Below are 270064 nucleotides of genomic sequence, written 5' to 3'. Positions count from 1 at the left end.
ATGCATGCAGCCCGGGTTCGATCCTCAGCACCACATACCAACAAAGATGTTGTGTCCACCAAAAACTAAAAAATAAATATTAAAATTCTCTCTCTCTCTCTCTCTTTAAAAAAAAATAAAATAAAAAATAGAAAGAGCTGGGGATGTAGCTCCTTGGTAAAGCACCCCTGGGCTCAATCTCCTATGTTGCAGAAAAGAAGAAAAAAAAAATGAAAGAAAGAAAAGAAGAGAAAGTAAAACCTGCATGAACCCAGAAGTCTGTATCTAGCAAAAGTATCCTTCAAGAGTAAAAAAGAAATGAAGGCCTTCCCAGAAAAACAGAAGTGGGAGGATTCATCTGCTGGTGAGCAGATCTGTCCCACAAAAACCGGTTAAAAGAAGTTTTTCAAGTGGAGCAGCACTGCTGTGGGTCAGACGCTCAGCCTGTGGACACCATGGAGGAACAAGCAGTCGGGTGGGGGTGGGGTGGGGTGGGAACAATCTGATAAGTTAGTTGCAGGACACCTGAAGTGGCACTGTGTGATTTGAAAGTGGATTTACATTAGTCAAAAATGTATATTCCCAAGTTGAGGGGCAAACTCAGGGGCTGAGCACTTGCCTAGCGTGTACAAGGCCCTCGGCTCAATCCTAGTAGGAAAAAAAAAAGTATATTTCCTCTGTATTGTCCTCCATGTTTAAATAATTAAAATTTTAAAATATTAAAAATTCTAAAATTAAAAAAAATTATAGATGAACACAATACCTTTATTTTATTTATTTATTTTATATGGTGCTAAGGATCAAACGCTGTATCTTACGAGTGCTAGGCAAGTTCTCCACCACTGAGCCACAACCTAGACCCTAAAATTTTTATAAAATAAAGTCTATTAATAAAAAATACTACACAAACAACCTGAATATTGCACATTCTTAGACAACTTCTATAATAATTTTTAAAGGTTTTTGGGGGGCTGTGGTTGCTCTTTGCTATACAGGGTTCATCCCCCAGCTCTTGAGCATGCTAGGCAAGTGCTCTACCACTGAGCCACACCCCCAGGCCTTTTATCTTATTTTCAGACAGGGTCTTGTTCAGTTGCCCAGGCTAGTTTCACACTTGTGATCCTCCTGCCTCAGCCTCCTGAATTGCTACAGATAGCCATGTGCTACTTGTAACTGGCTTAAAATAATATTTACAAAATCATTTGGGCTGCACACCTGTAATTTCAGAGACTCTGGAGGCTGAGGTGGAAGGATTACAAGTTCGAGGTAAGGTTCAGCAATTTAGCAAGGCCCTAAGCAACTTAGTGAGACCCTGGCTCTAAATAAAATATAAAAGGGGCTGGGGAGGTGGCTCAGCGGCTGAGCATCCCTGGGTTCAATCCTCAGTACCAAAAAAACCAAAAAGTCATTTGGGCCCGTAAAAAGCCTGCTCTCCATCCATCCTGGCCTGGACTGGCATAAGAAGGACACCAGCCCTACTTCAGATTTCCCAAGTGACCCCATGCAGAACTCTTCCCCCTTCAGCCTCAGTTTCCCCATCTCCTGAATGGGACGGAGTCACTGCTGGCCAGTCTGGGTCCCAACCCCTGGTCACGAGAGCCACATGAAGTCATGAGGGTCCAGCACCATTGCCCACATTTCCAGAAGCCCAGCAGGCGCCCAGGACACAGAAGCCAGGCAATCACCAGCACCTCTCTAGCCAGACTCATTGGCACAGGCACATGTGCACGGCTTCTGCAGACCAGATGCCTGCTAATTACTTGGTGGTCAGCATCTTTCCCAGAAAGACAGGGAGGGCCTCGGGACAGCCTGTCCACCCACTGGGCAGCTGCTGCCCCATCCTCAGGGCAACAGCCAGGCGTTGGTTGGTCCTTTCTCCTTAGCCAGGCTTCCTCTGGCCACTCCTGGCCCCAACGGGAGCATGTGCCAGGACTCGTGCTGGAGAGTAAACTGTCCTGCCCGGCCACCCTGGCAGCTGGACTCCCTGCACCATGTGTATCAAGGCTGGGCAAGGCCTGGGGCCAGCAGAGGCCAGAAGCCCTGGACCACAGCCCAAGGCTTTCGTAAACATTTCACAGCCATGGAAAATTACCAGGAACAGAGGAAGGAACTCCCAAGGCTCTTTTCTGGATTTCGTTGATGGTAAAATTCAACCACGTTCCCTTCAGGTGTCCGAAATCACTTCTAAAACATGAGGAGTTGATCTCTGCCGCGTGCACTGGGTTTTTGTATTTCAGAATACTGGGTTTTGGTCCTGGCTCTGCAAGTCACTAATTCTGTGGCTGTGGATAGGTCACTTACTCTCTGTGTCTTGACTTACTCATCTGGGGTCATTAAATGAGGCTGTTAGAAATATGCCTAGCCAGTGTGGTGGCACACCTGATCCCAGTGACTGAGGAGTCTGAGGCAGGAGGATCAAGTTCAAGGCCAGCCTCAGCAACTTAGTAACACCCGTCTGTCTCAAAATAAAAATTTTAAAAGGGAGTAGCTCAATGGTAGAGTGCTTGGCCAGCATATATCTAGTACCCGGGTTCAATCCTTAGCACTGGAGGAAAAAAAAGAGCTCTCATGCTGAATTTTTCTTTTTGTGACTTGCTTCTGTCCCCTCAATCTGCTGGTGTTTGAGATTCATCTGTGCTGATAAGCGCAGGTCAATTGCAATCCTCCTGCCTCATCTTCCTGAGCCACTGGGATCGTAGATGTGCTCCACTGCTTGCCCAGAGTGCCCAGTGCCACACTGTTCTGCAGAGCTGGCAAATCACCAAAAAAAACCAGCCTGGGCCACCCCGAAGACCCGCTTGAGTACCATCTTGCTGGTCTCCTTTTAAAACATCTATTCTTTTTTTGGGGGGTGGACAACCAGGGATGAACTCAGGGGCACTTGATCACTGAGCCACATCCCTATTTTGTATTTTATCTTGAGATAGGGTCTCACTGATTTGCTCAGCACCTCACTGTTGCTGAGGCTGGCTTTGAACTTGCCATGCTCCTGCCTCAGCCTCCCAAGCAGCTGGGATTACAGGGGTGCACCACTGAGCCCGGCTAACATCGATTCTTTAATTTTAAACTTGGGGAAAAAAAATAAGAATGGAAGGCAGAGGCGGGGGTTGACGGAAGCCCAGTGCTGTGCCCAGGGCTTTGTCCTGCACCCCACAGGCCTCACACCGGCGCCACAGCACACAGGAGCAGCCTGGCCCAGGCCCAGGCCCCAGGGCCCAGGAGAACTGGGAGAAGGTCCTTTTCCCCAATGCTGCCCCACCCTGTGTGCCCGCAGGAACAGGGCACGGTTCTTCCTGGCTCTCCAGAGGCCTTGCTAGATTTCTGCCGCCCCCATGATGGCCCTCCCCGTCTCCTCCACCTCCTGGACAGTCAGGTGCCCGTGCATCACATGCAGAAGGAGAAACTGAGACACATGGAGGCAATGGTGATTCTGAGTCACAGTGGGGTCAGAAACCCTGAGGGTGAGGGCCCCAGCAGAGTTGGCACCAGGGGAAGGCTGGAACCCAGGGCTTCCAGTTCCCAGGACAGTCTGTGGCCCAGACCCTGAGACCCATGCACAGCAGGACTTGGCTCCAAGACAGTCTTACCCAAGCACAAGGTAACTGTGTGAAAGTGCATCCAGAAACTGGGCAAGCAGTGGAGCACACCTACGATCTCAGTGGCTCAGGAGGATGAGGCAGGAGGATGCAATTTCAAGACCAGCCTCAGCTACTTCGTGAAGCCCTAAGCAGCTCAGAGACCTGGTCTCAATTTTTTTTTTCTTTTTTTTTAAAAGGGGCTGGTGCCGGGTGCCGTGGCGCACACCTCTAATCTTAGTGGCTCATGAGGCTGAGGCAGGAGGATCCAGAGTTCAAAACCAGTCTCAGCCATGGCGAGGTGCTAAGCAACTCAGCAAGACCCTGTCTCTAAATAAAATATAAAAAAGGGCTGGGGATGTTGCTTCGTGGTTGAGTGCCCCCGAGTTCAATCACCGGTACCAAAAAAAAAAAAAAGTGGGGGAGGCTGGCAATACAGCTCTGTAATTATGCACCCCAGGGTTCAATCCTTAATTCCACCCAAAAATGCATTTATAAATATGCGATTGTTCTGAAGGCCAAACACCAAAGCACAGCCCAGTCTCCTGCCCCCAGAAGCCAGCCTGTGGGTCCCCCCAGCAGAGAGCTTGCGCTCTGTCCCCCAGAGCCCTCCTAGGCTGCCTCTCGTCTGAGGACCCTTCTCCAGTTGAAGAAATGAACCAAGGAATGAATGAATGAGAGGAGTCGGCACTGCAGGGAGTGGAGAGGTGGAGAGAGAGCCCGGCTCTCCTGCCAATCACAGGACCAGAGAGGTCCCGACAGGAGCCCCCACAGTCCAGCTCCCTCCCGTCGTGACCCAGATAGGGAAGCCAAGGCCCGAGAGAAGATGCTCCCCTGGGAGGCTCCCGGCCCACAGCTGGTTTTCCCTGGGACTGTCCTACCTGGGCTTCTGGGTGCTTCCCCCTCATCCTCCTGCCTCCCTCCCTTGAGCACATTCTCTCCAAAACCTGGGTCACCGTCTGAGGACCCCCCAAAATGGGGACTTGCTTCCAAAATAACCCCTGGAGGGAAGCCAGGGTGGGAGGTAGGAGGCACAGTTGGCCTTGAGTTGATAAGGGAGCGTGATAGGGATGCAGCACGATCTGGCCTCTATCCTGTGGATGTTGAAAGCTTCCTGTTAGAGACTGTTTGAAAAGTCAATTAATCAATAAAAAGAAACAAATAAGAGACATACACCCCCACTGGGGAAGGCCGGCCTCTCACCTCAGCCTCCTCTTCTTCCAGCTTGCTGCCAGCCTCTGGCTGAGGCACGGTGAGGCATCGGCTGACCATGAGCCGGCAGCCACCCGCAGCTCCGTGGCTCCCAGGAACACACCCTTCAGCCCAGACGCCCCGAGATGCAGGCTGCAGGCGGTCTCTCCTGACATTCCCTCTGTGCTGTTCTGGAGAACACTAGTTTCTCGGTGCTCTTCATGGAGGCTGGGGCCTCACAGGGTGCCATGGTCACTCCAAGTCCGTCTAGAGATTCAAGGCATGATTCTGCATGCTAAAGGCCCTGAGAAGTCCTGCAGCTGACGCCTGGTTCCCTTATGCTTGGGTAAGATGTATTTTCCCAGCACATCTGGATCGCTGTTCTGGGCTAAGCCTAAGTCCTCACGATGCAGGAGCAGCCCGCCGGCCCAGCGGAGGTGGGGAGGAGTCACGTCTCCCGTGGCCCCTGCCCGCCTCCCAGCCGGCAGAGGCTTGTGCACTGGCACAAAGGCTCCTGTGGCCAGAAGCCCTGGGAGAGACGTGTTCTCTGGGCTCCATTCCCGGGGCCTCGAGCCGACTGTGCAAGCACCTGCGGTCAGGGAAGGCCCGACAAGACCCTGACCCCACCCGCACGCCACCCCAGGAGGGGTCAGTGGTAGCTTTGGTCCTGTGCCAGCCTCCCTGGCTGACCCGCTCCAGGGCTCTTCCCAGACGCGGGGACTTTCCGACCCTGTCCTGGATGTGGGAGGACGTGGAAAATGCTAACCAGGACACCAGAGGGCCGGTTTCCAAACCCAAATTCTGGGGGAAATCCTAGCATGTGGACGCCGAGTGGACACGGCTGCCACTTTATAGACCGGAAGGCTGAGCGGCCTGCTCTCCGGAGTCCAGCAAGGAGGGTGGCTCTGGAAGCAGGGCAGGGCCCGGAGGCCGTGGACACAGCTGCCCCACCTAACAACCCTGGGCTTGGTAAGCAGGTCCAGCTCACCGACAATCACGTGTCAAGGTCTCGACTGCCCCCCAGGCCCTCCACAGCGCCCTGTGTGGCCCCCATGGGGGGTTAGCACCCCACCTGGGCTTCAGGGAGCCCCTGGCTGGGACCAGACCTGGCTCCCAACTCCGCAGGTCTCAAGCGGCAGTGCCCACTCCCATGGGCCGTGATGTGCCATCTGGGGTCCCCGGAGCACAGAGTTTTACTACAGGACCACTTGGTTACTTTGGGGGGTCCTAGACCTCACAGATCTCCCTGGGTGTCCCCACAGGGCCTGCCAGTGGGCTCCCCAGGCTGCCTCCAAAGCAACAGTCATGGGGGCTACCGAACAACCTCAGGACCCCTCCTGGGCAGCCTGGGGCAGTGAAGGTGTAGAACTTCTCTACACCTCCCCCACCCATCAATGAAAAGTCATATATATATATATATATGCCCACTGTAGGCTTAGAAGACCCTCATTAAGGCTGAAGAGAGAGAGATCATGCCTGACCTGGACTCCCAAAGGGCTACACCAGGCTGAATGATGGACCAGCGTCACAATGGAGATTTAAAGGGATAAATTTAAGCCAAACCCTTGCCTGTATAGGAAGAGCACAGAAAGAAGCATCTTGGATAAGCACCTCCAAGCTCCCAAACAGTCAGCCACCCAAGGTGCCTCGGTGGTCCTGGGCACTTTAACAATGGTCTAACACTCCAAACATGGAAGGTGATAGACAGCCTGCTCAGAGCTTGGCTGCTCAGAACCCCTTGTAATAGAGAGTCAAATGGAAGCATATTCAAAGTTAGGGTCTAGCATGGCAAGAGGATTTGGCTTTAGGTTTTATGAGAAACTTGGTATATTTGGGCAAGGTGTGGGAACCCGGACTCCGTGCGGGAGAGAGGGAAGCAGTCCTGCTCGGGGAGCTCAGAGGGCTGAGCTAGTGCCAGTAAGAAGAGCATTCCAGTTCTCCTCAATGTCAGGGGTCAGGTTCCCACAGAGGTAGTGAGCTCCCCGTCCTCAGAGGTCAGCCAGCATAGGCTGTGTAAATGCCCCTTGAAGAGCACTCGACAAGATCTCTGCTGGGCCTGGGTGACCCCTGAGATGTACCTCATGCAACCCTGGGGGTCCTTGAACATGCACACGCACTCACACGCACTCACACACGTGTGCCAAGCTGCCCCTTGTTCCACATCTAGGGTCTCTGGTCCCTGGTGGCTCATAGATGCTCTAGTGAGAGAGCCAGGACTGGGTCAGGCTGTGCCCAGCAGGTGTGGCTGGTGGCACCCCAGCTGGCTTCACCTTGGCTCCCAGCCCCACCTCCCGCTCCATCCCAGCTCTGTCTTGAGAGAAGGCCCCGGGCTGGCCTTGCCATGGACCCCACCCCGAGCCCCATGGAGTAGCCAGGGGAGGGAATAGCCCACTGGGTGATAAACCCCATGGGCCAGGAGGCCCCATGGACCTGAGTCAGAGTGGACAGAGTGGGAAGACCCTCGGAGCACGCCCCCCCCAACGGGTCGCTACTTCCCGCCGAGGAAGCCAGGCCGGGTGAGCAGGGACTCGGCTGTCCTGGAGCCATCGTGCGGAAGGCAGGCTGTGGGGCCTCAGGGGGATGAACTGCACCCCCCAGATCTTATGCACAAGTCCTGACACCAGAAGCTCAGAAGGTGACCATATTTGGAAGCCCGGGAGTCGTTATGGATGTCACTAGTTAAAATGACACCCTTAGGGTGGACACCAGCCCAAGAGTGCCCGAGCCAAGGAACGCCGGCCACCACAGCGCCATCGGAGCCGCGGGGAGGCCTGGGGCAGGTCCTGCCTGGAGAGGAAGCGGGCCTGCCTGGGGCTCCATCCAGACCTCCAGCCTCAGGGAGTGTGAGAGAAGGCACGGCCCTGTAGACGCCATGGAGTCTGCCGACCTGGTACAGCAGCCTGGGGGAGGTGACACAGGATCTGTGTGACCAGGGAGCCCCATGTCCCCACCCCAGGCTCAGTTCCTAGGTTCTCTGTCCGGTCTCACTGGCTTTGGCCTGGGTAGACCCTTCTTCTCCACCACCTCCCTGGTCCCTTTGCACCCTGCAGTGCCATCTCCACGTGGCTCTCCATCTCCCAGCAACCGTCTTGGTGAGTGTGACTAGTAACGCCCACTATATGGAGGACCAAACTGAGGCTGAGGGACCGTGGGCTGGGACTGAGGCTGCCGACGCTCAGGCAGGGGCACCGGGCGCAGAGTATCCCCCTCAAGGGCGTGAGCTCCCGTTGCCATGGCATATCGGTAGAGGCCATGCGATGGAATTCTGGGTACCATGGGGGCACAAGGGGTTCTGGCTACAGGAATTCATTTTTGGGGTCCCTCCGCCTCCGGTTATTCAATGGGGGCTAGTCTTGCCCTGTCTAAGGACCTTATCAGATGGCTTCAAGATCCTGCTGAATGTTGAGATCTCAGAAACAGGACGCGGAGTCCGATGGGTGCTCAGCCAATGCTAAACCTCCTAGAGGTTTCTAGAAGCACACCCCAGGAAGGGCAGCGTAAACCAGGAGACGTATTTCAGCCCATGGTGGGAGGGTCTTTCCAGATGGGGACTTGGCCAGTCATGGGATAAGCGCCCTGTTGCTGGAGGCAAGCAAGTAGTTGCTGTCAGCTCTGCCATGACTAAGGGGGAAATTAGGGTACTTCCAACTTCCTGCCACTCATTCTGTGAGTCTTTGACATTTTAAATGTGATTTTAAGTACAGGTAAAACTTTTATGTAACTCAAAAATCCAAAAGTACGAAACTAAATCCAGTAACAGTGAGTCCTTCCTACCCTACACCCCAGCCTACACCCCAGCTTCCCAGCTCTCCTCTTAGAAAACCCTGAGCGACACCGTTTCCTGGTCACCTTGCAGAGTGTCTATGCATGCGCTCCCAGCATAATTGTTCTTTATTTTAAAAACAAATCCACATTTACATTATTTTTATTTCTGTTCTGCTTCTTGCTTATTTCACAGAACAATGAGTGTTACACAGCCCGAGACATGGGCCAGCGGGATGATGGGGCTTGGGAGGTGGCTCTGCGTTAGAGCCCTCTTCCATCCCATCTGAGGTCCTGCGTTCTGTCCCCAGTGCAGAAGAAAAAATCATAATAACAAAATAAATAAATTGAAATGATGCCCACCTCACAGGGCTGCTGGCAGACGAGGTTTCCCTGGCTTGGCACCCAGCAAAGGGCCCAAGAAGGGCCCTCTGTCCCTGCACATCACAGAGGGAGCAGCCCTGGCTGTGTGGCTGCTGCAACTCCTCAGGCCACCAGGGGGCCCCTTGGTGCCACCTGGTCTTGTTTGTGGCCATTGCACTGTCCAGGGGTGACCAAGGCAGGGAGGCTCCTCAGGGGGAGGGTGGGGGGCAGGGAGGGCACGGCTGGGGCTCACATGTCCTGAAGTGCTACCCACCCTGCATGCCCCTACCATGCTCCATGGTGGGCACGGCTGCTGTGCCAACTCCATGAGTCCACAGGGAAACTGAGGCCCAGAGAGGGGGTATGACATAGCTGAGGCCGCACAGGCATGAGACGGGACCTGTGGACAGCCCACTCTCAGGGCAGCAGGAAGGGGTGAGAAAGAGAGAGGGCTCAGGAGCTGGGGACAGATGTCAGGTGGCATGTGCCACCCTCACCTCACCTGAAAAAGTCCTCCTTAGCCACCCATTTTATCATTTTCATTCAGAGAAGACAGAAGGGAAGAGACTGTCCCCCATAGAGCCATGGCCCACCTCCCCAGCCCACCTGTGACCTCAGCACCTGCTGCCCCCGTTGGCACCTGGGCTCCCTCCAGCTCAGCGTGTTCTCGGACCAGGCCCAGCTCACCCTGACCTCAGCAACGCCTCCTCATCTCTCGCAGTCACCCCGCTTCCTGGGCTTCACCTCCACGCTCACATCCCCCCAAGTCCTGCTGCAATGCCATCCCAGCCCTGTCTCCCCAGCCCACGTGAGTGCCGGGACCTCTCGTCATTCAGCCCCAGCACCTTGGCATCTGGCGGAAGAGCTGTGAGATGGGCACTGAATGAAGGAACGCAAACTCCATCCGTTCGACAAGCCCTCGCTCGCCACCAGATACTCCTAAGCCCTCCTCCACACTTTGCAAAACAGCATTTAAGCCCCACAAAACCCGGAGTCTCAGAAGTTGTGGGCCTCGCCTCAGAGCTGGAGAAGAGAGGCAGCGAGACAAAGGAGCTGCCTTCCAAGACCAGTTGTAAATGGCGGAGCCTGGATTGACCCGGTCCTACCCCACATTCCATGGCCTTTCTTACACCACACTATGTCTGAGTGACTCCATAGTGGGGGGGTGGGGGGGTGGATGGATGATGGATGGATGGATGGGTAGATAGATGGATGAATGGGTTAGTGGATAGATGGCTGGTTGGGTTGGTGGATAGATAGCTGGATGGGTTGGCAGATAGATGGAGGATTGGGTGAATGGATGGATGGATGAGTGAGTGGATGGGTAGATGGACAGGCAGAATAGTACCACACACAAATCCTTGTGCTGTCTCTATCCTGAGACATCTGGTGACAGACCACTCTCTCCTTCACTGGCCCACTATTCCCCCAGGGGCAGCACAGAGTGGTCAGGATAATGGGAGGAAGAATAGGTGTGCCTCCATGGCCAGGGTTCTAGAAGGCATTTCTGAATGGGGCCGTATTTGCACCTGAGACCTGGGGATAGGACAAAGTAGGTATTTCCAAGCAAGAAGCTCCAGGGTCATCACCTGGGCACAAGGACAGGTAGAACAGAGCTCAGGGAGAGAAAAGGACTCCTAGTACCCAGAATTCTGCCTCAGAGAGCAAGAAGATGACCCTGGCCCTTCTCTGTCCTGTACCTGCAGAGCATCCCTTTCTGGCAGTCCGCAAGCGACCATCCCTGGGGTGCCACAGGCCCTGGATCTCCTGATTTTGAGGCTGCAGCCTTGACCTTCAGGCCCAGAGAGGGGCGGCCAACTGGACATGCTGTCCCAAAGGCCTAGAGTGGTCTTGAGCGGTTTCCACCTCTTTTCCATGGCCCCAGCGGGCAGGACTGACCAGAACAGGACAGAACTGGAATCTTGACAGGAGCAGGGAAGCAGATAGCCTATTTAGTAGGCTCTGCTGTCACCTCTCAGTCCTGGGACCCAGCGGGGCTGGGACAACAAACACACGGGTCAGTATTCTCCATGGAAAACAGGCCTCCGACTTCATCAGCCCAGAGAGAATCCTGCTGGGGCCTCAGACTGTCCCAACCGAGAGCAGCTACATGGTCAACACACTCCAGGCCCAGCTCCTGGGGAGGCAGGTCACACGTGACGTTGGTCTGCAGTGCCTTCTCAGTGAGTCCACTTTTCCTCCAGCATTAGTACAGACAGTCCCTTGGGTTGTCCCCACATGGAGGGACAGTAATGAAGACAGTTTCTGAGCACCAACATCTGTCAGGCCCAGTCCACGGGGTCCCGGCTGACTTAGTTTTGCTCTGTTGTGCAGATGGGGAAACTGAGCTCAGGGGAAGGCTCTGGCCCAAGGTCGCTCCAGGATCGGGCAGGAGCTCCAGGCTTGGGTCCAGCACCCGTGCTCTTAATCATCAGGGGTGCTGCCTTTTGGAGTCGGGTGCTCGGCTTGCACATTGTTTTCTGAAAGCAATGAGTTGATGCTGAACGTCCATGTCCTTGATTTGCCCCTGTGAATTACGCATGACCAGTGCACCCAGGGCAGATGGGCACTGGCCAGGCACCTGGCCTCAGTGACACAGTCACGCAGACCTGCTGGCCCTTGACAGTGACAGTAATAATAATAACTACAGTAACTGATCTGGGGATTCTGCTGTGATGGTGACAATGACCAGGGGAGGCAGCTTGGCATACCGGCCAGAGACTGGACCCTAGGACAGGCACACCTGGCTTCAGGTCCCAGCCAGCTTGTGGGATCTTAAGCTGGTGACTTGACCTCCCTGCACTTCAGTTTCCCCCTCCACAAAGTGGGTCTCGGTTGTTGAGAGGCAGCAGGCCACGCAGGGACCACTGCACAGCCGAGTGCTGGCTTGTCCAGCCTGGGACGGGCCCGAGGCGCTGCCCCGGGAAGGCAGCCCCACAGTGCTGTGTGCTATTGCAGTGGGCCACCCCGCAGCCCAGGTGACCTGCAATCACATGTTCCCACAGCCACGCCACTTGCCCGTCCTCGACAGACAAGCTTTTGTCTCCTGTGACGATGGCACCTGGCCGGCAGCTGACCTGCCTCTTTCTCGAGGCAGGTCAGTTTCACCAGGTTTACTACTCTCTGTCAACATGGGACCTGACGGGCACCCCCTTTAGAGATGGGGCGACTGAGACGTGCAGCAGGTGGGGGTTCGCCTCTGGCCTGAGGTTCAAGCAGGGATTCGGAGTTTCGCTTGGAATAGGGTGAGTTCCAGGGTTGGGGCAAGAGGAAGACAAAGGAGCTGGGGACTGGCAGAGGCCACCAGTCCTTGTGAACAACTATGCCATCAACTGCCTTCTTCCCTGAGATCCCAGGAGGGGGACAGAGGAGAAGCCAGTTCCCCTCCTGCTGGGCCATTGGAGAGGGGCCATGAGTGTCCCTAAACAGGGTGACCATCCACAGATGAGGCCGAGGCCCCGAAAGAGCTGCTCTCAAATCCAAGTGGGGCACCCAGACCCTTGTATTGTCTCCCATTAGGCTCCAGGGAGCCACGGCCAAGGAGGAGGAGTGGCCCAGCACCGGCACCGTGGCAGAGCCAGGGCGGACAGTCAGCTCCCGTCCCAGCCCTGGCTCTGCCCAGCTCTGGAGTTCCCACCCTCTCCTCCCTGCCCTGCCAGCTGCCTTGTGGATTTGGAGGTGATGGACAGGTGCCATCTCCTGCTTGATGCGCAGTAGGTCCTCACTTAAAGTCAGTTTCCCTCTTCCTTTCCCTTAATAATAAAGCACAGTGTTCCTCGCCCCAGACAAAATATTTACATTTTAACAGAGGCCCTTGTCTCTAGAGAGGCCAGGAGTGCGGCAATTCTAGGCTGTGCCTGGGGCCAGGGGCAGCTGGGAGGAGCTCTCTGTGCCCAAATCCCCTGAGGAACAGCCTCAGGGAGTGGCCGTGTTGCCCCGCCTGACTTCTAAGGCTGGCTACCTTCACCTCAGATGCCACACTTCTCCCAAATCACCCAAATTCTTCTCGGCTGAGCTCATTCCATAATCTCAAGTTGAAGGTCAACAAGTTCCCTGAACTGACACTGTGAAGAGCTGAGGTTCTTTCAGCCTTAAAGGGCAACGGGTAGTCAAAGAAATGCCCAATAAGGCTGGGAGCCACCATGCCCCTACTAAATCATACACACCGTTAAAATGATAAAAGCCAGTGCTGGCAGAGCTGTGGGTAACTGAGCACATTCCCTCACGGTCCTCCCTCAGATGCCCTTTCCCTGCCTTTCAGGCCCAGCTCACAGCCCACCCCCTTCCCCAACAGTGAAGCCCTCCAATGCTGCCCCCGCAGTTCTCACAGCACACAGGTCTTGTTTACGGCACTGTGCTTTCTTCTCCACTCACAGCTAGACTTTCAGACTGAGGACAGGACCACAGCTCATGGACAAGGATTCTTGCTTGGCCAATCCTTTTGTTTTTGTTTTTGTGTTGTGGTACCAGGGTTAGACCCAGGAGCACTTGACCATTGAGCCACACCCCCCAGCCTTTTAAAACTTTTTGAGACAGGGTCTTGCTAAGTTGCTTAGTGCCTCACTAGGTTGCTAAGACTGGCCTTGAACTTGCGATCCTCCTCCCCCAGCCTCCAGATTGCTGGGATAACAACATACCTCACCACTCCTGGCTTGGCCACATTTTATTTTATTTTATTGTGGTGCTGGGGAGTGAACCCAGGGACTTGTACATGTGAGGCAAGCACTCTACCGACTGAGCTATATCCCCAGCCCCCTTGGCCACATTTTAATCAGGGTTCTGAACCTTTTGCTAGACCCATCTGTGCACTTCCTCTTTAAAATCCAGCTTTTGCAAAACATCCTGCTAAATCAGCTTAGCAAGAAGCCCCACCCATCCTCGTAGTCCATCATCCTCCTGCCTGATGGGTTCCTCATCCTCCACCATCCCCAGGCCAGGCCATGTCTGGCCACCCTGGCCTGCCTTCAGCAACAACCCTGTCAGGTCAGGTAGCCAGAGGCCCCTGATTACCCTCCAGTCATTTTCCATCTGCGGACCCCTACTCCCTGGCTGTCAATTCCCACTTGCCCATGCTGTTTTTGGAGTTGAAGCTGGCTCTCTTCGCCACTGCAGGATCCCTCACAGTGTCCTGTACCTGCTGCCAAGGTCCAGAAGGAAGCCTACCTACTGGGCTTTGATAGGCGTCATTCGATACGTTTTCTGTAGCATCCCTCACTCAGCCCGTGGCATGCAGAGCCCTGTGCGATGATGGCCAGTGACCCCCCCACTACCCCATTAAAGTGGCCATGATCCTCACTTTACAGATGAGGAAACTAAGGTTCAGGGGCTCAACTGTTTGCCCAAGCCTGGCTGACCCCAATCCTGAGCTCTTCCGACAGCACAGTGCTGCCACTGCAGGGACCTCACCCTGGATTGGGCACTCAGGGCCCCCAGAACCAAAAGTGGAATGGTGACCTGCTATGTCAGCAAACCAGACTAGCGCAGCACATCCGTGCCGTGACGGAGGAACCTGGGGCCTGTGGGAGCCCAGCAGGTTGGAAGGGGAAGGACTTCACACACCTGTGTCCTGGCACGGGGTCAGAGGAGTGAGGAGGAGGACAGGGTGTGCACACTGTGGGCAAAGGCCCAGAGGAGTGATTGATAGTAGTCCTCTGGGGACAAGCTTGCCACGTAGTCCTTGGGGAGAATGGAAAAGGTGGATAATTAGGAGAGGCCACAACGCCCTGGACGGGGGACCCAGGAACAATGCTTTGCAGACCTGTGCAAACCTCTAGGGACGGGCCCAGGTCTCCGCCTAGAGCCCTGTCTGCTTCTCTCCAGCGTCTGCAGGGAGCCCTGGGGGCTTGTCAGATGTGCCAGTGTCAACACCCCATGAGCACAGCACACGGCAGAGTCCTCAGCAGGTGGAACAGGGGACTGCAGCCAACAGAATGGACTTCAGCAGGGACAGCCAGAGAAACCAGCCTTCAGTCGCGAAAGATCGATTGCACAGAACAAGTTATAGGCAGGGGATTTTCACCTCCCAAATTAGTATTTTTTTTTAAAAAAATATTTTTCTTAGTTGTCAATGGACCTTTACTTCATTTATTTATGTTTATGTGGTGCTCAGGATTAAACCCAGTTCCTCACATATTCTAGGCAAGTGCTCTCCCACTGAACCACCACCCCAGCCCCCAGATTGTCTTTAAAAAGTGAATTTCTTGAGGCTGAGATGGAGAGACCTGTTTCCTGCCTGGGCTGGCCACAGGAAATGCTCTAAAAATACCTACGGTCAGTGGGCCCTGGACCATTAGATGTCACGGCCTGAGTGGCTGCCATTCCTCAAGGCAGCCAGTGTCCCTGCACCAGGAAGGGGCCTAGCAATGCCTGGATGTCCCCATGCCCACCCACAACAGCTAGGTCTGCCACCACTGAAAACCCTGGGCCTTACCCACAAGTGGTCATTCTAGCTGCCCAGAGACTAGAGGGCCAACTCAGGGTGGGCATGGGGGTTAGTGTGCTCCTGTGGGGTGGGCTATAGACAATGGCTGGTAGAAATGGTCAAGGGGAGACTCAGGAAGACAGGCACACAGCAGGCACTTAATAACAGCAATGGCTCCCGAGGGGGCAGCGATGTCAGACCTCGGGGCCGGCCTCCGTTTCCTTGGCTGCAAGGTGGAAGCACACAGAGCAGAGCAGGTTCTGCAGGTGGTGGGGTAGGTTGGTGCTGAGCCACAGACCTTCTCTCACAGATGGCCTCCCTGCCCCTCGCGAGGTGGTCATACGACCTCCACTTGTCCACCTCCAGGGACAGGGAACTGATTTCCTTGAGCCTGAAGCAGGGCAGACACTGGCCCCTCTCTCAGAAAATTGTCTCCTGGGGAACGCATGCCAGGGACCCACTGAGCCGGAGGGGGGGGTCTAGCCTCTCAGTCACCCCCCACCAGAGGGTGCTCCCAGAGGGGAGTACCCACAGATAGGCCCTGGAGGGGTGGCCCCCACCACCATCCATCCACCTTCTGCAGCTGGAGGGAGACGCCCTGGAGCTCAGGCAGCTGCTCAGGGCCCTGGATGCTGAGGCCGGGCCTCCTGTGGGAGCTGGAGGCTGGTGCCTGCTAAGGGGACTTCCACAGCTCCCCCTACTCTGCTGCCTTGGGGACCTCTTCCCTGCTGTGGTGATCACCCAAGGACAGGGACAGCTGTGAGGGGCCAACCCTAGGTCTCTCAGCCCTGGATCCAGGCAGGGACCCTGCCCTGGTGCTGGGTGGGGCGGGAGGCATACCCTGGGAGAGGTCTGGGCCCCACCAGGGCCTCCTGGACCCCCAGCCAGCCACTCCTGTTCTGGGTCAGGGCGGGGCCAGGAGCCCTTTGTGGTCTGGAAGGAGAGGGATTATCTGCCCCTGGGTTTCAAGCCTTCTTTCTGGCCTTTTCCAAAGCTGCTCACAGACCTGCCTCCCCCACGGAGCCCAGGGATGGTTTTCTGGCTTCCTGTGACCTCCTCGAAGGGCTGGCTGAGCAGTCTGGGTGGGCCCCAGAAGGATGGCACCCAGTAACCTGGGCCTCGGAGCTCCGACAACCGGGATGCACTGAGCTGGTAATTAGCTTCTACAGGAAGGGCCAGATCTGTCATTTTCCTCCGGAAGTGCCAGGAGGGATTTGCCGGCTGCCACTCCTCAAACTAGGAGAAAGGCCGGATCCTCATCCTGGGGCCAGACCCTGCTAGGGATTCAGACTGGGAGCAGGAAAGCAGAAGTCCTTCCACTCAGGAATGCACTTCTGGGAACTTGTCCGAGGAAACAATCCAACAGGAAAACAAAGCAGTGCACAAGCACGTCCCCTGGGAGGTATTTATAATAGTCCAGCTCTGGAAACCGCCCTGGTGCCCAGCAGCAGGGGAGCAGACGAGACCTCAGCAGAAATCAGGCTCATGAGGAGCACAGGCTGGGTGTGGGGGCCTGGCCTCCTCACCCTGCGTTGCCACATCCCAGCCTGGCACCGCTCTCCCCAGCCCACACTGGTACACAGACCAATCCACATGGGGACCTGGCTCACAAGCTCCTGTCTGATCCTCATCATCAGGCAGGTGCACAAGGATGTGTCAGTCATGGCATCTGTCAAAGGGACCTAGTACCAGGGCTGGCACCTGGGGTGCTGGGGGCATTGGTGGGATGGTGGACGGGGGCTTGGCCTGGTGCCTGGCAAGGCGAGGCCCTTATGGACTGGATGCCCTCTCTCTTCTCCCTCCCCCACCCCTGGGCTACAAGGCTGCTTTAAGGATACCAGATGCCCAATGTCCAGAGGCTCCGGAAGGTTGCTCTGCATCAGTGCTGGCCCAGGCATTGGGAGGAGCCCCATGAAGAGGAGGCACCTGAAGGAAGCAGCTATGCTGAGTTCCAGAGAAGCTTCTGGAAAGAAGGAAAGGCTAGGCAAAGACATGGCTGGAACCCTGGGGTTTTGGCTGAGTGGGTGAGGTCAGGGAAAATAGGGGCTGGTATGTGCTGGGCTGGAGGTGAGGGCTTGGAAAATACCAGGCCACAGGAGGGATTTCAACGCCCCAGCCCACGCCCTCCCCTGGCAGCCATCAGAGAAGATGGAAACACAGAGTCTAGAAAGGAGCTGGGCCTTCCATTCCTCCGGTGGCTCCCTTCCTAATTCAGCACCTTCGTGAGTTCACTGGAGGAGTTGGACCAGGGGGTCCTTCTCAGCCCTAGATGGAACTTCCACGTGTCCACAGGGCAGAGCATCCTCTTCTCTCTCCGTCTCCCAGGATAAAGCGTGGGGGTTCCCAGGATGCCACATCTTCATGTAGCCCCCACAGATGCCCGCCCTCCCTCTTCAACAGCTAGTGGGATCCCCCTCCACTGGGCACCCTCACCTGATTGGAGAAATGCTCCCTCTGGTAGACTCGGAGGGTAGAAGATGGGACTAAACATTACGGAAAAGAAACTGAAATGAAGGGTTGGCAGCACCCCGCCAGCTGAGAGCCTCTGAAGAGGCAGACCCCAGCTCTGACATGCCAGCTGTGGCCTTGCTCATGGGTGGACCCTCTATCCACCTTCACAGAATGGTGCATCTGCCACCAGAGGGACCATACAGGCCTGAGCCCCAACTTCAGAAGGTAAAACGGGCACCATTCTTGCCCACTGGTTACAGGCCCATGGGGGGATGGGTGCAGGAGACAGCTTTGGTATCTGGAATTCACCAAGGAATGAGGGGCTGACCAGCTGGGGTCACCCTCCAGCAGGGAGTCCTGCGGCCTGGGGCTATCAGGGAATATTCCTGGTCCTTCTCACTTGTTTCACATGCCACTCTGCAGAGCTAGGTTTTATTATTGTTTAAATAAATTATATTTTTATGGTAAACAAAATAATGCATGTGCTTAAGTTTTTTTAAAAAAATCAAATAGCACTAGAATGACCATGAGGAAATCAAATGTCCCTTCCTGCCTTCTCCCACTGACAGCGTATGGATGGTGTCAGCGTTTGGTTGTTCTCTCTGGTTTGGGGCTGCAGGTAAGATGTTTATATGGTTATTTCTTGATGTTTCGATGCCAGATATTTCTGCGGCCTTCCTGTCCTGCAGAAGAGGCTTCAGCCCTCCTAAGCCCACTACTCCCACCTCCCCAGCCTCACTTCCCATCAGCACCAGAGGGCTTTATCCCAGTCTTAGGCAACAGCTGGTCAAGGGTTTTGTGATGATTAGGTAAATGTTCTTCTATGAAGGTCATGAAGTGGTCGATGTCAGTTTCCCCTTCAAATTCACTTGCTTATGCTCTGGAGTTAATGCATTTTTTTTTTTAACTGCAAGGTATTTTGAGATAGGATCCCTCTAATTTTTCATTCCATCTACTCTGAACCTGGGGCTACTGTCAAGTGTCCTGGCATTGCGCTATGTGACAGAGTCCCTTTCACCCTGGGCCTTCCTGGCAGAGCACTCCAACTTCCATGGCCGCTTCTCTGTGGTGCTGGGAAGGACCCTCCTTCCTGGGCGATGGACGGCTCGGCGGCTGGGTGGTTCTCAACTCCCAGGAGGTGTGTGCTCCACAAGCTTCCTGGAAGGGGTGCTGGTGATTTGTTTTGTTTTGTTTGAGACCTTACATTTCTGAAAATGTTTGTATTCCAGTCTCATACTTGGCTGGTCCATTCCATAAGCATACGGTCCAGGCAGGACATTCTTTTCCCTTCCATTTTTAAGGCAACTGATTGCTCTGTCATATTCTAGCTTCCAAGGTTGACATGAGAAGTCCAAAGTCAGGTTTCCTGTTTTGTTTTTTAATAGTACCAGGGATAGAACCCAGCAGCGGACCATTGAGTTACTAGTCCATTATCCCCTAGTCCTTTTTATTGTTATTTTGAGATAGGATCCCTCTAAGATGCCAGGCTGACCTCAAATTTTCGATCCTCCTGCCTCAGCCTATGAGTAGCTGGAATCACAGGCAATGCCAGGGTTAAAAATTAAAAAATGACCAAAACAAAACAAAAAAACCCCAAACATGTGCACAGAGTTGCAAAATTAAATTATAAGCCTTTTTTTTTTTTTAAACAAAACAAAACAACAAAAATATTTGCCTCATCTGATCTCCTTCCAGCCTGGTGTCTGCTTTCTGGAAGTGATTTTTTTTTTTAACATTTTTTTTAGTTATATATTCGCACAATATTTTTATTTTGTTTATTTATTTTTATGTGGTGCTGAGGATCAAACCCAGGTTCCCACACGTAAGAGGCGAGTGCTCTACCGCTGAGCCACAACCCCAGGTCCCTGGAAGTGATTTCTTTGGATTCTTCTGAACTTGACTCCATATTTGAAAACAATACACTTGTGCTACTCCTTATTGCTCCTTCAACGTCAGCCTTTCTATTGTGGAAGAGGAGGGTTTTGCCCACTCTTTCTCCTTCCTTACCATCCCCTCCCCTCCACACCCTCTCAGTGTGACTATCAGTTTTGGGTGAAGTCATCATGGTTTACATGTACGTATCAACTTTATGGCCAATTGAGCCATGACTGGATTTCAGGCCTTGAGTGACTTCTGAGTTTCCCTAGAGATTAGTAATTACCTTCTTGTTTGGACTTATTTGGTTTTCTCTGCATCTATCACCAAATTCTCTGATAGAGTGGAAACATTCCTCTCTGGACAGCAGCAGAAGCCCCAGGGAATCCATCCCTGGGTTCTCCCTCCTGGAGCCTGGGTCACATCTGCCCTGGCTGCTTCTGGCTACAGGGCCCTCCCATCCTGGGATCTGGATTCTTTTTTTTTAAAGAGAGAGAGATTTTTTTTTTTTAAGAGAGAGAGAGAGAGAGAGAGAGAGAGAGAGAGAGAGAGAGAGAGAGAGAGAGAGAGAGAGAGAATTTTAATATTTATTTATTTATTTATTTATTTTTTAGTTCTCGGCAGACACAACATCTTTTGTCTGTATGTGGTGCTGAGGATCGAACCCGGGCCGCACGCATGCCAGGCGAGTGCGCTACCGCTTGAGCCACATCCCCAGCCCCTGGATTCTTAAATTTCCTCTCTTGGATTAATTTCTAATTTTAGAGAAAGGGTGTCTGGCACCTTCCACCTTCTGGAGCTGCTGTGGAGAATCAATACTGGGCTGGTTTCTGATCTTTTGTGTGTGACTCTCCCTCTCTGGCGGTTTTAGAATTTCCTCACAATGGCATTCTGAAACGTTGCCATCGTGTGCCCAGTATGGTCTTTTTGCACTTCTGTGATGTTCCTTTCCGTTGAGAGGCTTGTGACCATGAGTCCCCGAGCGTTTTGGGTGTTACATCTTTATTACTTTCCTCTCTCCGTTTTGCCCTATTAGATATGAGGTGTTAAGTGAACACCATCCCAAAATGGGACACTCTGAATCCAGACACTTCAGAAAGGGTATATCCCACAAAAATGGGGTGTCTCCTCCCAGCTCAGCTGATGCCAGTGAAAGGCTCTCCTGGCCAGAGCTTCCCGGCCCCGGGTGCTGGACCCCCCATCCCCAGAGATTCTGGTGGGATGGGTCAGGGTGGGGTCTGAACAGCTGCATTTTATAATCTTTCAGGTGAACCTCATGAGCAGCCAGGGCTGAGACCACGGGGCTGACCCACCACCCCATTTCGAAAGCCCAGCCAGCTGTGTCCTGAGGACCCTGGTTGCTCACAGGGTGCTCAGGTGGAGATGCGGCTGGCGTTATGGGAGGCTGGTGTGGGGGCTCTGCTGGGGGGAGCCTGCTCTTGAGAGAGAGAAGGCCCGGCTCCTGCAGAAGCTTTCAGAGGCTTAAGAATACTATTTGCAGCCCAGGCCCCAGAGCACCCACAGGCTTCCCAGCCCCCTCCCCAGGAGAGCAGCACCCACCTGCCTCACGGCATGGCTAGGTTTGGAGCCTGCCTTGTGCCCGTGGTTGTCTCCCACTCTTTGGGAGGTAGAAGGGGTTTCATTTTCAGATACAGACCTAGCGCCCAGGGGAGAAGGTAGGACTGCCTGCCTGGGGCCAGCCGCTGCCATCACATCAGAGGCACAGACCTTAAGTCCAGGCCTTTCCTCCTCCACCCAGCTCACTCCCCATCACTATTTCACTCAACAAACATTTAATGACTTTCCTGGGCTCTGTGCCAAATGGGCACTGGGGGACAGTGGTGGGCAAAGCAGTGGATCTAATGGTCTGCTTCCATTACTTATGCCATCACTTCTCTCCAGCCAGCTGGGGGCCAGGGGACAACTTTGTTTTTGCCCAGCCTCATCCAGCACAGGTCCTGATAAGGCCTGGGGGACATTAGGAATTACTGTTGCCACTGTTGTTATGTCCAACAGGAGGGGGCCAGTAGGGCTGGGCCTGCCGCCAGCAGAAGCCACATTAACAATTAAGGTCTTTGCGACTTTCATTTCACCCTCACTGCATGAAATATTCAGGCACCAGAGGAGATTGGTCTCAGATCTCTGCAGTGGGCAAGCTGGGCTGTGGGGTGGCACTGCTGGCTGTGGACTCTGGGCCCAGGGCAGCTCTGAGGCCTGGCATGCAGGGAACATCAGAGGCTGTGGGGCTGGCTGGGTGTGGCCTAGAGGTGCCTGATGCAGAAGGTGCAGCTGCTGACAGTCACAGAGATACACAGCTGGGCTCAAAGACTGTGTGTCTGGGGCCTGGGACTTATCGCCTAAGTAAACCCTGTAATTATCTTACAAGCAGCATAATCACGTTGCATTATATTAGTGCAAGCATGAAAACATCAATTTGATAAATACAAACATTTCAAATAAATCACAAGTGGGTAAACCTGTTTCTTCTCCTCTCCCTTCCCCTAGTACACTGGGTCCCTTGAGTATGAAGTTGGAGTGGGCTTCTCTTCTGCTGAGAGCTGAGAGAGGAGAGAGAGAGAGAGCAGGATGTGGAGCAGGAAGGAGGAGGTCTAGCCTACCAGTGGTGACAAATGGTCAGTTAGCAAGGACAGGTAAGGCACAGCCTGGACCCTGGGAGCAGGAGTGTAAGTTAGCACTTGTTTGGAAAGCAGACCAGTCCATCCTCTGGTTCAGCTGAAGTGTGTGCACCACAGGACCGACTCAGCCATTCTGTCTGGGTCCAGGCCTGAGCCAGATTCTCGCTCATGTGCATCAGGATGCATGTTCAAGACTGTCCACAGCAGCACTAGAAATGAATGACCTTCAATGGGAGAGTCGGCTGTAAAGACAGGTGCATACAACGGATACTAGATAGCAGCTTTACTTGACCAGTGGCAAGTTTGCCCCTGGAGGCCATTCAGTAATATCTGAAGATATATATTTTTTTCTTTTTTGGTACTGGGGACTGAATCCACAACCTTCCGCATGCTAGGTAAGTGCTCTATCACTGAGTACATCCTCGGCCCTTTTTATTTTTTGAGACAGGGTCTCACTAAGTTGCCCAGGCTGGTTTCGAATTGAGATCCACCTGCCTCAGCCTCTGAGTTGCTGGGATTACAGGTGTGCACCACCATGTATGGCTCAGTTTTTGTTTTTTAAAAGTGGGTGAAGGGGTGCTACTTCCATCCAATGGGTAAATGTTGGTAAACATTCTACAATGCTTAGGACAGCACCTGCGCCCCAATTCCCCTCCACTAATTAAAGATCTATTGGGTCCAAAATGTCAACTGAGGGGCTGGGGTTGTAGCTCAGTGGTGGAGCACTTTCCCAGCATATGTGAGGTACTGGGTTTGATCCTCAGCACCACATAAAAAATAAAATAAAATGAATAAAATAAAGGTATTGTGACCATCTACAACTAAAATAAATTTTTAATTTGAAAAATTTTTAAAAATATCAACTGAGCTGAGGTTGAGCAATTTGGTATACAGCTGTGAGAAGGAATAAACTAAGCTACATATGCCATCATAATAATGAGTGGAAGTGGCAGGCTGCAAGTGTAATGTCACTTAAATAAATTTCAAAAGCATGCAAACATCCAGCACTGTGTCATAGGGGGACTGCGGTAAGCCTGAAGCAAGTGCAACATCGCACAACATTCAGAGCCCTGGCTGTTCTGGGAGGGGGAGGGGGAGGGCTGGGGTGGATTCCTTCAGCTGGGTGGTGGGTTCCCTACTCCCTGCTTATTAACTAATCCATTATGAAAATAAGTGCATCAAGGTGAGAGTGAGTCCTGTGAAGAGCTCAGAAGGGTGGTAGAGAATTTCGGTGGCTCCAGCTTTGAATTGAGGGGCAAGGAGGGGTGCAGAGGCCAGCACCTCCAATCTGTTCCTTTATCTCCACTCCCAGGCTGCTCCAGTCTGACTTATCTGACCTCAGAGGCTCCTTGATGTCTCTCTGCCTCTCAGCTGCACATCCCCTAATGCCTCCAGGCTCTGATTCTCTAAGCAAACCTAAGTCTGGCCAGGTCTCTCTTCTGGGCCTTCTGGTTAGACCTGAGGTACTTTACCAGCATAGGAGGCTTTCTGGACTTCAGCCCCACTGACTCCCTAGAAAATCAGTGACTCCGGCCAACTGTGGGGTGAATGAGTGTTCACTCCTGCAGACTTCCAGTTGCTGCCCCGTAGGGGGTCAACACCGCAGCTCCTGCCCTTTCCCCTCCCACACGTGGAAACAAGGACACTCCATTACTGAGCTCTGTCTGGAGGTGCTGTATAACCTGCCTTCCTGGCTTTCTCTGATTACCATTTCTCCCGCTGACCCTGCATTTTGGAGTATTTTATCTACCATGTGTTAGCATGGGGGTTCTCAACCCCAGCCACCTCTTAAAAACACCGTGTGGGTGTGGCTCAGACCTGACACCTACATGCCAGGGACGGTGGCAGAGCAGCTCTGTTCTAAAGGCTCTTAGCTTTCACTGAGCAGCTCAAGGACTGCTGGAGCTCCAGGGTTTGATTTTACTTTGCATGACAAAGCATAGATCTTGTGACTAAAAGCTAAAAGAAGCTCTCTTGGCATTTCACCATGCTGGTTCTGTTGGACTGTGTTATGGGGGGCATATGCCTCTGGTTGGATCCCAGCATCCAGGACCCTCAGGGAGGGGGCTCTGCCCTGGAAGTCCCTCTTGCTTTAGAACCCGGTTTCAGCCTTGGGCCCTCTCACTCCTGCCATCTTGTCCTCTTCTGCCCAACCATGTCCTTCCTCAAGCCACACAAGAACCTCACCTCTAGCATCTTGTCTTGGCTCTACAGGGAGGATGTTAGCAAAGCCCTGGAGGCTCTTGGAGGGGGCACTCCTGTCTGAGCACTCTGCAGGTGATACCCCATTTAGGTAAAGGCTGAATTTGGTCTTAGCTGAAGCTGTGGCCTTGGAAGATCAGGGGTGCAGGCCATGGGAGAGGATAGCACAAAACAGAGAATCATCTCAGCAACTTCCCTGGTGAGTTAGGGTGTCCTGTAGTGTGTCCTGTGTCCAGCCCTCCTGGGAGCAATTGCCTGTACATAGATTTAGCTCTGGGTAAGCCTCTGGGCAGCTGGTTAATCTGGCTTTCTGGGGGTTAAAACATATCTGCAGCTTCCTCAGGCACAGTATGAAACCCCCTCCTTCTCTAAACGCAAACTGGGCTGGGCTGGGCTGGACAGGCAAAGCACAGTGCTCCAGCAGGAAGGACACCTTCTATTCAGCACTGACTCATGTGTTGCTGAGTCTGGGGAACCTCAACAGCAGGGTATAACCTTGGAAGCACTTTGCCTAGCCTGGCATCTCTCCATCACCCTCTCCTGACCATCTACCTGGAAAAGGAGGTGGGTAGGTAGGTAGGTAGGGGACCTGGTACTGAATCTGGACCTCTCTGTATGGACCCCATCTCTTTTCCACACAGGGGCCAGACAGAGCCTCTTAAAAGGTAAGCCAGGTCATTCTACTTCCCTACTGAATAGTATCCCCTCGGCTTTCCCAGCTGCTTTAGACCCTGCACGATCTGGCCCTCTGACCCCTGAGAGCATCTCTCACTCAGGGCAATTCTAGGGTCTCTGCCCCAGCTATTCCCTCCACCTAGGACGCCCTTCCCCCTTCTTTCTTCCTCATCGCCCAGATCTAAGCTTCTATAGTCGTCCTAAGTCTCTCCCTGACCAGGGAGATCTAAGGCAACTGATGATCACTTTTTATGACAGCAGCTGTCTTAATTCCCTGCACAGTACTTAAGACAGTCCCAGTTATCTTGTTTATTATCTTCTCCCCCCTCCTTCTCCCAGAATGCCTGAATCCCCAGAGGGCAGTGGCTTCTGCTGTCCTGTCCCATGCAGACCCCCCGGGGCTGGGGAGGGAAGTGGGGGCTAGAACAGGTCTAGAGCAGGCTCTGGGCACACAGTTGTTCAATGAATGGTTGAGCAAACCTAAATGGAGACATCAGCTGCTTCGCGGGCGCGCGCTCCAGGCCGTGGGCCGCTCACGGTAGCGTGCTCGGGTTTTTATCTCCTGGCGAGTCCCAGGGGAGGGACACCTCCCTCCGCCCGCTTTCAGCAGACGCGCGGTAAATGCGCTTTGGGGACCAGAGGATAATAGCCTCTAGCGTGGGAAGATCGGGGTGCCCCGCACGGTTGCTGGTGGCAAGGGGATCTGCAGTCGCTGATCTTCCCCGGACTCCGGCATTAAGGCCACAGTGGAAGACTTTCTCCACCTTTCCCAGTGGTTTCCACAGCGCGAATTGCAGATTCCCGTCCGATCCCAGGGATTTAGCGGTGGAGTCGGTGAAAAAGTAGGGCTCTGAGCGCCGCTCCCACTGAGGGGCAAGTCTCGGAGCCCTCGCCCCATCGTGGCTGGGACCAGGGTACGGATCTTGCTCCGGGACGCGGCTGGCAAGGCCCTGGCCCTTCCGGGAGCAGAGGCCGAATCTAACCCCTGGGCCAGTGGAAGCGCAGTCCCACTGCGAGCTCTACAAGAGAACCCGGGTGGAGATGGGGGCGGAGGAGCCCGGGGGCAAAGAAAGGGACAAAGAGCGGCTCGCCCGACCCCCCACGTAGAAGTCCTATTGTTCGTCAAGTCTCACATGGTGCCGAACTCGGGTGCCCTCGGGAGGCGGGGGGTAGCTGTCGCCTATATTCTAGGCATTTGTTTATTAGGGGTGAGAAAGGGAGGGCGGGGGACGCGGGACCGGGAGGGGGCTCGGGTCCCATTTCCGCGCGTCGCCTTTAAGGGAAGCCCTGCCCTACCTTTCCCACCGTCCCCCTCCTCTCCCGCGGCCGTACCTGCATTTTAAAAGCGCCCTGTAGCCCTGGGATTGGCCAAGGCCGCGTCCTCCCGGCGCAGAAACTTGAACCGCGGGTAGGCGAGGGGGGTGGTGGGGGGGGATGGAAACCCAGCGGACGGACAGTACCATCTCCACGGCTTCCCCCGCGTGTGCCCCTCCTCTCCCACACACCCCCAGAGAGGCCCAATCGGACGGGCGGGAGGGCGGGACCGCGGCTCCTACGCGCCTCTGGCAGGGCGCCGGGCGGGCGGGCGCACGGCAATGGGGGACGTGGGGGCCGGCCGCGCCTCCGCCCGCCCCCCGCACTCCCTCGGAGGCGGGGCCGGCCCGCGGCGCCCCGCCCCCTCCCCGCCCGGGGTGGGCGGAGCGGCTGGGGCTCCGGGAGCTGGGCCGGGGGCGGGCCTCCGCCTGCTTCGCCCGAGCCTGGAGAACCCCGGCACCGCGGCCGCCGACGCAGCAGTCGTCCTCGCTCCAGAGCCCTGAGGCGCGCGGGCTCCCGGGCGGCCCAGGCGGGTGCTGCGTGAGGGCGCGTGAGGCAGCGTGGGGCTGGCCGCAGGCGCCCCTGTCCGTCCCCCGCCCGCTTGCTAACCGGCCCAGCTAAGCCCCCGCGCGGGGAGCGCCGGCCCGGCGAGGGCGAGGGCGATGCCGCGGTGACGGCCCCGCCATGGCGAAGCCCCCGGCGGGGGCGGCGTCGGCGTCGGAGGAGCTGAGCCAGGTACCGGACGAGGAGCTGCTGCGCTGGAGCAAGGAGGAGCTGGCGCGGCGGCTGCGGCGCGCGGAGGGCGAGAAGGTGGGCCTCATGTTGGAGCACGGCGGCCTGATGCGCGACGTGAACCGGAGGCTGCAGCAGCACCTGCTGGAGATCCGCGGCCTCAAGGACGTGAACCAGAGGCTGCAGGACGACAACCAGGAGCTCCGAGAGCTGTGCTGTTTCCTCGACGACGACCGGCAGAAGGGGCGCAAGCTGGCGCGTGAGTGGCAGCGCTTCGGGCGCCACGCGGCCGGCGCCGTGTGGCACGAGGTGGCCCGCTCGCAGCAGAAGCTGCGGGAGCTCGAGGCGCGCCAGGAGGCCCTGCTGCGCGAGAACCTGGAGCTGAAGGAGCTGGTACTGCTGCTGGACGAGGAGCGCACTGCTCTGGCTGCGGCGGGGGGCGCGGGCGGCAGCGGCGCCGGAGGTGCGGGCTCCCGCAGCTCCATCGACAGCCAGGCCAGCCTGAGCGGGCCACTGGCGGGCGGCGCGGCGGGCGCCGGGGCCCGCGACGTGGGCGACGGCAGCAGCACCTCGAGCGCTGGCAGCGGCGGCAGCCCCGACCATCACCACCACGTTCCACCCGCTCTCCTGTCTTCTGGGCCTCACAAGGCTCCCGACGGCAAGGCTGGAGCCACACGCCGGTCCCTGGACGACCTGTCGGCTCCGCCTCACCACCGCAGCATCCCCAACGGCTTGCACGGTGAGGATAACCACCTGCTGCCCTGTGCGGGTTCGCAGGGCTGCAGCTGCGCTGGCGGCTAGAGTTCGTGCGGCCCTGGGGTGGGGAGAGGCGCCAGTCCTGGACCCGGTATCGTCAGCTGGCGTCGCACTCGGTCCGGGCGAACCCAAATTCACCTGCGTGGGGCTTTGGGTGGGGGTAGTTAGTCAAGTGATGATGCGTGTTCCTGTCCAGGTTAGAATCCGCGGCCGGCGCTGTCCTAGAAAAGTTTGTTGCCTGCGGAGTTGTCGATGTTACAGTCCAGCACTGTGGCGCTGGCCGGGGGCTTCATCCCAGGTTGGAAATCCTTGTCCCGGGACTGAAGGATCTTCATGAAAAAAACTGAAAGGCGCTTTGGGGCACAAAAGAATTTCCCCATACTTGGAGCAACAGGCGTCCCCCAACCCCAAGGGACATCCACCGGGGTGCTGTGACTGCATTGCCCTCTGCTTTCCCCAGCTGCATCCTGGACTCTCACGGGGCTGACAGACCAAAGACAGGCTTGACACCTAGGCTGCTGACCCGAGTTCTGCACTTCTGGCTGGGGGGTCTTTCTCAAGGCTCTGAGATTTAGAGATGTAGTTGGAATGGATTCTGGCTTTTCGCCTCTGTGTGCCTCAGTTTCCTTAGTTGTAAAGTGGAGAGGATGATCCCTGCCTCCTGGATTTGTGGTGGAGATAAAGCTCCTGAAAGGGTTTGTAAACTGTTGAAGGGCCTTTCAGGAAGTACAGCGGTCATCTGTGGCTAGGGTGTGGATGGGAGGATCTTCAGGAAGGCACAGCACTATCTTCAGCCATGTTGCTGCAGAGGGTGTCCCGCTCTGGGGTCTGGGAACCCAGCAGCCTGCCCCTGTCCCTGCCCTCTGCTCACTGACTCTGCCCTGCCCCTTCCCTCCTCTCCTGCCTGGTGGATGACCGGCCTCCCTGTTCTTTCATGTTTTTGGAGGCTTCTTCCTGGTTCTGATGGCAGTTGCTACTGCCTGAATTATTTTCCTGGTAGTGGGGGACAAGCAGCTCTTTCTGGTTCTCCTTAAAGCTTTTTCCCAATTCAGAGAAAAAAAAAAAAAAATATATATATATATATATATATATATATGCTTTAAGTAACTGCTCTTCCTCAAAGTGACAGCCTGAGCCATGGAGGGACACTTTCTATTTGGTTTGATGACTGAGTGACTCTGAAAGCATATTGCGGGTGGGAAAAAGAAGAGTGGAGGTTATACCTGTGGAGGTGAGGGACAGCATAGCAGATTTTCCTTTATTTACCCCACTAAGCCTGAGTTCAAGGCAGGTCTGGGTTTGGAGGGATATTTTGTTACTGATTAGCCATCTACCACTACAACTCAGGTTTCTTTTTGTAACTCTGCATCCACCCCGCCTCCAATCCCAGGCTTCTTAAAGACAGCTCAAAGTTAAGTGGTTTAATTTGGGGGGAATGCACCTGTTATTTAGAGTTCTTTGGCCCCTTTGACCTCATCTTTGGGAGGGTCAGTTTCCTGGGCCTCAGTTTCTCCAAGTGCAGTTAAGGAGGGAGTGTCTGCAGCCCTCTGTCTGGAAATGAAATGTTTCTGGTTTTCAGCTGCGTCATCCATGACACTTGGCAAGAGTGATTCTCTGCGGGACTGTGGAGGGCTTGAGTGTCCTAGCCAATGTGCAGGGAAGGTCTGGCATGTTTTGTGCAAGGAGACACATCTGGGTCTGGCCCAGAGTTTCAGTTGCAGCAGTGAATAATGCAGGAGAGGAAGGCTGGGCTAGACTCTGGGTTTTCCACCCCCTGGGCCCTGGTAGGTGTGGAGGTATCGGGTTTCCTGCAGAATCCCCAAGTCCCAAGTCCACTTGGAACAGGTCTGCTGCAGATTTTGTAGCAGCAAAGCTTTGCTTTGGGGGAAAATGAAAACTCGGCATTATTATCATCACAAATTTCAGTTACAGCTGGGATTTCTTGTTTTGTTTTGTCTTTTAAAGCCATGGGTGGCCTTGAGATGTTCTCCTACCAATAGGAACAGAATGCCCAGGACCAGGAAAGGCCCTTCTCTAGAAACCAGGCTTTTCAATCCTGGGACCTGGAGCTTTAAGTTGGTGAGGTTCATGGCTGAACTGAACGAGGAAAGGAGCCTCTGTCCAGGTGCTGGTGAAAGTGGAGAAGGTAGTGAGTGGGCTTGTGCCTTGGTTCCTGGGCTCAGTTTGTGCTCACAGAGGTAATATTAGCCTCACTTTGCAGACAGGCAAGTGGAGGCTCAGAGAGGTTCTGGCCTTGCCTTGGAAGACAGCTGCCATTGGAAGTACTTGTCCTAGGTGGGGTCTCCATCAGGTCATCTGCTCTGGCCTGTCGTCATTCACCTTAGCTATCAGTCAGGGCACCCTGGTGGGTCCCCATGCTTGATTCCTGACCCAGTGTTGCCCTCCTTCTCCATGCTGGGAGACCGCTGAGCAGATGGTGGACAGCCCCCTTTCCCAGAGCATCAGGCTGCCTTGCTTAGAATCTTGGCTTCTTCACCTGCCTTGGGCAAGTTAGTCCACTTTGCCCAGCCTCTCTCTGCTTCTCTTCTGGAGGGTGAGGCAGAACCCAGAACCCAGAACCCTTTACTCACACGAGGTCAGTGAGGTCGGCTTCTGTACACTGTGGGTCTCAATAGTTGCTGGCGTCCTGGGAGCTTGTTAGACACCCCTTGGCCTCACTGCCGGACTCTGCTTGCAGTTTAGGTAGCCTGCCTGAAGGTTTGCACCTGAGCTTTATGTGTAGCTGCACCTGCTGCTGGACCATCGTGGTCCCGAATCCTCTGTGGGGAGGCTTCAAGTGGCAGTGGTGGGACATGGCCATCTGTATTCAAGGCAGTCCCTTGGCTGAGGCAGGCCTGGCGGGCCTGTGAATGCGTATGCAAATAGGACTCTCTCCTGAGCAGTTTTTTCTGGAAGTGTGGCCTAGGCTGTCTGAGGTCTGGACCAGCTAGGATGCTATTTGCTCCATGCCAGTGTTGTACTTTGAGAAGCTCAAACGTCAGAAATTCAGGTTCCCCCCTGGAACTGATGTGATCTGCAAACAAATGCATTTTCATTTCTTTTCCCTGCCCTTCCCCCACCCGGTGAACCCCATTGCTCCTCCTTACCCCCAGACCTGTCCTGCCCTCCTCATGCCCCATGACTTGTTCCCTTGTGGCTGACCCAGAGAAACCTCTGGCAAGCCCATGAATGGGTGCCATTTACTTTTTAAAGTTTGGGTTGAAATTTTGAGCTTCTCAAAAGGAGCTGGGTTTGTTCTCCGGCTTGTGTTTTTAAAAGGGAGGGTGGGGCAGGGGTAGTTTGGGCCTTTAAAAAAAGACAGAGTATACCAGCCCTGAATGGGCCTTTTCTGTGGGGCCTGTGTGTGGCTAATAAGGCCGCCTCTCCTAAGCTCAGCTACCCGGAGCAAAGGTCACTGAAGATAATGGGGTGAGTTATATAAGCTTCTTCCTCCCAGCACCTGACCCTGAGGGATCTGTCCATGGCCTTGGAGTTCTGGGCCCTCAGGCCCATGCACAAAAGAGGGTCCATCTGAGGAGCTGTCAGTCAGGTGGCCCACCCAGCGCTTTACAGTTTCCCGCAAAGAGCTTTCTAGTCATTCTGCTTCCCAGGACAGAGGCCTCAGCACTGGGGAAACTGAGGCTTGACTAGGTGTGTGGCTCTAGGTCTTGGCCTTTGGGGCCTGGGATGGGTCTCCTGTGTCAGCAACCGGAGCCTGTTGCCCTGTTCCTGCTGCCCAGCAAATTCTGGGGGCGAGGCCGTGTACAGAGCAGGATGGCTCCTCTTCTGCAGGCCCTGAGCCCTTTCCTGCCATCCTGTTCCCTGCCACAGCTGCCTGTGTAAAGGGGTGACCCTCCTTCCTTGTGATTCTTGCGTTCCCTCACTCCTCTGCTCTGGACTGGCTTCTCACGGCAGTGCTCATGGTGCCACAATCCTCACGTGCTGGGTCCCTGAGCTCCCGGGACACAATATTGTCTCAGGATCAGCACGCTCTGAGAGGAAGTCACTGTTGCTTGGCTCTCTCTTCTACCTGTGGGCTGTTCAGCACCACGTCTGTGCTGCTCATTTGCACAGCGAATGTCCAACTTTAGGCAAGTTCTTGAACCTGTGTGGGGCCTCTGTTTTCTCTCTCTCTCTCTCTCTCTCTTTTTTTTTTTTTTTTTTTTTGGTGCTGGGGATTGAACCCAGGGCCTTGTGCATTTGAGGCAAGCACTCTACCAACTGAGCTCTGTCCCCAGCCCAGGGCCTCTGTTTTCTCATCTGCAAAGTGGGAAAACATGACCAGACCTTGGGTTGAGGGAAGAGGGAGTGTGCTGACCTGTGAAAACTGCAGCGTAGCTCATCTCCAGGCGACAGCACTCAGCTCTGGACATGACACGGGGCCGTGTCGCTGCTGGCAGGGGCTCTGGCTCCAGGGTCAGAGAGCTCTGGGTGAATCTGGCCTGGCTGCTGCTCTGTGACTTTGGAGCTTACCAAGCCTTCTCCACCTTGGTGGCTTCATCTGTATCCTGAGAATAATAATAATATCCTGGTCCTAGAAATGGACTCTAAAGGATGGGTTTTGTGATCTTTCATTTTTGGTCTGGCCCTTGTGGATTGGCCTCCCTGGGGCATGGGTGGGGAATTCCCAAACACAGGCCGTGAGTAGGGCCCTTGTACCCAGCGCTGTCTCAGAGCCAGGGTCCTGGTCTAGTTGAATAGAAGGAAGATGGCATTCAGCTAAGGTCTGGAAATGGGGTCTGGACGAGGCCTGCAAAGCATACTCAGGTCATGGTGGGGGTGGGGGTGCTGTTTGTAGCCCTAAGGTGCTAGGATTGGGGGTGAGAGCAAAGTTCCAGTGGTTCAGACTTCAGCATCCACAAAACGTGGTGAAGTGGACCATGCGGGCTCCAAAGCTGGGAGCTCTCCTTTAGGGGAGGTGTGCTAGCACCCACCTGGTGAAAGGCATTCCTGAGCCCTCCCACAGCTCTCGGATCTTTGATTGTGCTGGCAGAAAATTGTCAGGTGGGAGGGTGGGGCGGTGTTGTCAGGGCAGCTGGGAAGTGGGATTTGGAGGTGGTGACAGAACTTGCCCTTCAAACAGGAAGGGAAACATTAGCAGATAATTAGTGAGCATTTACTACACCCGGTTCCCAGGCCTCCTGAATGTGATTCATGTCATCTGGCTTGGGGAGTGGCAGTTCAGGAGCATCAGTCTGGGGACTCTCAGAGGTAAGGGGGAGGAAGCTTGGACCTCTAGGGATGACCATAGCTAAGACAGTGGCTGCAGGACAGAACTTTCTCTGTAGGTGTGCCGACCTGGCGGATCTGTTCCGTGCTCTGCCCCCCAGCCCCTGTCTTCCTCCTTGGACCTCTGACCTGTAGGGTCAGGTGGTCCTGAGCCGATGAGGGGCTCAGGCAGGTCAGCACCTGTGGGAGATGCTGGCTGTCCTCCTGGCTGACATGGTCTCTCTGCATTCTCTGCCCGTTCACAGAATAGTCTAGTCGTGGCCCACGGCTGCTCTTCCCTTCCTACAGCCAGGGTGGGTGTCTGGGATCTGTGCAGGGACCTCCCTGGGATCTCAGACTGGCAGGTATCTAATTCCTATCTCCCTGGTGCATCACGGAGAAGGGATCCCAGTGGCTTCCCAAAAGGCTTGGGACAGAGGAATAAGTGTCTCGTTGATAGGATGGATTCTCCTTTTATTCCAGAATGTCAGGAGAGCTGGTCATTGTCAGATATCCCCTGTCCCCACAGGCAGAGGGCTCTGGGCAGGCCTGGAGCAGGGTCATCTAGGGATGGATGCCTACTCTTCCCCAGTCTCCCTGGGGAGCAGAGCAGAAAGGTCGGGGGTTGTTGATCCCCCTGCAGATGCACTAGCCACTGTTTAACAAAGGTGTGGTGCCTAATGAAGTGCTCAGGTGAAGGCCCTTGGAGGATGAGGTCAGTTTCCTGATCCTTCTTCCCTGTTCCCCAGAGGCTGGGATGGACTGCTGTTTGCTTAGTTCAAGATGGGCCGTTTCCTCTGTTGCGCTGTGGGGTGTGTCTGGGAATCCACGTGAGCATTTACTGAGAGGTCTGCCCCCTTCCTTGGGAAGTGTTCTCGGAGTAGTTGGTGCATCCACCACTGATGGTATCTTAGAAGGAGGAAATGCCAGGCTCTGGAGAGCCGGAAACCCTGAGCCAGCTGCAGGAGCCCTCAGACACTGAGATTGGGGAAGGAAGGGGACATGGCCCAGGTTGGCCACATGGTGCAGTGGGGGAGCCCTGGCAGCCCCGCCCCACCCAGGGTCCACTGTTTGTCATTCCTGACTGTTTGTGAGCTTGCAAGGCTGAGTCCCTCCCTGGTCCTCTTGAATCCCAGCTTGACACTGAGGGGCAGATTCCAAAAATGTCTTTTGGAACCAAATGTGTGCCTGTCCAGCTCTGAGATCTGCTGTGTGTGTGTGTGTGTGTGTGTGTGTGTGTGTGTGTGTGTTACTGGGGGTTGAATCCAGGGGCGCCTAACCACTGAGCTGCATCGCCAGTCCTTTTTATATTTTATTTTGAGACAGGGTCCCACTAAGTTGTTCAGGGCCTTATTAAGTTGCTGAGGCTGGTCTTGAACTTGTGGTCCTCCTGCCTCAGCCTCCCAGTTCTCTGGAATTAGAGGCGTGTGCCACCATACCCAGCCTGCTTTGTTTTATCTCACTTGCCACTCCCATCAGTGGGGATCTCCATTGGTTGGGAACAGGCTCAGCATGGTGAGATGAGCCCCATGAAGTCACATAGGGCCAGTGGTGGGAATGGAGATGGACTGGGAGGTCCTGTCCTGTGACCCTGCCGTGCCATTTGCCCTGCCTCCTGGTGTGTTTCTTCACCAGACCCTGCCCTCTCTGTGCTCTGGGTGGCTTTTGGGCTCTTCGGGTGTGCTGGCAGCTTAGGAAAGGGTGACTGAAATTCGGTGCCCTGGGCCAGCATTCTCTCCTCTGTAAGATGGGAGGCTGGGCTGGGTGGCAATGAGGGTCCAGAACCAGGTTGCACAGACTCAGTCATGGGACAGGGCCACCTCTCTGCCCTGCTGCAATCACATTGGTGGCCTGGAGCCAGCCTTTTATATTTCTGGGAATTCTCTTTCTAGGCCCCAAGGATAGCGTTTTGTTTCTTCCCTGGGGTTTGGTCCCCAGCTTGGGGCAAGTCAGGGGACTGTCCACTGGGGTGGTGGGGTGGCGTGGTGAGGCTGCCTGTGACAGCGTGGTGCTGCTCTGAGGCTTTTAGTTGGTGACCTGTCCAGATGCTGGCTCAACAGAGACCCCTGCCTGGGTCAGCCCCTCCCCCTGTGGCCTGCTGGAATGACCTGCCTCCCCGTCTGGCTCACTCTGGTAAAGGCCTGGGTGCTGGCTTGAGGGCCAGAGAACACTGGGTGCTGACTCCTGGGGCGGGTTTGCTGGGGACAAGGCTGCCTGTCCTCAGCAAGTTCCTCTGTTTGCCAGCGGGTCCCTCCCAGGCTGTAGGTTCCCGAGGGCAGAGCCCAGTCTTCCTGGTGTGCAGTAGGTGTGCAGTCACTGCTGGAGCTGGGGGTGGGTGAGTGCATAAGGTTCCCCCTCCTTTGTTTATTAAGCTGGATGGTGGTCAAGCCACTTGTGACCCCCTTTTCTTTTCCCACTTGCTGTACTTGGCACCAGATGGTGTTTAATTACATCCCCCTAATCTAGCCTGCCATGGTGGTGACTTGCTCAACCCTGCCTTCCCCATTCCCCTTCATCACTCTAAAAAAGATACCTTTTTTTTTTTTTTTTTTTTTGCTTTTACTGGTGGTTCCTCACCATGGCTGTATGTTGGTGTTCTGTGGGCTTAAGAAATAGTGCATCTGGGCCTGGCCTCAGAGATGGACCTGTGATCGCCAGGGTTCGGGAAGTCCTGCCCACTGGCCAGAGCCCTTCTGGGAAGATGCAGAACACCTGAAGGGCCTGCAGGGGTCACATGAGCTGGAGATGGACCCAGTCAGCAGGTCAGCTGGAGAGGACACTGCCCCATGGAGGGGCATCCTGGGGCCTGGTGGGCTGGGCCTGGAGGTGGTATCAGTTCATACTAGTGGCAAGGCTGAGACGGCCTGCTTGGGTTGCTCCCTCATTGACCTTTTCTGCGTGGACGCTCAGGGAGGTGGCTCTGTTGTGCTCAGCTGGGGGCTTCCAGGCCACAGTGGGAAGCCCGCAGGGTCCCCAGTGCTGGCTCTGCAGTGGTGCAGCCTGGCTGGCACCTAGCTGTCTACCCTGGGAGCCCTCAGGGACTGCCAGGCTGCACTGCCACGGTGGGGCTCCGCCTCCCACACCCCCATGGCTGGCACTCGGCTGCCCCGAAGCAGGACTCTTTAGACTTATTCACCGGGGCAGATGCAGGCTGGATTGGTGGCACTGAGATGCAGCTGTAAAGAGTCGACCCATTTCCAAAAATAGACCAGCCACTGTCAGGGGACACATCTCTTTGTCTCCCCAAATCTATCTTTCTGCCGGCTCCCAGGTGGTAAGGCAAGAAGGAGGCCTGCTCTTGTCTAGGAATCAGAGGCTCCTGCGAACGTCCTGCTCTCCTGCTCGCCACAAGGCTCCGATTGTGTGTGGGCCCTGAATGAGCCCGCCTGTCACCACGTGCGGCACCGGCTGGCCTCCCTAATGAGCCCTCTCTGGGAGTGGCCCTTTGTGGCAGGTTCCGGCCACGCTGCCCGCGCCAGGACTCCATTTCCCGCTGCTTGGCTGCTTCATATCCCTTGGTGGCTGGTGGGACAATAGGAAGCCCCCGCCCCCACCCCCCAGCCTTTCTCCTTTTCCTGTATTTCCCGTATTTTCTAGAGTGCACGCACACCACTTTGATGCTGGGACAGAGAATTAAGAGGCAGATCTCTCCCTCTTACAGTGCCCCCCTTCTCCCCGAGGCCTGGCCCCCTTGTCTTTGCCCAGACCCTCCTGTGCCCCCCCCCCCCCCACCATTATCTCCTTTTGGGCTTCTCCCCTGGATACAGGCTCCTGTTTCCTGATGCAGAGCAATCAAAGAAAACCCCTCCCCTCTTCCATCCTGTCCCTGGGGCCCCTCCTTCTCCCTAGAAGGAAATTTGTGTTGCTTCTTGCCCTGGGCAGCCCCAGACCCTGGGCAGGGTGGCTTCTTCTCCATCCTCCCCTTTCCAGCCCCTGTGGCTGGTGGGAACGCCGTCCTAGGCTGCGCCGCTGCTGGTCACCATCCTCTCCACTTCACCTTTCTGGGCCTGGGACCCTGCCTCTCTCACCTGTGTTCCTGAGTCTCTGCTGCACCCGTGGCCACCTCTGCTTCAAGGTCTCCTGGCTCTGGCCCTGAGCTGTCCACTAGCCCTTCAGTTCAGTTTAATTACAATTAAGTGGCACAAGACCTTCTAGCTTCTCAGCCTCACTGGGCACCGTGCATGTGTCCGGGACCTTGTCAGCAGTGAGATGACGAGTGCTCCGTCACAGGGAGTCCTACAGGGCAGCGCTGGGCTAGACTGTCCTTCCCTGGGCCGTGTGGCTCCCACTTGTCCCCAGAAGGAAGTCTTGACACCTGAGCATGGTGACAGGGACTCCAGTGCCAGCCTTCCTGCCTTCTCCACCTGGCTGTGGAGTTCTGACCCTGGACCTGCTTGTCAACGGCCCTCTCCTTCCCCTGGACCTGCTGAAACCCCACCATCCTGCTGAGGCTTAGGTTGGCCCTTGAGGAGAACAGGCCACAGGGCACGTGACCTGCAGCCCTCATCCCCTGGCGCCCTGAGCTGGGCTCCTGGAGGTGTCCCTGTGCTGGTGGTGCCACGTCCTCCTGCGTGCAGGAGATGGCTGGTGGCCATGAGCCCTGGGCGTGGGGGGTGGGTCCACATGTCTGTGCAGAAAACCCAGACTCAGGGAGGCCGCCCAGCTCCAGGGTCTCCCTGGCACCCGTGGAGCCCAGCGAGCTCGTTCTCACTGCCAGCTTCCTATTCTCAAAATGAGGCCAAGAAGGATGAGGATCAGAAAACAAAGAAAATGGCTTTTGAGCTGGTGGGGTGGAGCGGGGCGTTGGGAGAATAGACACGGGCCAGCGCCACACTCCCTGCCGGCTCTCCCCTTCTGGAGGATGCAGACCCGCCCCGGCCACATCCTTATAGGCTTGGAGCATGGTTTCCCTCTTGCCTCCGTGCCGTTGATTCCCTGTGGCAGCCACGGCTGAGACTGGCAAGCGGGCAGGCGCCTCTAGGGGTCAAGTGAGCTGCCTGGGTCCAGCTGTCTGCAGTGAGGCCATTACACACCACACCTGGGGCTCTGGCCCTGGGCCTGGTCCCTCTGCTCTCCACAGCCTCGTCTGCCTTTGCTTTGTGTGTGTGTGTGGGGGGAGGGGAACTGGTGATCAGGGTGACATCAGGGGGGTGACATCAGGGTATTCCTAGTGGCATAGGCCAGAGTGAGACTGGGTCTAGGAGCCTGTGGACTTAGGCCGTCCACCTGGCTCCCAGCCCTGTGCCCTGCAAGGGGTGGCTTCACCTCCACAAAGGGACCTAGAGCATCCCTGACCTTGTGGTGGGAGGGTCTCGGGAAAGCCCCTTCTAAGCTGTTGTCTAACTCTGGACGTGCAGGGGCACTGTGGGTGGAGGGGGAGCTGTGGCGGGGACGCCTCCTGTCCGTGTCCCTGGAGTTTCCCAGTGTCTCTGCTGCCCAGGCCTTCTGTTCTCCTCTCCTCCTCCTGGGGGGGCATTTCTGGCTCAGTGGGCCCCTCCATTGTGTCCTGTCAGAATTCCTCCTGTTGGCAGGTGGGTGCATCCCTCCAGGAGGGTGATCAGGGGGCCCTGGGATGCTCCCCGCCCTCCAGGGTGATCCCTGGCTTGGGTGCCTCTTGGACCTGCAGAGCTGCTAATTCCTTTCCACTGAATTAAGAGCTTGTTGCGGGAGGGCTGACCTGGTTGTGGGCAACGTGATCCGCCCGAGCTGTGTGGGGCTGAGGGCTGTGGGCACATGCATGAAAGACCCCTTGTTTTCCGTGCAGCCCAAACTGTGTGAGCAGGGAGAGGCAGGAGAGTGGCCATCCCACGGGTCTGCTCCTCTGCTGACTGCAGCTGTCTCTTTGACTCCCAGGACCCCCGTGGCACAGGAACTTCCTGGCCTGCTGCTTAGTTTTGGGGCTGGGGACAGGAGGGAACTGCCCCAGGCAGTCCCTACTGTTCTCCTTTCTGGCACTGACCACTGGTCAGTGGCCTCTGCAGCCATCACCTGCTGTGTCCTCAGGATCACTTAGCCAAGGGGCTGGTGGGCTTCAGGGAACCCCAGCCTCTGAGGTGACTGTGCACTCAAGCGCTTTCCTGGGGACACTGTCCTTGGCTTTCATCTGAGGCTGAAAGTGTCCCAGGGCTCAGGAAAGACGAAGAACCCTGGTCGTAGGTTTGGCGACGTTCCTTCTGAGAAAAAGAAAAAAAAAATAAATAAAAAAAAATAAACTTTAATGCATGTTCACAGTTAGGAAATGCCACACAGAACCTAAAGGCATAAAGCGGAGTGGAACCTAAGGTCTCGGGGGGTGAGGGTCTTTGGACATCCCTGCAGCTCTGCTGTCCTTTGAGCACTCCATTCCTCTTGTTCATCCGACCTCAGAGGTCACCGGGTGACACTGCGTGTGCTTCATTCCTGAAGCCATTTTTATTTGTGGGAGGGCTTTACAGGTTGGGTACCTGTTTTCATGCCACTCTTTTTGCTGGCTTTATTTCTGATTGGTCTCTGCCCAGTTTCCTGTGGGTGGATCAGATCTGTGGTGCTTAGAGACCCCCGAGGAACTTGGGAAAGTTCTAGAAGGCTGGGCCCCTCCTGGTTATCACCTGGCCCGGTGGCTGCTCCCAGCCCAGCTCCCCCTGCCCAGGGTTGTTTCCGCAGTCCTGCCGGAGGGTTTAAGAACCTGCAGTGGCTGTTTCTGGCTGCAGGCTGTCACCTTCCAGGTGTGCCTTGGGTCGGGGGGATGATCGATCTGACCCAGAATCCAAGGCAGCAGCCAGAGGGATCCATTTCCTCCCAGTCCCCACCTCAGGAGGCTTCCTTTCCTCAGCTCACCCACAGGCCTCACCGGCCAGGCCCCACAGTGTCCCTGGGACTCGGCTATTGAAGGCAGGGCAGAATGAGAAGGGGACTCATTTCCTTCTTTTGAATGGTGACGTTGGCCTCTCCTTCCTTACTCCTGCAGACCAGGCCTCTGTTCTCTGATGACTCCTGACTATGTCTGTGGGCTCCCTTTTCTCTGACTCAACCTACGTGCATTGCATGTTCGCTTCAATGAGACGCGCAGGCTCGGGAGCTGGGCTGAGGAGGAGGTGGTTTGTGCACCCTCAGGGCCAAGACTGAGGCCGGCCACCCTTGGCCAGCCTGACCTATATGTGCCTCCAAAAGGTGCTAATGTATAGAAGTCCCTCCTTGTCCATGGGCATATGCTTTCCAAGACCCCAGTGGATGCCTCTAACGGCAGCTAGTACCCAACCCTGTAAATACTGCACAGGTGACGGGAACGGTGGGTAGTGTATGCAGCGTGGATACGCTGGACCAGGTTGATTCATGTTCCAGGAGAGGCAGGAGGATGGCATGAGATCTCATCGCGCTACTCAGGCTGGTAACAATTTAAAAGTTATGAGTTATTTCTGGAACTTTCCATCTAATATATTTGGGCTCTGGTTGACTGTGGGTAACTGAGACTGAGGAAAGTGAAACCATGACAAGGGTGACTGCAGAACTGGAGGGCCGCCTGCCTGCAGTGTTGGGCATCCTGCTGGGTGGGGAAGCCTCCAAGACTTAGCCCAGATGCCCTCTCGCCAGCCCCCCTCCTCCCACGGTGTGCTGATTGGCAGCTGGAAGAGCTCCGTGGAGAATCCTGCTTGGGGGGCCCTTGCAGCCTGGGGAGGAGGATACGGGGCTCCAGGAGGGGGCTGGGAGGCAGAGGCAAGCTGGGAGGGCCCAGGGAGTATGCAGGGTGCTGGGCGGGGGCTCCGTGCCTCCCCAAGGCAGTGGAGTCTTCAGGGGAGAGTGATGTGGCTTTGTTTATTCACAGCAACCGAAGCTTCTGAGACCGACTGTGGTGTGAGGGGCTCCAGGCTATACTTCAGTGTCCTGCCTGTGTGCCCAGGGGTGGGCTAGGACAGGCAGAGTCAGCCTCCTCTGCACCAATGTGGGGGTCAGAAAGGCCCCACGGCCCTTGCTTGCCCATGACCATGTCCTGAGAAGCATGGCTGTCCCTGGGTGCCTGGGCCTCTGGGTCTGTGCTGTCCCCCACACCAGGCCGTCCCTGAGTGGGGACTGAGTGGAACAATGCAGGAGGCAGGTCCAAGGCCCGGGATGGGGGGTGGCCGTCTCACCTAGTTTTTTTTTTTTTTTTTTTTTAAATATTTATTTTTTAGTTCTCGGTGGACACAACATCTTTGTATGTGGTGCTGAGGATCGAACCCGGGCCGCACGCATGCCAGGCGAGCGCGCTACCGCTTGAGCCACATCCCCAGCCCCGTCTCACCTAGTTGAGGAGCTGAGAGGGCAGGGCCACCTGGGCGCCCTGTGGAGTGGCCTGAGGCTGGGGGCTTTCTAAGGGCCATCGCATAGGGGGACGGAACAACTCCATGTGTGGTATTTCTTGGTTCTTTTTTCTTAAAAAATAAACAAATTTAATAATAAGGTCTTGCTCGAAGGCCTAGAAGGAGACAGACTTAGCATCAGGCCCTGAGCTGTTTTCCACCAGGCTTCGCCAGGAATTAACTGCCTGGTGGAAGACGGGGATCTGCTCCTGGGGCCTGAGTCTGAGTGACCAGGGCAGCAGGGCTGTGGGCCCAGGGTGCCTTGCTCAAACCCCAGGAGCTGCCCGACAGCAGGGGCAGCTTGGCCCGTGGGCCTGGGCACCCCCTCCTGCCTTTGCCTTTTATCCTGTCAATACCTTCCGCAGTGGGCCCAGGGGCAGTTTGTGGGGAAGAGGGAGTGGATCTGGCTGTCCTCTGAGTGGTACCATCTTGTGGGGCCACTCCCTCCCATGCCCACCACGGGACCAAGCAGGACAGAAGGGCAGGGGACTTTTGGTTGTCCTGAGGCCGCCTGGCATGATTTGGGGCAGGGGCTTGAGGGGCAGCTGTAGGGGCTGTGGAGGAGCAGGAGGTGGGAGCCTGAGTGGGATAGCTGGGGGCTCTTGGCACCCCTGCAGGGACAGCCCCGCTCTCTGCGGCCCCAGCCACACAGACGGTAGGGCCTTCTTCCTAAAGCCGGCCACAGTGCTGCGCCCCTGTGATCCCAGGGGCTTGGGAGGCTGAGGCGGGAGGATCACAAGTTCAAAGCCAGCCTCAGCAGCTTAGTGAGGCCCTAAGCACCTCAGTGAGACCCTGTCTCAAAATAAAATATTGAAAAGGGCTGAGGATGTGGCTGAGTGGTTGAGAACTCCTGGGTTCAATCCCCAGTACCAAAAAAAAAAAAAAGTCTTCTTTCTAAAAATGGCTGTACTTGTCAATAAGGGCCTTAGCAGTAGGCTGGGGGTGGGGGCTGCTTGCAAATGTGCAAATTAGGAACCAGAGCCCCTCCAGTGGGTGCCAGGCCTGGCATTTGGCAGGTGCCCCCACCCCTCTGCCTGTCTCCTGCCTGTGGGAGTGGAACTTCAAAATCCTGTGTTGTTGTCTTCAGCCCCAGTGCCACCAGCATGAGGGACATTAGTGGCAGATGGACCTGGGCCTCTGGTCCCAGCCCCTGGGCGGTGTCCTGCTTGCCTCTGCTTGAGAGGCCCGTGGGGTTGGCTGTCTCCTAAGTGGCTTTGAGAGTGGGGAGGAGGAAGGGCAGACTTCTTGGTGGCAGCCCTGGGAGTCAAGGGTCTGGTCTGGCCCAACAAGGCCTGGGAGTCACTGCCAGGTGCCCCTTCCTTGGGGCCTCATCTGTAGGGCCCCCTGAGGTCCCCTGAGCGCTGCCATTTCAGGGCCTTAAAATCACACAGAGTTATTGTTACCGATTGGCCTGGGCATCGCTCCGAGCTGGGAGGGTGACCTGGGGTGAATGTTCTGCCCCGAGAAGCTGTGCGTGGGGTGGGGGAGGGGCTGCTGTTGGCGGGCTCCGCGCCCTGGGCCCTGAGCAGGGCCACTTCCCAGTTTCAGGCCTGAGGTCCTGGGGAGAAGGGGCTCACCCACCTACCTGCTGCGTTTGGCAAGGGACTGAGGCGGCCCTGTCCCGCTGACTGCTGGGCAGATCCTATGCGAGGAGGTGACGTGGTTACCTGGCTGGCACCCTGAGCGTCCATGCCCCCAAGAAGGTCTAGAGGGTCATCTGAGCTCTGGTCCTGGCTCCATCTCTGTGATGCCGGATGAACCATCCAAACCCGGGCGCCTCACCTCGTTTGTTCCATGGTATGGGCCGTTGAGGGCCAAGCAAGACGTGTGGGTGACAGTACACTGACTATCACCATAGTGGAGAGGGTGGCAGCTGATAGTCCCTGGGCACACTCTGTATCCTCACACATTCAACTCGGCAGCACTGAGGTGCTTCTGACGCTTTCTTGTAGGCTCCAGGGGAATCGGGGTGCAGGCCTGTCGGCAGGGTGCCAGGGTCCCAGTGTGGGAAGCCGCAGAGCAGGGGTACTGCTGGCCGCCACCTCGCTGCTTCTGCTTGCTTCTCCGCACTTTGAGGAGCTTCCCCTCCCTGTGACTTATTCTGACTCCACAACTACTGCTGCTTATTACAGAAAATTGAGAAAAACAACCATCTTCCGCCTCCGTGCCCAGACAGCCCTGTGTAGCACTGTGACGTGTGGGGACACTGTTGTTGCCAATTAGCACATGTCCTCACTTACCCTGGAGGACTTGCTGCCGAATGGCATAGTAAGGAGGCAGTTCTTGCTTGGAGGGTGACTTCCCGCTCTGTGGGCTGCGGATCAGGTATATGGACTTGAAAGTTGGGTGATGGGAGAAATCTTATGGGAACCTGTCGTGGTGGCACATGCCTGTGGCCTCAGGGACATGGAGTCTGAGGCAGGAGGATCACAAGTTTGAGGCTACAACTTAGTGAGATCCTGTCTCAAAAAAGGGGCCTTAGGTGGTAGAGGACCCCTGAGCTGAATCCCTCGCACTGCCCCCTCTCATCCCTAAAGCTGCACAGGATTTTGGGTAGCCTGCTCTGCCTGGCAGGTGTCTCCTTGTGTGGTCATACTCCCCGAGGTTGCTGCGTGCAGCCTTCTAAATATACCCTGGGATCCCTTGGTAGGGCTCGGGGGACCAGGACCTCTGCTGGTGTGACAAGCCACATGAGCACCTCTGGGGTGGGAGTGGGGAGCAAGGTGGCCCTTTCTTTGGCTCTGTGGGAGGGCACACAGGCAGGGCCACTGCAGTGAGGAGACTCACAGCCTCTGGCCATCACACTGGACAGACGTCCTGCCTGGGTAGGGTGGGGGGACAGCCACCAGCTGCCATCTCACCTGGTCCTGTCAGGTTCCACCCCAGCCCCTATCACCTCCTTGCGTGATTTGTCACTTGTGGAGATACAGAGTGTCACCTGTACCTCCACAGTTCTTTTTTCATTGGGGAAAAGCTTGGAAGACATGGAAAAATTCAGGATTGAAATTTTAAAATCATGTATCATCTTGCCCTCACCAGGGCTGCCATGTGCCCCCCGACCCAAGATCTCCCAGTTGTGACGTCTCACAGAGACGCCGTGCTTACTACCGGCAGTGCAGAGAGCTCGCTTCAGACCCAAGCTCAGATTCTGTCCTTCTTCCATGCACTCATTTCCCCCCACCCCCTCTTTGCCTCTGGTGTTCCATGAGATTTCATCTCATGTATAGATTTGTTATTGGCACTTTTAAAAAGTAATTTTTTTTTTTTTGGTACTGGTGATTGAACCCAGGGGTGCTTAATTACTGAGCCACATCCCCAGCCCTTTTTATTTTTTGTTTTGAGACAGGGCCTCCATAAGTTGCTATGGCCTCACTGAGTTGCTGAAGCTGGGATCCTCCTGCCCCAGCCTCCTGACTCACTGGGATTGCAGTGCCCAGCAAGACATGCTTTTTAGAAAACAAATTTCCCAACCTGCTATTGCTGCAATTTTTAATTCCAGCTCTTTTTACCTGTTGAGAATGTTTTATACCATCTTTGGCTCTTCTTTTATGTATCATTTTAAGGGGCCCTTGGCTTGTCCCATCATGTGGACAGAGGTCCTTCTGGGGACCTCAGGGTGTTCAGAAGTGCTGATTCTTGGTGCACTGATGAGTGTGGGGCTGGGTCTTGGCTTTGGGGTCATGGGTCCTGACAAGGGTCAGGAGGCACGCCTGGTGCCCTCTTTGAGTAAGGTGACAGCTTTGGAGCCAAGTGGGCTCTGCTAGTGTCCCTCTCTCCCCGTCTCTTGGTGTGATCACCCCAGTTCGCTGGGCTTGCGTGAATGTGAGGTGCGTGTATGAAAACTGCCTGGACAAGACCCCAGGTGGCAGACCATGGCCTCCGGGGAGGAAGGGGCTGCAGTCTCGACCAGTCTCATCACCTCCGTGAGCCTGCTTCCCTCTGGAGGAGTTGGACATACTCAATGTCCTTTGTGGGCTTGTTGGGGGAAAGAGGAAGGATCCACATGGTGCACTGATGACCCATGCCCAGGTCTGAAACGAGGAAGACCCCAGAGATTAGTATTTTAGGACTGATCAGGCCCCCCACCCCGAGTGCTGGCACCCAGGGCCTGTGCCTGCCGGGCATGTGCTTTACCACTAAGCCACACCCCCACTCCTGCCTCACCTTTTGTGACAGCTGGACCACACAGCCCAAAGATGGTTTTGTCTAAAATAGCTGCTCACATCTGGGTCCATTTCCCAAAGGTCGTCGGTCTCCTCTGCACTTTGTGGCCTTCCGAGAAAGGCCAGGAGCCGAGGTCCTGTCGACAGGATGTCTCGCTGCAGGCCCATTGAGAAATCCCCCTGGAAATCCTCCTTTGGCCCTGGCGCAGGCAGGCGAGAGAATCGAAGACAAAGGGGACAGGGGAACAAAAGGCACAATTGTTGGGGCTGCCGGGCAGGGGGTCAGCGGATGTTCAGGGCCAGGGCCGCAGACCCATCTTAGTCCATGGATTTCTGCCCTGGGGATGGCCGTGGTGGTGCCCTGGGGAGGAGGGGAGGGGAGGCTGACCTAGCTCCCAGGCTCCCCACTCTGTCCTCCTGCTGGCAGCTCCTTCCAAGAGGTAGGACGTGGACATTTATCCTCAGGGGCTGTGTCCCTTGGAGGCAGGGTTCCGACCCCAGTGGGTCTGACCAGCTTGCCCTGGTGGAGAGGTGGTCTCTCACGAAGCTCCAGGTTGACCAGGCCCTGCCCACCCTGCCTTGTCCTTCTGCATCAGGCAGCTCAAGATGAACCCGTGCCAATCTGATCATGGGTCTGTGACCTTGTGGCTTTGGGCACACCTGCACTCCTTCTCCAGTGCCCCCTCTGCTCTCAGCCTCCTGCTGCCTGTCTGCCCCCAGGGCCACCACCTGCAGCCCTTACTCTCCCCTTCCTGAGCATAGCCTCCCCCTGAACCCAATCCTGTGGGGACCCCTCAGCCTCAGCATCAAGATCAGTGTCCTGGGAACAAAGCTGGAGGTGCTCTGCCATCTGGTTCTGATTCCTTTTCCAAAACCTCCCACCTGTCATGGACGCTTCTGTGACCCCAGGCTAGTGGTCCCTGACTCCCTGCCTGGGCCCCTCCCCTCCTGCACTTGGGATTCCCGCTTGTTTTAAAGGTGAGGCTGAAATGCCGACTCCTCTTGTCACTTTTCCAGCTACCCTCTCCCACCATTGTCCCTAAACTCCCTCTCCCTCAGTGCTGGGCATGTGTCAGCCCCTTCCCTGCACTCCCAGGGGGGCATGATCCCGTCTGTCAAGACTCTGTCACCACTGACCACGTGGGGGTGTGGCTGTGGGTGTGACTTGCAGGTGCTGGTGACGTCCTCGGAAGGACAGGTGAGGCCTGGCACTGAGACCTGATACTGGACCTGCCCGTTTCAGGTGCCCTATCTGAGCTGCCTGGCTCCCCTTCCCTGAGATTCCCTGGGTCCAGGTTGCTGCTTCCTGTCCCAGGGCTCTGGCCACCTTGCTGGCTGACCAAGTTCCTGGAAGCTCTCTGCTCTCTAGCAGACACCCCAGGAAGGCGAGGCCGAGGCCCAGGGGCCAGCCCCACCCCAGTGAGTCACTTGGAGGGGTGGGGTTTGTCATGGCCATGGCTGGGGTCACTGGCCCCTCCTCCCAGCTGAGCTGAGGGGCTGAGCCAGATGGTGATGGGCGTGGGCAGGGAGGTCTCGCCTCAGCCCACCGAGTCAACAGCCCAGCTGTCCTCTGTGCCTCAGTTTCCTTATTGCCAAGAGGGTCAGGAAGTGAGGCAGGCAGGAGTGGGGTGGGGTCTCTCCCCAGCCATTCCACTTCCCCCTCCCAGCCACTCTGACTCACAGGCCTGCCCCTGCCTTGCTGAAGGGCCACAGGACAGCTGACTTCCTTGTCTTCATGTCCCATGCCCTCCTGGGTAGCCTGCGCACCCAGGCTTGCCGGTCACAATCCCAGGTCCCAGTCCTTGCCTTCCAGGCCCTTCCTTCCTTCTGGGTTTCCTGCCTGGGTGGTTTGGGGCTGGGTTCCTGGGGAGGCTGCGAAGAGCAGGGTGTGAGTCAGCCAGCCGGTAGCCGGGAACGCCCTGGGACCTGTGTGGGTGCCCTGGCTCCTTCAGGGTGAGTGGGCAGGAGCCGGGGCGGAGGTCCTGCTGCCCTGCCCCCAGCCCTAGTTCTCCTGACCATGGAGTCTGCAGCCAGCTTCTCTGCTTTATACCCACAGATGCAGCAAGCAGGGACCCTGTGGCCTCCTGGTGTCCCCCTGACTAGCTACCCAGAGCAGGCCCCAGAGAAAACTCTGGGCCCTGTCCTGGGCCAGTGCCAGGCAACAAGTAGGAGTGAGGAGTGGGGCCCTTGATTCTTAGGGTGCTGAGGAGCTTGACTGGGGGAGGTATGGGCCGGAGGAAGGGCAAGGTATGAGTGTCCATGTGTCCTACACCTGCGAGGCCCGTACCTGTGCTGGCCTTGGACCCTGTGTCCCTCCCCCATGGCTGTGTGCAGTGGCTTAACCTCATCCCCCCATGGCTTCTAGTTTTGCTGTTGGCCTTTCATTAACTGCCCACACTGCTGGGCCTTGGCGGGCATGGGTTCATGGGGAGAGAGGACAAGTCTATTTCCTTCAATGCAAACACTGTCGCTCCCTCCCACTCCTCCCAAGAACAGCACTGACTTCTCTAAGCCCTTTCCTAGGGCGCATTTGAAAATCTGGCTGGGATGTGACTGCCCACGAAGGGTTTGAGGGGACAGGTGGCTGTGTGTAACCCTGTTGGTGCTCACATGCTCCCCAAGCCCTCTGTCCATCCACGGCCCTGCTGAGCGTGTGGAGCAGGGGGCTCACTGCCCTCTTGGCCACGCTGTGTCCCACAAGGTGAGTGCTTAGAGCTCATAGCCCCTCTGCATTGCTTATGGGATGCTTCCTGCAAGTGAGGAAACCAAGGCTTGGAGCCCCAAGGAAGCTGTGTAGGTCATGCCCAGGAGACCTGCCAGACCCAGGTGGCCCTGAGCCTGGAGGTACCTCCCCTTGGACACACAGTCCCCTAGGCTCCCTGGTGTGTCCCCTGAGAGATGGGGCTAGGGAGACCTAGGCCATGGTTCTGCCTCTGGCCATGGCACCAAGCCCGGTGGAGAAGTGGAGGGACTGCCCCTGCTTCATGAGACGCAGTGTCTTCTACAAGGTGTTCCTGTGATGTCCCGTGTCCCACACCCCAGGGAACCTGCTTGGCTAGTGGAGGAGGAAGAGCAACCCTGGCGTGCTCCAGGGAGAACCAGTGTGCCTTGGGCTCTTGCTCCCCAGTGTCCTCTCTGAGAAGTGGGCTCAGCCAGCCTCCTGCGGGGCTGCACAGATGGTGCAGCAGCAGGCTCTTCGGAGGTCACGAGGCAGTGCTTAGCAGGAGTTTCCTGAGCCCCTGGAACGGGGCCACCCGTGGGAGAGACTTGAAACCAGAGAGGAGCTGGGAGCGTGCCGTCTGGGGTCTGGAACTGGCCCACCTCTGCACAGCCTCGTCCCAGCGATGTCTGCTTGGACTCTCGAAGCCTCTAGAACCTGGACCTCCCAGGTTCTTGAGGTGAGGCTGCCAGACCAGAGAGGCAGGTCTGCTGATGTGGTTTATGGGAATGTGGGGATGACACTGTCCTGTTCTGGGGTGAGGACAGGCAGACCAGTGCCTCATCAGGTATTCTGGGGGTGACCCTCCTCCAGACCTGGGCTTTTCCTGGGCCAGCCTAGTCCAGAAATCTCAGCAGGAAGGGACTCCCTGACCATGCTCAGTGCCTGGGACCCCTGGCCCTGGGCCTAGGTGGCCTAGGGGTGGGTTTTGGGGGCCCTGCGTGCCTGGCTCTGGCTCTGTTTGCTGAGGGGACTAGGAATCCCCACAAATGGACAGTTGACAGTGACCTGTTTCTATCTGGGGTGCACACTGGCCTGCCTGTGTGGATCTCGGCTGCTCTCCAGGGATGGAGGGGATGTGTGTGAGCCATCCCTGGGGACCCGTGAGGACTATGAGCTGGTGGTGGAGGTGGCTGGTTCTCCCTGGGTCTTCTGGGGTAGCTTGAGTGCTGGAAGTGGGGGTCACCTAGGCCTGCAGGTTCCTGATTAGTAACTCAGAGTCCCCAGTTCCAGCCAGCAGTTGCAGAACACAGCTCATCTGTGATGTCAGCCTGTGGGGGAGGCCCCTTCCCTGGCAGTGGCTCCGTTTGTCTCGTTTGGTCTCGGATGTCCTGTGATGGCCTGGGGACTCAGGGCAGGGCTGGAATTCTGGCGTGGGGCAGCCTAATGGCTGCAGTGCCTGGTCACGAGGGCTCGCATGTGTGGAGCAGGATTCAGAGGAGGCCCCACAGTAGGTTGGGGGGAGGGTTACCATGGCTGCCACTTTATGGGTCATTTAGGGAGGACAGTGTGCTGTCACAAATATGTGCAAGCCATTTCTTCCAGAGTTGGCTGCAGGTATTTTTGTTGTGCTTTGAGCTTTGGGGAGAGTTTTCTCCCTTTCTGGGGTCCTTGTGTCCACCCTGGAGGCACACTGAAGGGGACGAGGCTGATGCCAGCTGAGCTCTGGAGGGTACACAGGAGGCGATGGGACTCTTCAGCTGACGGAGTGCTGTGGGACCCAAGCTTGAAAGTCACAGGGCCTCTCCCAGCCTCCTGAAGTCTCTGCCACTCCCCTGGCACAGTCCCACTGAAGGATCCGAGTCCCTGTGTGCTGGCCAAGGGTCGAAAGTAGCCCGACCCCCTCCCAAGTCTCCTGAGTAAGGGAGCTGGGGCAGAGCAGGCTGAATCTCAGGGGTGGTGCCGTTCAACAGGAAGAGGCCGGCCAGGACAAGCCACCTTCCCACTGAGGTCTGAAAGGCCATCCTCTGGCTGCAGTCCCCACCCTCCAGGAAGCCCAGGCATCTTCTCTGTGACCAAGTCACTTGCTTCTCAGGGTCTCTGCATGTAAAAAGGAGGATGACTTGGAGTGGCCCAGGTCCCACTGAGTGCCTTCCAGGGCCCATCTCTGTGTGGGGACCTGGCCGGGTTGTCCTTTATCTACTAGTGCCCCTGTGCAGGTCCTTGGCTGGTCCAGATTGCATACGTGGCAGTGGGTTGAGGAACATACCCTGGTTGTGGGTCCAAGGGCCGCAGGGCCAGCAGGCCAGCCCAGTGTGGCCAGGGCAGGCAGGAGGACCTGTGATGGTATTCCTCCTTTCTCCACCCTCACTCCCTGCATTCCCTGCATTCCACTGCCCTCCCTGGCTCCCACCTCCCTTGCTGGCCAGCCCTCCCCTCTCCTTCGTCTTCACTGCCTCCCTGCCCAGGGCCTGCTTGGAGTTTTCAGGGAAAAAGTGCCTCAGCTTGGGGGTGGGGGTGGGTGCTGGGTGGGTGTCAGGGCCCGGGGTGGGGTGAGAGTGAGCCAGGGGTGGGTGCGGCACTGGGAGCCTCTGTGAGTGTGTCCCGGATCCTGGAAAGGTTCCCCGAGATCAGATCTCGCTGCTCTGTGATCTCGCTGCTCTGGCGAGAAGCCTGCGCAGAAATCCCTAGAGCCATTCTCACCTCTTTATGGAGCGGCCCTGGGGACCGGGGCTTGCGCTGCCTTGGCTGAGCGGTGGCATGTTAGCACAGCTGGGCACTTCGGAGGCATAGCTTGCATATGTGTGTATGTGTGTGTGTGTGTGGGGGGGGTGATGGTAGACGCAGGAGGTGCTCAGGAGGACACAGGAGGACAGCAGTGCTCCTGTCCTGCAGGTTCTGTCCTGCAGGCATCTGGCGGCTGAGCTGCTCCTTCCATCAGAAAGGATGTTCGGAGCTGTGAGCTCTAAATGGCAGCTCCTGAGTGTGGCTGTTCCGCTTGTCTTTCCCATTCCAGGGTGACATGGAGGGGATTCCAGCGAGGCGGGATCTGGACAGCCCCCCTCATGTGAATGTCGTCCAGTACTCTTGGAGAGTCCAGAGTTTGCATGGCAGGCTTGCGCAGGCACTGCTATTTCCAGAAATCCCAGACAGAGATGTGTTGGGGCTTGCCCAGGGTCAACCAGCAGTGCAGTGGTCTCTGACAGCTGTGGCAACGGGGCCAGCTGGGGAACCCCTGGCTCCAGGAGAAACGGTGGTGTGTTGTGCCTGGCCTCTTGATGCCCCCAGATACCCAGTGGCTCTACCTGCCCCTTCTTGTTCCAGCCACCAGGCTCTGTCTCACAGTGTCTCCCATGGTCACATGGTGCCCCTAACTCTGAGGTTAATATTGTCCCTCCTTGTACGCAGCAGAGGCAAGGCCCAGAGGTCAGGCAGCCTGGTCAGTCACCCTGGTATCAGAGAAGAGGAATTGGATCTCCTTGCCCTCACCCACCCCCAGGGTGCTCGGGGCATTTGTCGAGCACTGGGCTTAGTTTCTGGGCCCCGCGGATCCTTTTGTGAGCAGGATGGATGGCGGTCTCCCCGGGAAGACAGATTAGCAAACAAGCTGGTGGACACAATGGTTTTGCATGGTGGCAGGCCTGGGCTCTTGGAAGAGAGACCAGGGGAGGTGGGCTTGGAGCTTTTCTATCAGGGAAGGTGTGGAGCTTTCCAGAAGTGCCCTGAGAGACCCAGAGGAGGAGGAGCCATAGGATTAGCACGGTATCCAGAGCTAGCAGAGGTGGGACCACCACAGCTTTATGTCTCCTGGTTCCCCGAGGAGGGTGGGCTTGGCATGGGGCTGGTGCAGGTTGGAGGTTGAGACACTGGTCCCTGCCCTTCAGTGCCCTTGTGCAGAGTTGAGGAGAGGAGATGGTGACAATGATGTGGACAACTCTGACATCCTGGTCTTAGGACTTGTGTTATTTCCTGGAAAAAAGCAATGCATTTTTGAAGGAGGCTTAGCGACCCCCAGGGAGTAGAGGAACTCCCAGGGAGGACCACAGCTCGACTATCCTCCAACTCCTCTGGGGTCCCTCCTGGGCTGGTGTAGCCAGGCCAAGGTCACGAAAGCCCACCCTGGAGGTTCGCCTAGGGCCCACTGCCCTGTGAACATGAGCCCTCAGGCTAGAGAGGGTATGTGGGGAATCTGACCCCTGCCTCTGACTTCTAGAGACTTCCAGAGGCTGGGATGGGGTCAGGGTTAGGCTTAGTGTTACAGGAACCAGCCCAGGGAGCTGCCCCCGGAGACAGTCACAGCGGCCTCAAGCTGGTCATCTACTTTGAAGTATTCTTATTGTCAGGTCCCAGACAGGCCACAAATGACCCTGTGTGTGTGTGATTCAATTTCCATCCACGTCTTTTCCCAGGAGTTCCTAGCATCATAAATCTTCCTGCAAAAGGGGAGGAAGGCGGGAATCCAGGAGGCCATAAGGCATTTTTAACATCCGTGACCATGTTTGATGTTTTAAGGATGGAGGCTCCTGTCCACTCCCCAGGAGAGGGGGGTTGGGCCTCCCGTCCAGGGAGCCCATTACCTTGCCTTGGCCTGCTCTGCTACTTCTTTGGACTGCTTTTCATCTCTCCAGCGAAGCCCATAAGCCCTTGATGCAGCTCCGTTGTGCGAATTCAGCGTGCCCAGGTAGAGAGGCCCTTGGTCACCCCAGCAGTTGGGGTTGGTGTGGCTTAGAAATTGGTAGCCATTGTTCCAGCAGACCTGGGCCATTGTTCCAGGCGGCCTGGGGGGAAGATTTGGCGAAGGGGTTAGACGCCTGCCTGTCTTTGGCCACTCCAGGCTCTCCCCAGGACAGGTCCCTGGCTGGTCCCTGGGTTTGGGAGAGGAGGCAGTGGCCCCTGGCAGGGCTTCTTTACTCTCACCAGCATTCCTTCTTCCCATCTGGGGGGCTGGTTGGCAGAGCACTCGCAGATGGCACAGGCAGGGCAGGCAGGGCAGGGTGGGGGCACTGTGGGTGGGGTGGAGGCTGCAGGGGTGGCTTTATGCCGGCCTGGAGCTGGAGAAGCCTCTGGTGGGGCCGTTAGACAGGAGGTGGGTGGCCCTCCCCCTGGAGGGAGGAAGCCCCTTTCCATTGCCTGGATCTGCTGGTGGGGGCTCTGCCACCTCCCCATTTGGCCCCTCCTCCAAAGCCATATGTACTTGTCAAGGCCACATGGCCCATTGTGGCCAGGGGCTGACAAGGTTAGCATCTGAGTGTGGTGGTGCTGGTGTCTCCACTAGGAGCCCCCCGTTCCCAGGGCCCGTGGGTCATGCCTCAGGCCCTGGAACTGGTTTCTGTCTGACCCTGTGGATGACAGCCCTGCCCCTTTGGACTCTGCCGTCCCCTGTTACCTCCCCAGAAGCCTCAGCTTGGCATAGAAGTTGTCCCTATCCAAAGGAGCACACAGGCCTGGCACCAGCCCCTGCTGCCCTGGGCTCCACCTGGGCCTTTGCTTCTGGCCGCTGCTGTGATTCCTTATCCTAAAATGTGTTGACCAGAGACTTGCACAGAAAGATGAGCTGCAACCAAGGGCTGCCCAGATTCCTGCCCATTCTGAATCTGACAGTGGGAAGAATGCCATCGGGACCCCACTGCTGGGGCTCACAGACCAGGTACTGCCTGCTGGGTGTTCTTGGGCTTGGTCAACCCCTGCACCTCTTTCTTAGTGGCAAGATGAGGAAATGCTAGAACCTTCCTAATGGCAGGGTTGCAGTGAGGATAGATGGGATGAGGTATGTCAGGTGCTCAGAAGAGACTGAAGTCTGTGGGTGGATATCACTGCCCCGCAGGGGGGATTTGGTTTCAGGAAGGGTCATTGCAAGTCCCACATTAAAAATCCCCCTCGGGAGCTCTTCCCACTACACATGGTGTGAACGACACAGGTTAAAGCTGGGGATGTGATGAGCCCCTTCAAAGTGCAGCTCCCTGTCCTGGGACAGCAGCCTTATTGCTGATGGTCATCTGAACCTTGGCACCCTCCGCCCACCGCCAGGGAAGTGTTGCTGCTTAAGTGTGAGGTGTGTGATGCTTAAGCTGGAGACGAAGCTGCAGAGAACTAACATGTCCTGAGCTGCAACAGGGCTCCCTGGGAGGTGTGGGTGGGATCCCAAATTTGAGACTGGGCCAGACTGGCCAGCTCTTGGTTCTGGAGTGTCCTGGCTTTGTGGCCTGGACAGTTGGGGCACTGTCTCTTGTCTTCTTGGAGCCACCCTAGGTAGTTGGCCGTGGGTTTTGGCCCGCAGTGCCAGGGACTAGGCCATCATCACCTAGACACCCACAGTGGTGGGGTGCTGCCTGGGGGCAGGGCCATCTTTGATGGCACCTGGAAACTTAGGCTCAGGTGTCCCAGGAACCTGGGGCTGTGCTGGGCACTAGCATCTCCAGGAGAGAGAGGCCCTCCTTGCTTCTAGGATTTACTTGGAAGGTGAGGTTGAGGGCGTGGACCCTGCAGAAGTGTCTTGGGAGCCCCTCCCACATCACTCCAGTTCTGTGGGTGATGTACTAGTCCCCGCCCCCGACTACCGGTCCACGCCCTGGCTGGTAGCCTGACTGAAGTCACGTTGGATTTGCCCTTTTCTCTGAGAGTCTACATCTGGCTTCTGGCCAAACCGCTAATAATAATGCAACTCAAAGTGATCCTTGCTCTTGTGGATGTGTGGTCTGGTCTGCCCTGTCGCTCCATGCAGAGGGAGGCTCAGCTCCCTTCTCCCGAAGGGAACCCCCTTGCCCTCCACCAGACCCGCTGTGCCCCATGGCCATGGCCCAGGGTCCAGCAGCCTCTTCCCTCGAGCTGAGACCTCATGTCCTTGCCTGGGGTCCCGTCCAGCTCATCAGGAGGGTGCTGTCTTCTGAGCACCTAAGAGTCTTACAGAGGAGCCTCTGGGGCTTGCTCACCTCCGAGAGAAGCTGGGAGATGCCCTGAGATACTTCTGGCGGAGGAGGTGAAGGAGTTAGGAGGGGTGCGGTCCAGGGCCCAGCCTCCTAGAAATGAGCCCAATTGGCTAGCCTCCCCAGCTGGGGGCTGGGCCCTGATTATAGACCCCAAGCTTGTATCAGAAGTTGCCATGTTGATTTGTCACTGTGTCCAGAGAGCGTCCTGGGACTGGGCCATGGTGCCTTGTGCTTGTCATTTCATCCCTCTGTCACCCAGACCAGGAGCTGCCTTCCACATTTTGTAGGTGAGGAAGCTGAATCGAGGTCCAGAGATGGGTTTAGCTGGAGGGAGACTGGTGTGGGGACTTGGGGCAGCCCTGAGCTTGGCTGTAAAAGGGCAGAGGTGCTCAGGGTCTCTTGGAGGGGCTGAGCTCTGCCTTCTGGCGCCCTGGGTGTGTGGAATGTCACAGCAGCACTCTGATCTTGGAGGCTAGGGTGCAACAGATCTCCCTGAAACTAACCCATCTATCTTCTGCCTCTGCCACTCCATGGTCAGAGCCATGTGGGTCCCTTCCCTTTGATGGAGGATGAGTGAAGTGACCAGAGCCGTGATCCCCTGAGGGTCACTGCTGCATGCAGAAGACTGGCACCCTGGCCAGGCAGCAGGATGGGATGGAGTGGGGCTGGGCACCTTGTCCAAGAGCCAAGGTTTGCCCATGAGCTTTTTTGGGTTAGAAGGTGTCCCGTAGGAGGTGGGCTTCTGCCCACACCCTGATTTTGAGGTTCCTCTCTGGGTGGATCAGCCCTGGATTCACAGCTTAGGCTTCCTTGGACCATTCTGGGTGACATGGGCTATTTACACCACTGCCCAGAGCCTCGATTCCCCACCTCTACATTAAGGTAGTGATGGTGTTTACCAGGTAGATCTGAGATGACCCAGGTGGTCAGAGTGTGGCCTGTGGTGAGTGTAAGTAGGTACTGGCAGTGTGGGCAATGGGTGGGTCTTCACCAAGCCAGCGCCCAGAAAAACCCTGTTTCCCTTTAAGGCAGCACTTGGTAAGATTTACCAAGTCACAGCCAGGAGAGCGCAGACTCCCTTCCTGCTCTGCCTGACCTGCGACCACTGTGAGGTTGCCCATTTGCTGTCAGTGCTGTCTCTGTCAATCTGCCTGGGGGACGGCCAGCACCCAGAACATTTCTGGGTTGCACATGGACAGTGCACCGAGCCTCTGGGCTCAGGCTGGAGCAGCCGGTGCAGCCACATGGTGATGACTGCCTTCCCTTGCCTTGGGCTGGGGAACCACCAGCCTGTCCTCATTTGTCATTATGCCTCCTTTGGGGTCCCCCTGCCCTCCTGCCCTGGCTGCTGAATGTCTATTGGTGTTTGTTGCTGCTCAGCTGGACCATGGGTTATTAAGCTCCAGGGCTGGTGGGCTAGGCTGGCATCCTGCTGGTACTGCTCTTCCTGGCTGCCCAGCCACGCTGCCCACCTTCCAGCCACTCTCCTGGCTGCATATATACATCATGGGAAGTGTGGGGCCGGGCACCTGTTCAAGAGCCAAAGTTTGCCCATGGGCCTTTTTGGGGCAGGAGGTGCCCCGTAGGTGAGGTTGCCCATTTGCTGTCAGCGCTGAACCATCCGGGGGTTAATGCATTCAGGGTGTATCAGCAGCAGAATTGTTAGGCCTCCATTTATTCTAGAACTCAGTTTGGTCCCAGGTTGGGCTACCATCAGGTTTTGGATGGTCTCTCACAGAGGGTCCTAAGGTGGCTAATTCTTATATGCAGGACTGAGGCCCCTCATGGGCACCCCTCTCTTTCTGGGCATTGTGCTAGATATGGCTCCCTCGAGGAGTAGCAGGCCTCCCATCCCCTCCAGGGCTCAAGCTCCGCAGCCTGGATAATCTTGCTCAGAACGGTCCAGCGGGTGTGGAGGAAGACAGGGCCCTCTCTGGCTCCGAGGGGTATGTGAGGATGGGACCAAGGGAGGAAGGGAGCAGCACCAGTTCATGTGGGGTGTGGAGACCAGGGATTCTGAAAGAGAGCAAGAGCCCATTGTCCCCAAGGGCCCGTGCTGTAGTTTCAGCTGGTTCTCATTGGCAAAACCAGTTGGGGGACAGTGAGGTCAGTGGCCCGTGACTAAGTCCCCAGTGCAGCCGCTTGACTGCGTGCTCTGAGGCCTGCGGCTGTTGGGGGAGGGCCTGTGTCCCTGCCTCTGTTGAAGGTGGCTGGTAGCCTCAGGTGGTGGCTGCTGCCAGCCAGATTCCTGTGTTCTGGAGAATTCTATGGACAAGCATGCATTCCTCACTGAGGGTTCCCTCCTGCATCTGCCCCCCAAGTACCTTCTCACCCTGTCCAGTGTCCCTCTAAATTGAACTCAGTCTGCCCAGAAGGACCCTGATGGCTAGGGTTTCTGTCTTTTTGTAAGGAAATGTAATCGGGACAGCTGTGGAGGGGGCTTAAAAGACTGGGCTGTTTCCCACAGTGTTGCAGGATGCGCCCAGGGCAAACCACCACAGGTCTCCACCTCGGTTTTCCGCCTGCCTTAACCGGGCACTTCCCACCGCTGAGACCGTTTCAGATCCTGAGCCTGCATCACAGGCCTGATGGGTCCTGCCCTCGGCGGCTCAAGTCAGGTGGTGGAGGCTGATGTGGGGAAGGGTCACGAGATGAGATCGGGTCCAAGAGAACTGGAGGCGCGGGTGGAGGGCAGATTGCTGGTGCCACTTGCAGGGTAATCCTGGAAGGCTCTGTCGGGGAATAGAAGGGGGAGGCTTCAGAAAAAGCCCAGATGCTTTCCTGTGGAGCCCAGTCCTGGATATGCAACCTGGTGCTCAGCTTGGCCGAGTTCTGCTGGCTTTTCCACCCCTTTTGTCCTGTGGGCAGCAGGGAGCCTGGTTCACCGGGTGCTAACCCTTCACCACAGAGGATTAAACAACGCTTTTAGGCCAGGAGACGGTTGATGTGTCACATGGCTGACGTGAGTGTGAGTGGGGCCAGCCTCTCTTGAGGGCAGTTTGGCAATTTCTAGACACTTGCAAAGGCATGAACCCTTTAACCCAGCAACCCCGCCGCTGGGACTTTGTCCTATAAGTAAACTGGCAGGCACCCTTGGAAATGGCGCAGGTGCAGGCCAGTCATGTGAAATGGTGCTGGAATGGTGAGCGTGGAGACGGCCCAGGGCTCCACGACTAGTGGGAGCCCAGCATCAGCTCAGCCCACCTGCTCCCGAGTGTGCTACTGCAAAGGCCCCTTATCCCAGGGAGCCAGGCTGGGAACGTTGGCGCATGTGCCAGCGGCCCATGGGCGGCATGATTTATGTCTGCCGGCTGGCAAGCAGGGCTCTACTGCCTTCTGCCAGCATCGTGGGAAGCGTAGTGCCTGGCGTCTTCCTGCCCACTCTCTCACCTCCCTGTTTCCTCCTGGAATCTCGCAGATGCACAGCCACTGCGCAGTCACTGGCTGGTGCCTGCCTGCTTCCTTGCGGGGAGGTACCTACCCCAGGTACTCCAGTTGGCCCAGCCGTGATTGCTCATGCCCATGAGCTTGGGGAGCAGGAGGCTGCAGGGTAGGGGCCGGGTGTGTGTCACTTGGGCCAGTTCCCAGGTCTCCTGCCCACAGCCCTGCAGGGGCCGACAGCATGAGCGATTGGCTTGCCGGGGCTGCTCACCAAGCCACGCCATCTGGCGGGGCTATTGTTGACCACACAAAGGATGGAGCACGGCAGGGCAGGGGCAGGGGCCCAGGCCCAGGCCCGAGGAGTGGACAGAGGCTGGGGGAGGGTGTTGCCTGTGCTCCCAACACACCCTGCTCCTGGAGGCACCCATTTTTTCCGCCACAGTTGAGGTTTAGATCTGTTATTGCTTCTTGGGTTGGGGTGGTGGGGGGTGAGGTGTGACTCTACTCCTCTTCCCCCCCCCCCCGAATCTTCAGTTAGCGTGTCTTAAACCACTCTTGGTTCTGAGCTGATTTATTGCTCTGCTAAGATGCAAAGGCAGTTTTATGTACTAGGTAATTAAGTGGCATTATGGACGGCTTGAGAATAAGTGGCTGCTGTTTTAATAATTGAAATAAATGACCCCTTGACGGCTGCCCAGCTCGATGTTGTTTTCCCGTGTCAAGACCCTGGAGAGACAGAGTGAGCGTTTGAGTTCATGAACACCTGTGTGTGCACGTACGTTTATGTGTGTATGCCTGCACGTGCATAACCTGTATGTGTGTACGTGTACCTGTGCACTCATATGGGTGCATGTAGGGGCCCGCCTGTGTACCTGTGTGGCTCTGTGTGTGGACCTGTGCACTCAGGCAGGCTTTAGCTCTTGTTTCCTGTGGGTCAGCCCTGGTTCAAGCCCCTGCTCTGGCCCCTTGTGGGAACCTGCTGGGTTTCAACTGGGCTGACTCCACCTACCTCATGGCCCCTGCCCAGCCCGGCCCAGCTCAGCTCCGCTGTTGAGCTTGCTGCCCGGAGGGTACTGGTTCCTTTGTTGTGCCTGTGTGATCTACCCTTATCACCAGGACCACCCAGGGGCTTTGGGGACTCTCAGGACTGTCCCAAGGTGACCAACTGAGCATCTTCCCATCCCAGGCCTCAGTTGCTCTTTCTGAAAAATGGGAGGTTCTGAGACAGTTTCCTGCCATTTCTGTGCCCAGCTGTGGCTATGCCGTGACTCATGGAGAAGTGGCAGAGGGAGTCCAGAGACACCATCATGGCTAGGCCAGGGCGAGGCCTGTCCTGCCCGTCCTAGGGCAGCTAGCCAGCCCTTGGGGATGAGTGCCACCCCTCTGCAGTGGCCCTGATGCATCCCTCTGGCTTCCTCCGGCTTGCTGCAGCGAGGGGGAAGAACCTTGTCCTGGTGTCTGATCCCAAGGCCAGTGTGGGGCCAGCTGGGCAGTGTGGGTGTCTGGGCCTGCCCACGGGGCCAGGTGTGGGCCTCTGGGCTCTGGGATTGAAGCCCCTCCTTGCTGATCCCGAAGCCCCAGTGTGTCTTCTCTGAGCGTCTTTTTCAGCCGCCTAAATGGAGTGCTGCCAGAGTCGGTTGGTTGCCCGAGCAACCCGCCCAAGCTCGCTGTGGTCCCAAAGCTCAGACCCAGACAGGCTGAGTTCTGCTCCCCACTGCAGCGGCTGGGAAGGGTGCCTGAAGGCAATCTTGCTTCTGAATGACCCTGGGGTCTGTGAGCATCCCTGTGAGCATCCCTCCTCCATGGAGTGGCTGACCTTAGCCCCACCTCCCATGGATGGAAGGGGAGGCCCCTGTGGCCCAGGAGGGAGGCCCCCCCAGCCCTGGGCTGCCTCAACAGGGCCTGCCCCCACTGTAGCTGTCCCCTCCTGTGGCGTCCCCAAATTTTGCAGGTTTGGGTGGAGGTAGTGGCCAGGGCTCTACACAGCTGATGGTCCTGAAGTTGGGGAAGATGCCTAGTGTTGGTGACATGAGAGCCTCTGTCCCACTTCCCCTTGCTCCCCTGCGCCTGGAATGGGGCTGGCACTACCCCAGCGGCTCCTCTGTGCTCCTGTGGACCTCAGGCTCCTGCAGGGCTATGGGGTGAGCTGGTCATTGGCCAGGATTTGGAGGCAGATTGGAACAGTCCTGAGAGTCCCCAAAGCCTCTGGGTGGTCCTGGTGATGAGGCTAGGAGCTGTTGGCTGCTGAACTGGGGAGGCTGGGTGCTCACAGGGCTTCAGGTTGTGTTTTGGGAGCCTCTTTCCAGTTTCCCCTTCTGGGAGCTTCCTCAGCCCCTGAGTGCGGGGTTTGTGGTGCCCAAAGACACTGCACATGCTGCCCGCTAGCTGTTGTGCAGAGCAAACGGGCACCTCTTAGAGTGACCAATTGAGAAAGACATAATGAGGTCAGATCGAGGGCCGTGGGAGGAGGGGCAGTGAGCCCCAGAGTCCCCTGAAGCTGAGGAGGTGGGGCCCGAGGGAGGGGTTGTCTCATGCTCGGTGGAGCAGGGGTGGCTGGTGAGCCGTACCTGGGGACCAGGCAGGCCCCGGGGTCTCTGGGGGTTGTCTTCCTCCTCTGCATGGGGGGAGTTTTAGATCTGTTCGCTGGTAGTAAAGCGCTAGCCGGCGATGTCTGTGAGGCATGGCCTTGTGGTGCCCTGTCCCCAGTGAACCTTCTTGATACCCTGTTTTTCTAGTTGACCAAAGGGACTGCTCTACCAGTGTCCCCTGGAGGAGGCCAAGGTGGGCTGAATGCTCTGCTGCTCTACGAAGGTCGAGAAGGTGCCCGCCTCCTGACTTGGGCCAAGGCACACAGGGCACTGGCCCATCACGGGGCTGCCTAGTCTTGGTGACATATGAGAGTTTCGCAGGATACCCCAGGGCCTGGAGGGATGAAGTCCCAGCTGGTCTTCTTGAGGCCTGTGGGCCTGGACTGGGTCTCCTTGCCCAACTCGGGGTCTTTTCACACCTGCTTTCCAGAGGCCCATTTGGCTTTGAGTCTAAGAGGACCCAGGAGTGTGGCATGTTGGAGGGCCTGGAGGTGAGTGCCAGCAGACCGTCCTGCTCACCACCTGCCTCTAGCTGCCATCTGGTGTGTCCGTCGAGGTCAACCCTGTCATTCATTGTGTGGAGCAGAACCCTACGGCAAGTGGATAACGTGGCCTTCAGTGGCTTTTAGATTCTGTTGAGGAGAGCAGCGGAACTCTCCTCATAAATGCAGCCTGACCCAGGGAGGGGACAGGAAATGCTGTCCCATCACCTGGCCCAAGCTTCTGCTGGGCCATGGCCTAACTCTGGCAAGGTGATGTTGGGTATTGGGATAGGAGGACTTTGTAGGGGACCAAGGACCAGGTCAGACAGAGGTCATTGGCCTAGCCTGCTGTATGGGCTGGATCCACTCGGCAAGGGACAGCAGGCCAGGGTCAGCTGGCCTCAGATACGGGGCTGCTCCTGCCCCACATGGTGCTCCGGAGGCAGTGCCAGCCAGCAGGACGGAGTTGCCCTTGGCAAGCTCTGGGCTGGCAGGAGGGCCCTGGGCTGAGTTGTCCTTGCTAGGAGGGGCCCTGCTGGGGCTTGGCTCTCTCTCTCCTAAGCTCTTTGGCCCTGGGGCCTGGGGGTCCATTTCATTGGGCCCACTCCGTACATCTGGATCCCACTGCACCAAGACAGACCATGGGCAGCTCCGCAGGGTACGGACTGGCTTCTCAGCCCAGCTCTGGGTTTCCCGTGTTGCCTGGGGAGGCTGTCCCTTCTCGGGGTGCTGGGGTGTCAGGGCAGAGCTGGGCTGCGGCGGTTGACTAATAAGCCATGTGCTTTTTTTTTTTTTTAATATTATTTTAGTTGTTGATAGACCTTTATTTTTTATTTATTGATTTACATGCGGTGCTGAGAGTTGAACCCAGTGCCTCACGCATGCTAGGCAAGTGTTGTACCACTGAGCTACAATCCCAGCCCCTTGGTGGTGTTTTGTGACGGTGTCCACCGCTTTCCCTGTCCTGGAGACTTCTCTCCAGGCTGGGGCTGCGGGGCAGGGGGATGTCTGGCGTGCACTGAGCTCCTGCCAGGTTCCAGCTGGGGCTCCCTTTGTAAAACCCTCATCCACAGCACTGAGTGTCACCTGGGGGCACCTGGGGGTGTCTCTGAGGCTCAGCTCCTTCTTTCCAGGGGCCTGACCTGCAGCCTGGAGCCTCACCTGGCACCTGGGCAGGGCAGTTGCACCAGGTGCCTGTCACCCTCTTCCTGCCCCGTAGTTTGCTCAGGGTGACTTTGCCGGCAGCGGTCCCTGCTGTGATCTTACCAGAAGTGTGGTCATTACCATTTCCCAGACAGGAAACCCGATGGGCAAGTTGGCAGGCTGTCCTAGGTTCTCCCATTCGGACCTGCCTGCCTTCTGTGTGTGGGGGTCTGCAGGCCCCTCTCTTTGCTGGGACTCAGAGTGCAGGCTTTGGTGATGTCCCCTCAGAGGCTACTCTGGCCGGAGAGGCCCTGAGTCCCTGGGGCTGGTGCCCAGGGCCTGTCCGCTGGCAGGCAGTTGGCACACGTCATTGCCACCAAAGGGTGAGAATCACAGCAAGGCACTACTGGTGAGTGGCATCAGGCAGAGTTGACTTTTTAAAAGATTGCCAAGATGTCCTCAGAGGAACTTAGGAAGATGTGGAAAAGAAAAACCCAAACCCACCAGCCCCGTGCCCAGTCCCTGCTCTCACGCCCTCCCCGTGACTCCCCGTCGTTGGTTTCCCTGGAGTGTGGCGTGCTGGCTGCAGTCCCCTCCACCTGCCCCAGGATTGCTTTTCTCAGCTGCGTGGGCCTTGGCGGGGGCTGAGCAGCGTCCCTCAGGGAGGCTCTCGCCAGGCTCGCTGCTGCTGGACGGGCGCCAGCGGCTTCTTCCTGGCTCCCCTTCCCCACAGGGTGCGGTGCATTGGCAGCGTGGGGTTCGCCTGCCCAGCCGGGTCCTCTGCAGTCGGGCAACACTGGAAACCGGGTTTCGGGGGACCCTGCGCAGAGCCGGGTCCGCCCGCCTGTGCGGATGTCTGCTGAAGCGGGCGCTGCGGCGGGTATGGGGTGCTGCGTTTTCTGTGTGAATTCCTCCTTCTGGCTCCTTGGTATTGTTTGAAAGACACTGGACAAAATGCACTCATTCTTTCCTGTGCCTCGGTGGTGACAGTACGTGCTTTGCCGTCAGCACGGGGGATTCAGGCACCTCTTTGGGGAGCAGATCAGAAAAGCTGCCTGGGATTTGTTTTAGGTCCCCTTGGAGTCTCCCCAGGGACAGGTAGTGGGGAGCCCATCGTGTCCTCCGCAGCCTGTCTGAGCCAGGATGTCCCAGCCCGGCTCACCACTGAGCCCGGCCCAGGGGGCCATGGAGAAGAGCTAGACAGCTTCTCCCGTGGGGCTGGCTTGGTTTATTTCCTTCAGGACTGATGATGTTTAAAATGTACCCTTGGTGACCCCATATGACAGCTGGGGAAACTGAACATAGGCAGGAAGCCACCAGCCCACTTGTCTGGTGTCACAGAGCAAGCGAGGCAGTGGCCAAGGGGCCAGTGTCCCTCAGGTGGCTCTTACGACCTTGAATAGCCTGACTGCAGCTGGTAGGTCCCCAGACTGTGCCCTTGGGAGTATGAGCCTGGGCCTTGGGCCGTTCAGGTCCTGGCTACACCACTTGGCTCTTTGTGACCTTAGGTGAGTCACCTCGTCTCCCTGGGCCTCAGCGTCCCCTCTTATAAATGGAAATACCTATATTGCCCTCAGGGTTACCATGAGGACCAGCCAAGGCGGCCAAGGTGAGTGCACGCCCGGAGCCCTGGCGTTCTGGAAGTGGGACGGGGCTCTTTCTCTTGGGACAGAGGCTCCTGCGAACCTTCTCTTAGATTCACCGGTTGCTCTGCCTCCTGGTGCTGTCTTTCTCTCTAGGGACTTCTTTCCTGAGCCATCTGAATGAAGCTGGCCTTGGTACATGGCTCTGCCTGAGCACTTTGGTGTGCGTTTCTCAGGAACAAAGACTTTGACATCCAAAGAGCCAGGACAATGATTGCCACCGGGAGGCTTGTCATTGACGGGTGCCTCTAGATCGATTTTTTCCTAATCCATGATTACACGTGGTAATTCCCTCTTTACCTTCTGTCATCTGAAACCTCGCCACCCCTTTCTGTTGATATTTTGAAGAATGTAGAGGAGCTCGGGCAGAAGTTCTACCCATTCAGCGCCATCTGCTCGTTACCATGTTGAGGCTGTGCACTGGGGCAGAAGGAACGGGGCCTGTGGTGTCTTCTGCCAGGGGCTCTGGGGGTCTTGGTGAGCATGCCGGGTCCAGGGGTAGGCAGTCCCTGGTGGAACGTTTACTGTGTCTTTGTAAATGACAGCTCTGTGGTTGTGTGTGCGTGTGTGTGTGTGTGTGTGTGTGTGGGGGGTGGTACGCCATCACTCTGCCCCGGAGCTACTTCTCCAACCCTTTTTCAAAAATGTTCATTTTGAGGCAGGGTCTTGCTTCATTGCCCAGGCTGGTCTGGAACTTGAGGTCCCCCTGCCTCACTGTTCGTGGATGTGCCACTGTACTCAGCAATAATGACTGACTCTTGGGAGCACTTGGAGACTGTGCAGATCCCCCCCCCCCCACTCCCCCAGCAGTGCTGGGATGGAGCCAGGGCCTCGTGCTGCTGGGCAAGCGCTGTACTGCTGAGCCGAACCCTGGCCCAGGCGGCCACCTCAGTCTCCAGCAGACATTCGGGTGGGGTAACTGTGTTCTCTGCCTTCATCCTCCTTCCTTCTGGGCGTGAGCCCCTGCTTCCTTGTTGACCTGTGTGTGGATTAAAAAAAATACATATATCAGTGTGGACTCTTAAATGGGAATTTTATTTTATCCGGCAGGTTGTAATCCCAGCTCTCCTAATCACTATCATTGTCATCTGGCCCGGGACAAGCAGCTGGCTCTGTGCCTGGGAGGGGAAGGGACTCAATGGCCTCATGTTCTTATAGGGCTGCTCTGGGGCCAGGGCACCTGCTCTTGGCCTGGTGCTGCTGCTGGGTTTCCCTGTGGCTCTGGACGTGTTGAGGACACCTCAGGTCCCCCAGCTCTCCCTGGTCCAGGAGAGGCTGGGACAGGCACTGAGGCCCGCTTCTCCTGTCCTCCTGCTCTGCAGTCCCTGCCTGGCTCTGACTGTCCACTCCCAGAGCCTGATGCCTCCCTCCTGCTGAGATGGGAGTTGGCCGTCTCCTGTCACCTGCAGAGTGATGACCAGAGGGTGGCTCCCTCAAGCCCTGCCCCTCCTACTCACCTCAGCTGGCCTTCTGTAGGCTCAAGGCCTGTTGTTTTTGTTGGTGACCAAACATTGACCTCATCCTGGCTCTGCTCTCTGCTGGCCTTTGTGTCAGGCACTGTGCCATCTTGCCTGGGTGAGCCGGGCTCCCCTGTACCTTCCCATAGGTGGCCGCCAGTGCAGGAAGGTCCTTGGAGGCTGTCAACTCCTTTGCTGTCCAGAGTGGTAGTCTGGGCCCAGAATGAGGAGGAAACCTGCCCAGCGTCACACAGCAAGGTGGTGGCAGGGCCAGGGCTGGAGCCCAGACCTCTGGTGCATGGGCTTCACTGTTACTGCAGGAGCCTTTGTGCCCCCTTACAGTGGCAGGTTTCATGGTGGGACTGCAGGGGTGGCCCTCCGCCTCCGAGAGCCCGAGGTGGATGTTTGGTTCCGTGGAAGGAGCTGAAGGCCTTGAGAAGAGGAGCCTGAGTCTGGGGCCGTGTCCAACCTGGGCAGGTGGGGGTGGCCTCCTGTTGGCAGGGGTTCTCATTTGACAGCTGGGTCGTGGTCCCTGCTCTGTCCCTGTGCAGGGTTTCAAGCAGCTAGAGAAGCCCTGTGTGCAGGACAGTGAGGGTCCCCAACAGTCTCAGTGCCCCTGCCTGAGTGCCAATGTGCCGGGACTTGGCGTGGGGATGGTTGTGCTGTGCCGGAGGCAGTCTGCGAGGCTTGCCTGGGCGTGTGCATGACGTCTTCTCCGAATATCCTATGTACCAGACCGGCACACCCAGCGCAGGACCTCACCTGCAAGGGCCAGCAGGGGCCAGGGAAGGGGTCTCCCTACAAGTGGAGGCCTTGGCCAGAGGCGTAGGACCGTGGAAGAGCTGTGTGTTGGGATGACCACAGTCACCTCCGGTTCCTAGAGCTGATGGGCAGGTGTGAGAGCAGGAAGGGCCTGGGGGGTGAGGCTGGGGAGGCTGGACACAGTGTGGAGGACTGATTGACCGGGATGTGGCGCTGAGCTCACCAGCAGGTGCCGTGGTGGGGGAGGGGTGGGCAGCAGGCCTGGCCCTGCCCCGTCCCTCCAGTTAGCCGCACTCTTGCAGAGCACAGAACTGGAAGAAGGCAGAACCGGTCTCCCTGGTCCCCACGTCTGGGCCAACCTCTGGGATGGGGTAGGCAGAGATTCCTGAAGAGCCCTGGGGAATTGCTCCCAGGCAGCACCCGCTCCAGCTCCAGGGCCTCACTGGGATCTGGTCACCGGTGCCAGCCCAGCCTGGCTGCGCCTTCTCGCCCATGCCCACGGGCCTGGCATGCGGTCATGGGTAGCCATGAAGGCCACCCTTGTGAGGCACAAGACTGGGACTGCCTCTTTCCTTCAAGGCTGGCCCCGAGGAGCAGGCCTCCCTTGCAGAGGCCACACCGAGGCTCAGGGAAGTCAGTTACTCAGGTGCCGTGGGCAGTGAGCGGCCCCTTTGGGTTTGACTCTGGCCTGCTACCCCAGCACCCCTCGGGCATTCCTTCCTAGTTGGAGATGAGGATGCCGAGAGGCTCAGAGATGTTTAGTCAGGGGGGTGTGGTCACCTGGCCTGGCAGCCCCGTTTTGGGCCATCCGGTGATGGCAGGGGGCCAAGAGCCATGCAGGAAGCAGAGGGTTTTCCAAGCCCCGCCCCAGGGCTGCCCATGACCTTTGAGCACTGGAAGCTCACGCCCCCCTCTTTATGGAGGAGAACCTTGGGTCTAAAGAGCAGTGGCTCCAGCGGCTCTTCTGGTGAAGTAGTCGGGCCCAAGGGTCACCAGGTGGGCTGTGAGGCAAAGCCAGGGCAGGACAAGGCTCAAGCAGGGGTGGAAGCTAGGGAGGCACCTGCAGCTGGCCAGCCCCTCCCCATGGGGGAAGGTCAGGAGCCTCACATGGGCACTGAGGCTTCTGCCCCGCACATGCAGCCAGCCCAGGCCTCCCCACAGGGGCTGGTCCGGGGTCCTCAGTGCCTTCCGGAGCAGTCCTCATAAAGGCTCAGGTGTGGCCCAGTCCTGGAGGTGGCAGTTGTGTGGCCTTCTCAGCAGGTGGCCCCACAGCCCTGCTGCAGCCCATCCACGCAGCAGCGGAGTGCCCACTGGCAGCTGGGATGAGCTCTCTGTTTCTAAACAGCCGCTCAGTGGGGCCAGGCCAGCCTGGATAATCCAGGCTCATCTCCCCATTTTGAGTTCTCTACCCTTAATCCTATCTGCAAAGTCCCTTTGGTCATGGGAGAGACCGTTCACAGATCCAGGGGTCGGGGTGTGGACTCTTTGGGGCGACACTGTTCGCCTGACTGACATTGAGCAGCCCAGGCTGAGCACTCTAAGCAGAGTCGGGGTCTCAGGTTGCCTCTGGGGGAGCTGAGGCCTGAGGTCAGGTAGAGGGTGCTGCTGGACCTGGGACTCCCAACCCCATTCCTTCCTCCAGGCCACACTGCCCCTTCTGAGTGGAACCCCAGGCCACCCCGTGCTGCAGCCTCTGTTGTTTGCAGTGCAGGGCACCGATGAGCTCCTCTTGCCACCGCCCCCGGATGACAGGACTTGGCTCTTCTCCATGGCCGGAAGAAGGCTTCCTCCCCAGGAACTCTGGGAAGAGGGCACATCAGACCGGCTGGCTGGTGACCATTTGGTCAGCAGTCACCCTGCTGTTGGTTTCCCGGGAAGTGGGAAGTCCCGCAGCTGCGCCGACCCAGGTTTGTCCGGCTTCTCCCCTGGTGGGTCCCCACCACGCCGCCTAATTGCAGGGATGCCGCCTGGTAGATGAGTCGCGTCCCTGTGATGCCCTCTGAGTTCTCCATGCCTCCTGCCCTCCTTCCTCTGGGGCTTGGGAGTAGGGTAGGGCTTGCTGAGGTCACACAGCAGGCTGGGCAGGAGGGGACCTGCTCTGGCCTCTGTCTGCTGGGGTTGGATCAGAACCCAGGGCCTCGTGCATGCGAGGCGAGCACTCCACCAACTGAGCTAGATCCCCAGCCCTGACCGTCTTTTTTAACCTCTCCCTTTTCTTTAAAATTAAGAGATATATTAAAAGTGCTCAGCTTAGAGGAGAGTGAGAATCCCCAGCCCCCCCTTATCACAGGGTCAGTAAAGCATCTGCGCTTCAGATCTTGGCCTCTTAAGAACTCCCTCTGGGCAGGCGGCGCCTGGAGTGCCCTGCTGTCCCCCAGACAGACCCTGCCTGGTGCTCACCCCTCTCCTGCAGGCCGCCTCCCGCTCCTGCCTGGTGATGACAGTCTGCTTTATATAAATACCCGCCGGGGAACTTGCTCCCCACCCCCCACTGGGTTCCCGGGACGCGTCCCTGTTGAGATGAGTGTCTCTAGTTGGTTTGTTTCTCCTTTTTTTTTAAACCGGCACATCAGGGTGGGATTTGTTGTCACCTATTTGTACCTGTACACACTGTGGCAATAGAGTTTGGTGGCTGTCACTCCCCAGTATGTCCTCTCCGTTGGTTCGTGTTCACCTGTCTGGTGTTTCATGGGTTCTCCCGGGGAGGGAGGAGGTACAGAAGCTTTCCATTTCTTGAGAATACGGCCCGTGTGGCGGGCACGTGTTGTCTGCCTGTCCCTTTGGTCCCCGTGCTGCAGTTCCCAGAGGCTGTGAGTCTTTCGGCTACAGGACGGGCCAGGGTGTGTGTCCTCTGCTGTGTAGTCAGCATCCTGCCGCAGCACCTGGGCTCACGTGTTCCCGTCACACCTCTGTCACACCGAGGACTGGGTGGCATCTCACTGTTGTGGCGTTTCCTTGGTGACACCTGCAGTTGGGCATCTTCTCACCTCCTTCTCAGCCGCCTGGTTTCCTCTTGTGACTCACCTTTTTTTGCCCCTCCTCCTCCATCTCCTTCTGGATCCACAGGAATCTCTGCCCATTTCTGCAGTGGTCAGGGCTTGCACCTGCGCCCCCCACCCCTACCCCGCCGACTGCTGTTTTCTAACTTTGTTCCCCATCTCTGTTGATTAAGAAATCCTTTTCTGCTAGGTAATCCCAGTGGCTTGGGAGGCTGAGGCAGGAGGACTGTAAGTTTGAGGCCAGCCTCAGCAACATAGCAATGCCCTAGCTCAAAATAAAAAAATAAAAAGGGGCTGGCTCAGTGGTTAGGCACCCCTGAGTTCGATTCCTGTTACAAAAAACAAACAAAAACAGAAAAACAAAAAAATTTTCCTACCGAAATTTTGTATTTTAAAAAAAGCCTTTAAAAATTAATGGCTTTATTGAGATAGCGTTCACTTGCTCTAGAAACATGTGTGTTTGCATATATACATTCACATTCCTACACACACACACACACACACACACACACACACACACACACACCCTGTGGAAGGGTGTGGACTGGCAGACCTGCCTGGAGCCCAGCTCTTTCTCTTGCTCTGAAGGCCTTTGATCCCCTCACCTCCAGCCACACCTAGGTTTTCTGTCGGCTGAGCCTTCTGCACCACTTATAAATGGCTGGGTCCCCTGGGGTCCCCTCTCCTGTGCCTTCCCACTGTCCTGCCCTCTCTTGGACAGAGGGCTCCAGAAGGCGGGGTTGTGTGGTCATTCTGGCCCTCACACAGTACCTGGCACTTGGTAGGACTCGCTTGACATCCAGCAGTGGAACCGCTCCCCACCCTCTCAGGCCTTCCCCTCCATCCCAGGGCTCAGCAAGTGTCCCTCCCCTCCCTGCAGACCTGGGCCTGCATGCTGCGTCTCACGACAGTGGACTGTGCTGTGGCTGTGCTGTGCAGCTCAGCTCCACTGATGACTAGGCAGGGCCAGGAGGGCGCAGGCTCCCTGGGAGGAGGCGACAGGCCAGATCGGAGCAGTCCCCAGAGCAGTCCCGCAGTCTCCATGCCTCGTAGATCAGGGGCTCCGGATTCCAGGGGTGTGTTAGAATCACCTGGAGGGACTTTCAGACGAACACTGATGCCCAGGCTCCTCCCCCAGAGAGCATTTTTTAAAGTCATTATGAGTGAAATTGGGGTTGGTGGGAGGGTGTCATGACACCACAGCCATCCTTGCTGGCCACTGAAAAGACCTGCTCCATCATCCCCTCCATCCCTGCTCCATCACCCCCCCATCCATGCTCCATCACCCCCCCATCCATGCTCCATCACCCCCCATCCCTGCTCCATCACCCCCCATCCCTGCTCCATCACCCCCCATCCCTGCTCCATCACCCCCCATCCCTGCTCCATCACCCCCCATCCCTGCTCCATCACCCCCCATCCCTGCTCCATCACCCCCCATCCCTGCTCCATCACCCCCCATCCCTGCTCCATCACCCCCCATCCCTGCTCCATCACCCCCCATCCCTGCTCCATCACCCCCCATCCCTGCTCCGTCTCCCCCCATTCCTGCTCTGTCCCCCCTCCATCCTCTTTTCCGTCCCCCCTCCATCCCTACTCCACCCCCACTCAATTCCTGCTCCGTCCCCCCCTCCATCCCTGCTCCGTCCCCCCATCCCTGCTCCATCCCCCAATCCCTGCTCCATGCCCCCCTCCATCCCTCCCTGCTCCATCCCTCCCTCCATCCCTGCTCCATCCCCCCCTCCATCCCTGCTCCACCCTCCCTCCATCCCTGCTCCATCCCCCCCCTCCATCCCTGCTCCACCCCCACTCCATCCCTGCTCCGTCCCCCCCTCCATCCCTGCTCCGTCCCCCCATCCCTGCTCCATCCCTCCCTCCATCCCTGCTCCATCCCCCCCTCCATCCCTGCTCCACCCTCCCTCCATCCCTGCTCCATCCCCCCCTCCATCCCTGCTCCACCCCCACTCCATCCCTGCTCCGTCCCCCCCTCCATCCCTGCTCCGTCCCCCCCTCCATCCCCTCCTCCGTCCTCTGCTCCGTCCCCCCCTATCCCTGCTCCATACCCACCCCGTGTCCTCTGCTCTGTCCATCACACTCCATCTCTGCTCCGTGCTCTGCTCTGCTCGTTACCTGAGCCATCATCACCTGCACACACCTGCAGGCACAGGGAAGGGTTTCTTCTTCTCCCCTTGTCCTCCAGTTTGAGACAGTTACACAGTTTCAGTTTGGCTCCTGAGGCTCCCCAAGCAGTTGATGGAGACGCGTCTGCGTGTTGGTCTGAGACCACCGAAGGCTCCCGGGCAGGCCCAGCCGGCTGTGGTGCACCCAGCTGGAGCGTGGCTCCCTCTTTGGCCTCTCACTGTGGATCACAGTGCAAGCTCCTGGCTGCCCCGTGGCTTTTCCTGAAATTAAACACGGGGGTCCCCAAAGCCAAGGAGAGGCAGGCTGATGTGTAGGAGTCCCCAGCCTGGAGTGGAGCAGTGTTCAGCACCAAGGGGACGGATGGCAACCAGGGGACAGGCGTGTCATTAGGAAAGGCTGAGCAGCACTGCAAAGACCCATGAGTAGGGTTGGTCACGTGTTCTCTTTGCTGATTCCTGTTTCTTGCTCTGCAGGTGCTGGAAGGGCTTCCCCTTGCAAGTTCAATTTCTAATTCCTGTGGGGCTGCGGGAGGCGGGATGGAGAGGGGGCCCTGGCCTGGCAGTTCTGTGTCTGCACATCTCTGGGAAGGGCCAGCCCGTGGGCTGTGGGTGACCCGGCCAGCCCCAGAAGCCTTCCTCACTCCAGATCTGTGCTCGCCTTAAGCTTGGGGCTTGCCCAGTGCCTCCAGGGGGGTCCTGGAGGAGAGATGGACGAGGTGAGTGCTGTCCAGAGTGGAGGGCCTGGAGCTTGGGCCCTGCAGGAAGGCCCGAAGTCCCCAGGTACCTTGAGGAACATACAGCTTTGGGAGAGGAGGGATGGGAGGGGAGGAGAGGGAGGGGAAGGAGGTGGCCTCCGAAGCCCCTTCCCTCTGCCTCAGTGGGTGGCCCAGAAGAGCCCCAGGCTTGGGGACACACACACTTCAGACCTCATCTTGCTTCCAGGAGCTTTGAGCCTGGGTAATTTCTGCCCCTCCAGGCCTTGGTTTCTTCATGGGGAGAATGGGTGGAAGTTGTTCTTCCTTCTTGATAGGATCAGAGTTCAGAAGGAGCAGCCTCAGTGACCATGGTTAACATTCCAAGAGCCTCAGACTCCCACGGCTGGTGGGGGATCAGCAAGGTGGAGTGGAGTTTTTGCTTTGGATAGATCCATAGATCCACCCTTTCCCTGCAGTATTTTCACTGTGTGACCTAGGCCTTGCTGCTTAACCTCTCTGAATCTTAGGTGTCTTCTCAATGAAGGAAACAGGGCTAGCAGTTACAGGAAGTACTCAGTAACTCGGCATGGTTCGCAGGGGTGATGGGTCTCCGAATACATAGTAGATACTCATTAAAGCCCGTTTATGTGACTGGAAAGAGGGTTCCTTTCTCAGTGCCTTGCGTGGATGTGAGAGCCCTTCCCAGGCACAGGGCACTGAGGTTGCAGAGGTGGCAGACCATGGGGCACCCCCACTGGTGGGCTGTGGGCAACTCGGCGAGGGGGCCCAGTCTGCATAGCTCAGTGCTGTGCTGCTCAGGGGCATCCCTACAGCAACCTGACACTCCTGATGTGCCCCCCAGCCCTCTTGCCTCATCTATAAACAGCGTCCATGTCCCATTCAGCCTGTGCCTGCTGGGGCTGCCGCATCTGCCAGGAGGCAGCTGGACTGGCTTGGCCCTGAGGCCAGTGGGCACCGGCACAGGTGCTCCTGGACTGTGCCCACCTCCTTGACTTTGCTCAGGCTGTGCCGGGTGCAGACCAGCCTTGGTCTCCCCTGTCCCGCGTCTGCTGATTGGTCTTGCTCGCTCTTCAGTGCTCAGCCCGGGGCCTGCCTCCTTCAGGAAGGATCCCTGGTTTCCTCGGCCTGGGCGGTGCCTGGTCACGTGCTCTGCAGCAGTGTGGACTTTCCCTGTAGCTCCTCGTCAGGCTGGGGGCCCTCCCAGAGTGGGCTGGGCCGCCCCCCCGCTCCTGCAGGTATCTGGGCCCCCTGGGAGAGCCCCAAGTCCCCACGTACCTCGAGGACACAGTGGACCTTGGGCAGATCACGACTGCTGAGTGTCCCTCATCTCCTCCGGAAGACCAGGTGCTGCCACCCATAGGGCTTGGCCCTGCAGGATCCGGGGAGGCGGGGCGGGCCACCTGGCACGAGGTGAGGAAGCAGCTTCCTCATAGCCCGACCGGGAGCCTGCAGCCTCTCAGAGGCTTCTGCCAGCAGAGGGGCCCGAGCAGAGGCCAAGCGCCCGCTGTCAGCTTGCTCCCTCCTCGTGACGGGGAGCTCGCTGGTGTCCTGAATAGCTGTGAGATTTTGTAGCTCTCCTTTTGGGCCCCAGATCTGAGGATTCATGCTCTGTGAGAATTGGGTCCTTTGGTGATCGTTAGGAATGCCCTGGTCCCGGGACTAGGCAGTCCCCCAGGAGGCACCACTACCCCTCTTGGCCTCATCAGCCCTGAGACTTGCCGTGGACCTGCGCCAGGGGACCTGGCTTTGCTGGATTGGGGGGGCTGGAAGGGCTCCTGGACCTGAGGTACCCCAGCTCCGAGACCTGTTGAACCTGCCAGGCGGGCCGTGGCGGCAGGGATGGAACTCATCCAAGGACCAGCTGCTTCCAAGCAGGACGGGCCACTGCAGGAAGGATGGCCAGCGTGGCCTCTGCTGCCGTGTGGAGCCCTGGTCAGGGGCGCTGGGGGGTGGGTGAAAGGCTCAGGCAGCTGCCTCTGGAGCCTGCAGGGAGACCCAGTCCAACACTTCGGGGCCTGTGGCCCCCCTTTGCCTCCCTGAGCCTGTTTCCTTGCCTGTAACCGGGGGTCTGCTCCCTTGCCTCACCACGAGAAATGCTGCCGTGTGCGAGACGCATGGCCGTTCTGGTAGCAGGTGTGGTCACTGGTGGCTGTTGCTGGAGTAACTGTGTCTTGTTCCAAGTCCCTGGTATATGGAGCCCCCTGCAGCTGGTGGCCCCAACAGCCCTGGATGGAAGTCTGGTGCCCATTCTTGCTGGCCTGGCCTGGCCCGAGTGACCTTGTTCTGTGCCTTGAATGGGGGTGACGGGACCTCCCTGTGGTGGGCAAGCTCTCAGGTTGCCTGTGGGAGCCATGCACACTGGGGACAGTGCCGTCACCTTTTGGGAAGGAAGCAGGAGGCCCAGGTAGAGACTGAGGTGGCTCCATGGTGACAGAGCAGGGGAGTTCCCGGGGCTGCCCTGCTGGGTTTCCTGCTCTGTGTGGGGGTCTGCCCCGGCAGGCCTGCTGCCCTCTGGCCCTCATGCTCACCTGCAGCAGGCCAGGCCCGCCCAGGTAGGTCCTGGGTGGGAGGAGGGAGCAGGGGAGGGACCCTCAGGAGCCACTTGTCCTAGCCCTGCAGCCCAGGGAGGGAGGGGCCTGCGAGTGACAAGGACGAGTTGGTGTGTTCTTTAATGAGGCCTTCCCCCCACGGAGCCACCAGCCCGGGGCTGCCGCTGACCCCCTTAATGAAGTGGAAGGAGGAGAGTGTAATCAGCCGAGCTGCCCGTGTCTAGTGCAGAGCCCCCGCCGAGGAGGCCCGAGGCTGGTGTGGCTGGGCCTCCTGCTAATGATCTGCCACAAAGCCAGTGGTCCCCAGACCTTCCAGAAAGTGACAAAGGAAGCCATAACTAGGACCTTGCTCAGAGAGGTGTGGCTGGGAGGGAGGCTGAGCTGTGGGGACCCAGGGAGGGGCCTGGTGGAGTCCAACTTTGCTTCCTCCTGGAGGAGGGCAACTCTGCTGGCATGTCCCCAACGCCCTGAGGCAGTCACCATCTGAGCTCACCTCCACCTCACCTGTCCCCGAAGCCTGCCCCGGAGCTTTCGTGTCCAGGGTTCAGGTGGGTCCAGGTGGACTGTGCCGGCCCGTGAGCCCCTGGGCGGACAGGCTGGTGCTGAGCCCCCAGCACCGCAGGCCAGTGCCCCTCCTGCTGGCTTCCTCCCTTCCCTGCCTCCAGTCTCCACCCCCTACCTGGGATCCCTGTGGTCACCTCCCAGATGACCCATGGCTTCCTTATTTCCTGGGCCGCCTCAGAGGCTCTCAGCCCTTGGGAGGTCACTGAGGTCACCGCGTGACACGCTGCAGTCAGATCTCAGCCTCCTGTGTGCGGCCCCTGCGGCTCCTGGCCTCCCCACAGCCTCCTAGTGCGGGGTGTGCTGTTCCCACTGCTCTCGAAGAGCTCGTTGCAGCCACTGCTGCTGGCCATGGGGGCTTATGGCCTCTAGAGCCAGGAGGCCGCCTGGGGACATCCTGCAAGGCAGGGAGGTGTTCCTGTTTCTGGCTTTTTCCTGTGAACCCACTAATGTGCAGCTGATCGGGGTGCGGGGTTTATGGAGGTGGTCAGATGTGGCTCCTGGCCCTTAATTCCTGTCACCTGGACACAGCAAAGCCTGGAGAGGAGGCTGGGGGTGACATCATGGTACCAGGAAGGAAGCCAGGCCAGGAGGAAGAGACCCTCTGCCTACAGTTTCCTGGAAGGCAGGGTGGCCTCATGGTCACTGGCCGGTCCCTGCACAGAACTAGAACAGAGTCTGTGGCAGACCCTGCAGGTCCGTGCCCCCGTCCCCTGCTTGTCCACCCAGGGGAGGGGGCACCCCAGGAGGGCCAGGCAGGGCTGTATTCCAGTCCCAGGAAGCTGGTGAGCTGAGAGCTGGATCTGGATGGAACCCCCAGGATTGGTCCTAGTGACCCCAGGAGGGGTCAGGGGGGTTTCTAAGGGGACGCCAGCTCAGCCAGCTCAGCCCAGGGTCCCTCCTGTGGTCACCTTCTCATTTTGCCTAGAAGTGGCCACTCTGGGAGATGCTGCTTCCCTCCCCGTGGCTCCAGTCCTCGTGACTGCAAGCCCTGGCATTAATCTAATTACACGCCAGCTCCAAGGAGCTGGGAGGTGCCTGGTGATGTCACACGTTGTCAGGGCTGCTGGGAAGGTCCCCTGGGAGCCGGTGGGGCCAGGGTCAGGCTGGAGTCCTCCACCCCTGATCAGCTGCACCTCTGTGAGCCCAGTGAGGACCCTGAAATGGGGAGGTGCCTGATGCAACCCATTCTCTTAGTTTATAAAAGAAAGATTTCTTCCTGCTGTAGATTATTTGAAAATTGACACAAAATTATTTTAAAGGTAACTTTAAAAGCACTGTTCCTCATCTCAGCAACACTCCTGGTAGTGATTGATGCACTTCTTTCCTGAATCTGTATCCGTGTGTGGATTTGTTTCTTGCAGTGCCTGGGGCTGAACCGGGGGGTGTTTTCCCCTGAGCTGCCTGCCTCCCTGCCCCCAGGCCTCTTATTTTGAGACAGGGTCTTCTTAGTTGCCCAGGCTGGTCTTGAACTTGTGATCCTCCTGCCTCAGCCTCCTGAGTCGCTGAATGACAGGCGTGGCCACCGTGTCTGGTCCCCCAGTACATAGATATTTTTAAATGCAGCAGCTATTATGCAGATGATTTTGAGCTCGGTTCTCTCCACTGGCATTTTAAGTTGTTCCCACATTGTTCCGGAGAGAAACTCCTCCTAACCCTCAGCACGTGATGGGGAGAGGGTGCGCTCAGCTATTATTGGACTAATCGCTATTTCCAGTTTTGGCCACTATAGATCTGTCAGCAGTCTTGATAATTAGAATTAATTCTTTGTGATAGATTCCATTGGAATTAGTGGATGGTCAGAAGTATTTTTAAGACTATTGTGTTGTTCTTTTGAAATTAAAAAGGAAAAGCCCAACAAACCCCTGTGGTCTGGTTTTTATTTTGTTCTGTGCAGCCTCTAGGGCTTTCTGGGGCTGGGCTCTGGTCCATGTTCATGTGGGCCTGGTAGTGACAACAGGTGACCTGCTGGGTCGTGCCTGTGGGTCCTAAGGCTCAGTGCTGGCCATGGGTGGTGGGGCATGGTTGGGTGACTTGTGGGCAGCCTGTGTCCCTTCTCTTAGGGCCAGCCTGTCCCTGCTCTGTCCTCCTTACTGCTGGCTGAGGAGGTTGGTCTCAGACCCTGTTGGTTCAGACAGGGGCAGCGCCACCCAACAGAAGTGCCGAGGCTGGATGGGACTCAGTCCCAATCCATGACTCCAAATGTGGTCTGGCCCAGAAGGGAAACCCTGGGAGCTCCTTGCTCACTCCACCGAGGTCCACAGAGGGAGACGGGAGGAGCACGCCCACCTTCTGGATGGTCCTGTGGTTGTAAAGGGCCGTGCACCAGACAAGGGCCGGTGGTCACATGCAGGTGGCTGGATCTCTCCTCTGTTCAGTGCTGTGCCTGGGAGCCCTGACCTACGGGGTGGGTAGGGGTTTTGTGGCTGCGCCCCAGGGCTTGCTTCCGCAGAGTGCTTGACGGGGGTTGCCCAGAAATGGCCGCTCCTCCAGGGTCCTCCAGCTGCTCCCCCCAGCTGGGGACTCTCAGCTCTGACCTGTGGGTGGGCCTGGGTGCTGGGAGGGGCAGAGAGTGCATCCCCTTGCGAGCAGGGATACTTTATTCCTTGTGGCCTCCTCATCTAGAAAATGCGGACAGTGGGTGCTTGACCCTTGTGAGGGTCTAAGGAAGCTCTGGGTGCAGGGCTGCTGCATGTGACATGGGGCGGTGACTGTCCCCTTCCTTAATCCCTCCCCAGACGGGACCACAGGTGGTCATTTGAGGCTTGTCTGTGTGGTCTTTGGAGTTACCTGGCCTACTGTGCCCAGCTGGCGTTCTGGGAGCCCCAGTTGCCAGGGCCTGGGAGGGAGGTCTGGGAGCCCAGGTGTGCCCGCCTCCCCCCACTTGCCCCTGGGCCCCAGCCTTCTGCCCTCGTGCCAGTTGGGGGAGTGTGAGGCTGCTCTCAGCACTGACTGACCAGTAAGTCAACTGAGGCTGTTTTATAGTGGTGGCCACCGGGCTAGCCAGGATCCCTGCCAGACCACCCGCCAGACCACCCGCCAGACCACCCGGGCGGGCCTGACTGGAGAGGCTGCCTCCTGGGGCTCTGGTGCAGGTGGGAGAGGCTGGAGCCACAGATCCTCATTAGAGCTGCCTTATCATCCCCCAGGGTGGGCGGTGGGGCCCCTCCTCTCCAGGAGCCTGTGCATTCCTGAGCAGTGACCGCTGGGCGTGGAGGGGGACAGAGGGCCTAGCCACAGTGTGTGGGGCTGGGCCTGGGGGCCTGATGCTGCTCAGGCAGGACCAGATGCTCTCCTGGGCCCTGTGGACCTTGGCTGAGGGGGCAGGGGCTCCCCATGGCCCTCCAGCTGTGCTTGGGGAACAAAGTGACCCACAGCAGGCAGATCAAAGGCACAGGGAGTGAGCGTTGGTGTGGGCCAAGGGCATGGGCTCCTGGAGGACCTTACCAGGCAGGACCTTGTGGGGTCATGACCAAACCACCACCCAGGAAGCTGCCCAGGCCTTCCTGGGGAGCCCTCCCAGGGACTTCCATCCTCGCCAGTGACCAGGGGGCTCCACACCAGCCCCTTGTTAGAGCTGGTGGGCTCTGGGGACAGGGTACAGCACTCATATTACACATGAAGACCCCTCAGGCTCTGGGGTCCGTGGGCCTCATGCTGGGGCTGCACAGACGCTTTATGTTCCTGTGACATCCAACTCCCTCTGTCCACCTGGAGTGCAGGAACCTGTGGGGTCTGTTCCCAGCCCCGAGTCCCCTGAGGCAAGATTCCACAGCTGCCTTTGGTCAGAGGGTCTCCCTGGTGCCTCCTGAGGTCAAGGGTCAGTGGTGCGGGGTGGGGGGGGTGGGGGGCGGGGAGTGGAGGAGGGGAGGCAGATTTCCCTCCTGCAGCCGTCCGCACTGGGGGTCTCTTGGCCTCTCCTGGCCTAGTTCAGAAACTGGGCTGCATGACTGGGGAGTGTCCCTCAAGGGTCTGGCAGGGTGTCCAGCACCTGGCTCCTGACTGACCTAGTGATGGGAGCTGTGTAGGAGAGGTGGTGCTTCCCCGAGTCACCCCAGGACAGGTGGGCAAGGGAGTCCGGTCAGAGAGCCAGGCACACCCTGAAGGGTACCAGGGGGCAGGTCAGGGAGACCAGGTGGCGGCTGAGGGAGAGAGTCTGCTGGTGGCTAACATGCTGTCTGCTTCCTCCGTCCCCACAGATGCCTCGTCCACCTACATCCGGCAGCTGGAGACCAAGGTGAAGCTGTTGGAGGGTGACAAGCTCCTGCCACAGGTAGGCGGGCTGTAGGGGTGGTGACCACTCCCCGAGGCCCTGCCCCAGGCCACCCCCTCCCACCTTCCTTGGGCTCCCCCAGCAGCCTGTGACCCCCACCTACCCGCTGCTGCCTGGGCCGCTGCTGGGAAGCCCCCTTCAGGGATCTGCCGCCACCTGGGTCCCTTCCAGGGTTGCCCCTCCCACTGTGCTGGGTGGGTTCCACAGGCCCTGGACTGCAGGGTGGGGGGAGAACAGGCCACGCTGCCCCTCTGTCAGACGGGCCTTCCTCCTGCCTCGCCATGTCCCGCCTGCTGGTGTCCCTCTCTGGGATGGGGTCCACCCTTCTCCCCCAGGGCCTGGCCCCACACCCACAGACAGTGGAGGCAGAGCAGGTGTGTGGGGACACGGGTGGAGCCTTGGTCAGGGCAGGTGAGGGAGCAGGTGTGGTGTCTGGTGTCTGACCTTGCAGGTCCTTCTGTGAACTTGGAGGACACAGGTGTCTTCCCTGCTGCAGGTGGGGTGGGTGTGGGCTGGTGATGGGAGACTTGGTCCACCCTCCTGTGTCTGGGTCCAGCTGCCTGGCCCTCTAGCCACCTTTCTGCTTGTGCTCATGCCTGGCCTAACTTCAGCCTCCCCGGCCCTGCCATACCTGCTGGCCCGTGAGTGGCCAGCTCCAGATGCCCAGTGTCTCTGGGAACTGACCCTGGTGCCATTGCCAGGTGGCCCACTGGGTCGGCTGGCTGGCTCAGGAAGCCTGCCACACCCTTCATGCCTGCTGGTGGCCCCTGGGCCGTCCTGTCTGCCTCTGTGGACAGTGTGGTGACCCTCTGTGTGCATCCTGGTCCCCACCCCTGCTGGGGTGCTTGAGGACGAGCGAGCTGCAGGGTCTCTGTGGTCACATCTGTCTCCAGCTCTCCGCACGGCCAAACTGGATGGAGCACCCTGGGAGCCCGTGGCTGCTTCTCTCCCAGTCCTGGCCCACGGGGGAGACTGGTTCTCGCTCAGCACAAGAACCAAGGGAGGGCTGCCCACCGGGCTGCGAGGCTCCGGCTGTGGCGGTGATCACGAGATGGCCAGATAGCCTCGCGGGGGGATCTTGAACAAAGAGGCTGAGGCCGTGAGAGGGAGGCTGTCCTCAGTCTCAGGGGCTGTGGCATGTGAGATGTGACAGTTCTGACGTTTAAATCTTGTCAGTGACATCCAACCGAAACCCCGTCCCTGAGCAAAGCAGGGAACCTTCCCTGGTGAAAAGAAGGCGCGAGGAATATTATTCTTTGAAACTTCGTCAGGTGATGTGGCCTTGGGGCTTGGGCAGGAGGCCAGCAGCCTCCCCGGATTCCCGTCCCCCACTGCCCTGTCCCTCCCCCGTGGCCTCTACTTAACTCCAAAATAGCTTTAATTAAAAATGTGCCGGAGTGTTCACAGGCTAAATTATTGTATCGCAGTTCGTATTTTCTTTCTCCTGTTGGCTTTAAAATTCCATCAACACAGCTGCTTCCTCTGGGATGATTCATCTTGAGACGCCACACACGTTATTACTCTGCCTGTGGATTCTCTGTGCCCAGCCGGCCTGGGGTGGGGGCAGCTGTAATTGACGCTGGGGCCTCTGGTTAATCCCCCTGCTGGCTGGTAAATGAAGCCTGAATGTGCTCTGAGAAGCCAGTTTTACAAAAGAGCCCACGACGCTTGTGTTGCTGTCACAGCAGGCCAGGGGACTGGCTTGGGGAGGAGGCTGTGACCCAGGCCCGGAACTGTGAAGGGCCCCCAGCCTGTCTTTCCTCCTTGTCCCCGTGCCCGGCTCTGCCCCGTGCTGTCAGGTGCTGCAGGGCTGCTGAAAGTGAACTAGGGTCGACAGCAGGTCCCGGTGGGGAAACTGAGGCCTGGACGGGGAAGCAGCGTGGGTTGGCTTGGGCTGGCAGGACAACCCAAACTGATCACCTCACAGTTCTGGAGGCTGGAAGTCCAGGAACATGTCCAAGATCAAGTCCAAGATCAAGGGTGGGCAGCACTGGTTCCTCTGAGGTGGCTCCCCTCGGGGTGTCTTCTCCCCAGGCGTCCCCATGCCTTTCCTCGTGGAGTCTGTGTCCTTCCTTTTCTTTCTCAGGAGGACACCAGTCATATGGAGCTAGGACCCATCCTAATGACCTCTCTCACCTGGCCACCTCTGTAAGATTCCATGTCCACATAGGTTGCATCGTGGCGTCCTGGGAGCTAGGACTACAGCACACACATTTTGGGGGGCACACAGTCAACTTGTGCTGTGGAGGTGGTGGCCAGATGGCAGAGGGGGTGGGTTGGGCACTGGAGGAATCTGAGCTCCACCAGCCCCTGGGCTGGCCTGCTGGGTGGCCTTAGGGCACCCTTTGTCTCTGGTGACTTGGTCTCCCAGCCCTGGGATGGTGGCCCCCGAGAAGTGGCCCGGGCGGGGCTTGCCCTGGTTGCCTTTCCCTGCTCCCGGGGGCCTAGGATTTTTTTTCTTTTCCTTTTTCTGTGGTTCTGGTGGGTCAATCCCAGGGCCCACTGTATGCGAGGCAAGTGCCCACCACTGAGCTGCAGCCCGGCTCATCGCATTTCCCCCACTTTGAGGCTGGATTTTGCTCAGCTGACTTGTGATCTTCAGCCCCCGGGCCCCTGGAGTCCCAGCGCCCCTGTGTAGGGCCAGCCTAGGACTTTGAAGGACCCGGTTAACTGTGCTCCCTTGGCCAGTGGCTTGGGCCCGGCCCATCCCAGAATGAACTGCTGTGCTTTGCCCTTTGTCAGAGTTTTAAACAGGCTACAGGACAGGGAATAATGTGCTACCAATCTGAACCCATTGGTGTTCCCTGTGTCCCTGAGGAGAGCGGGTCCTGATCCTTGGGTTCCTCCAGAGACGCCGACCTCTTCGCGTTCCTGTGATGGCAGTGTGCCTCATGGGCATCTTCTGTGATGTGCTGCCTTGTTAACCAGCTCAGAGTGTCCTGTTCTGCCCACTGGTACCTGGGCTGGCCAACTCATCCCTGTACTGTCTGTCCGGGCAGCGTAGTCTCTGGGGCTCTGGAGACTTTAAATGCTTCTTAGGAGACCTTAGAGTCTGGCCTGTCCCTCCCAGGAACCCCCTCTCCCCAGGCTCTGAGCAAATGGTCAGTCTAGCAAGTGGGCAGGATGAGCAACTAGAAATTCCACCTCTCTGTCCTAGTGGGGTATCCACCTCAGCCAGATGCTGGGCAGCAGTTGACCAGGGCCAGGCCTCTGAAGCCAGAGGGCCTGTTGTATCTCATGAGTGCCACCTATCAGATGGGTGATGTTGGGCGACTGGCTGTAACTCTGTGCCTCAGTTTTCTCCTCTATAAAATGACCACTAGTGGCACCTGCCGCGTGCATCCTTCCCTTAAACTGGGAAGTCACCGGGACTTGGGGCTGGCTGGTGGTGAGGGTTATGGTACCCAGCGTGGCTTCCCCTGGGTGTTGTGAACCTTCCAGTGACCCTTGCCAGCCCCTGCTTGACCTCAGTGTATGGGCAAGCAAGCAGAGGCCCAGGAAGCTGGCAAGCGGATCGGATGTGCCCAGCCCAGTGGGGTTTGGATTTTGCAGCCTGACCTCCTCCCAAGTCCCCCTGGCCTCTCTAGAACAAGTAATGAGTCTGTTGCAGGAGCCGGAGGGGCCACTCTGGTCTGCCTGCTGCCCCACCTGTCACAGACCATGTGGCCCTGGGTGGTTCATGTGGTGTTTGAAATGGGATCTGGGGTATGAGGTCAGATGGGGAATGGGGGACCCAGCCCTGGCTGTGCAGAGGGGGCAGCAAGAAAGAAAATCCAGTGGGTGTTACTGGGTAGCTCTTGTGAAGGACCTTGCAGGTCACTTGTGTCCTGAGGACAGAGTGGAGGCCGTATGGGGTTTGTCCCCTACTGGCCTGAGCGAGCTGGGGGCTTGGGGTGGCTCTAGGCAGCATACCGCCCCAAGGCCTCCCTGGAGGGCTGCTTACCCTGGAAGGGTATCTGGGTACTTGGGCTTTTTTTTTTTGGTACCAGGGATTGAACTCAGGGGCACTCGACCACTGAGCCTCACCCCCAGCCCTATTTTGAATTTTATTTAGAGACAGGGTCTCACTGAGTTGCTTAGTGCCTCACCATAGCTGAGGATGGCTTTGAACTAGTGATCCTCCTGCCTCAGCCTCCCAGTCTGCAGGGATTACAGGTGTGCACCACCGCGCCTGGCTGGTACTTGAGCTTTGGAAGGGGCCATGAAGGGGTGGGTGCTCCTAGGGACCCAGTTCCCAGGAACTACTCCTTGTTGAATCTGGAGTTTCTGAAAACACAGAGCTCCTGGGAGTGGCGTGGGGACCCTCCACCCTAGCCCTTAGTGTGGGAGAAGCATGTGGCTCAGCCGAGGTCCCATGCCTTTGGGCTACCAGGGGCTGAGGAAGGGGCTGGGCAGAGGTATTGGTCATGATGATACCGTTCTCTTTCCTTCCAGCTGCCCCGCCCCTACGGCCGCCCAAGGAGGCCCCAGGTAGAGCCACTGTGTGTGTGTGTGTGGGGGGGGTTTGCAGTGGTGTTGGGGGCAGGGGCTGGTCTGTGTGCTGTGTCTTCTGAGTCCCTCCTCTGTAGTAGCACCCTCTGTCCTCTCCTGGGAGCTGACTGCCTCCCAGGGTGCATTGGTCCTCCCTGTAGGTTCTTCTTGGGATCTGCCCTGTGGGAGCCGGCATTCATCCCCAGCCTAGAGAAGCAATGGGCAGAGTCCTGCAGCGACTGCCTTGAGGGCCTCCTCAGCCACCCTTCCTCCCCCCAGGGCTGGGGGCGCTGCCCACTCTGGCGTGCTGGAGAGTGCTGGCCAGGGCAGCATGAATGAGTGGTGCAGCCAGGCTTGTGTCCCCCTGGCTTCTGGGTGGGGTAGCAGCAGCCCAGGCTGCTGAGGTCTCGGGGCTCCTGGGTTGGGGGTCCGTGTAGATTGTGCAGCTCCCAGGGCCTGGGCCAGTGGCTGAGCAGGAGGTTCCCTGGGCTGCTTCTGACCCCAGCTGGGGAGGGGTTGGCCAACCTGGCTCCCACCGTGCCCAGCTCTGAACCCCAGGGAGATGGGCCTCTGGGCACTGGCTACTCTCCTGCCAGCCCTCAGGCCTCCAGTGGCCTTGTCTTTGCCCGCTTCTGCCAGTCCTGAGATTGCCCACCCAGAGCGCCTGCCCATTATGTGACCCCTCAGGGTCATGCACCACCTAGCCCTGCCTTTAGCACTGTGGGCATGTGGGGATGGGACTGTCCTTGGCACTGCAAAGTGTCTAGCAGCCTCCCTGGCTTGTACTCACTAGATGCCAGTACACACCACCCCAGCTGTGGCACTCAGATGCCCCCAGGGGCAGAATCCCCTCCAGTTGAGAACTACTGACCTATAGCAATATGACTAGGTGCCAGGCCCTGGACTTGGGACTGCCCAGCCATGGCAGTGAGAAGCCAGAGTCCTTGTGAAGTGCCGAGGTACCCCCTGCCAGCCGCTCACAGCCATGAAGACTGACATGTGGGTACAATCCCCAGACCCTCTCTCTCTTGGTCCAAGTGAGACCAACTTGGACAGTTTCTGGCCAGGGTGTCTTGCAGGGTCAGCAGAGGCCATTTCTCTTTGGAGACCACCCCTTTGTTCAGTTCTTTACCCATAATTCTTCAGCAAGCTCCTCCAGGGGGACTCCACCTGAGACAGGTGACTACCTGGATTCTAGCAGCTTTGGTCTGGATCAGGCCCATGGAACACAGGGAAGGGTGTGGCCCTGGCTGCCCCTGAGCTTCCAAGGTGGCAGGTGGGGGCATAGTCTCCCGGAGTCCTGCAGCCCAGCCCCTGCTCTAGGAGGACACAGCCAGTCCAATGGGGAGCCATCCCCCAGTGTGTCCTGGATACAGTGATGTTCTTAGGTTGCTGAGGCCTCAGGTGTGTATTTGGTACCACCCATTAATGACCCTTCACCAGCCACTGGGAACTCCCACAGTGGCCTCCTCTTCATGTCTGGGGCCTGGGGCGGGGAGGGATGCTGATGGACCTGTGGGGCAGGTGGGCCCTGGGCTCTGATCTTATCCCTAGGTCTTTCCCACTTTGCCTCTGGCCCCCTACACCAGGCAGAGGTGGCCCATGGGCAAGAGTGTGATTGGCAGGAAGTGGGGCCTGAGCTCCTTCCAGCCTCCTGACTGCAGCCCCAGTCCAGGAACCCCAGGATGTCCACGTGGGCCTAGATACCATCTTGGCCAGTGTCAGTGTCTGCCACCGTGGCCCCTGAGCCTCCCCTGCCACACCTTGAGGGGGGGGGGCCTAGGCGCCTAGCAGCCCAAGGCAGGAGGGAGCCTGATAGGGAGAGCCTGAGGACAGGCCTGCTGGCACCTACGTGGCCTCTTCCTGAGCCTGCAGCATTCTCCATGCCAGACTTTGTCATTGGTGTGACCTGTTCAGGGCTAAGGAGGATGTAGTTATGGTGCTGTCTCCTGTCTGTGGTTCTGGACCCTGGCCATGCCTGGCTTCCCTCCCGAGCCCTGTGGGGCGCCCAATAGGCCTCTAAGGAAGGAGCACCTCGGCAGGTGACCTAGCCCGAGAGAAGCCCACTGTCCCCACCACCAGGGCCTGCAGGCTGAGGCTAAGTCCACAGTCACTTGGTGGCTCCACGAGGGTATCCAGCCCTGGTCACTCACCCAAATCAGCCTGGGGCTGGGCCTGCTGGGTATTGCTGGGAAGGGACCAGGCACTGTCTCAGTGTCTGCCCTCCTTACCTGGCCCCCAGCCACGCCTGGCACACAGTAGGTGCTGATGCAGACAGGGTGCTTGAAGGGCTGAGAGTCCTCTGGGGTAGGAAAGGGGGACAAGAGGAGCTCTCCCTGAGCAGAGCCCAGGCAGGGGACACGGCCCACCCCTGCTGGCCAGCTACTCCCCCACAAGGGAGCCCCAGTGGACAGGCCAGGGACGTTTAGAGCCTGTTTGTCTCCCCACCTTCTGTTCAGCCTCCTGTGACAGGCTCGCCCCAGCCAGTCTCTGAGGCTCTGCCCCGGGGATTGATGGCCTTGCATGCCTACGCCTTGGTGGCAGGGGTCCTGCTGAAGGTTTGCAGGGCTGGGAGCAGCAGTTATAAGGATTTGGAAGTCCTGTTCCAGCCCCAGCCAGGGAGGGTCTTTCTCAGGGTGTGAGGGATCCCTGGAAGGCACCTCCAGGGCAGGCAGGCAGGCAGGCAGGCCTTTCTGGGAGAGGAAGTGCTCCCCGGCAAGGCCACACACTCCCTGCTGGCTGGAAGGCGATTTTACACCCCTCCCCCCCATGAAAACCCAGGGCTTTCGTGCTGCCAAGGGATCCACATGGCCAATAGCAGCATTTTTAATTTGGATTTAAGTGCAGTAATGGTTATTCATTTGATGGGTCATTAGTCACATTGCCCCTTAATGAGAGTGCGCGCGTGTCCCCCCTGCCTGCCTTCCCAGCTTACTAATAAAGTTCTGTGGACGTGCAAGTGTTTATGGATGCTTATCCAGGCCGATAACACCAAGGAGATGGCCTGGGGAGGGAGGAAGCCCAGCCCCGCCCGCCCGGTGTGTTCCATGTGTAACTGCCTGAGTCGGCTTGGGAGCCCATTTGGTCCTGGGCCAGAGAAGCGTGAGGAAGGGAGGCCTGTGCCCAGAGTTCTCCAGCGAGTGTGTGGGTAGGACCACCGGCCCCAGGGTCCAGGTCCCTAGACTGGCGGGAGAACTGTGGCTCCGATCTGAGTTTGCTCCTCCTGGCTTAGTAGCCAAGGGGCTTCACTATGCGTGGTGGGTGGGCCGGGTGCCCTACAAGGGGCCTCTCCGTGTCTATGTCAGCCTTAGCAAGAGTAGCATCAGAGGACAAGGACTTCGCACAGCCTTCTGCCACCGGGCTGTTCCCGTGCAGACAAGCAGGGCACCTTCTAGGAGGGACGCTTCTGTCACCGTCCTGGTCAAGAAGAGGACTTGGCTCAGAGCTTTGCCATCGAGTGGAGCTGGGGGAAGGCCTCGGGGCTGTGATGGTTACCCATGGCCGGGTGGCGAGTGCTGGGCCCAGGCCGGGTGTTCCTCCTTCTCCTTTTCTTGGTGCTGGTGGTAGTGGGGCTCCACTTGATCGGAGTCAAGTGGGAGATTTGGGGAACCTTCTTGCTGGGGACCTATAATATCTCTGGGTATTGAGGCAGGGCCAGAGCCAGGGGCATGACTGTGCCATTGGGTGATTCAGGTAGGCCCAAGCCTTTGCAGGTGATGCCCACTGGGTGGGGCCCTCTGGAGGCCACCATATTTTGGGGGCTACCTCATGAGGGTAGGTCACCCCTTCTCACTCCTGCACCTCTGAGATCTTGGATCACACCCAGGTCCTCCCGAGGAGATGGGAGGAGGTGGTGGGAACAGCATCCAGCCCTGGTGCTGCCTGGCCTTTGAGAAAACAGATCAACTGACCCCTGGACACCCCTTGCTTCAGGCTGGTGGGTCAGGTGCCTGGCAGTCCTTCTAGTGTCACCCTATCCCCAGCCCCTTCAGGACCCTGCCAAGGCCCTAGACCTGAAGAAGGGAGGTCTGACCCTGGATCCCATGGGGTGGGAGAACAGAATCCAGGGAATTGGGGGGGGGTAAGGGGGTCCTGTGGGAAATGGGGGCTGGGCCCATTGGTTGGCAGGAGGCGAGCAGAGTGTGAGTCAGGTGAGGGGGCTGGTGAGTGGGGAGACTCCAAGACAGGGCTGCTGCTCAGCTGGCCCCCCGCCCAGCCCTGGCCAGGCCCCTCTCCTCCGCGGCCTGGGGACTCAGCTGCCTGCCGATTTATGGACTTTCTGCTGCACTTATCTGCCCAGGCTTTCTTTCAGTTCCTTTGAAGTAGAGAAGAGTGTTTGGGTCAGAAACTCTGCCCCAAGGTCTGGTGACGCAGAAGGAAAGGTACCTTTGCGGGGCTGGAGCAGGAGGGAGGCCAGCTGGACTGAGCCTCCCACCCACTGGTATCCCTGGGACCTGTGGATGCTCTCAGCTCCTGGTCCTGCCCCCTTCCACAGCACCACCCTCAGCCTTGGCTTCTGAGGGGACCCACCCAAGGCCTGTCTGCTTTGGCTTCCTCCCCCCGCTCCGGTGCCAGGGCAGCAGGCCCAGCTCACACTGGTCCTTGTAGGTTCAGCTGGACAGCACCCAGGGCCTGCTTTTGGGAGCGCTTTGTCTGATGGTGGAGGTGGGCCGAGCCCTGAGGAGGCTCATCCGGCCGGGGGCCACAGAGCCATGGGAGGCTCAGGGTGCGGAGGCCATCCCCTAGGCCCTGGTGAGGGACACTGGCCTGTGACACTGGCAGGACTCCAGTGCAGGATGTTGCAGTGGAGGAACAGGGTTGGGGTGGGGAGGGCTGGTCATTCATCTTCTTACTCCTTGGTGGGCATGAGTTGTAGGGACAGACAGAGGCCATTTGGCAGTGGCTTCGAGGGCAGGAACAGCTGGGTGGGGCCCTGGGGAGGTGTGTGGAGCAGGCCTCTGCTGTGGGGAGAGCCCCTGTCCCCGGGGAGCTGCTCAGCCGAGTGGCGCTGGCCCTTGGTGGCTGACCCCTAACCTCTCTCCCTCTCTTGGCAGCAGACAGGCCCTGGAGAGCTGCGCATGCTGCGGAAGGGCTTTTCTCCCTACCACTCCGAGTCCCAGCTCGCGTCCCTGCCACCCTCCTACCAGGACTCCTTGCAGAACGTAAGTGTCCACCCCAAAGAACCCAAGTGCTCCTGGTCTGTCTCTAGTGTCCTTCTGAGTTCCACAGGTGACCCGCCCAGGGCACAGGGTCAGTCCCACGTCTCCTCCTCCCCCCATGCACACTCACTTTTAGCCTAGCACTGTCCAGGTCAGTGAAAGCTGAGGAGGACCGCCAGCCCGCTGTGCCCTTCTTCGTGCCCCACCCTCCCAGGAAGGGGCCCAACCTCCCACCCGCGCAGCCTCAGAAGGGCCCAGTGTGGAGGCCAGAGGTGAAACACATGTGGTGACTCTGCTGGACATGTTGGGACAGTGTTTAGAGGCCACGTGAGCTGGCAGCTGAGCCATGTCCCTGTTCAGTCCAGCCCTTTAGCCTGTGTCCCTTGGGCGCAGTGGGAGAGGCTGTCTGGCTGGCCTGCAGTGCAGGGTGGGGTTGCTGCCCAGCCTTGGACCTGAGCGTGGAGGGGCCCAGGGTGGTGGCTCTGTTCTGGACAGTCCTCCCGGGGCCTCTTCTAGGCTCCGACTGGGCTCTGCCCTGCTCTGGGAGAAATGACCGCTGGGAGTTAGGTCAGGGGAATTGGCTACCTGTCTGGGCACCCGTTGGGGCTGCTCCCTGTGGATCAAGTGCCCGTCACCATGTGTGACTGCAGAGACAGCTTGGGAGCCAGCCCACCTTCCCTCTGCACCAGATGTCTGATCAGCTCACTTTCCTGTCTGCTCCATGGGGACCCTGCTCCACATGTGTGCGGGTGCCCCTGAGTGGGGGTCTGCAGGTCTGCTGCGTGGCGTGGAGGCTCCTGGGCAGTGTGTGTGGAGCGGTCACACCCCTGGCCTCTCCCCTCCACCTTGGGCCCTCCTGGCCTCGCTGGCTCTTGATGCCCAGAGGCGGGCTCCTGTAGGCCACCCCTCCTACCCAGGAATGCAGCTGTGGACCCAGGCCCTGCCCCTCGCAGTGGTCCCGCTGGGTCCCTTCCTCAAACCCTCACCCCCTCTGCCCTCCACCCACCCTTCCTTCTGATTGGATAGGGAGCAGCAGCCGCAGGCATGAGGCCTGGTGATCTACAAACTGTGAGGTTCCTTGCTGGCTCCTGGGCCAGCCTCTGGGTGTGCTGGCTGCCCTTGGGCTCTCCAGCCCCACACCCAGGCCTCTGGGAGGCAGCACCCTGGCAGGGAGGGCAGGCGGCTCTGGCTGGAAGGTGTCCTGCAGGTCTGGTGTGGCTTTGGGCCTCACTTCCACCCAACTTTGGAGAAGGGGAACTGAGGCCCTGGGGTGGGTGGGTCACAGGGCCTCTGGTGAGGGTGTGCTGGGGCCTGTGGGCCTGGAGGTCAAGGGTCAGTGGGCAGCTGCAGAAGCTCCCTGCTCCATGAGGCTGGGCAGAGTGGGGGGTCCAGAGAAAGTAGTGGGATGGGCTATCTTGGGGGAGGCCAGTCACTGAAACTGCTGAGGCCATTGCAGAGGACCAGAGGACCAGAGACCAGGCCATAGGGAGTGTCCACAGGGCTTTGGGCCTTGCTGGGGCCTGGAGAGCCTGATTTTGGCACTTGAACCCTCTCTGTATGAGGGGTGCCAGGGAGGCCAGTGCTCCACACCTGGGCAGGTCTCCTTGGAGCCCACTTGTGGGTCCTGGGGCACTCTGAGGGTCCTGCAGTACAACAGGTAACTAAAGGTGGGCACCCCTTTCCTGCCTGCTGGCAGTTGGCGTGAGCCCAGGCAGAGGTGGTTTGTATTTTTTGGTCTCCTGACAGACGGTCAAGGCTTCGACAGGCCCCTTGGGGCAGTGTTTTCCACACCTTTTTTGGTGGGGCAGGTAATGACTTTGTGTCTGAACCTGTAATTCAGGAGTTCTAGTAAATTCAGAGTTGTACCTTCATCACAGTATAACGCCCCCATCACCCCAAAATGCCTTCTCACCCCTCCTCCTCTTCGCCGGGCCACCACTGCTTCTCCACTCTGGGTCCGTCCATCCCTGCCACTGTGTACTGGGGATGCACTGGAGCGTGGCTTTGTGCCCGGCGTCTCCCAGGGTGCTCGGGTTCCTGCCCATGAGGCCTGGGGCAGCCCCTGTGCCTCTGCTACCTTCCATCTGCTGGGGCACGATGGGGCCGTGTCCACTCTTTGGCTGCCGTGGAGCGCGTGGCCTGCGGGTTCCAGAACTAGTACTTCGTGGACACGCACTTTCCTTAGTCCTCTCCGGTGTCCACTGCTCTCCTACTTTGGCACAGCTCTGGTGCCCACAGCCCTGTTATAGGCCAGGTCCCTTGCTTGCAGCTGCCTGGCCCTGCAGCCTCACTCTTACCTTGGGGACGGGCTCGGGAAACCGCAGCACCTACCGGGGTGGCCAGGGCTGGCCCAGCAGCATGCGTACTCCTGAGTGGAGGTGGCACTGGCTTTTTCAGCCATGGCCACCTCCACTCAGGACGCCAGCCCCACTGCATCACTCACTCACCGCGTGTGTTTGGACAGTGGCTGGTGTCGTTTGCAGGATGCCCAGCCATGCCTCCCTGACACCTACTGTCTCCAGTGAGGTGGGCAGGATGGGCTGGATCACAGCTGCCCACTGCCCCAGCCTTCCTTTTGCTGTTGCTCTAGGAATCAGATGCTGGAGCTGGGGGTGCCGACGGAGCAGGCAGTTCAGGAGCTGGATGCCAGGGCCAGTTGGCACAAGGTGTTCCCTGGGACAGGGAGGGGTATGGGCTCTCCAGAGAAGGGAACTAGGCCAGGGTCCCTGTATGTGTGTGGCTGGCACCCCCTGCTGGCTTCTGGGGGGAGTGCAGCCATCTATTCAAGTCCCAGCTGGTCTCCTGTGCCCTCCAGGGAGGACTACCCCACACTCCTGCTTGGTACTCGTTTGCCCTGGTCTGGGCCCAGAGACTGGCAGCCTGGGCTGGACTCAGAGAAGCAGCCCTTGAGCATTCCCCAGGGCTCTGCACACTCCCCGGGATGCAGGCCCCTGTCTGATGGCCAGGTGAGGAAGCAGCTCAGAGCCAGCTGGGCCTGGCCTCAAGTCGCAGCCAGAGGAAGCTTGTCCGGCCTGGACTTCTCAGTCTACTAACCTGCTAGTGCTTCTTGTCGTTTTCTTCCTGGCCCCAGGGGGGCCCTATAGCAGCTAGAGGAAGAAGTGCCAGGTCCCCATGGCCACCTGGAGTGAGGGGAGCTCGGGGTTGGAGCTGGGCTATGGCCCTGGGTCAAAACTAAGCTTCCCAGAGGATGGTCCCCACCTTGCCTCATCCTCTGACCAGCCCACTCCATGTGGAAACTGGCCCCTGGTGGCCGACTCGACCCTTAAGACAGGGCCAGCTGAGAGCTGGGAGGCTGACGCAGGACCGGCTGGGAGGGGCTTTGGATTCAGGCAGTGGCTTCCGCCCCCCAGCCTGCTGTGCCAGAGCCTCTTGCCTGCCCTGTTACCCTGGCTTCCTGTGAAAAACAAACCACGGGTCCTAACACACGTCCCCTCCCCCACCCTACAAGGCACCATGCTGTCTACAGAGGACATGGCATGGTGGGACCAGAGGGGCTGCTCTCTCCAGGCTTCGCCCTCTCTGCTGCCCACCTCCCCAGCCCCATCTGCGCCTGCCTGGCTCTGGCCCCACACAGTTGGGACCTCTGACTTGAGCCAGCCGGGAGCTAAGGTGTGATTCCTCCCACAGGGCCCTGCCTGCCCTGTGCCCGAGCTGCCCTCGCCCCCCTCCGCTGGCTACAGCTCTGCGGGACAGAAGCCCGAGGCAGTGGTGCACGCCATGAAGGTAAGGGCCCCACTGCCCAAGCCTGAGATTCCAGTGCACCCTGGGGCCTTGGAGGCCACCTGTGCTGCCTGTGCGCAGGGCATCTGAGCAGCAGGGTGGGGGATTTCGCCTCTTAGCCGGTGGCTGGGGCTGTGGCTGTCTAGTGAAGGACTCACAGGTGGGGAGTGGGGACTAGTGTCACCTGTCAGCCCTTCCTGAGCTACTGCAGCTGGGGAAACAGAGGCCTGGTGGGGGAGGACAGGCATTGCCCTAGGGCCAGAGGTCTGGGGCAGGAGTGGGTTTCTTCAGTGAACCTCGGCCTCCAGGTGCGGGGGCAGGTCTTCCTCATGTCTCCAAGGGCACCCACACCTGAGCACATCGCCTGCCCCACGCCCCTCCTTCCTTCCCCTGTGCGTGTGCCAGGAGCCTCGTGTGGGGTGTGGGCTGCCCTGTGCTGTTATATGAGTGAGTCCACCTGTCTGAAGTTTGTCCCTGCCACCTGGCCACCCTTGTCCTGGGTGACCCATCCCTGAGTCAGAGATGCTGCTTCCCTTGTATGGAGACCGTGGTGTCGCAGGGTGAAGAGACATCCACACCCTGCCCCCCAGCAGCTCGGGACCTCAGCTTCTCCGTGTAGCCAGGGAAGCCAAGGCTGCAGGGGTCAGGTGACTTGCTGGAGGCTTACTGCTGGCCTCTGCCCCACACTCTGGGACTGATCTTCATCCTTCAGGTCCTGGAGGTGCATGAGAACCTGGACCGGCAGCTCCAGCACAGCTGCGAGGAGGACCTGAGCGAGGAGGAGAAAGCCATCGTCCGGGAGATGTGCAACGTAGGGCGCTCCCCGGGCTCTGGTGGGGGTCTGGCGTGGGGGCGGGGCACAATGAGGTTCACCTGGCGGGTCACACCCCTCCCTGTGTAGGGCTGTTTTGCACACACTCAGCTGCTGCCCTGGGCAGCTCCAGAATGTTGGAGGCTCTGGACTCCCTGGCCTGTTGTCACCCACTCTACTCCTCCTGTCAGAGGGCCCCTGACCATGGCTAGGTCTCTCCTTCCCCAGGAGTGCCACACCTGGGGCTGGGAGTTCCCCACCCCAGCACTGCTCTGGTTCATCCAGCCCTGGAGCCCTTGGGCCCTGGGTGTCTGACCCTGGCCTCCCAGCTCACCTGTGCCCCCTGGCAGCGGCTGGCCTTGCGCTTAGTTCTCAAAGCTGAAGGCGCAGACCTGCAGGCCTGGGCTGCCCTGTCTGCCTGGGAGAGCCTCGTCCTTGGCCCCTCTGACCACCAGTTGACTTGTTGAACCTTTGCAAGAGCTGCGGGGAAGGGCTGTCCTAGGTCCACGGGCCCTACAGAACAGCCACGAGGCCAAACCTGCTCCGGGGCAGCCATGAGTGTGGTGGGGCAGGACCAGGCCTCAGCACCTCCAGGCCTCTTGCGGCCTCAGTCTCTCTTCCTGGTCCCAGGGCTCTGAGGACATGGGCGATTTGCAGGGATAAGGCAGGAGGCATGCGCAGGCCAGCGGTGGGCTCAGGTGGGCCCTCCACTCATGTCTTGCCCCTCTCTGCAGGTGGTCTGGAGGAAGCTGGGAGACGCTGCCAGCTCCAAGCCCTCCATCCGGCAGCACCTGTCTGGAAACCAGTTCAAGGGTCCTTTGTAGGGCCATTCTTCACGGATGTGGACTGGCCCCTCCCAGGGCTCCCAGGCCCTAGACGAGGGCAGGACTCTCGCAAGCCACTGTCTTTCTCTGGTGAGTTGTACATAGGACACGGACCACCCTGGCTGCGTGCTGTGATACTGTCGGCCAGGCTTCCGCTCCCGCCTCACGCACCAGCAAACTGCGAAGCCGCGAAGCCGAGACTGCTCCCTGGTGGCCAGAGTGACCTGGCTCCCTCTCTGGCCTCGGGCTCCATTTGCAAGAGGCTGAAGGCCCCTGCTGGGATGCCAGGCTCAGGGACTGTCCAGGCTTCCGAGTCCTGCCCTCGATGTGGGGGCCGCTCATCAAGCTTTCCATCCTCCTGGTGCCCCTGTACTGGGCAGAGGCTGCCATCACCTGAGTCCTGACACAGTGGCACCATTTCCTGCCCTGCCATGGCCGGGACCCCAGCTCACCCAGCACTGGGTCCTCTGTGTCATGGACAAGGAAACTCACCATGTCTGGCTGCTGGAGCTGCTCGGGGCTCCCAGGCCCTTCCTCTCACCTTGGCCCTGGGAGCTTGGAGTCCCTGCTGTTGGGGGTTGGTGCCAGCCACCCTGATGCCAGTTGCTGCTTGTTTTTAGTGTTTCCCCTCCCTGACACCCCCAAACATACATTCTCTGTGGTCTCTGTACCCCGTGCCAGGGTTAGCCCCATCTTTTAGGGTCCCTGCTGCCCAGCATCCTACCTGGGGCTCACAGGAACAGGGAAGGTCCTGGAGGGCTTCTGGGCTGAGCTGCATCTAGGGATGGGTAGAACTGGGTCATGCGGAGTCCCTGGTCAGCTGTGGGGTGGCTGCCTCCAGGGCTGGCTATACCTGGGTCACTGTGGACACAGCTACAGGGGCTTCCCATGATGAGCATTCGGTTCTCTTTTGGAAGGAAGGACCCTGACTTGGTTCTGGCTTTAATTTACTGTGTGACCTTCATGAAATCACACAGCTTCTCTGGGCCCCTGCTGTAGATGGTCTCAGTCCTCACAGCTCACAAGCCAAGGCCAAGCTCATGTTGCTGCCTTGCTGTCTCATGGCAGGTCACCTCCTCTCTCCAAGCCTCAGTGTTCTAAGCTACAAAATGGAAGCCACCCTCCTTACAGCAAGAGACCTTCAATGTAAATGATCCCGTATAAACCATGAAGTGTGATAGGAAATATTTTTTAGTTTGTGAGAGGAAAATGAGGCCCAGGAGGGGAGGTGATATTGTGCTACTACACATAGTGCCCTGGCTACAGGGGAGATCCTAAAATCTCTAAGAGGGCAGGCCATTTTGATGACATCCACGCATGCACGTAAGTGGCCAGCCCCAACCCCGACTCACCTCTCTTCACTTCCCACTGAAAGCCGTGTCTCCCCTCCTCCGATGGTACTTGAGCTCCGTGCAGCAGGTACTTGAAGGGCCCAAGGAGCGTCTTCCTATCAGGCAGGTCTCATTCAGGCCGAGCCAAGGATGGGGACCAGGGCAGGGGAGGGCAGATGGCTTCCCTGCTGCTTTCCCCAGCTGGGGACCCTCTACAGGGAGTGGTTCCCTTGGCGTTTGCCATCTGTGCCCTTGTGTCCTGCACTCAGGGGAAAGGCCCGCAGCCCTGGGCGTGCCCTGGGGGTGCCAGCCAGGGGCTTCAGGGCTGGGCCTGCTGCTCTTGCTGTGGGCGTTACCAGAAAGCTCTTCCCAGGAGCTGCTACCTGGTCAGGTGATGAGCTCCCTGTCCTCAGGGGTCTGCCCCCATCTACTGGTCATGGTACTGCATCACGCCTGCCTAAGCGGGAAGCTGGGCTGGTGACACACATGTCCCTTTGGGGTGTCCTGAGGGGTGTGGGTCCATGCTGTGTAGGAACCCAGTCTGGGAGCCCACGTGTCGTTTGGATCAGGGTGGCTTGGCCACCACTGAAATAAGCAATAAGGGCTCCTGGTATCTGCAGATCTACCCAGGGAACAGCCTGGAAGCCACCTGTGTCCTGAGGGAAGTGACCCCATCCCTGGTGCTGTGGAGGCACCAGGGGTCTGCGGGGGCACCTCCTGCCTGCCAGAGGCCCCTGAGTCCACACAGCAGTGGACAGCTTTCTGGGACGGGACTGTGACAGTCATGTCTTCAACATAACAGTTAGTAAAAGCCAGCAGCAGCAGGAGCCCAGGTGCCCTTGGCAGTGGCAGAGCCATGAGTGAGCTGGGGTGGGCCCCACCGGGCCTCTCACAGTGGGGAGCCTGTGGGCCATAGCTCAGGGTGACACCGGGTGGCCCTCCCTTCTGGAGCCTTAGCTCTGAAACTCCTGGGCAGGGGCCAAGGGGATGGCCTTTCATAGAGGCCCCTTTCCGTTTCACATGCTAATTCTCAATCCTGAAGCCCAAGGAGACTCAACACTGGCTTCAGTTCCACTGTGACAGGTCACCCTTCTGGTCCCAGCCCAGGTGGCCTCACCTATGCTGGAGTCAGAATCTGCTGAGCACATTTTCTTAGGGTGGCACATTTTTATCCAAAAGTTATTAGCTACACACCAGTGTTTAAAGAGGAAAAAGTGACCTTTCATTTGTTTTTTCTTGAAACTTGAGAGGAAAAAAAAAACATACTACTGATTTTTTTTTTTTTTTTTAAAGAAACAAACTAAATGCATGGCTGCAGAGTGCTAGAGGTGTCTATTTTTCATACTGTGGGGAAAGTACTCATGCTGCTTTTTGGAAACAGGCTGGGACATCTGGTTCCTGTCCTGGGCCGGCAGCTATGCTATTTTCTGTAGAAGGTGACCAAGGTGGACCTGCAGCCACCCCCACAGAGCCGAGCCTGTGGATTCCCGCCTGTTTCTACCTTCTATTGAACCACTTTGATTTGTGGAGAGAATAGAACTTTTTGATAGTGTGGTAAAAACATTGATTTGAACTATTTTAGTAAAAGGAGTAACAAATAAGATTGTGACCGTGTATACTTTGAGCTAGATAAATAAAGGCCTCTTTGCAAGCCTTCTGGTTGGTGCTCCCTGCTCATCTCTGTTGAGGACTGAGGGGTGGCCTGGAGCCATGGCCCAGCAAGCAATTCAGATGGGGATCAACTGGCACTCTACCCTTGCCCCATACATTTGGCCCCTCAAGTGGATGGTGGAGGCCACTAATTGCTACCCACAGGTCAGGAGTGGAAAGGATTTCCCATCCAAGCCTGGTCTCAGGAGCCCATGTTCTGTGCATGGATGCTGTAAAGCTCAAAACTGGTCTGGAATTTAACCAGGGTGGTTAAAATCACATGCAGAGCCACACCTTAGTGTCCCCAGAGACATCAGGGAGATGGTCTTCTGTGATGGACTCCACAACCCCCAATCCCACCTCCTGCCCTGTTAAACAAACAAGGGGCAAGTTCCAGAACTGATTTTATTTGGATAACTGACTGAAGGAGACTTGTTTGTAACCAGGATGGCATTCACAGTATGTTGTTACATTCACACTTAAAAAATATATCTCTATGTACAGGAATTTGCAAATAGATGTAAACATACATTACTTTCCAAGTACATTTCTCCCCTTCTCCCAGGAGGAAAAAGAAATAAGCCATCCAACAAGGCCACCCCTTCACAATAGTTTAATACAAAGGCTGCAAATACCTCTAAATCAAAAAAGTGGTTCATCTGACCTATTGGGTCTCATGGGGAGAACACCACTGAATGACAATAATGACAACAGCTTGACCTCAGATGGAACTGGACTATTTAAAACTGAGTTCCCAGGAAAAATAGGCACTGATTTCTAGAAGGAAAGTCACTCCTTACTGAAGCTATTTATTGAGCCAATATGGCTGGTTAACATTTTCACTAGTATAAAGTAACCCAGTGCAGGACTCTCAGATGACATTAGCTGAAACTGTACAGTCAGACTGCAAGAGGAGCTGCCTAGGTCACACTGAAGCTGGCTGTCCCCGACCTCCAGGTGTGAGGACCACCCCAATTTCATCCCAGGGATCTGGCCCCTCCCTTCCTTACTGCAACTGTCTGGCATTATACAAGGTCCCCGCTGCTTACACTTAAACTACTCTTCAAGTTAATTAGAAAAACTTTTGTTTTAAAAAAAAAAAACAAGGAAAAAAAAAAGGCGTCAGGTTATCTCATCCAGGCCGCCCTCCCCAGTCCCCCAACAGGAGGCATGCCAGGTGGGGGGATGGGCGGGGGCACAGGTGGCTGTCCTCCAGGGGGCACTGCAGGAGGTGGGTAGCTAGCCGGAGGCAGGCCCAAGCCTGGAGGAGGGTGAGGTGGGACTGCATGGGTGGGGGGCAGGCGAGGGGGTGGGGGTGGAAAGTTGGGGTTGTAGGTAGGTGGAGGTGGTGGGTAACCAGGAGTAGGGGGTGGAATGGCAGGTGGGGGGAAGGAGGCTGGGGGAGGAGGCACAGGTGGTGGGGGTGGGTTGGGGGGATAGACATGGGGGTGGTAGGGAAGGTGAGCTGGCGGGCCATAGGCTGGGGGCAGGGCGCCATAGGAGGGGCCTTCGGTCTTCATCATGGACTGCAGGCTCTGGTAACCCTCTCCAGACATGTAGGAGCTGGTGGTGGACATTCCCGTCATGTAGCTGGAGGGGGGCGGGGGTGGGGGCCGGTGTGGTAGAGGTGGTGGCTGGTGCACAGGGGCCGGGTGGGCCGGAGGAGGAATCTGGACTTTGGGGAGGTCACTGGCATCCACCGGGCCAGGCGGCTCGGCCTCGCCTAGAGCAGCAGCGAGGGGAGGCTTCCGGTCTGTAGAAGAGAGACAAATCAGTGCCTCACCTGTGACTTGACTAGGTTTCCAGAGCCGCCAGGTACAAAACCACAGGCATGACTCCTTGAGTGAGAGCCCTGAGCCAGGAGCTCTCAGCCCACTGCAGGCTGTGAGGGCCACTGCTGTTGCTGAGGGCCACCTTCACAAAGGTGCCAGGAGCAACTGACACATTTGTAGTCTTAAGTGCAGACCAATGTCCTAAGGCCAGCAGTTCTTGCCCTGACCTGTCTCCTAGGCCCTCCATAACCATCTCCCAATGACCCTGGGCCTCTCCTCAGTGCTGGGTGTACAGCTACAGGGGCTCCGTTCAGCGCCTCTAGCACAAACCAGTGCGAGCTCCTTCAGCTTCTTGCTTCTCAAGTCCCTGAGGCCCCCAGGGAGCCAGGGCCCCGCTGCAGCACCACCTGCAGCACCTGCGTTTTGCCAAGAGTCTGCGAGCTGGTCAAATGAATGAGGTGCTGGTTCTGGTTCTGTTACTAAAGAAGCCAGGCCGGGCTTACGCTGTTCCTTGAAGGATCAGTGTGTCCACATGCAAGTGGCAGGCAGCACCTATTGTCAAGCATTCCTGAAAAGTTCCTGGGCTCAGACCAGGCCATGGGCCTCCCCTGCAGTGTTCCAAATCCCTTGGCCCTCACTCCTTTCCCAAAGCCTCCTCTAGTAGGTTTGGCCTGGGATCCCAAGTCCCGGTCAGACCCTTGGAAAATGACATCAGAATATCCCATACCACAGGTAGCTCAAGACTTAGAATGTATGTCTTTCCCTGAGGTAGCCCGAAAAGAGCACAAGTCACAGAAAAAAGCTTCTGGGTATAGAAAATGTGAACTGTGCAGGCAGTTTCCAGCTCCCTAGGCACTGGCCTGTGCTCTTTTGGGCTGGGCAAAGCACATCATGGCATCCTGATTGTGCAGACTTGGACACTAAGCACAGAAGAGACCTGCCCAGGCACCAGACTACTACTCTCCATCAACACAGAAACTGTGGCATCTGCCATTCCCTATCCTCACCACAATGAAGCTGAGCAGAACTGCAGGCTGGCAATAGACACACCAATGGAGCTGCCTGTGCTAATTGGCACCCCTCACCAAGGGAGGTAGGACAGGCCCCCAAGTGAGGGGCCCTTGACCCTTGGTCTCAGAAGCTGAGCAGACCAATTACCAATTCCTCCTGTGTCACTCCATGGGCCTTCTGGGTCCACACACATCCCCTTTACCTTCCAGCCTGCGACACTCAGCTCAGCAGCCTCTCCTGTCACCAGAGCACCCAAACTTGCCTTTTGTGATACTGCTCTACAGAGGCCTGTCCATGGCACTGCTCCCTTTCTGCACCCTCCCTGCTAGCACCTGGCTGCTACACAAGGCCCCAAATTGCCACTAAACCTCACTTTGAGCTCAACCTCTCTCCTGTCATGGTCTTGTGCTGCACAGGAGCTCTGACTCTGCCTTCTTCATCCCCTAGTGCCCCGACTCTGCCTCCTGACCTTCCGCACCAGACAGCTATGAATGGGCCTTGCCTAAGGAGCCCCTGTGATCTGGGCTTCCTTTGTAGCCACTTTCCCCTTTGGGAGGTCCTGCTGTGGCTGCCAGGTTCTGCTTACTCCTACCAGTCCTCCTAGTGGCCCATCTGGCTCCCAGGTCCTATCTGAGAGCTAGGCCTGTCCACCTGCAGTCGTCTATGGTAGAGCTGCCTGTGCTGGGCAGTGCCCCTGCAGGGCCTTGAACATAGGCAGGGACACCTCACCAACTGCCCCGTTTCCCAACTGTGCCACATCCCACATCCCTCCCTAGCGGTGGCTCAGCCCCTAGTACTGGATTGGGGAACTACAATTGCTGAGTCGACAACTACGCTACAAGCACTAAATGAGCAACTGCAGCATCTCTCCCCACCTGCCCTGTACTGGGGATGGAACCCAGGACGCTCTACCCTGAGCTAAGTCCCTAGCTCTTTTTATTTTTAAATTCTGACACAGGGTCTTGCTAAGTTGATAAGCCTGGCCTTGAAAGTGCAATCCTTTGCAGGTGTCTTTTAAAGCAAGGTTCGTATTAAATTGGAGATTGTGGGATTTGGCTCCAAGTAGAAAATGATGCTTCCTTTTCCTCAAAGCATATAAAGTTACCATGAGTGGATATGACAGAAAGTTAGCTAATGAGCTGCATGTCTGTGCAGGCATGCATCAACTTGAGCAGCGTCTTCATATGCTCTGACCAACAACTCCAGTTAGCACAGCAGACTTACAAGAGGCCAGGGAGGTCTCCAGACTATCTACACCCTTCAGAAAACACGCCAGCCCTGCCTGCTCTGGTTCAATGTTTCAGCTTCTGAGATGGTGTACAGGTAAAGAAAGCTATTTCTAGTGCTGAGAAGCCTTCCAGCTCAGTGTGCCTCTGAGAACCTGAAGCCCTTCCATTTCCTCTCCATGTGATTCTGCCTACGGCTTACTCTTCTAATTGCACTAGGAAGACATCTTGCCAAGGAAGCAGATAAGATAGGCTGGAGTCTCACACCCATAGCAGTCCTGCCTGGCTCTGAATCAATATTCACTGTTAGCAGGATTTTATTTTCCTAAAATCCATTTATCTGTGTAGTTCAGCCATTTCTGGATGAGATCAGAGGGAAGCAGATATACTGAGGTCTATAACTGCAGAATATCTGGTTTGTGATGCAAATGGTTTTTGAAAGCTCCTTGCTTGTGGCTGTCTCTGCAAGCTGCCCTTCTACAGGCTTCCCTAGCACCCCCACACTGTTCCGCTGTCCCACAGGAGCTGCAAGGATGCCAGCTAAGCAGCCTCGGCAGGCACTCACCTGGCGGTGGGTGGGCCGGAGGCAACGGTGGGTGAGTGGTCTCTATTTTCGGGATTTTAGGTGGTGGTGGTTCTACAAAGAAAAAGTGAATTAAAAGGCCATTCATACCAATTGCTGTAAATAAACATGCCATAAGGAGAAAAAGAAAAATGTATTATCAGAGATTTCTTTGGGAGAAAATGGACAGATATGACTATTGCTTTAAGGGAGCCAGGGGAAGTCTGTAGCCTAACTGCTGTGAGCTCATGAATTCTGCTCCAAGAGCAAAATGATTCAGGTACTACCCTCTCCCACCCCAAAACAAGGCCTGCCGACCTCCTCCAGTTAGCTGGTTCTCCATATCTAACTATGTATCCTCAATGTCCACTCAGGACAAGTCCTTTCATAATACAAAGAAACAGCATAGCACATCTCAGAGAAACCAAAGAAAGGCCCTGAGCAGCAGTGCCATGCCAGTAGGTCCCCTGGTGCTTACTAGAGAATTCACCACCTTTTCATTTGTATTCAGACATTGAAGTTTATTTTCTCACTCTCAAACACTAATTTCCAGTTGGCAGCAAGCGGTGCATTACCCAGAGACAGTGGCACAGTCGCAGACAGGATTCACAGTGCCCTAAAGCACCAGTGGCTGGCGTGCACCAGGTGGAGGAAATGGGCCATACTTTGGCGCCACGTTGCCAGCCTCCACAATGACAACGCTGGGCCGTTAGGACAGGCTATAGGAAGTCCTCACTCTTCTGTTTAAGAAAGGCAGGAAGCACGCAATGCAATGGAAGACAAACTCCACCTTACTTTCCTGTTGCAGCTTTTGTCCTGAAACTCTGGACTTGCCTGATTCTATCTTGGACACCACCCTGATCACCATCTCCTCCCCTGGCATCGCTGACTACTTTCTCTCCTTTGCCTTAAACATGAGTTATTAATTCAAGGTTCAGGGACCTCTTTGTTCTTTACCCTCTTCTTTGTTGACTAAGCCCTGCTCTCTATAGTAAATCTACATTTCCAGCCTCTCTCCTCCAACACCGCATTTTAACCCTGAGCCTCCAATTCACACTTGACCTTTCCCTCTGCTGCTGGGAAATGGTTGCACTCTGTCTCACTTGCTTCCCCAAACTAGTCTTGATTAGAGCCTCCTGACAGCAGTATGAGAGTGATACACTCTCATACACCTATAATTTTTAACTTTCTAACAGTCACGTGAAAAACTAAAAGAAGTTGAAATTAATTTTAATTAACTTGATATATCAAAAATCAAATTTCAATGTGTAATCAATACAAAACTCCATTCAATTCACAAGATTTTTTTACATTCTCTTTTCTTGTGAACCTGTGGAGAGCTGAGGTGTGTGCACCGTGGGGTGTGGCAACCCAAGTCAGCAGCATCTCTAGCCCTTGCCTGCTGGTGGCCTGTAGCGCACGGCATGGTAGAGCTCTTAAATAACACCACATCCTGGCCTTTCTGATCCCATTGCCACCACTGTGTGTCCCCACAAAGTCCCACTTGGTGCCTACAAGCTTCTCCCCTCATTTCCCATGATTTGCCCTACTTCACTGTTGGCAGGACCTGATCTCCAATGAATGTGACTCTGTTGGCAGGACCTGATCTCCAATGAATGTGACTCTACTGTTCCCCTGCTCAAAAACCTCCATCAGCTCCATTGCATTTGCAAACCCTGTGCTCCTCAGCTGAGGTCTATGACATGCTGTAAGCCTGAGAAGCCTCATTTTCCATCTTATCAACAGATGTTCCCCCACCTTGCCATCAGAGCAAGACTCTGACTCTCAGCTCCTCTGCACGCCTGCCCCCTTCTGCCTGATGCTCCCGCCATAGGCTCAAAGGCAGGTCTTTCTCCAAGGTCACACAGGCCCTTCCTGCCTCTCTACAGAATGATGTGTCAGCTCATCTCAACTGCACGCTCCGTGCAGCGTAGATCACAACCCACTCTTGCATCTTACACTTAAGGCCTGTCAATTTGGTGCTAAAAAAAACCTTCACCTTACTGAACTCATTCTCTTAAAGATGCCGAGAAAAACAGAATTTTATTAAAAGCTGCAGATTTACAAGTTTTATGAATAATCCACTTGAATCAACAACTAAGCAACAAAGGAACGAGTATATATGTCTGTGCCTTTAGAAAGAACAGTGTGAAGGGATGGACTGGCACAGAGACAAACATGTCTAATTTTCTGTTTGGAGTCTTTCAGATTTTGCTCATTCTGTTCATTTCCCATATAGAAGCAAATTAAGCAACTGTGGGCCCTACGCATGTGAACAAAAAACCCAAAGTGTTTTCCAAAGAGGGCTCGCTTGTCCCAGCAGCAGAGCTCAGTGTGTGGCTCTTCAGGAACATACAGCCCAGCACCTCCTGTCCTTTTCTTTGGCCCTTGCTGCTGCTGCCACCTTGAGGACAGGCGCTCCCTGTGTCCCTGCACTCCTGTCTGCATTGCTGCAACCCGTCCTCCTTCACCCACAACTGTATTTTTACACGTTAGTACATCTTTACTGCCAATAATGTTTCCAGTATGGATCCCTTTGTCAAGATATAATCTAAAAATTATAGTCCGTTGATAAGCAGACAAGAAATGTGCTTTTTCTGGCAGATGGAAAATTTCTGAAGAGAACTAAGGATAGGTTTTAAGACTAATCTATACCTGAAAGGAAATGATGCTAAGGCTTTACATAAAACTAAAGTTGTGCATAGAGACACACAAAACTAAAAAATATTAAAATAAGAAATTACCTGCTGCTTTGCTCTCTTCTTTGGGAGAAACCACCTGTTACAAAAGAAAATACACAACTGTTAACTGGGATCCAGGTTTTGGTGAGGAAAAACCCTGGGCACTAAGAGAACCATAGTTGATAGAATGTGGCCTCAGACCACAATTATTTGTGCTTTGTACTCGCAGGGATAGAGCTGGACACCTAACAGGAAATTCCTGCTCCCTCCCTCTTTCTCTTTCCAATCAGACAGGATGTCTGTGCACAGTGAGTTCTCAGCAGCACTAGCTCCAGCCTCTGCTCTGCTTGATCCCCAGAGCTTGCTGATGAGTGCTCACTACCCACAAGGCTTTTTCCAGTGGCTGTGCAACATAGGGAAAATAGACTTGAGCTCCAGGGCCAGAAACTTTTACAAATATCCTGTGTCACTTACAGAACAGAACACCAAGGAAGGAAATAGAAGGCACAACTATTCAATCAGTCAGTGCACTGTGGCTGGACTCACTGGGGTGGAGGAAACGATCCTCACTTTAGGGTCAGTCGCTGCACATCATCAGCAGCCACAACAACCCTATGAGGGGGAAACACCCTGACAGTTTTGGAGCCCAGTCAGAGATGACATATAGTGAGGCCTGGAGTTGAGGGAGAGAGCCCTCCTGGTTCTCAGAGGGCATTAGTTTTTGGGCTCCCTAAGGCAGAATGGAAGGAATAAAAAATAGGTAGAAAAGAGACATAAAGAAGAAGTAAGTATGATTTTAATTCAGAAGTTTCATATACTTTTCCAGGCCTATCTCTACCTCAACCTATTGGCTGATAATTAATCCCTAATAATTAGATTAAGAGAAAAAAATCACATTTTTAAGAAACCTGTAATTTAGGGGACTTTCCAGCTACTGATGGATATGAGATACTGAAGACCTCAGTCTAAAGATCTTAAGTTTGACTGGACAACCAGAAGCCATCTTGAGATCACTAAATTAATATATCACTATTTCATACTGACCACTCCTTTAAAAGAAGAATGGGGAACCCCAAAGTTGCACCTCTCGCTCTCCAGATGGCCTCATTCTCTCCTGCATGTGTATTTCTTGCTTTACTCTCAAAGATCTCTCTCTCTTGAGCTTGCCCCTATTCTCCCTGAATGTGTATGTATATCCACCTTCCTAAATAAACCTCTGTCAATGCCCCTGACCGGTGTGTGCTGAAATTCTTTTCTGTCATAAAAATCAAACACCTCACTGGCCCTGAGTCAAGTTTCCCCCTTTCTTTGGAAACTTGTCAGGCCCTTCTTCAGAGACACCACTTCTCCTGGGACATCCCCGCTGATGCCCAGCCTGAGTCTGGGCCAGTCAATTCTTGCTCACAGTACTCAGTGCAATTCCTCAGAAACGGGACAGCACTGAAGTGCACTGCTGCCACCTGGAAAGCCTACTCACCACGGCCCGCTTCGCCTGTCGGGGAGGACTGGGCTGTGGGGACGGCTTCTTGGGTGGCTGTGTGGGCGGCTGCTGCGGCTGCTGGGCTGATTGCTGGGAGTCCTTCTGCTGGGGCTGGGCTGGTTCGGAGCCTTGAGACGGTTGTGACTGTTGTACTTGTGGCACTTGTGGTGTAGGCTGAAGAGATGGGGGCTGTTGCAGCTGATGGGGGGTGTGATGAGGCATCTGTTGTTTTCCTTGTGAGTAAAGATCCAGGATCTGGTGGCAGATATCTAAATGACAGCCAACAATTTCACTTACCACAAAAAAAGACATTTTAAATCAAATTTTACCTATGGAAATCCTAGCTATGATTCTCCTACAAGGACCAGTAATCAAGAATCCCATTTGCAACCCACCCCATCATTGCTGTGTGCAAAACTGGGCTGGAATTTTTAGCTCATTAAAACTTTATGCTTGGAGAAAACAAAAATTGTATTAGAGAATTACAGATGTCTCTGAAAAATGGCTTACAGATACCTATTTGGGGAAATTAACTCTTGGGACTCAGGATTTACAGGGACATTCTCAAGGAAGCTGGGCCTGCTCAGATTACCTTCCAAAACATCAACAGGGACATCTTGAACAAACTGCTCCCACCATCTCCTATACATGGGTTTGGAGGTCCATTCTTGTATTTCAAACTTGCACAAGCGTCCTGCGAGATACATCACGGCTACTGCTATGATCTCTGGTTCCCATTGCAGTGACAAGGTGGTGCAGAGACTAGCTCGACAAGGAAAGAAAAAAAAAGACTTCTTGTGTATAATCTAATATTTATGGTCACACCAATGCACGGAGATCAGAAGCCATCTATTTGCATGTCAATTTGCTTAGTCATCTAAACATGACTCAAGTGTTATAAACAAAAAAGCAAGTCTTTAGGTACCAAAATAAGCTACTTCAACCATCGTTACTTATTTGAATGTTCTTTAAAGAATTATAATAATTCTATTATGTTCAAAAACTGCTAATTATGAAACACCAAAGAAAGATGGTTTACATACTTTCTTTTGGTGTTGAAATCCTGGCCCCTGCACTCCTCTTCAAGTAAAACCTTATGGGAGGTCAAACATCCTACAAGTCAAATCTAAGAGGAAAAAGCTGCTGTGTTGTCATGGGGCAGCTGGCTCCCAGTCATTGGCATTCTAAGGAACACACTCGAATGCCATCACAAAAAACCAAGTGGGCTCAAAGCATGCAGTTGTCACAATACTCCAGGGTGTTGCTCTGTACTTATATTTCAAGTTGTCAGTAAGATTTCAGCTTTGCACACTACATGGCCCTGCAGGGCGGGAAGAAACCCATTTGCGGAGAAGCAGATGACCTGGACTTCAGCCCCCAGCTCTGCCACTGTCACTTCATACAAAGCAAGTTAATTTTTTTCTACTATAAAAGGAAGTATTTGTATTAAATGACCCAGAAAATCCTTTTAATGACATCAATGTATGAACATGCATACCTGTCATTTACAAATGTCCACGCCATTTGAACCAACTTTTGAATTTTATTTTTATCACCTAGAAATGAGGAAAACAGGTAAATCAATAGAAATGGGGCGGGGAGGGAGAATTCAAAAGAAGCAAAAGAATTTGAGACCTACTGTGTGTCAGCACAGCAAAGATCTTTTGTCTGAGAAATGAGGACAAACAACATGCGTCCACATTCTACCTCTTGTTCTTTTTCCACATGACCTACAATGAACCACTATTTATGGGAAACCTGGCTCTGAAGCTAATTTTATTAGTCTATTTAAAAAATTCTGACTCATTTTCCTGTCTGCTATCACTTGGCAACTGGATGACAGAACCTATTTATGCATAAAAGGAAACAGCATTAATGGCCACACTACTGAATTGTCTGAACGAGCTATGTCTTGGGTAATGCATTAATACATCAAAACTTCCTATTTTCCTCTTCTGAGAAGCATAAGGGGAATATAAAAACTTCATTATGGTTTAAATATGAAGTGGTCCCCCCCAAAACATGAGACAACGTAGCAATAGGTGAAATGATTAGATTATGACAGTAGTAACCTAATCAGGGGATTAAACCATTTGATGAATTAATAATTTGAAAGGACTACTATGCTGGGTAGTAACTGTTGGCAGATGGGGAGTGGCCAGAGGAAGTAGGTCATTGGGGGGTGTGCCTTTGGGGTTTATAATTTGTCCCTGGCAAGCAGAGCGTGCAGTGTGCAGGTGCTTTCTCCTTCTCCTTCCCTCTCTCTCTCTCTTTGCTTCCTGGCTGTCGAGAGCTGAGCAGCTCCCCATCTGCTGTCTTTCTGCCAAAATGTTCTGAGTCCCCCATGCCTACAGCAATGGAGTAAGCTAACCATGGACTAAACCTATGAACTGTGAGCCAAAATAAACCTTTCCTCTTCTAAGTTGTTCTTGTATACTTTGGTCACGGGAACAGAAAGCAGACTACCACAGACTTGATTTCAGAATGGAAACGGTCTTCATCTGCAGTGCAGGAAATTGAACCCAGGGGCTCTTTACTGAGCTATACCCCTATCCCCTTTCATTTTTTAAATTTGGAGACAGGGTCTCAGTAAGTTTGGAGGCTGGTTTTAAACTTTCTATCCTCCTTGCCTCAGCCTCCCAAGTCACTGGGATTAGAGGCCTGTACCACCATAACCAGCTGGAAAAGGTCTTTAAAAAACTTTTTCCAGGCTGGTAGTAGCCCAGAGGTAGAGAGTTCGTCTAGTACATTGGAGGCTCTGGGTTCAATTCTCAGCACCACATAAAACAATAGATAAATAAAATAAAGTTAAAAACAAAAAACAAAAACCAAAAAACGTCTTCCTCCTTACCTTTAAGTTGTTTTGCATATTTGAGCAGGAATTGGTATGGATGTTCTACCTGTAAATCAAACTTTATGGTCTGTAGTAAGATTCTCTCCAGAACCATTACTTCTTCCTAAAAATAAAATAACAAATGCTGGGACAGTATTTATAATTACAGGTCTCAAATAGCATTAAAAAAGAGTAAACATTTTCATCTATTTTCTCTTCAAATTACACTTTTACTCTTTATTCCTTCTTTCCTCTCTCCACTCAGGCTCAGACAGTGATAGATTTCCAGAACTTGCCACAGGAAGCCAAGCCAATCAGATGGTTAGCTTAAAAAACATTAGAAACAAAATAAAGATCCTTAGAAATGTTAGCTACTTCCAAACATGCAGAGTCTCACTTTACAAAAGAGACCTTTACTTGATAATTTAAATATACTGTGGTGTCTTTTGAGATTCCCTTGAGAGAATGCAATCACCAAGGGATTTTTACAGGAAACTTGCAGGAAGAGATTGTGACAACCAGTTTTATAAAAACTCATAGTAAGTTGTATTTGTGTATGTGTGTGTGTGGCACATCATTTTTGTTTTTAAAACTTTCACTTATCTAAAACAAGCTGTCCCAACACTGTCTACTGAATGAGGAATCATTTTTCTTTTCTTTGAACTGCAGTCTAAACCACACCTACAATGTGGATAATACATGCATTTATACACATTTTTCTGTTCACAATGTTACACTTAATCTTCTCCTGCAACATGATTAAAAGAATTTGGAAGGAGTAGTTTTATTATTGATCCTCCTTTTAAAATGTTTCTTGATTTTAGCATGTTCCTCACCATCTAGATTTTACTTAATAATCATCCTAGAAATAACCAATAAATAAATAAATTCAAACTACTGATATTCTGATAGAGAAATCATTAAATATATAGAATGACTAAGGAAAATGAAGATTTCTAAATTATTTGAATGATCGTATAATTTTAATTATATTATAAATATAAAGATTTATATTTTATTTAAATCTTTTCAATCCTTTAGTAATATTCAAGCTTTCTTCTCTATCCTTCACAAGGATTCTACAAGGGTTAACGATGGATATGTATTTCCTGTGTGTGTTTGTGGTACTGGGGATTTAACCCAGGGACACTCTACCACTGAGCTATACCCTCAGCCCTTTGTTTAATTTTTTATTTGGAGAAAGGGTTTTGATAAATTGTTCAGGCTGGCCTCAAACTTGAAATCCTCCTGACTCTGCCTCCCTGGTAGCTGGGATCACAGGTGTGCACAACCATGGCCTGGCCTAGGTATATTATTTTACTGTTGGTATTGTAAATGGAATCTCTTCTTTTCTCATACTCAATACCTAGTTAATATCTCTAAACAGGTACTTCTTGACCACTATACAATCCAGCAGTGAAACAAAGTCAAGACACTCTGTGTGGAAGAATGATTAGAGAGAATTACTTGTTTGGTATTAGAGGAGAAAGAGCCGTTTAGAGGACTGAGAACTCTCATCATTAATACTCATACAAACACACTAACTCTGGGAAGAGGAGCCATGCAAGTGGCTGGCTTTCTTTTTGAAGTACAGTATATCCTCACAGAATACTGAGATGACTATATAATGATTTATTATTTCAAATGGCATGGCAAGACTAAGGTTTTTCTATCCTAGTTTCCCAAGCATTCTTTTATGAACACTTTCTAAAATCTCTGAAAGTTTTATACGGTAAATATAAATTCTGCCTTTTGTTTCCCCTTGGGACTGGGGACTGAACCTAGGGGTGCTTTACCACTGAGTTACCTCCCATCCTTTCTGTTTTTTGATACAGGATCTTGTAAAGTTTCCCAGGCTATCCTGGAACTTGGGATTGTCCTGACTCAGCCTCCTGAATGACTGGGATTACAGGTGTGTCAACACCGGGCTGCTACCCCCTTTTCTGACTTTTTATTGTTAAAAGCTACTTCCAATGTTTCTTTCAAATTTAGACACAATCTTTTTCCCAATGTGCCAATGACTTCCAGGCTGTGGCCCACCGAATATTACAAGGCAGCCCAGGCCTGCCCTCTCTTTGTATTTCAAATATTCAATAATTGAGTAACTACAGGTCTCCTGCAAACACTTTGCTCAGGGATGCTCCACAGCAGTTGTCTGCTGCATCCCCAGGTGGAATGCACCTTGAAATGTCCTTTTTTTTAAAGCATTTACCACTGATCATGATCAGACAGCTATTTGTATGATTATTTTATTAACATCTATCCTGCCACTCAACTCCACAATCCATGATAGTAAAAAAATGTCTGTTTGCCAAGTGTTTTATGTCTGGTGCTTAATAAAGTGGCTGAAAATAAATATTTGCTGAATCCATGAGAAATTAATATTACTGGGGAAAACTACACAGTTAAGTAAAAAAGTTCCACACAAATCATGACTTTATTTTCCTTAAATACTTTTGCTGCTTCCCTCAATAACCGCCTCCTTTCTACCAAAATAAAGTCTCCCCTGCCTCCCCCGTCACGTCAGAGACTGCACATGCTGCAGGAAGGGGCAGAGCGCCTCACACGTGCAGGTCTTATCAGTATGACTAGCTCCCCTTCCCTAGTTTATGAAGCCTTAGTTACAGAACATCTACTTCATTGTGTCTGGACAGGGCCTTGGTTTCCTGATTTGATGGAACAGTGGGTACAGATGGAAAGGGACACCTCAGGATAGAACACACCAGCTGCTGCCATGCATCTGCACCCTTATTGGTCCCAGATGTGTAAGACACTTAATCTTTAAGTGGTTCAAAATTGCATTTCTGATTATTATAAATAAGAATTTCTACAGGTTTCAACTTTTAGAAAGAGGTTAGTGAACTTAATAATTAAACCTAAGGGAAAGGATTATCAACAATGACAATGCATACAAAGCGTTAATATTAACTGCAAACACAATAGGTACAAAAGTGTTCTGGGCCTCTGTTAACTCTGGAATGAGGAAATGACTACACATTTCACACACACACATATAAACAATGCTTGACAGAGAACAGAATAGCTGACATGAGATAACACAAGCTAGATAGGCAAGATAACTACATGAATGTGCTGAGCCTCATCACCTTGGCTTTGTTTTAACTTTGATTTTGTGTTTCCCCCATAACATTCTTTTGTCATTTTTTCAACAAGTATCTACTGAATGCTAGGCCAGCTGCTGTGCTAGCCACCAGACACAGCCTCGCTCTTGCAGATCTTACAGTTGAGAAGGAGAGTTAAATGTGATTGATTATTTGATATGCGTACTACTAAGTAGAAGCAGCCTAGCTTAAAAAGTCACATATTGCAGAATTCCAATCTGTGACATTCTGGGCAACTGCAAAACTATGGAGATGGTAAAAAGAGCAGTAGTTGCTAGTGGTTGAGGAGGAGGAGGAGGAAGGGATGAGCAGGCAAAGCACAGAGGAAAACACACCATGATGGAGGATACATATTACACATTTATCCAGACCCAGAGTGTATAAAACCAAGACTGAACCTTAATGTAAACCATGGAATTATCTGCATGAAAATGATGTGTTGAGATAAGTTCATCAATTTTTAACAAATGCACCACTCTGGTGAGGGCTGCCAACAATGGTGGAAGCACCGTGCACTGTGGGACAAAGGGGACATGGGAACTCCCCATACCATTCTTTTCATTTTGCTATGAACCTAAAACTGATTTTAAAAATTGATTCTTAAAGAAAAAAAGTCTATCAATTACAAGCTGTGATAAATATATTATTAAGGATAATTAACAAGGGCTCTAAGGATTACAAGAGGGGGACCTTGATAGGAATGAGGGTGGAAGAACACTGACTCAGAAGCTAGCTGGAAATGTGACCCTGCTCTCCCTATGCCACCAAGTGCTGACGATAAGGAGAGAATTTTTGCTCATTACCCTCGTGTGTCATTGCCCTTAAGTGGCTCAGGATGCTGCTGGGCACATTGGAAAATACTACCTCATCTTCTCTCCTGTCTCACCAAGCAAAGGGTGACTTCTAAATAAGGACCCTTTAGGAACTCACGGGCCTGGCAGACAGGCACTAGGGCCATTGTCAGCTCAAGAACCGTATCACAGGAATCAAGATTTGAAGGCAGGAAGTTACAGTTCTTACCTTTGGATCATCTCCAAACTGGCCAAACTGTACATCGTTTAATAAACTACGAGCTGTTTTGATGATATCTTTACATTTTTTTGGTGTTTCTTCTACTTTCCCAGCCAGAAAGAGACAACAAGCTCCTGTCACCTAAGAGGGAGACAAAAGCTCTTGAATTTTGTTAGCAAAGGTCATCCAGGAATAGATACAAGGTTTTCTGACCTTCACAATAAAGGAATCCCTCTATTCTCCTTGTCATTTATCAATATGCTGATATTCTAAAAAAAGTCTAAAGGATATTTAACACACCTGAAAAAAAATTAGGCTTTGTAAATTATTTAAAAAGAGAAAGATTAATTTTCTTTTGCCTATACCTTCTTTCCTTCCTGTTGCAGTCTGAATGTGTGTGTTCCCTCAGAGGTCACATGCTGAAACTGAATGCCAGTGTGGTAGTATCTACAAGTGGTTTTTTATATTTTTTTTAGTTGAAGAAATTTGTTCTTTTTAGATATACATGATAGTAGAGTGTACTTTGACATTATAAATGCATGGAGTGTAACTTATTCTAATTAGGATCCCATTCCTGATGTGGTGTTTCACTGGTGGTGTTTTCATACATAAACATAGGAAAGTCATGTTAGACTCATTCCACTGTCTTTCCTATTCTGATCCCTCCTCCCTTCCCTTCATTCCCCTTTGTCTAATCCAATGAACTTTTATCCCCCCCCACACTTGTTTTGTGTTAGCATCTGCATATCAGAGAGAACATTCAATCTTTGTTTTTTGGGATTTGCTTATTTCACTTAGCATGATAGTTTCCAGATCCAACCATTTACCAGCAAGTCATAAAGTCATTCTTTTTGGTGGCTGAATAATATTCCATTACGTATCTATACCACATTTTCTCTATCCATCTGTTGAAGGACACCTTGGTTGGTTCAATAGCTTAGCTATTGTGAGTTGAGCTGGTATAAACATCGAAGTGGCTGCATCACTGTAGTATGCTGATCTTAATCCTTTGGGAATATACCAAGGAGTGGTATAATTGGGTCAAATGGTGGTTTGATTCCTAGTTTCGAAATCTCCATATTGCTTTCCAGAGTGATTGCACCAATTTTGCAGTCTAGAAGGGGAGTTTTTGGAAGGTGATCCCCTCATGAATGGGATTACTGTTCTCCCATCATCAGGGGAGGACACAACAAAAGGTGCCCTCTATGAGGAACAGACCCTTACTCGACACTGAACCTGCCAGTCCCTTGATCTTGGACCTTGAACTCTTCAGAACTTCGAGGAGTATGTTATTCACAGATGATCCAGCCTAAACGACTGTGTTATAACATCCCAAAAGGATTAAGACACTGTCCCTTCAGTTGCCTCCAGCTGACTGCAGTCCCTGTGTCACTGAGGTGAGAGCTGCTCTTTCTTTGTTGTCTCCTGACCCACTCTTATCCTTCCACATTCCACGCTCTTCACATAATCAGGATCACACTGGATGTCACTGTGCCAGGGAACAAAGCTCATTTTGACACTGCCTCCTTCTTCAAGAAATCATAAACTAAAGAGGCATACAAATCAAAGTCTTAAAACAAAAAACTAGCAAAATGAACCTTCCTCGTAGGTCTGATTCTGTCATCTTTTAACCAGTTCACTGTCTAACTGAAGTCAAATGTCCTCAATCTGATATTCAAGACTCTCCCTGGTTTACTTTCCCATGCAGGGTTTCATCATTCCCCTCCTGACAGACGGAGTTCCAACTGGGCTGTTAGTGTGCAGTGCCTTCCCTGCGTCCACTGGAACTGTTTCCACTGGACTGCTCCCCTAGCCCATCTTGGCACACCTACACCCACTACCCTCAAGACTTAATTTAAACTGCTAGCACTTCCTCCCTTGCATGTTCCCTGATCCCTCCAACATGTAATTAATGTCCCCTTGAATGCCACAGCCCTGTACCTATACCTCTCCTACGGCCTCACTTAAGTTCAGATTTATTTTGGAAAAGGTAATAAGAAAGTACACTTTCATACAAAGTGCAATGACTGTGGTTTCTACTGACCTAAGTAAAAAAAGACTTGAACATGGTTAATTGGAAAATACAAAGTTCAAACCTGATTTTTAAAAAATACACAGTGTCTACCAGATAAAAATCAACCCTTTCTGGAAAAAAAAACGAGACACTATAATTAGTCCACCAAAATGTAAGAAACAATAACATGTAATAGAGAATGACAAAATTCAAACACTTACATATCTTGGGAATTGCTTGAAGGAATGGAACATATAAAAGCGATGAAAATAAATTATTCCAGTTGCCAGGGTGTCATAGTGTCTGTTGTTCTAGTTAAGGACTTTTAGTCAATAATTTTTTACAGGTTATATTCTTAGTTAAACGTAGAAAAGAAATAAAGACAAGCAACAACGTCAGCGGCAAACAATACCAGTGGCAAAGCAGGTAGATGGAATCTGAGGGACCAGAATTCTGATATAAGCCTTGTGACACACTTCAGCTGAGATCTTAATGGGTGTTGGTTTTCTTCCTGGGGCCTGACTGCTCAGTGGTTAAGTCTACACATTTAAATGTGAACTAGAAAAAGGAAAACCCCTGCAGAGCCAGGCAATCAGAACAAGAGTCAAACAACAAGGATATTTAACAACTGTCCTAGAACAGAGAAATGACTGGATATTTTATCTACAATATCTAATTAATTCTTGGTGGTGGTGGGGAACCTATCTGTAACAGATTCCAAGAAAAATTAGGATACAGCCCCAAACGTGTGCCCACATCAAAGATGAATCTAGCCCCCTCTCGGCGGTACCGGGCCTCAGTGGCTGGATCGAGTCCTTCAAGTTGCGAGGGTGTATGAGCCAGGTCTTTCTTATCCCAGTACCAACATGGTTTTGTGTGGTCCAGGTTTGCTGACGTTACTGAAGGGCTTGAATTTTCTTTATTCTCCTTCATTTATTGGAGTAGACTTGTTCTTTCCAAAAGGTTGTCTGAAAACTTTAGAATCCTAAGAGAAAAATAAAATAACGATGCAAGTTGAAAAGGGATGCTAAACTAAGGAAACCTAACCATTACAGGCCATCTATAATGACAGAATGCACTTGATTTTGAATCAAAACTCCCTACAGAAACTGTGCCATACTGATTGCCAGTTAGAACCAAAGGCTAACCTCCAAAGCCAATTCAATACACCTACGTGACTTTAATATCAATAAATCCCAGATGTCATGATTACTTAGAAGATCATTTTCTCCTCATCTGGAACATAAAGGTTTAAATCTAGGTAAAATATTGGAAGAAACTAAGTATAGCTTACACTTCCTTTCTGTCTTTATTGATAGAAACTGTTTCATGTCTAGATTCCAATCTTCAGTAAAGCCCAGGTCTATCTTAATCCCCTACAAAGATTTATGCTCCCAAACTATCCCTCTCTCCCATTTAGTATCACATTTTCCCTTTTGTAGTTTACTTGCCTTTACCTAGGCACTTTAACTTATAAAAGCCATAGGATTCGGTGAATTCACCTCCAGGAACTGAGCAATATGAACCAGCCCACGTGTGGGGAGGCCTGAGAAGGTGGGTGGAGGGAGGCAGTCTATGAGGAAGGAGGCCTTCAGGCTGTGCCTGCTTTCTCATCCTTTCCCTTTCTTTCATTTGGAACACACAGATTCTCTAAAAGCTGCACATCGACAGAAAAGAAAAACAAGGAGCTCATCTGGAGGCCATTCAAACATGTTAAGTCCCTTGTGAATTGGCTCAGGGACAATACACATTTTTCAAACGTGGCAGAAGGGTTCCAAAGGAGATGGCTGGAGCCAGGTTAGTCTGTTGAGCAGAAAACATGGCTGTGGCCTATCTCTGGCCCACCAGTTCATTTGGAAGCCTAATTTGCTCTGCATACCTGCCTTATTTCTGATCGGAAAGGTGAAATGGCAGAGCTGAGTAGTCTCCTCTTCCCACCTGCTAGCCCTAAAGGGCAGCTGAGATTGTCCTACAAATTTATACTTTTGTATACAATATTGATTAAATTGGGCAGTGCCTGGTTGGGGGAACAGTTAACTAAAACCCCAGAAGCTATTAATCCAAAAGTTCGGCAATTTACTGTTGGCAAGGCTAAGGAAAAAGCAGCGGGTGTCTCAAATATTGCCAATGGGAGAAAAAAATGGTATAATTGTCACAGAGGGTGAGTTGGCCATAACTAACAAAATGACATACACATTTGCTCTTTGACCAAGCAATCCCACGGCTAGGAATCTTCTCTAGAAACACAGTCACAAATATAAAATAACATATGCATAAGATCATTCCCGCAGTGTTATTTGTAATGGCAAATCCACAGATAACCCAAATGTTCAGCAACAAGGAACTAGGTGAATGGAATATGGTACATGACTATAGCAGCATACTCTGAGGCTGTTACAAAGAATAAAAATGGTACTGTAAGGATTGGAGAGATTTTCAGAATCGGCAAAAAGCAGAGTGGTATACACAGAATGCTAATATCTAGGTGAAAAAGGAGAGAAAAGAACTGCTATTTTCTTGGTCCCTAATTTTTTTTTTTCCAATTAAAAGTACAGAGTTTATCAATGCCCTTCACTCAGTTTCCTGAGTTAACACCTTACATAAACATGGTGCTCAGGACTTAAATCGCTTAGTTTTTCAGTCTTCCTTGTTTTCCATGCCCTGGTCAGTTTTAAAGAGAAGCAGGCAGGTCTTCTGATTTGTCTGTTTTCCCAGGAATGCAGTTTTAGGAGAGAATGCCACAGAGGTTAAGTGTCTTCCTCATCACATCATGTTAGAGGACCGGTGACATCAAGAGACTTTTCATAGCTGAGGCTAACTATGACCACTTGTTAAGATGGGGGTCTGCTAGGTTTCTCATTGTAAATTATTATTTTTCCCTTTTGATTTTCTACTTCAGAAACCAGTCACTAGATTCAGCCCAATGTCCTTACTGGAGGATAAAGGAACAAAGTTCCACCTTTTTTGAGGGAGCAATATTAAAGAATCTGTGGACATATGTTAAAACCACCATAGCAATTAGTAAATACTACATAATGCAACCAAGTATGTAAATACATTTCTTCTAAGAGAGTCACCAACTAATTTTAACATTCATCTAAGAATTCTGCCTGAGACTGGGGTTTCTCTATGTTGTCCATAGCTCTGGGTTCAAGCCATCCTCCTGCCTCTGCCTCCTGAGTAGCTGGGGTGACATCTGGCTGTTGTGTTCTCATGGTGACCTTCCATCTCATTCACTTCTTCAATGTATATTATTTAGAATTCTTTTCTAAGAAAGATTTGTTCTTTCTCTCTCACTTACTTGTTTATGTCAGTATAGACTTATGGGTATTTATTTTATTCCTTGAGTTATAAATAATAATAATACCATTATTCTCTTGATAAAATTGTTTTACCATAGCCACTGGAAGATCTTTCAGGTTGGCTTCCAAGTTACTTTCTTTGACTTTTTGGTCATGTAAATACTTAAGTATTAATAAAAGTAACTAAAACTAAAAAAGTAAATCTCAAAGTCAACTCGTGGGCAACAGAAAATTATTTCAAGTAATTGCTGATATCATTATACCCTCAGTGAGACGTACTCTAAGGATAAAAAGAATCTCAGAGAAATCTTAAACTTCATTACACTGTCAGTAGTAGCATTAAAATTGTAATTTTCACCCCTTCCTTTTTGGTATATTATAGGATATACAGAAACAAATGTTAATGTTAGGAACCAAGATTTTCTGTGCAAAGAAAATAAATATGCATGCACAAAGTTAAAGGTTAAGAAAAAAATGTACAATGCTAAACTTTAATTAAAAATATAAAAATAAATCACACTCAAAAAATATATATATACATATATGCCAGTTCTTTCCACTTAGAAAGAAGTAGTGACACTCCCATCATCAGGAATAATCCAGTGACCAAGTTTTAGTTCTTTCAAAACCATTCCATCTAAAAGGAAGCAAGCTATTTTCCAGTCTGGAGTAGAGGCCTTCTTGGGTTGTAAGCAGGCAGTTTACCAAGACAGGAGCCATTAGGAAGAGTGAACACTAGATACATTTGGCAAAATGTAAATATTAAAAAGAAAAAATGCCTGTTCTTGATTGTAAATACTGAATAAAAACCGAGTCCACAGTAATACGGGTGGGGTTTGTGTGGAAAAAAGCATAACCTAAATCCAACTAAGCCTGTAGACTTTTTTTTGGGTTTTTGGTGGACACAACATCTTTATTCTATTTTTATGTGGTGCTGAGGACCACCGCCCTGCACATGATAGGCAAGTGCGTTACCGCTTGAGCCACCTCCCCAGCCCAAGCCTGTAGACGTAACTTCTAGTTTATAGTAATACTGGGGTAGAACAAGTTAAACAGCATAAGGAAACTAAAAAATTAATGTCACTAAGTATGGCGGTGCAGGCCTGTAATCTCAGTGACTTGGGAGGCTGAGGAAAGAGGATCACAAGTTTGAGGCCTGCCTGAGCAATTTAGACCCTGACCCTGACAAAATAAAATAAAAAGGATCAGGATGTTGCTCAATGAGTGTCCCTGGTTTCATCCCCAGTAACCCCTCCAATCACCCCCTACAAGTCAATGTCATGAAAAAATAAAATGATGGTAAGGAGGAACTGCCCTAGATTTAAAAAAGCTAAAGATCCAAACAACCAAACGCAATGAGAACCTTGATTAGACCCCCCATCCCATTTTTGGTAGTACTGGGGATTGAACCCAGGGCCTTGTGCATGCAAGGCAAGCATAGTACCAACTGAGCGATATCCCTAGCCTCCTCACCTCTTTTTAACTACAAAAGAAATAAGGATTAGGAAAAATTCAAATATGTACTGGATAATAAGGGAATCTCTGTGAATTTTCTTAGGATTAATAATATTGTTATATTATAAAATAATATTGTCACATAGGAGAATGACTTTATTCTTAGTAGATACAGGCCAACATTTCACACTAAGTGTCATGATGTTTGCAACTTACTTTTAAACTATTTGGCTAGAACAAAATCACACAGCAAAAGTGGCAAAATGTTAACGTGTACATTTTAGGCCATAGGTACACAAGTTCTATTCTTTTTTTTTCAAAGGAATGTTTTATTATAGCATTCATGGGCCTACCTCCTCCATAAATAAATCTGTACAGAGTTGGGAAGTAGGACCATGACATCTACAGAAAAGAAGAAAGCATACCATTAAAGCTCAGGGATCAGGACAAGATATCAATATCCTTCCATTTTCAAGTATACTAACAAGGCTGCTGGGATCTCCAATGGAGTGGAAACAATAGAACCCATGCTGCACGATCTCTCAGAATTTGGGAGTCCACTGTAGATTTAATCTATGACTCAGGTCCAAAAGTCCCAGCTTTCTCTGCCACTTCCAAAGCTAGCTTCAGGTTGTGGTCAAACAGCTCACACCTGATGGGCATTTCCAGGGAGTAGAATGGATTCTTGAGTGCAAAATCTGAGTAAATTTCATAAATTTTTCGAAGAAGAAAATCTATTCCAGCTTGCCTAGGATCTGCCAGCACCACAAACTTGATCCCTGTTAGTGTCTGGAAGCAGTGCAGTTTGAAAGTGTCTGTCTCCAGCATCTCAATGTCTGAGCTTCCCTGTTCGGGAGACAGCTGGGAGCCAATGGCAAAAAGCCCCGGATGCCATCGCGCTGTCCGAAGGCAACCAGCACACGCTTGTCATGTAGCTTGAGCAGCAGATCCAGCGGGTAGCTGAACGTTTTCTCAGCCTCAGCCCGGGGCGCGTAGCTATCCAACTGGTAAATGAGGCCACCAGCTTTATTCACCACATACACGCTAAAAATCGCCATTGCAGCCTCTGCCTCTTAAAAATTGGGTCCGGTTACTTCTCGACGTCCCGCCCCGGAACTCACAAGTTCTATTCTTTAATTTAAAAATAGGCCAGGGGGTAAAAATCAGATGGGACTCCTTAGGGGACCAGAAGGGCTCTTTATTTCCTTATTGCCACTAGCCCATATCCCTCAGTAGCTGAGGAATGTTTGCTCATGTGTGGGTATGGTTTTATAAACTACAACAGAAAGAAAGTGCATTATTGTGTAGTTGATTAATTTTTACAAAGTAAACACATCTGTGCAACTCCATTCAACTGAGAACCAGAATACAGCCAACCTCCCAGAGCTTGCTTCCTTCTTCTCTTAGTCACTATCCTATCCCCTGCAAAGAGAACCATCCTAACCTCTCTTCCCAACCAGTTTTACCTATTTTTGAAGGACATGTCCAGTGACATAGTAGCACTGCTTTATGTCCATTTCCTGTTGCTTGACACAGTGTGTGGGATTCATCTCTGCTATCGCATAAAGCAGGTTTCATTCTCTCATCACTGTTCTACAGTGATTCTCAAGGACACTTAAAAAAACGCCTCCAGACATCTGTTATATAACTGGGGGATGGCTTCTGACATTTAGGGGGTAGAGGCTAAGAATGTTGCTGAGCATACTACAATTCACAGAACAACTCCCTACAAGGAATTATCTGGCTCAACCTATCAATAGTGCCAAAGTTGAAAAAGTGCCATATAGTATTTTATTCTATGGATATAACACATCTTATCCATCCTTTCTACTGTGGATGAACATTTGAAAATGTTTCTATTTTTTGATATTAATAAATAGTCATGTACCTTCTTGTAGAACAGAAGGCACCTGGCCAGTTGGCTAAAAGAATCAAGATCTACCCACATTTGTAATTTATTTATGATATACTTTAAGATTCATTATAGTAACAGTTCTCTCTGCACTTATTCATTCAAATATTTGCTGAGCATTTACTAAGTCAGGTCTCAACAGCACAGCGGGGAACAATACAAGCAAAGTCCAGTGGGAAAGGCAGGCAGAAATAAAAGGGAAAATCAAGGAAGAGCTGGTTTTGAAGGGGAAGAAAAGAATATGGTTCTATAAACTTTAGGTTTGAAGAACTTGAAAGGTAATTGTGTGGAAACATCTATCAAACAAATGAGTCTGTTAAAATCTAGAACGAACATATCTACTTAGGATTTGTCTATGTAAATGTAGCGGAAAAGAAGTCTGCGAACAACTCCTTGATGACTCTGTATGAAGAATCACCAGATAAGAAAGGGTCAAAGAGGTAGGAAAATTTGATTCTTGCTTGCACAAGAAACCAAAGGATATCAACTTTAAATCAGAGATGGTGGTCAGCAGTGAGAAATGCTAAAGAAAACTTAAAGGACAAGAAATTAAGGAAAGGTTACTCAAATTGGTGATTAGTTATTAGGGATACTAAAACCAATTGTGGTGGCTTCACAATTTTGAATACACTGAAAACACTTTGAACAGTTGGTTCTGTAAAGTGAATTATAGCTCAATAGAATGGACATACATTACAATTTTTTTTTTTCATAGTACAGTGGGGCCGAAGGAAATCCATAAGGGGTTTTTTAGGAATGAATGGCATATGTGTTCTTCTCAGGTAACTCTTGCTCAAAGAAGTGACAAGGTGGGTAAAAAAGCATAAGGCAAAGTTTTCATTGTTTTTCTTGTGCTCCCCCACCATGCAACCCCTGCCCCCATAGAAGAAAACAAAGAGGGTGTGTAATCTGAAGGAAAAGAATCACTGAGGAGTCTACACAGTCTTAAGGAGGGGATTAACTGACAAAGGATACTAAAAAACATAGTGAGAAAATTTGAGAAAGGAAGCTCTTTCTCTAAGAAATCAAGAAAAAGATGGAGGAAGAGGTAACAAGAAATGTTTTTTTTTAAAAATATTTATTTTTTTTAGGTGTAGATGGACACAACACAATGCTTTTATTTTTATGTGGTGCTGAGGATCGAACCTGGTCGCTGAGCCACAATCCCAGCCCCAATAAGGAATGTTTTAACTGTCCAGCTGCGGCTAGCCTGAGGGGGCAGGAAAGGATGCGCTGCCCAGAAGTGGCGGGGGCGGACCTCGCTGGCCCTCCCGGTGCCCACCTCCCCAGGCCATCCTGGGCGGGTCTGGGCGGGTCTGCGGGAGCGGTGCACCGCGGGAGCGCAGTCCCAGTCCAGGGTCGCTGGATCGCGGGCCCTTGAGGCCTCCCTCCTGCCTCTCCGCCTCTCCACCTCTCCCGGCTGGCCTTGAAACCTCGTCCAGCCTCACCACCCTCGCCAGTCCCCAGAGGTGTTTTTGGAAAAAGAAAAGCACAATTCGGATGGGAGAAAGGACATGAGGAGACTAAAAACCTGAAATTTTGCTGATCAGAATGAAACCAATGTTGAAAGACTTTTCAAATCTATTGTTGGTGGTGCTCTGTGACTATGAAACTTGGGGACCGTGGCAGCCGTGGAGCCAATGAGGCGCTACATGTGGGGATGGTGTCAGAGAACGTCGCTGAGTCTGTCTCACTTCCTTCCCCTCCAGACCTGGCTGCCCTGGAGTGTCCTCGGAGGCCTCCCCATGTTCCCTGGAGGAGTGTGCTGCTTCCCGGCCAGCCAGCTCATCCCCCCTTCCACCCCAGGGTCCGGCAAAGTCCAACAATATCGTGACGGTCACTGGGATATCCCTGTGCCTCTTCATCATCATTGCCACCGTCCTCATCACTCTGTGGAGGAGGTTTGGCCGGTCCCCCAAATGCAGCACCCCGGCTCGACACAACTCCATCCATTCCCCCAGCTTCCGGAAGAACTCCGATGAGGAGAACATCTGCGAGCCAAGGGAGCAGCGGGGAAGCTTCTCGGATGGGGGTGATGGGCCTGGGGGGAGCCCAGGGGACACGGGTATCCCTCTGACCTACAGGCGCAGTGTGCAGGTGACTCCTGAGGATGACGCCTCTGGCAGCGAGAGCTTTCAGTCCAATGCACAGAAGATAATCCCCCCTCTGTTCAGCTACCGCCTTGCCCAGCAGCAGCTGAAGGAGATGAAGAAGAAAGGACTGACGGAGACCACCAAAGTGTACCATGTGTCTCAGAGTCCCCTGACAGACACCGCCATAGACTCTGCGGCCGGTCCTCCCTTAGACTTGGAAAGCCCAGAAGAAGCTGCAGCAAGTAAGTTCCGGATCAAGTCTCCATTTCTGGACCAGCCTGTGAGGCTGGGGAGTGGCGGGGAAAGGCTTCCCTCCAGGCTAGATTTCAACATGTCTCAGGCCAGTTGTGCCATCAGCCCCAGCCAGACTCTGATCCGCAAGTCCCAGTTGAGGCACACGAGTGGCAGAGGGGCCTCATCAGAAAGGAGCCACCCCAGGAATTCCCATTTCAGGAGGACGGCTAGTTTTCATGAGACCAAGCAACCCCGACCATTCCAGGAGAGGAGCATGTCCACTCTTACTCCACGGCAGGCCCCCACCTACAGTTCTAGGATGCGTACCTGGGACCAGGCAGAGGACAGGTTTAGGCCTCCGAGTCGAGGTGCTCACCTGGTTCCTGAGAAACTGGAGCTTTTCCAAGGAGCAGGTGGAATCAGTGGTCCATTGAGCCCTCTCCCTAAACCCTACACCATGGAGCAGCCTGTGAGGAAAGCAGACCTGGGGGATTGCCAGGCAGGACTAGTGGCAGGAGTGGAGAGAACAGAGCCCCACAGAGCTCGGAGTCACAGGAGTGTCTCAAGGAAGCAGTCTTCCCCCACGTCTCCCAAAGATAGCTACCAGAGGGTTAGTCCACTGAGCCCTTCTCCATATAGGAAAGACAAGTGTCAGAGCTTTCCGGCCCAGCCTGTTTGCCTTCTATGACAACACATCTTTTGGCCTCACTGAGGCTGAGCAAAGGATGCTGGACCTCCCCGGATATTTTGGCTCAAACGAAGAGGATGAAACCACCAGTACCCTTAGTGTGGAAAAGCTGGTCATCTAGGTCAAGAATCTGCCTGAGACTTCACACAACAGGCGTCCTTTACTCAGGTTGCACTATCAACTGCTCCCGTAGCTCCGTGGACTATTTTGCGTAATGGTTTCGTGAGGCAGAATGTGGGAAGGGAGTTGCTCACACACTGGGGGGACATGTGCATATGCATGTGTTTTAATTCATAAGGAAGAAGTTATTGATCCTGAACTTTTCTTTTTGCTACCCTATTTCTATTGGCTTATTACTAATAGCAATAATAAAATTTAAACTAAAGCAAAAAAAAAAAAAAAAAAAAAGAAATGTTTTAAGGGGGAGGAAGTAACTCCTAAAAGAGGACCTCAGAGGACCTCCATTCTATCCAAGAAGTAGAGTGTCTGACATCTACCGAGAGGAAAGGGGCAGAGTGGGAAAAAGGGTTAGGAATAACCTACTATGGAGGACATAGGAATGGGAAGAATCTCAGTTCACAAGTGGATGTAACTGAAATATATTCAATTTTACTTGCTATCATTGGCTAAACTCCCTGCTAAAAGAACTAGTATAGATTTCCTTTAGACTCGGGGCAGAATGAACAATACATGAAATCAGAAAAACATGCAATCAATGTACATAAACAGAACAGCAACAGTCCTCTAGAGCCTCTACCTTCCTGAAAAAGTGCTTGCCTCTGTTCTCTAACCCCTTTCTCTATACCTCTTCAATTTTTTTTAACAAGGTTCTGAAGTTATAAATTTTATTATTAGTAGGGATTACTGTGAAAATCACTGAGATTTATGAGATCCACAAAAATGAAAATCTCTCAAGCAACTTGTAAGGTGTTTTAGCAAGACCTTTCAATCATGTGTTTTAGATATTATCATTTTACATGATGAAAGATGAAATGCATTTTCAACATTTAGAATTATGACCATAATAGTAATGAACACCACATAACTCTCTGATCCGGTATGTAAATTATTTTTTAATAACAGTACTAAATTATTACTAACCTTCATTCAGACATTTTTATTAATAAGACCTTAGTTTAGAAAGCAGCCTATGGCATTGCTGTATATCAATAACTGGTGTTCACATAACTCTTAGATTCTTACATTGATTTTTATGTGTTATGTTCATCTCCTAGATCCGTTACACAAATGGCACAAAATAATGATTGAAATCTTTTTAACAACTCTCTACTTAGCTTCCTAAGCCTTGAAAACACATTTTCCTTTTCTACTGATTGTCTTTCAAATATGTAAAGATAATTTTACATTCCCTTCTTTTCTTCAGGGTGAAGAAACCTAATGATTTTCTCAAGATGGTTTTGAGAGTTTAGTGTTAAAATTTAGGTACCTCCTAATTTTTTTTTTTTGGGGGGGTGCTGGGGATTGAATTCAGGGGTATTTGACAACTGAGCCACATCCCCAACCTTATTTTGTACTTTATTCAGAGACAGGGTCTCACTAAATTGCTCAGGGCCTCGCTAAGTTGCTGAGGCTGGCTTTGAACTCCCAATCCTTCTGTTTCAGTCTCCTGAGCCACTGGGATTACAGGTGTGTGCCAATGTGCCCAATTCCCCCTAAGTATTTTCAAAACAGAAAAAATACACATTATATATCTGCCCAGCATATGAACATATGGAAGAAGGCTAGTAAATTCAGTAACATATCCTATGTCCATTGAATTACAGCATGCCTGCAAACTATGTTTTCTTATTCTCACAATTTATCACTGAGAAAATGGAGTCAATGGAGCCAAAGAGACATGAAACAACCTGTCACAGTGAAGCCAGATTTAAAGTTAGGTATCAAGTAAGATCTAAAATGGAGGCCATGCTAACAATGATTCCAGGGAAACACAGGACAACTCATGAAATGTTAATGAAGTCCCGGAAAGGCCCTAGGCCAAAGTCCACCCCAAAGAAATGTTAATGGAACCCAGGAAACAGCCCCCAACAGATTTGGAGATAGCCCATCCCAAGAAATAATAATGAAGTCCTTCCTGCCCAGATCACCTGTGTCCCACCCCTCTGGCCTTCCCACCTACATTCCATCACCAAAACTATAAAAAGGGGAGACAACGGCACTTCCAAGGATTCCACCTCTTGGGCCCCCTTCTTCCTCCGGGAGAAGTCTTTTCTGCTGCCCTTTAATAAACTTCTAATTTCTACTCTGACCTTGCCTCGGCGTGCTTTTCTGGTGTTATTCTTAAACATTGGGGAAGCAAGGACTCATCACCGGTCACTGGCCAACAGCGGTAACAACAGTTAGCAAATGGCAGAGGCACAATCTGTCTTACTTCAGACTAAGATACTGTTCCTCAATCTAGACACTACTTTGTTTCTATAAATGGAACATTACATCTTGGAACCATTTTTTTATTAAGACAGGTCTTCCTCATCTGAAATATAGCTGAATTATTGCAAATGTAGTCACTTCCCATACTTTGTCACTTTTGGTCTTTAAGAACTCTGGGTGTCATCTAACATGCTTCCTACTTATCATTCAATGGTTTGAGTGCATTCATTAACTTGAGAATTATGCATCTTACATATTTAGCTAGTAATTAAAAAGTGCCCTTTATTCAAAAGGGCAAAATCAAAGCTCCATAGGTTCCCTCTAAAGACCCCCGCTTCTAGGCTACTAACAACCCACTAATCAACATTTTAGGTTTAGTAATCTGAATTGATATAAATTACCTAACTATATTTTATCCAATGTACATTTACTTCTTGTGTCTACTAGGCAAGATTATGTTTTGTGTTCTAAGGAAATCTAAATGGATTTATGTCTAACAATCTCCCCTTTACCAACAGTTAATAAACTTGTAACAAAAGGAAATATGATTTGTGTCACATGGCTTTTCCTTATTGAAGCTTTGCTTGCTTGGAGGACTCAGCTCTCCTTTCCCAAGTACTATCAAGCCCTTTTTTGGCCCTTCCAACAATTTCATAAAACCGATCATTAATAAGTCCTTGTACCCAAAGTCAGCTAATTGCTCTCTGTGAAATCAGCGACAGGCCAGACTCCAGTCTTCTATCATTAAGGATTCCTCAAAGGTTATGAACAATGATTTTACAATCTTATATGCAATTACTCTGATCTTAAAAATACAAATTAGATTTAATCCAGTTAGATATTCTTTTTCTATTTTTATTTTTTACCATACGATTTATTTTTATTTTTTTTAGTCATGCATGACAGCAGAATGTATTTTGACATATAATACATACATGGAATGTACATACATCAATCATATTGTCTATTCTATTCTGCTGCCCTTCCTATCCTCCCTACTCCTCCCCTCCTCTCCCATCCTTTCTCTCTATCCAATCTAATGTGACACTTTTTTTTCCTTTTTCTCGTCACAACATCATATATGTATTCTGTATAACAATGAGGTTCTCCTTCTGTCTTCTGTTCAACTCCCCTTCTCCCTCTTTTTCCCTCCCATCTCTCTTCCCTATTTAGTGGTAGTCTTCTTCTCATGCTCTTCCTCCCTATCCCATTTTGAGTCACCCCCCTTATATCAGAGAAGATACTCGGCATTTGTTTTTAGGGATTGGCTAACTTCACTTAGCATAATCTGCTCTAATGCCATCCATTTGCCTGCAAATGCCATGATCTTGTTATTTTTTAGTGCCGAGTAATATTCCATTGTGTATAAATGCCACATTTTAAAAATTCCATTCATCTATTGAAGGGCATCAAGGTTGGTTCCACATTCTAGCTATTGTGAATTGTGCTGCTATAACATTGATGTGGCTGTGTCCCTGTAGTATGCTCTTTTTAGGTCTTTTGGGTATAGTCCGAGAAGGGGAATAGCTAGGTCAAATGGTGGTTCCATTCCCAGCTTTCCAAGGAATCTCCATATTGCTTTCCAAATTGACTGCACCACAGATATTCTTTATAATCTTCTCAATTACCTCAAATTTAACTCCTCTTGTTTTGTCCTTAACCCAATTTTAGATTAAAAAAAAAAAGCAGAAAACATTTTTTCTTTTCATAGTCTTAGTGAACTCAGCGGTTTTGCAATAAATTCCTAAAATGAATTTGCACATTTTATAAGCCAAAATATGAACAATTTTTTCTTTATGATATTCAATTTTAGAAATGGCATTTAAAATGTAAGAACCTCATTAACAATTAAAATGTTTCTGCATTGCTTGTTGTTGCAAATTACACTTTCAAATGGAACAAATTTAGTTCACTATGATTTTTGCTGGAATCAACTAATATGCTTGGATAATATATTACAATATAATTAAAACGAGAGAAAAGGAGAGAAAACCCCTAAAACTAGACATCAATGGTAGCCACTGGAAAAAACCCTAAGAGTCCTGGATAATTATTACATTTATGGTCAAGATGATTTAACAAATAAGCATCTTAGGAACGCTAACAATTTTAACTAAAATATCTATCAGTACCATTAACGACATCATCCATTCTTTCTTTCATTTGGCAATATAGCTGACTAAATGTCAGTGTTCCGGGTGCTGGGGATCGAAAGCTCTGCTCTTTCATTCTAGTAACATCATTCGCAGACACTTTTAATGTGTGTTTACGACTGCAAGGCATTATGCTATAGATGTGTAAAAAAGGATACATAACGAGATACACAAACCTTATTAACTTTGCCTTAAAAAAAAAAAAAGGCCAGTTTTAAGTGACTGCTCTTTACAAGACGTTCCTAACCTTACTTAGCGAAAACTCCGTTTAATTGGCAATTCACACTTAGGACTAATCACTGAGCATACCCTATGCAGATAATGGTTCAGAAAGTTTTTAGACGCATACCTTGTCTTACAATAACGACCAAACCAACCGCCCAGGAGAGGGTGAATGAGGACGACATCTGGGCAAGAACGAGCTCACCGCGGAAGTGCCTCCTAGTCCCACCCTTGCCCGGTGGCCCGGCGAACTCCCAGGTCCGAGCAGTGCAGGTGTGGGACGGTCTCCGAGGTCTCACACCTGCCCAACCACGACCCGCCACGAAGGAACAGGGAAATGGGTCCTCTGCGGCCGGGTAAGACCCCCCACCCTCTTCCCGCCGCTAGAAGATCCTCCAACCCCAATCGCGCCCCAACAACTCGAACGCCGCTACCAGTTCTAGGGTGCTCCAGACCTCCCAGAGCCGCCCTTGCGCCTCAGACCCTTTCCCGAAAACCACTCCCCAGCCCCTCGTCACCAGCTAACTTCAACGTGCATGGGGGCTAGCAGAAGGGGCGAAATCTCGGAGGCAAGAGTCCCCCAGCGGACGGCGGCAGTTGGCAGTACCCTACTCCGAATTCCAAGTACGCGGAAAGAGGGCGGCGCGGCCCGCGGGCCACGGGTCACTCACCCCTCGCCTCAGGCAAGCCCCTTAGCGACGTCTCTCCTTGCTGACTGCGGCCATCTTGGAAGTGGAATGTCGGGGAATACGTCATCACGCTGCGTCTCGCGACGAAAAACAAACGACTGGAGGGGCGGGGAGCGTCGGCCGCTCATCAGCCAATCAGAAGAAAATACAGCTCCCCAAAGCGGAACGAACCGCCAGTTCCCTCTCCACTCGCCGGGCGGATCAGTGGCTGCTGCGTGTAGGAGGAGGGGCCAGCCAAAGGGTCTTTTCCGTAGGCCACGCCCCCTTGGCGAAAGTGAATTCGGAAGCAACCGAACCTGCTAACGGAACTTGGGCCCGGAGGCGGGGTCCAGGCTGCCGTTACCCAATCAGAGCTCGGACATGGACAAAGTTCAGCCAATTGTGGTTTCGGGGCCGGCGGGGGCCAAGTCGGCCGCTCTCGCCCCCAGAGCCTCTCGCCCAATGGCTGCACAGGACCCGGAGCGGAACGGCGGCTGGGCGGCGGGGCGGGGCCGCGCCCAGGCGTGCGAGGCGCTGACCAATGAGCGGCGGCGGCGGTGGTCCGGGGGCGGGCCCGGGGGCGGGAGAAGTCGGGTTGGGCCGCGGTGGCGGGGCCGTCTCAGGCCGCCGTCCCGCCCCTCCCGTCCGGCCGCCACCGCCGCCGCCGCGGCCTGGGGGTTGGTTGAGGCGGACGGTGGGGTCCGGACTGGACTGTGGCGCCGCCGCTGCGCGAAAGGGAGCGGACAGGTGAGCACCGGCGGCAGCCTCACGCGCGCGGCCCGCGGGCTGCGGGGACAGTCGCACTGTCGTCCCCGGGCGCCGCGAGGCCACCCTCCGGCCGGCCCGCGCCGAGTCCAGCCCTCGCCCCGGCCGTCCGCTCCGGGCCGCGGTGGGGGAGTGTGCGCGTGGGCCGTTCACGGAGGGCCTGCGAGCCCGAGGCCACCCGGCCTCCGTCCTGTCTGGCTTGCCGGGGCGGGGGCGCCGACACCCCATTCTGCGCCAGCCGGGTCCCGGTGGTGGCAGGTGCAGGGGACGTCCCCCGCGCCGCCCGGTGTCCCCGGCCCCTCGGCGCCGCCCTCGGGTGGGGCCCGGGCCCCTCTCGCGCGCAGGTCTCTGGGCTCCGCGTGCGCCCGGGTTGCGCTCTCATTTCCTTCCTCCCTTCGGTCTCCCCGCCGCCTGGGGGAAGGTGATGTGGTGTTTATGCTTCTCGGTCTCCCAAGCCCCAGCGCCCACCGGGGCGCCCGCGGACCAGTCCCCGCTCTCTCCCTTCACTGCCCAGTTAAAAAGACAGTCGTAGAAAATAGGTCATCTTTCTTCCCACGCGCCCCTGGCCGTGGTCCACACGCGCAGTGCCATACTAGGGAGAAGAATTCAGTGCTTTGGAGTTTGTTATTCCGGTTTTAAACTCTTCCTCCTCGTGGCTCCAGCCTAGCGAAGCAACTCCGCCAATTCCTCCGTTTCCACTGGGGAGAAGGAGGCGATTAGTGACGTGCGCCACTTGCTGCGGGGGCCTCACCTCCGCCTCGTTGTGTAGGGAGGAAGACATTTAAGTGTTTCAGAAAAATGCACGCGTTCAGAATCACTTAGGACATACTCTTTTGCTCTTTTAAATAAAAGGGGCGATGTTTCAAGTGCAAAAATACTTTTAGAATGTGTCGATTAATTTTGCCTTTTCAGAAAGGACTATGATGACATTTTAAAGCTGAATTGATCAGTTACAGTCTTGGACAGCTGTTTAAGTGAATATACTCCAAGAATATAGTAAAACACAATCAGCTTTTCTCTCTACCTTTGAAATTTGCAAAGATTAGCTCGAACCACGATATACAGTGCTTATACTGGTTACTTTGCTTGAAGTCACACCTTATCAAATTAATCTCAGCGTCTGCTATGATTAATATTTTGGTAAAATTTCAACAACTTGGGAATGAGTTTTTCTCTGACTTAAGAAAGTAGTTTGCAAAGTGCAGTGCTTAACGATAGAACAACCTCTTTATTGGGATCCCAAACAACCTTGGGTTTTAGCCTTCCACTCCCACTTTCCTGTCTTGCCCTCCTTTCTCTCTGTGTATTTAAGATTGTAAATTAATATCTGAAGTGGATCTCTGGTCCGAACAGAGTGAAATGGTTGTCACTTTTCTTCGTTCTTCCAGTGTGCTATCTGTGCTTCCCCCCCCCCCCCCCCCCTTGGAGTAGAAGTGATGTTGGACTTGAAGATTAAAACATTTATGCCTGTATGCGCTGCAGGAATGAGAGTTTCTCTTCATTCTCTGTCTATAAGATATAGTGCAGTGAAATTGTTACTAAGAAAGTAGTGTTGAGCTTCTCTTCCAGGTCATGGATATTTAGGCCACATTGAGTGAAGAATAAAACTTTCTTTAGATAATGAAAGAAGAAGACTGAATTCAAATATTTTCTATTCTTAAGTTTAGTTACTAGGAAAGTTTTTGAGAACTCTGACTTAGCCATTCGACCTCCTAAAAACTTGATGCTTTCATGCCCAGAATGGCAAAGATGACAATGCTAGGGAAAGTATCAATATCAGCACAACAAGGGTTTGCTTATAGTAAAAATTTAGTGGATGATCTTGGCAACCAGTGAAACCCAGGTACAGACCCTGTGTATTCACAGGGAGTTGGTTGCAGGACACTCCCTCTGCCCCCATAGCCAAACTCAGGGATGCTCAAGCCTCTTCCATTAGATAAAATTATTAGTATTTGCATATAATCTGTCTACATCATCCCATAAACTTTTTAGTCATTTGTAAATTACTTATAATACCTAATATAATGTCAATCCTATGTGAATGGTTGTTGTAAATAGTTGTTATTCTGTGTTATTTAGGGAATGATAAGGGAAATAGTCTGTACATGTTCAGTATGGATTTTTTTTCCCCAAATATTTTGATCCATGGTTGGTTGAATCTGGATATGGAACCCAAGAATGAGGGTTGGGAGTGTGTGATTGTACATAGTTTGTGTCCTATGGAATTTTAGTAGAAATATGAGTAAATATGCTGTCTCCAAGTCAGGGTTCCTCTGAATGCTTTCTGACTAGATGTCAATTTAGTTTAAGACTTTAAAAGCCTCTTAAATGTTTGAATTACATAGTCTCCTTTTTACTTTCACTAACTGAAGTAGCTGTTAGAAATGTAACTAATAACACTGTATCTTTGTTGTGTATGGTTTGATGAATGTCTTCCACTGGGAGATTTTTTATCTTTGGAAACCTCACCTACTCCTGGCTACAGTGCATGGTGCTTCTGTTGGGGGTAGGGAGGAAGTTTCTAGTAAGTGTGTTTCCTCTCCCTGGACCAAAGTCCTGGGAATAGAACCATGATCATGTTGCCCCAGAGAGGAAAAGGAGTCATTTATTAATGTGACATTTAATATTTTTAATAGAATGGTTGAATATATCTTTTTTCTAGTGTTATTTTGGAAGTTGCTAATGGCCAGTTATTTGCTTTCTCAATTGGATTTATTAGTGAAAAATATTTTGATTTTCTGTGCATCCTTTTTCTCTTCTTACAGTCAGAAACATTTTTATCTTAAATATCATTCTGGTTCATAGTTAGGATTTAAGGATTCCTCACTTAAAAGTTTGTATGATTTTCACTTTTGTTGCAGTTATAGGTACACCTTACTTGGCAAAATGGATTGCTATGCATTGGATTTCCTCTTACTAATTCATTTTCCTACTCACAAAATTGAAGATATTCATTATTTTGATATGAAAACAATAGTTTTTACTTTCAAATTAAAAATATATTTCTGACAGTATTCTTATATTTTTCTATTACAAGGGGTTTGACAATTTGTAAACAAACTTGTAGAGAAGTTTACTAGTTTTTCTTGTCATATAGTCTTATGAAAAAAACTTAATTCACAGAAGCTTATTAAAAGTCCATTTTTTGTTCTTAAATTTACCTAGCTGGCAATTAGCTACATAGACCCCATTTCCATTTAGGAGTCTCCTCTAGGTTTTTGTAGTAAACAGATCACAGATCAGAGGTACCAACATAGTTATTAACAATTTGAACCTGAAATAAACTTGAACAAAAAAATACTTCATATGATAATGAATCAAATTCTAATACCAAAGTTAAGACTTTGAAATTCTTTTTTCCCCCCTTCTTATTTCAAGTATTTTCCAAGACATGAACTACCTAGATTAAGGTAAGTCCAAACCCTCCTGGCTGACAACGGAAGACAGGGCACACTCTCAAGTTAAGCTTTTGTAAAGGTTCTGAGTGGCACTGATTACCAAGCCACAGTGAAATTTTAATCTTTTACAAGCCTAGCCTCAGGAATGGGGTGGGGAGAGAGGGGAGAGCAGAGCAGCAGCAGGAAGAAATGTTTTCACTCTTTGAGAAGGACTGAAAATTGTGTAGACAATATAGATAATCACGTGATAAACAAGAACTCTTTAAAAATTTTTTGGGTTAGTAGTAACAATTGTATATACACAAAATTCTTAGTAAATATGCAGTATTTTAGGTTTGTTACTATCTGATCCTGACTTTCACTGCCCTTTTTTAAATAAAATACTTCACTAGAGTATAACAAGATCCGTGGATTTTATTTTATTAATTTTTAAAAATATTTATTTATTTTTTTAGGTGTAGATGGACACAACACAATGCCTTTATTTTTATGTTGTGCTGAGGATTGAACCCTGGTCCCGCCCATGCTAGGCGAGTGCTCTGCTGCTGAGCTACAATCCCAGCCCAAGATCAGTGAATTTTAAAGTTTCAGTTTTGTAAAATAGACATGACTCTTCAATATCATAGTTTTCTATTAAGCATATTCAAGAGAAAGTAAGAATTATCATTAAAGTTGCTTTTGCCATAAAGTATTTACCTGTAATTTAATTAAATTTACTAGTAAATTTTTCATTTATTGATTGTAATAATTTAGCATTGTCATGGTTACCTAATTGGTTTGTGCAGGTTTTTGATGAACAGCAAGTGTGGCATTGCAGAACTCAATGCGGGATACGCCTGATTGGGTGGAAGCTCCTTTGCAAGTTTCACTCTTGTCTCAAATTAAACCTCAGGCCACTCCTGACAAGACCAAAGAGGGAAAACCTTTACCCCTATATGTTTTATTATTGCAGGAAAATACTGTTATTTTGACATTAGGGATAAGCAGTGAACTTTCGGGCTTTCATAAATGTTTGTTTTGAGCTGAATCCTTGATGTTCTATTATTGAGTTATCAGTAAAGTTTGTCATCAAGTGTGCTTGTCAGACTGCCACCAACTTGCGTGTCATCTTGCATACATCAGCTACTTTCTTTAAGGATCAGCTTTCTCATCTATAGAGGGGCATGATAAAAATTTTTGTAAAATGCTCACCTCAGTTTCAATACATAGTAAATGACCAAATGAGGCAATTATGTAGAGGTTGATCATGTTGGGGAATTGCTACTGTAAATGACAGGGATGACACCATTTTTGGCAGCCTGGAATGTTATCCTGAAAGAAATAGCGTGATAGTTACCATGAATAATCACCTTAACTTCAAAATTTCAGTTGTTTAATATAGCACATCTGTTTTGCTTAAGTTAGTTTATGTGATGAACAGCTTTAGTTGGTTTATCTTGTCCTGAAGGCTATGGGGCCATGTCCCTGTTGTCTTTGTATTTCAGATTGGATACTCAAGAAACATGCACCAAATAAGTGAATATATTCTCGGAGAAAAGCTGGAGCTGTTTAAGGAATATTATTGAGTTCTGTGAAGGCAGGAGTCCCACTGAACTGGACTCTTCTCCGAGCACATCTGAAGGGTTTTGTTGACCTTTTAAGAACTGGCCATCCAAGTGCAATATACCTAAGTGGTTTTGTTCACTCATGAGAAGTATTTCTTGAGGGGCATGTTAAACTTGGAGAAGACAAGACTTTGGGGAGGACATGAAAGCTGTCTTCAAAGAATTTGGGCAGGTCCAAGAAGATGACCAGTCCTCACTTGTAAGCAGTGTATCCTGGAGGAGGCTGCCGTGGAATTGAACAGGCTGCAGGAAGGGCAGCAACACTGCTTCTCACTGAGCATAGGTGGCCAGGATCGGCCTAGCAGTCAGCCTCAGCTTGTGCACTTGTCAGCCAGAGAGGACATGTGCCATGTCCTGCCTGTCTTATGGGTTTCCAGACTTAAATCAGGCAGTTGGTAACAACCGTAATTGCTGCGTAATGTTAGATGCCATATGTAAAGCATGAGGGGGCTTGAGGGTTAACATAGATAACCCTGAAGGTCTCTTCCAATCTCGATGCTCCACAGTTCTGGAATCTAGGATCCTTAGGGTAGGAGTAGGAGTTCTTTGAAGGTAATTTCTTAGCAGAAATTACAGTGTCTTCTTTATGGTAGAAAGATTTAATAGAAATGTTTATTTCTACCAACTGATTCCTTTTCAAAGTTTTTTTTTTCTTTTTCTTTTTTTTAATTGGTTGTTCACAACATTACAAAGCTCTTGACATATCATATTTCATACATTAGATTGAAGTGGATTATGAACTCCCAATTTTTACCCCAAATGCAGATTGCAGAATCACGTCGGTTACACATCCACAATTTTACATAATGCCCTATTAATAACTGTTGTATTCTGCTATCTTTCCTATCCCCTACTATCCCCCCCCTTCCCTCACATCTTCTCTCTCTACCCCATCTACTGTAATTCATTTCTCTCCTTGTTTATTTTCCCATTCCCCTCACAACCTCTTATATGTAATTTTGTATAGCAATGAGGGTCTACCTTCATTTCCATGCAATTTCCCTTTTCTCTCCCTCCCATCTCATGTCTCTTTTTTAATGTTAATCTTTTCTTCCTGCTCTTCCTCCCTGCTCTGTTCATAGTTGCTCTCATTATATCAAAGAAGACATTTGGTATTTGTTTTTTAGGGATTGGCTAGCGTCACTAAGCATAATCTGCTCTAGTGCCATCCATTTCCCTGCAAATTCCATGATTTTGTCATTTTTCAGTGCTGCATAATACTCCATGGTGTATAAATGCCACTTTTTTTTTTTTATCCATTCATCTATTGAAGGGCATCTGGGTTGGTTCCACAATCTAGCTATTGTGAATTGTGCTGCTATGAACATCGATGTGGCCGTATCCCTGTAGTATGCTCTTTTAAGGTCTTCAGGGAATAGTCCGAGAAGGGCAATAGCTGGGTCAAATGGTGGTTCCATTCCCAGTTTTCCCAGGAATCTCCATACTGCTTTCCAAATTGGCAGCACCAATTTGCAATCCCACCAGCAATGTACAAGTGTACCCTTTTCTCCACATCCTCGCCAGCACTTGTTGTTGTTTGACTTCATAATGGGTGCCAATCTTACTGGAGTGAGATGGTATCTTAGGGTGGTTTTGATTTGCATTTCTCTGACTGCTAGAGATGGTGAGCATTTTTTCATGTACTTGTAGATTGATTGTATATCCTCCTCTGAGAAGTGTCTGTTCAGGTCCTTGGCCCATTTGTTGATTTGTTATCTTATTGTCTAATTTTTTGAGTTCTTTGTATACTCTGGATATTAGGGCTCTATCTGAAGTGTGAGGAGTAAATCAAAGTGTTTTTTTTTTTTTCCCAATTTCTCTTAAGTAGGGACCTCAGTTTTTGGGGGAGAAAGGATGCCTCATTTCTTGATTTGAAGGGATGGCACAAACTAAAGAACATTAGTAGATGTTTCGGTACAACAGAGAGACAAGGTAAAGGTGAACCCCAACATGCACACACTGCCTTGTGACTGGGGAGGCCACTTATGGCTGTGGGGAAGTCAGCCTAAGGCTTGGCTCTGGTCACTGTCTTGCAGGCTGTGCTTTTCCAAAAGATTCCTACCATACTAGACATGGGGACCCCCATCTTGGATGAGTTAGTTAACAGTCACCCAATTCTTGATGGATTTTGTCTGCTCGTTCAGGTAACAAATCCTAGTGGTCACACAAATGGGGGTCATTTTTGCTCATGGCAAAATTTTATAGTTCGTAGAGGCTGCTTTGGCTTTTCACCAAGTGTAACACAGACTCCAGTTGTCAGGGTCTGTTTCTTGCTATCTTAAAGGAAGACCAGACCACCTTGTTGGTTCTGCAGCTCATCAGGTTCTCTGCATGCTCCCTCTTCTCCTGAGATTGGTGAAGCTCTTTAAAATCAGAAGATGCCCACAGGCAGAGGAAGGAGGATAGAGCTCCCTGTTGATCTGGTGGTTAATGGCCTCTAAGTCCTGCACACCTGCTTGCAATGAGGACATGGTTGTCACAGCAGGTGGCTGTGCTGTGCTGCAGTGGCTTGGGGAGGTACTGATCTGGAGGTGGTGGACCCTGGGCACTGTGAGTCAGTGGGGGAGGGCTGCTGGCTTATGGGTTGTCTGGAGTGGGGTACTTGTCCATCCAAGCACTGTTGAAGCAGAAACCTGAAGAGCCTCGTGTTAATTTAAGTGTTTATAACTCAATTCAACAGATTAAAACAAAACTATTATGTATCAGAAGTGGTTTTAACATCTTTAATATTATTGTGTAAATTAATGGAGAGTGACAACTTTTTAAAAGTCTCAACTTGTAATGCATATATGACAACCCAAAATGTTCTGTACAAAAATTGAAATTTTACATGCATCTTGTATATCTATGTTCATCCTGGTACTTAAGTAGCTGCTGCTTTGGTTTCTTGATACTTTTGAATCATGGCACATTAGTGTCTCCTTTAGTTAGAGTGTGGAATGATGGGTGCCTGTGAGCCTCTTAAACTGGTATAAGTTAGTATGGTATATTTTGCTACTGAGCCCGGCTATTGGGTAAATCCAGAACAAATTTCTGATACTAACCACCTTCAGTTAACTGGTACATGTGAAGCAAGGATGGTATGTACATGCCTTCAGTGTCTGCAGGAGAGAAAACATTGTCCAAATGCCTTTCAGTTTCCTCATCTGTCATCCTGCAATTTGTGTATTTAATTCGGAATGTAATAACATGACCTGCAAAGTATTTTAGTGAAATGGAGAGAAACGTATTTCCTATTCTTCCACACACAGATTGAGCACACTCTTACCTGCTGAAGTGCACTTCTCAGCTGGGGGCCTGAGGGAGGAGGAAGCCATTCCCTCCTCAGTCCAGCTGAAAAGTTGGGTTAGTGCAAGCTGCCCCCAAAAACAGACGCTGTGCTTGAGCTAGAGTTTCCTGGATAAATTGCCAAATAAGTGCAATCAGAAATGTGTTTGTTCTTATTATACTTATTTAAAAGCATTTTTTTTTCAGGAAGAACTCAAGCAAAATATAAATATGTATCCTTTTCATTTAGAAGTTAAAAAAAACTGTACTGAATTGTATCCTTTCAGTATGTGTGAAGTATACTTTGTAAAAATGAGCTCAATGTTTAGCCCACCTTCACCCTGTGACCTCTCTTCATTAGCTATGTTTCCTAAATGTGCTTTATCTTACTTTTCTGGACCTATTTATTCTACTCTTTATATGAAATAGAATCATTGGTTACAAGTGGTTGGTTACGGATGGCCCTGCGTATCAGCAGTGTAAGTGATGATTGAGTGTGCCACTTACTTTCCTCTGTTCTGTTAGATGGGGAAATTGCTGATGGACTTAATACTTTATAGTGTTTTTAAGGGCCAGGATTTTAAGATTCTGTAGGTTTTAAAAATATCTTAATGGTGAAGAAGTAGGGTTGAATCAAACCTTAGCTTGGTTGCTCCTCTTTATTTTGGGTGTGACCCTTCTTGTGATTATGATTTTTTTTTCAGTGCAGTTCTCTGTCAATCCTATAGTACTTCTCTTCACGTTTTCTTTGGTCTTAAGTATTATTTAAATCATTTCCCCCCCTATACTCAGAGTTTCCAAAAGATAATTCAATAAGTATTTGTAAATTATGCCTGATTTCAATATAAACTTTGGAAGAAAATATCTTTCATTTAGCCTTGTACCTCTGGCTAATATTTGTAATTTAATGGGGAGGGAGAAGAATATGTGTTAGTGTATGTTTACATTTTTCCAATAATATTGACTATAAATATTGGTTTTTATAGAAAATTGCTAAATGTCTAATAGGCTTGTGCGCTGGCGCTCTCTCTCTCTCTCTCTCTCTCTCTCTCTCTCTCTCTCTCTCTCTGTAGAGAATTAAGGATGTCTATTGATTTTAAGGATGTCTATTTTACATTATATCTCTTTGACTATTTCATTTGTTGAAACTTGGATTTCAGCTGAAATCACAATGAAAATTATTCATTCTGTGTAGCACATTTTTGAATCATAAGCAAAAAGGGTCAGTAGTTATTTCAAATCCATAAGATTGGCAAAATCATGTAGCACAGAGCTTTTTTGTTAGCTAAAAAAGGTAAAGTGGGATTTAATTTAGAAAACCACCCATACGGGATACTAACACCTTCTCAAACTGACTCAAAATTTAGTCATCCTTCTTAAACTGTGCTTCATTCCTTGCCCTTCTGTGTTTAGTTCTTACATATTTTAGAAATTACCTTTGCTGCTTTATTTTGGGTGTGACCAGCCCAAAGGTCTGGCCTCCATCATTCATTGTCTTTTGCAGTAGCTGGCATTGTCCTAGGCACTGAGACACAGAGAACTTGTTTAATTAGCGCACCTATATTTGTAGTCCAACTGTATGCTAACCTAGGATTTCATGTTTGAAGTGGTAGGTGTGCTGTTTGGCGTTCTGGTCTCTTGGCTAAGTTATAGCCCTTTCTAAGCTTTAAGCTGAGCTTGGCCATAACTCTTTCTTTTCTGTCAGAAATGGACTGGTTACTGGCTGCTGGGCACAGTGGCACATGCCTCTAATTCCAGTGACTTGAGGGCTGAGGCAGGAGGATCAAGACCAACCTCAGTAATTTGATAAGACCCTGAGCAACTTGGTGAGACCCTGGCTCAAAATAAAAAAAAGGGGGTCTGGGGATGTAGGTCAGTGGTTAAAAAAAAGCACCCTGGGTTCAATACCCAGTACCAAAAAAAAAAAAAAAAAAAGAAAGAAAGAAACTGACTAGTTCTTATTGTCTATCTGTTTTATTGCCTTCAAACAAAGAATTTTGCTGGCTTTGAAGAAACCAAAAACACTTTCAAAATTTGTGTTTGTTTTTTCAGTTCATTATTGAATTTAATATCCTAAGCTTTGGTTTTCCAAAAGAAACCCATTTTTAAGTGTGATATTGTATAAGCTGTACCTTAACCTTAATCCCCATGGCATGGCCCACCTATCTATTCATCTCTATATACACACATTTTCATTTTTACTTTTAAGAGTTATGCTGGTTCTTCAGTGGAACTGTTAAATGTTTAGTCCAGTGTTTCATTTGACTGCTATTCTAATCATGGTGGGCGTAATTAGTAACACTAATATATCCAAATATGATATGCAAAGATTTCTTCTTTCAGCAGACATTTGACCATCTACTGTATCCATGTTGCTGCACTTGATCCTACAGATAAAATAGAGCTGGACACTTTAGTTTCTTCCTGCCACAAGACAACAGGTTAAATGAGCATATAAGTAATTTATACTGCAGTGGGTGAGGACAAAGACTCTGAGCTATGCTTGGAGGTGTGGGGTGGAAGACCCTGTGGTGAGGCCAAGGATTAAGGGTATCCAGGCCACAGTAACAGGGTAAGAAGTGTGTAGAACTGGGAATGATAACCAGACCAGGGGCCAAGAGAGGGCAAAGTGTGGGGAGCTGGTAAAGTGCAACAGAGAGCCTGATGTTTTGGGGGGTGAAAACAGGTAAATTTGAGGCTCCTGCCTTCCAGGTGCTTTGAGTTAGGAATGTCCCACAAATAACTAGAATACAGTGCCAGACCAACCCAGAAGCTGATAAATCTTACAGACATTGGTGGCCCTAAGGTTAGAGGAGCACCTGAATTAGTAGTCCCTGTCCTCCAGAGACTAAGATCTTAAAGGTAAGGGCTAGACCATGTGTTTGTGGCTGTCTGGATTCAATTGAGAACTCTGGGCGCTCTCTGGACTGCAGAGCCTTAGAACCCTGTTTCTGGGTAGAACAGATTAAGAGATAGCAGGACCTAGGATCTTGTGCCCTAGGGAGTAGCATTCTCTGGGGACAGGGATAGGTAACTCTCCTCCCCCTTAATTAAGATGAAGATTCTTCCTGCCTAAACTAGGGTCAGAGCTTTCTCTCCCTTAGGGGCTATATCCCTGTGGGAGGGAAAGAGTCCAAAAAGCCTAATAGACTGAACTCCAGGATAAGCCCAGCCTTTAGCATCTGTTAATGACCTCAAATTTGATTAACCCTTTCTTCCTGGGTTAAGGAACTTTCATGGGAGTCGGGACTGCAAGGAAGAGCCTATAATTTCCTCTAAAGCCATTGGGGACATTTTGATGGGGACTTAAGTTTGTGGAAAATTTTGCCAGGAGAAGACAAGGGCATAGACAAGGGGTGACTCCATGCCAGAAAAAGGGATGAACACTAGCAAACTTCTGGAGCCCATGTTGTGTAAAGGATGGGCAGAGGGAAGCCAGACAGAAAAGGGGTTGAGGCAGGTCACCCCTCCAAGGCCTTGCTAGGGAGGTCAGGTGTTGTCCTCTCAGCTAGGGAAAAACTTTAAATTGAGCACAAGAAACCTACGTAGTATGTAATTCCATTTGTATGATGTTCAAGAACAGGAGGACGGATCAATGGTAACATAAGCCAAAGCAGTGGCTACTTCGCGTTGTGGGTCTAGAGTAGGAGGGGCTGGAAGAAGGGCTGGCCTGCTCTGGGCGCTCCCTGCCTTTCTTCTGGTGGTAGCTGTGCAGGCCAGTGGAGGAGCCGTGGATCTGTACTTTGCTGCCGTGTTTTATACTTCAGTTTTTTTTAGGGCTAACTGTGGGCAGTGTGGTGCAGGAGGAGATCAGAGGCAGAGGAGTGAGTGGGGATGTAAAGAGCTGGCCAGCAGAGTCTTGCCTGGGCAGGTGACTGTAAACAGCCCGCAGGACTTCTGATGATGGCAGCCAGCATACCTCGTCTTCAGGGTCTAGTTTACTAATGTGTTTTGAAGTTTTGCCTCTGTTGCATTTCCACATCTACTGGTATTTCTAGAAGCTAGCAGTTTTCTGACTGAAGAAAATAAAGAAATGTGAACAATTTGAGTTGTAAGTTCTCTACTGTAAGAAAATTGCTGTCAAAGGAATCTGTTGTTTTTAAATCATGGTGGTCATATGTTTAATGGTCTCTCACTTGGAGCAGGAATTCAACATTTTCTGTAAGTTCCAAGGAAGTAGAAACCTGGGTAGAAGCTTCAGAAATGAAGATTTTGACCTGACCTAAGAACGCCTGTGTGTGGAGTTCTGGGTTAGAGGTTGGGATAGGGAAGTAAGTAAAGCAGAGAAGCCCCCTCAGGGATTCTCTTGTCTGGAGTGGGTGTCTAGTGTTTGAGCCAGTCTTGACACAGTGGGTTCCAACCCACTGTAAGATCTACAAGAACTCCCAGAGGTGTAGAGGAGAGAAGGTCATGACCAGGAGGACCAGCAAGGCTCTCAGGGAATGCAGAATTTGTGAACATGTTACTAAAGTGTTGCATGCGAGGGGGGTGGGGAAGGAGAGGACAGGTGCATCAAGGCATGTGCCAGAGCCTGTGTGAGGGACTGGGAGTCCTTGGTGTTCCTGGAACATAAGGTGCTGGCAGGTGGGTGGCAGCATGAGGGTAGATGCAAGCAGCAGGAGGGGGCTTGGCCAGGGCCATTCATAAGAGACTAGTGTCAGGGTCTAAGCAGGAGGATGAGCTCAGAAGGATGTGGAAGGAGGTTAGAAGAAGGTGGCTGGAGCCGCTCAGATGCACTGAGTGACCACTGCCAGGGACATAATCCAGTAGTGTTGGTCAGGACCTTTTAGCCCTTTGGAACTCTGGAATGCCATGTACTTCCTCCCTGCACGTGGACAGAGGCAGGTAGTAGTGCTGCTAAGTTCAAATTCTAGTACTGCCTCTCACCTGATGTGTGACCTTGGAAAGAGGAAAGATTGACTTTCCTGAGAATGTCAGGGTGATGATGTCAACTGCCCAGAGCATCTGGGAAAGTCACAAGAGGAGCTCTTTCTGTTCCTGTGCCTAGCTGACAGGCACCGAATACAGGGCAGCTGTGGCCACTGCTGTTACAAGCCACTGGCCTTGGGCGCATGCTGAGGGTTGGAGAGGTGAGGGGCTGTGGGTCAGTGAAAAAGCCTGTTGTGTAGCCCTGGGTGTGTGCTGCGCAGGCTGGGGCAGAGCAGCATGCCGCCACAGGCCCTTGTTGTTCAGGGAAGGGGGAGGATCTTGCAGCTCTTTATGGAAGTGCTCTTCTTAAGTAGTTCACAGGCTGTCACACGACAGAAGGGTGTCAGCAGGGCAGAAGGGAAAGGCCATTGAGCCAGCACCAGCAGCATTTCTTCCTGCCAGGCCAGCAGAGCCACTGTATGTAGCAGTTACATACAGTGACTGACTCTGTGGAGGCTTGGGTTGTTTTCAGGTTGAGTTCAGTGGTCCTCTGTAGAGATGCCTTCCACCGCTACGGCAGGGTCTGAAGTTTAGGGAGTGGAGGTACTCTATCTAGGCTGTGCCCTTGCTCTTGGCCTTGAGTGAATAATGACAGGGAAGGGGCATTTTCCTTTTTGGAAGACAGTCCTTTGGTGTGGGAACTGTGTTAAGCTGTTCCTCCTCCTGCCCTCCCCTCACTCATCTTTTTCTGCTTTTGTCCAATTCCTTTTAATTCTGCAACAGTTTTACGCATCTTTACTGGTGCCCTTTTATTGCAGGATGACTGACAAGATATTTTGCACTGTTTTTTAGAAGATTTATTAGATCCATGAGTCATGTGTTATTTTTTTACACATTATACAAGGTACACGTCTTAGTAAACAATGCTCTTTCCTGTTATTTTAGTACATAGCCTTATTTCCATGGATTCAGTTACAATGGAATCAGTGATCTATTTAGCTGGAGAATATGCATTCTAAACCTGTTGTCAGTTTTCCACACTGTAATAGTCATTTCTTTTTTTTTTTCCCCCTTTGGTGCTAGGTATTGAACTCAGGACCCTGGGCACACTAAGCATGTGTTTTACCACTGAGCTATACTCCCACCTACCTTGTTTTTTTTTTTTTTTAAACAAATAAATGGTCCAAAGATAATACTTGTTGGTGCTTCCTTGAGAGCACATGTGATGTGCTGGCTGGGGCTGCGCCAAGGAGGTTGCTGGGATGGTTTGCTCTTCACTGCTCCACTGACTCTTGGCTGGACTGTCTCATCTTCCTGGGTCGCCACCCTAACTAATATTCTTCTCTCCTGAGAGTCACATTCAGACTCCCAGGCAGTAGCCCCAGTCCTCTCAGCTGGCTGGATTGTTTCTGGCTTCCCTGCAGAGGCCTCATGCTTTGCTCAATCCTGTCCCATCTTTGGATTGCCCAATTTGGATGCTTTTCACATCCAAACTCCTTATTTCCTTCAGGACAATGTTATAAAATGTCTTCAGACAAACATCATCGCATAGATGTGTTTACCCTGAGATAGTTCTGTGTCACACTATCTCATATTCTAGTCATTGCTCATGTGTCCAGTGATACAGGACTCATGAGTGGTTGACGTGCTAGACCTCATCTAAGCCCAGGGTCTATGTGGACTTCCTGGAAAGCCATGGGCAAGGCACTTAGGATTCTCCATGGAATGGCATATTGGAATTAGACTAGCTGTATAAAAGGTTTTCAGCTGTGTAAATTCTGATCTGTCACTTATGATACTTACTGCTCCTAGGAATAGATGCTTTTAAAGGAAAGTGGATAGAGAATATTTGGGTCTTTGTGTCCTTATGGTAGTGTGTATGTCTCTGGTACACACATGTGCAGTGCACGTTTGTCACTGTTGTTCCTGAAGTGTGAACATTTTAGTTTACAATGATAATCTCTGCACAATTAAACAATTTTAGAGTACAGTTTGCTTCTACTCTAGTTCTTATAAGTGAAAAGGAATAAACTTTTCTTCCAGAGACTGCCATGGAGATTTTTTTTTCCTATTTGAGAGCCTTCAGATACTAATTTACACATTTCTTTTTCTAGAAGGAAACCTCAGGACCTGCCATGTGAGTGGTAAGATTTTAGCATCTCAATATGAAGACGCTGCCATGGTATATTTTATTACTTGATTTTGTTCTTTGGTAATGTGACTTTTTTCTTTTTGTCTTCTCTGTTTTGTAGTCAGAAAATGGGTAAGAAGAGTCGAGTAAAAACTCAGAAATCAGGCACTGGGGCTACAGCCACTGTGTCTCCGAAGGAAATCTTGAACCTGACCAGTGAACTGTTGCAGAGTAAGTGCCCCTTGGCTATCCCTGGGGACACAATGGTAGTGCCTTTCTCTGCTCCTCATGTCCAGTGTGGGTGTCAGGCTCCTGAGGATGAGACTGTTCCTCGGGTTCCACTCCCAGCTTGTTAGCCACGTGACCTAGGCAGTTACTTACAGCCTTTCCCTTCTGTAAAGATATGGGGGGTACTGTACCAGTTGGGACATGTCACTGTTGAATGCAGAGCCTCTGCAGCCCAGACATCAGACCATGGACCTCCCTGGGGACCCATGGAAAAAACAAGCTCCTCTGCTTTTTAGCAGTGTAGCCTCGGACAGCCACGGAAGCCTTGAGGCTCAAGTGATCTTCAGTAAACACGGGTTGGTGTCTCTGAGAGTGTGACACAGACCTCATGAGATCTGGCATGCAGGCCAGCCATCCTGCTTCTCAGGGAGTAGCCCTTCTAGAATGGCTCGTTTTATTTTCAGTGATTATACAATAATGCTCCTGATTTTCACATGATGAAATCTGAGAGTTCATTGTTCAAAGAAATGAAATATCTTTAGTGCCTGTGCTTACTTTAGTAAGCTGCTATAATTTGGTAAGTTTTAAAAATTGTGAGTTCAAGTTGTGCTGCAGATGTCTCAGAACTGTGATCATTCCATTGATTTTTACCCCTTAGGTTCAGATCATGTGACAGCTAAACTTCATATGAAAATTCAGCTTTTCCTCCCTGATGGAAAGCAGGCAGCAGCCAAATTGGGGTCAGGTCCTTCCCAAATGCTCTGTGATTCCTGTGGGCCGCCGCAGGGCTCAGCTGTCCTTACCACCCATCATCTGTCTCCCCCTGCTGCGCCTGCCCTGCTTTTGGACAGGCTCCTATCATTTTCACCACTTTACTCCAGACCCCAGTCAGAGCTGACTAGTGAAGAATGAAGTCAGACTGGTCATCCTTAATAGTTAGCATCCAGTGTCTAACCAGCTCATGTTGATTATTTGCCAGATGTGCTCTTGTCCACACAGGGCAAATGGGTGGGTAGGGACACGGGAGGGTTCTCTCTAACCTGGTGCCATATTAAAGAAACAAAAAGCCAGCTTGTGGCCTTCCAAAAGGACCAGCCCTGATTGACCGTTTTTTCGGTTCTGTAGTAGAGACTGAGATGCTTGTTGAGCAAGAACTATGCCACCTCTTTTGTAACTACCGCAGAGTGCTTAATATAGTGCTATACACAGGCATGTGCAGTGTTTGTTTAGTAGTGTCCTTATGTCCAATTGACTGATTTCCTGAAAGAGCCATCATCATGGGGCTTAACTAGAAGACATGTTGACTTTTAATATTACCTTCTGTTTACCATCTAGAGGGGTTCTGGGGAAATATTTTGCATTTTTGTTTAATTTTTTTAGATTTTACTGGTTTACAAGTATATTCTGAGGAAAGTTATTAGAATAGCAAGAACTGGTTGGATGGGAGCTAGGCCTTCATGGGGGCACCAGAGCACATTTTAGTGAGGGGCACTTTGGGGATTCAGAGAGTTTACATGCTTTGAGAAGTGTTCCTGCTTTGTATTGCACACATTTATTATTGTGGCTTTAGTAACTCTGTCCTTTAACCACGAGACAATGACAAAATCCAAATCCTCTTTCTTTTCTTCTGCTGTCTAGTGGATTAAGTTGAAGGAGAGAAATGTTTTACACTGTGACTCTTGTGTTACAGAATGTAGCAGTCCTACACCTGGCCCAGGAAAGGAATGGGAAGAGTATGTACAAATCCGATCTCTGGTTGAGAAAATACGGAAAAAGCAGAAAGGTAAATTGCTAGAATGAGAATCATATGTATATATATATATTTTTAAATGATGGATATTTTATTCATTTATTTATATGCAGTGCTGAGAATTGAACCCAGTGCCTCACAGATGTGAGGCAAGCACTCTACCTCTGAGCCACAACCCCAGCCCCGATAATCATATTTTAATAACGTTCTGTGGAAACTTGGCATGGGTCAGAAGGTTTTGAGAGTAATATAGGTCTCATGACATCTGTGCCCATCTGTAGAAAGGCTCCTTGAAACCCAGAAGGAGAGGGCCCTGGGAGATGGTTCCCATTTCTGAGAGCACAGGGTAAAAATGTGAAACTTTGGGGTCGGGGGTAATGTTTTATATTGGGGGCTAAAATGACTCTACTTTTATATATAAAAATATTATATATTTTTATCACATGAAATATATATTTAAATCTTGTTTTCATGCTGTTTCCTTTTGAATTTCAGGACTATGCATAATACTGTATATAACAACACACAGAGAATACGCTGATTGGCTAATGTCTTATCATGTGTTTACGATCAACTCCAACACATTTTGATTAACTGAAAGAGAGTTAGTCAAGTAGTGGTTGAGCTGCACCTTCACTTGTGTTGTTCTTTAGCAACCATCTTACTGACTCTCAGCCAGACGGGTAGTGGGACCAAGTGTCAGGTTGTCAGCTTATTCACTATACCTATTGTTTTTGTTCTATAAAGCATAAAAAGTGAAGATTGGTAAGCAGAATCATACAGAAAGTAGAAAGAGAAAATGTAAGCATGCAGTGGAAAAGACTTGGGCAAATCTTCTCAGATTCCATTTCTTACTGTCACGGAAAGGAGTCAGAAGAGGGTTGTTTATATGTGCTGTATTAAGTGATGTTCTAATGATCTGCTGTACACATCTGTAAACATGTAGTCTTTAGCTGGAGTGGTCTGAAGTGATGAACAGGTTCCTTTATAATGTGTTTACTTGCACTAAATAGTGGATGGTGCTAGTCCTCTCTCACCAAGTAGGCACCCAAATGTTTGTATTTCCTGAGTTTCTCTTCTGAGAAAATATTGCTTCCTATGGCTGACACTAAAGACAGATCACTTATTAGTTTCAGTGAGGGAAGAGAAAATCCTGTCTAGACAATCCCCACCTCAAGTCATTAGTCTTAGTGGTATTTCTGTGCATCTGGCACAGCACACCAGTGTGCTGGGCAACCTCACCTACATGGGGTGAGGTGCCACAGGCACCTGTTCTTCGCCCAGCTCCTAGTACTAATAAAGTGCCTGTTCTTCCCCCTACGTTTATCAGGACACAGTGGTTTTTCCTGTGCATAACTTTTCCTCTTTTAGAATATTTCAAGCATGCTGAAAAATCCAGAGAATAGCAGATGCGTTAAGAATCTACTGCCCAGATTGAGCACATGCTAAAAAAAAGTTGCTTTGACTAAGTTCTCCATTTTTTTTCCCTCCTTCTTTCCACCTGCTCGTCCACTTCCCTTCCATCCTTTGTAATTTTTTTTAATATTTATTTTTAGTTGTAGTTGGACACAGTATCTTTATTTTACTTATTTATTTTTATGTGGTGCTGAGGATCGAACCCAGGGCCTTGCCCATGCTAGGTGAGCACTGTACTGCTGAGCCACAACCCCAGCCCCTTGTATTTTTTATAAGTAATAAAACATAGCTACAGCTAGAGCCCCTCAATTCCATCCCATTGTATATATTCCCTCCTCATGTATAACCTCATGGAACTTCAGATACAGCCATACATGGTTGTAATTGGTATTTAAAATATTTATCTACATGGTGTTTACTTCCTTGATTTTTTAAAAAACACATTATGTTTTGAGTTTTGTTTACACTGATACCTGGAGTCTGCTTCATCTGGATTTTTCTGTAGTGCTCTAACTTAGATCTTCAGGCCTGTAGAGCATTCCCATCCTTCTTGAGGGCACACATGTGAGCTGCTGTTTTTTGTTTAAATAGCCAGTGTGAATATGAGTGAAGGCCTGCTAGGCTTGTGAGGGGAAAGCATTGTGCCAAGCCATCGGTAGTGGCAGCGAAGCTTTTCTCCCCTCTATCACGTTACCTAATTGTACCTCGTGTTCCTAGTACCAAGACTTGTCCCTCTACAACTGATGGTCTATGGAGATTTTAATTTGCCTTTCCTGGAGCTTGTTAAGGTGTGCTCTAGGACTGTCTGGGTATTATTCATTCTGGGTATTATTCCAGATTAAAGTTAGGACCGGATCTGGTGTGAATTGTGCTCTACTTCTACTTTCTGAAAGCCATGTGAGTGATTTGTGTCTTAAAAGCATCTCTTGTTTTCTAAACATGGACAATATAGGTCTGTCTGTTACTTTTGATGGAAAAAGAGAAGATTACTTTCCTGATCTAATGAAATGGGCCTCTGAAAATGGGGCTTCTGTTGAAGGTTTTGAAATGGTCAACTTCAAAGAAGAGGGCTTTGGTTTGAGAGCAACAAGAGACATCAAGGTGAGTTTATAAACTATTGGTCTTAGAGGGTCCAAAAGCATTTGAACCATGGTGTGTTGAGGGTACAGGATGTGGTGTAGATGCCTGGGGCTTGTCCTTGACCTTGTGGCCAGACAGGCAGCCTGCCCGCTCTTGTGGGCAGGCCTAGAAGAGCTTCAGCCCTGCCAGTACTTCCTCCTGCGGAGCCACAAGTTAGTTCACACGGCCAAGCCTCTGTTAGACCATAGAGCATGCCCCATGGCATTTGAGATTTAACTGAAGAAGAAAAGTGAAGAAAAAAAGAGCACACAGGAACTTGTGACAGATCAGAGGTGGGGCTGGTGGAATGGGCAGTGCCGAGGGTGCTGATTGGTGTTCTGGGTAACTGCGTGGATGAAAGTACCACTATTCAGACACCGTAGCGGAGGCAACAGGGAGAGGAGATGAGAACTCGGCTTCTGTAGAGGGGAAGTGCTTCTTCTCCATGCCGCGTCCTTTCTTGCATGTGAAGGGAGCAGCAGTAACTTGGCACTTCTGGCCTACCCTGCCTGCCACTTAGGCCTTTCCTGAAGAGAAAGCAGATTCAGACTGTTTGCCTGTTTGGGAGGTGGAGCAGGGCTCGACCTTTTCCTCAGTGGGAGCTGTTTGCCCATTGTTCTGCTCTGCCCTTTCCACCCCACCAGCTTCATAGGGGCAGGCACACTGAAGGGCTATGGGAACAGTGCTGCTTGTGACTAGATGGGGGCAGTCTATTTCTGGGGCTCAGCAGGTGATACCTTTGGGTGAACATCTCTTGTATTTTTGTCTGTCTCTCTCTCTCTCTCTCTCTCTCTCTCTCTCTCTCTGTCTCTCACTTGGTTCCAAACTTGGTTAGAGGAAATGGGTGTTATGTGTTTGGGCCTCTCAGTCCTCCAGTAAGAGTTTTGGTCAAGCTGAAGCTAACCTTTCATTAAAATGCTCATACCCTCACACTGGTGTATTAGGTACTCAGTAAGTTTAATATCTCCTGTGTGAATGGTATTTTCTTTGTTGTTAAACCAGATTTCCAAAAAAATTCCAGAGTTTCTTCCCTCATGGTGCTTATCATCTATAGTATGGGACAAGACACATAAAATAATTCAGATAGTAGACATTAGTTAAAGCCAGATGTCACACGCTCTTCTTGTGTGTCAGGTGGGAAGCCTTATTACTGTAGTTGCTGCCCAGAATGTCTCAGCTGTGGTCTGTTGTACGTGTATCCTTTTGGGGTATGGGAAGCTAAATGGCAGACACTTATTCCTCACAGTTCTGAAGGCTGGAAGGTACACAATCAGATGCCAGCTTGGCCCAGGGACCTGTGTGCGTGTTTTAAGCAGTATAGATACAGAGAGAGAATATGCCAAAAAGAAGCCAAAAAAATTCCATTTTGCCAGAAAATAAGATAGTCCTTTGGGGAAAATATTAGTAAAGCAAAGTCTGTCTTCTGGTGGGCTTGTGCTTTTGCTCTGAACAGCTGGAGAGGAGGGTGCCTTTACAGCAGGAGCAGTTCATAGTGGCAGACATGGTTTTTGTTGGAGACAGGAATTGTTTGGTTTTGTTTTTACAACTTAAAATATATATATGCAACAGAGAATAAAACACTCTTTGTGCCCTACTTCAAATGTTATATTTGCTTCAAATTAAAGTTGAAAGTTCCTTTTTTGATCATTTGCCTTCTTGGTATAGATAGTCACACAGTATATATTTAGTTTTCAGTTTTTCTACTTGAAATAGAATTTTAAATTGTGTCTCCACTCATTTAACTGTGATATAAATGCTTACATTGTAAAATATATCTGATATTGAGAAAAGAAGTGCTGATACACAACCTTAAGTTGTAGTTCATGTGTGATTCAATTTCTGATCACAAAGTTGGATTGAAGGTTATAACATGTTTTGATGAGTATACTATTTTTATTTTTATTTGTTTTTTTTTTTTTTTTAGGCAGAAGAGTTATTTTTATGGGTTCCCCGAAAATTACTAATGACTGTTGAATCTGCTAAAAATTCGGTATTGGGTGAGAATAATTTCTGTTTGTTTAAGGCAAAGTGCAAGTGACAAAAATATATGAAGTTCTATTTTGACATGAAGAGCCATGTTTGGTTGTTTTCTCAACTGGAGAAATAGTCCTTTAAATTCGCATGAAATGTTTTCCATTCTACATCCAAAGAGTAATGTACATGACTTTAAATGCAATGAGATCTTTTAGTTTTGTCTATCATTTCCATGTATGTTTTGAATGATTCTTTTTAAAGAGTCTGTGGAACTTACACTGCTCACTTCTGGATTAACTCAGGGCCCTTGTATTCTCAAGACCGGATTCTTCAAGCCATGGGAAACATAGCGCTGGCCTTCCACCTCCTGTGTGAGCGAGCCAGCCCCAACTCTTTCTGGCAGCCCTACATTCAGACCCTCCCCAGTGAATATGACACTCCCCTCTACTTCGAAGAAGAGGAAGTTCGGTGTCTTCAGTCGACACAAGCTATCCATGATGTCTTCAGCCAGTATAAAAATACAGCTCGACAGTATGCCTATTTCTATAAAGTCATCCAGGTGAGCAGGGTGGCCTGGAAAAGGGGACTTGATACTTGCATGTATGTCCCACTGACATCTTGTTAAGGATACTTAAAACACTTTGCTTTTCAAATTAAAAAATATTCAAGTATATTTCACTGTTTCCATTTTTATAGAAATTTCACTGCAGTATAGTTTTGAATGTATCTGACTTCATCATTGTCTAGTGTTATGCAGCAGTTGTTCCTGAGTAGTTACTAAATCACTTAGCTTTTTTGAAAACAAAAGATTATGATGAAATCTTAAGACTTGTAAAGTATATCTGATACAAAATGGTGCTCTGTGTGTAAAGTTTCCAAGAAAACAAGAATCCATTTTTGGGTTTCTCCTCTATATGTTAGTAGTAAAATATTGATAATTTAGTAAATTATAACATGATTTGTTTGCTTTCTCAAAGTATACTGTGTATCACAGTATCATAGATTCTAAGTTCAGGTGTCATAAAGGGTCTGTAGGAGGCAGCAAACACTTGAGCTGTATCTGATTATGCCTTTCTGTGTCTTGCTGGTTTGTCCACCCTCATCTTGCATTTCCAGGTTCAGGGCACTAGGAAGGTTCAGGCCTGTGCCCTAGTGTCCTCCACAGAGCTTGGGGAGGGGGGTCCCTGCCATTTCCCCCTTCTTAGTGCCCAGGGATCAGCTCCTGGGCTTCTGTATCTGATCCTGGACACATGGGACTGGGAACTGTTTGCCCCTGTTCCCTTGGAGTTTGACAAACTGCATCAGACTGATTTGGTTGTTGTTGTTGTTTTTTTTTTTTTTTTAAAGAGAGAGTGAGAGAGGAGAGAGAGAGAATTTTTTTAATATTTATTTTTTAGTTCTCGGCGGACACAACATCTTTGTTTGTATGTGGTGCTGAGGATCAAACCCGGGCCGCACGCATGCCAGGCGAGCGCGCTACCACTTGAGCCACATCCCCAGCCCGATTTGGTTGTTTTTTAGATGGTCTGTCCCTGCTGTGTTTTAGTGCATGAAGTGGTACTCTCATTTCATTGCTCCAGTGGTATTGTTTTCCATTCCACTGTTTGAACTTTACAGCATGTTTACTGTACATTGTGTATCCCCCCCACCAAATATTTCAAATATGTCTAAAGTTGATTTTTGTCCTCAAGTACAAATCACTTTGCTTTTCTAAACTTTAAACTTTAAGAAGTATTAAGAATGGTCATACAGTATGTAGATAGCTTTTATTTCAGGTTTGCTTTACTAATTAATTAAATCACTTTTTTTGTGGCTCTGGAGATGGAACCCAGGGCCTCACACATGCTGGCAAGTTCTCTACCACTGAACTATAGCTCCAGCCCCAAGGGTGCTTAATTTAAAAACTATTGATGGGGTCAAACAAACCTTGGCCTCTTTATTTAGTATGCACTAAAATCCTGCAGTCTAAAGTTTGGTATGGCTCTTTATGATCTGAAAGGGTTGTACTTTCATTCTTATTTCTCAATTTTGTAGTTTTGAGAACTAAAAGAAAAACTGATGTTAGCAGATTTTAATCTTCGTTATTTCCTATTGTTGGATGACGACTTGCAAATTAACTCTCTTCACGACTATTTTTCTTAAATCTGGGCCTTTATTACTTGACAATTGCTGGGATCCTCACCTCCCAAGAGGCATTGACTCTGTAGTCAGGCTGAAATTCAGAAATGATGGTAAGTTGGCAGTGATGGTGACGTCATTATCTGACTGGTGCAATAGGATTATTTATATATAATAGTGGCATTTGTTATGCCATGTTTGTACGTGCACGTGACATAATTTGATTAATCTCATTCTCCTTTCCCTCCGCTTTCCCTCCTTTCCTTCTTTCCCCATTCTCTTGCTCTACTCTACATATCTCTTTTATTATTATTGTTCTTATTATTTTAATTAGTACATTATAATATGTACATTATAATATGATTCCTTGTGGTGTTTTCATATGTGGACACAGCATAATTTGATAGATTTCACTTCCCAGTACTTCCCGAGGCCCTCCTGTCTTCTTTTCCTCTAGAATCCCCTTCTTTTACTCTGTTGGTCTCCCTTCTGTTTTCTTAAGATGTGTTTCTAACCTCCCACCCCTTCTCTTTCTAGCTTTCACATATGAAAGAAAATGACTTTCTGAGTCTGATTTATGTCAGTTAGCATGTTATTCTGCAGTTCCAGCCTTTTCCAAGCAAATGACATAATTTCATTCTTTCTTAAGGTGGAGTAAAACTACATTGTGTATTTGTACCATATTTTCGTTACTTGTTTGTCTGTTGGTGGGTACCTGGACTGGTTCTATAACTGGCTATTGTGAATTGCACTGCTATAAACATTAGTGTGCATTTATTACTATAGTATGCTGTGTATAGTTCTTCTGGATAAATACCAAGTGGGATAACTAAGTCATATGGTGATTCCATTCCTAGTCTTTTGAGAAATGTTCATACTGATTTCCAAAGTGATTGAACTAATTTGCATTCATACCAACAATATATACATATACCTTTTCCCCTTCATCTTCACCAGCAATTAGTCACTTGTATTTCTTTTGTCGGGAGTGGGGGGGTGATGTTTACTGGGGATTGAACTCAGGGGTGCTAGGCCACTGAGCCACATCTGCAGCCCTATTTTGTATTTTATTTAGAGAAAGGATCTCACCGAGTTGCTTAGTGCCTCGATTTTGCTTTGACCTCGTTATCATCCTGCCTCAGCCTCCCAAGCTGCTTGGATTACAGGGGTGCGCCACTGTGCCTGGCAGTTACTTGTTTTGTTTTTTTTTTTTTTTTTGGTAGTTGTAGATGGACAGCATGCCTTTATTTTATTTATTTTTGTAAGGATCAAACCCAGTGCCTCACAGATGCTAGGCAAGTGATCTGCCACTGAGCCCCAACCCCAGCCCCAGCTATTGTACTTTTGATGATTGCCATTCTAACTAGGATCAGATGAAATCTCAGTGTGGTTTTGGTTTTTATTTCCCTGATTCTAAGGATGTTGAACATTTTAAAAAATATATTTGTTGGCCATTTGTATTTCTTTTGAGAAATGTCTTTTTAGATCATCTGCCCATTAATTGATTGGGTTGTATTTCTAGTGTTAAGTTTTTTGAGTTCTTTATATAATCTGGATATTAATCCCCTGTTGGAAAAGTAACTGGTAAAGATTTTCTCCCATTCTGTAGACTTGCTCTTCACACTCCTATTTCTTTTGCTGGGCAGAAGCTTTTTAATTTGATGCCATCTCACTTATTAATTCTTGGTTTTATTTCTTGAGTTTTAAGAGTCTTATTAAGGAAGTCAGTGCCTGTGTCAATGTATTGAAATGTGGACCCTATGTTTTTTTTCTAGTAATTGCAGTATTTCTGGTCTAATTTCTAGGTCTTTTATCTACTCTGAGTTGATTTTTGTGCAAGGTAAGAGATAGGGATCTAGTTTCCTTCTACTATATATGAATATCTAGTTTTCCCAGTACCATTTGTTTAAAAGATTGATTTTTCTCCAGCATTTTTTGATAACCTTGTCCATGTGGATTTGTCTCTGTATTCTGTTTCATTGGTCGTTGTCGTTGTCTTTTTTTTTTTTTTTTTAGTTGTAGATGGACATAACACCTTTATTTTGTTTGTTCATTTTTATGTGGTGCTGAGGATCGAACCCAGCGCCTCACACGTGCCAGGCGAGCGCTCTGCTGCTGAGCCACACTCCAGCCCCTCCATTGGTTGTCTGGATGTTTTAATGCCAGAACTATGCTGTTTCTGTTACTGTAGTTCTGTAGTATAATTTGACATCAGTATTGTGATGCCTTCAACATTGCTTTTATTATTCAGAATTACTTTGGCTGTTCTCAGTCTTTTATTTTTCCATTATCAGATTTAGGACATTTTTCTAGTTCTGTGAGGAATGTCATTAGTATTTGATGAGAATTGCAATGAATCTGTAGATGGCTTTGGTAGTATGGCCATTTTGACAATATTAATTCTGCCAATCTAAGAACGTGGATCTTCTAAGGTCTTCAATTTCTATCTTAATGTCCCATAATTTTCATTGTAGAGTTCTTTAACCTTATTGCTTATATTTATTCCACGTACTTTTTTCTCAGCAGGTTCACTACTGGTATATAGGAAAGCTATTGATATTTTTGTTTGCTGATCTGCATCCTTCAACTTTGCTGGATTTGTTTATGAGCTATAGAAGTCTTCTGATAGAGGTGTTTTTTTGGGGTGGTGGGGGGGTCTTATAAACATAGGATCTGTCATCAGCAAACAGAGATAATTTGATTTCTTTTCCTATTTGTATCCCTTTAATTTCCTTTTCTTGCCTGATTGCTCTGGCTAGAGTTTCAAGTACTATACTGAATATGAAGGGTAAGAGTAGACATCCTTGTCTTGTTCCTATCTTTAGAGGAAATGCTTTTAATCTTTCTCTGCTCAGTGTGATGTTGGCTTTGGGTTTGTCATAGACAGCTTTTACAATGTTGAGTAAGTTCCTTCTATCATAACTTTCTCCAGACTTTTTCACGTGAACCAGTGCTGGGTTTTGTTAAAGGTCTTTTCTGCCTTGGAGATGATCATGTGCTTTTGCGATGACAATTCTTCCGAGTGCTGCCTGGGCATGGGTGTTGTTTGGATGTTTCATTGCATTCATGTGTCTGTTTCACTGTTAACTGTGTAGTGTAACTTCGCTTCAATATATAGCTGTGAGTCACGAAGAGGTTCTCTTTCATATCTGTTTAAGAGCTAGTTCTCTTTAACTCCTTGAAACTTGCCTCCTTAGTAATGCTAAGGAGACTGAATCATTCTGCTTTCTACAGAGTAAATGTGTTATGGTTAGCATCTCAGGAGTTAGAGAATTAAAAAAAAACCTCATTCCAGAAGTATTTCCAAAAGTGTTAACATTTTCACATGCCTTGTAAGAACTTATATAGTAGTGAATATATAATACAATATAATATAATGATTTTTATAACTTAAAAAGAATAAAAATAAAAAATGAGTATATTCTTAAAGCCTTAGTGAGTCTCCCTTTTTAAAGCAGTAATTCTTTTTCATTAAAAAAATTAATAAATGTGCAACAAGATATATACAAATGCAGAATACCAGATAATCAAATGTTGACCTTTTTTTTTTGTATAATTAAGCCAGTATAAAGATTTGGAAAAAATATTATGATTTGGAAATCTGACTGAATATTTTTCTGACAAAAGAATCCAACCAAGGAGAGAGCAAAATGTGTCTGTAGTCATAAATTAGTTCTTTTGTTCCACATTATTGGCTCTCTGGGCATTAGACAATATTTGGAGACATTTTTGGTTATTATACTGGAGTTGGGGGTACTGCTGGCATCTACTCTGGGAACACTGCTGAACTTCCTGTGACATAAAGGGGTAACCTCCTCAACAGGGAGTCTCTATAGCCTAAAATGTCATCAGTCAGTACTATGGTTGAGGTGCCTCACTTTTGTATTTATATGACAGAGTGCGCCTGTACCCATATGAATTCTGAAATAACCATCATTGAGAGTTACTTTACTTGTTAAGTGAGAGTCTTCCTGTTTGCTAATCACAGCCCCTCCCTGGCTCTGGCTGCTTGCTGTGGTTAAAATAATGTATTTTAGAGCTTTTTTCTCTTTTTTTTCCCCCTTTTTTCTTTTTCTTCTTGTTGCCCTTTAGCAAACAACCCTTCCTCTTAAAAGCCTACAAACATAAGTCTGAGTTTGGAGTTGTTTGGCACAGTGAGGACATAAGCACAGGGAAATAGAATACTGGAGAAAAGTAAAGGTGAGGGTTAAGTTACTCTTGACAGAGCCATGCAGATGGAGTAAGGAGTCCAGCCATGAGTCTTGGCATTGCCTGGTGAAAGTGAAATGTATGTGGTGGGATGGTGTGGTTTCTTCAGGTTAGCTGGCATCTCACCAGGAAGGGGCATTTGAGTGATGGAGGAAAAGAACTGTGGTCCCCAAAGGGGGCAGTGTCATCTGAGTGTGGTCCAGGAGCTGAAGGAGTTAGTTGGTGATCTGTCCCAGGAAGAGACTGCTAGCCCTGTGGTGAGAACACAAGCTCTGTATTAAGACAAGCTTGTGCTGAAATCCTGGTCTCCATCTTAGTTGCTATTCAGATACAATTTGGTATTAGTTGCTTTACTTCTCTGAGTTTGTTTCCTGATTTGTAAGATAAAAATATTAAGACCTATTGAATTGTCATCCCAAGTTAGGTTGTTTATTAGAGTACCTCGCACAGCACAGTACCAGGCTTCAGTCCTGGGGTGGTGGGAATAGTTTTTTCTGAGAATCTCAGAGTGTTCAGTGGATGGAGCCACTCTCCCTAGGGCAGTACAGTGCCTGAGAAGGGTGGGCTTTGTAGCTGGCCTGTCAGTGCCTGCCCAGCAGTAAACTCTGTTCCACTTAGGGCAGGTTTTTGTGCTTCCCTTCTCTTCCTGTGAAGGAGGGTAATTGCAGCCTCAACTCTCAGGTTGCTGAGCTGGAATGCAAAGACCTGTGTGGAACCCTCAGCATGGTGCCTGCAGGCAGGGCTCTGCAGAGGAATGCTCCACCTGTGCTGGTACCAGGTTGTGTTTCAACCTTTGAGACCAAGAATAGGTCACCACAAGCCCAGGGTTGCCTGTAAGTCTCATGTTGCTGTTGTTGGTTTTTAGACTCATGTTTTTAAATGCTGAAAATTTATACAGATGTTAACGTTTGCTGTCATTTTAAAATCGTGTTAAATGACTATCAAGCCAGATCAGCACTGTAGGAAAACAACCCCACCTCTAAGAATTTAGGGTGTGTCACTGTGTAGTGTGAGAAGCACAGTATTAACCTGTCAATGAGGTCAGTCAGCTGTGGTTCTTTTTCAGAAGAAAATGTGACCATTACTAGCATTGGCAAAAATAAGCAGCAGAAGGGTTCAACACAGACTGGAAATACCTAGTTTTTGTAGGATGCTTCTTAGCCAGCAATTCCGATTACGCAGCCTAGAATGGAGTTTACTGCTGGGCAGTGAGGGTGGGAGCTGTGGGCAAGGAGGGTTTTGCATTAGGATTCAGGAAATGGAACAGATTAAAGGAAAAATGATCTTGTTGAAAGCCATCTTTTTAGTCCAACCCTTTTTCTAGTTTTAGAATGTTCTCATCACTTCTGAAAGCTTTCAATGGTAAATCACGTGAATACAATGTAGACCTTGTAAACCTGTTGTTTGCCCACCTTAGTAGCAAACTAGTTATCTTCCCTGTGCTTTCCAGGATGTTAGATTTCTCCTTTTTAGTTGGTCATGTGCATTATCAGAGAGAGAGGGGACATTATTAGTTCATATTTAACATTTTCATTACAGCAGTCTGCCATCAGGTGGGATTTGTGTGTGTGTCTTTTTGCATTGTGGCTATTAACTTTTTCTGAGGATATGAGGAAACATTGGTAGTGGAGGCAATCCAAATTCCAGAACCCCGACTGCAGTTGTTGGTTGTGATTTCCACTTAGCGTCTCACCCTGGGGCCATGCCAGGCTCTTCCTCTGAGCTGGTGCCTGTTCTCACTCTTCTTCTCTGACTGTATTTGAGATTCTGCTGCCATGGTTAGTGCTCATTGAGGCAGTACAAGCACCACTCCCTTCTGGGCGTCCTGGCGGTGACCCTGGTCCATGAGAGGCTCTGGACAAGTGTTGATATTCTGTGAGCCTTATGTGGTGCTCTATCTTCAGGATTTGTATTCCAACAGCACAATTACTGACTTCTAGTGATTATAAGTTCCATAGGTAGTTTTCTCTGTATTATATTCTTATTTTAATCCTCATTTTCTCTTTGTTGTCAAAAACTGGGAAACAAATTTCCTGTGTGCTCTCCTCTTCCCATACTTCCTTGGTGGGGTACTTTCAAGGTGAACACTTGTGTTCAGGTTACCTTCTGTCTTTAGTGATCTGAGAGTTTCAAACAGGTGCTTGGGCTTTAGGATTGTCAGTGGTCCTTCCAGGTTTTACATTGTCTTTTTCTTGACATGCTTGGCATACATTGTATCCTTTTAGAGATAGTTTGTAACTGGAGCTTCAGACCCAAGGAATTCTGAGCATACCTGGGTTAAGCTGCAGCACCTGCTGGTGGAACACTGAATTGCACTCAGTAGCTGAGGAATCTGAGAACCCCAAGCCCAGGAGCTCAGTTTAGAAATTGTGGCTAAGCCAAATGCTAGAGGCTTGTATGGAGAGCCCTAAGTGGGGAAAAATTTCTACTTGCAAAACTGGGGTTGGAGAGGAAAAGAGGACCTATGGTGGAAGGAAAACCTGGTGTTTAAAGTGATTGCTGAGACCCCAGCCTGTGAAAATACTCCAAGCAGATCAGAACATACCAAAGGGCAACTCCATGTGGGGACTTGTTGCATGGTAGCATATGACCAGTTTTGTGATAGAAATCACTGGCTTAAACCCAACTTTGAAATAGTTCAGGTAAAAATGAAGCAAATACTATCAGATTTTACTAAATATACCTGAATGATATGTTCTACCCATATCATAAGAAAGAAATTAATATATCTTATGCATTGACTGTTACTTAATTGATAATCAGTCCTATGTAACAGGTGCTCCTGTGACATGACATGCCAGCTTGTCCTGAGATTATCTTAGGCACATGCACATTTTTCTTTGTTGTTGAGATTGAATATGATGCTTTTTATGTAAGTACAAAAATATAGTGTTTAAAAGAGGCATAGTCATAAAATTAATTGCTGTTTTTCCATTGGTTTCATAATTTAAGTGATTTATACTCCTCACTTGAATTTCCTCTTTGTGTTGATCACACAGTTGGAAAGGCACAGGATAAGGTATGCAGTGGAGAAACTCACTGACACATTAACAGTTGTGAATTTTATTTCAAGGCAGGCATCCCTTGTGGCAAGTATCTGCTTGTCCTGCCCTATGCTTTAAGGTGGAGCAAGGCGATCTGGAGTTGACTGTCTTCCTTGAATAGGCAGCTTCTCCCCTAACCAGGACTACAGTGGCAGAGAGATAAACACCATATTCTGCTGTTGCTACTGCTGTGGCTCGCCTCTGAACATGGGGCTTGCCAGGAGGCAGAGCACAGTGTCACTTTTGGCTCTTGGCATCCCATGGCAGTTGTGGCTATATACAAATAGTTGCTTCTCCATTTCCCATTGCATTCCATCTACCTGACAGAGCCACACAAGAGTAGCACAAGATGTGAGTTTCCAGAGATGTGCTTAGCTCGCGTTTGCATAAAGCTGTCTCCTCCACACAGAAATCTGATGAAACACAAGGCCTCTAGGAATGTGCATCAGTTGGATTAAAAAGCTCTGAGCATCAGCTTATGTTAGTTCCTCTTTATCCCTGCGGAGCATTGTCTAACACTGGTCCCTGAAACTGCAGATAGTACCCAAGACTGTATATATTTTTCCTATACATGCATTCCTATGATAAAGCGTAATGTACAAGTTAGGCACAGTGAGAGATTAACAATGATAACTAATAGTAAAATAGAACAGTTATAGTAATAAAATTGCCAACATCACTACTCTTGGGCTTTAAGATTGTTATTAAGTAAATTCTGGGTTACTTGAACAGGAGCCCTGCAGTGTTGGGACAGTCGATCTAGTAATCTAGTTGTTGCTGAATGACTAACAAGTGTGTAACATATGCACCAAACAACAGGATGATCCATGTCCCTGTCAGGATGGAGTGGGGTGGGTTTCATTACAGTGCTCAGAACAGCACACAATTTAAATTTTTTAAGTTACTTCTGGAATTTTCCGTTTAATAATTTTGGACTCTGGTTGACTGCAGGTAACTGAACTAGTGAAAAGCATTGTACTCAAGTTAACTTCGTGGCCTCTACCCTATGCTATGGCCTCTTGGGTAAGGGGGCTTATTGTGCCTTAGAGAGTCCCTGAAACTCATGAAGAAATATACTCAGTGTCTAAAGCTGTCTATAAGTATGTGCATAGATAGGTATATTTCAGCGAGGCTCAGGGAAAATATGCTCTGCATTAATTGAACTTTCCTCCTCTGGCAGCAGAGCATGTTGCCAGGAGCTTCAGAGTGTGCACAGGTTGTGTTCCACATTGTCACTTCATGTGAGGCTCCTCTCCTTGTTCGGCTTCTCTGTTCTCTTGGTTCCCTTCCTTCCACCTGGAGACCTAGGCAAAGCCTCCTCCCTGTACCCCAGGCAGCTTCTCCTAGCCTTGGCTCTTCCTACAGTCGCTACCCCATCTGTTTTGTTTTCTTTTTAACCCATCATATCCTCTTAATGATTTAATTAATTCAACTGGCATTTGTTGAATGTCTCATAAGTATGAGCTGTCACACTTAGAGATAGGGCCTTGTATCTCTGGGGATACAAAGTTGTGGTATCATTCCTGCCCCATGCTTGGAATGGAACCTAGGGCCTCATGGGTTCTAGGAAGTGCTCTACTGTTGAACTTCTCACACTCCAGCTCTACAGAGTTCTTTTTTTAAAAAATTATTTTCTTAGTTGTAGTTGGACCCAATACCTTTACTTTATTTTTATGTGATGCTGAGGATTGAACCCAGTGTCTTGCACGTGCTAGGCGAGTGCTGTACTGCTGAGCCACAACCCCAGCCCTTACAGAGTTCTTTTTATTTAAATTTTAAATTTGAAAGAATTTTAGATTTAGGAAAAGGGTACAGAGTGCTCACTCACCTCACCTAGCCTGGCCTAGAGTTGATGTCTTATAGAACCATAGCATAGAGTGTAGATCAGAAAGTTTAACTTGAGTATGGTACTAACTAGTCTGCAGATGGCCCATTAGTGCTCTTTTTTCCATTCCAGAATCCCACATTGCATATAGTTGTCATGTGTCCCTTCCTTGTCTTCCATGATCCTGCCTTTTTTTTTTTTTTTCCTGAGGGTGGAGGTGGAATTGGATGGAACCCATGGACACTCTAGTGTTTTGAGACAAGGCCTCAATAAGGTGACCAGGTGGTTTTGAACTTGGAATCTTTCTGCCTTAGCCTCCCAAGTGGCTGGGATCATAGGGTGAGCCACCACACTCCCGCTGACCATGGCATTTTTGAAGATACTACTGGCTAGCCACTTTGTAGAAGTCTCCCATTTGTATTTATCTGATATTTTCTTGTATTTAGACTAAAATTATGCTTTTTTGGCTGGAATACCATGGAAATGAAATTGTATCTTTCTCAGGGGACGTGAGTCAATGTCTTTATTACTGGTTTTTCCACCAGAAGTTACTATTTTTTTTCTTTGTAGTAAATGAGTACCTTGTAGAAAGATGGGTTGAGACTATGCAAATGTCCTGTTTCTCATATTGTTTTCATCCTCTGGATTTGGCATCCATCATGATTCTTGTCTGTAGTAGTTATCACAGTGGTGTGTGCCAAGTGCTAATTTTTTTTTTTTTTTTAAGAGAGAGAGAGAATTTAATATTTATTTTTTAGTTTTTGACAGACACAACATCTTTGTATGTGGTGCTGAGGATCGAACCCGGGCAGCACGCATCCCAGGCGAGCGCGCTACTGCTTGAGCCACATCCCAACCCAAGTGCTAATTTTCTATTTCTGTTTTTTTTTCCCTGTATATATTAATTGGAATTTTTACTTTAAGGAATAGTTGTCCTACTTTCCCATTTATTTATTTATTCAGCTTTTTATCTGAAGTATAAAGTGGCTTCCTCGACTCTGCTGTCCTGGCCTCATTCCCATGTAGGTCTCTGGAGGAGAAGGTGTTCCACATGACACTGTTCTACTTCATAGAAGTGAGGGAGCCGAGGCAAGGGTGAGAGTGGGAGAAGCCAGTGGGACAGCTGGAGGATCTTTGGTGATGGGAACCAGAGGGGAAGTTACAGGTACCGGGAGGGCAAGAATGTTTTCAGTTTTTAGATTGTTCACCTGACTTGGTTGGTCCTTTTCCCTCTAGGTAAGTAACTATCTTTGCAGCATCCCCAAGGGACTGTCCTGAAGAGGAAATGCACGGCTGACAGCCAGGTGGAGCATCTCCCATGTACATGCTAGGGAGCATAGGGTTGCAAACAGAAGACACTGTGGGGACAGATCTGAGCCTGCTCAGGGCTGCAGACCATGCTCATGCCACTGTTGTCACTAAAGTGAGGAACTTGAGTTCAGTCTGAACAGCTCTCCGTAGCTCTCTTCTGAGGACTTTGATCCTTTCTGTTGAGTCCCCATTCTGCACCTGGGGATTTGGAGATGTTGAGCAGCCTGCCAGGTGCTTCCGGGCCTGGTTCTGTATTGGAATTCAGAACAGCTGTGTTAGACTCAAGGCCTGAGCTCCTCGCTGTGGGGCTTACCAGGCTGCAGTCTCTGTCTTCTGGTTTGTTCCTGGTCTTAATTTTGGGACCAAGTACTCTGATTTTAAGCACAGAGCAATCTGATATAAGAATTCCCCTCTTGGGCTATGATTTATATAGTTGGGTGTGGCCTGTGGGATAGGGGTGTTCTTCAGGACCATTCCGGGAGCCTGCTGGACTTCCTGTGCAGCTCTGTGGCCTCACAACCAGCGACAGAGGGCGTGCATTCCTAAGGCACCAACCAAGTCCCACTTCCCAAAAGCTACGCGGAAGCTGGTGGTGTACTGTTTTTTATTGTGACACTTAATGATTCAACCTTTAGTGGTATGAAAAATGTGAATAAGCTAGAGCTTGGGAACTGAGCCCAGCCTGGCATACTCTCTGGAGAGTTGCCAGAGCCTTGATTAGCTTGGCTGGACCATGGGCTGTCTTGCTCAGATGCCCTGACCTCTGTCCTCCCTTGTTCCTGAGAGCCGACCTTAGTCATTATTAATTTGTGTTAAATGTATCAGAGTGTCTTGTGTCCTATGTAAGGCTTCCAATTTTGTAAATTCATTCTAAGCATGTATCTGATTTTCATCATTTTCATAAATAAAGACTGTAGATATGTCATTTAAAAAACTTAATTTTTGTTTTTAACTATATTTATGTGCTCTGTATGTTATCACAATTCAAATAGAGTCTTTGCCTTCTGAGAATTTAGTGTTCTTTGTTTTTTCTATTTTTTTTTCTGATTTTAGTTTCAGTGGTCTTTGAGGCACTTGAGAATTGAAACACTGTCTCTCTGTATCTGTGGTTCTATCTTGTGTCCTCTCAGTGGTGGCTGAAGGGGGTTACTGCTGGAGGATATTGAGTAGTGTGTCCATGTGAGGCAGGAGGGTCAGCAGCCCATGCTCAGTGTCCTGTGGGCATTTCTCAGGTCTAGTTCCAGAATCTGCAGCTGCCCTGTTGACTAGTAGCCCTCCTGCTCCCTTGTCCCATGCCTTCCTCCTCTTCCTCAGTTTTCTGACTTGTTCTTGGCCCCTTTAGAAAAACTTGCAGGTTTGCTTAGGAATTGACATCCAAAAAAGCAGTGGATATAAATCAACCCCAGTTTCTCCATGTTGTCCAGATGGTTAGCATAGCACTCATGTGGGTGTGGCAAGCAGACATCACCAGACACATCTGAGTCCCTGTTGTTAAGACTGGGGAAGGTGGCCTATCCAGAAGGAAAGACATGCCTGCTCTGTGCCAACCACTGTAAGACTTTTCGTGGCTTTTTTTAATCTTGGTATGCAGGTGTCAGAAATGCCTGCCTGCCTGGCTGGAAAAATCTGCCTTAGAATCAACCAAATAGGAAGAAACCTCTAGTACCAGTTCCAGGCCACTGATAGTTTAGTTTGTGTCTGAGACCTCCCAGTGGAGGTCAGAAAGATGAGGGCATCCCTCCCTAGATCTGCGGCCCGAGGCCACTGAGCCTGTTACTGCACTCAGGGCTTTGTCTCAGTTTCACAGCAAGGAAGCAGGCTGGGCTGGAGAGCTCCCTGGTTCCTGGGCAGCCCATCTGGGGCTGGAGTCGGGATGCACCCAGCCCAGCCTTACTCGTCCTGGGCCTGCACGAGAGCCAGTGAATCTCCACAAGTTTAAAAACAGAAGAAGCTTCAGGAAAATCTTTCTTGAAACCTGGTCTTTCTTTTTAACCCCAAAGGTCTGTATTTGATGAATAAGTTTCCTATTCACTCAAACAGGAATTGTAGGCTCATTTGAATTTCAGTATGTACTGCAGAAGAGGGGATCTGCTGCATCTCTGAGGAGGCCGGGTAAGTGTCCTGTGAGAAGGTGCTTCTGAGTGGAGTCGTGTGTGATCATCCACACACCCTTCCTTGCAGAACTGTGGCTCTCCCTTCTCCTGAGCTGTGTGGCTTGGGCTGTGACCATCCTGGGGCCCCCCTTCACATTCTTCCTCTGCTCCAGGATGAAAGCACGAGGAGGCAGGAGAGAGGGCAGATTTGCCTCCATCACAGCAAACGCTGCTGGCTAGTGGTTGTTCATCTCTTCAGACCCGGAGACTCTTAACAGCTCTGTGGGGAAGCACATTGTGACTTCCCACCGCTGCACTTTAGTGCCAAGAGGAATAGTAGATGTCAGTGAGGTTACAGTGCAGTGGTGAGATGACATCGTCTCGGGGACAGCAAGCCAAGGGCATGGCTTCCTCTTTTGCTGTTAGTTCCTAGGGAGCCATTTGTCACGTGCAAGTACTGGCGCTGCCTTTGGAGGGGAGCCTGGTTATTAGTGTTCATCATGGAATGTTTGCAAAGGAGGATGAATTGCTGTCTGCATTTGCATTTTATGTTGACACTACCTAGTGTTGAGACTGACTTAAAATTCTGTTTTGAATATCTATTGCTTTGAGTACTTGGGGACTTACAGTTCGTTCCAAGAGGGTCATTTCTTTTGCTCTTGTGGAAATTCATTTTAGTGGTAAGTTGTTTCTGGGCAGATTGTCCCTTTTTAAAAAAGCCTCCGTAGAGTTTTAGATAGCCTTATTAATGGCAGATTCTTTTGGCTCTCCTCTGCCATCCATGCCACACCCAGCTTACAGAGCACTGTGCATGCATTGTCTTGTGGAAGGTAAAGTAAGACCTTAGAGTCTTAGGTAAGTCTGGTCAGGTTAGCTGGAGTCTTGAGTCTCCCTCGACTGCAGAAAGGGGCTGTGTGGGTTGGTGGCAAGGCTGTGCAGGAAGACAGGATATATAGAAGTGCCCGGCACACAGCCCCTGACCCCTGCACCCATGTGGGGAGCTATACACTCTTGGTGGTGTCAGCCCAACATCCTTCCAGGACCAAAGCCTGTCTCTGGTGGACCACAATCCTGCTCAACGTCAAGAGTTTGCAGGACAGCCCTTTCTGTGTTAGAGGACAGTAGTTAGAAAGCCACTCCTTACATAGATGTAAAACAGGCCTCTCTATACCTTCATCTGATGTTTTTGAAGAATAAGAGTTGATGACATCTTTTGTCACAGACAGTCTTCATTCTACACAGCTGCAACTTCTTGGAGTCAACTACCCATGAAATTAACCAGAATAAATTCTGCCTTCAGAAGCTTACACTCTGGGCCTGTGGAAGGCAGTGTATTAGGACATGGATTCAAAGTGAAAGACGAGCAAACTCAGAAAGGAAGGGCGCTTCCAGTTGAAGATTTTTGTTTGTTTCTGTGCCCAGGGTCTTGGGTATGCTCATGCTTTACTATTGAGCCACACTCCAGCCCAGTGGAGAAGTTTAAGGAGGATTTTTAAAAAGTTTTGTTGTGTGGGAGAAGTGGCATTTGCAGAAGACCATTGTCATGTTTGACGTGTTAACCTACACTGGCCTAGGGCCTCATTATGAAATGTTTTCACGTTCAGCTTCACAGTGGCCCTGTGTAATATGGATATGTCACTCGCATCCCTTTTAGGAGATCATATAGCAAGATTCCAGGGATGGCTTGGCTATGCCATGACCATCAGAGGCCAAGACCTGTAATTTGGGCTGGAGTATGGCTCGTTGACAGAGCACTCCTAGCATACTTGAGGTCCTGGGTTTAATCCCCAGCACCACACACACAGAAAGAAGTATTGGTGGGCATTGCAATTTGGGCCACTGTGGCAGTGTCCTAGAGGTGCCCTAGTGTTCGATTCCCTCTTACCTTGATATTTCTCCTAAAATAGATTACAGCACGTTATGTGTTCCCTCATTTGTCTGTCTTCCCCAACCTGAAAGTGCACCCCTGAGGCAATGCCTAACACAGAGACCATGCTCTGCAATAAAGTAAAGTAGCCAGTCAGTAGCTGAAACAGCAACCAACTGTAAAGCTTAATAAAACTCTGGGCAGACTGTGCATTCTTTGGTTTCATTCTTCAAGCAGCCTGACGAGAGGGTCTGGTTACTTTGGACCACCCCCATACACCCCCTCTCCAGCCAGGAAGGAGTCAGACTGGGTGGCACTTTCAGAGGCCAAAGCCAGTGGTCTATGTCAGCTGTGTACTCCCTGGCCACTTGAGAGCCACAAAGTCCACTGTTGAAGGCGTCTGCTAGTGGCTCTCCAGAGCCTACAAGTGGTCAGGAGCAGACCAAGTCTGTATTCCTCAGCTTGATCCTGTATTTCATGGGGACTTTTGCCTATTCTCATTTTCAGACTGCTTCCTAAGTTTCTGGATTTGTAGAAGATCTCCAGTAGTGACTCCCTGATGATATGGGCAAGATCAGGTTTTTTTTTGTCTGGAGAGATTCACACTATTTAAAATGCCTGGGGGCTTTCTGTTGCTTTGGATTCATTTTCTTCCATCCAGGCCATTGTTCTTTCTTCCAGAGAGTCTTGCTGGTCTTGCCCCCTTCAGTCTAGCTGTACCCGCAGAGCGAAAAGGGTCTTTTAAGAATATGAGTGACAAATCACTATGGGCCATGGCTTCCCCTGACACCTGGAGTATCCCCCAGAGGCAAGGCTCACCGGTCCCTCACCATAGCCCTCCCGCTGCCCTCAGGCAGCTCCCTGGGCTTGCCAGGCCTTTTGGACTCATTCATTGCCACTTGCTCACTTTCTTCTCCAAGATGAACGCAACTCCATCATCTTCTAGTTTTAGCTTAGTGACTTTTGCTGAGTGCATCTGTGCCTAACTGTGGAGGAGATGTCCCGTCCTCTGTTTCACTGTACTATTCATTTCTCGTAAAGATGCACAGCTGTCTGGGATTGCTTTTGTCTTTCTAATAAAGTAGCCAGTCAGTAGCTGAAACTGCTTCCTCTGACATGAACGTCATTGGCAGGGCCCTCTCTGGACCAGTGTATCACTGCTGCCTGACATAGCACCTGTCACATGAGGTGACTCAGGCAGTACTTGTCAGTGGGAGAAGGAATTGCCCTCTAGTTCCTCAGATCTAAGTCACATGTGGCCTGGGCCTGTGGGTGGTGAGTCTCCACACACATCCCAGCACCTGGTTGGGAAGGCGCGTCAGGCTCGGTCCAGCCATACCGCTTCAGAGCAGCAGCCTCAGACAGGCACTTTCCTAGTTTACAAGATGGGTACTTTTGTCCCCACTGGGGCAAATGCTCAACCTGATGGAAGCAGTGTACCTGAGGACCTTTGGGGGCTCAGCAGAACATCTGTCCCTTTGCTTGCAGACTTCTGTGGCCCTACCACAGGTGCTGGTTTTTGCCTGTCTTCCAAAATATGCAATTCACAGTGAGGGAAGAATTGGTCAGGTCCTGGGCTTCCAGCAGATTTATTCTAGCCATTCCCCAAATAACTGGCTATGTTCTTGGGTGATTGTATTTTCTTCTTTCTTACAAAAGTACCTTCTCTGTTCTCCACAGGATGAGGTGATAAACTACCATAACACTGCCAACTCCGGTTTTCTTTCTCTGCTCACCCAGTGTTCTCTCTAGGCTTCTTACCCTTAGATTCGAGAGTTCTCTGCAGATGTGCCCTGTATTATTTTTCTTGGCCTCCTGCCTGGTCGTCTTTGAATAATGTGCATGCCCCCTCTATCATGTCCCCCGTGGGGACTCTGCAGCCTGGGCTTTCTGACCACACCAAGGCATTTCCCTACTTAAGTGAGTTGCCCCTCTTCTGTGCTGTTGTGTAGATGGCTCCAGGGCCTCTCTCCTGTGGTTTCCTCCTGGAAATTCCTGGCTGTCACCACCCCACACATGACTCTGGCCAGCACCCTACAGTTGTTAACAGTTCAAAACTTGAGTTAAAGTTTGGGGGAGCTGTTACTTTTGGGCCCACTTGTATTCTTCACCTTGGAACTCAGTTACATATTATAATTTGGGTAACTTTGTACTTTTACAGATTAATTTTATTCTTTCAGCTTAAAAGAAAATCAGTTCCAAAACATAGTATGGCTATTATGTTTATATTTATTTATGTCCAGTGTCATTGGGGAAAAAATAATATTAATTTCTTATTCTTTGAAAAGAAGTTAGTAGCTATCTATTTAAAATATTTTCTGGTAGTCCTGGGCTTTTATTGCATATCTCTCCTCCAGTTCAACAGAAGGTGTTATAAGGAGAGATAAGAGTTACCTGAGGGCCGTGCCCTGTAGGAGTTGATTGTGGAGGTGGGAGGTACACAACAAGCGGGAAATGTTGAAGAGCCAAATGGTAAAACTGAGGTGGTGGCTCGAGATGCCAGTGGCTCTTGTGGCTGAAATATGGATCAAGTGGCTGTTGCATTAACACCTCTGTTTATGTGACACCTGAGCCTCAGTTTCCACAGGTACAACCTACCAAGTGTGTTTCCTTTATTGACTTGGGCATGCAGCTGAGCAATAATCAATAGAAATGCGCTTCTAAAGTACAAAACAGCCTATCAGTGTAACGTGCTGGAAGCTGGATTACAGTATCTTCTGTGATGTGGGACAGGAAGGTGCCTGTACAGATGTGAAAGACAAGGGGTGGCAACAGAAAACCTGTCCACCAGAGCAGGACAGCAGTGAGGGGAAAGTGGGTGGGTTCTGGCCTTGAGGAGACTTCAGCATGTCTAAGAAGCCGCAGGGGACAGGAGCCATGAAGAACCACACAGCCATTAGACAGAGCTGGCTGGCTTGCTCAAAGATAGCCTTGTCAGCAAGAGGTGGCTAGGAGGCCAGAGGAACAGTTAACCTGGTGATTCTCGATTCAGGTATTCACAGGTAGAATTGACTGATGTGAAAAGCTTGGGAGATCATCAAGGATAATCTTGAGGTTTCTGGAATATACGGGTTTCAGCTTTCTTGCTCTAAGTGACTTTGATCTTTCTCTGTACCAAACCTTCATGCTGTAGAAGGGAAATCTTTGGTACCAGATTTCTAGCTTGTCTACACTCGAGATGCACCACAAGTCATCTACAAGGCTTTGCCAGAATTTCAGCCCAGGCAGGTTTATTTTGTACTTCAGAATCTGTGTTTCAAGCAGAAAGCTTTTGTATGCAGAAGTCAAGCCTGGAGCAGATTTTTATTGTTAAATTATAAGCTTTTTTTGAAAGTGAGGGTTTTAATGGGAGTGCTCACCCAGCCTTCACCATGGTGACACACGGTGGCATGTCAGAAGGCAAAGCTGTCAGAGCCAGCAGATTTCAATTTAAATACGTCAGTGATTTCAAGACCGACACTAATGAGTTCTAAAATCTTTGTGTCAGTCCGTGTTTTTTCCTTAAATGCTGTGAAGTCATTTAAAATTAATAAGCCAGTTTTTATTTGATAGTGTTTACATGAGAAATGCCGCTATCAGCCTTGGAGGCCTGCTCTCATGTGGTCTTTTCATTGGTTTAAAATGAACTAGAGGCTGTGGGTTCTGGAACTAGGAGGACATTGGTTTCCCGTTGAAGGTCAAGTGGTCTAACCAGAGTAGCACGGGTGCAGCTGCAGGCATCCAAGTATGGACACCATTGACTTGATGTGAGTGGTTAGTGACAAGGAAGGAATTTCAATTAATGTAGACACGAACTGAGGTTTTATTGGGTTAGTGTGATGTTGAGGTCTTTAGGAATAGTGTTCCAAAAACAAAAAAATCCCATCAGGAAGAACCCCTCCCCCTCTATCTTGTCTCCTCCCTCTGTCTCTCATCTGCTCCCCTCCCTCCCTCTCCTCTCCATGCCTTCTCCTCTCTTTCACCCCCCACCCCACATCACACTGTGTCTCAGGCCCTTTATCTTACGCTGTTACCCCAGCCTCTTGGTGAGTGCCACTGACTGTCAGGTGCTGGGCTCTGCAAAGGTCCTCAGTGCTTTCTGTTGCTAGGAACTTTCAATCTGGTGTGAGTCAGGTGCAGTGCAGTGATAGAGTAATGGGAGTGGGCAGCCAGCCTGGAGGCAAGGGAAAGAGCAGGACAGGTTGGGAGAGGGGAGAGTGGAAAGGCATTGTTGGGAGGGGCTGGTCACTGAGCCTGAAGCAGCTCTGGAAGTTTTCCAGGTGGAGGCAAAGGATACAGCCTGGCCACTTGGTGGCTGCAGCACATCCTGAAGGGAGGAAACGGAGTGACCAAGGTAGCACTTAACCTTTCTCTGTTTCAGGATTTGCATTAAGCATATTTCCACAGAGTCCTCACCTAGTCCTGCGAAATCTAGTTACTACTGTTGCCCATTTGACAGGTGAGAAACCTAAGGCCTGTTTGTTTCCTAGTCTTTTCAGGACTTTAGTTTCTACTAACTGTTGACTCGCCAGGACTCGAAGTATCCAAAGGCAGGGCTTGCCTGGGTCCTTTGTGGGCTGGAATAGTTTGGCATACAGGAAGAACTCAGTACACACTGAGTAAGAAACACAGCTCCCGTGGGGGCCAAGGGTGGGTAGTGGCTGGGTTGGCAGGGTCAGTACTCTCAGTACTTACCCAGCACACTGCTGGGCCTTCCTTCTGGTGATGGCAGGCACACCTCCCTGCAGAGCTGCTCCACAAGAACATGACAGACAATGGATGGACTGAAGCAATTGGCATAAAGAGAAGTCTTTGTAAGCCAGCCTCACTGACGTTTCCCTTTTGGATGTAAGTGATACTTAAATCTTGGCAAGAGCTTCCAGTGCTGATAGAGAAGTGCTGTTTGAATGTGGGTAGAGTTAGTGAATGGGCAGAGGCTGTGTGAGGCCTCTGGTGGCCCAGACCCTGTCCTGCTCACCTTTCTGATGGAGATCTGGAAGGCATGCTTATCAAATTTCCAGGCAATGTGAACTTGAGGAGGAGGGTCCATAGTGAGAGCTACTTGGTACTGGCAGGATGAACTTGACCAGGAACCACACGGAGAATGGTAGGAGTGGTGGGCAGACTTCATTCTGCACGGCAGCCCTGCTCCTTCCTCTCTCACACTCAGTGATTGGTTTGTGACTGTGGACTAGTCATCAAATTCTATGCCTCAAGTCTGCACATTTATTTTTTTAAAGAAGGGGAGAAAAAAACTGCCCCATTTCCCCTACAGCAGTGTGAGACCAGGTGAGAAATGTAAGGAAAGAAGCTTTTAGGTACCCAGTGCTTTACAAGTTCATGCCTTTTCAAAAGCTGCCTGCTGCTGCCCCTGCAAGTGCTGAGGCGGGGATTCTGGGGTGAGGTGTGACTGAGGTGAGGGCCTGTGGCTGATCTCCCAGTTACTACACAACTTGATGTGTAACGTACGTGGTGTGTAAGAGTATGCGCTTCAGCTCTGCTCTCTTCAGGCCCGACTCACTGGCTAGTTGCAGAAATAAGGCAAATGGGGAAAGCTAAGTGACAAACATAATAACAGCTTTTCCCAATGAGGCTCTCACCAGTTGGTATAGGATCAGTTACTAAACTTTACACTAAAATTGCTAAGAGGATTCTAGAGACAGGAAAGAGTCACATGATGTAAAGGGTTAGCACACAAAAAATATACTTTAAAGGCAGTAAAGATCAACAACTTTGAAACATTAAAGTATATGAACTGTTACAGGATTCGTCTATAGTCGGTGCACACAATATATATGGCAAGTGATACGAAAGGATAGGTATGCGCTGTACCACTGAACTACAACCTCAGCCCCAAAAATGTACCTACTGATGAATAATAATGATAGACTTGACTACTTCACTGATTCCTTAAGATGCCTAATTTTAATTGAATTAATATATAATTTAAGATGAGATGGGGAATAGTAACCCCTGTAGCAAAGATTAAAATAGTTTTGAAATTTTTCTGTTTATTTAATGTTTTAAAAAATTGAGATTTAATATATACTCCATATATAGTACACATGCATTAAACATAGATGAGTTTTATACTCAGATGGCTCCAGCCGAGATCATGATGTAGCATAACATTTCTAGCACCCTGGGGAGTTCCCCAGCATTGGTTCCCAGTCTGGGCCCACCTACCCTTTCCCAAGGGTGACCATATCTGATTCTGTCACCCTGAGCTCAGCCTTGCTTGCTTGGGAAGCTCCTCTGAGTAGACTTGTCGAGATGGACTCTCCTGCATCTGAGTTCTTGCTCCCTGTCACATCTTGAGATGCGTCTGTGTTAGGTAGAGCAGTGGTGGATCTCCTCTTGGCTGCTGTATGGTTTTTCAGTGTGTGAATGGGCCATGATTTTTCATCTGTCTTCCTCTGGTGGGCACTCTGGTCATTTCTAGTTTTGGCTATTACAAACGAAGCTGCCAGAGTCATCTTGCTGTGCCTTCTGTGGATACACCCTGAGTGTTCTCGTGCCACTGGTAAACCTTTATCTGGAGTGGTTGGAGCAGGGTGCCCTCCTGCCATGGTGCATTCAGATGGCTCCTTCCTCACCTGTCGTGGTCCTTGAGAAGTCCCTCTTCATGGTGTTGGTCTCCACTTCTTGCCCCCTGGTGGTGCCCAGCATGCTTTTGTTGCTCACTGATTGTCAGATTTCCTCTTTTTAAAAAATATTTTTTAGTTGGACACAATACCTTTTATTGTATTTAGTTTTATATGGTGCTGAGGATTGAACCCAGCGCCCTGCAAGTGCTAGGCAAGTGCTCTACCACTGAGCCACAACCTCAGCCCCTCCCAGATTTCCTGTTTAGGGATGTGGCTATCAAACCTTTTGCTCAGTAAATTTTTTTAAAAATGCTGTATTTTCTTTAATTCAATATATCTGGAATATTTTAAAGCACGTAATAAATATAAAATTACTAGTGATACATTTTTACATTATTTTCTTATTTTTGAAATCCAGTGTGTATTTTTAGTATTATTGATTTTTTAAATGGTGATGAAATATCCATAACAAAAACAAAATAGACAAAAAAATTTTGATGGTCACTGTCTTGTGTAACCATCACCACTAGTTATTCCCAGTACTTCTTCAGCACCCCAACAGAGTCTGTGAGCAGGAGGCAGCAACTCCAGGCCTCCCCGCTGCTGACTGCTCTCCTCCAGTGTTTTCTTCTTTCCTGTTCATCCTTCACAAGACGTTGGTTTTGTGACTATCATCTCCTAGTTTGTGGCTTGCCTGGCCTATTTCTGAATACTATTATTTGATGAATAGAAGCTCTTAATTTTAATAAAGTCTAATTTATCAGTTTCATTTTTTAAAGAGAGTGCTTTTTGTATCTTTTTAAAGAACTCTGTGTAGCCCAGTGGTTCTCAACTGTGAACTGAACTGTTGGTCCTGGGAAGATGGAGATGTTTTGGGCTGCCCCAGCTGGGCCAGGTATGTGCTAAACATCCTGCCGTGCTCAGGCAACCTCATGGCTAGGGACAGGCTGAGTTGGGAACGTAGCTTCGCAGGAGGCCTGAGCACGTCCTCATGCTGACTTTAGGACGCTCATGGCTTGCCTTCAGTCTGTGGGCCATCTTGCCTGCATCCTTATGAATATGAGAAGGTTTTGGGATAGCTCTTATTTTGTCCACATCTGTATTCTTTTCTTTTATTTAAAACAAAACTCAGTACCTTCACTACTAGGAGCTTTCTGTGGGACATATTAACACATAAAACTGAAGTTTTGGTACTTGGTAATTTAAAAAGCAGTTTTTGAAACATGAAGGTAAATGGGCTGGTTTTTGTGGAAGCTAGAGATTTTTCCTCTTTCAGTCTAATCATTAAGAACTAGACATGGATTCCTTGTTACCTGCCTTCAATTTGAAGAAATCAGAGGTGATCGTCTGTTTTATAATGCATCTTCCCCCTGCTTAGCCTCCTTCATAGGAGTATTTACTTTTTGTGTGTGTGTGTGGGGGGCGAGGCAGTGAGGATCGAATCTGGAAGCATTCTACCTGCTACATCCTCATCCCCACACACATACTTTAAAAAATCTTATTTTGAGATAGGATGGCCTTGAACTTAAGATCCTCCTGCCTCACTCCGGAGTGGCTGGGATGGCAACCGTGTATCGCCTTGCCCGCCTGCCTACTTAAGGGCCCCTTGCCTTTCTTCTCCACCTGCGCTCCTGGTGCTTGCCTGCCTTTTTTCTATCCTTATGCTCCCTTCTTCACATTTTCTTCCCTTTTTCTTCTTTTATTTTCCCTGCAAATATGTTTAGTTCCTCTTTCCTAAGAGGCAGAAGGCAGCAACAATCTCCGAGTGCCTGAGTGCTAGAGGAGGGATGCTGTGGAGCTGAGAGCAGTGAGTGGGGAATGGCTCACGGCTGGTAAAGCCACTGAGATCTTTAACGCACTGCTATGGCAGAGCTGAGGCCATTTGGCTGATGAAGTGTGATGTGCTTGTGTGAATTTTTTCAAGACTCAGAAGTTGATAATTTTAAAAATTTTGTCTTTTTCTTGGAGACAGATTGACACACATTTATCATCCCATAGTTTCTCTGTGCTGGGGATCCAGGCCTGGCCCCACTGTGTTCCTGTGCCAGGGCTTGAGGTACAGTCCAGGCGGGCTCTCCCCTGCAGAATACTTGGGACAAATGCTGCCTCCAAACTTGTACACAGGGCAGCTTCAGGAATTATCTCTCCTAGGCCTCAGTTCCTTGCAACATCAGAAGCCTATGGTTTTTACCATATTCTGAAGCCTCCTTGGCCCCATTGCCCTTGTTCTCCCTGCTTTGATTCCTCCTCTGGTCGATTATTTTCCCTGAAGAAGCCTCTTCATCGTTGTCTCTGATTTACCAGTGTTTTCTAAGTCCTTTCTTCTGGGAGGCTATGAACATGAGAGGGTAAGCAACAGTAAATGGATAGGCATTGCCTTCATTTTACATGTAGTGAATCTGAGACCAGACAGGTGGCAGTAGCTTGGGACTCCACATCTGGGATTGTCCCAAGCACCCCTACTGTGGGCACTGTATTCTCGCTGTATGTCCTCCTGTTCTTGGACCCTAATGGCTTTGTGCCCTCTCACCTACCACTCTCTTGCACACAAATCTCAGTCATTTGGCTTCCCTGAACAAGCTCTTCCTTCTCTGCCACTGCTGTGTCTGTTGCTTTGTCTGAGATGTGTTCCATCTCCCTGCCTGACTACCTGTCCACCTTCAGAGGCCCAACTCTCAGCCACCTCCTCCGAGACTCAATGCCAGATCAGCTCTTCCTGAGAATACCTGCTGCCTCTTCCTTGTAACCCTAGAGCGTGCCATGTACCCTACTGTGTTTGCCACCTGGACTCCTTGCCAGCATCATGGGCTTGGTGAGGGCTGGGAGTCCATGTCACTCATCCGCTCGGCACAGCTTGCCCATGGTAGACACTGCACTGTGGATTTTCGGGGGTTGATGGAGGAGGCTTTGCTCCAAAGCTTTCCACGGGCCTGGAGCAGCACTGAGCATGCCTTTTTTCTATCCTTGGGATTAAGTCGCACATCTCTCTGACTTCACTTCCCTTGTTCTTTTCTATAAAATAATAGCCACTTTGGTAATTTTCCTGAGATGATCAAAGCCTTTCTTAGAAGTTTCTTACCCCTGCTCTGTTCCTATTTCTGTGCAGGTGTAGTTCATCCTGTAGTCCCAGACTCACCTGCTCACTGGAGTTTCACAGAAAATATCATATTGGGTTCACACCCCTTGCTTTTTTAAATGGATATATACTTAAGCAGGTAGGAGGTTAAAAGATTTGGTTGTCCTTGTGACCAGTAAGTACCTCGTTTACTAAAAGTTTGGGGGCATTTTCAGATAAAATGGAGGGAGCCATCTTTTTGTAATCAAGAGGTTGGTTTTCCTTGTCAGCTTCTAAGAATAATTTTGAAGCATTTGGCTTTAATTTTCAAACTAAAAGGTTAACTGGCCAAATGACCAACAACCCTTCTTGGGGAAATGGCATAGATCATAATAGCAGTGCAACTAGGAAAGCATGCATGCGCCGCCCAGTAGCACCCAGACGATCACTCAGAGCCCGACACAGTCCAGAGCCGCACGTCACAGCTGCTCCACTGCCTGAACCCACGCAAGTCATTGATGGGTGCCAGGCAGCATGTTGGGGTGAGCCTGTGTGAGGATGGGGGCGGCAGAGCCTGTGGACATGACAGCAAAGCCACTTTGAGTGGGCACCTAGGAGACCAGGTGGTCCTGAATCTGAGATCTGAGCCTGGGCTGCTTTCCTCTCCAGGTGTTTATTTAAATGTGCTCTGTCTTGGAGATGCCCGCCCCCACCTTTAAAAATAAAGGATGAAGCCTTTAAAAAGAATAATAAAAAGAATCTAACGCTGGTCACTCTCACTATGAGAGCTCAGGGCTAGGTGGGGCCTTCTTCTGGCCCTTCTCTGCAGCTTCCTTACTGGCCTGCCTCTGCCTGCCCTTCACATTCAGGATGCCCTATTACCCCTGTCACACTCATCTTTGGTGTGACTTTTGGCCAGTGAGGGTAGAAGCTTCATGAGGGTAGAAATGCATCTGTCCTGTGCCCTTATTTTCTGCTTCACTCAGAGTGGGCGCTCCACGACTGTTTGCTGAATGAATGAGCCATCGAGTGAATGCCACAAAGCAACTGGACAGCAACTTAATATGGTAAAAATCCAAAGTTCCAAGGGGTTCTGTAGACTGCAAGGTTAGGAATTCAGAGGTCACTGGAGGTCACATGAAAGTTGAAAGGAAGAGGAATCTTAACTTTGTCTTAGGGTTTGGCTCAGTGAATCCGTGGGAGAGGGGGAAATTATTCCAATCTGGGAAGTTGTGAAAATGGGGAGAAAGTGTTTGCCACATCAGGTTTTTTCAGGGATAAATAATTGAAGATCACTTCCAGATTTTGCAACTTTGTTTTTTGGAAACTAGAAGGTGAGTGGAAAGAATAATGGTCATTTTGCTGAGCAGAAAATCTTAATTGACAAAGCTAATGATCTGGAAAACCTATGTTAGAAAATGTCACTTTATTACATGCGTCTGGAAGTGCAGATGGGAAAACAGATTTTTTTCTTTTTGCAGTAGATTCATTAAGTGTTTAGGAAGAGATTCTCTCCTGTACTATCTTCCACAGCCTGAGTAATTTGAGGCTATATCTCAACTGCCCGTCGTCTGTGCTGGATTGCTTTGTACTGAGACTGAGGCCCATCCCTGGGTTGAGGCGGCACCTGCCCCATGCCTGTTCACAGGTGGACAGTCCCTGTACCACTGACCTGCTCCACATGAGCATGGCCAAGACTGAAGTCTAGCAACAGCAGGGGCTTGCTGCCTGCCTGTGTTTGCTAAGAATATTACTGAGCACGGATGTTCTAGGGGGCCCACTTTGCACTGAAGTTGGCTGGACATGGGCGGGGTGGGCCCGGTACTCCATGTTCCAGGCTTTGCTGGGACCGAGAGCAGCTCCTTTCTTCCCCTTGCAGGACTTTCTTGTCCTTGCATGCACCAGCCCTCTTGGCTGTCCTGCCCCAGAGAGTTAAATCCCAAGGTGTGCGGCTGCTTGCGGCTGTTGTCTTGAAGACAGTCTGCTAACCTTTCCTTTTGCAGAGTGTAGGACTCGTTAGTTCCACAAACCTGGTGGAGTGTTATTTCTTGTGGTAATGCAGCAATTAACCATCCACATGGAAATTATTTCCAGTCCTGTCTCTTTTTGTCTGTTGCCATTTAATTGGAAAGAAGTAGAGAGTGTTTCAAATAAAGTTGGTCTTGCCATGATTGCGATCAGTGTCCCTGTGCCCTCCTGCTGACCTGTCCCTCCTGACTCTGTGGGTTACCCAGCACTCCCACATGTGATCATCGACACCCCACAAGTTCCTCAGCACCCCGTATCCATCCCCCGCTCCCTGGCTGTGAGCTTTGGGAAGAGTGGCCAGGTGCTGTGACCACAAGCTCCATGGTGACTCCAACCTCCACTTACTCCTGTTCCACTGAGACCATGTGACGAGAACCCTGTCTCCAGTTGGCCCGTTGTGCTTTCCCCTCCTTTCCCCCTGAGGAAGAGTCCCCCTGACAGCAGAGGCAGCCCTCAACAGCACTGCTGCATGCACTGTCCCTTCACTTCCCTTCATTGTCATTCTTCTGTCCTGGCTTTGTCCCCTTGGCCTACAGTCAGAGCCTGTGTCTTTGAGATACTTTCCTATCTGCTGCCTTTAGTCACAATATTCATCTTCTAGCCCCTGCAGCTGAGCTCTGCCCGCTGCCCTTCCTGCTGGCCTGCAGGCAAAGCATCCGGGGGTCTCCAGGAGCCCCAGCTCACCACTGTCCAGCGTTGTCCTCCTTCAAACGCACATCCTTCCTTCCCTACAGACTCTCTCTTCCCAGGCTTCTCTGGCACTGCCATGCTCTCCCCTGAACACAGTTGTTCCCAGAGTTTCTAGGCTCTGGGTTAGGAGCCAGCGGACCTGCTTTTCAAAACCCAGTTCCAAAATCCTTTCTCATTTGTTGATAGTCAAACATCATCTTCATCAAAAGATGGCTTGAGTCAATACATTGACTTCTGGCTCTCTGTTCCAAGTGAACAGATTAACAATTATCTGTTTTCTAGGTAGTGCTTAAAAGACATGCACTGATTAAACTATTCCTTCATGGAAAACTTGTTTCCAGAGATCGACTGTTCCAATGAAGTGGTACTACTCTTAGAATTTCACCATTGTTTTTTCAGAGGAAATACTCGGAAAAAACAATGGTGAAATCTATTCCATAGCTATCGATCAGTAAAGCCTTTAATCAAGAAACTAAAGCAAAGTATAATTTTTATGGGAAAGGAAGTGATCAGATTCGTCTTTTCCCACTTGTACCAGCACTCCTCCATCTGTCGCCTGGGCAGTCCTCACAGGATAGAAACCAAGTCAGGCTCCACAGGACCCCTGCACCATGTGGCCTCGCTCCTTTCTTTTTCTGGACTTTATACCCTGTTTGGTTTAAAGGCAGAGTTGAACAGTATTTTACAGGAGAATTTTTCTTTATGACTTTGTTTCCTAAGAAATTTCAATGCTAAGAGGGAAATATCCAGCAAGTCCTAATGATATCTTAATATCTGCTTTTAAAAATGCTTTCCTTTTTTTTTGTAGAGTGATGTTCGTGATAATTTTGAAGCCTATTTTGGACCTTTACTGAAGTGAGAGGGGGAGCTTTTTTTTTTTTTTTTTTTTTTTAATCAAATCGTGTTAGCTTTTCATCACTAAAGGAACACCTGAGATAATTCACTTACAGGGAGAAAAAGTTTATTCTGTTCACAGTTTTGGAGGTCCCAGGACAAGGTCAGGGGCCCCATGCTTCAGGCCTCTAAAGGGTTTTCTAACAAAGCAGCACCTCATGGTGGAGGTATGTGGCAGAGCAACTGCTCATCTCATGGCCAGAAAAGAAAGACAAAGAGGAAGGGCAAGGGCCCAGAGTCCCATTCCAGTGACCTAAGGGCCTCCCACAAGGCCCCTCATCCTGAAGTTCCCCCAAGGACTGAGTCTGTAGCACATGGTCTGTGGAGAACTTTCCTTGAAACACAGCACAACTGGAGACAGATTTCAAAAAACTTTGCTTACGCAACAACACACAGCCCTCTCAGCCACTCTCTCCAATGACATGGACATTTAAAATTACATTCGGGTTTTCAGATGAGCATCTTTACTCAAAACATTCTGTTTTGACTCTTAGTAAGTCATAACCTGATAATTCAGTTCATGGCTGTTTTAATGGGAACATTTTAGAAGTAACGCTAAAATTTTCGTGTTATTTATCAAATCTCAGGGTACAGTGTTTGGAAGGTCCCTTAATAAAGGAGATTTTCCAGACTCTCATGAATTACTTGATGTTCCAGAAGTAACTTTGTGACATCTTGTCTAGAGATACACATCTCTCTGTCCAAGTGAGAACATTTGTCATTTAGCTCTCCACACATGATCTTGAGACTAGTGTTGGGATCTTCTCCTTGGTATTTTTTTTTCCCCTGACTTTGTTTTATTTATTTACATGTGGTGCTGAGGATCGAACCCAGGGCCTTGCACATGCGAGGCGAGCGTTCTGCTGCTGAGCCATAACCCTGGCCCCTCCTTGTTACTTTTTGAACACTCTTTAGGCATAGGAAATAGAGACAGAGAGGGAATGTGGCTGAGCAGAAACTGGGCTCCTCAGGTTTCTGAATGTCCTGTCCGACAGTACGACTTGCACAGGCCTCTGTTTGTGGGTGCCTGGTGGAACTGCACACCTAGCCTCTGGCAGAAGAGGCTTGAGCTGTGTGCATCCTCCTGCAGACACATGTGACTGGCCTCCTGGCCTGGTGCATTAGGGGCCTTGCCCTGGCTTTTGTTTTCAGTGGGGTTTACCTGAGTGCATACATGGCAGCTGTGACAAGGTGATACGTGTGGTACATGGATTCACGTGGTCTTGAGATGGTGAAGTCTCAGGCTCTTTCCCTTGTGGCAGGCCTCCTGGGTCATCAGGATCAATTTCTTACATTGGGATATGGCCCATCCTTTCCAGAACCCTAACAATCTGATGCCTGCAGGTTCTCAGATCCTGTGGTGTACCAAATTCCTCATGGGCTACTTGTAGACTTCTTCAATTTCCTTTAGGCCTGTGGCCTGAACATCTAAGAGACCAGAGTTCATTTTCCTTTTTAAAAGTGTAACCAAGGAAATGAGCATACGTAGGTATGTTGCATTCATGTATATGTGTAGGTGTATGTGCTTGTGTTTGGTACATATGTGCCTTCTGGACTGGAAGGGTTTTTATTCATTGCTGGGAGTGGAACCTGGAGTCCCATTCATGCTGAGCACACTCTACCACTGAGCTACGCTCTCAGCCCCAGGATTCCATAGGCACAGTGAAGGGTCTTGGGTGAGGTGATGTCTGCATTACCATCCAGGTCTGAGACTTCATGATTGAAGATACATTTCATAACTAAATATGGCATCCTTTCTGTTGGTTTGGAAAATAATAAGATTCATAGTCTTAGTTTTCTTATTGCCTGAAACTAGACTTCATATCTTTTGTAACAGAGCTTGTGGTGCGTTTTAGGTGAGAACAGTATTTACCAAGACCTTCCAGAATCTCACCAAACAAAAATGTATTTACCGTGTCAGAAGTTAAAAGAGTTACTTATGAAAGTAGGGCAACTATGCAGCCTTTGCCTTAAAGTAAACTTCAGAAAACAGCTCTCTGGGTTGTTTTTCTAGTCCCCTGGGTTATTACCTGGTTAACCTTGGGCATGCCATTAGCCTCTCTGCCGCTCAGTTTCCTGTCAGTAGAACGGGGCTAGTGACAGTGCCTCTTTCAGAGCAGCTTTGATGATTGAATCCTACACACATGAAGTTCTCCAGAGCACCTGGCCCTGAGCTATGAGCAAGCCATGACTGTCAGTGTCCCTATCTCCTGGAGACGTGGAAGGTTTCCCATGCACAGCCATGGCCATTCCTTCTCCAGCACAGGCTGGAGTGCAGGCTCTGATGTCAGCCACCCTGTAATGAAGGGGGCTTCCTGGTGGTGTCAGGGCACTCCTCACTGATGGTGGCCATGCTGCTCATGCCAGCCTCTGTCATTTAGTCAGAGTGCAGGGTATTTATCCCTCACCAAAACGTAAGGTAACTGCGGGGAAGAGTAGGGTGTCGTGTGACGAAAGGAAAGCAAATCTTCCTAGCCTGCTTTTCCGACAGCAGGTGTGTTCCTGTAAAACAGTACCTGCTTACCACTCTGTTTTTCTGGTTGCTTTACTGAGAAGGTTGAGAAGTTGCACTTGTATGTCCCTTCTGAATGAGCATCTGTCATTTTTGCAGACCAGAGAATGAGGCTTGATCATGGCTTCAGGTCTCTGGTCAATCAGCAGGTTGAGCTCTCTGGAGCAAGAGGGTGTCCAAAGGTGAAGAAATGAAGGATTTGAGACCCTAAAGGAAGTAGTTTGTCTGACGGCCTTTTCATAAGGGGACCAGTGACGCACTGAGATGGCCTAGCAGGTTCCTGGGCTAGTTTTTCCAAGCACACACTGCATGTTTGGGGGTGAGTTGGGTAGGGAGGGAAATTTGTGACCATGTGGCATAGAGGACTGAGGGAGTTGGTCTGTTTTGCTCTTCATGTTTAAAGATAGGTTTGAAAAAACAACAGAGGTTCTCTGACACCTAGGTGACAGGAACACTTTCTGTTCACAAGAGATGGGTATGATGGAGTATGGAAGAGAAAGATAGAGATTGCTGGGTTTCTGGAAGTCCATGGGAAGTGCTTTGTGGCAGGGCGCCCATGTAGGGTCTCAGCAGGGACGAGGCTACCTCTCCTCACCCTGGAGGCTTGTTTGAGATGCTGTCACCTCCTTTGTTCGCACTGTCATTCAGGCCACTACAGACAGGCCAGTGGGTGGTCTCCCAAGTCCAGGGTCACAGCTCTCCTCTAGTGTCCAGGAAGGGGCAGGAGTCTTTCCTCATCATTTGGAGAGAGAGGGTGTCTTTGAATGAGGCATTGGGCAGGGTGCTGGTGACTCACTGGTGGCCAGAGTCCCTGCCTTACTGAGCTTACCTGGCGGGCAGGGTGTCATCAAATGCCCGTGGCATACATCACAAGTGGGGACTCGGAGCAGTGGCACCCAGGAGGTTGAAGAAACCAGCCCTAGGGGGATTGAGCTGTGCATCTCACACCATCTTTTCTTTCTCTTTTTACTTCCCTGCTCTGACTGTGCCTCTGGACAGTGACCCTGCCACAGGGTGTTAATGATGTCTCTTCCTGTGCCAGGCAGAGGCGTTAGTGATACAGTGTTGTGGATGGATGATTTTCTTCTTTTAACCTCTCTTCAACTTTTTTTTCTAAGCCAGTTAATACTTGTTGAGTGAATAATTGATTGACAAAAATGACTGAATTTGGTTCATAGTTGATTGTCCTTCAGGGGATACAAATGGTAACTAATAAGAAAAGTTACAGAACAGAATCACTTTTTTTTTTGCAACCTTTCATCAAATTACCATTCAATTTAAACTGCCTATAGATTATAGATTCAGTCACCTTAAAAGTAATTTTATGAATTTATTGAACAATGTTATTTCTCCACTAATGTCATTTTTTAAAAAAATTTTATTATAAGGTAATACACATTTGTTATAGAAAAATTTTATAAGTGAAAAGCAGAAAGTCTTAACTAAATGTGTATCGATGCAGTTAAATTTTTATTTGATCATATTGAGTGAATTCAAAGAACTGTATGATGAAAAATTCCCCAAAGAGTTGGATGTAATCTATGTTTAAAAATAAAAGTCTTAAAAATTGATTTTTTCCCTCAAGGGCAGAATATATGAACCGTGCTTTGATTCTGATTTATGGTCATCAAAACTAAATTTTAGATTCAATAGATATTTCATAATTTGTCTGTTAAACTGTGCTATATCCACTTAGAAAATAAAATACAAGCGGAAGGGTTAATTGACCCCAAAATTTACTGTCTTGCATGATGCTTTCCGTTAGTCTTCATCTGGGGAGAGAGGAGAAACCTCGAAACATTTGATGTGAACTCCTCTGCTGCCTGCCGTCTTTTCAGGGCTCAGTTTGCTGCCTGTTGTTTCCGCCTCATTTCTCCTTCCTTCTGCTTCCTTCAGGAAAGCCTCTTCTGCTCCCTCTGTCCCTTTCCCTCTGCCATGGGCTGGCTGTGGCTTTTATTCTTTCTCCTGGGTTTGCAATGTCAGAGCTTTTGCTGGGGCCTATAGTGGGCTCAGGGAGGGCGCCACAAGCCATCCTGCCAGGAAGTTCTTGGATGGCACTGAAAGACCTGGAGGGCTTTTGGCCTCATGAGAAGGGGTCACGGTTCTGAATGCATGTGGCTGCATCCATCGCGGAGGGTCAAATGCGAGGTTCTGCACCGATTTCATCCGTGTAGAAAGAAGCAAAATGGGGCCACCACTGGCTAGGTGTGTCTGTCCATTGCTGTGTAACCTGACTCCCTTTTAATATATGCTTAAGAAGTAAAGCAAAATGCATCCAGATGTATTTTAGTCAAAAGAATTCAGTTGCGTGGTGTTATGGCTTTTCATCAGAACAAACTAGGTATAACTTCTAAAATACATTTGGTCCTTCCTGTAGCTGTTGGACAGAGCAGAGTCACTGAATTACCATGCATATTTTAGAAATGAATAACTGATGATGCAGAATAGCAGGATATAAGTTCTTTAAAACACAGTATTTAGGAGCCATTTTTATGAACCAGGCCACTTTTCTTTGGTACATTTGAATGCCTCATTGGGGGTGACTCTTCTTGTATTCAATTTGATTTTCTTACAGAAATCAGTCTAGGAAGAGAAGACCCAATTTTGAGAGATGTCTTTGGTTTCTGGGCCCTTCACATTTTCTAATCCTTTCTCCTCAGAGCATTTTGAATCTTTCTCTAGGTCAAATTTGTTGCCTTTGAGCATTGTTTTAGGAATGCGTCTCCCTGTGTTCAGGGAAGTGCTTGTCTTTATTTTTTAAATGCTTTTTGCTAAATGTCGAAAACAAAACCATCCTTGACTCAAAAGTATTTTGTTCCTGTGCAGAGCTATTACTGTTTGAAAGCTGCTTCCCATGCTAGATGTTTCTGAATTAGGAATTCACCTAATAACGAATTCTGCTTATTTTGGTTCTCTACAAAGGTTTGTTGTATGAGCTTAAAATAAGACTGCAGCTGATTTGTGTAACACATATTAAGTGTTTATTTAGTGTGAGTGCACGTCTGTATCTCTCGTCTCTGATCAACCTGAAAAATTTGCATGCTGTGCAGCAGCCATTTTCTTTTATACTTTATTAAATATCTGTCAATTATAAATATCAAGGTTTTACATTAATGTCAAGATAGTACATCAAAAATTCATGGAATATGTGACTTTTTCCAAGGGTATTTAATACTTAATGCATTTGTGTCATTTTTCTTTCCAGAGATATTGACAGGTTTTATTAAGTGTTTGTTAGGGAGATTTCATTTTTATCAAGGGACTATAAAGAGAAGCTGCATGCTAAATCAATTTTTTAAAGCCAGAATATCGTTCATTTTTTTCATCTTCAAACACTTATAATCCATAGGTTTTATTTAAATTTCTTCTTGGTTTATTTTTGTTTTATGTGAGTGATAGTTCAAGACAGAACTTTAATAAGGATCAAATATGCTGACTGTAGTGGTTTTTAATTTCCTTAAGCATCTCTTCCAGACCCATGCAATATGGTAAATTCTTCAAAATGTCATACTTACATATTTAGCAATATTGCTCCTTTTTATTGAAGCCAAACAAACAATTTTAGATATTAATCTTCCCAAACGCAGTGATTATTTTGTGCTAGGCCCAATATCACTGTCTCACCAGGAAGGCCTCCTTGTGATGGAAAAGGGAGCAGGAAGAATGCTTTACCCACTGCCTGGTTTTACTTGAATATTCCAGAATCCTCTTTTTTAATAAAGCAAGCTCTTTAGTGCTTCAGGTCTGAATATGAGCTGTGGCAGTTGTTCATTTCCCCAACTTCAAATATTTATTATGTTCAAGAAGGTAAAAACATCAATCACTTAAAAAATATGCCAGAAATCCAAGGCTAGTTTCTCCGTAGTATTGGGGGGAGCAGGATAGTTGGTGGCTTGGCAGACTGGCCCTCTCATGCTTCTGTTGGCCGTGTGCCTGAGAGGCCCGTGCACTGTCATCTTTCTGACAGTGGCCTGACAGGCTATCTGGGGACATTCCTCATGTATATCTGTCTTGGGAGCTAGTCACAGCTAAAATCAGTTGGCCACAAAGAATATGTTTTCTGTTTTAATTTCACATTTTTATTTTTAGAGTGCAGATTAGGAATGTCTTGTGTTAGAAGAGGCTGTGATGTGGCCTGAAGTCACACGGGAGCTGCTCCTGCAGCAGGACATCAGTCATCCTCTCCAGGGCCCAAGAGCGTTCCAGGAGCTTTTCAGTGACTTCAGATTAACCTAATTTCTGGAAGAGACTTTTGAACCTTAACTTGCAAACAGAGAAAAGGCTTGTTTTGTTGTTGTTATTGTTTTTTTAATCATTCTTTCCAGAGCCTCAATGAAATTTGTTTGAAATAGATATTTATCTTATCCTTGTTCATTCTTTTTCAGAATAGGCAAGACATTTATTTTTCAACCTAAAATATCTTTCATAGACGGATCATTTGCGATATTGGAATGTTTCAACATCCTCGTAAAATTATTACATAATAAATTTTATACATAGGATAGAGATTTTGTTGTAGCTATTGCTTCTGTTACTGAGGACTAAGCTCAGGGGCTCTCAATCACTGAGCTACATCCCCAGCTCTTTTTTCTAAATGTTGAGACAGGGTCTCCCTATGTTTCCTAGACTGGCCTGCAATTTGCAATCCTGCCTCAGCCTCTCAAGTTGCTGGGATTACAGGTGTGTGCCACCAAGCCCAACTTGGATAGAAATTTTTTAGAAACCAAGCCTGACCAAAGTGAAGTTGAAATCGTGGCTATTCTTTTTAACCCAACTTTGGTTTACACAAATTACTGTTGAAGGCCTGCTCCTAGGCAATGACTTAGGCCTTGGCTCGTAGAGCCCTCTCCCCTGTGCTGCCAGTAGATGGCGCTAGTGTCATGTGGTGAGAGCCCTGCTGAAATGGAAGCTGCTTGCTTTCTCATTGTGTCACATTTTGCTTCAGTGTAACTGTTAAGTGCGTGTGTCGGTGGCAGAATAGCTTTTATACCAGAATTGCATGCAGCAGGCACACCCTGTTTTTTAAAGAAGAACAACTATTTCTAACAGATTCTGCAAATATTATATAACCAAACAGCCAAAATAATCCTCAAAAATCAATCTGAAAAATACATTTCTTTCTTGATTTTTTAAAAAATGATTCAATCAGGATTATGAGCATGAACTTGTAAGTTGGGTAAGTAGGAGAGGAAACATTTGGGAGGGTTAATCTTCCATTTGTTGGATCCCCAAGGAGGGCACCCAAGGTTGAGTGGTTTTGTAGCTGTTAAAGATATGCCAGTGTTGGGAGAGTCTTCCTTGTGTCTCTGAGATCCTGCATTCCAGTTCTGAAAATTGTCACCATGTTTTCTATTTAGTAAATCAGACTTTTGGAGGAGGTGTTAAAATTTTAGTACTTACGGGATTTAGCATTGAAATTTACTGTTTCAAGATCCCATGAAATTCCATAGTTTAAGTGAATTTAAATATTTAATAATATCAAACCAACATTTTTCTCACCTTCCAGACTGAAAAGAGGCAGGTGTGCAAAGTTTCAGTAGTTCAAATAATGTGAAATTTCATTTCAATATAAGGGAAAGGAAATTTTAGCAATAGAATCCCTTTCTTTACAGTTTTAGAGTTTCCCTGTGGTATTTCTTGTGCTCAGATTGGGTTTAGACTGGGCTGGGTACGTAGCTCAGTGGTAGAGCTCTTTTTCCCTAGCAGACACAGGCCCTGAGTTCAGTCTCCAGTACTGCTAGATAGATAGATAGATAGATAGATAGATAGATAGATAGATAGATAGATAGATAGATAAAGCAGGTTATCTGCTAACTTGTACTTTTGAATGGAAACCTAAACACTGCCATGGTTAATAATTAAATGGAAAACATGAGGCTTAGAGCACAGTCTTGCGCTTCACTTGTTACAAAGGAAAGGAGCAAGAAGCATCAGTCCTCCGGGCTCTCAAATCTTCACTATAGCTGATGGTATTATTGATTTCTCCTCCCAGAGACAGGATTCCTGATCTTCCTGAACTGATTAGGACATGCTTCTGTGCGATGTGTTATTTTGTATGTTGACTTAAAATGTATCTCCTTTAATTTCCCTTTATTATTACAAATATGTATTTTAAAGATTAGATGAATGAGTTTTACACTATGACTCTTCTTCCAAAGGGTTAAAGCCAGGCTAGGAAGAGGGGAGAAGCAGGCACCTGGGAGCTAACGCCCAATTGGCAGTCTTTTGTAATATATAATTTGCCTAAAATTGCGCACTGAGCACAAGCTTTTGTTTTCTAATTGATTTACGGTTTGAGCCACTTTTACCTCATCCCCTACTGTCCTGCGTACGGTGCCAGCGAGTACATTACAGTGAGAGATGATAAATTACAGTGCACTCGGAGTGCCATTGCGTCAAGAGCAAAAACTACTCGCCGCTCGGAGCTCCCGCATTGACAGTGCTGCAGACACGGCTCCCAGAGCCTCCTCTGCGTCTCAGAAATAACCGTTTGTTCATTTGATCACTCGCTGCAATCTATCAGACTGCAATTGAAACTGAAGATTAAGATTATACTCTTACAGCTTTTAATTTCTTAATTGAGACAAAGTTTTTAAGTGCTTGAAAGGTCTAAGTTGGGGCAGGGGCTGTTGTGAAGAGAGAATACAAAATGTAGAAAATTTTTTCCTCTTAGTGTGAAGTTTGGGATATTTTTACCAGATGTTCTTTGGTCCAGAAAAAAAAAAAGGAGTATATTTTAAAATATGCCGATTTCTGTTTTATCATTATTTTATTTGTTTGTAAAATTTATTTTCTAATCTTATAAAACTGTTTTTCTTGACTTTCTGTACTTGATTGGTATTTGCCACAGATATGATTCATTTGCACATACATTGATCCCCATCAAATTATTTAAGTCAGAGAAAAGTGAAAGAACTTTCAATTCATTATAGTGCCTTTAATTGTTCCTTTTACTGATAAAAGAAGAGGTTTGAAATCTGTTCCTAAGGCCCATACAGAAGTCACAGCCTGGGATCTAAGGAAAGGCTAAGGTCAGCCACCTAACTTTATAGGCTCCCTGTGTCTGTTCAGGAGCACTGGCCTTTCTGAAGTCAGTCCACCTTAAATTGTATTTCTTACAATGTCTCTGAGTTCTAGGACCGAAATATGAAGGAGCAGATTTATGGCGTCTGCTGGGCACAACAAATTAAGTTGACAGTGATGTATGAGAGCGTGATAGCATGATGATCCCTCAGTAACGCGGCTGGACGCCTCCTGCTTCATTTGGCTCTTGTTAGGATCTGTTAGGCAGCTAAATAATGAAATTCTGCTGACTGATTTCTGTTTTCCCTTTTTTCTCTTTCACCTCTGCTTTCTAAAACTTCTCATTCCCAGACCCATCCTCATGCCAGCAAACTGCCCTTGAAGGATTCTTTCACTTACGAGGACTACAGGTTGGTGAGGGTTGGGGAGAATGTGGGGTCCTAGAAGAGAGGGCAGTGCTTCACTAAGTGACCCGCTGTGACCATTTAAAGCATCCAAGCAGAGATGGTCTCAGAAGTTACAGTGAGCAGCTTGGATGAGTATTGGCATTTTAATAGCCATCTAGAAATTGCCATTAACCTATAGTGGTAGAGGATTGGTTGAGGTAGCAGAATGATACTTGAAATTAATATTAGTGTTGGGCAGTGCTAAAGGATGCTTTTTTCCCTTTTAAATAGATTGTGTTAGCATAAAGTGGAGACTGCTTTTTGAACTGGAATAGTTGACTCACTGGGACAATGTAATAAAAAAAAAATTGCATTCCACAGTTCATACAGTCCTCACAGGGTTTCTGATCAGAGTCCTGCCATTTACTTTTCACAAGGCTGAAAATAGGTGCAGAGTCAGCGTTTGGGTGAAAGAGTAGAACCTGGTGGTTGTTGCTTGTCAGGACCCCTTAGAAGGGCCGAGACCAGTGCTCCCAGCCCTCACTCCTGGCTCTTTCCTCTGAGAGCATCCTTCAGAGCCATTTACTCTGTCCCCACTGACTCTCCTTTCCCTGCCACTCCCCTGGCTTTCCCTCAGCCCTGGTCTTAGTTTTAAGTGAGGTTGAAGAAGGCCAGGCATTACTTTTGGTACTAAGGGAAGGCTTTGGAAATTTGTGAGAGGTCAGGCGACCCTGCATTTCTGATTATTTCTTAGTGAGTTGGCATCTGAATGTCCCAACCTAATTCACTTTTTTCTTATCATTACAGGTGGGCAGTCTCTTCTGTTATGACACGACAAAACCAAATTCCCACGGAGGATGGTTCCCGGGTGACCCTGGCCCTGATTCCTCTATGGGACATGTGCAATCACACCAGTGGCCTGGTAACAATCTCCCCCCTGGGGTCTGGTGCGGGAGGCTGAGCCCAGCTCCAGCAGACATTCCACCCTCTGTCCTGTGTCCCCTTTGCACCTCCCTCCAGCAGCTGCCCTCCCCTCCTGCCTGGCTGAGCCTGGCTGAGCCTGGCTGAGCGGAAGCTGGCTTTCTCTCACCTGTTAATGTCACACTGGAAATGGGAGCTGGAGTCTCCTGCCTCTTGTAGAAACCGCAGCCGGGTGCATTTATCCGCCAAGCCTCATTTCAGCCTACGCATCATTTTCTTATCTTTCTTACCACAGTCTAAACCAAAGTTTCTTTCTCCTTTTTCCTTTAAAAATACTGACTTATTGAAGATCTTTATTCTTTCTTGTTTTCCTTTTGTGATCTTTTTCTCTTTCTTTGCTGACTCTGTTTCCAGTGAGTTCTCTTCTCTGCTTCTCCCCACCCAGCCCTTGGCTTTCTCGACCTTCCTGCTTTGCCCATCAGCCTGTGCCGAACAAACTGCCCTGGTGTGGGGAGGGTCATGCCCTGGGCCCTGGAGTGCAGGAGTCTTTGGCATCATCGATGCACTTGCACTCGATGGAGGAACAAAGGAATAGGGAGATTTAATTATTATTGATAGTTCAGCTGGGAAAGGGGGTGCTCAGCTCTCTTGGATTCTAAGTGACAGCTTAGGTTAAAGTTCTATGTTCTAAGAAGGATTTTGTGGTAATACCATGGAGAAACATAAATTCCTAATAATTTTGAATTTTTAGATATATTATTCTGCTGGTTTGGTTTTTGATCATCTTTTTCAGCATCCACGTTCTTTGTTATTATTAACAATATTATAAATAGATTAAAGAAATGCTATAAATAATTATTTCACATCTAACTCCACAAAATGGCCAGAACACATGTACCATGTGCCAGACACTTGAGAAATCCTTGTGCTAATTTGAGAAGGTCTGGCAACAGGTACTCTCTCTTGAACCTTGAAAATATTTAACTGTAGCAAGAAAGAGTAGTTCCACTTTTATAATTACATTTCTGCCTTAGTTTTGATATACTTAATTTAATTAGCAATACTAAGAAATAGTAGCATGCTTTACATTTTCATTAATGAATGTAACTTTACATTTCTTCTTTTTTTCCTTAAGGGATGTTTTTAACTGATTAAAAGCTTGAAATTTTAAAAATTTTCCAAGTATTTTCCCTAGTATTTTTCTTCTCCTGTTTTTGGCCTAGATCCTTGATTCCTAGACTCCATTGATCATTAGAGTATATATTTTATATCTAAAATGAAAGAGAATGCCTATTTTATTATAAGTCAAAAAGAAAGAAAGTACACAGCAGCATCTAGTGAGATGAGAATCTCTCACCCTCCACGGCCTCAGTCCCTGTCCATGGGATGCCCCCACCCGGCGTGCGCACAGTCACTGTGTGCGGTGCCCTCCGCACTCAGACTATCAGCTTAATTTTCTTTCTTTTTTTTCTTTTTCTTTTTTAGAATTTTAATATATCAGACACCAGCTTTTATTGCTTCCATGTAAATGCCGTGAAAGCTATTCACTTTTTTGAATTTATCTCAAATTTAAATAATGAGCTTATCCTGTTGACGCTTGCCATATTTTCCCTTACGCAGTTCCTTTGGTCTGTGGCCTGCCACAGCCCTGGCCAGCACATCTATGGCCTTTTGAAGGGGGGTCACTCAAGAAGCTGGTGTGTGTCTGGAAAGTAGTGCCTTTCCCACACGCCTCTCTCTGCACCTTTGCTGTACCAAGACCCGTGGCCATCGTGAGGTTTGGTGGGAGACACGGTGCCGTAGCTAACACCGTAACGTGGCATGTCATTGCATTCACAGTTCATCTATTTTTAAAAAGAAGCACTTGGCCGGCTTCTTCAGGCAGGAGGGTTTCTTTTTTGTGTGCGTCTGTGCTGATGCTTTCTGGTTGTAGGTCCAACCTGGCCCGCGATGAAGGGATAGGTAGATTGAACACAGCGTCACCTTTTGCTTCCCACAGTGGCCCTGAACCTGTCATCAGCACAGGCATTAATTCCAGAGCAGCAAGTGTGGCAGCCAGAAAATGCAGAAGACAGTGGGAGGCCAGTACTACCCGGGCCAGGGACTCCGGCAAGTGGGAGTGGATTCTCCAGCCACCTGGAGAAGCAGGTTTAGGAAAGGCATCTAGCACAGTAGTGAGCCACAAGAGAGAACAGATCTGTACATTTCACATGCTTGAATCAGAATTGATGGGAGCACCAGGTGTCCTTTCTTGGGGTTGTTTGATTTGTACAAGTAGGACACCTCTAAGAGGTTTGTGAGCTGGTAACTTAGTTCCAGTGTGCAAGGTATGTGTGACCCTGCCAGCCAGTGTGGAAGCATGGCAGAAGACCCGAGCAGAAGGAATGAGGCTCTTTTTCAAGGTCTTTCTGTTTGTGTTTTGAAAAACCTAAAACTTTTAGATTTGAGTCTTAAAGGCCCACATTGTTACAGTAGTGGACAAGGCTCCCACACCTGTCACCACTATACCACAGCTACGACCCACCTCTGGCTCTCAGCTGTCCTGTAGATGCCAGCACGCACCCACCTCAGGGCCTTTGCACTTGCTACCTGAGACACTTGTTCCTCAGATGTCTCTGAGACTTACTCACAGGAACCTCCAGCGGTGCTGCCCTTGCACACCCTTGGCAAACCTGCCACACCTCCTATCCATCAGTCTTCCCTTCATGTCCTTCCCACCATTGTCTATATGTTGTATTTCTATCTATTGTATTTCTACGGGGTTGTTTCACATTCTCCCCTGTTAGAATGGAAGGTTCATGAAGGCCAGGTGATTTTTTTTTTTTTTTTTTTTTTTTGTCTTATTCAATTCTCAGTGTCTTGGTATATTCCAACACCTGGTATTTTTTGAGTGAATTCATGAGTGGAGAATAAATGCATGTAAAACATATACACCCATGCTTGGAAAAAAGACCGGAAAGAATAATCCAAAATGTTAATGTGATCATGATCTTTTTCTTCCTTCTGTTTTGCTTTTGTATTTTCCAAATTTTATTTGATGAGCTTGTATTTCCCTGTTCCTTTCTCCTACAATAATGAAAGGAATATGATACATATTTAGAGAAGATTTGAAAAATACAGAAGAGAGGAAAAGTAAAATGTCTGTAGTCCCCTCTCTGTTTTGGTCCTGGGGGACCTGGGCATCATGCCCTTTCTCTGTGACACAGTATAAAAGGTAACTTAAGCTGCAGTTCAGCTTTGGGCCTGGTTCCTGAGGTTACTGTGCAGTTTAAAGCCACCTACAGCTGAGAGCACAAGTCACACAGCCAGCCACTGCCCGCTACCTGATATGCTCTGCCACCTGCCTTTTTGTGCCACCTTCTCCAAAATTAACCAACCAACTCTGACCTACTGCATCCCTACCCCTCTATTGGGCACTTGAGGCTCCCCTGGGCCTGTGCTTATATATTTTATTTTCCACCTGTGTCTGTCCCACTAGATTTTCCCTATGGATGGGGATTGAGGCTTTTTTTTTTTCTGTTTTTCTGTTTTCCGAGGGCCTACCTCAGGGCCTGGCATGGAATGGGCACTGAGTAACTTTTTACAGCAGGGAGTCGGCTGCATGGGTGAAGAGGAGGTGGATGAACCCCAGGGCTGTAGACTTTTGCATACCTGAAAGTTTTAAAGTTTTAATTTCTCTAATATGTACAGGATTTAGAGGCAGCTCTTCTGGTCCCCTAATGACCCAGCGTTAGACAAAGGTGATACTGCCAGTCGGCAAGGGTCTGCAGAGACCCTGCTTCCCTCAGAGCACCAGTGCACAGGCATAGGCTTTGTGTGGAGTGTGCCCATGTCACCTGCTGGCTTGCTGCTCTCGGGGATGCTCCACAGCAATAGTTTTGTGCTCAGGGATTGTGTTTGGTTCAGACTATCAAGTGGTGATAGCTGTAGGGTCTCTTCCAGGAGTACTTCCTTCATCTCAGGAATCACTGGTGTAAGTAGAATTGACTGAAATGCTCAAGTGGCCCTGAGATCAGTTGGGAGGCCTTCAGATGCACCCTTTAAGTGCCTCTGGAGACCTTTTATCCTTTACCGAACATGAATTTCATGATGCGAAGAACAGGTGCAAGGGCCTCACTGTTGTTCTGTCCCTTCTCCCTGGCTAGATCACCACTGGTTACAACCTGGAGGATGACCGCTGTGAGTGTGTGGCTCTGCAGGATTTCCGGGCTGGAGAGCAGGTAGGTTCCCCACAGAGTCTCAGGTGTGGCCAGCCAGTGGGCACTGGGGAAATGTTAGGTTGGCCATTTAAAAAGGTACTGAACTCAGAAAGGAAACTTGGGAACAAGCAGATTGGAATAAGCATGATTATTCTATAGTAAACATATTATGCTTTGGGTCCATGAAGAAAAAAAAGATTTAAATGCAGTTATTTGCCCAATTGACCTAATATTTGGAACACTTTTAACTGAAAATTAACTTTGTCTTATGACACTAAAACAAATTATTTCATAAATTACATTGCTTTTATTTCTTCCTCTCTTGATTCTTTATAAGAGGCAATAGTTAACAAGCGGTATTTAAGTGGCAAAAACATAAGGGAATCAAGACCGAAACATCTGTCATCGTGTGCTTCACTTTAATCTGTGATTTTTTTTTTTTTTTATCTAATGATTTGGGTGGGGGCAGGGGTAAGCTTTTCATTAAGTTTGGAAATACACATCTATGAATTTTACCTTCACCCTCCCAATTTCACAACCATGCACATAACACATGACGAGAACTGAAGTAGGCCACTGACATCCCAGTTGAGACAAAATGAAGAACATAGTCTAACCAAGTGCTGATCTGCTCTTTCTTCAGAAAAGTGCATGAGCCCCTGCTAGATACAGAACTGCACCGGGTGTAGAGATGGATTTCTGGCAGGCGTTGCTCTAAATTCATGTTCCAGAAGGGACTCTCCTGTATGAAAAGGAGAGGAAGACATGATGCATTCTAGAATGTAATCCTAAGGGAATGGTCAGGCTGTGCCTTGGAGGGAGACGAGGGTCATAGAAGGGACCCGGGGATTCAGGATCCTCTGTGCCTAGTCAGGACCTCACTCCCTGTGGTGGTGGATGTGGGTGCTTGGCCCCACCAATGGCAGGTGATTTGGGAAGCTTTGCTCGTGCTGCACTTGCAGCACCAAACAGGTGGAGGGTTACTTTAGAGCTGTTCTGTCTCCTTAATGTAAAGCAGCAGTAAATGTGGGAGAGTTAGCCCTGTGCTCTGTGGTAAGAAGGCTTGCTAAGTTTGTTTTATGTCCCTTTATTTTCTCTTTACTGCATCTCAGATTTACATTTTTTATGGCACTCGGTCAAATGCAGAGTTTGTGATCCACAGTGGTTTTTTCTTTGACAATAATTCACACGACAGAGTGAAAATCAAGCTTGGAGTGAGTAAAAGTGACCGGCTGTACGCCATGAAGGCCGAGGTGCTGGCGCGTGCCGGCATCCCAACGTACGTACAAAGCAGTTGTGGGCCCCTTCCTGTAGCACTTGCAGTATTTCCAGTTCCATGGTTGTTTAATTGGTGTGTTAATAAAACTTCTCTCCAGTAGTTTGTCTTAATCCCTTTATCCCTGTTACACAGCGCATTTGGGCTGTGGAGATGCACAGTGATTGACCACGGTTCTAGGTAGACATAATGGTGTCGCCGGGAAAGCTCTCAGTTCCAGGGGATGAGGCCTGCAGTCCTCATTAAGTTAAATAAGCACTTTGGTATCATTAATGTCTTTCACCTTGAAAAGGTTAATGACCTGGATCAATTTGTTTCATTTAATTTGTTGCCACCATTAGTTTCTGTAATGAAGTCATGATCCTCAGTGATTTCAAGAATTCCTGGTTAAATTCCTTAAGATTTTCTTGCATTTGAGGAGTGAAATGATAAAGAAGACAAGAATTATGATTTATTAGTCCTCCAGGGAATGGAGGAACCATTCTTAATGAAAATGGATTATCCAGACCTTTTCTTATTGAACTTGTCAATATTTGATTAATGATTAAAGTGTGAACTCAACATAATTTATTATTAACATTTTTAAGAACCGTGGGTGTGTTTAATGCTCTTAACATGAGCACATGGCCTGACTTGAAGGCCAGTAGCCACTGGGCAGCTGCAGAGGTGGCTAGTGCCAGGTATCACCTGTCCCTGACTGTCAGCTCGGCACCCTGCCTCCTGCAGGGCCTGAAAATTGCCCTTTGGTAGTTGCAGTGAGCAGCCAGAGCAGTGCACCCCACTTGCCCTTTTGAGGATGGCCGGGTGCTGCCGGCCAAGGCCCTTGGAGCAGGTCAGGGTGGCTGACTCGGCTTCTCGCTCTTATCAGTTCCAGTGTCTTTGCGCTGCACTTTACGGAGCCGCCCATCTCTGCACAGCTTCTGGCTTTTCTCCGAGTGTTCTGCATGACCGAAGGTAAATCATTTTATGAAAAAAAAGATATATAAAGATTTCATGAAAATGTAAAATGTAAGTATTCAGTTTGAAGATAAAATGGCTTAAAACTATAAAGTGCTTTTGGGAAGTGGGAAGACTGCAGTATTGGAGAAAGAAGGAACTGACTTGTTTTATTCCAGAAATCTTCAATGTCTGGCATTAGAGTGAATGACAATGCAAACATTCTGCAAAGAACACAGAATATCTTCAGCTACAGCCTCTATGTCAGTTCCAGAAAGAGTTAAATGTACCTGTTAAGCATCCACCTTTAGGTTTGCTTAAGACAGTCACTTATTTTTTTTTTATTCTGAGTTCTGATCTCATGTGGTCAAATCTAAATTCATCCTAGAATGTACTACTTTATCCTAGAATGATTTCCCCCCAATTCCCTTGTCCTGATGTTTCACTTTGATCATGTTTGTGTGTGTGTTGCTGTTGTTATAAACTGCCTTAAATTCTGTGCAGAACAGATTGGGTGGGCGTAAGTGAATGACTGGCTGAGCAGACACAAGTGTTCTGGAAAGAGCTTCTGGGGTACCAGGGACAGTGCAGTCCTGGTCAGAGTGGCCTATCATGGCCGAGAGACAGGTGTACCCTGCTGTCTTCTGCCAGGGTCTCAGATCTGTGCCCAGAGAGAAGCTCTGCACAGACTAGGCTTTGATAGTGGGCTGAAGGTAGAAGAAACTTGGTCCCAAAATACAGGGAGGCTATGTAGACACCAACTACAGAACCAGACAAAGTGCTCCTCAAGAGCAGCCACGTTGCTGCAGATTCACTGTCATTCAAGTGGGAGCTCTTGGTGCCTCTTGTACTTGGTTCAACCTTCTAGTTCAGGGAAGGTGATTAAGGGACCCTTGTGGGCTTTTCTTGCATACACACGAGGATACAGAGTTGAATGTCACAGTTCATATTCTTGGGAATGTATAATTAAAGGAGGTAAGGGTGATGGTAATTCCTATAATTTGTGGCATGCTCACTGTGTGCTGGGCACGGTGCTCAGTGTGGTACAGACGTTACTTTCAATCTGTCAGCCTGTGGGATAGGTATTCCCATTTCACTGATGTAGAAACTCCAACTCGGAGGACAGAAGCTTGGCCAAGATCACCGAGCAGGCAAGAGATGATCCTGACTTAGCACCCAACCTCAGGCTGCCCAGCAGGCAGAATGAGGCTCAGGAACCATTGAGGAGGGGGCTGACATAAGCCAGGGGAATCCCATCAAGGAGTCATTTGCTAGAAGAAAGCTTGGACGGGAGCCTGCTACAGAGCCACCCAGGCAGGCCACCCTGCATCGTAGTCTTAATTCCTTCTGGGTATTTCCCTCCCATAGTGTGAAGGGAGTCAATCTTGCTGCTGGGTGGAAGGGGACAGAAAGCTCTACCCTGATCCTCTGGCTCTCCCTCATCCCTGGAAGAAGAGACAACTGGGGTGGGGGTGTTGAGGAGGGAGCACAGTAGTAACTTGGTACAAGGAGCTTCTGAAAAGAGATTCTGCCACCAAGAAAGCACATTTTTAAAGAAGTCTCCATTGCTTTATGCAAAGAATCGAAACTGAAGAATCAAGAGTCTAAAAATCCTGAATTTTATCACATTCTTTTGCTAACAAATACAATTTGATAAATCTCTTTTGAACATTAGGTAACATCTATTTTCTTTTTAAAAAGCTATTTGAATCATTTTAGGTTCGCTGCCTCTCTTTGGTTTCCTTTAGTCATGGGAAGACAATTTGTCATGCCAAGACAATTGATGTATTCTTTGAATTACTCCAACTAATACTAATAAAAGTTTGGTTTGCTGGCAGCAGCAGTTCCTCAATTTGAATTGTAAATAGTGACAGCTGTAGGGCATTTTGCTCTGAAAGAGATACTGTCTCACAGTTACATAAGAAGCTGGTGTATTTCTTGAACATGAATAGCACGGGCACGTTTGGTCTTTTGGAGATAATGTGCCAGGAGATAAATGCTCAGAGCAGTTGCTGGATTCTTCCCTCTTCTTAAATATATTGAGATGTTCACTTGTGTTTATTTATACTTCCTATTTTAAATTCCTGACAAGTGAGAGATATAGGCCCATTTTTCATTAACTAAGATTTTTGTAGTCCATTTTCTGGTTTGTTCTGACCGTAGCTTGTTATGAGAAGAATGACTACCAATCGGCTGTAAATCCAGAGGGATCCCTGGGTTGCTGCGGCTGTTGCTTGTGTTCCCTGTTTACGTTATTCAACTAAGTGTCTTTTTGACCCAGTTGGAGGGATGGAGCCCCTGGTTAGGAGAAAGGTATCATCAAAGCATGGGGTATGTGGCCACAGGCTGTCTGTCCTTGAACAGCTTCTTATGCAGCCATCTAAAGTCTCAGTGCCCCTTGTAAGAACAGTGGTCCCTGGAGTGGTTCGACACTGCTGGATCTGGACTCCCAGCAAAGGGGCCTCCCTGGTTTCCTTATCTGAAACTTGGCTCTAGCTCTACTTTGGAAAATCTGGCCTGGTCAGTTAATCTGGGGGAGCTTTTAACCACCTTCCTGTAAGATGACACTGTTGGAGAGTACACTTTCTAAGGCAGGTTGCTTTAAAAAAATGAGAGGTAGCACCACTGTCCCCACTAACAGATTGCTGTTGTGCTTCTTGTAGAGGAACTGAAAGAACATTTGCTCGGAGATAATGCTATCGATAGAATCTTCACCTTGGGGAACTCGGAGTTTCCTGTTAGCTGGGACAATGAGGTCAAACTTTGGACATTTCTGGAAGACAGAGCCTCACTTCTTTTAAAAACATATAAAACAACAATTGAGGTAATTAGATTGATAAATGGCAATTTGATTTTGTCATGTGTTTAGAGATGTTTAGTAATCTGTATCTTCCTAAATGTAAATTTCTCAAATTCTTTAGCAATTAATTATGTATTGGATATTTTTCATTCAATATTAATATTTTTTCTATTAATGCACTTACCAACAATTTATATTGAGGCATTGTTGACTAGAAGATAAAATTATTTAGTACTTTTTCTTTTTTTTTTAAAGTTCCTTCCTTCCTTTCTTTTCTTTCTTTCTTGGTACTGGGGATTGAACCCAGAGGTGCTTTACCACTGAGTCACATCCCCAGCCCTTTCTAATTTATTTATAGACAGGTTCTCACTGCATTGAGTAGGGCCTCGCTGAATTGTTGAGGCTGGCTTTGAACTCCCAATTCTTCTGCCTCGGCCTCCGAAGCCACTTGTGCCACTGTGTGCCTGCCTGGCCTACTTTTTTAGTTTCTAACTCACATGATTTGACATTTATATTTGTGCTTTCAGGCTCATCATTGGGCCACAGGCTCCAAGGTCTCCTTTAGGTTCATCCCTCTACCTGCCTCTACCCAGGCGCTGCACTGGGGCCGAGTTGATGAGCTGCTCTGTCTGTGATGGCTGTAATTGCTGTAGGTTTTCTTTTTGTTTTACAACAGTTTAGGGTCTAACTCACTACAGTAAGGGTCACAAGCCTGAGGTATAGTTTGATGGAAGTGTCCAGAAATGCAAGCATTGCACAGTGAAGTTCTAGAACCTTCCAGCACCCTAGTAAGTCCCCTCCTTCCCCTTCAGTGTCCTGCCTATCACTGCAGCTTTGCTGATTTAGAAGACTTGTCATTAACTCTGCTCTTTTTTTTTTTTCAGGAAGATAAAGCCGTACTGAAAACCCATGACCTTTCTGTTCGTGCAACAATGGCCATCAAATTACGCTTAGGTGAAAAGGAGATTTTGGAAAAAGCAGTGAAGAGCGCGGGTGTCAACCGAGAATACTACCGGAAACGCATGGAGGAGAGGGCGCCGCTTCCCAGATATGAGGAGAGTAACCTTGGGCTGTTGGAGGGCAGTGTCGGGGACTCGAGTCTCCCCCTGGTCTTGAGAAACCTCGAGGAGGAAGCCGGGGTGCAGGAGGCCTTAAGCCTCAAGGAGGCTGTCAGCAAAGCCAAGGCTGCAGAAAACGGGCTCGTCAATGGTGAAAACTCTATCCCCAATGGGACCAGGTCCGAAATCGAAAATCTAAATCCAGAAGGAAGTAAAAGAGCAAATGAAGAAGCCAAAGAATCTTCTTCAGGTAGCACCGAGGAAGCAAGAGAGCAGCTCTGAGGCACAGCACCGTGGCCGGCAAGCCCAGTTCAGCAGAAGCGTGTGGACAGTCCATGTACATCGCCGTGTTCCCTGTTAACATTTTTCTTTCTGCAGAGAGGAAAATATGTTTTTGCTGCTTTATATAAAAATGATTTTTTAAGTTATTTTAAAGATCTAGCTTCCCTTTTGATTAAGATTGCCATCTTGCTTCTAGGCAAAACAAATAAGTTAGCAGCAGCAAGGGAGGAGGCGCCTTTGGAAGATTCTGCAGGCCCGTGACGGGCACTTGTGTTTTCTTCCTGGGGAAGAACTCGGCTCCTTGCTCAGCTGTGCTTTTGTGGGCCTGTCAGCCTGACGGCCGGAATTAAAGCTTGCTCTGCCTCCTGCCAACAAGCATCGATGGGACTCTGGGTGTTCAGCGGGAAGGTGGGGACACAGCGCAGCAGAAAGCAAGAGTGAGGGTAGGAAACTAAATTTAGAGTCTGGGCAAAATTTTTTTTTTTCTTCTTAAAAAATAATAACCCAGTACCAAAAGCAAAGGTAAGGTGGCAACCTTATTTTTAATAGTTTTAAATGTTGATGATAATCCTAATTATATAAATATATATACACACACACATATATATCTAGTGATTTCTAAAGATTTGTTTACTTTTTGTGTTTTGTTTCACTGTAATGAGAAATTGTCCCTTCTCCTTGAATCCAAGTAGGACACACATCCTCCTCCTAATTTTAAACGTTGGCTCTGATCTCAAAGTGGTGCGCTTGATTCCCAATGTTGGTGACAGAGTCTGCAATCACAGGGCCCGCAGCCTTGTGTGCTGTGTTCAAGGTGAGGCGGCTCCCTGGCTTATCTGGTTTCACAAGCTAGAGATTTTCAAAGCTACCCTTTTGAGTAAAATCCCTTATTAAAAGGACAACATGGTTAATATTTTTGTCTATTCCTTTTCTTTGGAGTGGGGCAGGCCATTTGGGTAGAGCTTTCCTGCAGACCACCTTCTTATTCCCCAAGCAATTCTGGAAAGTTGACCTTGTGCTGTGAATGCGGTCCTAGGTGTCGCGAGGGACGAGAGCCATGGGGCCCCGAGGCCAGCAGTCAGCTCGTTGCATGGGCTCCAAATAGGCAGACAGCAGGGCCACATGGAAAGCAACACTCAGGTTTTAGGGGAAGCAGGGCTGGGGCAGCACCCTGCATAGCCTGAGTGGAGCTGTCCCCAGGAAGCCTCCAGTGTTCAGGCCAGTGATCACCGACTCCTGAACCACCAAGGTTCCTGTGGTTTCTGATGTCCTACTATCAAGGACATCGTTTAGTTTGAAAGATGCTGGGTAAATTATTCACTCATCAGTTTGATAATCGCTGCTACAGTAGGTAATCCTATAGACCCTTCCGCGTACCTCCTTGGAGAGATTCAGCTCTGCAGACAAACTGCTGGCTTCTCTCCTGAGGGTCTAGATGAGCAACTCTAACACACGGCCCGTCTCTGGGAAAGCTAGGCTCGCCTGCTGCATTGGACAGTACTGCAGCTTCATCTCTGCTTGGGGTCAGGGACATCCGCTGGTGTCGGAGCCTGCAGTTTCCCCATGTGTCTGTGTTTGCAGTTTGAACTTACTGTGGTCTGTGATGGCTGGCTCTCAATCAGCCCGATACCTGGGATACTTCTCCAAGATGTTAGGTTGTCTGTGAAGCTTGCACGCTGATCTCCAAAAGGCAAAGACACCGTGGTCCTTGAGGGGTTTTCTTAGTCAGGTATTGAGGCCCCAGAGACTAGAGCTTTTAGCACTAACGTGCCTATAAATATGTTTTCTCATTGGATTAAAAGTTTTCAAGATTTTAAAACTGCCTTTTAAGAACATATATACAGTTCCAGTGGAGCATCATAAGACCAGATAGTTCCAGGCTATTCCCTGGAAGGGTTCAAGTTCAAACTTAGCCAAGAGAGCCAGGATTCTGAGCCCCAGTGCTGCTGCTTCCTTTGCTGGGGTCATGGTGACTGTCCCTGGAGCCTCAGTTTCCTCATGTCCTTGTAAGATGAGAGGATGGCTCTAAGTCATCAAAAGTCCCTGCTTAAAAACCCAGGACTGTTTGTCCTGTCAGTTAATTCTCCATCCGCAAGTCTATTTGTGAGTCATTGGACCAAAAGTGTCTGTATAAGTTATGCTTCCAGTTGAGAACTGCTCTGCATTTGTGACATAAAATTGGCTCTCATTGAACAGAACTTGGTTGATGTCGGGAGATAGAGCATCATTGAGCAGTGCTACTGTCCTGAATTGGTCGAATTGCCCTATGAGGACTCTGAGGCAGAGGAACCCCAGTGCTGCTAGCTGCCTGCTCTGCCCCTTCCCCTCCCGGCCGGCAGCCGGCCGGCAGCCAGCCGCGGTGCTGCTCGCAGACACTGTGGCTGCCACTTAAGCATTGGAAATGGAGGGAAAGTGGTTAAATTGGTATTGAAGCACCCTCGCTGCCATCTGTCATGAAAATAGGCCTTTCTCTCAAATCATTCTAAAGTTCACTTTCTTCCTAATGCTTTTGGATAAGAGGCTGTTGAGGCCAGTCACTGGGAAAGTGCCACCTCTGCCTGTTTCCCGGTGCTGCGTGCTATCAGTGTAAATAGCATTAAGTTTCATTGGCCTACAAAACCAATCGGTTTTCCATGCAGACTGGCAGTGGTGAGGTGGTTCTCCCCAGTAGTGTCTAGAACAGATGCACTAAAAGATGCATTTAATTTCTTCTTTTTGAGAGGTGGGATAATGCATTTTAAATCTTCCCAGGTTCCCATGTACAGGGTCATGCTAAATTAAACCTTCACTTAAAAATGAGGGAATTAGATTTTCTGCAAATTGTTTATTTGTTTGTTTATTTGGTGGCTAATATGTACGTGTTAGAGTAAGAGAATAAGAAAGCCAATCCAAAAGAAGTGCCTGTGACGTGAGGTCAGAACCGTGAAGAAGGACATTGCTGGCAGGAGGTGGGTTTCAGAAGGCCCAGGTGTGCAGAGTGGCCTGTCATGGGAACTATGGGGAACAGCTTTCTGTGGGTATGGTACTGTATTCCTGCTGTCATTGATCCAGCAGGGTGTGTCATGGAGCCTCACTGACTCGAAGGTTTGCCTCGCTTTATTTAACATCAGTCTAGATGGGTGAAGTATGGAATCCAGTGACTAAGGATCACCCTACTATTTGAATCACCGGCCCCTTATATAATGTATTCCTGAAGTTCTGTGTGTAAACTGAATTTGAGTAACCATTGTGTTTAAACGCAGCTGCCCTGCTGGACCTGGGTGTGCTTGACTTGGGAGGGGAACCTTAGCAGGGACATGCGACCCATCTTCCCATTTCTAAGGGCTGTTTGTGAAGGAGGGAGGGTGGCACTGATCACTGCTAGGTGGACAGTGCGCTGGAGCACCTGCTCCTGTAGCCAGGATGGGCTGCCTTCAGAAGACCCGGGAGGGAGAGCATGAGGCTTGTATCCCACAGGCCTGGTTCCACTGTGGGCTGGGGCGGAGCTTTGCTGGCCACCTTTCTTGGAGTGTCTTGGCCTACTTCTGGAGAGTGCTTGAGGGCCAAGGAGGCAGGGCACATAGGCTCCCTCCTGCCCTGTGTCTGGGAGGCATTCAGAGAACGTTCCCCCTTACTGTTTGCCCAGCCTGAGGTGTTCCTGGGGCTCAAGAGCTAGTGGGACTTGGGGTGCCAGAGTCCTCCCCTGTGGACTCCCATGTGCTCCAGGAGCACTGCTGGTTTCCTTTGGCAACCCAGGGACTCCGGAGAGGTGCCCAACCCTCGAGGTGCTAGGCAGACATTCCAACAAATCCCACAACTCAGCAGTGCTGGGCACCAGGGAGGGCTGGAGAAAGTGGGGAGGACCCTGTGCACTGGAGGGGCCCAAGGAAGGGCTTAGACCTCCAGGAGGAAGCCTGGGGACACCGATTGCCAGGCCCGAGCTCAGTCCCTCTGAGGCACTCATGCAGAATCATCCTGTCCTGTGGCAAATGAACTTCTCTGGGTGTGGAAAGGCAGTGATGGCCAGCTCCCTTTGCCTCGGTTGCCCGATGGCAGGGACCTTAGAAGCAGGCTGAAATGAGAGAAGCCAGTGCTGGTGGGTATGCTCTCACTGGCATATGGAGTCGAGAGCAACAGCTCCAGGGACATGCTTGACCAGCTCCAGCTCCTCGCCTGTAGCAGTGCCTTCACACCCTCTCACTGATGTGGGGCCACTGTTCTTAGGCAGGCAAACTTGCCAGGTGTGTCCCTAACACATTTGTTATATGAACATGTGTGTGTGCATGTGTATGGGCAGAGACGCACCCGTACATACACTTGTGTATAAAATTTTACCAAAGCTCATATTCTTCTGCTTCAGGCACCAGAGAAGCCCCTGGGCATGATGTTAGGTCAGACGTGGCAATAAAGGAGCCGGTAAACACTGGTGCCAGTGCAACTGCACAGTCCTGTCGGGCTCCTGTTGGATTCCTGGTGCCCTGTCCAGCAGCCGGAGCACAGCTAGGCTCTGATGGGCTGCAACTGGCTGAGTCATCACAGTGAAGTAGAGGCCTGTGTGCAGATCATAACTGACACTCTCAGCAGAAAGCCTGCAGGCGTGGTCTCACGCTTCCCCCATCTCACTCCTAGGCTTCCTGTTTCTCCTTGTTGGAGCCCACCCTCGTGAGTGTTCTAGTAGACAGGGGTCAACTCATGGCCTGGACCTCAAACACCTTTTTCCGTCTTAACCTGTGGTTCTGGACCAGGAGCAACGTTTAGGCTAACAGGTCTGCTTAAATCCCTGGCAGCACCTGAAAGGTCCAGAGTGGCCGCTTTCCTGCTGCCCCGCTTGCTCTTCTGCAGCAGTACTGGCATCTCTCCCGCCCTCGTGCCCTCTCCACCTCACACTTGCTGAGAACTACTCCAAGGAGGAGCTGATGAACACTGCTCTCTCCAGTGTACATGACCGCCGAGACACAGTCTCTCCCAGAGTGTCCGCATTTAGCCTGCGAGCAAGCCCTCGGCCGGGAGGAGACCACTCGTCCAAGAAGCCAGGGCTCCAAAGTCAGGCAGACCAATAGCAGAGCTCTGACCCACCCTGACACCACCGTCTGTGGCCCCAGCTAGTCTCTCGATGCACAGCACCTTGTTTCTTGTCTGTGAAGTGGAACAGCCATATGAGATTGACAGCTGTGATGGCTCCCGAAGTGTCCTATCGAGCACCAGGAACAGAGTGGGCAGTGGGCATTCATTCAACCCGGTTGCCCTGGTTGTTGAATGAATAACAGTAGGAAGCTAAAGAACTAAAGCAGGGGGACAATCAAAGGCACTGATCCAATGCTGCAGTGGGCTAGGTGTGCTGTGGATGGGATACTTCACTGTCAGCCCTGTGGTCCAGTGTGGGCCGAGTTTGCTGCTGTCATATCCACCAGGCACGATCCAGACTTGGCAGGTATCTCAAACAGGAAATGTTTATTCTATCCTGTGTACCACATGTATTTCAGCAGGAACATCCAACAGGCACCCTGGATTTCCTGGCCATAAGTTTTCAGGTAAATTTTACAGGCAACTCAAAGCAAGCCTTCCCCTACATGTCAATACAAATGACAGCAGGACAGCAGCAAGAGGTGGCAGTGAGAGCCGGGCACCCCAGCCAGCCTAATTTTGGAAGTAATTCTCTAGCTGGCCCCAGAGCATGTCACGGGAATCCTAAGATACATTGAGAGCCACAGTTACTGCTAGTTCACACAGAAATCAGTAAGAGAAAGTTCGTTTTATTTTGGTCATTGGCAGTTGTCAGCCTAACTAGCTTTGGGCTTATGTTATCAAACGGTGTTGACACCATTTAAGACTGCAGTATAATTACTGTCAGGAAATTCAGTCCTAACACTCCTTGGATTTTCAAAGGACTAGAATGGGTGTTTTGAGAGAAAAAAATATATATCAGGAAGAAAGGAAAATGGGATTTTACTGAGTGTTTTGCTCTTCTGTTCTGAGCATCAGCCTGGGTCAGATGGTCATGTTGGTTGCTCCGTCCTTTCTACCACCCCTCCTCTTGGAGGGCAGGTGAGCGGAAGCCCCGCACTGCCACAGCCATCAGCTGGTGCCCATGAGGGAGCTCTGCAGCTGGATGTGCAGCCTGGCCTGCTCACATCACCACACGTTGAGATGCTGTGGGAGCCAGTGACTCATGTGCCACCAGCTTTAGCAAAAGCTACAACTTGGAACAGCATGTTCACTGAAGGATTCTGGCTACTTTGCATAAGTTAACTAGATTGAGTGCTCCAAATGCCAAAAGCCAAGTGACGTTCACCCCCTGTGTTTTCTTTGCAGTGACTAGTCTGTCTCCTGGTATTCAGCACCTTTGACCTCAGGCTGGTGGAGGGAGGCATGGCAAGGAGCCACTGAAGAAGTGCCTCCTGCCTCAGGGTAGGTGCGCACCCTACCTGGTAGATGCTAGGTCAGTCTTTTCTGAGGCCAGAGTGCCAGAGATTGAAGGCACTCTTCCCATGGGCATCCAAGTGGTCATCAGGAAGCTGTGGCCACCTGTCCACCCCAAATGCTAGAGCAGGTGATAAGTGCCAGTGCAGTCACCATGATGGCCTTTGGAGTGTTCACCTGGTCTCACCCAGATCTTTCTTCCTGAATATGCTATGTATCAGTAACATCCATGGGTCACCTGGCAGTCATTGGAGGACCTGATGCATGCTGGGCTCTGTGTGGCGTTGGGGCTGCAACCAGGAATTGGCACGGGCTGCTTATGCACAGGAGACCCTGGAAGAAGAGGACCCCACCCCATCCTGCAGGCTGGCGGGGCCTTTCGGGGGAAGTTCTGCTCTCCGAGGTTTAACATTTTCCTGTTCCTGATGGAAAACAAGCTGGACAGGGCTTGCATCTCTACAGACCACGAAATTATAGATTACCTGAATATTCTCTCTCCGTCCTTTGCCTTTCCCTCCACCGAGGTTCGTTTCTATTACCAAAGACTCCATGTGTCTTTTTTCCCCCACAATGTAACTGCTTTAGAGGCCTGCCCCATTATCTAGATACCACGTTTCCAGATTTTCTAGCAGTCTGGGATCTTGCTAAAGAGTAGTACAAATACAGTGAGGCATCGGGACAGCAGAGGTTAGGGGTGACCTGGAAAGCACGGTGAAGTCCCTGTTCCCTTTGCTGAAGTCAAAACCTGTTGTGAGGCTAATGCAGGAGCAGCCCCTTCCCAACACCACTCACACCCGCTTCCCAAATGAGGCACATCCAATGCCGTCTCTTCATCCCATTTGGGGCCCCAGTTGACTGTCACGGCCACCCCAGCCTTACCCACTGGGGTACACATCTCGGCTGGACAACTAACAGGTGGGCTAGGAGGCCCATGCTCAGCCTGGACTGTGCCTAAGCACAGGCCTTGGCCTCTCTCTTTGTTCTGTTCCTGTGACAAGTGTGGTTATCTACTGCCCCCACTGCTTTACCCCAGCAGTGAGAATCTCTGTCCATGAACATCGCTTGGCTGGAAACCCAAACGCACAAGTCCACCTCCTGAAACAAATACGAAACGCCCTTAGGCATCCAGTCATGGCCAGGCTCTCAAAGAAAGCCAGAATTTCCTGCAGCAATTAAATTGCATGATTGGATAGAGGGGAAATTTTATAATTGCTCACAGGTAGCAATTTATTAGGATAGATGTTACTTATGACGTGTGTCAAAAAGGTCAAAGTTTATACTTCCTTGGACATTAACCTAATCTTTGAAACTCTAAAAGTTACACTTTTTGGTCATTAATTTTTTTTACAAGCAGAGATTTTGACAATTAACCCAGTTAATAAAGGTCAAATTTCAATTTTTTCCAATTTCTGGAGCATTTAACTTATTCCTTTTTGAAAATGGGAAGATAGTGGATGATAAATAGTTATTAAATGAGTACAAGGCTGTAGTTCTGCTGTCAGGGGGATGATTGTGAAACAGCTGATACTGGAAGAATAGGGTGGCTGTGTATCTGATGGGAGGGAAAGTAGATTACAAGCTGAGGAAATAGAAAAATTAAGCCCAAATAATGTGGCTGCAAGCGGGATAACGTGAGTATGTGCTCTTGTTAAATCATCTCAGGATTCTAGTCATTCAATTATGTAGACTTCAGCCTTCAGCTATGGGATCTACGCAATTTAAAATAAGTAATTTCTGCAGACTTGCAACAAAGTATAACTTGGGTTAAGAACCAAAAGTCTCCCAGCAGGCTGCCTCCCTCAGATGAATGCATGGCTAGACAGGCCAGCAGAATAATCAGAGCAGCCAAGTGGCTGAGGGTGAAGGCCGGGTAGCAGGGAGCCCGCCTGGCTGTCAGCTGTTCCTCCACACACCCACCAGCAGCAGCCCCTGGGCTGGACCTTGGCAGGGTGGGAGATGGCAGAGAACATCCACAGAGCCCTCTCTGCCACTGAGCAAGACAAACCAGCCCCCTCTCTGCTGGCTATGGTGGGGCTCAGCAGTCAAGCGCTCACTTGCCTGGGTGGCTCTGGGTTCAGCCCTAGCACTGCAAAAACCACCCACATGGCCTTGCACCCCGTGAGCACCACGTAGGCAAGCCCCACTTCCCCTGCTCTGGCTCTGCCCCCTGGTGGCAATGCCAGCTGGGAGGGAAGGCCTGCCAGGGTGCAGCCAGGGAGACCTAAGCAGAGTCATGCACTTCCTGAGAACAGGTACCTTCCCAGACCCAACCGGAGACCAGTGACAAGAGGTGACTTTTGGTTCACACTGGGGCATTTAGACTCTGTTGCTGCTGTGGTGTTCGATCAAGTCTCAGGGTTGACGTCCTTTGTGCAGACTGACCAAAGCCTAGAGAAGAGGTCCGCAGGCCTCTCCCCACCCAGCAGATACCAAGGCTGTCCTGGCAGCACCTGCCCCGCCTGCGCCCGGGCCCCAGTATCCTCCCATCCTGGAGCCAGGCACCCTCTGTGCCCCTCTCACTTGCAGCGGACCTCTGAGGCCCGGCTTATCTCCAGGACATGTCCAGCACATCTCTATGTCCCTGCTGTCCCTTACGCAGAGCAGATGCCCAGAACATGCTGCAGGAAGAGCCCAAGCTCAGCCCAGAGGGCTCAAGGCTGCTGAGCCTCCAAAGTAGCCTTCACACACAGCCGTTTAGAAAGTTGTCGGCATGGTGACTTCATAATGCTTTACTCCTAACAATCCGCCATCATGGTGCCTGAGGTAAGTGTGGAAAACGTGGTTGGGTGACACAAATGTGATTCAGCAGCAAGTCCCGGGGGGGGGGGGTGGACATGTGCCATGGGTGGTGAGTGTCACTGTACGAGGGGGTCTCAGGGAGGAAGAGCAGGAGAGCGGGACAGAGACACCTGTGGGCTGCAGGCCATGCTCTGGCACCCTTGCTTAGAGCCCTTTGGTGAGGCCGGGTGTTGAAACGGGCTGGCTTTGCTTTTGCCTGCCATAGTTCCCCTGGGGTCTGACCCCAGCCTGCGGGAGGCCACCTTCCCAGCCTCTGCCTAGTGCCCATCTCTTTCCCCCACCTGGTCTCCCTGCAGCTCCCGCCGGCCTCCTCCTGGCCCTCTGCACAGATGCCTCTTCAGTGCCCCCATCCCGCCTCCCGTTTCCTCGGTACACTACTTCTGAAATGATATTGCAACTACTATTTGCTCTGACCCTATGTGGGGCCAGACTCCCCCAAAGTGGAGAGAATTAGGGGTTCATCTGGGCACATCCGAGGGGACACCCTGAGGAGGAGGCGTGGGAGCTGGCCCAGCAGACTGCAGTCTTCCCAGTGGGCAGGGGTGTGGGCGGGGTCCCACATGCTCTGGGGCTGGGCTGCTGTGCAGGAGGAACCCTTGCAGGGGACTGAGGCTGGCGATAGTCTCCCACGGCAGAGAGAAGCAGCTTTCTCCTCCAGGGAGGGGCTCTCTGAATTTCCATGAGGTCCCTATGGGTCCCCACACAGTGGGGGACCAAGCTAGAGTGGGAGACTAGGCTCCCTGCAGCTGTGAATCCTGCCGGGGTGGGGGCTCAGCCCTCTGAGGGGGGTCCAGCACCAGGAGGAGGGGCAGCCTGAACAGGGGTGGCTACAGTCCTCAAGGCCCAGGGCCACCAGGCCACAGCCCGGGGACTAGGATGCCATGACTCTGAATGGCTTGAGGGAGGGATCAGGTTTCCTGGGGAAGAGAGAGCGCCCCCACCCCTGTCACCTCACAAAGCAGCAAGCTGCGCTGACAACCTGGAGAAGGTGAGTGGAGCTCTCCTTCTGTGGCCTCTTGGGTCTTTGCAGAGTCACCTCACTGAACTTCAGCTTCTCCGCCTGTGAAATGGGGGCCCAGGGAAGGCACAGGGAGAAGCGCTGGGACACAACTCCTGCCCCACGCGTGGTGGGCGTGGGTACGCAGGGTGTTTGGTGGATGAGATACATCCCCCCACAGCTAAGTGTCCTTCCGGAACCCTCCTGCCCTGACTTATGTTCCCAGCAGGGTCCTTTAGGTCACCCCGTCTGCTCCTGCATCTCCCTGTGTGAGAGCTGCCCCCAGTTGCAGGGAAAGCCTTCCCAAGCCTCCCGCCACACTCAGAGCCCACGTGAGGACAAAGTTGGTGACATAAAAACTTTGCAAACTGCTTGACCAAATACTCTGCCTAAACAAGTTCAAAGACTTTTTTTTGAATAAACTAAGAGAAAATATTTATAACATCAACCCAGAAAATGACTAATATCTGTATTTAATAAGGAACTCTTAAAGACTGAAAGACAAAGGACCCAAAACTTGAAAGTCAAATGTGGAAGACATGAGCAGACAATTTACCCGCAAAGTCCTCAAACATTAAAAAAGAATCTAGGGCTGGGGTGCAGCTCAGAGCTTGCCTGGCGTGTGTGAGACACTGGGTTTGATCCTCAGCATCGAAAAAATATAAATAAATAAAATAAAGGTCTTGTGTCCATTTACAACTAAAAATTTTTTTAAAAAAAATTCAAATTCACCCATCATTGAGAAGTGCAATAAACAACACTCAGGTACCAGTTTTTACCTATCAGGTTAGCAAAAATTAAATTGTGACCACACAGTTTCTGCAAGACTGCAGAAACCGGCCATTTCTAAACCAAACAACATCTCCGCTTAGCTTTCAATGCAGCAGTCTCACATGTGGGCATTTATCCTGAAAATTCTCCACAACAAAAACAGTCAGACACAGGTTATTCATCTCAACATCGTTTGCAACTGAAAGATACAAGAAACCAATGTGCACAAATGGGAGGGGGTGTTGAATAAACTCCAGGACGGCTGTGCAGTGGAGTAGCATGCAGCTGTGAAAAAGGACACGGGACATCATCATGATCTGAGAGGGTGTGATTTCCAGGACACTGTTAAGTTAAAGAAGAAAAGAAAGGGGGGAAAAAAAGGAAAAAGCAAAGTATTTAGAACTTGTATAATGGTTTTTCTTTGGGTAAGAAAGAAGATATGAGAAAATATATCTCTGCTCAAAAAATACCGGAAGGATAAAAATCACTAAAGAGAGTAGGTGCGAAAGGGGTGGAAAGAGGGTGGAGGAGAGAGACCGGGGCTCTGCATATAATTTTGAACAACTCTGACTCTCTAAATGGCTGCATTGCTTCCTGAGCCCTTCACGTGTACCCTCAAATACCAAGACACTGGGATACGGGGGGAGCCCCAAATGGAACCAAACAGTATTATAAGCAAATAATACAGCACCCGAAGCGGGTGGGAAGGAAAGAGCTAGCCTAAGAACCCTGGGGAAGCAGCATCCTGCCCAGGCCCCGCCAGGCTGCAGAGCAGGCCTGTCTACTGAGGCCAGGGAGTGTGCGTCTCAGCAGGTGGGGCTGGTCATTCCACACCCACCTTACAGCCACAAAGACAGAACAAAGAAGTCATTGCATTGAAGGCAGAGTGGAGGGAAAAGTGGCCAAAGGGGTGGTGGTGTTGGACGGGGAGCCCAAGGGTCAGTGTGCACTCTGGGTTCTCAATATGCGATAGGCGGACACAGGGTCAAGGTGCACAGGGTCACAGGTGTGTGTGTGGCAGGGCCTCAGCACGTCTGTCCCCTCCCTGTGCTTCTCAGCACCATCTTCTGAGCAGGCCTGGAGGCACGGAGGCTCCAGAGCCCCCGAGCACATGGGCACACAGTCTTACTTTCTAAGCAGCACTGCCCAAGAGAGGCTCCGTGGAGAAGTGGTCTCAGGACTGGGGAAAGCGACTCTGTGGGACGAGCTGTGACACCCTGTGGTGTCAGACAGTGAGGAAGGGCTCAGAAAGCACAGACAAGTGGGAGGGACACAGGAGCTGGAATCAAGGTGCTCCCAAGACCTGCACAGTGGCCCACGCCTGTAATCCCAGTGGCTCGGGAGGCTGAGGCAGGAGGATCACAAGTTCAAAACCAGCCTCTGCAATTTAGCAAGGCCCTAAGCAACTCAGTGAGACCCTGTCTCAAAATCAAATACAAAAAAAAAGTGTTGGGGATGTGGCTCTGTGGTTAAGTACCTCTGGGTTCAATCCCCAGTACCAAAAATAGATGAGTAAATAAAGATGCCTGAGGGCCAAATTATAATAAACTCAACAACAAAACAGGTGGCTCTAGTAGGGATCGAGATGCCTAGGATCAAATAAATATGTGTGGTATTGGTATTGATAGAAGTAAATGATCAGCTTGATAAGTGGGAAGGAGACAGTTCTCCCTTCAGTGGAATGGAAAAGGAAAGAACAAAGTTGCAAACCCACCACTAGGGAAGCAACACAGTGATGATTTTTGCAGATCAGACCCAGGGGTGGATGCGAATATTTGTGGGCCAAAGTTTGAGAAGAAACAGGATTCCCACAGTCCCAAGTGTCCTCCCTGAGACATTTCAACAGAACAACCGAGAAGAGACCTTCCAAAGTGTCGGTGTCTGGAGGAGACTGAGGAGTTGCTGTGGATTGGAGGGGACCAAGAGGGATCTACAGCCAAAGCAATGCGTCTCCTGGACGGGACCCCGGGACAGAAAGAGGTGTCCCCAGGTGTCGTGGGAATAAGTCTCCAGTTAGTTAACAGTGTCAGAGGGCGTTGGCCTCCTGGCTGCTAAGGTCCCAGGGTGACATGAGATGCTAGCCTGGGGGGACCCAGGGCGAGGGAGATGTGGACACTGTACCGTCCCTACAGCTCTTCTGCAAGCCCACAGTTAGCTCAGGAGCAAACCCATGCCCAGGCACGCCTGCCTGGTGTGAATCCCATTCCACCACTTCACCTGTGCCACAAGGTCCCTGTGCCACCGCTGGAAGGAGTGGGCCTCGTGCCGGAGCTTTGAGGACCGTGCCCAGGGCCGGGGCTGCATTCGGGGCCCAGGCAAACCAGGTGCCGGGCTGCCCAGGGAGTATTTTAATTTCTTTTTTTAAAGTACAGCAAGAACTGCGGACAAATCTGTGGCACCACATAAGGGTCCAAGTGTTGCTTTTTTGTTTTTAAAATGAAATCCCGAGAGGCCAGCAGGCCACACAGAGAAAGAGGACGGCGCTGTCCCCACAGCGGGCCAAACCCAGCAGGCAGCTGGCCGGCGCCACATCCTGGAGGAGGGGAGAACCGTGTGCCCAGCTGTGTCCTGTGTGAGTCACTGTCCACTCCAGACCCTCCTGGGCAGCATGCCTGCACCGCCTCTGCCTACCTACCTGGCCTCCTCCCTCCCTTTTTCTGATCCAGCTGCTGCCACCTGCCAGGTGACCGTCCCCTCCACCACACCCTTCCAACACTGCGGTGGAGACCTTCCCCGTGGGGGCCAGCCAGGCCCCCACACCACCATAACCTTGTCCTGCACAACTGCTGCCCTTGGGGGCTGGCACAGGCAGAGGCAGAAACAAAGGGACAAGTTTCCAAGAGCTGTCCCGTGGGCTGGCACCGGGGCCGCCTCCGAGCGCTGTTCTGGCCCTGCTGGGAGGCTGGCATGTGGATGTGCATGTGTGTGATTGTGCATGTGACTGTGTGCAGGTGTGTGGACACGTGTGCGAGTGCACGTGTGTCAATGTGTGTGAGACCGTGTGCACTCGTGTGGAAGCAACGGGACCCTGCAGGTCGGCACAGAGCGCTGCCCGCGGCCCTGCACCACTGGCTCCATGCTGCCTCCGTAGGTCGCACTTGTCTCCTTTCTCCAGAGGAGGAACTGGGCCCAGAAAGGCTTGTCACCTGCTAAGGGCACGCTACCCCAGAGGCCATGCTTCCCCCGCTGGGTGGCTGCCGCCCACCAGGCTCATCCTTCCCCCTTTCGCGACAGGTACCAAGTGTCTTCCCATGAGCTGAAGTCCTTTCCTGGTGGGGCGTGGCTCAGATGGCACCTCCTCCAGATGGCCGCTCCTTCTCTGCCTCTCCCAAGGCCTTCCTGGCCGGTCTTTAACAATTTGTCTCTGTGTCCGCCTCCACCACTGACGGTCCACCTCAAGGTCAGACCCTTGTCCAGTTCAGCTTCGAGTCACTCGTATTTCTAACCTGGGTCATAGCCCAGGTCCCCACCCTGAGGGACGCTCCCAAGGAAGACCACAGCACAACGGGTGCCGGGCACGCGCCAGGGTCCTACGCCATCTCACAGCATCCTGGGAGGCTCTCTTCTCCATCCAAGTGGCCAGGATCCCTCGGCCTTGGGCCCTTCAAGGATGATGCTGAACCTCTAGGCCCAGGGGGGACGTAGACTTTGTCACCCCCACTTCCTGGGGGAGGAAGACTGAGGCTCCCAGAGGTCAAGCTCCTTCCTCCCATTTGTGCCAGGCGTGGAGAGGTTCAAGGGGTACTCTCACCCTCGGATGGCACTCCCAGGAGGCCTGGGCTGGACCGGACCCAGAGGGTCAGCCCAGGTCCGGGATGAGGAAACCGAGGCACAACAGTCATGTAACTCGGTCCGCCACTGGGAGCAGCTTGAGCTGTGGCTGAGCCCAGCCTCGTGGCTCTTCCCACCCTCTCCCACCACTCCCCACGGAGAACGCGTGCCCTGGGAGCTCCTTGCAGGGTGCGCTTGGTGCGCTTGGTGTCAGAACTTCCACCCAGGACAAAGCTGCCCACCCCTTTTCTCTTCCTGGAAAACTGGCCTCCACCCGCCTGCCCCTCGCCAGGCTGTCCGAAGGCTGCCTTCCTTCACTCTGAGGCACAGTTCACGTGGCCACCACCGACCTGTCTTGAAACAGAGAGCTGACATTCTAAAGAGGCTTATTCTCCAGGACAGAGAGGAGCTCTGGACTCATGGGTCTGGGTGAGCCCACGTGGCAGAAGTGACGAGGCACAGAAAGCTCAGGGCCAGAGAAGGAACCTCAGACACCAGGGGAACTGAACAGACCTGGGAGGGAGCACCTGCAGACCCACAGGCAGCAGGCCCTTCTCAGCTTCCAGGACAGCGACCTCACAGCCCCCGATGGACCCACAGGCCTAGAGCAAGGCCCTGGCCTGCAGCCTGGCCCAGATATGCAGAGTCTGCGGTGGGACTGGAACTCAGTGCTCCTGGCTCCTCGTTCAGTGGACCCTGCTTGGGGGGCACTCTGCAGTCCCAGCCACAGGAGCTCCCATTTTAGGGGGTGACCCATCCAGTGACTGTGTGAGATGATTCCAGAGGTGCAAAGTCCAGAGAAGGAAAGAGGAAAGAAAGGAAAGGAGAGGAAGAAGCAGGATGGTGGGCCTTACCGCAGCAGGTGGCGGCCCAGGGAGGCCTGTCTGAAGGGATGGTGAACACAGGAGCTGAGGCAAGTCCCCAGGTGAGCAGAGCTGGGCGCTGGGTGGAGGGTGGAGGCAAAGGATGGCGCCCTGGCTGGAGCTGGGCAGGTGGAGGGTCAGCTGCTGAGTGGGTGGGTTAAAGGTGACAGAGGACTGAAGAACAGGAGCAGGGAGGGGGAGACTGGGGCTCAGCTTGGGCCACGTTCCATTCGAGATCCCTGCCAGGCTGGTCACCAAGCAGAATGTGGCTGGCAGGTCGGAGCAGGCCACTGAACTCCCCGGGGCTGAGGTCTGGCCCTGAGGGTGTGGGTAGGTCTCCCGGGACTGAGGACTCCCCAGACCCTGGGCGGGGGCCCTGTCCCGATTTTGCAGCACGAGGTCTGCTGCAGGCCCTGGACCAGGCTGCACGAGCCTGGAGGGGCCGGTCCTTGAAGGGGTGGCCCCACACCCTGAAGGTGACAGCCCAGGAGAACTGAGTCCTGGGGCTTCCGGCTTCCTGTGTCCATGTGACCCTCGCTACCCCAGAGACGCCTCTGCCTCTGTGTGCCTGCAGGTGAGGGACGCTGTGGTCCAGACCTGGCTTCTCTGTCGGCAGGGTCCGGTGCTCAGCTGCCTGGGAGGGCAGAGCGTGGGCGCAGTGGGGAGCGGGTAGATCAGAGGCTCCGGGGAGCTGACCAAGCCTCCTCCTGGTGCCCCGAGTTCCTCAGGGACAGTAACGTCAAGTCCTCATAGGGAACCAGGTGGGGGACAGGTGGGCTCGGGAGCCAGGTCTGGGGAAAGAGGAGCGGGGAACCAGGAAGGGGCTGCTGTGTGGCCAGGGGCTGAGAGGGACCCGATGGCCTGCCTGTCTCTAGCCACTGTGAGTGTGAGGTGCAGAGGGTGAGTCTGGTCACTTGGCAAACCCAGCTCTGGGTGGGGGTTTAGAGCCTGGGGACACTGGTTGGCTCTCGGCTGGAAAGGAGACAGGTGGGGCCTTGAGAGGGGGTGGGGAGTCAGTGCACAATAATTACACAGAATAACAGCTTCTGTGTGGTCTCATATTGGACACTCCCACCTGTCACTGGCTCTCTCCACCCCTCCGCCTTCCACTTCTACGTCGTCTTCTTTTTTTAAAATTGATTTTTAAAAAAATTAAAATGACAGCAGAATACATTGCAATTCTTATTACACGTCTACAGCACAATTTTTCGTATCTCTGTTTGTATATAAAGTATATTGACACCAATTCCTGTCTTCATACATGTACTTTGGATAATGATGTGCATCACGTTCCACCATCCTTGCTAATCCCCTACCTCCTCCCTTTCCCTCCCTCCCCTCTGCCCCATCTAGAGTTCATCTATTCCTCCCAGGATCCCCGTCCCACCCCACTATGAGTCAGCCTCCTTATATCAGAGAAAACATTTGGCATTTGTTTTTTTGGGGGGGGGGGATTGGCTAACTTCACTTAGCATCCAACGCCGTCCATTTACCTGTAAATGCCATGATTTTATTCTCATTTATTGCTGAGTAATATTCCACTGTGTATATAGGCCACATTTTTTATCTATTCATCCACTGAAGGGCATCTAGTTTGGCTCCACAGTTTAGCTACTGTGAATTGTGCTGCTATAAACATTGATGTAGCTATGTCCCTGTAGTATGCTATTTTTAAGTCCTTTTGGTATAGTCCGAGGAGAGGGATAGCTGGGTCAAATTCCCAGATTTCCAAGAAATCTCTATACTGCTTTCCATATTGGCTGCATTAATTTGCAGTCCCACCAGCAGTGTATGAGTGTGCCTTTTCCCCACATCCTCACCAACACTTATTGTTGTTCGTCTTCATAATAGCTGCCATTCTGACTGGAGGGAGATGATATCTTAGAGTAGTTCTGATTTGCACTTCTCTAATTGCTAGAGAGGATGAACATTTGTGGATTGATTGTAGATCATCTCCACGTTGTCTTCTTTGCCTCTAGATTCCACTGGGAGAGACAGCACTTGGCTCCGACTTTCTGAGCCTGTCTTATCCTGCTTAATACAATGATCTCCAGCTCCATGCATTTTTCTACAAATGGTGTCATCCTTCTTTATGGCCAAATAATACTCCATTGCATATATAAACCACATTATCTTTATCCATTCAATGTTCGTTGACGGCACCTGGGGCTGATTCCATAATGTGACTGTTGTGATCAAGCTGCTTGCTATAAACACGGGTGTGCTGATACCTCTGAGGTATGACTGATTCTTTAGGATAAATTCCGAGGAAGGGCACAGCCGGATCCTTGGTAGTGCTACTTTTAGTTTTTGAGGCGCCTCCATACTGGTTTCCACAGTCGCCGTACTAATTTACATTCTCAGAGGCAAGGGTTCCCCCTTCCCTGAATCCTCACCACCATTCATTGTGATTTGTGACCCCTATGACTGCCATTCTCACTGGGAAGGTGGAATCTCCATGTTGTTCTGATTCGAGTTTCCCTGTTGGCTGAAGCGGTTGAACATTTCCTCCTGTGATTTTTGGCCATTTGTGCTGCTTCTCTTAAGACTCGTCTGTCCAGTGCCACTGCCACCTATTGACTGGGTTTTCTGAATTTTTGATGGTTTGTTCTTTCAGGTGGTTTTTGATTTTTTTAGGTGTCTGGATGTCAGTCCTGGTGGAAGTAGCTGCCAAAGGCTTTCTGCCTCCGTAGCTGCCTCTGCCCTCTGGCGTGGGGCAGCGGCTTCTGGATTCCAGGCCTTCCCAGCTGTGGACTCGCCGTTATTCCTGCGCTGCAGGAGTCCCATCCAGGAAGTCGTTGCCTGTGACGGCATCCTGAAGTGTTTCCTGTTTGTTTTGTCCTGCAGTTTCAAAGCTTCACGTGTCTGATTCGTTTTGAACAGGACTCCTCGCATTTACCAAGGACACTATCCTGGACTTGGCTAGGTGCTGCTGATGGCCCTGTCCCTGCGGAGGCCGAAGGCTGCAAACGGAGCCTGAGATCCCAGCTTGATGAGACTCCTGCGTAATTTCTGGTAATGACCAAGCAGAACTGCAGAACAAGCTCTCCTGAAAGGTCATTTATCCAAGAGAAGAAAATTATTAAATTATTTCTTTTCTGGGGGCTGTCATCTCTGGCTTTAATTAATATCAAACGTGTACACTCTTGACAGTGGCTTCGCATGTTCAGGTGGACTTCCCTGTGACATTTTTAATACAAAAAATGTAAATCCCGCTGGGCGAGTGTGAGCTGCGGGCACTCCTCAGTGTCTTCTCCGTTGCGCGGGAGCCTTGGCAGTGGACAAGCCGGCCACAGCCAGCGGTGGGCACGGAGGGGTCCGGGACACACTGGAGCAAGGGCTGCCAGCCTGTGTGCCAGCTCGTCCCTGGCTCCCCGCTTCCTTCCCAGCATGGAAGCCGGGGATCGCCTGTGTCCAAGTCACAGAGCGCTCTTACCTCCCTCTGCCTCAACCTCTTCATGAAGAAAGTGGGGCAGGAGTAGCGCCTGCTTCACCAGCTCATTTCATGAGTCACTTCAAATTCTGCTTGAGAGGCTCAGCTGACTGTGGTGGAGGGTTCTCTCACTGTGCCCGTGCCGCAATCCCCTAGGCACCCAGGGGCACCCACGCTGAGCTGGACAGATGTGCCTCCCACCACGTCCAGTCCCGTAGCTTTGAGCTTCAACCTGGGGACAGCTGTCGCCTCTTCTCTTGGGATCCCCAAAGCAGGTGCCCATTGGGGTGGTAGTGCCACCTCCACCACAGGGCTCTGGGAAACGGGAGCCAGCCCTGGGCGCAGGACATGGGGGGAGGGCGTGGTCTGGGGTCCAGGGGGGGCTTCGGGATGCAGGGACCCCTCTGGGCTTCCAGGCCCCACCCCACAGCTGTGGACTGAGCCCAATCCTTTCGTTTCCGTTTCCATTTTCAAACAAGAAAAGCAAGTGGAGGCGGGTGCCGGGATTCGCCCAGTCACTGAGCTGACCCTGAGGGGTCAGGAGATGCGCACATTCCAGGAGGAAGCCTTGTGACTCCCAGCCCTTGTCAGGACCCTCCATGAGTGCCCGTGGTGCCATCGGTGATGAGCAAGGCATCTCCAGGTGTCTCTTCTGGGGGCTGCCCACTCAATGCACCCACGAGCCCAGTGAGAACAGCAGAGAACTTCCTTTCCCTGATACAATGCCCCATCACCCCACCCCATAAGCACACTCTTTTTTTTCCTTTCTGCAAACAAGGACACTTCCTCGGTCGCACCCAACCATCCGGATCAGAACACTGACTGGCACTCCACTGCCATCCCATCACCAGACCTCACCTGGGTTTCCTCACTTGTCCCTGATGTCCACTAAGGCAAGGGCCCAGGGTCAGGGCTGGCGTCTGGCTGTCGAGCTTCAGGCTTCACCTGCCTCACTCTGCCAAAGTCCTCCCAGGCGGCCTTGACCACCTGAGGACTGCAGGACGGTTATTTTGCAGAATACTCCCCTACACACACACAGGGGTGTGCCCTGGTGTCACAGTTCAGTTCAGGTCTGCCTCTGTCAGGACACCTCGAAGAGAGGCTGAGCTCTGCTCCTTGCACCCCACCAGCTGGACAGGGCTTTGATCTGTCCCATAGCCAGGGACGCTGACTGCCACGTTTGCCAAAGGCAGAGTTACTCTTTTTCCTCTAGTGTGTGTGTGTGTGTGTGTGTGTCGGTAGTGGTGGCGAGGGGACAGGTAAATAGCCATGCCTGGTCTATGGCTCCCCTTGATTATTTAGGTACTCGCAGGGGTATTGGCTTGGTGGCACAGAGCCTTCGCGGCTGGCCCTGTCTCCTCTTCTCTCCACAGCTGCCTCCTACTCTCTCACGTGAAGATGGCCCAGGTCTGTCTTGTGCTCTCTGTTCCCTGCCCTGCATCAATCGCTTCTCTGAGGAGCCTCTGTCGTTTTTGTTTTACGTAAATTTTTAAAATTTATATATGACAGTGGAATGCATTACAATTCTTATTACACATCTAGAGCAAAAATTTTCATATCTCTGGTTGTCTACATAGTATATTCACACCAATTCGTGTCTTCATACCTGTACTTTGGAGAGTAATGATCATCACATTCCACCATCATTAATTACCCCCTGCCCCCTCCTTCCCCTCCCACCCCTCTGCCCTATCTACAGTTCCTCTAATCCTCCCATGCTCCCGCTCCCTATTCTACTATGAATCAACCTCCTTATATCAAAGAAAACATTTGGCATTTGTTTTTTTGGGATTGGCTGACTTCATTTAGCATTATCTTCTCCAACTCCATCCATTTACCTGCAGATGCCATGATGAGCCTCTGTCCTTTTATTGAAGCACAGTGGTTACCCCTCATCCCCAGGGGACCAGTTCCAAGACCTTCCAGTGGATGCCTGAAACCGCAGATAGTCCTGAACCCTGTGTATGCTATGCTTTTTCTATATATACCTACCTGTGATAAATTTCAGTTTGTAAATTAGGCACCAAAAGGGATTAACAGCAAATAATAATAAATAGAAAACTTCAAACAATATACCTAATGAAAGTTCTCTCTCTTACTCTCTTTCAAAATATCTTTTTGCCTTGGTAGATTTTTGTCCCTTACTTATTAAGTTGAGAACTTCAACTTTTTCATTTAGAAAGAGCACTTTTCAGCTTCTCTTTGGCATATCTGAATTGCCAGCATCACTACTCTCGCACTTTGGGGACATTATTAAATAAAGTAAGAGTTATTTGAATATAAGCACTGTGTACTTCGACAGCCACTGAATGACAAACAGGTAGGTAGCATATACAGTATGGATACCCTAGATAAAGATTTATGTCTTGGGAGAGGTAGAGCAGGGTGATATGAGATCTTATCATGCTTTTTAGAACAGTATGCAATTTAAGACTTATGGATTACTTATTTCTGGAATCTTCCAATTAATTTTTTTGGACCATGGTTGACGGTGGGTAGTTGAAATGGTAGAAAGTGAAACTGTGATAAGAGGAGACTTCTGTATTAGTAACTGAAGTCTGGATGCTAGGTGTACTTATTACTATTGGCACAGTGTCACAACCCTCTCAGTACACAGAACTGAACACACACACATCCACACACTCCCATTCACATTTTTATTTCTACATTGTGTTATACTGTGACCAAAATACCCGAAAAGAACAACTTAGAGGAGGGAAATTTTATTTGGGGCTCGTGGTTTCAGAGGTTCAGTCTGTGATCTGCCGACTCCATTCTCTGGTCCTGAGATGATGCAGAACATATGGCAGAAGGTCATGGAGGAGGAGTCGCTCAGCTCATGGCAGCTGGGAAGCAGAGCAAGAGAGTGAGGCCCAGGGACAAAATATGATCCCCAAGGTCACAACCCCAGTGACCTGCTTCCTCCAACCACACCCCATCTGCCTAGTCTACTCAAATGATTAATCCATCAAGTGGATGGATGAGTCCACTGTCTCGGTTATAGCTCTCATAACCTAATCATCTCACTTCTGAACATCTCTGCATTGCCTAACACATGAGCTTTTGCAGGCCCAACTCATATGCAAACCGCAACGTCCATTTAGCTCCATATAGTGGCCTTGAGTCCGGCCGACAATTCTATTCAGGCACCACAGCACCCACCTAGAGTTCCTCCTTTGCTTATTTGTAACGCCCTCCTCCCGCAGTGAGAACCGAGCCTCCCATTATCCCCCATTATCCCCGGATTTCCTCATCCATCAATCCCCTGTACATGGTCTGTCTGCCATTGCCACTACCATCTCACCATTGTCACCCCCTTGAGTGGGAGTTTTACTCACCCACCTGTCTCTGCTGCATCTCTGATAGCCCAATTTGGGCAGCACACACCCCTTCTCACCCAACTGGGGCCTTTGATGCTCCCTGTCATTGGTCCCCAACCTGGGAAATCTCATCTGGTGTGGACCCCTCTTATCCTATTTGGCTCCTGTACCCCAGTGTGCAGCAGCCCCACCCTCCTTGCTCTGGGAGAAGGGCATCTACCTTGCTCAGTCTTATCCACCAGCCTTTGGACTGATATTTAAGAAAAAAGGCAGGCAGGCAGGCTGCTTATTAAATCTTAAATTAAATTTAGTAGACATTGCCAAATTGGTCTCCAAAGTACTTCACCCATTTATAATCTACCAGCCGTGCAGGAGAGAGCTTTCCCACGTGCTCTCCAATACTTGATGTTGGCACATTTAAATTCTTGCCAATCTGATCGGAAAAAAATGTCAAATCAATTTGCATTTCCCGTTTTTACTAATAAATTGAGCATCTTTTAGTATGTGTAGTAACCCTTTATAATTCGTGTTCTGTATCTTGTCTGTTCATATCCTTTTCCTATTTTCTTGTTGAAGGAATTCTTTATATATTTTGAATACTAATCCTTACATCACACGTGTATGTGTATGGATATATATGGATACATGCATCCATATATATGTTTGCTATAAATGTAGTAAATGTGCATTCTATACGTCCATGTAAATGTAGGTTTTTTATTGTAAATATTTTCTTCTTATCTGACAATTCTCTCTTAACCACAGGCTTTAAAATTCTGTGGTTTCATTGAACTTTTTGCTTTTCAGTGAATCTCGTTAAAACTCTTCGAGGTCATAAATGTATTTTTCTGATTTCTTCTATTGCTCTTGCAGTTAAAGAAAATATTTGTGTCTTTATTCTATTAATTTTTGTTAATGGTGCGAGGGGGGATTTTAATTTAATTTTTTTCCAGGTAGTAAATTGTTCCAACACTTGTCGAATCATCCACTTTTTTCCCCACTGATTTGAAATGCCAGCTTTATTCATATACTGAATTCCAGTACATACATGTGTCTGTTTTTCGATCTTCTATTTTGTTCCAAGATCTATTTATCTATTCATGTGCTAATATCACATTATATTTATTAAAATTACTTTATAATATGCTTTGACATCTTGTCGGGCAAAATTCCCCTCTTTGTTTTTTCTTTTTCCAAGCTGTCTCGGCTATTCTTGAACGTTCGCTCTCCCTCTTGAACATGAGAATCCACTTGTCAAGTCCTATTAAAATCTTGATCAGACTTTGGTGATTGGGGTTGTGTGTCATTTATAGATTTATTGGAGTATTAAAATGGAGTGAACCATTCCCCTGAGCATTGAGACCTGGCACTGGAAGGTGTCTGGGGATTATTTGCTCAGTCATGAACTGGCTCTCCAAGGAGGTGGCCTCCTGAGCTCACTGTGTGGCTGAGGCTGTCTCTGGGCGAGTCCCGGTTCCTAGTACTTGGTACTCCATGGGGCTGCGTCTCCCGCCTGAGTCCTAGGAGGCCACAGACGTCCTCCAGGGTGTCCAGAGAGGCCTCCATCACAAGCTGGGTGGCAGTCCTGGGGTAGGACCTTCCGCTGGGTCTCCACAGGACGTGAGGAGCAGAGCGGAAAGACCCAAGGAAAAAGCCTCTCCCTGGTCCTGGAGGGCGCAGCCTGGGGAGGGGGGCCTTTGCAGGATGGTGGGTTTTCCAGGCTCCCCCTGAAGGCAGCCTGGCAGGAGGAGGCTGTGACGGGCAGCAGGACCAGGCTGGGGCAGGGATGGCCTGAGCGTGGGGAACTCAGCTGGGCCTGAGGCCTGCGTGGGTCTTGCTCCAGGCTTGTCTGACTATGGCCCCTAGGCCACGCACGTGGGGGCGGGGGTCTGAGGGCAGTTGTCAGGTAGAAGGCTCGGGACCAGGGACAGAAAGCCTGGTGTGTCCCCAGTGTGGGGACAGAGAGGAGACGGGTGGACCAGGCCGGGGTGTAGCGGAGTCTGTGTTTCGGGGGGCAGTGGACGTCCTTGTTTACTAAAGGGTAAGTAACAGCGCGCTCTAACTCCAGGCACGTCCTGTGATGATCCCCTGATTGGAACTCAGCCGAACGCAGAGCCACAGGTCTGGACCAGGGCACAGGATGCAGGCCACTGTCTAGAGCGGCAGTGTGGAGATGGGGGAAGGGAAAGCACGGCGGGCACGTGGTGATGTGAAATGCACGCTGACCCTGGGTGGGTTTCATCATGTCTGAAATTTTCTGTAAACAACGCACCTGGGTGGACGCCTCTACCCGCACCTTGATGTGCTAGGCTCCCACCACCCCTGCCTTTTTCTCTGCTCCCTTTCACGGCAAACCCTCCAACTCTGTCTCTGCCCACTCTTTATGGAATGTTTGCTTCAGTAGTGAGACTATACTAGAGAGTGTTTGTGGAAATGCGTAAGGTAGATACAGAGCACCGATCCACAAACCCTCAGGCGCCCAAGGTCCAGTTGAAGAGCAGGATAATAGGAGATTTTATCGTGCTCTTCCTAACCGTATGCAGTTGAAGACTTTGGGATTATTTATTTCTGGAATCTTCCATTTAATGTTTTGGACCATGATTAACTGTGGGTAGCTGGAACTATAGGAAGTGAAACTGTGATAAGGGGAGACTTGACTTCACATTGACTCTGAAGCCCTCTGAGGACCCTCCCAAGTCCTGTCCTCTTCCTTCTTTCAAAGGCAATGATACACCCCAATTTTTGCTTATTGGCCATTCTCTCCCGTGTTCTTGATTGTCTTACCACAGGCCCTGAACGATACGACATTATTTAGTTTTTCATGGTTTTGAATCTAATAGACTTGAATAATTTTGTGTATATTCTTTCCCCAGCCTTTATTTTTCTTTTTTGCTTCATATGAGGTTCCTGGGATTATCCCTTTGTGTATATAATAGCTCTTTCCTTTTCACTGTGGTGTGCCATTTCTGTCCTATGAATACAACACAGTGGATGGCTCTTCTGATGGTTTTGGTTGATTTTCCCATCATAACCGTGCTACTTGTCCAAAGCTCTGGGCCACCATCTTGGTGATGGAAACCTGGGGGTGGAACTCGGGGGTCCCAGGAGATTCATTTCTTCAGTTTTACTACGTATAAAAAGTGATTTCGACTTTTTTAGGCAATTTAGACTCCCATCAGTGTGAAATTCCCATATTTCCACGTTGTCATCAATAGTTGATAATGTGGTTGTCTAAAATGTTTTTAAAATGTGATGGGCACTCTATTTGAATGATGTCATGACCTGGCACGGGATTCTTGGTTTACTGCTTCTTCCCACTCAGCAGAGTCACCCACGTTTACAGAAACAAAACAGACACCAAGTCTCAGGTAGTATTAGCCCTAGTGACATTTCTAAATTCCAGGGGAAACTTTTAAAATATTTCAAAATTCCGGGGAAAAGTCCACTTACTAAGAGATTATAGGCTAAAATCAGACTTCTCATTTGCTGCCCGGGAAGTCAGAAGACAGAGGAGTAATGTAACCATTGAAATAATGCTGCATGGTCCATATTATTATCACCCCCACTTTACAGATAGAAATTGGAGAAGCTAGAGCAAGTTCTTAAAGGTTAAAAATCTAATAACTTATGATCCATATCTATACTGTTTGGCCCCAAATACACACTTTGAACTATAGATCTTAAATAAGATTGGAATAACAGGAAACTGTTTAAACATGGAAAGCCCTTTTATGGAAACAAATAACAACAACAAAAAAAATCTCTAAAGCCACTGCCATTAAAGTTAGGACCAAGAGGGGAATGCCTGTGACCACCACTGTCACTGAACACTGTTCTAGATAATCCAAATGGAAAAGAAAACGAGCATATATATATTTCTATATATTTGAAAAAGTGATGAAACTGTCTTTGTTTACAGATGATCTCATTGTGTAGCTCAGCATCCAAGTGGATTTAACCACGGCAAAAAGCCAAGGAGGCTGGATACCAGATAAATAAACACCAATGGAAATGGAAAGCTCATCACATTCACGATGGGAAGAAAGCCACATTTTAAGTGATAGAATACAAAGCATGGGTCAATGCTGAGTCCATGTAATAGAGGATTTGTGGAAGTGCAGAGTCTATAAAGAGAAAGAGGAACAAGCCACAGGCCCACAGGTACCCTAAGACTCAGGACGATGTGTGGACACAGAGCCCTCACCCGGGTCCTGTCCAAATAGCCCTCCCGTTGGAGAGGAAAGTATCAAATGGGAGAGGAAAGTATCACTGAAAAAACAGCACTCCTGAAAGTAATGTGAACGTTTGATACAGTTCCCGTGAAAATTCCTACAGATTTTTTTTTTTTTTTGGAGAGTGAATTAGACAACATAATTTCAAGGTTTATATGGACAAATAAGTACTACCAGAGATTCAGAAAAACAAAACAAAACAAAACAAAAAAAACCCCAAAACTTTAAAGGACAATTAGGAGAGCATTGTCCTTCTAGATAATAAAACTTCCCATAAATTTCTTCTGATCAAATAAATAGGGAACTGGCCCAGAAATCAGTGAAGGGAAAAAAGAGATGCAAATGTATGGAGGTAGCTGGTATTAGGACAACGTTTCTTCAGTCAGAGGGAAAACAGATTATTTAACAAGTGGTTTGACACAACTGGCCGTCACCTGGAAGGAGTCAGGACCAAACCCTGTGCCAGGTACAAACATCCGTTCTGGATTGAGCAGTGGTAAGCGTTAAAGTTAACATGGCTAACCTTAAAACCCTCTAGAGGACCTCGACAATGGATTTGAGCTCCAGAAAAACAGACTCAGCAAACTTGAAGAAAGATGGGTTAATAATAGGGGTTATGCAACCCGAGGAAAAGAGAGGAAGAAGAAAAGGGAAGGGAGCTTGGAGAGATGTGGGGCCCACCTCAGGGCATGGGAGTCCAGTGGGAGGGGAGTGGCAGGAAGCAAACTCTAGAAACAAGCGTTGGTAACTCACCCACTTTTGGAATAACCTTAAGCATTCAGAAAGCTCAACAAACTCAATGAGGATAAACATAAAAAGATCCACAAAGAGGCTCACCAGGGTGAGACTACCGAGAGCCACGCCCAAGGAGAAAATGTGGAAAGTTGAGAGAAAAATTGAATCAGTTCTAAAGGAATTCCAATAAAATTAATAGATGATGCCATACAGATTCAGAACGATCTGAAAATGCAATTCAGAAAGTAATAGTACTAAAAAGAAGGAAATACCTATACACAAGACTTATACTCTGAAAACTATGAACATGACTGAAAGAAACTAAAGACCTAAATAAACGCCCCATGTTCATGGACTTGGTATTGTTAAAATGTCAGTAATGCCTGCATTACCGACAGATTCTATGTCATCCCTATCAGAATCCCAACTGATTTCTTTACAGAAATTGCTAAGAATATTCCAAAATTCATGTGTAATTTCAAGGAACCCAGAGTGCCCCAAACAACCTTTAAGAAGAGAATTAAGTAGGAAGACTCAGGTCTCCCGCTATCAAAATTTACTACAACAACGAAGGCTGTGTGGTACCGACATAAAGATAGATACGCAGGCCAGCAGAACAGAACTGACAGCCTAGGAATAAACCCAGGTCTATGGTCAATGGATGTGCAACAAACTATTCATGCAGTTGAAGCCAGATTTAAAGTTAGGTAGTCAGTGTAGTTAGGTAAATCGGGTCTAATACGAGTAAGATCTAAAATGGAGGCCATGCTGACAATGAATCCGGAACGCAGGACAACTCATGGAATGTTAATGAAGTCCCAGAAAGGCCCTAGGCCAAAGTCCACCCCAAAGAAATGTTAATGGAACCCAGGAAACAGCCCCCAACAGATTTGGAGATAGCCCCTCCCAAAGAAGTGATAATGAAGTCCTTCCTGCCCAGATTACTTCTTTGGCCCACCTGTGTCCCACCCCTCGGGCCTTCCAACATACATTCCATCACCAAAACTATAAAAAGGGGAGACAACCGCACTTCTACGGATTCTACTTCTTGGGTCCCCTTCTTCCTCCAGGAGAAGTCTTTTCTGCTGTCCTTTAATAAACTTGTAATTTCTACTCTGACCTTGCCTTGGTTTGCTCTCTGGTGTTATTCTTCAACATTGGGGAAGCAAGGACTCATCACCGGTTAACAGCGGTAACACAGTGAGGGGAGAGTAGCCTTCTCAGTTAGGGTGACGGGATGACTACATGGTGATATGCAGAAGAGAAAGCTGGATCCCTACCTCACACCATGTACAAGAATCAACTCAACATACATCAAAGACCTAAACTAAATGAAAACTCTAAAACTCTTAGAAGAAAGCCTGAGGGTAAATCTTGACTTCTGTTCAGCTCTGGATTGATAGACACGACATCAAAAACCTGCAGCAACAAAAGGAAACCAAGATACTTGAACTTCAGCGGACTTTTGAGAAATTTCAGGTTCAAAGAACCTTATCAATAAAGTGAAAAGGCAACTCACAGATGGGAGAGAATATCTGCAAGTCATTTTCTGATGAGGAACTCATATCGACAACATATAGAGAACTCATAGAACTCGATACTAAAAAGACAAATAACCCAATTAAAATAGGCAAAGGAATCAAGTAAACGTTTCTTCATATAAGATATACAGATGACCTAACAAAACACATGAAAAGAAGCTCAACATCTTTAGACTCTTCAGGGTGGTGCAAATCAAGACCCTAGTGAGACTAACTACCAACATCCAAAGGGTGGACAGATTGGAAAGTCGAGTGATAACTAGGGTACGGAGAAATTGGAGCCACCAGGCATTGCTGGCAGGGTGATTAGTTGGTGCAGCCACTTTTAAAAACTGTCATTTCCTCTAGTGATTAAACCAGAGTTATTTACTATGTGATCCAACAATTCTATACCTAGGTATCTACCCATGAAGTAAAAACATATGCCCGTACAACTAATGCAGGGATTTTTATTGCAACATTATTCATAATAGTCAAAAGGTGGGAGCAACCCAAAAATTCAACTGATGAATGATTAAACAAAATGTGGTCTACGCATACAATGGAGTATTATTTGACCATTAAAAAGGAATGATATATGGACACATGCTTCAATCCCTACTGTGGTCCCTATAAGTCACGTAATCGAGTAAAGAAGCTACAAAAGATTAAGTTTTGTATGACTTCAGTTATATGAAATCTCCAGAACAGGTAAATCTATAAAGATACAATGTGTAGCTATCGAGGGGTGGAGGGTGGTGCTGTTGAATGGTAAGGGAGTGAATTGTATCTGCATAGTAAGTGTTCTGAAATTGAGTTATCTGTGAGTTATTAAAAATTATTGAATTGTAGCCTTTAAATGAGTCAATTCTATCTCATTAAGGCTGTTTTTAGATTTTTTTTCCAAAAAATATTGATTCAGAAAGATTCGTATGAAAAATGGTTAAGTGTAAAAGAAAGTTGTGACGTATTAAAGGTTGAATCTTATGTCCCCCAAACTCACATGTTTAGGCCTAAACCCCAGTACCGCAGAATGTGACCTTACGTGGCAATAGGGTTGTTGCAGATGTGATTGGTTAAGAGAGGGCTGGAACTGGAGGAGGGGGGACACATTTGAAGACAGACAGGCAGATGTGCACATGCAGACAGACACACAGAGTGAGCCACGAGCCAAGGAGTTACCAGAAGCTCAGAGAGTGGCCTGGGACAGAGTCTTCGTGGCCCTGCACACACCTTATCACAGACTTCTGACATCAGACTATGGTGAGACAGTGATTTAATATCATTTAAGTCGCTCAGTAGGTGATACTTTGTTACGGCAGCCATAGCATATGATACCCCGAGTGACGGTGGACAAGGATGTTAATCTGTGTGTCCATGCTCCAGGAAAGCCCCTTCTCCCAGTGTTAATGCTGTGGTCTTAAGGAACACTGTGGGAAGACCATTAGCTTCACAGTTAGGCCCCCATGGCTCCAAGTGCGTGAGTGGGTGCTATTTTCTTACACTTAAAAGACAAGAAGATTTTAAAAAGAGAGCCGGATGCAGTTTGGGGTCCTTTTTGCTTTCTTCTGCTATCCTTTCCAGTCCTCATATATATTGGCCGACTGTGTCCTCTGCAGCAGTCACAAGGCAGGGAGGTGCCCTTGGCCTCTGTCCTGGGGATTGGAGACTGATGCGGGTGTGGAGGTGACGGTGGGCATGGAGGAGGAGGGAGAGCAGGACGAGGTGGGGTTGATGCGTGTTCGGATCTCCAGTTGGCACGCTCTCTTCCCATCCGGCCTCATTTAAGGCTCCAGGACAATATTCTCCATGTACGAATTTGGACACTAAGGCCTAGCCAGGTTAAGTGACTCATACAAGGACCCACAGCTAGTCACCTGTGGGCCCAGGATCTGGACCCAGATGAGCCCTCCTCCAAGCCCCTTTCCTTCCAATCACAGGGACTTCAAACGCCTCGGAGGTGGGGGTGGTATGGTGTCTCTGCCCTGCTGCCCCACCCATCAGGCCTCCTTCCGGGTCTAGCTGGAATCTGCTCCTCTCAGTCAAAGCAGTCGTGGACTGCAGCAACAACTGGGACCCCTCACCCTTTCTCTCTGCCGTTTTCCAGCAGCCCCAGTTGGTCCCCTTCGGTGGGGGAGACCTGCATTATTCAAGCCCATAGAATATTCAGCTGCTGGGCAGAGGAATGGGCCTGTCAGGCGGCTGAGCTGTTCTCTCACAAAAGGCCCCTGTGGGCTGGGGAAGCTGCAGGGCTCAGAGAGGCAGCCGGTGCCTCGTGCTAGGACAGATGTGTCGTCCTGGTCTGACCCAGGAGGGGGCGCGGGCTGTCTCCGCCACCTGATGGATGTCCTCATTTGGGGGGAATGCATTATTGAGCACCAGGGCTCTTTCCAAGCAGACTCCTGGACAAAATGGCTCAGCTGTGTCCCCACTGGTGGGGGCCCCAAGCACCAAAGACTCCACCCCCAGCACACAGGGCCTGTGAGGACCTTTTGGACTGCAAGAGGACCCTTGGGAAGTGGACTTCCAGTAGGAAAGCCCGGCAGTTGGAACATGTCGGTTTTCAGCACTGAGGTCAGCCACGGGATTCCGAGTACGCGAGGCTGTCGGGCTGGTGACCCTGGTTTTCTGGTGATCTGCGTAAACGGACCCCCTAAGCAAGGTGTGACACACTAGAGCCCTTCCACAAGCAGGGGACTTGTCATCCTGGAAACTTCGACCTCTTCAACCCCTGGGTCTGGTTCTCGAGTGCCACAATGCCTGGGGTCACAGTTCTGGAGTCCCAGAGTCATGGCTCCAGAATCCTTGATGGGTAGCTCTGGAACCTCAGAGTCGGTGGTGCTAGTACCATTCCAGGCCAGAAACTGACAGTGTTGCACTTTGCCCTTTGGGGACACAGCCCATTTAAGAAAACCCAGCTTATGGAGCTTGCACCTGGCAGGAGTGAAGGTAGGTGCCTGTACGTGGTCCTTAAAGAAACCGAGGGCTGCTCTGTGGGCTGCTGTGCTAAGTTGCTCAGGCACTGATTAGGGCTGCTGCTGCCCCCTACACCCTTGCTCCTGAGTTGCTTTACAAAGGAAGACAGACAGGAATTGGGCTTGGAATTGAGGGTACAGGGTGCCGGCGTCCACCAGCCCACTGGGTGTATGTAGGGTTGGTGCTTTAGCCCCCCTACCCCACTCCGCGGTTTCCTTCCATTCCACTCTGACTCTTCTCCACTGGACTCCTCAAAGTCCCAGGCGTAGGATGTTCCAGAACTGGCCAGGAAGAAGTCCATGAGCTATTTTACTCACCTGTTCCCTCAAGAGCTCAGGAGAAAACCTCGAAGGGGGGCACACCTGCTCACTGTACCCTCTTCTCCAGCTGCCCCGTGGCTCTGGGAGACTTGGGGGCTTATAAGGCTCTGCTTGAGTACAGCTCTACTAGATGTGATTTCCTCATCTTCTCCCCATTGTACTGATAGGGAACCTGGGGCTCAGAAGACCCTTTATGGTCTAGACTGGGATTTCTCCTCCTCAGCCTTATTCACATTTTGAGTGGGGAGTCTTTTGTCGTGGGGGGCTGTCCTGTGCACTGCAAGATGTTTAGTAGCATCCCTGGACTACACAGTGCAACAACCAAAAAGGTCCCCAGACCTTGCTGAGTGTCCTGAGGGTGGGAACACTGGAGCATGCATTGAATTCCTTGGCCCCATGTTGGTTCCTGAGGTGGGCCCCCTGGCCCCCACCAACCCTGCCAGCTTCCTGTGCCTCCCTTCCTTCATTAGGATCTATAAAGGATGATCCGATTATTCCCATTTCACAGAAGGAATTAAAAGGTTCAGAGTTAAAAAGAAGTTTAAATCATTCAAGGCCACACTGCAAGTCAGTGGTAGAACTGAGTCAAAGTCCTATCTCTTTCAACTGTACCACACCATCTCCTTCTTTCCTGCTGAGGTCCTGAGCCCTCTCAGTCAATCAACAAACAGAATTTATTGAGTACTATGGACTTGACCCTACTCTAGAGAATGAGGGGAGCAGTCAATAGAATCCACAAGGATCTTTGTCCTCACAGGGCTGAGGACAGTAGTGGTGTGTGTGTGTGTGTGTGTGTGTGTGTGTGTGTGTGTGTGTGTGTAATACTCTGCTAGGAGCTGGGTTTGAAGACACTGAGAGAACCCCATAGCTCAAATGGCCCTCCTCAGCTGGACTGGTGACTCAGAGCTATCAAAGCTGTCAAAGCTATCAAATAACAAAACCAGTGGATCTCCATTTACCCTGTCACCCCGGGATGTAGAGTCCAGAGAAATGTTAGCTCTAGAATTTTTCTCTAGCTCCTGGATGCTCTGCTTCCCAAAGAACAGGGATGCAGCTCCGGGCAGGCCTCCTGGGGCACTTTACATCCTCTCATATCCGTCCAACAGTGAGCGGGTGCCCAGCCTGGCTGCGCAGACCCAGACCCCCATAAATTATGTACATCACTCCCATTTCTACATGGAGGCCTGCAGAAGTTATAACTCCCATTAACTGGCACTGCGCGGGCGGCCCAGCTGTTTCTCCCGCTCTGGCCTGTCCCGGATGGAAGGGACTGGCTTGGCAGCGGGAGGCCCGGAAACACTCCTCTTCTCTGGGCCTCAATGCACAGCGCTTGTCACTCCTTGGCAGAGAAACCTTCTGTCCACAGCAGGTATTGTGCTGGGGCCTCGCTAGCTGGTCCAAAGTTTGAAAATCCAGATGGAGAGGAATCGGGCTTAGAATTGAGGTAGAGGGTGCTGACGTCCACCAGCCCCCTTGGTGTATGTAGGGTTGGGTGCTTTAGCCACCCCCCCACCCCCCCCACCCCCCCCCCGCCGCGATTTCCTTCCATTCCACTCTGATTCTCCTCCACTGGACTCCTCAAAGTCCCAGGAATAGAATGTTCCAGAACTGGCCGGGAGGAAGTCCCTGAACAGGTGGGAAGATGATTCTAGCAGGCCAGCAACAATTTTCCCAACTATTTGCCCCATTTTGCAGATGAGAAAGGAAGCGACACTTCCAGGATCCCTGGGAAGTTAGCTGTGGTGGCAGCCAAGACTCTGAGTTCTCCTCACCCAGACATGTATCTGGCCCTTGGGCCTCGGAGCAGGGCCAGCACTGCTTTGGACAGTTCCGCACCAACTCCCGGCCGGTGCAGCCACTCCCACTGGAGGACTGCCTGCTGATTGGTTCGAAGCTTGTGGGTGGAGTTGAAGACGGCCATAGCGGGTGTGAGATCGGCCAATAGGAATGCCCCATACCAGAGCGCAGCAACCCCAGCCAATCAGAGCCCCTCTGAAAGGTTCTAGGGGTGATCCAGACTTCTCCCGATGTCGGTCCCTGTGCGCTCACTATGCGAGGGTACAGCCCCTGCCTTCTCCAGCAGCTTCTGGTACCCAGCCAGCACCCTGGGACTGAATTTCCAAATCGTGCCGCTGCCCCCACATGAGAACTCAGGATGTCCCTGGACCAGGACCAAGATCAGGCCTCTGGAGGTGACTAGAAGCTGTGAAGCAACAGCCCGCCAGGTACAAGACTTTCAGCAATGTCACTCCTAGTGAATTCCATGCTTTCCCAGACAGACTGTTGAAGTCATATATTGCAAGTCTCAGAGATATTGATCAGCATTTGTATTTAGAAAAGAGCACCTGTTTCTATATTGAAGGGGTCTCTCTGCTGGTCCCTAAAGGCCTGGGAATTTGCAGCTGAGGGTCCTGAAAACCCCAACTCCCAACTTCCCACCCTGGAAAGGCAGCCCAGGGAAGCGGAGCCTGGCCCCCATCCAGTCTTGTGCTCAGTTTTCTTTGCTTGGGAGTAAACTCTAGGCCCCTTTATTTTCCTTTCACCTAACCATGTTTTTGTGGCTGGTTGTAATCAGAGCACTTGAGCGGTTGTTTATTGAGTGTGTACTGGCTTCCTGGCTTATGCTGCTCCTTTTGCATAAACTGTCCTGAAGTAGGTAAAGCCCTTGATGGTAAGCTTCCTCGTCTTTTATATGAAGATGGAGATTAACTAACTTACCCAATACCACAGCTCTAGGGGATGAAGCAGCCAGACCCCGCAAGTCAGCTTCTGATTCCAGTGCCCTTGCGCCCACTCTTAGCCTCCTGGGGGGCCCTTGAGTTGGCTATTGAAGGATCAGGCTGGAAAGGTCTCATTCGGTCCTGTGTGTACCGTTCATCCTTGCAGCAAGCTTATCTCAGTGTTCTAATAATTTCCTTCTTAGGCTTCTTCATAATCTCCATACTTTTCTTGTTTACTCACTTGCTTTCTTATTCATCTGTCTCCCTCTGGAACAGGAGCTCTATGAAGCAGGGCTGAGTGTGTTTATTCACCTTAGCATCCCCAGGGCTAGCACAATGCTAGCTCTCAAGGAATGTTGGCTGAACATTGAATGAATGACAGGAAATCAAGAAGTCAAGACATGCTTAATTGGTGAATGAATGTGTATGTGATCCGGACTGAATAAATATTTGAATGAGTGGATGAGCTGGTTGGAGTCAGGGTTTCCATCGCTCAGGTGAGGCTGGTCCCATTCATTGCTATTCTGTCTACTGTGGGGAGGGCTGGATGACACACATGAGGAAGTCATTAAGGTTGGTCACACATTTTCTACCTGCCCTTTTGGGTGCACTTTTGGAATGCAGTTCCCTGCCACGTCGAAGTTAAATGTGGCCAAGGGACTTCTTTGGTAAATGAAATATGTGCAAGTGAGGAGTATTTCCTCTGGATAAGAGCTTTAAAAGGCAGTGAGAGAGTCACTGTCCCCAACCCCATGATGACAACCGGGGAGGCATGAATCAACATGTTGTCTCTGGCTGCTGTAGGTCCCTAAAGGACTATGATGAGCCAAGCTCCCCTGCCAACCCCAGCTAAATATACAGTGTGAGTGAGAGGTGCATTTGGTTGTGGTGTTCAGCCTCTGAGAGTTCTGGGCTGTTACTGCAGCACAACCTAACCCATCCTGACTAATAAAGTGTGGGGGTGACTTGTGCTGGGCTGAGAGCAGAGTAGGTGGTCCACAAATGGTGGCTGGTAAGGGTCTCTTGCTCATCACAGTTACACAGGCCTTCTCTTTCCCAGATGCCAGGGATACTGTCTAGGGACAATGGAGACATTTTTCTCTAGCTCTTTCCCAGTTGGCTCTGCCACAGGAAAGCAGAGAAACCCAGACATGAAGTCACCACTTGTTTGCGGCAAGAGAGCAAGAAAAAAGCCACAGCAGTATTGTGTTTGCCTTATTAAGGCTCATTTTCTCATTACAATTTTCCCTCCTAATTGCTAATTTTTCCAGCTTCTCCAAGAGCCATTCTACTTCCGCCTTGTCCCCACCCCCCCAAGGGCTGGTGCTTCGAGAAACTGCCACAGATGGGCAAAAGAGAAACACACATGCTTGTTTTTAATTTACTTGAAATCCTCTTTTCTTGGTGCTTTTGGGACGGGCAGCTGCCAGGCTCTTCTGGCCACGTGGTGGGAGACTCATCCCTGAGGACTGGCCCTGTTGGGGATGTTCTTGGTCCTGGTCCATGGCTCCATGCCCTTCCTGAGGGCCTGATGTTTTGGGAGCAGGGTGGCCCTCTCCTGGTCAGGATTTCTGAGCCTTGAGGGCACCTTGGAGCAGCCAGCTGAGAGGAGCCTTGGTCCTGAGGCCTTGGTGACTGGAGGAATCCCCGGTTAGGCACCATTTTGTGTCCAGAGCTGTGCCTGGGTCTGCTCCACGGCGCCAGCTGGGCCTCTGATGACCCCATGGTGGGAGAGAGCCGTTGTCACCCCTGTTTTCAGGAGGTGAAGCAGACTCAGAGGACTGAGGTGCCTCGGCCAGTGCTGCTCTCAGAGGTGCAGGGGCAGAGCTGGCCTGTCTGTCCGTTCTGCCCCTAGGTTCCTTCCATACGGTAACCTGTCCTGACTAGTGAGGAGCCTGTCTCCAGTGACAGCACCTTTTCTGAGCAGGGGTTTCTATCAGCTGTACCTCTCTTCACTGGTTACCTCCTGTGGCTTATCCCCCCTGAAATCCACAATGGAGTTCAATCCCTATTGTGAGGTATTCAGGGTCTAGAAACCTAATCTGACAGTGATGTTTAGAGGTGAATAGGTTAGATAAGGGCATCAGGGAGGGGTCCCCATGATGGAGTCCTCGTGGCTTTTTAAGAAGAGGGAGAAACAAGACGCATATGCTCTGCCCTCTCTCAAAATAAACTCCCCTTTCTTTATAACTGACCCACCCATGGTATTGTGTTAACACATCAGAGCACAGATCACTACCCCCATGGGCCTCTGGTAGACCCCTTCCCTCACCATGTAACTGAGGGGATGGACCAGATGGTGTCTGTGGTCTGATTTTTGGGATTCCAGTCATAGAGCACCACAGGCTCCCAGCTCCCATGAGGAGGGGAATGGGGCCTTCCGAGGTGGCCTTACAGGTGGAGTCAGCCCCAGGAGTCGGGGCAGGAGAGCAGCGGGTAGTGGCCGCACTGGCCCTGTTGCTGGTAGATGTGGCAATTCCCCTCTGAGCCTCGGCCTCCGCTCCTGTGGAAGGAAGGTCAGACCTCCCCTTCGGTGATGGGGATTGAAACGTAGGGTCAAGCTGTGAGCCCAGTGTCTGGCGACAGAGGCAGTGCTAAGTGCTACTCCTGTTTATCATCGTTCTTGTCATGGTCCTGGTTGTGACACACATATTTTAGAATTGGAGAAAGCTAAAGCTGTTCCAGACCCCAAAAATTGACCTGGTGCAATGCTTTTTATAATTTGGGAAACCAAGGTCAAGAGAAGGAAACGCTTGCTCGCCCTGGGACCTACAGAGAATTCACAGAGTTGAAGGCAGTCCTGGCCTCGGGCACCTTCCTGTTTTACCTTCCTCCCTCGTATCCCTACCATGGAAAAACAAAAGCCTGTCGGTGCTCCGTGGGTAAATTCCTGCTGAGTTGGAAATTGTCACCAGGGCAGGAGGAGCAGGGGGCCATCACGGTTACCAAAAGGCAGGGCAAGCTGGGCACGGTGGCACACACACTTGTAATCCCAGCAACTCAGGAGGCTGAGGCAGGAGGATCGTGAGTTCAAAGCCAGCCTCAGCAACTTAGCGAGGCATTTAGCAACTTAGCGAGACCCTGTCTCCAAATAAGAACTACCAAAGGACGGAGGATGCAGTCCAGTGGTTAAGCATCCCTGGGCTCAATCCCCAGTTCCAAAAATCAAAAACAGGCAGGGCGGCAGGAGAGGTCCCCAAGCTGGGTCTCAGCAGCTCCCTGTCTGGGGACTCTGGGCGAGGGCTAATGTCACAGAGCCAGGAAAGGCCCTGCCTGTGAAGTCTTCCTGGGCCACTCTACTGCTCAGATGCAGCCATAAGCCAGGGGACCCCGTGTCCTGCTCCTCCTGGGAGTGGTCCCAGCTCCCTGGCCTCCTGTCCATCTGATGTTGGATGTGGGGCCTTTGTGGCTCAGGCCCTGGACTAGAGCCCCCAGGGAGGAGGCCTGTGCCCTCTTCTCCAGGCTGAGCCTGCCAACTTCCTCTGGCCCCGGGCCACAGGTTTGGACTTCAGCACTTTAGTCCCCCGGTGGCCGTCATTCAAGGAGTCATCCCCGGGACTCATGTAGGACTCATCCCTTTGGGGGACACCTCTGTTGAATGGCCCTCTGTTTCCCACCCTCTGGACTCAGCAGTCCTGGCTCACCCCTTGGGCCCACCCTCAGGGCTGGCTGGGGGACGCTCAGATGGAACTCTGTCTCCTCCTAATGGGCCTCACCCTCCCCCTGGAGCAGAGGGGAGCAGTGGAATTGCAGTGAGGGTGAAAAGCCCCCTGCAGCCATGGTCTTCCTCATCTGCCTTGTTCTACGGATGCAGCTGGGGACCAAATATGTCCCCCGCCAACTTCTATGTTGAGACCTAACCCCTCGGTGACGGTAATCGAGAGGAGAGATTTTGGGAGGAGAGGGGTCATGAGAGCAGGGCTCCCAAGAGTGGAATTAGAGTCCTCATGAAAGAGACCCCCAGAGCTCCAGCACCCCTCCTGCCGTGTGGCAAGATGGCCATCCAGACTCTAGAACCAGCCCTCACTAGACACGGAGTCTGCCGTCTCCTGGACTTCAGCCTCCAGAATGGTGACAAGACATCCCCGTTGTTTAGAAGCCACCAGTCTAAGGCATTCTGCAGCCCGAATGGACGACGGCGCCATCTGGACATAAAGGGCGGGGGCTTGTCTAGGCCAGGTGAAAGCCCTGGTCCTGTCTTTGGTTCTCAGAAAGGTGTTTCCCGGTGGGGGCGGGGCAGTGAGCTCCTCTTTGGGGGAAGTTCATCTTCCTTCCCACCCTCAAGGCCTTCTGTAATTCCTCCTGTCTGCTGAGCTGCCTGGGTCTTCCAGCTGGGAAGGGGTGAGACACTGCCTCCCTGGGAGGTGTCCTGGGGGTCATCTTGGAAATCCTTGGAGGGGGCATAGGTTGGCTGCCCAAACCCAGTCTGCCTCTAGGCTCCCCATGTGACCCTGGGCTCACCCTCAGCGCCTCCTGCCTGTTCCTCGCACCCACGCAGGTTCTGAGCTTCACACTGCCCCCCCACCACCCCATCTTTGCTTCTTGACTCCTACGTCGCCCTTTGGCTCCCTGCAGGAACCTCCTGTCTGGTCTCCCTGCTGCCTCCCCTGCTCCCTCCCAGAAGCCAGCGCGCCCCTGCTGCAGTCTGTGCAGAGACCCTGTCTCTAAATAAAAAATACACAAGGGCTTTCCTGGGGAGAGTGGGAGTGTGGTGCCTGCCAAGGACGACCTTCCTGTCACGGGCAGCAGGGTTGCCAGATAGATTCTACCCAAGTGCCATCTCCAACCAGTTGGCCTGGCTGCTTGGAGCAGGGAGCCCAGAGTGTCCATCCCTGAGACAGACTCTGAAGCGCAGGACTCCCACCCCGGTGGGACCAGTTAGAAGCGGTGCCCTGGCTCTAGAAGGAAGAGCAGCACGTGTGTGTGTCTTGCCGGCCCTGACCGCAGCGCTGCAGCTCTGGTCTGCCTGCCCAAGCCTTCCTCCCCACTGACCCACTCTTCCCCAACTCGCCCTCCTCCTCCCCTGCTCCTGTTCACATGTCCGCAGCTGCCTTTCCTTGGTGTCCTCCAGACAGCTTGGACACTCCTTGTTAGAGTGCTTTTCCATTCGTGGGGAGTCCAGCCAGTGTGGTCTGCAGCCTCCTCCATGGTGTCCCTTCCCACCTTGTGTGCTTGGTGGCCAGAGTGGACATTCTCACCTCTGCTGGCCAACAAGGGACTAATGGAGCAAATTGGTTGTAGTGACAGCCACAAACTGGAGCCTGCGTAGGCAGAAAGGGAGGTGTATGGCCCAGGTGGGCAGCTGAGCTGCAGGGAGGGAAGGATGTGGCAGGGCTGCAGGGCCCGGGGCCTTTCCCTCCTTCTCTGTCTGCCCCTCCTGTTGGCCAGCCCCATTCTCTCTCCACACTACCTTCTGCCACGGGGCAGGGGATAGGTCACTTCTGATTGGCCACTTGGGCTAGATACTCCCAGTGGACAGGCAGCTGTGGCCAGAGGCAGGCTGTCTGAGAACAATATACTCCCGGAGCAGCCACGGGGAAGGGGGTCCTGGAGGAGGAGTGGAGGGCAGATGGACACTCAACAACCTGCCAAGCTTCCTCCTTCTCTGTATGCAAATGGCTGTGCCCAGAGCCTGACCAGGCATCCAGGGTGTGGGGACAGGAAGGGAGGAAGGTGGGTTGAGTGAGTGGGCGAGGCTGGCAATGGGGGAGCCAGTTTTGAGAGCACGGCAGGGGCCGGGGAGGCCTCCTTCCACACACTCTGCATTTAATCTTCACGCTGACCTTCCATGTGAGTGAAAGTGCTCCACTCTCAAGGTCACACAGCGAACAGTGACCAGCCCAAACCCGCAGGGCACTTAGGAGCCTACACAAGACCCCCCTGCGTCCCAAGACCCAGAGAGGGAGGCACGGAGAAACGAAATGACCTGCCCAAGGCACGAGGCTCATCGGTGGCCAACACAGGACTGTGTGACCTCCTGTCCCTGAGCTCTGAAGACAAAACAGCCAGGGTCATGGCCCTGCAGCTCTGGCCTTTCAGAACGCTGGGGCGTGGGAGGGAGTCAGGAGACGGCTTCGAATCCGGGGGTCACACCAAGCAGTTGTCTTATAATTCTTGTTTCTACTGCCCTGGAGTTGTCTCTGCCTCCGTATGTTAGAAAGAAAGAAAACAATTTAACGACAACAACACGGAGAAACTTAGATCATTTAAAAAAAAAAATACAAAAAAGTCTGACTTATGTGAAATTTAATTTAATTTATTTTTATACCAGCATCTGTCAGTTCAAAGAACAGCAACAAAGTAGCCATCTGTGCTTAATTTCATCAATCCACTGTCGATGGTCACGTGAGCGTGGCTTTTGGACTGAGGCAGAGCACGTGGCTGATCTCAGCCACCCCCCCCCCCCAAGCCCTCTGTCCAGGCAGGGAACGGGGAGCTGGTGACCAGCGTTCTGGGTGGGGGCTCTGTGCAGGAGCATAGGGCGCAGCATGGGGCACCCAGCTGCTGAACTTGTCACTAAGGAGAAAAACGATTAGTCCTTGACATCATATGTCCCCAACTCTTCTTGATCCCTTGCTTCCACTTCTGAAACTAAGATGGGGAAACTGAGCCCCAGAGCGTCCCTCCCGAAGCTGACCAAGTCTCCAGCCCTGGTTGGTCCCACTGCCAAGCGCACATTCTTGCCAGCTGTGTGGACCCCTGAGCTGGAAGCTCTGGCAAGAAAACGACAAAAAATATTCTTTGGGCCTGGGGATCTTTGGGCACTGGAACTCTCACAGTCAAGGGGAGCCAGGCCGGCTCTGCCCCTGGGCCTGCTGGCCCCTGCAAAGGACTGTGTGGCGGTTGCTTGTGGCTAAGCACCTCCCCAGTCACTCGCGCTAGGGTCCTTCCTACTGCGTGGACCTGCTCCAGGCTCCCTGGAATTTTCTCAGGTCATAGGACTATGTGAGGTGAGGCCAGATCCACTTTTTTTTTTTATGCTGGGGATTGAACACAGGGCCTTGTGCATGCGAAGCAAGCACGCTACCAACTGAGCTATATCCCTAGCCCCCGTCCACTCTTAAACAATGCCCATTCTGCCCGGAGAAGCCCAGAGCTCCTCCAAGCCTCAAGAAAATGTTTCCAGAAGAATCCTAATCTGCAATGCTTGACCTCAGGACCTGGGGATCAGCCAGGTCTCCCATAGACTCACAACTAGAGGCTGGAGAAGAGGCCAGCCCTTCTCGGGACCAGGAGCCCAGTCTTGCCACCTGGATGGTGCAGCCTTAGGGTTTATGTGCCCACAAGGCCAGCCTGTCCCTGCAGTTCCACTGTGGCCTGTCCTTTCTCAAGGGGGCTGGGGTTTGGGGGCTTTCCTGGGACCCCCTTTCTTTGCGATTCAAGGAACAAACCCTAGGCTCAAGCCCATGGCAGAGTTAGGGGGGCAGGGTCTTGGCACAGCCCTTTTCCCTGATAGGAAAAAAAAAGACCCAAACCCTTAAAACCAAACCCAAAGAATCCCCAGTAGGGATTCCTGGGCAATCGCAGCTTCATTTATTGCGGAATTAGAAGAAGTAAGAGAGAGTAAGTCAGAATCACTAAAATATAGATCAAGAAAGTCACATTTTCGATTTGCCATATTAAAGAGAAGGGGGAACACGCCAATTGGCTTGTCATCTTCTCATTAAATAACAGATGGCGGCTGAGTCACCGCTCCCAGCAGGCAGGACGCTGCTGGTCTGCTGGCTCCCTCGCTGGGACCCAGCCACTCGGGACAGGGACCCGTGGGGGGCAGAGGAGGGGGAAGCCTCTCCTCCCTGTCCCCCACCACCCAGCTGTGCAGATCTGAAATGCCGGGCCCTTCCTTCTAGACAAAGGGTCCTGAGCAGCCTGGGAGCCCAGCACCTGCACCCACAGAGGCCCCAAACTGGCATGTTCTTGCCAGAACGTGGGATGTGGAGTCAGGATTATGGGAGAGGATGCCCAGGTGGAGATCGGGAGGGGAGCAGGACCAGGCTCCTCTCTAAGGACCACCGAGGCAGGCCACCCCCAAACCTCCACTGCCCCGGAGGGCTGGGTCCTCAGGGTCCCCTGGGCCTCTTCCTCTCTTACATCCCCACACCCACCTTCTCCATCCCCTTCCACATAGGCTTGTTGGACATCTGCCACCTGCCAGGCCCAGGGTGGCAGAGTCCCTTCCCTGCAGGGCTGTCACTCACGGCAGTGATGCCATTTCTGGCAGGTGGATGGTGGGAGCTGTCTCTCTCCCTGGCGTGTGGCTTTCTGGTGGTTGTTCTTGGGGACTCAAATGCAGACCCTGCTCCTGTGGTCATCTGTTGTGAGCAGCGTGTCCTGTTCCCATGGAGCTCTTGATTGGCTGACACCTGCCCTAGAGCAGAGGCCGTGGTTACAATGTCCCCTGGGGGTGGGGGTGGGGGAGGGAGAGAGAGCCTGTGATGGGCTGATGATTTTGAATAAGGTCCTTTCAAGGGACCAGTGTGAGCCAAGTAGGATTCTCAGTCCATCCTCCCCGGTCACTCCTCAGGTGTCCTAGGCTCAGTTTGAATCCAGGCAGAGCAAGGCAAAAGGCTTTTATAGGACCGAAAACTTCACTGTGACCAACAGCAAATGCAAACTAGTTTCTGCCCAATTCAGAGGACACAAGGAGCAGGGCTCTTGTGCCAGTCATCCAGGCCCCTCTCTCCATCTGTGGTGAGGACCCTGGGAACGGCCCTCAGGAGAGAATCAGCTTGGCCTCTGGAGTCCCAGCAGCGCTGTGCTTCCTCAGACCCTGGTTCTTTCGGCTCCTAGAGGTCAGGACATGGCTCCTCCTGGATCCTGCACCAGCGCCTGGGTTGACACGGGCCCTGCTGTGTCCAGCGTGGGAGCCGGGCACATTCTTCACTTCGCTCCCTGGGTGTGGCAGGAGCTGTCCCTGAACCCGGGTGTGGTGCAGACGAAGCCAGACAGGCAGGTTGACCCTGGGACACCTGGAGGGCTGGCTCTGGCACTTGTGCTGGCCTGTCTGGAGCTGTGTGTTCTCAGGTCACAGGAACCCAGGGGGGATGCGGAGACGTCTGGGGCCAGGCCGCTCCCACAGGCTGGCTTTCCCACTGCCACCAGCTTGGGGGGCGTCTGCCTGACACTGCCTGTCATCGGCTGGAAACGGGCAGCCGCATTCGGCACCCCTGCCCGGGAGTTCCTGTCCGACCTGAAACTCCAGCCTGCCTGCCCCGACCTTCACCGGCTCTTCTGGTCTGCGGGATAAATTATCAAATTCTTTGCATTTTTTTGTGCAGCACCATCTGGTCTCGTTGACCTGCAGCCCCTGATGAATGGGGTCGAGGTCTTCCTGGCTACCTCGTCCGCTCATATTTTCCACCTGTTTGAAATCAATATTCTCCAGTGGAAAGTTAGGACAGGTCCTTTAGGGTGCCACGCACGGTCCAGCTTTTCTCCAGATAGCTCTGCTCTGCGACCCTCGGCTGGCTCTCAGGTGCACACCGGCTGGCTTGGGCTGCCCAATGATTTCCAGGAGCCCCGTCAGCTGCACACTGGACTCACGTTCTCCCATCACCTGGGTGTCTGGGAAACTCACCCTCACAGGTGGCCATAATTCATCATGTCCAGGAGACTCATCCCGTGCCCCCAGGGGCCCTGTTCCTCCCGGCTTCCTGCAGAGGTCTCCAGCACCCATCCAGTCACTCAGCTGAGGAACCTCCACTCCTATTGGCTGCATGCACTTACCTCCTGAAGCCTTCTAGAGTCTTCCCTCTCATCCCCCCTCCCTGCTCCTGTTGAAAGAACCCTGTGATTCCCCTGCCTCCTATCTCCTTCCTCTCCAGACGGTCACAAGAGTCCTCTCTGAGGCACCAACCTAATAATTGTGCTCTCCTTCTGGCTTTCCTATCTTAGAGATGAAGCCCTGCTTCCGTGCAGCCCACAGAGCACTCCGAGCTTGGACCAGCCTTCTGCTCTGCCTGCCTCCCTCCCGCTTGGTTCCTCACCCTCCACCAAGCTGCTCTCCCCTTCGGCTCTCACTTGGGAAGACCCTTTCTGCCCTCTTGTGTCTGAGACACTTCAGTGACTCCCTCTGAACCTCCTTTCCAGACTTGAGTATTTCTTCCATATTTCATAAATGCATCTGGAACAGTGGTCCCCCTAATTTGAAGTTCTGTTTTTTGAAGTTTATGTTACCCCAGCATGCTCTGAATGTATGAAATGGAAAATTGCAGAAACAAGCAATTTAGATAGTGCACTGTTATGAGCAGCATGATGAAATCTCACATGGTCCTGTCCCAACCTGCCAGGGTGTGAACCATCCCATTGTCCAATGTATCCTCGCTGTATATGCTATCCACCCAGCATCATCATAGTTTGAGGACCTGGATCAACTGAAGCAGATGATCCTCCTCCTGATGTATCATCAGAAAATCAATAGTAACTTGATGCTACTTCATAGGCCCTGTCCATCTCACTTCATCTCATCACATGGGCACTGTATTGTGTCAGCTCACATCATCACAAGAAGAAGTGAGCTCAGCTGGGCACAGTGGCACACACCTGTAATCCCAGCAGCTCGAGAGGTTGAGACAGGAGGATTGTGACTTCAAAGCTAGCTTCAGCAATGGTGAGGCACTAAGCAATGCAGTGAGACCCTGTCTCTAAATAAAATACCAAAACAGGGCTGGGGATGTGGCTCAGTAGCTGAGTGCTCCTGAGTTCAATCTCTAGTACAAAAAAAAAAAAAAAATTAAAGGAAGAAGAAGTAGTGAGCACAGTATAATCAGACATTTTGAGAGAGAGAGAATATTCACTTTTATTATGGAGTATTGTCACAATTATTTGATTATTAGTCATTCTTGTTAATCTCTTATTGTGCCTAATTTATAACTTTTAGCTCTATCATAGGACGTATGTACAGGAATAAGCCTGGTTTATATAGGGTTTGGTATATCTGTAGGATCAGGCATTCACTAGTGGTCTTAGAATGTATCCCCCCATAGAAAAGTGGGGAAGACCGATTTCCCTACCACCCGTGAGCTCGGTGTTCACCAGAGGTTGTATCCCCTGGTTTCCTTGTGGAGACCTTTCCAGCCCCCTCTGCATCTAGGGGAGCCTGTGACCAGCTCCCCCAGTGGGATCTGAGGGGAGCAATGTGCAACACCTCCAGGCAGAGCGAGGGGCCATCTCCTCTCCGCTTTGGCCTGCTCATAGGCTCAGTGCCGACTTATATGATGCTGGAGCCCCCCAGGAGCAGTATTCTGGGGATCTGAATCCAAATCTGGAGGAAAGCCATCCACTGGCCAGAAAGGCCTGTTGGGGGATTTTTATAAGTGAAAGCTCAACTTCTCGCTGTAGGCTGTGGCTGTGTTTACAGCAGCAGCTGATGGTACCCTCCACCAAGGGTCAGTCCACTCCAGCCCATGGACCAAAGCTGGCCCTGTCTGTTTTTATAGATCAGGTTTCATTGGAACACATGTCTGTGCATCTGCACATTGTCTGTGGCTGTTGTCACTCTGCAGTGGCAGAGATAAGAGTGGCTATAAGGGGGACTATGGGACCTGCCTGCAAGGTGGAAAATACTCTCCACCCATGATGCAAAAACTTTACAGACCAGCGCTTTAAACCAATATGCTCTTCTGCAGTGTCACTGCTGGGCTTGCGTCCTCGCCTGAGGCAGTGAGGAGGCAGGGCTGCCCCTGCTGTCCTGACCCCAGAGCCCAGGGGTGCTCAGGCCACAACTAAAACTGACCCGCAAGGAAGAGCACAGCAGGTGGAGGTGCCAGGGTTACCCCAAAGCCTCTTCATTTTCATACTGTCAGATATCTAGATCTGAGTCACTTCTAAATGTCACTCATTTTTGTGGACTCTGATTTCCTTTGGGGATAAATACTCTACCCCTCCCTGGCAGGTCCGAGCCCTGTCTTTCACTGCAGGGGCCCCTCCTTCACTGCAGGGCCCCTCCTCTTCGGTGTGTTTGTACCCGCTGTGTTCCAAGCCTGGTCTTCCCTGGATTCTCATCCAGTTCCCACATGAGACCTCTCGGGACCTCTCTCCCGACTTGTGAATCATTGGCAGTTCCCGGCTGGCCTTCCAAAAGTTCAGCAGTCTTCCTGGGAGCCCCACCGTCATTACCCAGAACGTCATGTAGAGCCCTGTCAGACACCATGTGACAACACCAAATGTTACAAAAACCTGCACAGCTCCTCAGCATTCTATGGAATCTTGTTCTGCATTATGTCCCCAGAGGACACTCCTTTGGCATTAAAATACTGCACTGGTTAAACAGGGTGATGGAGGCAAAGTGGACAGATGGCTTCGGATGCACCTTTGTCCAGCTACCTAAAGCACTTTGCAATTCAAGCCAAGATGGACGCTTAAGTGAGCTAAAGCCAAGATAAACAAGACAGATGCCTCCTCTGGGGACATTTATTCATCAGCATGGCACTCAGAGTCAATCAAAATAGAAACGCAATGACTTTGGGGGCAATCCTGAATACAATCACACACACAGACCATCTCCTCCCTCCCCCCCCCCCCCCACCACTGTGGAGTTCGGGAGGGAGGGATGGAGACATCGGCATGTGAGCATGCCCAGGGCAGGCTTGGAATCAGAGGGCTTAGGAGCTCAGGGCTCCTATCTCCTAGGCCTTGAGACTCAGGTGGTATCACACTTGGCCCATGGAAATGCCAAGAGACATTTGGGATCATGGGATGGATCAACCTCTCTTTGCAACAGTGAGAACCTGAGACCACAGAGAAGTGGAACCCAAGACCACAATACTGGAGTCTCTGTTTCCGGATTCTCCATCCAATTAACTAAAAATTGAATTTTAAGCAATGCCCACCTGTACAGGGAGCGTGTGTCTGACAGTAGAGGATGCTCGCGGCAATTCCATGAGGAAGTCAGGGCAGGGACTTCGTTTGTGTTTTGCTGATGAGGAAGCTGGCACAGAGAGGAGAGGAAGCCCCCGTTGGACTTGGGCCTGTCTGTGTTGTCCTCTCTGCAGACAGCAGGACACCCAGCTGGGAGGCACTGTAAGATCAGCTGGTCTAGAGGCTGAGGGGGACACAGACTCTCAGGCACATTATCTGACCTGCCCAAAACTCCTTGGGTGTCAGGGTCAGGTCCTTGGGTGCTGGCATCAGATTCTCATCGGTTCATTTTTCCGGTGCCCAGAACACACCTGGAGGACTTGGAACACTGGGCACTATTTCCAGAGCAAATGGATTTGCCCATAGCCACACCTGCTGGCTTCATCATGACCCTGTGCCTGAAAACTGGTTGGCCCTGTTTCCCCCTTGGACAGATGTAAGGAGTTGAGTGGGCTCCAGGGTTGGCCAAGCCTAACAGTGTGACGGTCACCAGGGAGCCCATCCCTGGCTCTTCCTTGGGGCCTGGCTTGTCGGGCTTCGGGAAGCAGCAGCAGGAGCTGGTCCCCATTTCTAGCCCATTTCTCCCAGCCGGTGCCTCTTGACTCCTCAGAGTGGATGCCATCCTTGTGCCACCTCAGCCACGTCCCTCTCTCTGGCCTTGTCCCTCCTCTGTGGAGGGAGGCTGTGTGTGCCTGTGTGTGCTTGGCATCTGCACACCTTGACCTCTGAGTGCCCTCTGCGTCCCATGCTTTAGGCACCACTTTTTCTGTATCCAGGAGAAAAATGTGAGGCTCCTGGGGACGTACAACGTGCTCACACCTCGCCTTTCGCCCAAGGACCCCAGCAAGACAAGAGCTCAGGTCCCACCGACATTTAGACAGAGCTGGACATTTCCACCTGCAGCGGACTCTTTCTCCTGCTGCTCAGGATACCACAGGGGCACGCGGCACTTCGGGTATTTACATCACTTAGACGCAAAGACCCTCACGGGTGGGTCCTTCTTCCCTTCTGCAGTCTGAGGTGTGCAGGGCCCCTGCCCCAGCGTCCCCGCTGTGCCTGGCTCAGGAGCTCCCCCTTGAGGCTGGAGGTCTCATAACAGATACGAGAAGAGGGTCCCTCAGCAGAATTGGCTGGGACGCCCAGCTTAGCTGAGACTCAAGGCCACCTGGCCAGATTTCTTGTTTCTCAACATGATTTACCCTTTGAACTGTCCCGGGGATCTTCTGCCAGCTAACCTTTGATGGGGCTATCCCAGCACCTTGACTTTTAGCTCACAAAATGATCAACTAATGAATAATTTCTGGCCAAGAAAGTATAAGCAGAAGTGTCCTGCAGGACTTTCAGGAAGTCATCTATTAAAGGTAGGAGCATCTGCTTCATTCTTCCTCTCTCCGGCTACCTGGAGCACGGATTTCGATGACTGGACCTCTAGCTGCCCTTTCCAGACATGTGTGCCATACTTCAATTGTCAATGGCCTAATAAGTCAGAAAGCGTCCAGGTTCCTGAGCCCTGTGTCCTTCACATCAGTATTTTGTTCCCTGCTTCCAGATTTCTTTGACATGAAAGAGAAAGGCATTCTTATGTGTTTGAGTCACTGGTATTTTGGGGGCAGGGGTTCAGTCACATGCAGTTGAACACCCTCTTGAAACACCAAGCAAGTTGATTTCTAAACAAAGAGGAGCTCTGGGGTTTCTGTAGACTTTATGCATTTCCTTCCCAGTGGTGGCTAGAGAGCCTGTCTCGTTAAGGGGACACTCAGATCCTTGTGTACCTTGCTTAAGAACAAGAGACAATAGTTACAATCTGTTAGTCCCATCTGTTTCCATAAGAGGGGAAAATAGTTACATGGTAGTGACTGTAATTCTAGGCCAGATCGAGAGGATTGTCCCTAGAGTCTCCTGAGACAAGGAGGACATTGGGGACTGAGAGGACGCAGAGGAGACGCTTGTGGAACCTACCTACCAGGGGCTTGTTATCTAGCACTAGCAGTCTGCATTTCCAGGGCCCGTTCTCCTTCAGTATGCCCACCTCACTCTGCTCCTCTTGCCCCGACTGAATACACCCAACGACGACACTGTTGCCTGCAGGTTCAGGAGGGTAACGTGAGGCTCAGACTCACTTGGCTTGCCCAGGCAGAAGGCAGGTCACGGGTCTGCCCAGCTCCACTTTGGAGGATGAACAATGTAGCAACCACAGGTCCCAAGATGTCCCAGGGAAATTCTGAGTTCATGAAGTTGCTTTTTTCCCCTCCTAAAGCACACTCCCTGTGGACAGGTCTCACACACTCATGCTGAGTTTTAATTTGGAAAAACATATTGGTCATTGGGAGAACAGATTTGAAGATCGTTATCTTCCAAAGTTGTCAAGTGGTTCAGAGAAGGATGGAGGAAGTGCTGGGGAGGAAGGAGAGGGGAAAGGCTCCCTGGAGGAGGGGACCGTTGGTGCAGGCACTTACTGTGCCTAAAGGTAAAGAGTTTGCCATCACAGGAGGGCAGGGCGGAGAGGCGTGGGGAAGGCAGGAGCATCCTGGGAGAAAGGAGCAGGAGAGCAAGCACTGGGCTCAGGTGTGCCTGAGGGGGGTGCCCGGTGGACACACCTGGATGTGTTTAAAAGCTAGTTTAAAAGCAAAGCAAATGAGAATCTAATATCATTAGATAGACTCCAAGGCAAGGCCGCAGGATGATCTGAGTGGAAAGGGAGCATGATCTACGCCACAGGTGGGCGATACGTGGCCTCATGTCATGGGCAGAACTGTCAGGGATACTGGGGTGATAGCGATGCCTTAGGAGCAGAGCTTCAACACATCATTTTTAAGCAATAAGAAATACATTTATAAAAATATATTGACAACTATTATAATCAACTAAGTTTCTTCCTTTGTACATGAAAGTTAAACATGTGCCTTATTTTCAAATATCTGTAGGATACTGAACTGAGCTGAGAATATATTAATCCCATTGGTCTCCAAAAAATATAAATTTCATAGAGTACTCCTCTGATAAAAAATTAAACCATAAACTGGCACAGTGGTGCATGCCTGTAATCCCAGCAGCTCAGGAGGCTGAGGCAGGAGGATTGCAAGCTTAAAGCCAGCCTCAGCAACTTAGTGAGAACCTAAGGAACTCAGCAAGACTCTGTGTCTAGATAAAATATAAAAAAGAGCTGGGGATGTGGTTCAGTGGTTAAGCACTCTTGAGTTCAATTCCCAATACCCACCAAAAAGATTAAAACATAAGTAATTAAATTTTCAAAAAGTATTCTTAGTAATTATTAGAATGCAGAGGAATGAAATACAATTTACAGAAAATTTGGAAAATAACTACTATAAGTTATAAGAATAAAGGTATTCTCCAACGCACTCATGGTATCAAGTACGCCGTTTATCAAAAAAGAAAGCTAAAACGTGTTATTTAAGCATTCAAGTCAGTGAACTAGAAAAGGGCAATAAAATAAGAAAAGATAAAGCCAAACTCAATGTGGCCGCAAACAGCTGACGGATGGGAGTTGATTTGAAAAATAAAGTAACTTCAATAATCTGGTAAGTCTAGTTAAATAAAAAGTTCTAAACTATCAACAATACCACAAAGGGAACATAATTGCTGACAGTTGATGTACAAAGAGAATTTTATATGTATTTACTTATGCCAATGCTTTGATGATCTTAATGAAAATGGGCAATTATCCCAAACATTATAGATTATCAAAACCCCTAACAAGATTCAAAAACTTCAACAATTATAGAACTCATTGAGATTTTCATAAAAACATTTTGAAAAGAATGCAGACCAGGTAATCTTAAAGGTAAGCTATTAAGAACATTAAAGGAACAGATTTTATATAAATATATATATATGTGTGTGTGTATAAATATATATAAACAACTTTTCCAAGGCTTAGAAAAGACCAAAATCCCTCCAAATCATCATACAAAATTAAAATAATTTGTCACCAGAAATTATTGTATCCCCAAACTTAAATAATATATCCCTAAACTTAAATAATTGGCCCATCTCATCTATGAACACAAATGTTAAAATTCTAAAAAAACACAAATCAGATTCAATGATTCATTAAAGTCTGAAGACTCTGAGAAATGTAAGAACGATTTAATGTTAAGGAAAATCTATTAGAATAAGAAACACATCAACAGGTTCCATTAGAAAAAGCACGTGATTATCCCACCAGATGCCTACCAGCATTAGATGTGGCAAATGGTTATTCCCGTCCTTAGTCAGGTGCTATCATTGGACGCTGGATGGTCTTGTCCTGTGTGGACCACGGTGCCACGTACCTGGTGGGGTTTGTGTTATTAAAGCCCAATGACTTGAGATGGGTCTTCTCCACGTGGCCGACCCCTCCTCCCCTTGTTGAGACTGAACCCAGGGCCCAGCACACACTAGGCAAGCGCTGTACCACTGAGCTACATCCTTAGTTCTTTATTTTATTTTGAGACAGGGTTTTGCTCAGTGGCCAAGGCTGGCCTTGAACTTGCAATCTTACCATCAATATTTAAGTAAACTTAAAAAAAAAAACCCTCTTCCTTGTCCCCCATGGCCTTCCTGTGAATCCTCACTGTCCCCCTCCCTTTACACTGGAACTGGACTTCACCCCCTTCCAAGCGTTCTTCCAGAAGTCACAGCTGACCTGCATGATGCATGGCCACCTGTCAGTTACCAGTGGCATCACACGGGGACTGAAACTCTCCAGGACTGATGCTCTCTCCTGGGAGGTGGGCAGTGTTCTGTGTCTGGGTTCAAGGCCTCTTCTGCACTGACCAGGGTGCCCAAAAGTGGAAGCTGCATCTCTTGGTGTTGCTCTGAGTGTGCCCTCCTGCTAGTGGCAGTTCTGCTCTGGGTGGTGACCAAGGGACTCCAGTTTCCTCCTCCTGTTTTGACAATCTCCCCTGTCCAGATGGTGCTTTTCCATTTTACAAAGCACAGGACACATGTGAGCTGTGTCCCCCACTTTTTCAGGGGACAAGATGGAAACTCAGAGGTGCCCAGCATCAGACAAGCCTCACACAGAGCTGGAATGAGGTGGAGTGAAACTGGAAGCCCTTCCTCTGCGCCCTGCTTTGATGGGAGGTCACCTCTGCAGGGCTGTGACCCTGCTCCCTGGATCTGGGGTGGGTGAAGCCTGCCAGCAGGTATTTTCCTTGGATTGGAGACTCAGAAAGTCCCCTTGCTTTCTGGAACTCTCCCCCGTCCCCCCTGGAGTATTTCCCGTGGGCTCAGCAGCCCCCTCTGGTATGCATTTGGGGTCCTGCCAAGAACCTTTCAAATGTTCCCCAAGAAAAGGCCAGACCTATTCTTTGGGCTCCGAGCTGGCCAGATACCACTCAGACATGCTGCATAGAAATAAAACACGGAGGTGACAAGCAGCTTGGAGAAGTTGAAATGTCAGCGCGACACCCTGAAGTCTCCTCCGAGCATGTAACTCAGAGCTGGTAAAGGTTGCCCAGAAAGCAAACTGTGAGAGAGGAGCCGAGGGAGGTTCCTCGTCTGGGTTCTCGGAGCCAGGAGCTCCAGAAGAAAGGGTGTTGGTGCCAGCAGCCCACCCTGACTCTAGGCAAGCCATCAACAAGTGCCACGTGGCTCGCTCCCTTCCCCAGGCGCCAGCCCTGCCAAACCACTTGTGGCTCTCGGAGCCCTCGCCCCCACCTCAAAGCATACCCTTCCTCAGGCACCTCCTGGCTGCCTCCACTGACCTGCCTCCTGCAGACCTCGAGCCCCTGAAGTGTGGAGGTCACTTGCATTTCTGTGCCCCAGGACCTTGCCGGGGGTACTTGTCCAGGGAGCAATGACACCTCCCAGAGCTCTGTGTTCTGCATGGAGCTGGGGTCAAGACTTCATGTCCTTCCCATCTGTCCTGGCAGCCCTCTGTGTCCAGGTGTCCGATGCAAGGACCGGGGGCATTACAAGGGGGGTCCTCCCACACGCTTCTCTGCTGAGCTGCCTCACAGGGCCTCAGCTGCAGAAGGGTGGGCACAGATGACCGCTAGGGACCCTTTCAGGCCAGCTCTGTGCTCGGCGTGGCGTGGTATGAATTCCCCCGGTCTCTTGGAGTTGATTTCTGCTAACTTCCCAGCCTTGACTTTGGTTCCCCCCCGGTGCCCACCCACCCTCTGCTTCTTCCACACCTCGGAAGGGGCCTCGCAGGTGGGGGGCCCAAGGCTGGAGCTCTGTTGGCCTCACAGTGAGTCCACTGGCCGGTAGAGTTCACGTGGGTGTGTGTGCACGGCCCGGCTGGGCCCTGCTTGGGGCAGGAGGAGCTGTCCTGGCGGGCAGGTGAAGCCTCGCCAGCCAGACGCCCAGCTGGTGCAGAGCCACCTTTCCTGTCTTATCCACTTGAGGTATGGATCATGGTGTCTGGAAGCTGCAGCGGCAGCCCCTGCTTCTTGGAGCCAGAGCGGCATGTGAACTGTGAGAACCGTCTACCCTGCGTGGGAGGCGGAGACGGCTTCCTATTTTAATCCTCTCGAGACTCCAAAGGTTAGTGATTTGTGTGGATCAAACCGCAGGGTCACACACGAGCTCTCCACAGATGTTCCTGTCGGCTGCTTTTCGTGGTGGGGGGGCGTCCTTCTCGAAGCCGTCTGGAGACCCTGGGATGAGATGCTCCCAACTGCGTCTCCTCCGCATTGGAAAATCAGGCTGCGGGGAACCTTTGCAAACCCTGTTCCCTGAACTCTCCTTCCTGTGAACAGTTGGGGAAACATGTTCAGAGTCAGATGGGCACAGAAATTTACATCCAGGTGTGTCCAGCCCCAGAAGGGCAGGAAGCTGAGGATCCAGGGGAGTTGTGAGGCCCAGAGGGCTGGGGGCAGCCGGACCCCGGGGGGGGGGGGGCAGAAGGCCATGGGCAGGAAGGCCTGTGGGAGCCATGGATGGTTTTGGAGCAAGAGAGGCAAATGCCCTTTGGCGTGTTGAAGGGAACTGAGTCTGGCCTCACGTGGTGCAGGGGGCTGGGGTGGGACGGGAGAAAGGCTGGGGACTGCCTCCCCTGGGAGGCTTCTGGCAGACAGGTGTGTTGAGGAATTCAGAGAGTGGGCTTTGGAGGGAGGAGAGGGGAAGGAAGGGCCTGTGGGCAGAGGGCACGTGTGTGCCTAGGCAGCCAGGGGAGGCCCGGCTGTGCGTGGGGACGCGGGTGTTCCGAGGTGACCGGAGGGTTCTTGTCAATGTGGCGGCTGTGAGGAGCCAGGCCGGCCTGAGGGTAGAAGCCTTGGGTGCTGCAGGGGGTCCAGGCTGGAGCATGTGCCCAGCTGGCAACTGGGGGACAGCCTCCTGGGGGGAGGGGGATCCCAGGGCAAGGAGCAGAGGAGCCCCATTTCCCCAGGTGGCCCTTTCGCAGTGGGGTTCAGGCTATGGAAACTCAGGTCAGCAGGAGCCAGTGAGACCCTGGTGTGGCAGGCAAGGGTGTGGGGAGGGGGCGCTGGTGGACCTTTAGTGACCTTGCCCCTCAGCTCTCCCTCCCAAGCTGTCTTTGGACATGCCACCAGGGCCAGAGATGACCAGCTGGAGGTGATGCTTGGACTCCTCCCTGCAAAGTCCTGGGGTGAGACAAGGAGAAGTGGGGGACCTGGAGCAACCAGATGTGGAGGTGAAGACCTCAATTCTCCTGACGGTGGCACGGGGTGAGCAGCCCTTTCCTAAGGCTCTGGAGTGATCCTGCTGTCTGTCTGTCAGTGTGCGGGTGATAGTCTGTCCCTCCTGCCAGTGGCTGCTGCTTCCTCACTGTCCCCCCTCAGGTGACCCTGAGCACCCTGGACCTCGACTGAGAACCACCGTCGCCCATGCCGTGGTCCTTCTCTCCCTCCAAGGAAGTCACCTCTGCAGGCTCAGTCCTGGCCTTCTGACTCCTGCCCTCACCACTTTGTGGGGAAGTTCCCGGAGGCTCCGTTTTGCAGATGGGAAACCTGAGGCCCAGGGAGCTCAGCCAGTCAGAGGCAGAGCAGGGGCCAACCCACCTGCCCGACAGAGCAGAGCTTCCTGAATACCAGGGTCACATCCACCTCCACCCCAGAAGGCCGTGGTCCAGCCAGGCTTGTCTCCCTTCCTCTCAGAGGATAGGGCTAGTGTCCACCTCTAAGGGGCAGGGGAGTAAAGCTGGACAGGGTCAGAGGTGTGTGAGGCACCCACATGCTCAGAGAGCACAGCTGTGGCCACCGGGGTCCTCTCCCAGCCCTCTTCCTCCAGGGCCGGTGCCGCTGACCCTGCTGTTCTGCACCCAGCGAACACCCGCTCCTCGGATTCCCCCCAGAACATCTTCATTAGCTAGGCTGCCGCCACAGGATCCCACACTCTGGGCAGTTGGGACAGCAGCCATGAATGGTGGCAGTCCTGGAGGCTGGGAGTCAGGTTAGGCTTGGGCAGGGCTGGTTCCTCTGAGCTCCAGGTCCTGGCTCCTGGTTCCTGGGTGGCTGTGACCCCTGGCATGGCGTGCCTCCCGGATGTGCCACTCTGATTTCTGCCTTCCTCTCCATGTGCCATTCTCCCTTGGTGCTGGGTCCAAGTGTTCCCTTTCATAAGGACACCGTCATGCTGGGCTGAGGTCCCCGCTAAGGGCTGCATCTGAATCTGGACCCCATTCTGTGCTCATCACGGCCTGTGAGCACCTGGTTGGGATGGCATGACCCAGTGTGCAAGGAGACAAGGAGCGCAGGGTCCCCAGCACGTGAGAGAGGGCCCACATGGCTGTGTCCATCCAGTTATGGGCTCCGGTGGCCACTGGCCTGACCCTCAGTGGTGCTCAGAGCCTCCTTGTTGGTGATGGGGGTGTCTGTGGAGTCCTGCCCAGAAGCACTGAAGCCACTTGGAAAGACAGGAAGGGGTTTCTCACCCCAGGCTCCAGCCCCTGCCACGCTGAAAGATCAGGCTCCTGGGATCACCGCCCTTCACCTCCTGACTACTTGAGCTGGCCCTTTATCCAACCCAGAGACCCGGGGAGCGGCTGGCCTAGGGTTAGGGCCTGGCAGAGGGGGTCAGCGGTGCCCCAAGTGCAGTCTGGATTCCATTTGCCGCCAAACCAGCTGGAAGCACGTAGGGCCCCAGCGCAGGATCTCTTCATCCTCCAACTGTGCTGTCTCAAAACTGGAGGACAACCCCTTTGAAATTGGGTCACTCACTGCTGGTGTGTGGAGTCCCCAGAGCAGGGCGGGGGTAGCTTGGCTGGCAGTTTCCCGCCAGTTGCTTTGCCTGGCGCTCGGGGTAGCGGTCTGTTCCAGGCGGGGGTTCTGTCTTCAGTTGCTTCAGTGGCTAGAAAGAGCTCTGCTCATCAACGCATCCTGACAAGTCATTGTCACTTGCTGGGCCTCAGTTTCCCCATCTTTAAAACATGGAGATGGGTTTAATTAGCTTTTTCACTGCTGTGACTAAAGGACCGACCAGAACAACTGAAGGGGAGGACAAGTGTACTTAGGGGCTCACGGTTTTAGAGTCTCAGTCCATAAGTGGCTGGGTCCGTTCCTCAGGGCTCAAGGTGAGGCAGGACATGGTGGAAGAGAGTGGAGGAAGCAGAGACAGAGACTCCACTGGCCAGATACAAATGTACAGCCATAGCCATGCCCAGTGCCCACCTCCTCCAGCCACACCCTTCAGTTATCATGAATCCTGATCAGGGGATTAGTTCACTGATTGGCACTGTCTTTGGGGGACACCTCACATCCAAACCATAATGGACAGAGGGCTTAGGGGATGTATTAGAGTCATCCCCCATTGAAGTGAAGGTCCTGAAGACTTGGGAGCCGTTCTCGAGGGACACAGGGTTGGAATGTGTCATCTGGGGGAAGCTGAGCCTGAGATGACAATGCTGAGCCTCCAGCTGGTCACACTCCAACATCTGTCCTACTCACTGCAGGCGGGATGGTTCCCGTCTCCACCCCTCGTTTCTGCCCATCCTCTGCGCGTGACACAAATCAAATGGCAACGTTTGGACTCCAGTCAACGTCAACTTCCATCAGCTCTTTCTGGCGTCAGCCAGAGTGGCGTAGCTGACTTCTAATCTTGGAAGACCAAGCCACGTTTTCCAGTGCCACCACCCTGAGCTGGCGTCTCGGGAAGCCAGCGAGCATTTCCAGCGTGTGGGTGATTTCGCTCTCCGCTGCTCCGTGAGCAAACCTTGGCTGCTTGTGGAACGGTGGATGGTTTCTTCGGGGCAGGGTGGATCTACCCAGCCGCGCTCTCTGCTCACCTCCACACTCGCCAGGTTGTCTGCCGTGTCCACAGCGGCATCGCCGGGCTCACTGAATTCTGGGAGGAGACCACACGATGGATGGACAGCCGGGACTCGGGCGACAGAGAAGGCACCAGAAAGGAAGGTGGATTGTTCAAGGTCATGCAGTCACCTTATCCCACTCTCAGTCCTGGACACTCACTGCTGAGGCTGGCCAGTTGCAGACCAGGCAGGCAGATCTTCTGGGGCTCGAGGGTACCCCAGTCAGGAGCACCTTGCCTGCTTGGTGGCCATCACTTTGGCACATCCACTGGAGGCTCTGTGTGCCCTAGGGTCAGGACATTTGGCTTTCGGGAGCCTCAGGGGCCACAGAGTCACCTGGGATGGGCAACCAGCACTGCTCAGGCTGCTGGTCAGGAAACAGGGGCCATAGAGTCCTGGCGCTTGGTCACACTGCAGGACACCAAGGGAAGGAAGCACAGCAGTCGGCGGAGAGGACAGAGAGGGCTCTGCCTTGGGGGAGATTAAGGTCAGAAGCCACCAGGGGCCTGGTACACAGTGGACACAGAGGTGACTCATGCCCAGGGGAGGGCTGGGCAGGAAGCCTGGCTGCATTCCCTGTCTGTCTGTCTGTCCATCCTTCCAAATCTTAAGAAAGCGAGGGAATCAGAAAGAAAACCCACGGCAGGAAGATAAGAAGGAGCTGTGGGCACGTGTAGGGCCAGGATCACGCGCGGCTTTGCGTGGAACATTTAGAGGCTAAAAGCTAGTCCCTTGGTTGAGTGAAGTTCACATGTAGCTGAGTGTCTCTATGCTTGCATTTGCTGAAAGTGACAGGGCCTTGCTGTCAGCGTCCTTGATTCACCAGATACACCGGAGCCTCCAGGAGCCTTGTGCGCGGCCCTGGACCTGGGTGGAGGCACAGCCTTCCTGCAGTTCATGGCGCAGGCTTGCAGGGGCTCTGAGGCTGGGCTCTCGGCTGCGATGGCTCATTTTATGTCAACTTGGCTGGGCCTCGGGGTGCCCACGTATATGATCAAGGTTATTGTTTGGACAGACTAGGGGAAGCAGATTGCCCTAGGCCTCCCAGTCAGTCGAGGGCCTGAATAGAGCAAAAAGGCAGGAGTTACTCCTGCCTGGTGGCCTTTGGACTGGACGTTGGCTTCTTGCTGCCTTCAGACCTGCATGGGGACCTGGACTGCTGCTGGGTGTCCAGCCTGCCCACTCCCCTGCACCCCACCTCAAGGTGCTGGGCACAGGTCCACCCTCAGGAGCGATGGCATGTCTGTGTGGTGCTGAGGGGCTTGGAGCCGTGTCAAGGAGGAAGCAGACTGAGTTTGCCTCTGAAATTCTCTGGGATGGCGGAAGTCTGCTTTTTTAAAAGCAAGCGAAATGTCACACTCCAGGAAGGGAGGTGGGGAGGGGCATTTAAGTGCCTGTGTGAGTCCCAGTCCCCTATTTGTTCCTTAATTCTTTTGAGGACCTCAGGCACCCAGGATCTGATCCCAACGGTCCTTGGTGGATGGCCATGCTCTTGACTGGCCTGATGTGTTCCTCTGAATACATGGCAGCCCCCCTTTGTGCTCGAGGACATGCACAGGATGTCCCTGGTGCCTGAAACCAAGCTGGTCCCAGGCTGTGAGCATGCACACATATACACATCCTGTGTGGATGGACCGACAAGAGCTAAAGTTTAATTCATATCATGCACAGTAAGAGATTAATAATGACTTACAAAATCAGATGGTTATAAGAATATACTGTCATAAAATTCATTTAAAACATGACTTGTTAATATTAAAATATTAGACAAATATTTAAAATATTTAAATACTTGTTTAAAATATTAGACAAATATTTCTGGAAATTTCCATTTCATATTTTCAGGCCAGGGTAAGGGACAAATACATTTCCCAGTCCACAAAATCAGGGGCATAAACAGAGTGACAATTCTGGCCACAAGTGACATTCCTGTGGTCAGCTCTACCTGACCCATCCCCTCCTAACTGGATCTGGTGCCCAGCAGGGAGCCCTGCTTCCTGTGGCTGCCAGAGCCAGGGCCGTCCATGGACCCCAGAGGTCCACTGCTGTCCTGGGTGCCCACAGAGGTCGGGAAGGCCTGGCGGGCTTTGCTCTTGGGAGTAGCTGTGGTGTCCTGATCCCAGATGCTCCCAGCACCTGCGGTCCCCAGGCTCAGCCGTGCCTGCTCACTGCTTCTTAGGGCAAGTTCTCTGTCCCTCAGAAAAATACAGCCCTGGGTCCTTGGTCCTTCCAGACAGATAGTAATAGCAATAATAGTAGCCACCATTTAGTCTCTGTACCAACAGACATACCACACCACACACGTTACTTTAATTAATCCTTATTATTATCCCCATTTCACAGACAATGGTGCTGAGCCTCAGAGGAGTTAAGTCACTTGTCTTGCGCCACACAGCTAATATGGGGGGAGCTTGGGCTCAAATTAAGTTCTGGCCAAGCCTGTGTTCTCAGTCACCACAGCTGAAAATGTGTTAATCCTGGGGAGGGGGACAAATCGGGGGGACCCCCATTCATGGCCAGTGTCTCCCGGGGCAGGGCATGGGGTTGTGGGGAGGCACAGGAATGGTGCACAAGCTCTCTGAGGCTCCACAGCCCCCCTGGGCCGGGGCTGCTGACCCTGCTGTCAGAGGAGCGCACCCAACCCTGGCTCAGGGATGTAACAGGGAGGCCGTGCTGGGGCCTCACCGTCCCGACCTGGGTGCAGCAGGCCGGAAACCAGCCTTGGCCAAAAGTGTTTTCCTAATGCCATGTGTCCACCTCGTCAGGGAGGAGCATGTCCAGCTGCCCTGTGGGGGGCCAGGACAGCCAGGCAGGAGACCAGGCACACAGGACCGGGGGAGGAGGACTGCAATAGGCTGAGGCTTGGCGCCCCAGCAGTCAGGAGCTTTGAGGGCACAGGCATAGCAGGAGCCGCAGAGGAGGGAGGTCAGGAGCCGCTGGCCAGGCGCAGGTCAGGGAGAGCGGTGTGCGGGGGACACCCACCGGACAGAGTTGGGGTGGCTGTGCCACTAGATGGCTGGCTCCCAGGGCAGGGCCAGGTCTCTGTCTGGCCCTTCCCAGAACTTCTTCCTAATGCTGTCTCCTTCCCCAGAGGCCTGGAGGCAGGAGTTGGGGTGCTGGGGAGGAGACCCCCCTTGGGCAGGGGAGCCCCTTCAGCGGCCCCAGGAAGCTGGTCAGCATCTAAACCTCTTCAAACAAGAAGGTGCTTCCTGGAGCCTTGGGTGGAACAGAGAGCCACCGAGTCCTGGGGTCGCCGCCAAGCACCCAGTTCGCTCCCAGGTGAATGCTGGGGAGGCAGGGAAGCCAGACGTACGGGTCCCCGCACCCTCCACCCTCCCGGTGCCCGGAGGTGAGCTCCCGCACAGATGCTCCCAGGAGCCGGCCCTGCCCGCTTTCCTTCCTGCTCTGTCGGGACTCTGTCACCAGGCTCTGGGTGGGCTCCGGTGATGGGCACTGGGGTCACGTCAGCCTCTGCCCTCAGGGAGTCACAGGGAAGAGGAGGAGGTAGAAATGGGAGGTGACAGGCGCCCTGCGGCCCACGGGGCACCCTGACTGCCCGGGGAGGCCCAGGAGGCCAGTGCGTCACCCCCACTAACCCACCGCTGGGTGAAGGTGCCTGAAGGGCAAGGTCCGGCAGACTGACCTCAGCCGTGCCCAGGCTGTGTTTGGCAGGACTCTGAGTCCGCAGGTGCTGCTGTCCAGGCAGATAGCTGTGTGCCCAGGTCTTGATGGTGGCCTGAGCCTAGCAACCGACACCACTGTGTTGGTGACAGTGCCACATGGGGGCAGCATCCATGTCACCTAAGAGGGTCAGCTCCTCCACCAGCTGGCCATGGGCTCCTCTGTCAACTTGCCCGAGAAGGGTGGGGGGCGCAGGTCAGGTGCACCTGAGCAGGTGCTCCGAATCATGGCCCCACCACAGGGGAGGGGTCACTGTGGGCTGGCTGGGGCCCTGAGCCTTGCACGTGGGGGCGGGGGATCAGGACCATGGCCTCCTGGGCCACCTCACAGGGTGGAGGCCATGTGACAGACCCACTGGGAGTTGCACCTCCGTAAAGAGCTGTGTTTCCCTGGAAAGAATCACCCATTGGCCATCTGCTGTGTCAGGGGCCCACTGTGTCCTCCCTCCTGGAGCCCTTCCCCGGGGAACCGGTCAGGGCCTAGGCAGATAGGCGTAGTCCAGGGAGGAACGGGGTGGGAGGAGGTGAGAGCCCCGCCCAGGCTCAGCTCAGCAGGGGAGTTTCCTCACCTCCTCCACAAAGCCCAGGCCCTGGCCAGGTGTGTGGTCAGCCAGCTGGCCCAGGCTCAGACCTGCAGTGCTCCTTTCCCAGGGCCCGTGAGCACGGTTCCACGGGCCACGGCACAGCTGTTCCAGGGCCTCTTCCCTGGCCTCCCTGTGTCCCTAAGAAGCCACTTACGGGGCCCTCGGTGGGGGGACAGCCAGACCCATCTGCCCCCTTAGTCCATTCAACTCAGCTGACCTGGCCTGCACGCCTTGACCCTTCCCTGGGGGATCTCTGTGCCCACTCTAGTGCCCGCCTACTGCCTGTCCACTCTGAGTGGACCCAGAGTGACCCAGGGCCACAGCCCACTAGCCATGGCAGAGGCACCTGGGGTTAAGACCAGGGTTTCCCAGCTAGAGTGGCGCCCCCTGGTGGCAGGAACACAGAGCGCAGTTGCCCTGCCCTCTGCCCCACCCACAGGGAGATGAAGTGGTTCTTGATGCCCTTTAAAAGCCGGTCAGGAGGCAGTGTTGCCTTCATTGTCTTCAACAAGGACCAGTCATGTCCTGCGACTGCTACGGAGAATCTCTGTCATCTGCACTTCCACAAAATGGGATGCCCCTGGATGGGCCTTGACCTTTTCTTTAAAAAAAAAACCAAAAACCCACAAGATTCCGAATTATGAAAACAGAGTGGAGTGACTGCATTTGCCCAGAGGATACATTCCAGGGTCCACCCCTGCGCCAGGCTTTGTCCACGGAGCTGGGGGCCTCAGAGGCCCGTGACCAGACACTCCTCTTTGAAGCATTCTGGGTGCTCATTTCCCCAGTGCTAGTCTGAGGCAGCTGGAGGTATTATGGTCCCGGTTTTATAGACGAGGAAACTGAGGTTCAGAGAGGCACCGAGTCTCATAGGGACGGGTCAACTGTGAGGCCTGGGGCTGGCGCACGTGCAGGGCTGGCGCAGGGCGGGTGTGAGCCAGGTGCTGCCAGGGGACGCTCCTCTTCTCCCCTCTCCAGGCTCTCAAGGTGACAGGCTGCCCCTCTTACTGTGCCCCCCGGATTCCCTGCGGGTCACACAGATGATAGAGCATATTATTCTAGAACCACGGCATTAATTAGCACAAGACAGAGGGGGACAGAGGGGGACAGAGGGGGACAGAGGGGGCGAAACATGTCCGAGGGGGCAGCAGAAGGGACAGTCGGGCAGGCTGTCTGCGGGCCAGCCCTGTCCCCAGCTCCAAGGCTTGGTCATGTTCCTTGTTTTGCAGACTTGGCTCTACAGCCCTGGGGACCGGCCCTTGTGTGCTGTGCTGGCCGGCTGGGCGGGCCCACCACACGCTCTCCCTCCTCCCTTCCCTCTGAGTGTGGCTCTCTCAGCCCCGTGGGGAGACCCAGGAGGCTGCCATCTCCAGTCCCACCCAGACTCGGCTGCCTCCAGTGTGGGCCTTGAGACCTGATGTCCCTCTGGGTGGTTGGTGGCCCATCCGTGGTGCTCATGGGTGTCCTGGGTGTGTGTGAGTGCCAGGGCCACCCATGGCAGGCTCCCTGGCTTGGGACGGCCAGCTCTACTCAGCCTTGCCCAGCCCAGTGGCCCAGGCCTGGCAGCAGGTCACTCCCCGGCCGGCTGCTGCCAGTATCCTCTCTCTTCTTAGGAGGCCACGTCGGGTGGGGAGGCAACCAGCACCAGGACTCAGACCCTGCCACCTTGCCCTGTGAGCTCTCTGCCACTGCCTGGTACCCTCAGGTGTTCTCTTTCCCAGAGAGACCTGCACTTCCCAAAGAGGTGACCAGCCGGGAGGAAGAAGCTCACCCCCGACCCTGCCAGCTGGCCTGGGACGGTCACTCTTCTCCCAGCACCACGGCCCAGCAACTTCTGCTTTGCCTGGGAGGGAGGCCGGGGTCTGGGGACACGGTCAAGGCACCAGCTGCTGCGGCCTCTTGGTGCCCCGAGGGCGGGCCCTGGTCCACGGGAGGGCGTCTCTATCAGTCAGGACCCACCTACAGTAAACAGCAGCCCAGGGCGGAGTGCAGGGAGTTTTCAAAGATACATATTATTATTGGGGTGTTTTAGTGCTGGGGATTGAACCCAGGGCCGTGTGCATACCAACTGAGCTATATCCCCCGCCCCTCAAAAATACAGATCATTTTCAATGGACACATAATGATTATGTATTTATGGGGTACAGTGTGACACTTCAATACAGGTGTACAGTGCATAACGATCCCATCTGAGTGACCGGCATATCTATCAGCTCGAACATTTGTCCTTTCTTTGAGATGTGAACATTGAAAATCCTCTCTCCTAGCTATTTTGAAATGAATGATTAATTGTTGTCACTATAGTTACCCTACTGTGCTAGAGAATATTAGGAGTTATTGGTCCCCTGGGTCCATCAACGGCCCCCTCTTCATCCTTCCCCTGTCCAGCCTTTGGTAACCGTGATCTACTCTCCGATTCAATGAGATCAACTTTCTAGTTTTCACTTAGAACATTGGGTATTTGTCTTTCTGTGTCTGGCTCATTCCTCTTAACACTATGTCCTCCAGTTCATGCAAATGACCTGCTTCTGTCCTTTTTCATGGCCGAGTAATACTCCGCTGTGCACACATACCGCATTTTCTTTATCCATGAATCCACCCATGGACCCCTAGTTTGATTTCATGTCTGGGCCACTGTGGATAATGCTGCAAAGAACGTGGGTGTGACATGTCTCTTTGACATACTGATTCCATTTCCCTTGGATACAGCCCCGGGAGTGGGGTTGCTGGATCAGATGGCAGTGCTATTTGTGGTTCCTGAGGAACTCCCATACTGTTTCCATAATGGCTGTGCTAATTTACATTCCGGTCAGCAGCACGTGGGCGTCCTCCCAGGGACTTTTTACAGAGTTACAGGAGCCGACTTTGGAAAGTCGCCTGAGCCGAGGGCCTGCAGGAGCAGGAAGCTTCGCATCCCCCCGGCCTGGGGCGCAGCCCAGCACCAGAGCCCCGTGAGAGCGGGGGTGGGGAGGGCCTCGGGCTGGAAGACGAAGCCCCTGCAGAGAGGTGGGAACGGGAAGACACAGGACCTCTGCTGCACCGTCCACCTCCGGCCCCCACGGCTGGACTCGGCAGGAGGTCACAGGGTCAAGCAGTTGAGGTGGCCCAGCCATGACGGAGTCAGCCCCTGGGCCACAGAACTGGGCCGGGAAGGGCGGGCGAGCTGTGGGTGTGGCCCGGGGCAGGTGGGAGACACTGCAGGTGGCCCTGGCCCTGGCTGTGGATTCCAGGGTGTCCAGAGACACCATAAATCAGAGGTCCCGTAGTCTCTGACTGTCAAATTGAGGGTGTGGGTTCAGAGCCGGGGTCGGGACGGGGCCTGCAGGGTCTCCCAGGTTGGAGGCCCTCCAAGCACCTCCCCACGGAGATGTGCCCCACAGACCTGCAGCAGGCTGCCAAGGGACAGTCACCGCACACAGCGGCTGGGCCTTGGTGCCACGGAGCCTCAGGGCGCCTGTCCCACGCCTTGTCAGTGCCCCTTTCCAGCGAGGTCCTCATGGCCCATGATGTTTGTCTGCAAGGCCCCCCCGTAGCCTGCGGGCCTC

General features: G+C 50.7%; 3 protein-coding genes and 2 pseudogenes across 8 annotated transcripts; 3 read left to right on the top strand and 2 right to left on the bottom strand.

Moving 5' to 3' along the window:
• Window positions 1-26802: 26802 nt before the first annotated feature.
• Ccdc85c (coiled-coil domain containing 85C) lies at window positions 26803-97890 on the top strand. Of its 5 annotated transcripts, none has more exons than XM_021732080.3 (7): window positions 26811-27915; window positions 79825-79898; window positions 84333-84368; window positions 89426-89530; window positions 93176-93271; window positions 93981-94079; window positions 94814-97890. In XM_021732080.3, exons 1-7 carry the CDS (start codon window positions 27129-27131, stop codon window positions 94901-94903), a joined length of 1287 nt encoding a protein of 428 aa, XP_021587755.1. In that variant the 5' UTR covers window positions 26811-27128; the 3' UTR covers window positions 94904-97890. The 5 variants fall into 5 exon arrangements, with proteins under 5 accessions (XP_077906960.1, XP_021587755.1, XP_021587754.1 ...); XM_021732079.3 differs by having other exon boundaries at window positions 89423-89530; XM_021732081.3 differs by lacking the exon at window positions 84333-84368 and having other exon boundaries at window positions 26812-27915.
• Window positions 97891-98275: 385 nt separating this feature from the next.
• Ccnk (cyclin K) lies at window positions 98276-130873 on the bottom strand. The gene is made up of 11 exons (XM_005333903.5): window positions 130718-130873; window positions 116333-116581; window positions 115818-115899; window positions 113592-113723; window positions 109468-109573; window positions 108115-108172; window positions 107209-107378; window positions 106614-106885; window positions 105200-105233; window positions 102459-102530; window positions 98276-99637 (listed from the first exon to the last, which is right to left on the bottom strand). Exons 2-11 carry the CDS (start codon window positions 116527-116529, stop codon window positions 99012-99014), a joined length of 1749 nt encoding a protein of 582 aa, XP_005333960.2. The 5' UTR covers window positions 116530-116581; window positions 130718-130873; the 3' UTR covers window positions 98276-99011.
• Window positions 120927-121411, bottom strand: LOC101969043 (trafficking protein particle complex subunit 4 pseudogene; annotated as a pseudogene).
• LOC101968758 (thrombospondin type-1 domain-containing protein 1 pseudogene) lies at window positions 121447-127549 on the top strand (annotated as a pseudogene).
• A 412-nt stretch (window positions 130874-131285) lies between the features above and the next one.
• Setd3 (SET domain containing 3, actin N3(tau)-histidine methyltransferase) lies at window positions 131286-205239 on the top strand. 2 transcript variants are annotated; one of them, XM_078050831.1, is made up of 14 exons: window positions 131286-131461; window positions 146732-146761; window positions 146870-146979; window positions 148667-148759; window positions 151095-151243; window positions 153186-153258; window positions 153538-153794; window positions 192822-192880; window positions 193664-193778; window positions 197923-197997; window positions 199089-199255; window positions 200121-200206; window positions 202852-203012; window positions 203873-205239. In XM_078050831.1, exons 3-14 carry the CDS (start codon window positions 146877-146879, stop codon window positions 204326-204328), a joined length of 1794 nt encoding a protein of 597 aa, XP_077906957.1. In that variant the 5' UTR covers window positions 131286-131461; window positions 146732-146761; window positions 146870-146876; the 3' UTR covers window positions 204329-205239. The 2 variants fall into 2 exon arrangements, with proteins under 2 accessions (XP_077906957.1, XP_077906958.1); XM_078050832.1 differs by lacking the exon at window positions 146732-146761.
• Window positions 205240-270064: the final 64825 nt, after the last annotated feature.

The sequence above is a fragment of the Ictidomys tridecemlineatus genome, chromosome 5 (genome assembly GCF_052094955.1).
Source record: "Ictidomys tridecemlineatus isolate mIctTri1 chromosome 5, mIctTri1.hap1, whole genome shotgun sequence".
Lineage (NCBI taxonomy): Eukaryota > Metazoa > Chordata > Mammalia > Rodentia > Sciuridae > Ictidomys > Ictidomys tridecemlineatus.
Note: the sequence above shows the minus strand (reverse complement) of the source record. Positions and strands in the feature narration are given on the sequence as shown.

What these genes read in the sequence shown, in the direction of transcription:
- Setd3 (XM_078050832.1), top strand. Translation starts at nt 146,877, where the DNA reads ATGGGTAAGAAGAGTCGAGTAAAAACTCAGAAATCAGGCACTGGGGCT. An exon ending in ATTTCTATAAAGTCATCCAG is followed by an intron (nt 153,795 to 192,821) that starts GTGAGCAGGGTG and finishes TCTCATTCCCAG; the next exon opens with ACCCATCCTCATGCCAGCAA. An exon ending in GCGCGTGCCGGCATCCCAAC is followed by an intron (nt 199,256 to 200,120) that starts GTACGTACAAAG and finishes CGCTCTTATCAG; the next exon opens with TTCCAGTGTCTTTGCGCTGC.
- Ccdc85c (XM_021732079.3), top strand. Translation starts at nt 27,129, where the DNA reads ATGGCGAAGCCCCCGGCGGGGGCGGCGTCGGCGTCGGAGGAGCTGAGC. An exon ending in GTGACAAGCTCCTGCCACAG is followed by an intron (nt 79,899 to 84,332) that starts GTAGGCGGGCTG and finishes CTTTCCTTCCAG; the next exon opens with CTGCCCCGCCCCTACGGCCG. An exon ending in TCGTCCGGGAGATGTGCAAC is followed by an intron (nt 94,080 to 94,813) that starts GTAGGGCGCTCC and finishes CCCTCTCTGCAG; the next exon opens with GTGGTCTGGAGGAAGCTGGG.
- Ccnk (XM_005333903.5), bottom strand. Translation starts at nt 116,529, where the DNA reads ATGAAGGAGAATAAAGAAAATTCAAGCCCTTCAGTAACGTCAGCAAAC. An exon ending in GACAGGCGAAGCGGGCCGTG is followed by an intron (nt 105,234 to 106,613) that starts GTGAGTAGGCTT and finishes CTTTTGTAACAG; the next exon opens with GTGGTTTCTCCCAAAGAAGA. An exon ending in TCCGGCCCACCCACCGCCAG is followed by an intron (nt 99,638 to 102,458) that starts GTGAGTGCCTGC and finishes TCTCTTCTACAG; the next exon opens with ACCGGAAGCCTCCCCTCGCT.